General features: G+C 46.9%; 5 protein-coding genes across 17 annotated transcripts; 1 reads left to right on the plus strand and 4 right to left on the minus strand.

Moving 5' to 3' along the window:
* Positions 1-1,434: 1,434 nt before the first annotated feature.
* On the minus strand, positions 1,435-7,405 carry ATP6V0B (ATPase H+ transporting V0 subunit b). Its single transcript, XM_080406193.1, has 8 exons — positions 7,242-7,405; positions 4,889-4,937; positions 4,332-4,415; positions 3,801-3,878; positions 3,138-3,207; positions 2,747-2,798; positions 2,145-2,335; positions 1,435-1,753 (listed from the first exon to the last, which is right to left on the minus strand). The coding sequence occupies exons 1-8, from the start codon at positions 7,306-7,308 to the stop codon at positions 1,727-1,729; spliced, it is 618 nt and encodes a 205-aa protein (XP_080262319.1). The 5' UTR covers positions 7,309-7,405; the 3' UTR covers positions 1,435-1,726.
* A 113-nt stretch (positions 7,406-7,518) lies between these two features.
* On the plus strand, positions 7,519-10,256 carry DPH2 (diphthamide biosynthesis 2). The gene is made up of 6 exons (XM_080406152.1): positions 7,519-7,848; positions 7,944-8,056; positions 8,226-8,446; positions 8,630-9,268; positions 9,412-9,597; positions 9,701-10,256. Exons 1-6 carry the CDS (start codon positions 7,708-7,710, stop codon positions 9,829-9,831), a joined length of 1,431 nt encoding a protein of 476 aa, XP_080262278.1. The 5' UTR covers positions 7,519-7,707; the 3' UTR covers positions 9,832-10,256.
* Positions 10,257-10,758: 502 nt separating this feature from the next.
* IPO13 (importin 13) lies at positions 10,759-42,909 on the minus strand. Of its 3 annotated transcripts, none has more exons than XM_080406122.1 (20): positions 42,667-42,907; positions 32,604-33,340; positions 26,803-26,943; positions 26,534-26,675; positions 25,282-25,448; positions 24,793-24,913; positions 24,334-24,481; positions 23,987-24,168; positions 23,093-23,119; positions 22,247-22,381; positions 21,872-22,015; positions 21,379-21,459; positions 20,645-20,782; positions 20,451-20,547; positions 18,537-18,589; positions 12,189-12,255; positions 11,966-12,024; positions 11,761-11,850; positions 11,428-11,609; positions 10,759-11,319 (listed from the first exon to the last, which is right to left on the minus strand). In XM_080406122.1, exons 1-20 carry the CDS (start codon positions 42,733-42,735, stop codon positions 11,220-11,222), a joined length of 2,880 nt encoding a protein of 959 aa, XP_080262248.1. In that variant the 5' UTR covers positions 42,736-42,907; the 3' UTR covers positions 10,759-11,219. The 3 variants fall into 3 exon arrangements, 2 of the variants coding, with proteins under 2 accessions (XP_080262248.1, XP_080262249.1); XM_080406123.1 differs by having other exon boundaries at positions 10,759-11,316; positions 42,667-42,906; XR_013931000.1 differs by lacking the exons at positions 10,759-11,319; positions 11,428-11,609; positions 18,537-18,589 and having other exon boundaries at positions 11,769-11,850; positions 42,667-42,909.
* A 209-nt stretch (positions 42,910-43,118) lies between these two features.
* ARTN (artemin) lies at positions 43,119-52,103 on the minus strand. 3 transcript variants are annotated; one of them, XM_080406164.1, is made up of 4 exons: positions 49,350-52,103; positions 45,185-45,255; positions 44,869-45,058; positions 43,119-44,513 (listed from the first exon to the last, which is right to left on the minus strand). In XM_080406164.1, the coding sequence occupies exons 2-4, from the start codon at positions 45,248-45,250 to the stop codon at positions 44,077-44,079; spliced, it is 693 nt and encodes a 230-aa protein (XP_080262290.1). In that variant the 5' UTR covers positions 45,251-45,255; positions 49,350-52,103; the 3' UTR covers positions 43,119-44,076. The 3 variants fall into 3 exon arrangements, with proteins under 3 accessions (XP_080262290.1, XP_080262289.1, XP_080262288.1); XM_080406163.1 differs by having other exon boundaries at positions 48,277-52,103; XM_080406162.1 differs by having other exon boundaries at positions 44,869-45,255; positions 48,277-52,103.
* A 142-nt stretch (positions 52,104-52,245) lies between these two features.
* ST3GAL3 (ST3 beta-galactoside alpha-2,3-sialyltransferase 3) lies at positions 52,246-236,840 on the minus strand. 9 transcript variants are annotated; one of them, XM_080406919.1, is made up of 13 exons: positions 236,268-236,832; positions 235,436-235,580; positions 198,112-198,159; positions 195,990-196,145; positions 187,534-187,576; positions 168,169-168,261; positions 129,413-129,507; positions 114,694-114,757; positions 106,534-106,629; positions 101,902-102,088; positions 81,519-81,665; positions 71,083-71,229; positions 52,246-57,636 (listed from the first exon to the last, which is right to left on the minus strand). In XM_080406919.1, exons 2-13 carry the CDS (start codon positions 235,548-235,550, stop codon positions 57,547-57,549), a joined length of 1,281 nt encoding a protein of 426 aa, XP_080263045.1. In that variant the 5' UTR covers positions 235,551-235,580; positions 236,268-236,832; the 3' UTR covers positions 52,246-57,546. The 9 variants fall into 9 exon arrangements, with proteins under 9 accessions (XP_080263045.1, XP_080263046.1, XP_080263047.1 ...); XM_080406920.1 differs by having other exon boundaries at positions 195,994-196,128; positions 236,268-236,828; XM_080406921.1 differs by lacking the exon at positions 71,083-71,229 and having other exon boundaries at positions 236,268-236,839.
* Between the last annotated feature and the right edge of the window lie 1,898 nt (positions 236,841-238,738).

The following is a 238,738-nucleotide window of genomic DNA, read 5'->3' on the forward strand; positions in this document are numbered from 1 at the left end:
TGAGTCTTTCAAGACAGTTGTTAACCAGCCAGACTATTAACCCATACCACAGCTTCTCTACCACCAGCACAGGCTCTCCAACCCCAGGCATCTCCTTCCTAAACACAGCCCCGCAAGTCTGGCACAGGTCTGAGGAGATGGCCCTGCAGCTTCTAAGGGCTTCAAATGCCTCTGGCCTGCAGCACCAGCAATGCCAGAGGACAAGGGTACAGCCCTCACACGGGACAGGCAAAACCGCCTACACCTGACACCCTTTCTTTGAGCAGGTAGGGCCCCGCTCATGTCCCTGCCATTACGTGAGGCACAGAGCTCCTGTCGCAGCCTCCAGTCCTAGAGGGCAGCCAGCAGAAACAGAGGCTTGATTTGCCCCAGCAGTCTTCCTGCAACCAGGGCTGAAACACACTGCTGTCCCAAGACACAGCAGACAGTGCGGAGCACAGCTGGGAGACCAGCAGAGCTCCGGGAGGCCCTGCAGAGGCAGCTGCCCTACTCCAAGGGCAAAAATCGGCAGGTCTGAACCCCTCCCTGGCTCCAGCAGCCTCACCGCTGCCCAGCCTGTCGCATCCAGGTGAGGAGATGGGCAGCTCCAGGCACGCAGCTGCTCTGACACAGCACTGGAAGCGCCAGGGGAATCAATGCTTCCCTACAAAGGGTGCACTGGCAGCACAGCAGGATGAGGGCCTTGTACTGGATACAGCAGACTGCAGAAGCATCCTCTCCAGGCTCTCTGCAGAGCTGAGGCAGGAGGACCTTGTTCTTCCCTTCCCCCAAGCAGCAGATGAGCTGCAGGCCCAGCTGTCCACAGCCAGCTTTCCCACACTGTGTTCAGCACAGCCAGGGAGAGGGGAGCAGAGGCAGCACGAAGCGTCCCCGCTGCCGGCCCCCCTTGGACAGAGGCACTGCAGACTAGGGAGCCCCAGCACCCCCCAGGCAACAGTCACACGAGGGAGCTGCTGGCTGGAGGACAGCCTTGGAAGGGGCAAAAGCTTCACTCCTCCACCCTTCTGGCTGGCGCTCCCCAGCTGCACAATGGAGCTACGGATATCGTGTACACTCCCTCTGCACTAAACTACCTGGATGGGAGCCGAAGGGCCCAAACCAGCTTGTGCCTGCGCCTGCCTCACACGGGGCACTGCCAGCGCCGGTAGGAGCCTGGCAGAGGCAGCATGGGGCTGCTGCTGCCTGCTACAGCAGCCTCCTACCTGCTCTGGGCAGCAAGGCAGAGCTCTGCCTTCCCACAGCTCAGAGAAGTTTGCCGCTTGCAGGCCGAGCAGGTTAACCCCGCACAGGGAGGACACCACCAGGCTCCTGGTGCAGGACAGGGACTTTGCCAGAGGCACAGAGGGGAATTTTCAGGCAGAGGGTTAGCTGAAATCACCACTTGCTCTCTGCAAGTCTCCCCAGCATGCACGGGGCAGAGGAAGAGCTGCATCCTTGGATGAGAACCATATTTATTTCACGGACACAGAATTGCACTGGTGGTTGATTCTACACACACCGAGGACACGCAGCAGCAGGGCCCCACGGGCTGGGCCTGGCTGCTGGGGGCAGAATTCACACAGAGAAATTTGTTTCTTCCAAGGGGCCGATGGATCAGCAGGATGGGGCTCTGCACAGCCAGGCTCCTGCTGCTAGGCAGCTCCTGCCCCAGTCAAGGATAGAAACATTAAATAAGTATATACAGCACCTCTTGGGGCAGGCTGGAACAGGCTTGGTGGGACAGGGTTCAGTTGCCCATTTTTACTTTAGATGTCTAGAAAGAAAGAAGAGAGGTTAGGCTGTGCCCCACAAACCCCAGTCCAGCATCCCAGTCCCACCCAAGCACCCTGAAACCATCCAGAAGCTGAAGACAGCTTATCAGCCCCACCAATAAGACATGAGCACGACACATGGTGCACCCAAGGTGACACCCTCCATGACAGTTGCTCAGAGGGGCCATCAAAAGAGCTCAGCACGCTGCTGCAAATAGGCACGGCATGCTGTGCGGAAAGCTGTGCCCCCCACCCAAACCTTGTGAGCAGCCTCCTTGCCCCAGAGCAGAGGATTGTGCTGGAGCCCAGGTGTCTCTCCCTGGAGCTGAGGAGCACCCAGGATGACAGGCACATTGTGCTCACATAAACCCTGTGGCCCCAGGAGGCAGGTACCTGCAGGATAGCGACGATGACCCCAAACAGCCCTATGGCACTGCCAAAGATCTCCACGATCAGGATCTTGACGAAGAGGCTGGCGTTCTGGGCGTCAGCCAGGGCAGCCCCGCTGCCCACAATGCCCACGCAGACCCCACAGAAGAGATTGCATAACCCCACGGTCAGGCCAGCCCCAAACATGGAGAAACCTGTGAGAGAGGAACACTGCAAGAGCAGGGGGTAACCCCCTTCTACCTGCACCTGGGGCATGCTGCAGCAGCTCTGCCTCGACGTGACAGAAGCCCCAGAGCTGCCAAGCATCAGCAACATCCTCCTGTTTGGGAAGGAAGACTGCTCCAGGGTGCGCAGCAGCTCCTGCAGTGCCAGGCCAGCAGGTGACAGCAATCTTCTGCCACCCAAGGGAGGAGCAGTGCTGCTGCTGGGCAGCATAGCCCCGTGGGTGCAGGAGGGCCTTGAAAAGGTAACTAAAAAGCTGCTTTTTGGCAGAAGAGTCACATGTCCTTCAGGCACCTGCAGTGGGCCACGGGCCAGTCAGAAGGTGGCAGTCAGGGTTGTGGCAATGCTCACAGCGATGGCACCAGGGATCAAGCAGTCCTTACCTGCGTGGTAGTTCCTGGCTCCAATTGCCTCTGGGGTGACTGCAGAGAAAGGCTGAGAGAAAGCACAGGGTCTGCGTTAGCGCCAAGTCTGTGGTCCCTGGGAGAGGTACCTGTCCCTGATACAGCATGAGGCAGCCATATTTTGGCCAGAGTTGCTCCCTGACTCCATGTCCCTGGGTGGCTTCATGATACTCACCTTGTGTGTGCTCCCCCAACCTACTCTTCAGCACAGACAAGGACCACCACACAGACCACCCGCCCAGGTGCTCCCAGAGCCACAAGTGTCTGAAAGTCCCCACAAGGCCACTGTTCACAGCACTGGCCCCTGCCCAGCTGCCTATCCCCACCGTTGCCCCAAGGCCGGTGCAGGGCAGCCCACATCTTCCCATACCTCAGCCATGTTACTGATGACAATTGCCATGATGATCCCGTAGATGGCCACAGCCTCACAGAAAATGATGCTGTGGGAGAAAGGCAAAGTCTGAGTGCCATGCCTCCACCCGGAGCAGCCCCCACCACTTCATGCTCAGCCAGCCAGCAGCCAGACCCCTCCACAGCCATATCCGAGCTTGTCCCACTGCTGCCAAGGGCAGAAAGGCAGTCCAGCCTACCGACCCCTTTTCCTCTCAAACAAGGGGGAGCTGCCAAACACAAAGGCCGGGTGCTGGTCATGCTGTGCCACCCAAGTAAACTGTGACAGACCTGTGGGAAGCAGGCCCGGGGAGCCCTGCCCTCTGCTAGCCCCCTTCTGCTCCCTCAGGGAATGGCTGTGCAAGGTCTGGCCAGGGGAACCCTCGCCTCGGGCAGGAAATATGATCTCATGGTGTTTGTTTAGAACACACTGGGCTCATTCACTGCATGATATTGCACAGTGACTCTTCAAATCAGCACTCTGGCTCCTTTAGGGTTCTTTGTTTTGAAAGCAAACAGCAGCAGCAGCTCAGCAAGGATCAGTCTGCCAGCAGCACCCAGCTAGAGATGGGACAGGAGCCTCTGCACAGGGCTGGGACCTGCTCAGGCATGGCATGAGCCCTAACCCCAGGTCTGTGCTTACCTGACCAGGTTCTTCGTTTTGATCCGAGGGGCTTTGACTCCACCACCGATGATGCTGGAGCCTGTGATGTAAATCCCCCTGTGGCAGACAAGGGTGGTTGGTGGAGGGTCTGGTACTCGCAGAAGGATTCAATAAGGAAACCAGGATCTTCCAGCTGAGCAAGAATCAGTCATGCAGCTGGGGGAGAACGTGGGCTTGGCCTGTCCACCCCCAGGGTACAAGTGGTCCCAAGCTTCACCACCTACGCCAGCGGAACTGCTGGGGCACAAGAGCCACTGCATGGCCTGGGCTCAGGGTTACGGCTTCCAGAGAGCCAAAGACATCCCTGCCTCTCCACTGCAGTTGCAGCCTGTGAGGCAGCCTGCCTAGACCCGCCCAGGAGCCCAGCAACCTGGCCCCACTGCTGCAGTGACCTGCATAGCCCCACACGTACATGCTGTCCTGCTACTGCCTGCCATGGTGAAACCACAGTGTTTACACAGCTACCAAGGTGGGACAGTAGGAGCCTGATGAAGAGCCAGACGCACTCACCAGGCAGCTCCCACCACGGACAGGGAGATGGCCAGACCAATGCCCAGGTTGCACCACATGAAGGGTGAGGTCTCTGTCAGGAACCTGGAGAGAAGCGAGCCCTGAGTTAGCACAGGCTGAGCCCCCCTTTTCACAGTGCACAGCCCCAAAGCAGGTACTCCCCACTCGATCATGCAGCCCAAGATGGGTTGTGGACTGCCAGACAGTGGGACATGAGAGCCTGTCTCTGCCAGCCAGCAACTCAGAACCCTCACCCACACGGACAGAGATCTCACCCCCAAACCCTCACTGTGAAGGGAAAGCTTGGGCTGGGAGAGGGGGTGAGAAAGGCAGTGATGGCTGCACCAGGATCCTGTATGGAGCCAGCCAGACATACACGTGGGCTGCATCTATCCCACTTATTGGGGAGCTGAGGCCCTACTCACTGTAGCTCTTGTTCGCCTGCAATCCAGTGACCACTGCTCATCACTCAGAAACGAGCACTGTTCCTGGCAGGCACTGCCAGCACCACCCACTTCACACAGCCCTGAGGATGCCAGCATTTTCAGGGAACTCACCAGGCCACATCGAAGCGGAAACCCAGGTCAAATATTGTGTAGCAGATCCCTAGAAAGCAAGAGCGACACAGAGACCTTCAGACAGGTACCAACTACCAGCCCGGCACTGCTGTTTCCTCCCCAGCCTGCGAAGCCTGGTGTCACACGCAGTAGCCCTGCAGAGCCCAGGCACATCCAGAGGTGCTCACACCAAAACCCTGCCCTGCTCTGACCTCATGAGCGGGAAACACGGCTGCAGACCAGAAGAGATACTTGCTTTTTGCATGGCTGACAGTGTGCAGCTGGAAAAGAGACTGTGACCTAACGTCCTGAGGAACAGATAAGCACAGGCAGCATGGCACTGTCTGTCACACTGTCTCTCGCACACACACTGTCCCCACACCAGATAAGGAGGGTGAAGGGACGGCTCTATCATTGCCGACTAGAGCCAGTGGCTGTGTGACACTGACCCTGCATACAGTCAAGAAAAAAATAAACAGGAAACTTCTGAAATGCTTAAAAGCAGTGAAGAGGTCACTACACATGTCCCAGTGCTCCCTCCTCCAGCGAGTCACAGCCTGCAGGCAGGGGATGATGGCAAGCCACAACATGGCCAGCACGACCACATGCCGCAGGTCAGAGGAGCCCTTCCCTGCCCACAGCCAAGACCCGCAGGACAACTCATTCCACATAAGACCTCAGCACTGCAGTGTAGGGAGACCTGCCAGCCTCACAGCAGGGATGTTCCCACTGTTCCTATGTGCCAAACCACTCCATGCCTGACTCAGGGCTCAGTGCACCGGCAGAACATACCAGGCGAGCTGGCCCCAAAACAGGAAGCAGTAACACTGGTCACTCCTGCCTGCAGAATCAGGGTGCCTCCCTCCCCAGCAGCAACACACACAAATGAGGAACGGTACCACCATGGCCAGGGAGTGCAGAGGGAGGCCACATCCCAGCCTGCATACTGGGTGACCTCAGCCTGCATACTGGGTGACCTTCAAGGATGATCTCTATGGTGCTAGGTCCAGCCAGTTTGCAACTTGTGTTCTGGCTTTGCTGCTTGGCTGGCTGAGCAGGAACTGAACCCAGCCAGCCTCAGCTGCCCCCACTCCCCAGGAGTGGTAAAGAACTACAACCGGCTCAGGGCAGATCCTCAGGGCACCTTCCATCTCTTCAGGCAGGTGTAGCCTTGGATTCATACACAAAAGAAACAGGGCGAAGGACACTTTCCTGTAAGCTGGGTCACCAGGACCAGAGGACCAAAGCAGGGGTCAGGACAAGGAGAGGAAGGACAACGAGAGGAAGCACAAAGAGGCACCACCGCAACACTGCACAGGGCGAGATCGCTTCCTGCTTGTGCCTTTCCTGAAAAGGGATTGCAACAGGACGGGAACTTAAGAGCCTGTGGGCTCAACTTGTTGAGATTTTCCGACAGTCTAAAGTTCGCAGCATGCATCTGCACTGGCGCAAGCCATGTGATTCAGAGAATCCACTAAGGCAGCCCTGTGCCCCACACTGGGTTCCACAAGGCCCTGAAACACGAGGAAGTGAGACACCCTTTGCTTCTGACTCGGTCTCTCCCCTCACCCAAATACTGAGGCAAAAGCCAAGGTCTCCCCAGCCTCCGACTGGCTCATGGTCACACTTCACTCTGCACTGAAAGAGGAAATAACTAGCAGCTCCAGCATAAAATCTTCCTGCTACCCTTTGGGCAGTAAACCCATCCTCAGTGCTGCTGAGCCCAATGCCATCAGCAGCAGAGTCTGGGGTGCAAGAAGCTGCCATGCACCGGGTCTGCAATGATCCTGACAAACCTGCACATTTCCTTATGCCGCCACAGCCTGGCAAAGCGGGAGGGTGATCTCCATCCAGCAGACATTAACCAGCACAGCCTGAAAAAACAGGCACCTGCATTTACCTCCCCTGCCCTGCCAAAACCAAACACAGCCCCTGACTGGCACCGGCACCTTTCCACCCCGGCACACGCAGAGAAGCAAATCAGCTGCTCAGGCTGGACAGGCTCAGAGTGCCGAGAGCTGGCAGCTACACGGCGCTGCCAGGGGCCCCAGCCGCCCGAGGGAGCCGCTGAAAGCACCCGGGGGCGATGTCCAGGCTGAGGAGCCCCACAGCAGCGCTCCCGGTGCCACGGCAGGCCACGGGCCAGCCCTCCCGCCGGCAGCTCGGCCACCGGGGTACTAACGTTACACCTCCTCAACCCCCGCCGTCCTTCCCCGCCACACCCCAGCCCTTCCCCGGCCAGCGGGGGCGCAGGCCCGACCTGCAGCCTCTCCTCACGCCCAGAGCCCCCTCCCGCCCCGCGGCCCCGGTCCGACCCTGTGGCCCGCCGCCCGGCCCCCCCGGCCCCGCTGACCGACGCCCAGCATCGTGGTCCAGAAGGCGAGGCCGAGCCCCGAGTACAGCAGCGCGAGCCCCGTCATGGCGGCAGCGGCGCGGGCCGAGCCGGGACGGAGCGGGCCGAGCCGGGGGCGAGCGCGAGCGCGTCACCTGACCCGCGCGGGTCACGTGAACGGAACCGCAGCGTCCGGACGGAAAGAGCGTGACGCCACCGCCGCCGCGCCCGCTTATTGGCTGCCCGGCCTGACGGCCGCGCGGGATCTACCTAGACCGTAACGCGCCGCGACGGGCGCCTCTTCCCATTGGCTGCTCTTCCCCTCACCGCCCTGCCGTAAAGTGCGATAGGTCCCGCCCCAGAAAGGGCGGGATTTCCGGGAGAAGAGAGGGCGGTGCCGAGTTATCATTGGCCGACTCCGCGCCCCAGCCCGGAAGCGGGCGCAGGGGCCCCGCGTGGCGGTCTTGACCCGCAACCCCTTGGCGCCATGGCAACAGCCTTCAGTAGCGACGGGGAGGCCGCGCTGCGGCGGGAGCTGGGCCCGACGGCGGCGCCGCGAGGGGACCTTGACGGCTTCTACGAGACGGACCGGGCCGCCGCCTTCGTGCGGGATGGCGGGTTCCGCAAGGTGAGTGGGGTCGGGGGCCGCAGCAGGGCCGGGAGCTACGGGCCGCCCCTCCCTGGTGCCTCACCACCTCTCCCCCCCCCCCCCCCCCCCTCCAGGTCGCCCTCCAGTTCCCCGACGAGCTTCTGGCGGACGCGGCGGCGTTGGCGGCCCGGATGGAGGAGGCGACCGGGGCCGAGATGTACGTCCTAGGAGACACCACGTACGGCAGGTTGGTGTGGGGGCATGTCCCGAGGTTTCTGCACGGGCAGTAATGGAGCTACCCGTCCCCAGCCTGGTAGGGCCGAGGGATGGAGCTGCTCAGGCAAGGGATAGTAGTGCCATGGAGAAGGAAGAGCTCTACGGGGTAGAGCTTGTCTGACATAGGGTCCTCCCCACAGCTGCTGTGTGGATGAAGTGGCCGCCGAGCACGTAGGTGCTGAGGCGGTGCTGCACTACGGCCCAGCCTGCCTCAGCCCCTGCAGAAAGCTCCCGGTGCTGCATATCTTCGGGCGGCAGCCCCTGGACATCGGGCATTGCACAAAGACCTTCCGGGACCTCTACCCTGACCGGCAGAGCCATGTGGTGGTGCTAAGCGATGTGGTCTATGCCCATGCAATGGGTGAGTGCTCTGTGGCAGGGAGGGGGTCTCTGGTGCTGCTCTGAGCTCTGCAGAGATGCCAGGAGGAGAGTAGGCAGGCACTCCCCAGACACTGTCAGCCTTGACTTCTCTCTTCTCCTCTCCCCTAATCTGCTGCCCCACCTTCTGTGGGCACATTTCATTCTCACTCTTCTCTCCCTTCAGGTGAGCTGGAGCAGGAGTTGTGCCCTGAGTACCCCAATGTCATCTTTTCTAGAGTGGTGTGTGGGGACCCTCCTGGTCCCGCACTACCTGGAGAGGAGCGGCGGTTTGGTCGCCAGTTCCTGGTGGAGGCGCCAGGAGGGCTGCAGGACTGTGCCATGTTCTATGTGGGAGCCGAGGGCCTGGCCCTCACCAACTTCATGCTGACCTGGAACTGTTGCCCCTTCAGCTCCTTTGATCCTACCACCGGCTGTGGCCGCCACGAGACTCTCAATGTCAACCGGGCCCTGATGCGACGCCTCTACCTGGTGGAGCGGGCCCGGGACGCCCACGTGGTGGGCATCCTGGTGGGCACCCTTGGCGTGGCGGGCTACCTGGCTGTGCTGCAACACCTCCGGGAGCTTCTGCACCGGGCTGGCAAGCGCAGCTACACACTGGCTGTGGGGAAGCCAAACCCTGCCAAACTGGCCAACTTCCTGGAGGTGGATATCTTTGTCCTGGTGGCCTGTGCTCAGAACTCCCTGCTGGACTCCAGCGACTTCTACCGGCCCATTGTGACGCCCTATGAGCTGGAGCTGGCCTGTAACCCAGCCCGCAAATGGACAGGGAACTACCTCACTGATTTCCGAGACCTGCTGCCAGGTAATAGCTAGAAACTAGCTGCCCAGCACCCTCCAAGGGCATGTCCTGTTAAGCTCCCTTACCCGGAGGTCACAGTTGTCTCAGCTCTGTGCTGGTTGGAGGATAGATATGAGTATCAGACTAATGTTACTATTTCCCAACAGGTGCCTGTGCACATGTTGAACTCCCACCGGCCATCCCTGCAGCAGAAGCTATTCCTGACATCTCGTTGATCACAGGGGAGATGCGTGCCACCCACCTCTGCGAGCCCCCAGCCTCCCAGCTGCCCCCTAGCACTACCCTGGCCTGTAGGGACCAGACACGGGCCCTTGCAGAGATCAGCCCTGCTGGTTTGTGATTTGGTTTTGTGGTGGGGATGAGCCCTGGTGCAGGGGAGGTGCTGCCTCCCTGCTTCCAGCAACAATTCCCAATTCCTTTTCTCTTTCCTTCCAGCCTCCTTCCTGGAGTCCCGCAGCTGGCGGGGTCTGGAGCAGCGGCTGGGGCAGACGCCCATCTCCAAGGCTATGCAGGGCCGACGAGGGATTGCCATTGCCTATGAGGATGAGGGATGCGAGCAACCCTGATTCAGCAGCAGCATCGGCACCCAGCCAGAAACAGGGCCATGTGGGTGCCCAAGCATTGCCATCCAACAAGTGTTGGAGCTGTGAGGGTCTCTCAAGGGTCTGGACCTGCCACCAACTGGCCTTGCATTGGATGCAGCTTTGGGTCAGTAGTGCTGTGGTGGGAGAGCAGGTGTGTGTGTTCGGGGATGCCCGGGGCTTACAGCCAGGGCAGCAGCAGGGCCAGGAGAGGTGCTTGGCCTGGACCAGCCTCTGAAGGTTCCCCAGCCCAGGGCAGTTTTGGCCCTACATGCAAAAGTTAGAGCTTTGCACAAGCTGACAGTCTGAGGACTTGAGGCTTTTGTGGGCTACTGTTACTAACTAAAGCTGAATGGAAAAGGACTTGTAATGAATCATTTTCTAGAATAAAACATGGGCTGAGGAGCACAGACAGGGCTGACACCAGGTGTGCCAGAGTGAAAACACAGGTCATGATGCCTGCTTGGGGAGCACAGCTCTGTGTCTCAGCTGAAACCAGCCTGAGAGAACAGAAGACTGGAACCAGGACCCCCAGAAATGAAAGCATGGTTGCAGGCTGGGCAGAGGGACTAAGGCAAGTGGGAGAGGGCTCTGGGCATGAGCAAGCCCCTTACCTGCTCTAGTGAGCAGCACTGTGGCACACACCCCCTGTGCTGCAGGGAGGACCCTGCATTTGGCGGGGGTGGAGTCTGGCCCCTCTCATGCGGGGTAGGACTGTTTCTTCTCTGTGACCTGCTCTGTGCTGGGCAAGGACGGCGTGGTGAGCAAGGGGGACTGTTTTTTGCCATCCCTCCTGAAGCCAGGACAGGAGGCTTTGAGGCCTCCCAACCTTGTTTTAAGCCCCTCTGCTTGGCTTTTCCTCTGAGCCAAGGTGCAGGCAGTCCAGGCACTGCAATAACGAAAGCCACAACATAGAAATATTCTTAATATAATTAGGTGCAGGGCCTCCCCCCTCCCAACCACACACATACAAATGAGCAGGGGGCAAGCCACCCTGCCCAGCCAGCCACTGCCGTGGGCACAGGGGCAGCCTCCCCGCCGTGGGGCACAGGCACCCACGGGGAAGTTCTGGGGAAGGGCTGGTAGCCCAGGTGCAGGGCAGCCTGTGCTGGGGCAGTCCTGCCCAGGCTTCCCCCGCTGCCACCTCCTGCAGCCGGCACTCCTGTCCCCTGTGAGGGGGGAGCATGCTGGGGGAAACAAAGATGCTGACACCGAGATGTGGCCACCAAATCTAGCTGAGGAGCGTCCCGAGTGGGTTAATTCTAGGTGGAGGGTTATTCTATGAGCCGTACTGCAGCAGGGCGGGGAGGATGGGGGCTTCCTTGCAGGGAAGAGCTGGTCCGGGCAAATTGTCCGCGGTCCTGGCCAGGTGCTCAGTAGTCTGCTGTGTATTCTGTGCCATGCAGCCCTCGGCACAGCAGGGTGAACTCCTTCACCATCTCCTTCACTCGCCGCTTGTTCACACGCTCTCTGCTAAGACAGGGAGGGGACAAACATGAAGCAGGAGGGACACATCAGGCCATGCAGGATGGGTCATTCCCATCACACATGGGGCACAGCCACAGCAAGCAGTGCACGAACCTGAGGATCTGCTGGCTGAAGGTCTCCTTCTGCTCGGGGCTGACGCGGGCTGAGGGGAAGCCATCCTGCTGCATGGCCTCCTTGATCCAGACACTCAGGTAGCTGAAGCAGTGCTTGTTCAAGGCAAAGAGGATTTCTGCAAAGTGATCCATGAGGCTGCGGGAAGCCTGGCCACCGATGCCCTGCCACAGAGCAGACAGACCCTGCTGAGCCCCCGGTGTCGCCATGCCTGCACCTGCCCAAACTGGTGGGCTGTGCCCCCAGTTCTGCAGGGGTGCTGCTCAGCAATAGAGCCTAAAGCTGCCCGATGCACCCGTGGTCCTGGCATCTCACCTCCAGCACTGCCTGCAGCAGCACTTTGCCATTCTCATGCACGACCTGTCCCACCGGGGCGATCTCTCCACAGCGGGGCAGCAACTCGGTCTGAAACACAGAGCCCGGCCAGCTCAGTGCCAGAGCAGGCTCCACACTGCAGCACCCTTGCCCAACCTCCCGCCCTCCCAGCTCTCAGTGGGCTGCACGATGCCACAATACTCACAAAAAAGCCACAGGATGCTTTGACTGTTGGGGCCTCAGGAAACTTGAGGGAAAGAACACCTGTAGGCAGAAATCACTCAAGTTAGCAGCCAAAACCCCCATGTGTCATCCTAAATCAGCCCTGTGGTCCCCAGCCCCTGGTTGGTCTGTGCCCGGCTCTGCAGGAGCAAGCTGGCTTCTCTGCAGAGCAGTTCAGAGCGCGTGCCCGTGCCCGTGGTACTCACCACACTGAAACACTGCTTTGACATCCAGGTTGCTACACAGGAAGAGGTCCGGCTTCCTTTTCAGAGCCTGCAAGGCACACAGACAGGCAGCATAAACCCAGCGCTGCAGAGGCAGCCAGGAAGCCTCCAAGGAACCCAGTGCCCCAGACAGCCTCTGCCTGGACGCACACTTACCTGGGCACGCTCACGGTAAACAGCAGATTCAGAGAGTACAGCAGGAAACCATCACTTCCCCCACCCCCCCACCCCCAAGAAAATGTCCATCAGCCACGCAGTTTGCTACGTTCAGGGACCACCGACCCCAGGACCTGAGGAGAGATGCCACAGCAGTGTACACACAAATGCTTTGGTCCCAGAGACGGGACAGAGGACTCCTGTCCCTCCAGAGTAGGCCAGGCAGTGGTAGCACTCCCAGGACAAGGACAGCCATGCCAGGCTCAGCAGAGACTGGTCACTTGTGTGCTTTGCTCCTCTCCTCTTGATGATGTTGGCATCCCTGGGGTCACAGCAAGTGGTTCACACCATAACCCCAGACTGGACTAGCAGCTTGCACTGCTTGGGCTCCAGGACACAGATGACAATGAGACACCAACATTGTTTGGCAGTTCCTGAGCAGCAAACCTGTGGTCAGAAAAGCTTTGGGTTTTTTCTGCCACACAGCAATCCCACCAGCCTCTGTGGGGGTCAGCCACTGCTGCTGAGGACACGTGGAGCTATGGCACCTCGTGCAGTGGCTTGGTCCCTCCTGTGCTGGCACTGGGCAGCTACCGGAGAGAAATGTTTCAGCCTGCACCTTCCACTCCACGGGAAGAATTTCTGCCCTGCCACAGTGAGCCCTGCTACGTAAGGTGACCACATCCGTGCCCTGACTACCATGCCACCATGCCCACTGCTGTGGGCCAGTACTGGGGATGGCAGCCATGCCTCCTGCCCCGCTGTCACTGTGACACAGTGGAACAACAGCCACAGCACTGGAGTGGCCCCGCTCTGTGCCTGGAGCTTGGACAGCAGGATACCAGGGCAGGCAGCCCTTGTGCTGAGCTGAGTGCAAGGCCACTGCTACCCTCCAAGTCTGCTCCTGGGGATGAAAAGAGGGACAGCTTTCAGCTGGCAGTGCCCAGGATGCATGGCCATCTGCCCACAGCCATGGTCTCTACTTGGAGCAAAATCGGACTCATTTCCCACCTCTTCTTCTCCAGGGAAAGCCCACAGCCATCTGCCCAGTGCAGAGAAGCAGCTGAGGAGCAGGTTTCAGGGTCACCCCATCTCCCTTCTGACCCTTTGTATCACACGCTGCAAGAGATGACTCAGGTCTGGGCACCAAAGGCATCGCTGTGCCAGATGGAGCTGGCACAATCGCAGGGACCTGCTTTCCTGCTAGATACAAGCAAAGACCTTCACAGGGGCGATCAGAGGCCATGTTATACCTGTGTGTATATACAGACTGTGTGCATCATCCCTCCTGATGAGCTAGCACCAACATCAGAAGGCTAGCTAGTAGGTGGGCAATGGTTTAGAAACACACCCCACCCATCGTGGCTGATGTCATCTAGTTGGCCCCACACCGGACAAATTCTTGCAAAAGACTTTGTAGTTTTAGCCATGGGAGACTAACACTGGGGCCCTGGCGTGGGCTCCAGAGCAGCAACTATGAGCCTCTCCCACAGCAGCATGCTGCTCAAGGGCAGCTGGCTCCTGCAATACCACCCAGCTGCAGGTTTCTCTACCCTGCCCATCCAAGGAACTGTTTTTAACCCGAGTCCTGCATGCTGCAAGACTGTTCAGCTGGCACAAGGTTCTTCCAACATGCTCACATTGCCACCTACCTGCAGGGTGCTCCTCCCAGCCAAACCAGACCCACGGCAGGCAGAGCCCCGTAAGCTCTCCTGCAGACTCACTGCGGCATCTGCTCCTCAATCAGTGCCATGGGGGAAAACGTGCCAGTATCGGGAGGGCTCCTTCCTAAAGGACACCTTCACCAAGCAACCGCAGAGTGCAAGCCCAATCCGGGCACACATGCAGAGGTGCTTTCTAGCCCCATGAGATGGCACCTTGTGGAGTTTCTCCCATTAGCAAGCTGCACCAGGTAGAGCCAGGGGCTGCTTCCCGGCACCCGGAATCATGCTCCAGCTCTGGGGCCTCTTACTGCCAGTCTGTCCTCCCTGTCTCCTGCCAGAGCAGCTCTGCCCGCATGTTCTGGGATGGGGAGAGGTCTTCAAATGCTTTCAATCATCCTCCCACATCCTCTGCTGCAGCAGCCACTGCAGAGGTAGGCGCTGGCTCTCCGTCGAGGGCTGCCCTGCAGCCTGGCACAGAAAGGATGTCGGGTTCTTCTCCAAGAGAGCTGGGAGACCCACCACATAGGTCTTCAAAGCAGGCTCCTCTTCTGCACCCAGCTCTTCAGAGGCAGGCATTGAAGGACACCAGACCCCACTCCTCCAGCAGACAGGGGACAGTGGTGGGCTACACGGCCAGTTCCTGCAGCTCTCCAGAACATGCAGATCAAACCCTTGTGCCTGGCACCACCGTCTCTTCCCAGACCACATGTCTGGCAGAGCAGAGCAGACCCTCCAGCTTTGGAAAGGGCACATGAGCTTGGTCAGGCACCAGAGCCAGGGAGGAGCAGTCAGCCCTGCCTGCCAGGGAGAGGGGATGCTGAGCCCATGTCCTCCACAGGGCTCTATGGCTGGAGCAGGTGTGGTGGAGAGATCAAGGACTGCTGCATGCAGCCTGGACCAGGCCAAGAAGTGAAGGAGGTGGGGGACAGCACTGGCTGTACCATCACAGAAGGTCACTCCCGCGTCTTCTGCCCAGTGAGGCCCCAATTGCCCAGTCTGCCCCAGGGCTCCCCGTCAGGGGAGGTCACCACAGTGCTCCCAAGGTCCATGCTGGCATGGAACCCTGCCAGGGTGGATGGATGTGCCTGCAGTCCCAGTGGGGAGGCAGGCTGGAGACCCGCAAAATCCTACCTGCAACTGGGAGCATACACATGAGTGGTACCCACTGGCCAGGGAGCGGGCGAGAGCTCCCAGACACCAGAACCTGCCTGATTTTGCTGATGCAGACCCAGGTATGAGCCCCAGCCACCACAGCCATGTGGTCCTGGGCACAGGTGCTCCAGCTGCGTGGGTGGCAAGAAGCCCCATAGCCCTCCAGGCGGGATGCTCACCTCAGGCACATCAGCAGCGATGCTCCGCACCATCCCCAGCACGCAGCAGAGGCAGGAGGGGAGCAGCTGAGGACAGATCTCACTGCAAAGGGTGTTGGCACCACTCTGTGCAGCCTTACAGCAGACCGGTTATTTTCTGCTTAGGTTTGAGTAGTAACAGTAACTCCAGAGTCTCTGGCATCTGTAAGACATTTGGTTTAAGCCAGCATGCTCTTGTGATCAGCCAGCCATTGTCAAGAGTGGATTGCCAGTTAATGGTGGCAAGATGATGAGCCGCACCAACTGAGCGGTCCCACAGACTGCAACCAAGCGCAGATAAACACACTGTAAAGTCAACTGAAATCCTGTCACACAGAGAGATGGCTCCCTGTGAGCTAGTGACAGCTGATGTGCAGCTATCAGGAGGCAGGAGCTTCTTGTGAGTTACCAGAAGGTAGGAAAGTACTTGCTGGCAGAGGGAGAGGACAAAAGCACTGTCTGCAAGGAGAAACCAGAGGAATCTGAAACAGGGAAGATGGTATTTCCACCAAGGTGATCCATCACAGGAGCAGACGGTCTGGGAAGTGGGAAAGGCTCCACCTTGACACACTCTTGGGTCCAAACTCACTCCTGCTCTGGGAGATGCATTACTTTGTCAAGGGCTCCACAGATGGAGCAGGCTGGGATGAAAGTACAGCCCCCACCACGTGATAATTGGATCTGAAGAGATCCAATTTCTCTCTGACTTTAATCCTTGGATCTTCAAATGCTCAACAGCATCACCACAGAGCATGGTCCTCTGGAAGAGGACAGGCTGGACCCACCTCTGCCATCAGCTCTTGAAGTCCTGGGAGCAAGGAGCCAAGTGGGAATGGCAAGGCTGTTTCTTGATGGATTTCAAAGCACCCCGTCAACTCATCGGTCTTGGGGAGAGGGGCAGGCCAAGGAAGAGGAGGAAACCTTGAAACAAGTCCTGTGTGTAAGGACAGAGGGCGGGGATGGGATCCTTTGGTCTCTGTGGGGTTGCTGGAATAAAATCTCCAGGAAAACACCAAGTCTTGAGTGGATGGTGGCGGGCTGGCAGCATGATGTCAGATACCTCGCAGTGATTCAAGATGGAGCAGCCGTGGAGATAGGAGCCTCTGAGCTGCTCCTGCAGCAGGGTCTCCGGCACACTGGAGCCCAGGCCAGCTGCCAGCACACCACCCCAGCACTGCCGGCAGATCCTGTGCAAGAGGGCAGTGTGTAACAGCTTCCCAGCAGCTGGGCTAGGTGGTGGTTGCTCTCACCGCACACCTCATGGAAGTGCAGCATGGCTGCACTTCTGTCTCCAAAAGAGCACAAATGTGCCAGGTCCAGACACGGAGAAGGACCCTAAGCCAGAGAGAAACTCGGCACTTCCCAAAGAAACAACAAATAGCCTTGGAAGAGTCTCTCAGGGTCACCTAATGCCCCATCCCCTGGCAGGATCACCTCTACCTGCCCTCCAAGAGCAACAGGTTTCTTAAGTCCTTCCAAGCCCTTCAAACGACAGCAGCTCCCCGGGTGACTCCCCCATGCTCTTAGAGAGATCTTCTACTGCCTGACCTGGATCCTTTTCCGTGATTTCTTTTAACTGTTTGTCCCACTCAAGAACAGAAAAGGGCTTTTTATCTACGACCAGGACATTACCTTCTACACACTCCAAGACCCATGCAGCTCCTCAGGCTCCCATCAGCCTTTCCTCCTCACCATGTGTACAAGGTGGTCATCTTCCCAGATGCTTTTTTTCTCTGTGCTCTCCAGTTTGTATCTACAGAAATGTGCCCAAACTGGGCACAGTTGTTTAGCAGAGGTCCCACCACTGAGTGGCTGGGGAGGACACCTCCATGAACCTCACGCACAGAACCCATCTACTATCCTCCCATCACGTTTGAAACCCTTGTTAAAAGGTCACAGCTTCCAAAACCAGTGCTGGCAAAAGCTGTGAATGCTTTCTGATAATCTCAATTATGTTAAATCTTTCAAGATGAAAAGTAAGGAAGAAAATGCTGCAATATGGCTTGTTAGATGTGACGGGTCTCAGTGGGATCTGGGCATCAAGGTGAGACCCATGAGGAGCAGACCCTGCCCGGGGGGTGCGGTACAGTCCCGTCGCCTGCTCCATCCCACAAGACCCATGTGTGGGCTGAGCAGCTGTCCGAGGGGGCTGGCAGCTTAGCGCCTGCACGTGTCAGACACCCCTCCCGGGCTGCCGGCAAGGGCAGGATGGTCACAGTTCTGGCAGCTGCCTGGATGGGTGTTCCTGCACAGCCACCGGGCCAGCATGTTAGAGGTCTCGCCATTACAGAAACGAAGCAGAAAGTGACTCTGCCAGGCCCCTCCTTGCCATTGAGGAGGGGTACCCTGTGGCTACGTGCCAGGGGACACGTCTCCAACAGAGGCGCTGAGTGCATCAAGAACATCAGGGCATCTCCCTCATGGGCCACAGCGGGCTGAGGAGCACTCTGGGCTCCTGCTGCTGGTATACACACACAGCTCTGGCCCTGTCTGTCCACCACCAGCGGTGACACGAGTGCCAGCCCCACAAGCCAGTCCGTGGCCCTTACCACGTCGACGCAAATTTTCCCCACACATCACTGAGCCGGCAGCATGGGAGTGCTCCCGGGCTGCAGGCGCAGGAGTTGCCACCAGCCTGAGAGGCTGCCGGGGCAGGAGGCAGCGTGGCACCCTGGCAGGTCCGGACACCATCACAAGCACATTGCTCAGAGCCGAACCCTGGCAGCTGCCTGCTACCAGGGCAGGGGCTTGCTCCCACCGGCCCTGGGGCAAGGCAGCCAGCTCAGCCTGTCCTTGCTCTGGAGAACCCATCGCAGGGCAGGTAAATGGGTGGGAAAACATCCACTTAACGCTCTAATTTGTCTGTCACCCAAGGGTGACTGCAGCAGCAGCCCCGAGCACCCCGCACCAGCTTCAGCAAGGCGAGGGGGTGGCGGCTGGAGGCTGCCCTGCAGAGGAGGGCACTGCCCTGGGGATGGTGCAAACCCAGAACTAAAGGAGAATGTTTTGTTTTCAACTTCCACGGAAACAGATGGAGAAACTCGATATTCAACTAAAAGGAAAAAAAACGTTGTCAACAGAAAGCTAAAAATAGGTTTAAATTGAATTAAAAAGAGAAAGAGAGAGAACAGAAAGTGAATGAATAAGAAACTAAAACACACCTGTGCCAGGAGTTGCATAAATGAATCAACAATATCAGGATGATCCCTGGGCCCTAAAATATAATAAAGATGTAACTTAAGAGAAAAATCATACAAACAGCAACTCAACATCATATAGTTATGTGATACAGAAAGAATTTACAAGTGAAAACAGGAGTGTAAGGGAGGAGGGGTGTGTGGGGGAGGGGATGGGCAACATGAGCAGCTTGAAGCAAGTTAAAGAAACAAAACATACAAAAAATCATGAAACTTGGAGAACCCAAGAACAGAAAGAAACTGCAAAGGAAAGGGTCTGAAGCCCCAGGGTCTCCACCTAGCACCTGGGTGCTGCAGAGCCAAGGAGGAGATCTTCATGTCCTTGGGGAGGAAAAGGAGGAGGAGCAGGGGCTATCTGGGCACCATCTCCACAAGGAGAATTAGAGCTTTTGCACTGTGGGGACTGAGCGGGTGTCTTCAGAGCACCATTTGGTCCTGGAAGATAACTGCAAGTGAACGACAACACCTCAGCAAACGCTTGACAGGCCCAGCCGGGCTAAGGCGTGCACATGCTTGTCACCAGCACCAGCTGCTCAGGAGCCCCTGGCACAGTCACCCTTCCACCCCGTTCCCAGATGCTCTCCGAGACACCGAGTCCAGGACTCCCCTGGAGGTCTCTTCCAGCATCCTCCTGGGAGAGAGCAGCTCAGTGCCCACAGATCTCCATGCCAGCACCACTCACCCTACCTTGGCATCTGACTGTGCACAGACACGTCTTGGTCCCTGTGGGGTCAGGCGTCCCCCCTTCTCCTGCTGCCCGTGGGCTCCGCAGAAGGGGTTTGCCCTGCTCAGGGCTGGCTGCCCACCAAAGGGGACCCACAGGGCAGGTGGGAGCACACAGTCCTGGGCACACAGCGAGCCGGACAGCCGCTTGCCTGAGCAAAGCTCGCGTCCAAGCGTTGGCACAGCTCGGGCTTCATCCCCTCCCCTTTCCTCCTGCAGACATGCCTGCTGCTGCCTGGAGGCATCGCCGCCTCCCCGGGCACCCAGCCAAAAGGGTTTCAGCGTAGACGCATCCACACGCCGCTGGCAGAAGCTGGGACCCGATCTCCAGGTAAGCCTGGCTTGCTTGCCACTGACCCCGGTGACACCTCAGCACAGCAGGATTTACTCGGACCGTGGTGTGATGGTGAAGCAGGGGTCCTCACACCTCCCCCACCACTCTAGAGAGCTCTGAGCCTTGTACTGGGGGACAGCATCACCTTACCCGGCACCTGCCTGTGAGCAAAAGACAAGACCCTTGGGGACCGCACACAGAGGTGCTGAAGGACCAGAGCCAGCAGCTCCAACATACATCTGTCCCTGTCACGGGGCAAGTCACCAAGAGGCTGAGGGGAGCCATGGTGTGGAAGGGCCTGTCCTAACCCCACTCACTTTTTGTACGGTGGGCAGTGAACCAAAGAGGGGCCCCTGCCCTGCAGGAGGATGCCAGCATCCCCAGCATCACAGCAGTGACTGAAAAGGTAATTTCCCAGATGTTCACACACACATCCTCCTGCTCGTGCGAGGGCTCGATTCCTGGCCACTACAAGCAGCTCTGGGCCCCGGAAAAGCCCCCAGATCTCCCGGGGAGCACAGCCTCCCTGCCCAAGCAGGACTGGAGCTCTGGCTTGACCCTTGCAGCACACGACGCCCAGCCCTGCTGCAGAAGCGGGGCTGTCACGGCAGCACAGAGTCTTGCCCAGGGGTTTGCTGCTTCTGCTGCCCTGCGGGGAAGGTACCCACCTTCCAGGGGTTGGGATGAATCCAAGAAACAGAGATGGCCCCATTAGCTTAGCTAGGAGTGAAAACAGCCATTCCTGGTAAGACGCCTCCAGACTCCATGCATGCAACAGCCTGACAACAGCCCCAGCACGAAGAAGGGTTAATCCCACGTACCTTGCTGGAAGAGGGTCAGCGTGACTGAGGTAACAAGCAAGAAGAGGGCCTTGATGGGAGGGAAGTGGGTAGGCTCATGGGCAAAGATGTGAACGAGCTGCAAGAGAGAGAGAAAGACTGAAGCTGCTGCTGGTCCTGCGTGTCCCCCGCCTTCCCGGGGAGCGGCAGCCCCAGCCCCGAGCGTGGCTCCATACCTGCCGGGTGAGGTCGATGGCAGAGGCCTGGGGGATGGTGCTGTACATCTGTCCCAGCATCTCACACAGCTGAGGCACCATGGGGGCAAAATCATCCAGGAGGGTCTTCACGGACTTCTCAAAGATGGCACAGACAGACTGTGGAAGAAGAGGGACTGCATGAGCAACAGGCACCAGGAGATTTCTCCTGGGGCACAGGGCTTGATGGACAGGTCCCGGGGGAGGGAAGACCTGGCAATGGAGATGGGGACCAGCTAGACAGAGGGCTCAGACCTGCTCCTGTACTGGTGCCCTGCAGCACACAATACTCCCAGAGACCAGGAAACACCCTTCCTACTGCAGCAGGAAGCCTCCCCAAGGGCCAGGAGGAAGGGGCTGGTGAGATGCTGCACATGGGCGTTACTGGACTAAGTGAACTGGAGGAACACCAGATGACACAGGTCCAAGTCAGAGCAGAGCTATCCTCTCAGGGAACACAGCTTTGGTAGACCCCCATCTCCCATCTCCCTGCTCATGGTAGGGCCTCTGTAACCAGAGAGAAGCAGAGCTGACAGGGGCACGAGACAGACAAGAATGGCTGGACGATGCTGGTGACAGCAAGCAAGACTGGTCCAGACAACCAGCAAGACATCCCTCTTACAGAGCATCAACCCGAGTCTGTCCTTTGCTGTGCCCAGTTCAGGTCAGCAAGGACAGGCAGAGCTGCCGGCTGCGTACAGGAGGAGCCTGGTTACCTCCACCACCTGGGCATCATTCAGCCACTTGCTGAGAACCTTCTGTATGAGCTGGAAGACTTGCTGCAGAACCACCACCACCTGTAAGGAACGAGAGGTCTGAAAAGAATTGGCCCCCATGACACCGGGGAGGGGAGATTCAAGACTAAGCATGGCCTGGACTCAAACCTTCAGGCACCACTGCCCCCTCCCCTCCCCAAAGCTGGGCAGCTTTATTCCCTGCTGAAGCAGCCTGGCACACAGCTCACAGCTGGCAGCTAGCACCCGGGCTGTCCTCCAGAGCAGCACCCAGCCAAAAGGGATCCTGCAGGTCACCTCTGCCCACCTCAAGAGTAGTGGGATGAGCTGAAGGAGTTGTTTCAGCTGGAATGCACCAGCACTACCCTCTTCACCGTACATGCTGCATTCCCCATTAACCCCCCTCTCCTGGCACCAGCAGTGAAAGGCTTTGGCCAGGCTGCAGCAAAGAGCATCAAACTACTGCTCTACTCACTGGGTTGGGACCTTGCTGCACTGGCAGTTTCTTGACCTCGGTGCTTTCATGGTCATCATCGTGGTGGCTGATGTCTAGGGTGGTGAAGAGGTTGGAGAGCAGGCCCAGGATGTGGATGATGGCCAGCTTGTTAGAGGGATTGGGCTGCCAGGGAAAATAAAGCCAAAGCATGACATAGACTGTGCTGCTCAATCACTGTCATGCCTTTGGGATCCTGAGGAACCAGAATTGCCCAGGCAAAGTGCCAGAGAGGGGTTCCCCACACTGTGCTCTCTCTCGAGCCAGCATTCAAGAGTGCTGCTTCAACATGGCAGACCCAGGGCTACAGCCAGCGGGAGAAGCTGATTCTGGGTGGAGGTAGCACGAGGTACTCACCGTCTCGTCAGCCAGCTTTTCCAGCTGCTGGATGTAGGGGGTGATCAGGGAGTGCAGGTTCTTCAGGATCTCCTCCACTTGCAGCGCAGAGAGCAGGAAACCAAGAGCCTGCATCAGCCACATGCACTGGCTTGTCTGGGACAAAGAGGAGACACCACGGGGCAGGTCACTGCCCAGCCTGCAGCCCTACCACAGACATGCTAAGATAGCTGCCAGGGACCCAGTCAGCAAAGCCAGGACCCCAGTGCGCTGCAGCTCCCGAGCTGCTCTATCTGGGTCACTCTAGGTGCATCTCACCTCCCCACCAGCATGGCAGAACCCAGGGACTGCACTCTGCCACCAGCACACCTGGCCTCTTCCCAGCAACCCTCCAAGGAAAGACCAGTGTGCCCAAAGATCTCCACACTGGCACCACTCACCCTACCCCAGCACACCCTCCTTTGCACAGCCTGTCTCAGCCCCTGTGGGGTCAAGCGTCCCACCTGTCCTGGTCGCAGGGTTCTGTCCCCACACTTATCTCCCTTTCTTTTCTCTTGAGGACATGCCTGCCATCTCAGCATCCTGGGCTTGGAGGGACTGGCAATTGCTAGAGTTAAGCCCCCCCTGGGGGCTTCACTCTCTATGGGTACACACGCCACTGTGCAACTCCAGCCTATGTGTGGGGGGAGCACGGCGAGAGGCAGCCAGCAGGTACTCCTGGCCCCACACATGATGGCTGCAGTGCCGAGCTCTCCTCCAGGGACAGCCCAGCTCGTGATGGCACCCTTCGTGTCTTCAGCTAGGTGCAACTAAGGGGTACAGGGGGGCAAGCAGAACCAGCCAGAGGTGTGAGCCAGCCCCTCTTACCTTGTGAATCTGCTTCATCAACACCTCCTGCCAAAGGGAAGGAGAGAGAGGAAGAGGAATGTGAGTGCTGCAGAAAGCCCCTTCCCTTCCTGGAGGCAGGACTGACGCAGGACATCAAGACAACCAACACCAGTTTGGGCACAGACAAAGAGCATGCACTCCCCCAAATCCACCACAGGCAGGGAGCAAAATCTTTGTCCCCTGGTAAGCTCTTCCCCACGCCAGCCCACCCAGCCACCCAGCGAGGGGAGCCCCTGGCTTGGACGGGCTCTGCAGCACGATGGCTTGAGGAGCCAACCTCAGCCAGGGCTTCCTTACTCCAGTGACAGTGTCCTCCAGGCTCAAAGCAGAGACTCGTGCCCCTCTCTGCTCCCATGCACACCCTGGCAGCAGGCCTAAGCTCAGCCCTCCACCTACTGCCTCGGGACTCTGAGCCCCACCTGCCCCAAATCTTGAGAGCCAAGAAAGACCACAGGACAAGCTGCCCTGGCACTGCCTGGACCAGCTCAGTCCCCAGAGAGGCCTGAACACCAGGATGCTGCCCAAGATGCTCAGCAGCAGCACCAGCTGCCCAGCAGGTGCAGAGCTGGCAGAATGCTGCTCCCAATAAGGCAAACAAAACACCAGGGAGAGAACAGATGCCCATGTGCAACCCCAGCAGACATCCTGGCAGTCATGTCGGCCACTGCTTGCCATTTCTCCACTCACAGTAGGACACAGGGCCTGCCACCTGGGTCTACTGGCCTAGGAACAGGACAGACAAGTCCCCCACACCAAGCAAGATGCCCTGAGCTGCCGCTTTGCATCCCCCTGCCCTGCCCCTTGCAGAAGAAAGGGTGTGCACAGAGCACACCCCAGGTCACCACCACATGTCCGTCTGCATCCAGCTCCTACCTGTGACACGGCGACAATGTTGGCAGCATAGGGTGGCAGGTCATACTTGCACTCCCGGCAGATCTTCTTCAAGGTGGAGACGCTGGAGATGGAGAGCTCAGGGTTGCCCAAGGCTTGGAGCACCAGCGGCAACACGTTGTTAATCATGACGGGGTGATCAGCCAGCCACTCCGACAGGGCCCCTGCACACACAGACGGGGTCAGACCGCAGGACTGCACTGCGGGCTTTTGCTCCCTGCGTCCTGGGACGCTCAGCTTTGCTTTTCGCTGCTGTTATTGCTGGGCAGGAGCAGCCTCAGAGGGGCTTCCCCTCCCCAGCCCAGCCTGCACACAAGCAAAGGCCTCACCGATAGTGAACATGACGGTGTCAGCAAGCTGCACGTTGCTGATGCTGATCCGGGGAATGAGGCCGATCAGCCCCGGCACCACATCAGAGTAGTTCACGTCGATGGTCTCGGCAATGGACTGGAAGCCATACAGCAAGGCCTCCGTGTGCTGCCAGGGCAGGAGAGGCACTGTCAGAGCCAGGCACTGACCCCTGATGCCCACCCCAGCCCCAGATCCAGGCACTAGCTCAGAGCCCCCCACAGCGGCCAAGGAGGCTGGGTCCCTAGGCAGCGCTAAGGACAGGGAGGCAGAAGACCTGTTCCTCTTCCCAGCACACCCCACAGAGCCTGCAGGTGTGCTGGCAAGGTGGGCATGCTCCTTGCCTCTGTCACAACCCTTTGCTCTCAATGCCCCATGGTGACAATAGGTCCCCAACGAGCTGGTAGCCATCAGCCTGGCACCCAGGTCCCCACGCTCACCTGCCATGTGGATGGCTGCTCTGTGTTGGTCAGGAGACGTCCCAGTTTGTCATAGAGGCTGCTCAGGAGCTCAGCACCCAGCATCTCGTACACGTACATCAGTGTGTCAGAGATGTCCACCCTGCAGAGAACATGGGGGAGGTGTCTCCAACTGCATCTCCAAATGCAGAGGTCTCCCCATCCCCTGCAGAGTGCTGCACACATGGACACGTTACTTGCTCTCCCAGGCAGGGTGCAGGCACCGCCTGCACAGGCACACTGCCCCAGCCCAACACGGAGCACTCCCAGGTCTTCCTAGGCAGGGCAGCTGGCGCTGTGCCAAACAAAACACCAGCTCGTTTTCATACCACCACCACAGCCAAAACAGCTCTTGGTGGAAGGAATCTCCCGTGTCCCTCCGTGGGTCTCCCCACAGCGCTCAGTCTGCAGGGTGGCAGGACAGTGCCTGCATCCTTGCCTGACAAGCAAACCCAAACCTCCCAGCTGTACCTGTATATCCGAAACTGCTCCTTCTCGTCTGAAGACCAGAAGCCATACTCCTCATCAGAGGGGAACTGGGCTTTGTGCAGCAGCACGTCCACCAGCTGGAAGTAGACAGGCCTGTAGACCTGCTGGTACACCGCCTGCTTGTCTGGCTCAAAGGAGAGGATGTCGTCCTGATGGCAGGAGGAGAAATACATCAGGTGTTGCGGGGGAAAGAAAACAGAGCTGGCATGCCTGCTGCACAGAGGACTTGGGGACCTCTCCCAGGGCTGGTGGGATCTTGTCGCACCTCGGAGGTTGTATTTCCAGCTCCCCCACCTGATGCTGAGCCCTTCTGCAGCTTGAGAGGCAAGCTGGCCTGTCTGGAGGCAAGACGCCAGAAGCCCCAGCAGCCAGATGGACCCTTAGGTGTTTGAGGACAGCACAGTTACAGTGGGCTGGCATCACCCTGCCGCATCCTTAGCCTTGGGAGCACAGGAGCACACCTGCATCAGGGGCACACGTGTCTTGGACCCTCTGCAAGGCAGGCTGGGATGGGTGCCTGGGCACAGTGCCCTCCTGCCTGCACCCATATCTCAGACCTATCTGGAGAATCAGCGGGAGGAGGTAGGAGCCTCTGCCCAGCCCCACACAGCAGAGGAGCTGCCAGCACGGTGCCAGCATCGCCCCCCTCCCTGCCTGCACTCAGCCACACCGCATCAGATTGCGGAGGAATGGAGCTGCGGGGATGAAGTGGGGCTAAAAATAGAGCATGATGTGGCAGGGCTGCTCTGCTGGCAAGGGAACACTGGCCCTGGGAGAAGGACCCCACACTGAGCAGCCATTAGCAGCCCCCAGCCCTCTCTTTCCTCCTCTGAGAGACCAGGACCCCCAGCCTGGCAGCAGGGTCCAGCCCGCAGTGAGCCGGCACACGCTCACTTCCCTGCGTGCAGCTGGTGTAGGTGTGCAGCAAGGAGCTAAACAACGAGGTCTGGTGCTGGGGGAAAAAAATAATACAATAATATGAAATTCTAATTAGTTACGTTAACGAGGCCCTTAAAAGCTGGCTCACACTTCCAAGGAAGATCGGGGGTGGAAAAAGCAAGCCACAGGGCCAGCATTTCTGAGGCACATGCCCTGTGGTGGCTGTGAGTGCAGAGCGAGGAGCGGGGACATCAGAAATCCCTGGGGATCAAGCACAGCCAGGCCAAGCCCCAGTCCCTGTGCACTGGTGCCTCCAGGCAGGACCCAGGCAGGCTGCCCAACGATGGCCACTGACCTGCAGTGTGTACCAGAAGGTGAGTGTCAAGGAGCTGGTGGTTTCATTGACGGGGTAGTGCCCAGGGATGCCGGTGCAGAACATGATCATGTTGACCAGGGCCAGGAAGCTCTGCCAGTGCTCCACCTGGTCCAGGAGGGCCCTGGGGAGCAGAGAGCACGGTCAGAGCAGAACCACCACTGTGACACTCATCACTGGGTGCAGGACAGGCCCTGGACAAAGCAGCACGTGGGGAACAGCTGACTGCTCCAAGTTCACTCAGCACTCACCGGGAATGGTTCTCCCCCAAGGCCACAGCGATGCGGCAGATCCCGTGCGACGTCTCCATGTCCCCACTCTGGACCGCCTGGCGCAGCTGCTCTTGGAGCCCCAGCACAGGGGGGATGAGCTTCAGCAGGGTGTTCACGTACCTGCAAGCACAGCCTAAATCAGTGCCGGGCAGCGCCTCACTGGCACCGGCTGCCATGGCACCCATCCCTCCTGACGCTCTGCCAGGGCTCCTGCCCAGCTTTCCCTACTGGAAGGCTGCTTTGTGCAATAGGATGCATCCATGAGCCTTTACCGCTTACAGGGACTCTCCTCCCAGCCTGTGGCATCGGGATGAAGGCTGAAGCCCTGAGCACTCCCGCAGCGCAGTCTCTGCAAGCAAAGAGAAGGGCTGAGCCAGCGGCCATCAGCTCTGTGCAAAGCCCCCACGGCAGCACGGTGCGGGCATCTGCCTCTGCCCACCCCAAGCTGCTGGCAGGGCTACCAGCACCCTCCAGCCAGTACTGACTCGTCACTGCTATAACCAGCTCCAAGCGGGCTGTGCCTGTGCATGGCAGCGTTGATGGGGATGGAAACGGCAGAAGGATGATGAGGGCAGACCTGCAGGCTCTTTTCACTACGCTTGCAGCCTGCGCTTCTTGGTGCTGCATGGAGGCAGCCAGAGCTACCGGTGGGAAGCCACATGCCTCTCCAGTACGGGCACATCCAGATTGTGCTCTCTGCCTGGGATGAAGTGGGCAGCCACCCTTGGGGACTCCTGCCCAGGGAGGATGCTGGCCCCCTGGCACAGCGCCATGGCCCCCCACCCTCCTGGGCTGCCGCAGCCAAGCGCAGCACAGCTCTCCCACATCACATCATGCACATCAGCCTCCCCTCCGCACTGCCTGTAAGTGATGGTAACCAAGGCAACGAGAAGGAGGCAGCCAAGGTGAAATGCAGCCCAGGGCCCCCGGAGAGAGGCCGTGCTGGAGGCTGATGAGCAGCCTGCCGCTTCCCTGCCCGACCAGGCGTGTTATCTGGAGCTGCAGCTATTCCGTGTGCTCCCCGCCGGCCCCACCGCATGCAGGTGCAGGGGCCAAGGACGCTCGGAGCAGAAGGCACACGTGATGCCAGCTCTCCTGTGCCCACCACGGCGAAGAGATGTAAGTGCTGACACCAGGACAGCCGCATGTCCACCCCAGAGTGGCAAAGCTGCCCTGTGCACCAGCAGCATTTTCTATGGCTGATTTAGGCGAGAATAAAGCCATCAGTGCCAAGAGTGCAGGGAGAGTCGCAGTGGCAGCTTCTAGGTCTGGGCCACAGGAGGAGACAGAAGGAACAGGGTGTCTCTGTCCCAGCGGCCACTCAGCATCCCCTCTGTGTGCTGTCAGGGGTCACCCCCACACACCCCTCTCCCCCAGAAGAAATCACACAGCAAAGGGGACGGGCGTTTTTGTGTAAAGCATTTTCAAGCCTCTCATGTCCCATGAGTGATGCATGTGGCAATGTGGGAGCGATGTGATGATGGAGAATTTGGAAATTCACCAGCCTGTCTTCCCAGGAACTGATGCTGCAGTCAGAGTTGGCCCAAGGGAGCCAGGGCAGTGCCCAGACAAAAAGGCACAGGGGACCTTCCACTGCTTCAGTGTAGGGCAAAGCCATCCTTCCCCTGCAGCACTGGGGTCACATTACCCTAGAGATGTTTTCATGACTTCAGGAGTTTATTACAAGGATCTGGCTTCTGCTGGTTACCTTGAAATACTCACAGTGTAGATGTCTGGACCTGAACTGATCCTCTGGACTCCCTGCACAGCTAACAGAGAATCACCTGGACTTGCTTCCGTGCTGCAACTCATCTCATGTTGTGGTTACCCCCAGCCTTTTCTAGAAGTCCTCACTTCACATCTCCTGAGCACCACCTTGCTCTGCTCACTGCCTATGCAGATTTAAGGGCCGCTCAGATGCAAGAGTCCCCAGTGAGGAGGAAATTCTTGCTCAGAGCTGTTTTAACCAGTCACCCAAAGAGCCGTGGCTGAGCCAGCTAGAGCTGAATGGCTCTCCTCCACATCCCGGAGCACAGAGACCCAGGCCACCCCACCTGCTCAGTGCTGCTTCCCAGCCCCGAGCAACCAGCTGGCACCACAGCCCTGGCTGGCGCAGAGCTTGCCCCAGGAGGCTGGTGCTGTCTCTGCCAGCCACCACTTCCCAGCCCCAGTGCCCCAGCATCAGGCAGGAGAGGACAAGACCATCCTGGCCCAGGCAAGCCTCAGGCCGCCCAGCTGAGCAGCCTGTCTCCAGCAACTGGGAATGCCTGTGGAGGACTGTATGAGCAGCCATAGGACAATGCTTCCCCATGTATTTCCCTCCAGTGATTTGTCTTAGCCTTTCCGAGCAAGATTTGCTATCCTGGTATTTACCAACTGAGCAAATTTTGCTTCCATGAGTTTGTCTGGTCCCTTCTCAAAGCCTAGTAAACTGCAGCATCTACAGCTCTCTCGGTGAGACCAGCACCTCCTCCCGCTCTTCTCACAAACCTCCCCAAGCCACACCACGGTATGGGGGACAGCCTGCAGAAGGGAGATATGGGACAATCTCATCCTTCCTGATCCAAATTCTGAGCTACATCCTGATGAGAAAACCTCAACACTATTAAAAACCTGTTTCTAATGAAGCTCTTGGAAAACTTCCAGTGAAATTCCTCTTCAGGGATTCAGCACCAGGTGCCAAGACCAGGAAGGGCTGGGCTGGACACTAAGCAATCCCACCCAGACACCTGCAATCCTGCCAGCTCCACCACTACAGCAACTCCCTGCTGCTTTCAGAAACACGGCTCAGTGTCTGATGCCCACGCTCTGTAACTCCCACCACGGGCACAGACCACATGCAGGTCCCTCTGTCCACTCTGACAATACCCACTTGGGTGCAGAAACATAGCCATATGCCAGCTCTCCCCCTGCAGCTCGTGCCACTGAGCTTTCTGACCCACTTAGCTGGGGGGATAATCCTCAAACGAGACAGAAAATCCAGCCCAAACCTCCTCTGCAAACAAGATGCACCAATATCTCTGTTCCTGCCCTTCTGCGATTCAGGAGCTTCCCACCACCCGAGAGCGGAGCTGTGCTCACAGGTGCTCCAATTGCCAGCTCCTGGCCAAGTCTCCAAGTTTTTTTTTCTCAGGAATGCCATATCCTAACAGAGGAGCGACATCCAGACTCCCTCAATGCCTGGGATGCCTCCTTCTCTGGGTGCAAAGGGCTCCCACCCACCTGACAAGTAAGGAGATCAAACACTTTGCATCTATAAATCTGCTGCATCATCTCTAGTAACACCTCAGAGGCAGGGAAGCCACCCGCTGCTGTTCGCAGGCAGGGACATGGAAGCTGCCAGCACAAGCGACTTACCCAAGAGCGAGGCAGCACCATGACCAGGTGATCCTTGCCCATGAGGTCCCACTTGCCCTTCTCCACCTGGACACTGGTGGCAACAAGCTACTCAGGGCATGAGGAGCTGCAGTGTGAGGGATGCCTTGCAAGGTGGTGTCCCCCTGAGAAGATGTCCCACAGGCTACCTACCTAACCCTCAGCAGCAGAAGCCAAGTCCATGAGCCACTGAGCCTTCTGCTGATGGCAGAAGCACACCTGCACGATTGCCTCCACAGCAATGTCAATGAAGCCAGCTGGGAGGGAGCAAGGCAGAAAGACATGTGGTCCATAACACTCAGGGGAACCCATGGGAAAGCAGGGAGCCCCAAGACCAACCCTCTCACAGAGCAATGCCCTACAGAACTCTGGAGAGGACCATGTCAGCAGCCCAGCACCAAGGATGCTCTGAGCCTCCAGACACGGGCAGTGGGGAGCCATGCCCCTGCAGAAACAAAGGTGAGAGACCGTGGAGGAAGAGAGCAGCTGAAAAGAAGCAGGGATCTCCGACTGCCTTGGTAAGAGACAGAAAGGTCAGGAGACTCCCTGGGGGCTTGGGGAAGAGCTGGATCTGCTGCGGCTGAGCAACGAAGCCAGAGGGGCGGGACAGCTGGCACCAGGGGAAGTGGGAGGAGGGATGTGGGGTGGAGGACATGGAACAAAAGGGAAGAGAGAGCCCACCGGGGCTGGGAAGAGGTGGCTCTGTGAGCTACCCCACTCCTGAAGCCATCCCATATCTCAGCACCAAGCACAGTCCTGCTCCTCTCTGGAGCAGCTGTCACCACACGCCGCCTGGCAGGGCATCTCTGTGACAATGCCACCGTTGTCCCCACACCCCGGCAGTGGGGGCTGCACCAGGCTCACACACTGGGCAGCCTTTCAGGCTGGCTGCCTGCCCCATCCTGGCCACGGCCCACACACCTGTGGACAGGAGGGTGTTCTGCCGTGGCCAGTGATGTCTCCAGGGAGAAGGATGGAGAGCAAGTGCCGGTGATGCTGTAAGGGAGCAGCCAGCTTAGCAGGATTAAACGGGACCAGAAACTGCACTGCAGGGTCAGCATGGGAGCAGAGAGGAAACTCTGTTGCCAGCCACACTTCTCACCAAAATTCACTTTGAAAGCTCAACCGAAAGCACAGGCTTTTAACGCAACTGAAGAACAGTGCTGCAGGGACAGGTTCCTGCACGTGGGTAGAGAATCACAGCCAAGGGACTTCTGAGACTCAAGGGAAATGGAAAGGAGGAAGACAAGAGAGTCCAACATTTCAGACCTGCAAGTCACCTTCTCTCACCTTCTCATTTTCTGCGCCAATCCTGCCACAAGGGTTTGGGCTGTCCCACAGCCTTTGCCGGGTACAAGGAAAAGCTGCCTGTGGTCATCTTCTGAATGCTAGCAAATGAGGCAACCCCTCCCCACGCCCAGCGATGCATCAAAATCCTGATGGGTCCCTTTGTGCACCAGCACTTAAGAGTCTCCAGATGAAACCGCCCCTGACAGGGAAGAAGACAGCCCCAGGCTGGCCTCGAGCTGGGGGCTGCACTGGCTGCCCTGACCTGAAGCCAAGGGGAGGGCTAGGGCCAGGGCTCACAACCGCAGCAGCATCTGCACCGCTGCAGAGAGCTGGAGCCTGTGCAATGCGCAGCAATGCACAAGGATGCACAGCAGCAGCAGCTCAGCCCAGCCTTCAAGGAAATCCTCCTCTTCAGGGGAAGGTTGCTAAGCAGCCAGGAGGGGATGTGGCCACAGGAACCGTAGGAGATGTACTTTTCCTTCTGTGGGCACTGGTCCCAAGAGCTGACAGCAGCTCAGACATCGTGGCCAAGCAGACGAGCTCAGAGCCCCACAGCGTGGCCCTGGCAGAACCTGCCCCAGCCCCGGGCTCAGCTGCTCCAGAGGCAGCCGCAGCCACAAACAAAAGGAGGAGTCCTCGGCTGGCCCGAGCTGTTGGAGCCAGGAGGAGGGAGAAAACCAACAGGTCTGGTTTTATAATCTCTGCATCAAACCAGCTCCTTGGCTGGACCAGCAGCACGAGGCAGAGGAAAGTCTCTGAACAACCCTGGTAGGAGCTGGGCAACCGCTCCCTGGTCGGGTGCTGCAGGATCTGACATGCGGAGCCAGAAGGGAGCATCCTCATCTGCTTAAGAGGAAAAGGGTGGAGATGGGCTGCAGCTGCCCAAGACTACATGATCCTCCCAAATCAACCATGGTGCAAAGCCTTCCAGGACCAACCACGTTAAACCAGTAGCCTCTGGCTGCTTTTAACATCTCCCACTTCCAAACCCTATCATTAGCACCACCAGGGCAGATGGCAGCTAGCAAAAAGCCTGAGGCTTTTCCTCCCCACCCTGTTCCCCCATCGATGCCCAGGAGCACCAACCCACAGCGCATGGGAGAGGCTGCCCTTACCTCTGGGCATCAGGCTGGGAAATGGCATTGACAACAGCCTCCACTGCTGTGTCAAAGAGCTCTGGGTCCTGCAGAGAGGTGAAAGCTGCCTGGATCAGGTTCTCACAGTCCATCAGCGGGATCTCCAGCTGCACCCAGCTGGAAAAGCACTTCAATACCTTCTGCTTGATGAAACCCGGGGAGTCCTGCTGCTGCAGCAGCTGCTCCAGCAAAGGGAAGACGGAGCCACACTCCTGTGCCAGGACGCTGCGTACCTGGCCCTTGCGGTACTGCGGCAGGCGGCTGGTCTGAAACTCCTCGGGCAGCACCGTCAGCAGCTCCAGCAGTGCCAGGCACCGTGCTCGCCCATCCACATTGGAGTCCTCCGCCTGGAACATGCGTACCATGTCTGCCACAGCACAGGGCCAAGCCTCTGGCATCATGCTGAGCGCCAGGGAGGCCAGCGCCACACACAGCCGGGTCAGCACGATCTTGGAACCGCTGGCAAAGCGGGTGATGTGCGTGAAGAGTTGTGACTTGAGGCTCTCGTACTGGTCAGCTGGGATGTCGTTCCAGTAACGGGAGATTTTAATGTGGAGAGCACTGGCACCGAAGTACTGGATCTCAGGCACCTTGTCCATGTGGAGAAGCAGCCAGCTGAAGTGCCATGCCTGGGGGGAGACCTGTGCCTGCATCAGCCATTTCTGAGCCAAGTTCTTGTTCTCGATGTTGGGGTCGTAATACAGCTGGTGGAGAGCCTGGAAGAGAGAGGGAAGCATCCTAGATCAGCCGAGGAGCACCACTGTGGCCAGTCCCGCCATGAGAAGGCTCACTGGGATGGAGCCCAGCACCCAGCTGCTGCCCTGCAAAGCCAGCTCCCCTCTCCATGTCAGCCTGTGTTAGCTGGCATCTTTGGACTCTCGGCAAAGTGAGAACAACCTGGCAGCAGGCAAGGACCCGCAAAGTGTTCTTCCCCTCCTCCTCTCATGCTGCACTCTGGAAATTTCTTTTCCTTAGTCATCTCCCATTTTTACCTTCAATTATGCCGAACCTGCCTGCTTTCCTGATGATGTGCCATCACTGTGGTGGGTGCAGGACCACTCTGCCGCACAAGGGCTGTAAGGGACACAGCATACCGGCACTCCTGCCTTCCACCCACTCTTAGAAAGGCTCTATGGATGCACCAGCTCTCAGAAGCATGTGCGGCCCAAAGCTTGCATCCAGAAGCCTAAGGAACACAAAAGCCACTGCAGATATCTTCATCTGTCAGGTGGTACGGAGCCCTGGCAACCCACAGTCACTGCACTCAGGGATTATCCCTCCATGGAGTCCCTTTGAAGTATTCCCAAACCCGCCCAGATACAGCTGAGCTGGCATCTAACCCTGCCTCCTGCGACAGTCCAGGGCTGCTCACTCCATCTCTCCATATGGAGAAGGGGAACATCACTTACCTGCTCCAACAGCTTTGGGAGATCTAGTTACTGCTTTGCAGAGCTCAGATCCACGTGAACAGCCTCACACAGGCTGCAAGGCTTCAATTATATAGACCTTAAGGCCAACATTAATCAGTTAGTTATTATGAGTGGGTGCAACTGGTAACCAGTGATGCCCTCTACATGGAGAGGGAGAGTGACTACCCCTTGCCTGAGCTCCATCTTTTAGCAGCATGGGTTTCTGCCTGGCACAGCACATTTCGTTTCAAATCGCTGACTGCACATGCCAGGAGCAAGGAAAAGCAATGGCATTTGTCAGGCTATCAGGCACCCGTTGCACCCCAACAGCAAATCAGAGGATGATTCCAGCAGGTGCAGAGGATTTTTTGTCCCCATCCTGGCTCCAGGTCTCAAATATCCTCCCTCCTCCCCCCTAAAAAGCTCTATGAAATTCTTGTGTAGCTCTTGTACCCAGGAGAGGATTTAAACCCTATTTTTAAGCCTCAGAGCTGGCAGCCTGGGGCACAGGAACAAGCTTCCCAAGCAAGTGCTTGTGCCTCCTGCTGCTTCCCAGCACAAGACCAAAGAGCAGTACAAAATGGCAGGAACCTTACAGAGACAGCACTGCCTGGGCCATCATTTGAAACACCTCTGTTCAAGACTTCGTGGCAGGGGAAAATGAGGATAACCTCTTTGTAAGAAAGAAAGAGGTTATGAAGTACGTCGTAGGAGATGGAGCCAGCCAGCACGGGCTGCAGAGGGACAGGCATCTGTCCTACTAAAAGATGTATCCTGACACAGAAAAGGTTAACCCTAGGTAAGCAGGACATGGGGAGAGAGAGAAATCTGTCCCAACAGAGTGGCCAAGGGGAGCCCGTGAGTTATCAGCAGCCAGCTGAAACCTTGTTCTGTTCCCAGTTATGTCGGAATTTTGCCCAAAGCATCGCTCAGCTGCTGGGGCAGAGGTAAGCGCTGTTATCCTCTCCTATCAAAGCAAGAATTTACTTCACTATTGAGCAGTAGCTGCAGATGTGCTAAAAGCTCAACCACTCCTGGGGGTAGGAACCTGGCTCCTACCCCTGCTCTTCTGCTAAGGACAGAGTCATGCTGCAGGAGGGCTTAAGCTGGAGCTCCCAAATATCTCCCCCATTGTTGGCTCAGTCTCTTACTTGCTCTTGTCAGAGCTTGTTGCGTATTTTCTTTCCAAAAGAAATTTCACTTGAGATTCCCAGAGTCAGTGACAGTCCACTCTTTCCCTTCCCCACTTGCTGGGCACTGTCACAAGTTGCAAAGGTGGGCAGTGGTCCCCTCTGCCTGCTCCCTAGCCTGGGACCCCTCCCCACCTCCTCCCAGCCTCTCTGTTTACACCCCCCCACATTCCCTAATTAATTGATTTCTTCTATTTTGAATAGTCTTTCTACTAATACCTAGAAAATTGTGGGAGAAAAAAATCCCTATGCATCATATATTAGGAGGCACAACGTGTACACATGCACCAGGAGCCCTAGCCTCTAACCCAGTACAAATTGGCAAAGCACGGGCCTCACCATGTGTGGAGGATGGACCTGGCCTCCAGCACTGGGTTTCCAACCCACAAGCTCGGCAGCTGCTCACCTCCACTGGTTTCAGGGCTGCCGCTTCGTGGGGAGCTGCACCGGCAGAGCATGGCACTGCGCACGCTCCGGGCACACTGAAGTGAGCCCCCAGAGCGATGTGCACATGGGGCGAGCCTTACACAGCACCGCAGGTGACGGGGAGCATGGCAGCAGACAGGAGGCTGGCGTGCACAGCCTGCCCGCTGGGAAGCAGCTGTGGGCTCGTCCTCCACCTGGCTGGGGCTGCTGGCGCTGTTGGCTAAGGCCTGGTTCTGCCAGTGCCTCCAAGCAAGCAGACCCTGGTGCTTTCATGGGATTGCCCAACTGAAGGGAGAGGAGCGAGCGACCAGGCAGAGCCTAGCACAGGCTGAGGTGCAAGCACCCCCCATGCAGCCCCAGCAGTAGAGATGTCCAGCACTATGATGGCAGCTGCGTCATAACGGCAAGGAGGGAGTGCTATGATAGATGCTCCCCTCGATGGCCACGCTGGGGAGATGTCACTGTCACTGTACTAGAAGAATGGGGAACAACTGCGTTGCAAGACCCCTCCCCAGGCAGGGTCAGCTTTCTAGCCACCACCATCCCAGCACCCCATCTGCACCCCTGAGGCTTCACCCTGCCTGCCATCTCCACTGAGCTCTCTGGAGAGGCATCCATCGCCCAGCAACACCACTCCACAGCCCAGTTCCTCCCACTGGGAGCCTCTGGGGAGGTTTCCAGCAGAAGCCCCCAGGGACACATGCTGGAGCCTCCACTGCTCAGCACCTCGGGGAGACAGGGTGAGTGGCAAGAGGACCAAGTCTAAGTTATTCAGAAGATGGACACAAAGCTGATGCTGAAGATTCATGCTGCAAGCTGTTGGAAATCAGAAGAATATTCTGGAAAAACACGGCTGCTGGCTTTCTCACCTCCCTTCCCCAAGCACCCCGAGCCTCAGAGGGAACCGCTGTGGCAGCTCCTGGCTGGAGCATCGCTGTTCCTGCCTGTGTGCAGGATGCCAGGTACAGAGGCAGGGCAGCACATGCCCTGGGGCTGCTGACAGCGTGCCCCATCTGGTGCTCTATACAACGCGGGAGAGCTTTCCAGAGGACCTCCAAGGACAGGCATCAATACCGGCACCATTCAGCCCACCTCAAAGCAGTAGATGAAACCCGTGGGAGAAGACTAGGCACTCTCCCTCGCCTACCACCCACACTGGCCGAGTACCATCTCCTGCTGAGAGCGTGGGACAGGAGGCTGCAAGGCACCATGCCCTGCAGAAGGGTAGCTGGACACCCAGCATGCTCCTCCCCAGCAAGGAAAGGCACCGTTCTCATCCCAGAGGCAGGCACCGGCACTGGCCACTGTTTGACTTGGACATCACCGCACCCGCCAGCGCTCTCAGGCCCACCAGGAAGCGCTGGAGATGACAAGGGAAATTCATTAGTGCCAGGAGGGAAAAGCAGAAGGCATGAAATCGGGCAATGACATCTAACAGGGAGGCTTTGTGCATTCTGATTCCAACGGGTGACTGACACCAGACCTGCCTCCTCCGCAATTAGACCTGTAACGTGAGAGCTGGTAAACAGCCCGGCTGTCAGCTCTGCCCTTTGGCCAGGGAAGGAGCTTTCTCCAACATCGGCTCTGCTGGGTTGAAAAAAATTCAGGTTTGTTACGATGGCTCTTCCCTGCTCTAAAAAGCTGTGGCCAAAGCCTCAGTTAGGCTGTGGTCACTGCAGCAGCATCAGCCCCTCAAGAGAGCCAGAAGCGAGCTGCTTTGGGGCAGGGCAGATTGCCCAAAAGGCACGGGTCAGAGGTCCCACACTGGTCACTTCAGGAGGTAGAGGGGGACCAGTCTAAGGAGAGTTATTGCCAAAGGCCCTCGATCTTAGGTTGCGCTGCAGTATCACAAGGGAAAAGGAGCTGCTACAAGCCCAGAATCTCCCAGCCCTCACCCCTCGGAGCGTTTGCAGGGAGCCCAGAGCCCAGGCTGACTCCCTGACTGCACCATGTAAACACATTCACAGAGGGTCCCTGGCACAGAGGCGTTGTCTCTGCCGTTCGTGGGATTGACAAGAGGAGCCCCAGATGCGTGGCTCCAGCCCCACAGAGGGGGACTGTGCTGCTTGCCATTTTGGGGGGCTCCACGGGGAGACAGGTCCCCTCCAGGGGCCAGTCTGCTTGAGCAAGCGGAGGGGACAGTAGGTACAGCCCAGAGGTCTGCATCCTGGGAGGGGAAGCAGCAAGCTGCAAAACATTCCTGTTCTGCTGTTTGCCCTGTGCCCACAGCCACAGCACACCAGGGGCAACGGTGGCCACGGCCCCTCAGCAGCCACCAGCCTCCTTCCAGCAGGACCCCCGGGGATGTCTCCCGCTGCAGTCTCTCGCTGCCCTTTCTGGCTGAACGCACTCGCACTGCCAGTGCTCCAGGCCTGCAGCAGCACAGCCATTACCATGGCTCTGCCGAGCGAAGGGAACGTCATCCCTGCCTCCCCCCGCCCCGCAGCAGCCGTCCTCCCCCTGCCATGGTGCGGCAGGCCGAGCAGCCAGCAGCCCAGGGAAGGCGGCAGCCGAAGTGCCGAGGATAGCAAATGGATGCAAAATAAAGCCGTGTGTGTGCTGCCAGGCATGCTGCTCCTGCTCAAGGCACCCACACTCTGCCAGCAGTCCCAAAGAGTGGGGCTTTCCCCCCCCTCCTCTTAATAAGAAGTGCTGCCACTTCGCAGCCCCCCTTTGAGCCCAGCTTGCCCACACTGAGTCCTTGGCTGTCCGGAAGGGGCTACAGCCCAGATGCAGCTCCGCAGCCTCAGCATCTCTCCTGCTGCTTCACTGCCAGCAGCCCTTTGTAGAGGACAGCATGGTCCCCAGCAGGGATGGGGACTATAGATGTGCACTCTCAGCGGTGGCGGCCAGGGGCCTGCGCAAGCAAAGCCTGAGCAGGACCAGAGAGGAACTCGGAGCAGAGAACCCAGGATGAGTTGCAAGGATGACCTGAACACCCCTGCTCACCATCTTGTGTTTCCACCCATCACTTCGGTGAATGAGTTCACAAGCATTTTGAGAGGGGAAACCCTGCTGGTGCCCAGGCACCAACGTCACCCATTCCTGCTCTGTAAGATGTTGAGGCCGAGATGAGACTCCAGTGATGGCCCTTAAAGGGCATAGCTGAGCCCTGGGAAACACAAGGTGCTGCCCTCCCATCCCATCACCACCATGCCACAGGAAGGAGCAAGGTGTTCAGCCAAGGCTGGCTCTAGGCGGAATCTGCTTAAACACTAAACAAGGTGACTCCTCATTTCCCTCAATTTTGCAAGAATCTCTCCTCTCGAGCCTCCTAATTTCCCCTCCCTGGCAGGGCTGCCACATCTCATGTACGTGGGTTGCCTTTAAGGAAGAAGTGGCCCAGCCACTGCCAGCAGTGCACCAGACAGCGGGGTGCCATTCCCCCACCCTGACGTATCCATGATTCTCTGGATCAGGTTTCTGAAGGCAGGCAGTATTTTTCTGAAGAAAGCAGATGCGCTTGGGTTTCTCCTCCCCATCCTCCTGGGTGGAAGGCAGCCCCAGCAGCTGCCACATCCTCAAGGCTCAGCATCTCTGAGGAGCGGTGATCAAAGCCACCCCTCTCCCATCACAGTAGGCTCCGGATGTTAGCTCCATGACATCCCGCCTACCCATCCTGCCAGAGAGACTCTGTGCGTTCATCAAGCATCTCCAGAGAGGCACATGGCAATCTGGAAGGACCAGAAGATGCCAGACCGCTAATGTGCTAGGGAAAAGATGTCAGTGAATATTACAAACACCCCAGAGGATGGGAGGCAGGCCAAAGGAGGAAAGACCTGGAAGGAATCAGACAAAAAAAAGCGGGCGAAAGCAGGCACTTGGGAAATTCATGGAGGAATGGCACTGCCTTCTTTCTTATTTCAAAAAGGGGGATATTGCGGGGGGCAGATTCAATTGCACTGAAAACAGGTAGAGGGTCTCGCAGTCCTCTTCTCCTGGCCAATACTGCAGTGTTAGGTGCTGCTACCCCTGACCGGGGGAGACCAGAAATACAAGGCACAAGTCCTGCTTGTGCACTGCTCCTCCGAGACAGACACAGCCAGCAGGGACCTAATGTCTGCAATCAACCTTCACCAGAGCAGGGTTCATACTGCAGCAGGAGTGTCACCTCCACAGGGCAGAGTCACCCCATCACCAGGCTGTCAGTCACACCAGGGACAGCCCCTGGGCACACAAAAGCACATGCAGGTCACAAACCAGATTGCACCGTTTAGGCATGGGGAGGCTGAGCATCCTTACAGCCTGAAGCCCTCAGCTTGCCCAGCCTTCCCTTCCCTCCCATTCCTCCAACTGCAGCAGCAGAGCCCTGCTCAGCAGCAGGTGCAGGGAAGCAGAGCCAGCCCAGATCTGCCGGCCACCCAGCAGGTCTACACACCATGGCCATGCCAGCCTGCTCTAGCTGTGCTGAAGCCAGAGCAGCATCTAGGTCAGGCTCAGATGGAAACAAAAAGCAGCCGAGCAGCCCTCAGCTAGGACTGGGGGGACGCTGACGCAGTAACCATACTGCAACAGCTCAGCCCCACTCTTTCCCTGTATCATGGGAGAGCTCCCTATGGAAAAAAAAAACAAAGCAAAAAAATACAGGGAGCAACTTTCAGATGGCTCTTGAAGTGCAGCACCTGAACCTGACACCCCCCTGGGAACCAAGGCAGCTGCCCGCAGCCTTTCAGACCTGATGGCTGGCAAAGGGCAGCGATGGCCCAGCCTACAGCATCTGCACCCTCCCACCTCCCCGCAACCACTGGTCACAGCTGGAGGCATCTAACCGCCTCCCTCTGGCACAAGTCATGCTGGATAAATACAGCAATGATCCTCTTCAGCTACATGGGCACCCAGAGCCCTGCAAAACTGCAGGTGCATTTGCCCAAGACACCGCATAATAAACAGCAGGGGTACAGAAGGGTCTTCTAGGGATGTGAATCCTCTCCACAAAAACCATCAGAAGAGCATGACAGGTGCGATCTCACCAGAGACTGCCCTGGCTACAACCGCCACACATGTTGACTTCTACTGCAGGTGACTTGGAGAGGCTTCGACCCTCTGACTTGAGGGATAACCAGCTCCTTACGCTGTTCCTAACCCCAGCACTTATCACTGACTCAACGTGGAGTCAAACCCTGACTTTAATTAGTATTCAGTGTTATTAATAGAGCCATGCACAAAACACGGCAGGCAGAACAGCTCAGGCCAGTAGAAGCTTCATCTATCTGCCAGCATCACCTCTGACAAAGCAGCTCTACCCACCTGCCTCCCACCAGCCCAGCTCTCAGCAAAGCGCACCTTTCCTTCGCTTTTTACCAGGAAGACTCCACAGCCCTCCCTTGAAAAGAGACACACAGGAGGGCTCTGAGCTGCTTAACCTCTGGTCCCACACCGTGTTTCTTCCTCTGGGAAAGCCAGTACTGCTGCCCCCATCCAGCAGCTCAGAGCCTCGCGGCCCACAGCCGCACCTTAGAGGACATCACTGAGATGGCAAAGCCTATGGAGACCCGGGAGAAGCTGGGCCGGCTGGGGGAGGGGAGACAAGCATCCTAGAGGGCATCTTTGCCTCCTCCCAAGCAGCAGAAGACTAAAACCAGAGCAGTGTGCTGAAAACGAGCTGCCTCTCGGCACAGCCCCACCTCGCCCGGCCAGCGCCAGATGCCCCCTGCCCTGGCACTGCCCACCCTTCCCCGGCAAGTGTGTGCTTCATTGTTGGTGCAAACAAAGGAGCGGTTTGTGTCTGCCGAAGAGAAAGGAAGTCGGAGGAAAAATCATCCAGCAGCCCTGGATATATGCAGATTAAGCTGCAGAAGGTTGCATTAATGTAGCATTTTCCAGACATCAGTTAATCCCCCCAGCCACGCTCTGTTGCTGTCTCCCTGGAAGAGGTGGGCTGTGTCTCACCTGCGGCCACAAAGGTAACCCAGCGCCCAGGTAGACCTGACATCCCTGACCCGACACTCCCCCCAAGGCCGGGCAAGCTGCTGGGGAGGGACGGGTGTGAAACACAAGCCATGTGCCCACCGGCACACCCGTGGGCATTGCTTTGGCAAGGAACTCAATCTATTCTTATCGAGGAAAAATGAGGACACTGGGATTCCCACTAGCTGTCTGGGGACCGAACTATGGATTGACAGGCTGTTGGTCTTTGAGCGGCTGTCTGGCTACAGGGTGAGTGGAAGGGAGAAGCTCTCCATTGCTGTTTGCCCTTCAGGGATGCAGCCTCGGCTGCCCTGCCCCCATCACCCCCAAGCTGGCCGAAGGGACAGGTTTTTTCGCTCGGCTGCCTCCCCGGGTGCTGGCTGGGGTGCCCTGCTCGGCCTCCATGATGAACCCCAGGTCACACGGGGGCTGCTTGGGGCTCTTCCCAGCAGCAGCGTGATGCCAGCAGGCCTCAGTTTGCAGTGGTCATTCCCTGGATACCAGGTTTTGGCAATCATGACCTTGGTCCTCTCGCCCTGCAGCTGCTTAGCAGGACCTCAAGCATCAGCAGGAGCAGGGGTGCTCGATTCCAGGTTCAGAAAGGCACCGCTGGGCCATCCGCCCTCCGAAGGCTTTTCCCAGCTGCAATTCCTAGCACCTGCTGAGAGTCCCTTCCCTGCCTGATGGAGACACTGACCGTGTCGGGCATCACACCGATGCCGCTGGTCCCGCGGCCGGGACAGACCCGCAGGCTCTCCCAGCCCGGCGCTGCAGCACGGCGACCCAGCGGCCGCCCGCCGGAGGCACAACTCCTCCCTCCCGCTCCCATTTCTGCCACATCATTTTCCCGGCCCGGGCTGCCCGGCCGCACCGGGCCCGGCGGCTCCACCTCCCGCGTCGCGCACCGGACCCCCCGGGCGCGCAGGCGGGTCCCCGCCGCCCCCGTGCGGGCAGGGCACCGGGCACGCCGACACCCCCGCCCCCGCGGCCGGCACCGCCGCGCAAGGTGCCCCCCCCGCCCCCCCCGCGGCAGCATGAGCATCCCGCGCCCGCGGCCACCCGCCTCGCCAACGCCGCGGGCGGGCCGGGGGCTCGGGGCGGCGGGCCCACCTTCTCTACGTTCTCCACGGTGAAGTCGAGGCCCTGCGGCGGCGGCGGCGCCTCCGCCCTCCGCTCCATGGCTGCGGCGGCGCTCAGGAGGCGGCGGCGGCGGGCGGGCGACAGCGGCGGCGCACGGGCAGCCGCATCGCGGCGGGACCCGCCTCCCCGCCCCGACGAGGGCGGCGGCACCGGCGCGGCGGGCAGCGGCGGTCGGGCCGGGAGGCGCCCGAGGGACGCCCCGAGCGGCACCGCCTCCCCGCTCCGCTCCGGCACCGCCACGCCCCGCTGCCCCGCAGGCGCGGCCGGGCAGCCCGGGACCTGCCGCAGCGCCGCGCCGCACGCCGGGAGCGGTAGTCCCGGCCCACGCGCGGCCCCTGCCGGGCACCGGGGGCCGCCCCCGCCCCCCACGGGCAGCGCCGGCGGGGGCCCCGCTCAGCACGGCCCCCAGCCTCCCGCTGCCAGCCCCGGGCACCCCCCATCGCGGGCACGGACAGGAGTTGGACGCGCAGCCCATCGCTTTATTGCTACGGGAAAAGGCGACTGTACAAAAATAGAGCTTATCCCTCCCATTTTACAAATAATAGAAAAAGGGGGCGGGGGCCACGGGGCGCCGGGGCGCTGCCCAGGGCTTCACGGCAGCGCTGGGGTTAAATTAACGCGGCCCCCGGGGGCCCAAAGTCATAAATAGGAGCTGCCGCTCGAGAACAATAAATAAATAATTTAGAGTAATAAATAGTTTAGTGCCGCAGCATGGTGGGGGCTGCGGGGGGGCCCTGCCACCCCCCTGGGAGCCGGGCAGGGGTCCCAGTGAGTGCCTGTGCCCCACCGGAGCACCGAGGGCTGCCGCCAGCCCCGGTGGGTGCAGGTCCCCCACCCTGTGCGCTGGTGTGGTTTGGCTGGCCCCGCTGCACTCCTGTCCTCGGGGATGCTCCCGCACTGCAGGGCAGCTCCGGCCACCACCAGCCCCAGGGTGCCCGAGGGGACAGGGAGGTTTTGCTCCTCTTCTGTCCCACTCTGAAGCTTGGGTGACACTTGGACCCGGCTACCCTAAAGCAGGGAGTGCCAGAGCAGCAGTCCAAGCAGGGTGCAGCCAAGCTGGGCACTGCTGGCGGACACTGGGCTGGCAGGCCCCTGCCAGCAGCAGGGATGCTCCATACCTGCTCCAGCTCCTCTCCCAGGGTTGAGCTGGGGTGCACCCAGGCAGGACCCTGGCAGCACCAGCTGCATGGCACCGAGCAGGAGGGGGCTTGGCTGCCCATCCCCTGTCACGGCTCCATTTCGTCCCTCGTGGCCACGTAAAATCAGGGGCACCAGCCTCTGCCAGACCATTCCTCTGAGCGCCGGTGCAACTGAGCGTGTCAAACTAGGGTCTGTCACCAAGCATCGAGCCAGGGCTGAGCTGAGCCGGTGGCCCCCTCCTCAACCAATGCATCTGCATTCAGCTGCTGAGAGCTTCTCCACCGTCTGCCATGTGTTCTGCACATCCATGAAGGAGACAGCCTCGTAGCGGGTGGGCCGGCAGCAGGGGTGGCTGAGGACCCGCTCCTGCGGCCCCGGGGTGATGAGCTGCTGCCGCAGCAGGCTGCCCAGCGTCAGGTCGTAGTTGCTGCGTGCTCGGTGGCAGGACCCACTGCAGTACTTGAAAAGCACAATCTCGTCCGAGTTGAAGCCCAAGCCCAGGTCGCGCACCTTCACCATCAGGTTGCGGATGTGGCAGTTACGCCCACGGGCTCCCCGGAAGTGTTTCCCTGACCCCTTCTTGTTTTTGCTGGTCCCCGGCGGTGAGCGCTCAGCACGCAGCAGCAGGTCCTCCACCAGCTCTGTGGTGCCCGGGCCACCCGTCGTCATGTTGTCCCCTGCACAGAGGGGACAGCAGTGTCAGACCCCACCCTGCGCTCACTGCCCTCCTGGGGCCTGCTGAGCCTGCCCATCCCCCGTTGTGCCCTGCAGACCTCTCCTGACCACCACACCACAGCACTGGCTGGATGCCTGCAGGGCAGCGGTACAGATGGGTGCCCAGGAAAGCATCTTCTCATTCCCTGGGCTCTGCCATCATCCCCAGCATGAAGCACCCCACATGTCCCCCACCACCAGCCTGGCCCCGATGTGCAGAGGCAGCCCTGTGTGGGCTGGGGCTCCCCACAGCAGCTCCCAAACCACCCACGCTCAGGGCTACCATGCCCAGGCTGGGGGTCCTGCCCCAACACGCACCGTACAGCTGGCTCCAGGCAGCGGTGAGCGGTACCTCCACGCCATCCTCCACAGCTGGGCTGGCGGTGGCCATGCCCCGCGGCGTGGGGGCCGTGTCCAGCGTCTCATTGCAGTGTGGGGTTTGCAGAGTGCCCGTGGCCAGCCCGGCCAGCAGTGAGAGGATGGTAAGAAGCTTCCACAATGTCCCCTCCTGCAACAAGGCACAGCACAGTGGCATGAGCCCTGACCAGAGTTCCCCCATCAGGGACAAAGCTCCATGAGCTGGGGATGGGGATGTGCGGTCCCGGCCATCATGGCCAGCCAGGCCTGGGCTCACCTTGGGCTGCAGGTGCGTGGTGGGTCCTGCAGATCTCGGCTCTGGTGTCCCTGCTCGCTGCTCCATGCTGGCTGCAAGCGCAGAGATGGGGGTCAGTGTCCATGCGAAGGGGATGGAGTGGGCATTGAGCGGGCTGCCTGGGAGCGACACACCTCTTCCCTGCCCCTGACAAGCATGGATCCCCTCCCTCACCCCCCAGCACTCCATAACACCTCCTGCACCCCATGCATGACCCCCCCCTCCGTCTCCTTCCCGCACAGCCAAGCACCCTCATCACCCTGTGCACCCCTTCCAAGAGATTTCGCAGCTGGGGTGGCCCAGCCTGTACCCAGCACCTCTCCTCAGGGGGATGCAGCCACCTCCTTGCACGAGCGGCCCGGGATGCCAGGCTGGGCCGTGAAGCAGTGGCTGGGGCTGGGAGTGCCGCGGAGGGGGGGGTGGGGTGGGGGCCTTTCCCATGGCCCTTCCCTGGGAATGTTTTTCTTGCTTGCGGTGGGAGCCTGACCTTGGAAACTCCAAATCCATTAGCACAGGCTCCTCGGGTGCAGCCACCCCCTGACCCTGCGCTGGCTCCCCAGCCTGCTGCCTGCGCCAAGCTGGGACACGCAGCCCCAGAGCTGCCCGGGTGAGTGGGACCGCAAGGGGCATGATGGGCAGGCAGGTCCCATGGGGACATGGCAGGGCACAGGCCACCACACTGGGCTCACTGTAGCCATTCACCTCAACACCACTGCCCAGCATCCACTGCCGTGACACACACAGGGAGTTCAGTCCCCGCTGTGCATGGTCCCAGCCGAGCAGCGAGTGTGGTCTTGGGGGAACCTGTGCCACCTGTGGCACCTCCTTCCCCAGCTCCCCAGGGGTGCAGGGAGGCCCCTGTGTCCCAAGCCAGGATCCCCGGGCTCCCAAGGAGGCTTGAACCCTCCTTGGCCCATCTGCCAGATCCCCTGTCTCTCAGGCCAGAATTGTCCACTTGGAGCTCGGTGACACCCTGCAACAGGAACTTTGCCCGTCCCCTCCATGGCTTTGCCCTGGCATGTCCCAGGTGCTTCTAGTAAAGCTAGGATGGGACACGCCAAGGAGAGCGCTCCTGGGAAAGAAATGAAGGGACACAGCTGGGTACTGCTGGGACAAGGAGACAAAATCCATTTCCCCAGTCCCCCCAGCATCTCAGGGGATGGTCCCCAAGCCTCGATTGCCACATCTGGTGCCACCCCGCACTGGCCACACCGTGGCAAGGGGCTGTGATGGGCAGTGCTAGGCCCATGTGCTTCCTGCAGGGGCCGTGCACCAGGCAGGATGCGTCCCCGGTGCAGGCAGGGCTGGCACCGGGCCCCCCGGCCGGGCCAGCCGCCACGGCCTGGCCAAGCACAGCCCACGCAGCACGTCGCTCCCGTGGCGGCCCGTGGCCCCGCGCCAGCCTCTGCCTCCAGGTCATGGTTTTCCCAGGCCGGCACCCCCGGAGGGGCCAGGCGAGGGTCCCCGCGCCCCGCTGGGAGGGGAAGGCCCCCCCCCCGGTCCCCACTCCCGCGGCCGGCCGCCCCGCCGCGGCCCCTCGGCCCCAGCATCCCGGCGGGACGGGACGGGACGGGACGGGACGGGACGGGACGGGACAGGACGGGACGGGACGGGACGGAGCAGCGGTGCAGTTCAGGCTTCTCCCGTCCGGCGGCAGCACGGCCCCGGGCTGTGCGGCGGGAGCGCTGCCGGCGCGGCGCCGGGCGAGGGCAGCCTCCCTTCGTCCCCGGGAGCCCCGGAGCCGGGGCTACGGATGCGGCCCGCCGGCGTCTCCGCAGCACCGAGTCCCGGCCCCGGGGGCAGCTCCCCGAGAGCGCAACCCGCAGCCCGCGCCGGCTCCGCAACTCCGCTCGGCCCCTGCTTTCCCCCAGCACCGGCAGGGCTGAGCCAAGCTCCGGGGCACCCCACGGGGATGCCAGATCCGCACCCCACCACCGGCAGACCCCCAACTCCCGCATGTGGGTGGCGGGATCTGGCTGGGGTCTGCCCCTGCCACGGCTGCAAGAGCCCAGCTGGGCTATTAACAGGCACAGGAGCCCTTTCCAGGGTCAGGATCATGCCCATCAATGCGAGGACCTGCCTGACTCCCGGCCACACGTGTGCTGCACCTGGGGGCTGAGCACCAGCGTGTTGGGGTAATTCCCGCGCGGGTCACCCCACGCCCACCCGTGCAGAGCCCCGGTGGGAGCCCCCCCGCTGCCCACGCTGAGCACAGGGCAGCGGGGAGCGGCTGCCCCGGGCCCCCGGGGGCGGCAGGAGACACACGCGAAGCACATCCACGGCGCGCCAGTGCGTGCCCCAGCGCTGGGTGGTGGTCTGAACTCGTACAGTGGCCGCTTTTGGGAGGGGGCTATGCTCGGGCGCCGCTCGGCGCTGCTTGCCGTGCCAGCCCTGCAGCCGCGGGTCCTGCCGGGCAGCGTGGGGAGATGCCCGGAGACCCCCACGGGCACCTGCGGGCACGGCTGCAGCCGGCGGAGGCCCGGCATCCCGCCGCGCTGCCCCGGCAGGAGAAGTGAGGAGGGGGGATCAGACATCGACCCCACGTGTGACGCGGCGCTGGCAGCCGCCCCGCAAACCCGCGGGAGGCCGGAGCCGGACACGTGGGGCACACGGGCGCCACCAGACTCGGCCCCAGCCGGCAAAAGCAGAGCCGGGGGGCGCCGGCAGCGCCGGCCCGCGCACCCCCGTCCCGGGGCTCTCCCCCGCCCACCGACCGGGCAGCCGGGCCACAGACCTGCCCGATGTGCCCACGGGGCCGGTGCGGGAGCCCGGGGCAAAGGCGGGCGAGACCGTCCCTATGCCGCTCGGGCGCCCGCGGCGGGGTTCCGCCTCTCCCCGCCCGGGCAGGGAATCCCGGCCCCGCCGCGCTTCCCACCGCCGGAGCCGCCGGGCGGGGACCTGCCCGGGGGCGGCCCGAGCCCCTTCACCGCCCCGCAGGTATTGCCGGGGGGGCGGGCGGCGAAACGGCCCCCCCGCCGTCCTCCCCGCAGCTCCGGTAGGAGCCGCCGCCGAGGCTCGGCGCCGCCGGCAGGCTGGGGCGGACGCTGCCGCCCGCCGCCCCGGCCCGCACTCACCGTGCCCGCGGCGGGGACCATCCCCCGGGCCGCCGCCGCCCCGCATCGCCTCCACTCCCCGCCGCCCCCCGCCGCCCGCCGCCGCCGCGCCGGGGCGGGGCGCGGGCGGGGGCCGGCGCTGCCCCGCCGGCACCGGCTCCCGCCGCTGCTCCCGGTGCCGCTGCCGGTGCCGCTCCCGCTGAGCCTCGGGGTGCGGGTCCCGGGCACGGTGCGCCTCGGGGTGCGGTGCCCGTGCTGGCGGGCGGGCGCGCAGTGCCGGGCAGCGGCGGCTCCATCCCGCTCCCGCCGCCGTCGCCGGTGTCAAATTCCAGCCGCCGTCACCTGACCGGCGGGGCGGGCACCGACACCGGCACCGGGAGCCCGAGCCGCCCCGGCACCAGGATCCCAACCGGCATCCCGACCCGCCCCGCCCCGCAGCGGCACCGGGACCGCCCCGGGACCAGGACAGCGCAGGGATCCCGCCGGCAGCAGGAGCCGCAGCCCGACCCCGCATCAGCACCGGCTCCGCGCCGCCGCCGAGCCTCTGTGGAGACTCGCACCGCCGCCGGGACCGGCACCGGGACCCCCGGCGGCACTCGGCCCCCGCCAGCACCACCTGCCCGCCGGCCGACCCCCGGGACAGGCGGACGGGCAGACGGACACGCAGCCCGGACGGACGGACGCCCCCGGAGCGGGGCTCCCTGCCCCGACAGCCCGGTCACGGCGCTGCCGGGACGGACAAACGGGCACCCCTGGGCCCGAGTTCAGCCCTGCACGGAGCGCTCCGGGAACGGTGCCCCACGGGGACCCCACGCCCGGCGGCGGGGGCACAGAGCTCCGCGCTGACCCCTCGCATGCAGCGGGCCGCCGTACGGGGTGGGGGGGGCAGGGCGGGGGCCGTCCCGGCAGCGCCTGGGCCGCGGCGGGGCTGGCCGGCGTCCCACGCACCCCGAGCCGCCGCGGGCCACCGGTGTGCCTGGCGTGCACGTCCCTCGCCGGAGGAGGAGTCCGGCCTCCCCGCCCGGCCTCCCAGCCCGCCCGCGCCCCACGGCCAGGTCCACCCCGGCAGGGCCACCCGCCGCCGGGCTCCTTACCTCCGCCGTCTCCCTGCCTCCCTCCGCCGGGGCCGTCGCAGGCCCCGGGGACATGGGGGCCGGCTGGCGAGCCGAGCCGAGCCCGTGCGAGTCCTTACGTCACCGCCCAGGGCCCTCCACGTCCATCCCGGGGCTCTCGAGTGCTCCTTGCAAACGTGCCAAATCCCAGGGCCGCCTCCGCTCGGCCCCGCTTCACACGTGCTCCCCCGGCCGGAGCCGGCGGCCGGGGCACAGCCCAGGCTCCCCCCCGGGGCCAGCCCTCACGGCCCGCCGGCCCCCCGGGCCCTGCCTGCTGCGGGCGGGCGGGTGCGCGCCCCGGGCCGCCCCCTGCCCCGCCATCTGCCCCGAGCGCGGCCTCCCCGGGCTTATATAACTCCCCGCCTGGAGCGGGGCCAGCGCCTCGCTCGCCGGCTGTGCCGCGGCCGCACACGCCGGCCTCGGGTTGCCCCTGGGGTCTTGCCCCGGACCCCGCGCCCCCCGGCTGGCGGCGGCGTCCCCCGCTGCTCGGCAGCCCGGGCCCCCAGGCACCGAGGGCCGGCCGGGAGGTGCGAGCCGCCGGCGGGGCCGGCAGCCTCGTCCCGTCCCGTCTCGTCGGATTATCCGTCGCCGGGCTGACAGCTCCCGCGGCACCGCCGGCCGGGCAGCCCGCGGCTGCTGCCCCTGCCCTGGCACGGCACCGCCTGGCCCCGGTCCCACCCCGCTCCCGGCACCGGCGGCGTGGCGGAGCCTGCGGTCGCGGGTGGCTTCACACCCACTGGCTGGAGCGCGCGGGAGCGTGGGCTCTGCCCCCCGCGATGCCCCCATGGCAGCGGGCAGCGGGGATACCCTGGGCACCTTGGCCCAGCAGAGGTTTGGAGGGTCCCTGGGGTGGGGAATCAGCTGGGGACAGGGAACAGGATCCTGTGCTTTGCAGGGCTGTTGGAGAGTATCCATGCAAGTGGCAGGTCCTGCTCCAGGTTGCCTGGCTGTCCCTGTGGGGCTAGGACTGGCCACAGCCCTGCCACTGCAGGGAGAGATGCCCAGGAGGGGCTGCGATGGAGGGGGGGAGGGCTGCTGCCACCAGAGACAGCCCTCAGGGCTTGGAGACATCCCCAGGGGATACCCCATCCCCTCCCACCTTCCCTATGGGTTGGGCTGGTCCTCATGTCCCCAGGGCACAGCCAGGAGCCGCTGTGGGTGTGATGCTGGTGGTAGGCAGGGGGCTGTGTGGGGCACGGCACAGGGGGGATATCCAGGGAACCCCATACAGGTGGGCCCACAGTGTCCCCAGTCCCCTGAAAGGGGTGGCTGTGCAAAGCCTGACCTCTGTCCCCTTCCAGGTGTGCCCCCTTTGTGGCTGCTACACCAGACACCTGAGGGTCCTGACTCCCTGTTCTGCCCCTGGTCCTTGTCCTGGGAGACGTTACTCCGCTGCTGCTGTCAGTCCCACTGATGTCCTGCCAGCAGCAGCCCCTCCCTGTCCCCCCTGCCCAAGATCATGGTGGCAGGAGGTGGCACATCCCAGCTCTGTGCCTGAATCCACACACTGCGCTTTCCCCTGGGGCTCCCATGAGGACAGACTCTGCCCTGGCCAGTGCTCAGCGTGCGCAGGGCAGGGCCCCTGGCCCCATGGATCTCCAGACAGATGGGTGACCTGCTCCCTGGCTGCTGCTGGCAGTGACTGGGTTGGCACCTCCTAAGGCTCCTGTGCTTCTGCACCCGCAGCGCTGAGATGTCCTCATGTCCCTTGTTTGGTCTGGAATGAGCCCTGCAGGGTCAGGGCCTGCTGTCATACCTGCCCCTGAAGATGCCACCCTTGCATGAGGTGGGATGGGGGCAATGTGGTCCAGGCAGGACTGAGCATGCCATGGCCACTGCTGTGCCTGTGCAAGGCCATGGCTGGGTGTGACAAAACACAGGTGGGAGAGAGCTGTGATGCAGACAGACCATCTGGTTGCATCGTCTCCATCCCAGCGATGATGTGGCTGCTTTGGGGACACAAGTGTCCTTGTCTCTGCTGACCTCCCACAGGCATAGCCTGTCCCAGCTCTGCACTCTCCCCCTCCACAGCCCTCCCAAGGCCAGACCAGGGCACAGGCCACCCCTGTGGCTGGCCCAGCCCGATGGCAGTAGTGGCCCTGCTCTTTAAGGGCTGGGAAGAGAAGGGGACAGGAAGGAGGGTCTGAGCAGCTCCATCAATTGGGATGGGATCTGGAACTTGCAGCCACACTCCAGGGAGGGCTGAGCAGTTGCCTCTGCAGCGTCCTGTCAGTGCTGGCAGGAAGCCACCCCTTGTTTGTAGGAAGGAGTCGGCAGGTCTGGGAGACAGGTCGCCCACCTTGGAAGCAGCCACCGAGCTCCCCAGGGCAGTGGGATTGTCCCCGACTCACCCCGTGACTCTGGAAACCCTGTGGCATCGCTGGGGTTTGCTGCAGGGGTTACACTACTCCCGCTGGGACCTGGCAGGTGTCAGAGCTAGTCACAGCCTCAGCCCCCAGCTTCCTAAACCGCTAACTCCTGGATGCTGTGGCGAGAAGTCACTTGGCTGGACATCTGCCTTTGTCTCAGCTGCACCCAGCCCGCCTGCTGCCGTGACCCTGGGCGGGAAGCTGGCAGAGCCGCAGGCAGCCCACCCAGGGCAGGACAAGCTCCCACCCCTCTGCCCCCCAACATGACATGCACCCAACCCATGAGCCCCATCCCCCACCCCTCAGGTCACCTGCAAGGAGGAGCACAGCACCAGGCTGGTGGCATTGGCCAGCTGCAACCCCTGGCAGCTGCTGGGTTACTGGGCACAGTAACCTGGGTTACTGTGCTGGAGGAGTCAGCAGCGAAGCTGTCTCCAGCCTGAGCAGGGGAATCCCTCCTGCCTCCCCTAAAAAAGGCCAACGGCAGCAGAAGAAAGAGGCCAGCCAAGCTTGTTTGATAGCTTTATTGCTTCTGTGATATGACTGAATTGATGTGACATAAGCCGGCCTGGAGGAGCCTGCAAGACTCTTGCCCTCCCTGCCTAGAGGGGTAATTAAAAAAAAATTGCAGAAACTAAAACTAATTTTAAAACCACATTAAGTTCTTGCATCTCAGCTTGGTACAGTACCGGTGAGTGCACTGGCCTTTGGAATGAGTCCCTGTGCGGGCTGTGCGAGGAGACAGTGCCCAGGTGGGCTGGGTAGTGGCCTGGGTTGCCTGCACCAAAGGACATGTCTCTAATACTGTGTGCGATGCACGTTTGGAGCAACAGTACACGCCGTGCTGGTGCCAGCGGAGCTCAGCGAGGTGGCCGCCTCCCTGCCAGGCAGGCTGGAAGCCCTTGGCCATCCCCGGTGCTGCCCGTACCTAGCCTGCCCGCCCCGGTTTGATACCACCAGCCAGCCCCATCCCGACGCCTTTGCCCTCTCCCGGCAGTGCCCGCACTGAGGGGTAAGGCAGCACGGCAGGGCAGGGCCCCCTCGCTGCCCCTTCCCAGGAAAAGGAGATGCTGGAAGCCCAGGGACGCTGGGCTGCAGAGGATCCCGCCGTGCCCTCGTGCTCCCTGGCCGTGATGCCGTTTGGCACGTGCGAGCTTGAGGCCACAGCATGGCCAGCCCTAATGGGTGAGCTGGTGGAGGGAGCCTGACGCCAGGGTGGCGGGCACTGGAGAGGGCTGTAGGCCATGAATGCACGAGCAGCCCGTGCTCACAGTGTGGTCAGCGCTCTGGTAGCCCCTCTCCCCCAGAGCACCGTGAGCTAGCTGGCCTGCAGCTTCCCCCACCCGCTCTCTGCACCAGCTGGAGCACAACCCCAGCGCGGCCACTGGCTCCCCAGCCTCCCTGCGCCTCCCCGGCCTCTCTCGAGGCAGGTTCCCTGCCACCCGAGCGGCCTTTCTGCACCGCAGCGCGTCAAGAGGCTCCAGGCAACCCCGCTCTATATTTAGGCCGTGGAGAATTCCCCTGGGCTCTCCCTTCCGAGCTGAAAAGGTGAGTCACTGCGAGGGAGAGGCCAAGACTCACATCCGTCCCACTGACCCTGCTCTGACCCGCGCGCACCGCTCGGAGCTGGCAGGACTGCAGCGTTTCGGAGGGCGGGAGGTGGCTGCAGGTGCACACGGGGAGGCAGCTGAAGGAACAGCATCCAGGAGCAAAACCCAGCGCTGCACACCCAGCGCCGCACGCTGCTCCCGGGGCAGGGGGGTGCAACCCCATCACCCGGCCGTAGGGCTCTCCATGGGTGTGCTTGCCCCACCAGTGTCAAACGGGGCAGCAAGTTAGATGGGAGCCTTCACCACCCCCCCACCCCCCCCAAACCTCCTATCCTCCCTTTCCTTCTACTTGCAGGTGGTCCTGACCCACCACCAGTCATCCTGGGTCGCACACTCATCTATTCAGCCTGGGCACTTCTGCATGGAGACCCCCGCCAAAGTGAAGGGAAGGGCCTGGAGTCACCTCCCTGGTCTGCAGGGACAGCTTCCCATCAGGAGCTGTCCCCAGCTGTGGTGGGGAGCTGGGATGCCAGGGAAAACAGAGCAGGGGCCATGCTCTCTCCTTGGACCTGGAGCCAGTGAGCTGGAAGAGAAAGGTGCCCTGTAGATTTGTAGTGCTCAGTAAAACAGGGTAAATCAAATCAGAGGTGGGTTGAGAACTGGCTGGATGGCAGAGCTCAGAGGGCTGTGATCAATGGCGCAGTCTCGCCGCAGGCCCGCAGCGAGCGGTGTTCCCAGGGGTCAGTGCTGGGTCCGGTCCTGCTCAACTTTTCCATCAATGACCTGGATGAAGGCACAGAGAGTACCCTCAGCAGGATTGCTGACGATACCAAACTGGGAGGAGTGGCTGATACACCAGAGGCTGTGCTGCCCTTCAGCAAGACCTGGACAGGCTGGAGAGCTGGGTGGAGAGGAACCTCATGAGGTTCAACAAAGGCAAGTGTAAGGTCCTGCACCAGGGAGGAACAGCCCCACGCACCAGTACTTGCTGGGGCTGACCTGCTGGGGGGCAGCTCTGCGGAGAAGGCCCTGGGAGTGCTGGTGGACAGCAAGTTGCCCATGGGCCAGCAGTGTGTCCTGGTGGCCAAGGCAGCCAGTGGGACCCTGGGGTGCATCAGGAGGAGCGTGGCCAGCAGGTTGAGGGAGGCTGTCCTCCCCTTCTGGTCTGCCCTTCTTCTGTGCCCAGTTCTGGGCTCCCCAGTTCGAGAGAGACAGGGAACTGCTGGAGAGGGTCCAGTGGAAGGCTACGAAGATGATTAGGGGACTGGAGAATCTCCCTTATGAGATAGCTGGGCCTGTTTTGCCTGGAGAAGACTGAGGGGGGATCTTATCAATTATACAAATATCTTAAGGAAGAGTGTCAAGAGAATGGGGCCAGATTCTTCAGCGGTGCCCAGCAGCAGGATAAGGGGAATGGGCACAAACAGCAACACAGGAAGCTCCATCTGAGTCACTTCGAGGGTGACAGAGCACTGGCACAGGCTGCCCAGAGAGGCTGTGGGGTCTCCTCTGGAGACATTCAAACCCTGTCTGGAAGCGACTCTGCGTAACCTGCTCTAGGTGAACCTGCTTTAGCAGGGGGTTGAACTAGGTGATCTCCAGAGGTCCCTTCCAACCCGGACTGTTCTGTGATTCTGCAAAATTAATGCCATCACAAGCCTCCATGAGGGTGCTTCCCCAAGGGGTGGAGAGGAGTCCAGCACAGATACTGAAGGCTCTTCACCCCCCTCCTCCTGGCAGCAGCTGCCCATTCTCTGGCATCTCAGCAGCATATGGATGTGACCCATCCACCCAACAGTGCCCCAGGGCTCCCACAGCAGCTGGTTAAAGACCCAGTTCAAGCACCAAGGCAGAGAGGGTGGGTGCCCACACCACCCCAGACACAACCTTGGCTGGGTCCAGCCCACACACCCCCACTACCACAACGGCAGGGGCTCTGTGGAGGATGGTCCCAGGTCCAGGCTGACACACAGGAACTGCAAAGGAGTATTGCTTGGCAAGAGCCATGGAAATCCAGTCCCTTGGGCTCCTGAAGCGGGAAAAACAAATTGTGGGAGAATATTCAAAGGAGTACCCGCCACAGCATATGCTCAAAAACCTGCTGGAAACCCCAGCTCTTCATGCTAGAAACCTCACAGAGCATCCTGGGGAGAGGCATGTACTGGGGGGAGCAGGGACCGCCTGGCTGGGAGGCCAGAGGGACAGGAGAAGGGACATGGGAAGGGGAAAGGGAAGGGAGAGCCTCTCAGCATGTCTTCTGTGGCCTGGAAGAGGCAGAATCTTTGAGCTGCTCCCAGACTAGAAGGCAAGCTGCAGCCACGACCAGAAGCTGGACAGGACTTGCCCCTGAGCAAAGCTCCCTGGCTACGGGCGCACCACACAGGAGAGGGTTCTGAGGGGCACATCCCACACTGGTCTCTGGGCCGCACCCAGCACCGTGTCCTGAGAGCTGCCTCAAACCATTCCGCACAGTTTGCTCCTCTGCCCCACATGTGGGTCATTGCCTGCCCCTCCTGCACGTCCCCCCTGGGGTCTCAACCCCAGAGCCACAGCCCCCTGCAAGTCAGCAGGAGCAGAGGTGGCCCAGGGGAACCGTGCAAGCCCTGCTCTGAGCACTCCTTGTCCACGTTAGGGCCATGTTCGCCTTCCAGCTCAGGGCAAGGCAGACTGCAATCCCTGAGCTACACTAGATACAGTGCCAGGAGCATGAGACCCACCAGCACCCCTCCAGAATCCTCCCTCCACTCACGCCAGCACTGGCTGGCTGCACACCCCTGCTCCGACACACAGGGACTTGCCCTGGGACAGTGCCCCTGGGTGCCATCCAGCCTGCTCCAGGCTAGGAGAGCATAGGAGTCAACTTCCACCTGCAACCACTCCCCTGGCAATCCCCCTTCTGCCCATGCTCTCCAGGTGGGTGAGACCACCCTGCTGTCCTCACACTTGGCCACGTTGCTCAGTTTATTCCAGCTCCTCTGAAATATGTATACAAATCAAATGTGCAAATACTGCATCTCGGGACCAAGACAGCAAAGGAAGGAACGTGCTCCTGAAAGCAGGAAGAGCAGCGGTGCTAGAGCAGCATGGGAGGAGCCGGGAAATGAAGTGAGCAGGGGCCAAGCAGAGATTGAGGGTTCCCAGCAGGCCCCCACCCGTGCCAGCAGGCTCCATCATCACTGAGGTCACACGTCACTGAAATAGGGAACACGATCAAGTCTGGAACGTAAAACAAACATCTTCAGTGGCTTGCTCTCAAACTGCAAAGCTTCAGATCCCCGTGCAAGATCTGACCTCCTTCCAAAGAATAAATTACTCCTCTCCCACATGAGAATAAAATGAGATGCTGTCCAGGAACAGTGACAACAGGCTGCATGGACTCCACGGGGGCCCTGCATAGCAGGCACAAACCAAAAGGCCTGAAAGCCTTGAGCACAGCGAGGCAGGCTCCTCAGTGCCATGAGAGGAGGAAGGGGGAGAGGGTCTGCTGCAGCCAGAGAAAGCCATTGCCTCCCTGCTCCACCTTGGGGTCAGGGCAGAGGCAGAGCAGCGCAAACGGCTATGGAAAACGCAGCCAAGTAAGTGGCTGCGGCTGCCACCTCTATGCAGGGAGCAAGGAAAAGTGCAGAAAAACAAACCCATGCCCATCTGCATCCAGAAGCTCCAGGTGGAACGAGGGAAAGCCATTATTCTCCCTTTGAATTATAGCAGCACCAACGACACCAAAGTTTTGGATGGATATGTTTTCCTGGGGAAAGGTCCAAGGCCGGTGACAATGCAGATGGAGCATGAAGAGGCCGGGCTTTTCGCAGGGCTGTGCACAAGCAGACTTTGCCTTGCACCTTGGTATTTCTAGTATGATTCCTGCAGAGTTTCTTTTAAAAAATAATACTTTGTACATTCAGGCATTGCTGCCTCAGGGCAGCGTCACCTCCCATTTGGCACAAATTGTTTTATTCACAAATCTTTCTTCTCTCTCCTGAGTCTTTCCTGTTTAATTCAGGACACAGAAGACCTGTCTGCGATGCAGAGTTCAAGAACTGCCCACTCAGCCCCTTGCCCACCTCCTGCCAGCTCTAGGCCTGGAGGCAGCAGATGCAACCCTTGTGCAGACTGGCAATGCGGGAGGGTCTTCCCAGAGCACTTGGGCATCTCTGTGTGTCTTCAGTGAGGTGGGATTCTTGCGGGGGGCTGCCAGTGCCTGCTCCCAGAGCTGCAGCGTGCATCTTCGTCTCCTCCCTTGGAGGCAGTGGCTGCAGCCACTCAAATCCCACTGGTCAGGTCAGTGATGACTCGGGCTTTCACCAGCTTCCGCAGGAACTCCTTCTCCCGCTGGATGTTGTGCGTCCAGGACTGGAAGGAAATGGGAGAGACAGGAGGTCAGCAGCTAACACTGGCCAAGCATGCTCCCGTCCCCCACGTTGCGGGACACTCCAGCTGGGGTAGGGCAGTGGCTTCTGCCAAGGAGACAGACCCTGGTGCAGACCAAGGGCCTTCTCTTACCTAAAGCCGACACAGCCAGCAGAGTTAAGACCTGTGTACCTGAAGTATGAGGTCTCCCCATGGGCCGGGTGAATTTTTTTTGGCACAATGAGATCTGGGCAACCCAGGCTCCTTGGGCAGATGTAGCTGGTTGAAGTGCCCTCCCAAGCCACCACACACAAGAATCCAACAGCGCAGCATTAACGGTGATGTATACTGGGGAACAGAGCTGGCAGAGAACATGGTGACAGGACATGCTGTATCCACATACAGCTCCCTGCCAAAGGACAACTCGTTTGGCACATTAGCACATGCAGCTGAAAAGCCCCAAGATCAGCCCCATCAAGACCGGCTCTTGCCTCTGCTAGCCCTATCAAGCGGAAATGACATGCTAAAGGTTACACTAATACAACACAAAGGGTGAAATGGCCACATCTCCCAGCCAGGCATTCCAGAGCAATGATTGTTATAGCTGGTGTCAGCCCACCCAGATGCATTCCCTGCAGCAGGCTTTAGCTGCGATCACAGCATCTGCCATCGCCCCCCTGCACTGGTACCATTAAAGCACTTAATGAAAGCAGTAAGTGGTTTATCTCCCTGGGAAGACCAAGGCACAGCGGGGAAAAGCAGCTTCCCCCAAAATCTCCCAACACGACAAGAATCCCAGTAAACAAACCCAGGTCTCCAGCAGTGTTCTGGCCAGCAGGTAATCTGAACTCTGAATACAAACTGGACCATGATAAAATCACTCTATAGGAGCCTCCCTGAAATGGCCTCAAACCAACAAAGCACCAGCCCAACAAGCCCGCTGAAAGCACTTTGTCGTAAGCATTTGAACTCAGTTCACCCACTGTAAAACCGCGGGCATCTGCCTGCAAACCACTGGTGGTATCCATCACACACAACATCCGTGAGGCTCTCCTGTCATCCACTGCTTCTCCTGTCCTGCCCTGTCCAGGACGAGCAGCTCTCAGCCGTGACTGTGTGTGGCACTGACAGCCCTGGTCATGCTGTGCAGCCTGCCACCAAGATGTTCAAGAGACGGAAGGTCCCGCTCTAGATCTCCAGCACATCTTGGAAATACCTCTCTTGCTGCTACTGTGCATTCACAAGCTACTTCCATCCCCTCGGTGCACAGGAATGACAGTTAAAGCTGCTAAGGAAAGTTCAGGCAGGTTTTACCTTGCAAGCTGTGTTCAAAAGAAGTCTTTGACTTCCTCTGCTTCCAGTGACACTGTTACCTGAATGCTGCGAAGGGTGCACTAGCGCTAGGAACAACAGGGCCACACGTGGTCAGCTGTGCTGGTGCTCTTTGGGACTCTGAAAACGCAGAAGACCTCATCTCTAAACTGAAAAGATGCTTCCCAGAAACAACTCAGTGCTTGACTTCTGCTAGCATAAAAGCAGAAACTGAAAACTGGCACTGGGGAGAAAGCTGGCTTACAAAAGGAGAAAAGTACGAATTCCAGCAAACAGCAGTGGGAGCAATGGCAGTGCAGAGCAGAGGGAGCTGGGAGAGCAGGACTGTATGTGCCTGTCACTTGGAGCCAGAGAGCTGGGATCCTGCAGTGTGCTGGAAACGGTCCCACAGGTGGCATGTCAGCTGGGGGTCCTGGGCTTGGCCCCCGCCATGCAGCAGCGTCTCTTCCTCTTGACTACACAACCCCTCGCTGGGGACTCGCGGCACCTGCAGAGGAGCCAAGTGTGCTGCGTGTACGCTCCGGCCAGCAGGCAGCGAGCAGCTGTCGCTGGCACAGAGGCCATGCTGGGAACACCAGGCCCCAATGCATTCACTTACATCAGGCTGGGCTTGTTGTTCAAAGCCTATCCGGAGCACCAGGGAGCCTGATGTGCCTGATACATCACAGCACAATCTGATCCCTCCTCCACGTCTTTCAGCCTCATCAAACAGTGTGAGAAGCCAAGTGCTTTCACCCAGGACAACCTGCGTGTGTTGCTCGGTACAGACGGTAACTGAGGAAGCAGCCACTTCTAGGGAAACTAAAACCACCCTAAACATCACCTCAGGCCACATGCAAGTGCCTTATCTGATGGCAAGAGGAAATCTGCTTTGTGAAAGGTACAAGTGGAGCAGGAATTTAAGTACAGTATATAGATAATAAAACTTTGGGTGATACAATTGCAGTCTCTCACATTATGGCTAGGTACGGCTCCAGCACTGACTGCAAGGCTGCTGGCAAGAGCTATAAAACCTCTGGTTGTTCGGCACCCAGGCTGCTGCACCCTGGACACTGCCACAAACTCCTCTTTCCAAGCAGAAAGCCACATGTAGGGGAGTTCAGCCTCCCACTTGATCCACAAATCTTAGTGGTGTCCGCAGCAGTACTCTCAAATATTTTGTGGTTGAATGCAAGACCACAGAGGAAGAGGACTCCCTGGCAAGGATGGGCTTTCGTCCCTCCCACGGAGCACTAGCAGGGTGCTCCGCATGGCGCTGCTCCCCCCATGCCTGACAGCAATACAGGCAGGAGGGATGAGGCATGTCTTCAACACCAGCTCCGGTTACTGATTACAGGAGAGGGACTCACCGCACTGACAGACAGAGCTAATCAGGTGAAGGAAGCTAAATTCCAGCACCAGTGGCAGCAGTGGGGAGAGGAACTGGAGCAGATTTCTCAAAACTGCCAGAAAGAGGCAGGTACCTTGCTTCCATTGCCCCCACAGGGGGAAAGGCAACAAAATACACCCTAAATAGCACCCTGGGCAGCATACACTGCCAGCAGGGTGCGGTGGGTGGGGGGGCTCCGTGAGATGGCTGCAGGGTCTCATGAAAAGCCAGGCTTTGGCAAGCTCAGGTGTGCTTTGGGAACAGGACTACGTTACGGCTGTTGTAAGGGGAAGTTCTCTTTTGCCACCCCTCACTGGGTAAGCCAAGGTGCTCTGTGTAACTAAGCTTGCAGGCAAGTTGTCTTGGAAATCTTTCCCACTGATACAGTGTCTTGAGCTGCAGCAGGATGATAAGAAAGAGGCAACTCTCTGGTCACCCATACCCCCACAGACAGAGCTGTGCCGTCAGAGTGCTCATTTTGACATTTTAAGCAGATGATTGTGAGCAGGATCCATGCCTGGACAATGATTACATGAAGCTGCTGCAATGCTGGTGTTTACTTCTGCTGCTACTGCAAAGAAGCCTTTTCCCGCCTTCAGATGCTGGACGTGCTTTGGCTGCGCTGGAAAGATGCTCGCTGCCCCTTCTGACTGCTCTGACCCGCTCTTCCTGTACGCACGGGGCTGTTACTGCCTCATTTCCTATTCCTGTATGCAGACTGTTCATGTTCACAAACGTCCTGCCCCGAGTCCTGAAGCTACACCTCAGCATCACAAGCAGAAAACTGCAGCTCCTCTCTCACGAATCTGCACCTCCAGACAGTGACGGAACAGCCTGGGGCATTCACTGCCACCTCCATTTTCTTGTCCCTACGTGTCACCACCACCGCTGCTCCTGCAACCTGGCAGACTGGCTCTGCCCTCTTCCCCCTGCCACTGCCCACATCAAGCAGCCGTCTGGTACAGATTCCACTTGTGCAAATGAACTGGCTGCTTGTCTGAGCTCACAGCTGCAGGGAGTTCCAACAGACACATCCCAGGAGGCCCCAGAGCCCTTCTTGTTCTTTGGGGATCAGGCTGGGATTTGCTTTGCTTTGGGTCTCTCTCTGAGCAGTGGATGTTTGCTTTTTTCAGCAGAGAGAAGCAGGAGCAGAGCAGCTCTGCAAGCTCATGCACTGTTATGCCTGTCCATCCCAGAGAGGTGGCAGTGGGTCTGATCGTTTGGTCACAGTTATTAGATGAAAGTTTATCATCAGTTAAAGCCACCTTTCAGGGTTATGCAAATGCAGCAGCCCCGAACCACCTGTCCTTTTTTTCTTGATGATTCCATGAAGAAGCACAAAACATCTTCTGTCCCTTCAAGAAAAGCCAAGTAGAATATTTTAAGGCTAAGAAAAATGTTTCAAAGACCAACCCAGGAGGAAAGTAAGCTCCCCATCTGTAATGAATTACGATCGGGGAATGCCTCAGCTTCAGAGCACATCAGTCTTATCAAGTATATCGCAGTATTTTAAAATATGAGAAGATAAAATCAGAGAGAGTGAAGTCAATGAGGAATGCATTCAAGAAAAACAGCAAGTTGTAAAGCAGGAGGTTTCTCCATTCTATTAACATCCTCCGTATTTCTGTAAGTCAACAGCATTTCGCCCCGAAAACCTGCACAGAAACCACAGCAGCGGCAAGAAGTGCTACTTCGCTGGTAACAGTCAGTTTCCAGTCTCCACCAGTGTCGATTTATCTCTGCCTCTAACCTTCGCTGCCTTGTCTCTAGAGCTGCTTATTTTTCATGATTCTGCCTGGCCCATGCCCTTGCTCTGGTCCTGGCACGCTGACCACATGCACTAGGTGTGTTACGGCTGCAGTTTCACCTCCCAGTGCACCTCCCATGACACTAGTGCCCTGCCCTGGTTTGGGACCCCTCCTCTCTCAGTCCATCTGCTGGGACGCGGCAGCACCGCACGCTGCCCTGTCCCACCTGCACTCTCCTGGGAGTCACACGTATTGAAACAAAAGGGAGGGATGGGCACCCTCATCTTTTCATGTTTAGGAGATTTGCTCACAGCTCCTTTATGCCCAGTCATTCTTATACCAACTTGAAATTTTAAACAGCTCTTTTAGCTCCTGCTTATTCCTAATACATACAGACAGCGCAATTGTATCTCTTCTCAGTCTTCCTTTTACCAAGCTAAACAAGCCATGCCTGCCTTCTAACAAAACAGGCTGTTCACTTCCCCTGTGAAAATTGGGATATTTCCCAGAAATGTAGTAGCTCCCTATGTCCCTATTTACCCCAGATTCACTTCTTGTGAACCAAAAAAGAGGGCTCACAATAGCCTCACGCAGAGGCAATTCTCTCTCTACGAGAAGTCCTTTCCTCTAGTCTTTCCAGAGCTGTACTTGCCTTTTTTTTCCACAGCGACAAACATTCTGGCATTTCTGGCACAGCCTGGCATTCTAAATTATCCTGTAATTTACTTGTATCTATCTAAGCATTTTCATCTTCTGCCATGGTCAAATAATGCTATCCCAGCCTAGACTAAAAATTTCTGGTATTGCCCCAAACAGCATGACCTTTTCCATTCATACTCTTAGGTTTCATGCCACCCAGTTAGCTCTTGTTCTCAAAGTGCTCATGGTCTTCCTGGATGGTATTTTGATCCTTCCTTGTACTGACCACACCTGGTTTAGTGTCATCACAAATTCCGCTTGCACGCCATTGCCTTCTGTGCCAAAAATCATTAAAGCAAACACTAAACATGACCTCCTGTGGGGAAACTCCCAGCCATCCATTCAGGGCTGCTCTTTGTCTTCTCCTTTAGAGAGGCTGTTCACGTACAGGTGTTGCACCAAACCATACCTTCTGAAGCTTAACTAATATCTCACACGGCACAGTATCGCACGCTTAACTGAACTTCAGACAGATTGGGCTAGTGTACTTCCTCTGTCCTCAGAATTATATATTTTTTAAATCATGTAAAGATACTAAAGTAGGTTTTGTAACCTGCCTTCGGTAAATCCGTGTTGTGTTTGCTTTCAGGATTTAATTATTCTTTCATTGAAACTCCGCTCTGAAGTTCTGAGCAGTACCTCTGAGGTCAGATTAAGAGTCTGAATTTGACAGGATTATTTTCCTTGCCTGGCTCCCATCCCCCCCAAAAAAAAAAGAAAGGAAAAAGAGGTATTGTGTCCAACACAATCTAATCCTGTGGAGCCACGTGTAACCTGATAGATTTATTGAGGACCCTTTCCTCTGCACTTGCAGCTTAACTGGCTCAACGGCGCAGTGGTTGGAGCAGCGATCTTTCAGGCTCTCACACCTAGGTGCATTATCTTCAACGGCTTTTGCCTTTCACTGCTGACCCAGTCATTTTCTGTTTCTACAAACTTCTCACTGAAAGACACCCTTTCCCTCACGTTCATCCTCTCACCCTTATGGAGGTAATATATTTATTCATGTAGTTCTCACTTTGGCTCTTTAACCCCTACGCCTTCTGCTTCCTTCACCTCCCTGGATGCCACAGCCCTTCGAATTCTTTCCTTGTTTCCGTATTATTTGTTTGATAGTGGGACTGTCCAGTGTTTTTTAATTTTCCTCTGCAAGATCTAACTCAACTTGACTTTTGCCAGTTTCCACTTTACTTCTGTCCTCTCCAGCCATCAGGGGTGAAGTCTGCTGATGCCCCCCCCGGCCCCGTTACTTCTAACCCCACTTTGAAGCAGTTATTGATGAAGTTATGTCTACAGCCTTTTTCTGCCAGTTCCCCCTTTGCTGCAAACATGAACTGGAGATAATTTTTGAGCTTTTCACAAAAAGATTTCAGTTCTTCAATGAGTCCATAAGCTCTTCAGTGCATCTGCTTTTGGTAGCCCATTCTCCTAGGCTAGGCCTAAATTCAGAGAGGTCAGAGTCTGCAAACACATCCCAGTTCCCCTGAGCAACCCACCATCACTGCCAAGTGCCACCCTGCAGCCCTGCTTATCAAGCTCCCTCCTTTTAGAAGCAAAATTAGAGTTATAACATCCCTTCTCTTGCCCTTCCATTTAATTTAACCATGAAGGCACCTGATCAAAGGCTGTTTCCTAAGATGTCCCTCTGCAAGGTCTTCATGCTTGCTAAGAACAGCTCTGAAAGGCCTTCAGCTCTTCTTATTCCCTCATGTTTGGTGAGGAGAGCTATGCTAGCTACTGCATCTGAGAATATCTGGGCTTTCCCCTTTATAGGAATACTGGCTCCTACCGTACATCTGTGACAGTGTGATTTCGGGTCACACCTAGCACTCCTACAGAGGTCTGTGTTCAACGTTGGGGTCAGCAGCTGGTCTCCAGTACACCCCTGTAGATCTTTTACTGTCTTTTCCTACAGAGATCTTGTCCAGACCCTAAATCTGGTTTTGTCCATCCTACAGCCTTACCTTCCTTGCTGTTATTAGTGCGCAGTGGCACCCCACGAGTGTTACTGTACTTCTGTCCTACCGAACAAGGCAATACCTGTGCTCTGGTCGTGACTGCTATTCCATCAATCTTTTCCAGATTTCTATTACATTGGCACACGGTCCTTATGCACAGGAACAGCATGTGAGGCCTTCATTCAGCCAAAACGCTGTCAAACAGGTGGCTTTTAAACAAAGACAAAAATGTATAAACCTCATCAGTCATCACTGCCGGCCCCAGGAAAAAGCACTGCCCTTTCAGAGGTCCCCCTGCCCCAGCCCCTAACCTCCCCCTCCAACGCTGACCTCCATTTCAGTCTGCACCAGTCCTTGTACTCCAATCGCAATTCATCAGCCAGGCTCAAATAGCTGTGTTTTCAGTCTATAAATCACCAGGCTAGACATCTGCCTGGCTTTCAAAGGAGTTTTGTTCTTCTTGTTGGCTACCGCAAACTTTTAAGGTACTCGGAGGCCTGAAGCAGTCCAACCACCCCCTCCTAAGCAACTTGCGTTGATTTAAAATGCAAAGGACGGCTTCACAGAGAGAGCCCAGATGATGATAAAGCGCTATTGTTTGTGCCTTTATGGGCCGAGACTCCAAACTTGATGTTTGTGGATTATTCTGAGAGGTAGCTGCTGGCGGGGAGAGACACAGACAAAGCTGTGTGTCACTGCGTGCTGCAGGCCACCTCCCCTGGCCCTTGTGACAGCCCTTACACAGGCTGAATAAGAAGTGTTACAAGATGGTGTCCTCCAGCATCCCACAAAGGCCTGCTGGGGAAGCGGCGCTGATGATCAGAAAGAAGCCATCAAAGGCAGCTGCGCCACCTCCCCCTCGGGTCAGGCAGCGAGTCACTGAAGTGCTGGGCACAGCTGTATCAAAGGAGCTGACACCTCCAACAACATCGGCACTGGCGCTTGATCTGCTTCTAGGGTGAAAAGGTGACCAGTCAGCAGCTCCACCGAGCAACCCAAATGCCGCGGATGGGCTCTGGATGGACAGGGGTGGCTCGTAACCGTGCATTCTCCATTTTTACCAGTGTAGGTGAGGTGGTCTGCAGCCAGCTGCTGAGAAGACAGTTCAGGGTGTTCCCTGTGTGGCATCTGAGGTGACTCCTTGCTCACATTCTTGCTCCCACAAGAAAAGACCAGGAGACTGAAGCTCACCTCTGGATCACGAGGCAGGGAAGACTGTGCTGGGGCAGAGCACGTGGAGGAGGGATGCTGGGAGCCAGTTTTGTGCTTCCTTCCCGTGATACAACACAGCCTCCTGCTCTCTCAGTTTCATCAACTCCTTACGGAGTTTTTACTATTTTAAACACTGTCACTTTCCCATCCTGCAATAATTTCTGCCTGAAACACTAGCCTGTTTTGCCATTAGCACTGAAGGTCTATTGTAATCTTTATAGGCAGGTTAATTGTTATTTTTTTTTAATCCAGAAAAGCCTTCACTCTATTTTAAAATTATTCCTTTTTTCCTCACCTCCACTTCCATGTTTCCTTTGCTATGTTCCCAGTGGATCTGACACCTGTACATTAGTAGAAGACAGTGACCTGTGATACAAACACACTTTTATGGAGTGCTTGGGCATGAAGCATTAGAGGACCTGAGCAAGAAATAAAAATACAATAACCTAAATAAAAATTCAGCTCTGATGGATTCATTGCCTTGAAAACAGAAACAAGTGAGCAGACACCTTGGCAAAGATGCAGTCACTGTCTGTACAGCATTTACGGAAGCAGCCAAGGGTCGAAAGCTGTTGCAAATACATTTCAAATAGGGAAAATAGTAACTTAAGGGAGATGACACACTTGGACATTCTGCATTTTGTAAATTAAAAGAAAGAGACAGGATCAGAGCTGAAAAATCACCTGTGAGAGTTTACACAACAGCACTGAGCCTATTGGGCAGTGGTCTCCCAGTAACAGACCAGAGAAGAGCAGGCTGTTCTCCACACCACCCAGAAAACCCCTGCTGAAGTGCAGGCCAGGGACGCTGCACCCCCAGCCATGATGGGGAGATGATGAGAGATGAGGGGAGACGGTGCTGGGCAGCAGAGCTGGGATCGAGAGGCGGTTTTGCACTGCAGGCACTGATCTTCCAGCTCACAGCCTGAAACAGAAAGCGCCACACCAGTGTGCTTCCAGCTCTCCAGAGAACACTTATAAACAGAAAAGGGTCTTCTCCACAAGGTCTGCCTGGATGTGTCCTGGCTGGAGTACACTGCGCTACCCAGGACAGACAGTAAGGAAGCCATCCAGGACTGAACTGGAGAAATTGACTCTCGTGAGCATTCACAAGCACAGAAGAATCCATACGTGTTTTGCAGCCATACTACTGACCAGGGTCCCAAGACCATCTACTTCCCCTTGACTGGTAACACCGCTGAAGCTCCAGAGCATCTGCCTCCTTGCAGAGCCTTTTCCTCTGGGGTAGGAAATGCCTGCCCAGCCCCTGGGAGTTGGAGATGCTGGAAGAGGCAGCGGAGGCAGCTGCCTTCTGTGGTAGTAATAGCAGCACAATCTTGGACCTTGAGGGCTTTTACCCCTGTGGGGCAAGCAAAGAGTAAGCAAAACTATACCGTAGGGCTGCCTGTTTCTCCTCTTGGAAATTCAGCTGCCAGTCCCACAGAGCAACAGGAAAAATCACATTCATTTCCACAGAGATTTTATCACCTCAGTCTTGGCATGGGAGAGGCATCTCCGCCCAGCTGTGAGCAAGCGAGCGCATTTTGCTAGCTTTTTTTATATAATCAGAACAAATTCCTCTGAGGTGAGTCATAGGGTTTTCAAGGGTGTCCAGAGAGATGTCAAGCCTGCCTCAAGTGTAAATCAGTGACACACCTTGCTGAGAGGATGCATGCTCACTGGCAGGCCTGTTCCCCCTGTGGACACCAGGCAAGGGAAGCGGCTTGATAGATGTTCCCAGAAGCTGCACATGTGTGGCACCTCTAGACCCAGGACACTGCTGGTGTTTACATTTCCTCTGTAAAGGCAGTGATGGTTTCAGGGTGGAGCTGGAGTCCTTCCCTGCAGCTGCTCTCCAGGCTTAAACACTGAAAATTTTTGGTCATTCAAGCTGGAGGAGCCCAGCAGTCAGGGAAAAGATTTGAACTTCAGAAACAGAAGTTCTGCCCGACCAAAGCCTGGTCAAATGGCAGGGGTTCCTGCCCAGGATGTTCATTATGGTGGATCCCATGACAGCTGCATCCCATGACAATTGTTTTGGTGCTGTGATGTTGCTACTTTAAGCAAACCTGTTTCACTCCCCTGCCCAGGAATAAGTACTCCAGCCTCCATGGGTCTGCAGGCCAGAGGACAAAGATGATACTCGTGTAATTTCAAGGCATAGCCTGCTTTAGTAGCTCTTTTAGAGGCTGAAATGTAGAGGACCAGAAAGAACTAGACCTGGACATAATCCCAGAGGTCCAAAGCAACACTGAGGAAAACGCTGTAGATGCTTTTGGGCCTCTGGGTGTCAAAGCAGGTGGAACAGACAAAAACCTTGGTGGAGCTTGGCTCTGAGTCAGTCTTCTTTCACTAATGCCAAGGGCAAGGTTCGGCACAAGGTACCAGCGCAGGCCAGCCTCCTGATTTGCAACCCACATGCAGGTCTCTCTTCAAGCAAGGTGTGCAGGGTGCCTCCAGTCTAGAGTGGGGCAAATCTCCATTTGTGCGTTATTTGAAGGCAACTGTGGAAGACACAACCCAACCATTCTGCCCTTCACCTTTCAACTTCACCCTCATGTGACTAACAATTACCAGCTACCATTAATATTAAATGGGAGAGAAAGAAATGCAATCCTCTCTCTGCTCTTCACATTCCACAATATCACAAACAATTTGTCATATTGGGAGGGGCAGAGGCAGGAGGAGCATTAATTATTGATACTCGGGAACAGATGGCTTTTCTTGTACCAGGGCAGCGAAATGTAAGAGGAGCCTGTGGGTGAGGATGTGAGGATTAGATGGGCAGACACGTATCAGATAACCAGCCTTCCAGTGGAACAGGAACCTTCCTCCTAGAACCAGCTCCGCTGGCCTGCAGAGCTCTCATCAACAATCCTGGCGGCAGAAACAAATCCACTGACATCTGAATTAGTGAGGCTTCATCAGAACCTTTCAACGCTCCCTCACCTCTGTACAGAACATCCTGGATATGATGACTGATAGCTTCCAGACAGCAGAGGCTTGACAAACCAGGCACCAACTGGTCTCTCTAGGAAACCTACTGGTTGCATTTCACATGTCTATCCTCATCTACTGCCCTGTGCCATGTGATGTTTATTCCTGAGACCACATATGGTGTCCAGGAGTGACTCCCTCCTGTCTTCCACTGGTTTCTGTGTGCCATGCAGGGCGCTGGCCTCCAGAATCAAAGATCCAAGTGATCTGGACTGGTGACTTCAACCAGAGACTCTGTCATCCGACTCTTTTTGCCAGCTTTTCCTACTGATCCACATAAGGTTCAAGAGCAAGACGACTTCATTCTTGTCGGCTCCTGTGTCAGTGTCCTTGAGGTCAGAGTGGCAAAACCAGGTGGCAGAACAGGCTTGGCACAGGACACCTGCCTGTGAGTGTCCCCACATCCAAGAGCAGACCGTGGGCCTGACATCCTTGTAAGACTGAAGGAACAATCGGGCAAGATTAATTCTCCACAAAAGACTGCCAATTCACCAGAGTGGACACAGAGACAAAAGCTTTTCCTGAAACTTTCGTGAACAGTCTCTGCACCCACTGCTAGAACCAGGCATCTGCATCCATCTTCATGCTGGTGAGGCCGTATCTTTGCTGGAAGACTAAGGAACCAGCTGTACTGACTGAGACCTGAGCCTGGGTAGCCCAGGGTCCCGTCTCCGGCAGTGGGCATGAGCAGGTGTCCAGGGAAGAGTCAGAACTGGGCAAGTCAGTGGTGGTACCTCCTCTACCACTGCAAGAATGATACTCCTCATCTATTTTCGGCCCAGGGATTTCATAAGCCTGACACCACCTCTGTACATAGTGACTCAATTCAGTTTTCCTCTTTGGATGTACCCCTTAAATCCTGTAAATGGGCACTCGCTTTCCCAGCCAGGACTGATTAAATCCATGGTTTTCCACTGAGCAAGGCAGACTTTCGTGGCTACCTCCACAGGCCCAGGAGGTACCTCAGGACCACAATGTCCAGTCCCTTGATATATTTGGACCTCCTCACAGTCTTTTCCTTAACTCCCTTTGTTCTCCTGGCCCCTGCTAAGAGGTTGTTCCAAAGTCTCATTCCTCTGATAATTAGACATGCTCTTCTTCTCATTTCTCAAGCTGACTAATCACTGATCTCTAATTCCTCTCAGTCTGCCTAGGGTCATGCAGCCTGCAGCCTGTGAGAGTCTTAAGACATGTACAATTTTGTGATTTGGAAAAACACAACTTCCCAGCTTCCCTTCTAACCTGGATCAATGGCAAAGGGCTCAAGATGAGCAAATGCCAAGTGCCAGGAGACAGCTACAGCTCATAGACAATACAACTTTTCTCAACGTGGAGTAGGAAGGAGAAAGTTTTCATACCTAGGAGCCAGTGGAGAGTGGGAAACAATCTTAGAAAGACCTGGGCCACATCTGTGCTGGGAAAGATTGAGCTCTACTGAAATAGCAGCAAACTTCCCCACTATAGAAGCTTAGACCAGTGTCCAAGTTCACTCCAGTCTGGTACAGGAAATGGACAGACCTGAAAGAGCATCTTTAAACCAACACGAGAACTTTTGTTCCTCTAAGAATGCTGGTCATCTCACTGTGATAGTACCAGAAAACGTTTCTAGTGTAGATCTGGCTTTAAAGAACAGTCTCCACAGAGCCATGATGTGTTTACACTAGTTAACTGCTGCTGAACAGTCAGCTGAGAGCTAACATGCACGTGCTAATCTCACCTCCCCCACATTTCACAGGGACTGAGGAGGGGATCATCTAGCAAAAGAAGCCCATGGATTAGAGAGCAATACAACGGATCAAAAAGCAGGAGGAGGCCACATCTTTTCAAAGCGAGAGCAGAGTTGCTCCCTTTCACCCTACTTGAGTTAACATTTATGTGAATCTTTTTTCTGCTGCTTGAAGAAGGAATCACATCATATACACATTCCAGAGAACTTTTCCCAGCAGAAATAACTGTTTTTAACACACATTGTGCTTGAGAGAATGTCTAAAATTTTACAGTCCACAGCATGGGTGGAGCTGCATTTTGACCCATACAGGAAAGCTGGAAGTTGACATCACCAGCCCAGTGAGGCTCTGGAGTCGGGGTGATCAGTGGGTTTGGGAGGAGTATGTGCTCGGCAGGAGCTCCCTACCTCTTTGATGGCAGACATCTTGATGTTCTCATAGTAGTGCAGCGGTGCATTGGGTGAACTCATGTCATAGCCAAACCCAGCTACCGCCACCTCATCACAGTTGTGGAGCGCCATGGTTATTGCTACGCTTCCCAAGGTGGGGATATTCTGAGAGGAGAAAAAGCAGGAATGGAAGTCATTAGCACAGGTTGCCATTTCTATAATTAAAGATTTCCTCTTACTGTCTCTGCTCACAGGGGCACTGCTGCTACTAAGCAGAAAATCAGGATCAAGGTATTTGGCTACATCCGCACATCAGCTGCCCAGTGCCCGCTTGTGGGGTTGATAGCCTCCCAGCTTGTGAATACAAGCACACATTAGCCAGCTTCCTGCAAAGCATCTAGCACAAAAGCAGTGACTCTTGTTTGAGGCTCTATGACCTGACCCTCCAGGGGAGTACTGCAGGGCTGAGGGATTAATGAAAATGGTCAGTCCCTTTCCACAACTTTGCCATCCTAAGAACAGGACGCCAGACAAGCTGGAGGGTGACTCACTGTGGATATGCTAGTTTTCCAAAATCAGAACAGACTTAGATAATGGATTACAATTCTATGCACATTACTGGCTTCCATCTAGGTTAAGGAGGAATACTTATCCCAAACCAGCCACCACACAGAAGCAGAAGTGAAGAACAGTACAAACTCTTTATCTTACTGATGGCAAAAGCAGTTTAAGGAGGCTGTTAAACAGCTCTGGGAGATGGAGAGATCAGGCAGATGCAGGCAGCAGTGTGCACTGAGACCCCTTCCTTTGCTCAGGGCCACTCCTACAGGCAAAGGGCACTCTGGCCTGTGCCATACCCTGCCCAGCCACACACACTTGGAAGATGAGGAGCAGCGTGAAGCCAGTCAGAGATGCGTGCTAGCACTCTGAGCAGGGGCATCCTGACTGTCCTTGCCCATCTGCTGACCTGCCATTTGCACCGAAGTCCGGCCTCAGCCCTTCCCATTCCATCTGGCTTCTGCAGAGGCCCTGTGACAGTGGTGCTGCACAGCTGCAACTCCTCTTGTGTGTTCAGATGAACACGACTGCTGTGACAGATGAGTGTTTCCAGTGTAAAATCCTCGCTCACAGACTTTTCTAGCTCCCCTTTAGCCAGATGAATCCAGAGCTAGTTTTACCCCAGGGGCTAGGGAGAGGCTGAGAAATCCACCCACATATCTTCATTTGTAGAACATCCAACATCAACCATATCAAAAGTATCACAAATTCAGAGGACATGCTCAGACAGTCACCAAGGGTGACAGCCTCGTAACTGAGATGTAGAAACCAACTACAGCTTGTATTTTGCATGTAAAATGGTTTACTCTGAACCGGTGAGCAACACTATTGCATTTCACCTGATGACTGGGAACACAATACTTGGGAGTTTCTGCCTCTCATTCAGAGGAACTGGCTTTTGGCAGCACGCTGCCTTGCTCACTTCTGATTGCCTGACCAGCCCCAAGACCAACATTTCCCAAGCAAAGAATGCCACCCATACCCTAGCTGAGAGAGCACAACTGGGAGTACAAACCGTGTGCTGTGGAGAACTCCACTACAGTGCGCTAGAATTACACTAATCTGAAGACAAATGTGCAAAACCTGCTTATAGCTAAATCAGCGAGACATTCAGTTCAAGCATTTGCAGTGCATCTGTAACAGTGCACATTCGAAATAAAAAGACCTTACTACATCCTCCAGTGCCAGCCCTAGATTTTAGGAAAACCAGCAAAGACATTTTGTTCTCACTGCTTAATTTCAATTGATACTCGCTACAAACAATATTGGTTTTATTCTGCTTACTTTAGTTAATTGTTAATTCACTGGTAGCCGTAAAATATCAAGGAGGGGTTTAAAAAAAATTGGAAAAAGTTTATTACACAAGGATAAGAAAAATTCCCCCGAACTTCAAATATGCAAAAACATCCTGTCTTCCCGGGCATGGCAGTTCAAATGCAATATTCTCAGCTTTATGTTTTACATAGATGACGACATTTGGATTTCACTGGAGTAGCATCAGCTGGTAAATAGACTTGCCACAAAACCCTTTCCCTCAGCTGAGCTGTAGTTACAGTGTCCAAAACATAGTGAGTAAATGGTTACATCCCTGAGAACGTATCGTCGTTGGGAATATAACGGCGTTAACACCACCCGCATTTGCACTGGGCCCATTCCCACGGTACAGCTCAAGGGAGACACAGGGTCTTTGCCTGGAGGGAATTTCACTGGCCAAGTTAATGTTTAAGAGCTAACTTTCTAATGTAAGTCTTACAAACCACAGAGAATTAATCATACTACCCAACCTTACGGGAAGACTGCCAAACCACCATAACTTTCTTTCAAGCATATTCTTATTTCTGTTTGGAGAATAACAGATCACAGAAATCAAGTGAACTTCCCTTTGGTCACCAAATATCTGCATTACTTTATTCTACATATAACACCTCCAATGTCCTTTATGGAATAATTTTCTCATCTGCTTCTGTTCCTCAGTAGTTCTTCCTGGCATGCCAGTATCTTAGCATTGCCTGCTCCTCTCTCAAAAATTACTAAAATACAAAAACCTACCAAAGACTTCCTAACTTCTCTGACTGTGCTGCATGTAGCTGGTTTGGCCTCTACAACTATCAGAAATTCACATGGTGTCCTTAGCAAAATTGTTTTGTGTTACCCTAAAAACGACATTCAGAAACTGATGATCTGATGGCAGCTGTCGATTAGATTATGCCTTACTGATGTTAGCAATGTTAGCACCCTCCAATACAATGATACAGCCTAGTGCGTGTGCCCCCCTTGAAGGCAGAGATCTGCAGCCATTCACATCTTCACTGCTGAGATGCAGCCTCACGTCCCACTGCTGCAGTCAGAACCCTGTGGGCTAAAGAGGACCACCTCAAAAATACTGTAAAAATTATTACCCCTGCTATTCACTGAGGGCAGTAACGGTTAGGGGAGCACAGGGGTGCTTGCAGAGCCCACCCCTAGTAAATGGCATGGATAACAGCACCTGCTAAGAGAAGAACATGAGTACAAACTGTATATGCACCCACGCGCCTGGATCAAATACACATGGCATTTTCTCCAAACTGCTTACGCTCAAGAAGAAGCAACCATCAGACAGATTAAACAGTAACTGGGAAATCAGAGTGACTTGGAAAAAAACGAGCCAGCTTGAACAGAAGTATAAAAGCAGCATGATTGCCGGTTAACTAAATGTCATTAGTAAGCCAATACAGTGCTTTGGTCCTGATTTGATTTAAACTATAGAAACTGAGCCCTCTTCTCCTATGACAGCCTGCTGAGCTTCTGCTACTCCTTCCCTCTGTTGAAAATGAAGCACTGCCTCATGTCCAGTTTGCGGCATGGGAAAGAGAAGGCGCTGTAGGATCTAAGGATGTGTCCCAGGCTGTGCTGCAGAAAAACCAACTCTGCAGTGTTCTCCAGGTCCAGGGGAAAGGGCTCTTCTCTCAGCAGAGAAGTGGCAAGCGAGAGAGGACATGTATCGGAGAGAGGAAATGGTTATAATTATTCTCTGGCTGCATGTACACAACTTTCAAGTTCTTCTGATTGTACACAGGCATATAAATTCATCTGCTGCTAAGATCTAATGAACCATGTACAACCTTTGGGGCAAGTTGGGGGACAGGTCACTCCAAAAGAAGTTAGGCATCACGGACACGGCTGTGCCAAACCTGGCTTGCTATGCCCTGCACAATGCGTCAGTGCTATCTCACCACACACGCCCTCGTGCCGTGCCCCAAAGACATACCAAGGCAACCACCCCACCTCTTGCGTTATGAAAAGAAAACTCTCTCAAACAACTGCGCAGGCATCTTGTTATTCTAGGCCATTGCTAGGGAAGAAACCCCAAATCCCAACATCCTACCTCAGGAACAATCATCTGGGGTTGGATTGTCTTCCTGCTCATGGCCCTCCATGTGCCCAGGTATCCCTGGACCACCAAGCAATGCTGCTTTCTACCAAATGGTTGAAGAACAGCAGCCCTGCAATGGCCAGTGCTGAAGCAGGAGCCTCCTGGGATGCCTCCCAGCCACACCAGGACTGGCCAGTACAAGCCAGGCCATGGCGTGGGGCTGTCTGGAGTGGCCCAGCAGGACCGCTGCTCCAGGTGTGGCTGTGATGAGTTTCTGACCTGAACTGATGCCCACCAGTCAGGGAGAGTTGGGAATGGCAAGACCCCAGAAAGCATTAGCAGTCCCCTCCCCCTGCCAGTTCCCTGCCACAAGCCTTGAACTTGGCCTTGCAGGCTCTGTACCTCCTGCTGCATCTCCCAGGTTTCTGTCACAGCTGAGGCTTGTGGTGGGTACCAGGTTCAGCATCCGCTCTCCAGCACTGGTAAACAACGACAAGGGCAACCTCCCTGGATAACATGGCCTGAACCGACAGCCAACATCCCCAAGCCTGGCCTGCCTGTCTAAGCCCAAACATCTGGAAAACATAGTATCTAACAGAATGCTCTCCAGGCATCAGCTCTTTGCCTGGTCCCATTTGAGAGGATGCAGCAGACTGACAGACGAGCCAGAGACGACACCGAAAGGCCACCTGGCAAACAGAAGCAGCAAACACAGCAGTGGTGAGCGACACGTCACCGCAGCAGTGATGGGCAATGGCTGCCCGTGCATCCAGAGCGTGGCTCCTTCCAGGGCCCCCCTGGCCATGGTCTGCTTGGGTGAGGCGAGCACAGACATGGTGGATCCTGGGTGAGAAAAGCATAAAGACAAGAGAGGCAAAGATCACTGGTCTTGTGTTGTGCCAGGGATCACTACAAGCTCTGTGCGGTGCAAACGCAGCCAGTCTGCACCACCAGGTGAGGGGACCAAACTGCCTTTAGCAGCACAGACAGCAACAGGACAGGTTTCCTAACTGCTCCTACACTGTTCTCTGCTGCAAGGAGAAATAAAAGGCTTCACCTCAAGACATTGCTGTTTCATCTTCCATTGGTTTCCCTGAAGAGGCTTTAAAGACTGACTTCTATTCACAGAAGAAAAGAAGCCAGTCATCAGAAATGAACACTAGCCCTCCTCTGGACTTACTGGAGGCTGAGCATCACCTTGCGGTTGTGATCATGGGCTTGTGCTGGAGATCCAGTGCCGGTGACTGAACCTGAGGACTGTAACTGCTCTTTGCTTGGTGCATGTGAAAAGCTCTTGCTGCTTTTCATTCCATGCCCGGGTCATTCCTGTGTCACTGCCTGCTGGACTGGAAGGAAATGACTGCTGTAAATCTGTTTTTAGAAATATCTGACTCCCTTAATATATTAAATGAATTCCAGTTATTTATGGGATTTTACTTAGCTCAGGGTAAGATATACTGGATGGTTCAGACTATTCCAGTTGTTACCTTTTTTAATAAAAGGGTAAGCACTGCTAAAGAATAAACTCCCTACAGACAATAATGCATCTAGATGTTCAAATTGGTTTGACTACTATATCAACTTATTTGAAGGAAAACTTGAAAATTTGCTTACCTGGGAAAAATTGCTACCTTAGTTTATCCGTTACAGACCTGATCACCTAATAGCAGTAAGGTTTCCAAAACAAAAGAAATACGGAACAAAACTATAATAGCCATCACATGCTATACACAACAGTCACTGTATTTTCTTTTTGTTCTTTTCTGTTCACATGAAAGAACCCCAAACCTACTCTTTGCCTCCCCTAGTTAGCAAGTTGGGAAATATGGCATAAAAAGCAATTTAGCATCACTTGTGAGCAGATGAGTGCCTGGCAGTCTACAGTGGTCCCTGTCACAGGAGTTTGCAACCCACAGTGCTGCTCCCACAGCTACCTCCATCCATGCACAGAATCAGCTGCAATACCAGGCTTCAAAAGACAAAGCAGAGCATCTCCAACACTCCTCCTTCATCTCCCCTACTCATTCCTTGCTGTAAGCAGGAGAGAGCCTCCAGAACGGGCAGTCTGCAGCAGAGCAAAAGGGAAGGGCCTGTTGTTAGAGACATGACAGGCTAGCTGCCCAGCAGGTTGCCATTCTGCCATCTAACTGCTGAGCTCCTGTACAACTCGGCCCAAACCAGTGTCTCTGACCACATCTAACCTGATGCACAGTCTCTGATTCACCATTTGACACAGAGAAGATTCCTGTGCCGTGCAGCGAGCATCTCTTAAGGACCTAACAATTTAACAGAGGGCAAGCAAGGATACGACTTCACCACACACTAGCTGCTCTGTGGTAACCACAACAAGCTTCACCCTTTGCTAAATGGGAGTTTGTGGCCTACTCTTTCATTGAAAGGTGAACTCCCTTCTGTTACTTTGCATCATGTGCAGAAGCACGTGGCTGGGCATTTACCAAGAAGCAGCTGGTATTCATTTACCTGCTGCCTGAGTGTCCATTCCCTGGCACCTCATGCTGAACATGAAGCAGATAAGCTTTGGCTTTTCAGGACAGCACAACGACGACACTAAGTCTCTATATTTAACAAACTGCAGCTGCAGCGGCCCTTTATCTGTCCCTCTACCTGCCTTAGAAGATGCTGTCAGAGTGCCAAAAAAGAAGCAGCATGCAACTGGAAAGAATGGAGCAGCAGACTGCTCGGCTCCTGCTGTCCCCCACCTCTCTTCTGCTCCATGAAGACCCAACAGGTCCCAAGACATGGCCTTCACACAGAGTCCAGCAAGAACAGCCCAGGAGCCAAAAGCTTGCTAATACCAGGGCAACCTAGTACTAATGAGAGAAAGGGTCATTATGATCAGCTAGAGGAGCTGAAAACTGCCTAAGGAGCAAAGGGTCACCAGTGGCATCTCCAGAAAGGCTGCCTGCCTACGGTCAAAACTGCATAACTGCAAAGAGAAGCCCTGGGGCAGGACGGGCTAACACTGCAGCATTAGAGCTTAATCCCCGGGTGCAGGAGGGCTGTCAGCACTCTGCAGAGGTGCTAATCCATGGCCCAGCGCCTGACGCAGCCTCGTAACACCTCCTGCACCCGGCTCCTCCTTCACTAAGTTTCTGCTGAGGCTGGGTGAAGTCCAGGGAAGGACGCCTTATCTCTTTAATAAGAGGTCTATGGATTCAGCCATTTTCATTACACAAACAAACCAAAGGTTTAGTTTTGGGCAGCAGAGCTTAATCTCACTAGTTAAATCATAACAGTTCCATGGATGCACAGCACCAGCAGAGATACAGAAACCAACACCACAGCCTGCACTGGAGTCATCAGAGTCCTGACAATTTGTATAATCTGAAATGTTCTTCTGGCCACCTCGCACCATGCTTAGGGTTTCCAGAGGAGCCAGAAAGCCACTGCTCCAATGGCTCTGAGCCACTACTGAGCCGACAGGACTATTCACTACACAGCAAAAAGCACCATGGCAATAACCATCCTTAGTGTTGTACATGCAACAGGCAATGATGCCTCTAAACCAGTGTTCATGCTTGTCCCCCAGTAAGCTGTCTGCAGTGTAATGTAGGTTATCGCATGCCTAAATTGTCAGCTGCAACACCAGTGATGTCTGGTTCCAAGCCCTAAAGACCTGTATACACAGAACTTCCACTTAAACATAAATCACATACATACACCTTTAGTTAGCAAGACAGCCAAGCCTGCATCCACACCTTAAGAGGATTCTTTAATCAAAGAGAGGATTTTACTAGGTCGTTTGTTTTACGCTAAACCATCCTCAGGCGTTAACATTTAATTTTCCCCAGACATTGCTAGGATCCTAAACTAAAGTTTTTTCTTTATCATCAGCTTATCTTAAGAAAAGAGAAGTCCACATGTAGTAGGAAACAGCTCTCCCTCTTCTAAAGACTTCAGTAAATGGACTAAGGAAACTCCTGAAAAGCTGTACCGGTCCCAGAGAGAAGTCACTGTTCATTGTGGGTGACCAGTTTTGCTCCTTGCTCAGACTTTTGGTTACTAATGCCACAAGTGTAATCAAAATGCACATCGGGTACCCCTACTATCCTCCAGAACCATCTGGCCCAAATTATATTATCAAAGCAGAGGCTGTTACTACATTCACCCTTTATTGAATCCTGGGAAAAACACTTTCAGATCAGCCCCGAACTATTTTACTAGCTCTTCTCAACCTTGCTGAAAAAGCCCCCAAATTACAAAGTTAATTGGTAGCACATTGTTACCATATGTGGTGTGTAGGAGAAGCACTGAAGTTTATTTAGGCATCAGAACCAAAGCAGAGTGGAATATTACTGCTCTTTATGAGGATTTCATGTTGGCCTTGATTACTAAGGCATCCCCAGCCTTGATCCTCCTGTGTGTAGCCTGCCCAACATACCACAGCCCACTGCAAGCACAGGGGCACTAATCTACCCCCGTTCCGGTTCCCCAGGAGAAACTCGGGACAGATACTGTTTGCTGTGCTTTTGCTTACTAGATCTCAGCATTTTCCTTTTCCATGTTCATATGCTTCTTTCTGGAGTAAAGTTTTCCAGACTGCCTTGCATTTCTAAAGTGTGACCCTGAACGCAACCAGCTATGCTCCGCAGCTGCTGGGTCACACTGTCTTTTGTGGGGCAATTCTCCCTGCTCTAGCTGTCTCGTTCAACCTGCTGGATCTCTCTCAGATCTTTAATGAGAGTTGGATTCTTGGTCTACAGGCTCTGAATTCCACTCTTCCTATTTAAGATCTCAGTGAAAAAGGCCTGTAGCAAATTTCTGTCACCAGGATCCTACTCAGACTCTTCCTCCCTCTTTACGCTGGCAGCAGTAGCTTCTGTTGGAGCCTTTGCACTGATGCAGCAGCATTCAAAAAGCGTGAAGTCCCAGCAGCTCCATGACAGCAGTCCATAGCTCATACCTGCAGTAAAATTTGTGCTCACAGGCTAGAAATACTCTCTCTGTTTTTAAACTCTGACAGGATCACTATTATTAGAGTGTCCTTGCACAGACACCGCAGGGCATACTGACGTGCTGGCCCCACAGATGCACCTGCAGAGCTCCTGTTGCCCCATCTGAAGGAATGAACTACAATTTACACAATCTATCAGGGGTCATGGGCAAAGATTGCTTGCCTTAAAGCTCCATAAACTATTTTTAAATTCTCAAATGGACTTTCATGGAGTGAAACATCAGGTTTCAATTAAGATGCCTTCATTTCCCAATCTGATGTGTGCTAAACAACCTATCAAAACCTCATAAACTTTAGTTCACAGCATTTTCATTTCCGGATTCTCTCTTCTCCTCTCAGCTTCAGTAATATCTTGTGTATTAAAATAACGTGCTTAAAAATTAAAACAAATCTTGAGAAAATAAAGGCAAAAGTTTGATTTCTGTCCTTCACTGGGGCAGCAGCCCTGATTTTCTGGAAGACGAATCAAGACCACATAGTTCTAAGGGTAAGTTCTGGAGAATGCAGAGATAAGGTAAGTTACATCCTTGCTGACAGGAATTATTTAGGGTAAGATCTCTTCAGAGCACAATGCAAAACCCCAATGCTTCCAGAAGCTGTGACAGCTTCTGTACGCACATATGCAGCAATGCATTTCACAAAAGACCTATCCTGTGTGGCTGAATCTGTCTGCACATCTTGCACACTGCATTATAAGGACTGACTTTCTTATGTCCAGGCATCCACCCAGCTGACCTGCGCAAAACAAGTATCTCTAAAGTTTCTCAAGACTTCACAATATAATTAGAACACAGAAAATGAGATATGATTCTGTCTCGTCCAAACCCATGCTGCAACATGGCAAATCTCCTGTACTAACAACGGAAGGACAATGCCAGAGGCAGAGCAAACAGTCCTTGTCCAGCAAAAGTGCTTCTCTCTGGGTTTGTCAGCTGTGCTAATGCGCCCAAAAATGTCACATGTGCTCTCTATCAAGAACTGTATCACATGGGTACATGAGTAATTTACCCACCCAAGTAATACTTTCTCTAATGGTTGATATATTAGATAGAGCAAATATAAATAGGTTCTGAGATAATCCAGAAAACCCAAGTCACCACCTACTCCCCACTAACACTCCAAAAAGCTGCACTGGGGGTGAGAGATACCAGAATGGCCATGAAGGTATTTTGTTAATAACTATGACATAAAACTGTGTTTTGCATTGTTTTCTTTTGTAAACTTTTACATCTAAACTTGTTGCTGTAAGATCAGAATTCCTTATCAAAGGCCTCATAAACCAAACCTTTACCCTCTTTTACTATAAGCCTGGGATGCAACTTTACTGTTGCTTTCAAGGCACTGCTGAAATGTTGATGATCCCCCTCAAAATCCTCCGTGTGTTCCAAGAAAAGATCTTGCCTTGGCCTGGGGGAGGCTGAGCGCTAACACCGTAACAGAGCCAAAGTCCCTTCCCTTCAATGTCCAACTGGACACCCAAAGAGAAACTAAGAACAGCATAAGCCTACTCTGCTGCTTGGTCTCTCATCCTTCCCTGTGCTTTTGCTTGCTTCACTTTATACCTACCCCTCTGCCCATCAGGCCATTGTTGAAAGGCAGTCCAATGAAGCTGAAAGCTGCCTCCTGGATGAAGTAGGGATTCAGGATACGTATCTCATGAGGTTCTCTTGGGACACGGGTTGCCACTGACTTCCAAAAGCCATCAGAGGCACTCTGGTAATAAAAAAAGGGGGGGGGGAAAGGAAAGATAAGACAACAAATACAATTATATACGAAAGATAGCATATACTATTATTCTTAAAATTAACAATATTTAAATGCACTACTGGCAGCAGTTCCCACCATCCCTGCTCACTGCCACAAGGCACTAGTACAAGGCTGTAGTTGGGGGGTGTATCCTGGAGGGGTGACAGCAGCATGTGCAGATGCACTTGGGCTACTCTGGATGACAACTGTGAGGAAGACTGAGAGGTCTGGCCTTCAGCATGGATGACTCCCTCCCTGGTGCCATCTTTTCGCTCTCATTGGCACTTCAGCTGGTTTGGTTAACGGCTCAAGCACTCCAGCACACACTGTGATGACTCCCACCTGCCTCCAAGGGGACGTACCTTTGGATAGCAAATGCTTTTAAGAACATCCAAAGAGCTAAAAATGACCATACAGCTCTACTTCCAGTGTGAGCTACGTGCTTCCCACTTTATCCTCGAGTTATCCTCTTCTGTTAGGTTTTACATGAATTAAGCTCTAAGCTCATAAAGGGGCCATCTTGTCTTGTGAACGCGTGTTCATGGTACAAGGGAAAAAACAGCTAAGTATGTCCTTTATTTTACCCAATAGATTGTTTTTTAATTAAAGTCTTGACCCTGCAAACACGGGAGAGCACTGGCCTTGAACACTGCTGCCCCAGCAGACAGCCCCCCCTGCAGCGGGGTCATGCCTCCCGGCCGCATGACTTCATGTCATTGCTCCTGCGGGTCCAGACGTGAGCGGGCACGGCACGTACTGCCCTCAAAATAACCGAAGGCTCTGTGTTCGCAGCACTTACAGAACAATTACGTTCCAATGTTTCGCTTCTGTTTGGGTTAAAAATTCAGCGCAAGGCACAGGGAGGATGGCAGGAATTTTAATCTGCTAACCAACAGCTTTGGTGGGGTAATCCGAGCACCTCCTCAAAGCGCTGAGCCATCTTCCCTGGAATCTCCGCGACAAGCAGCAGAGGCAAATGTTACACTCCACATAAAAAGCACGTTACACTCCACATAAAAAGCACGTGCTTTGGAAGTCATTATTTACACCAGTTGTGGGTTGCTTGCAGCTTAACAGTGACTTTACAGTTGCTTTCAAGGCACTGCTGAAAATGACGGTGATCCCCTGCAAAATCCTCAGGAGCCTCCCCTGCCCAGTAGTGATTACCCCTGTAATTATTGACCCTAATTCTGCCACAGCTGATGCCTGCTACATTTCACACACTGTTTGTACTGCACACAGCTCCCACGAAGTCTCATGCCACGGGATGCTAAACACACTACAGACACTTCTTTATGGAACAATCCCAGGGTTGTGTCTAGCTGCTCAATTTCGGATCCTGAAGAATGAAACTTTGGTAGATGGCTCTAGCTACGAAAGTCACGAACACGGCAAACTCGCTGAGGATGCACACTGTTGTCCAAACCAACAATCTAAGACAGCTAAATGTCACTGCTATCCTGTTTTGATCCCACGTGCCCCCTCAAAGCTGCCCAAACATAATACACTTTTGCTGACCAGGGCAAGGATCCTGTGAGTTAAAGTTCGTATTCTGACAACGGCAAAGTGCTTTCAGGACCCTAAATGGAAAGAAATCCTAATTAACGCTCATGTTCTTTCATCGTAGTTGAATTAGAAAGAATGCTTGGTGTCAAAGCAGTCTAACACTTTCCATTATAATACAACATTTTCAGCCACTGAATGATCCCACCATTTGAAAAAAAAATTAGAAAAAAAAATCAACTTTAAAATGTTAACAAAGTTCAACATCCATTTGACCAAGGGATTTGAGGGATTTGAAATGTCAGCTGAGTTTTGTCTCCTTGTGAAAATTCATTAAAAATTGGATAAATATTAAACCTTTGGAATTTCCTAAGGGTGCACGTAAAGCAGAGGCCTTTCAGTTCCAGGGAAGGAGGGGGGAAAAAATTAAATTGAAAAAAATATCACAGATTCCACTTGCATTAAGCACGCTCCAGGTCTCACAGAAGTGAAGATGATAAACAAAAATCTTGAACAGCTACTCATTCAGCAAAACCATCTTACCATGGGTTTAAGCAGGCACACCCTGGAAAAATAGCGTGTGACCTTGAAACTAAAATAAATTTATAAGTTCAATTACGATTTCACATGCAACTCTAAATATGGCATTGCCTAAATTTTGCAAACAATTCAAACCAAAGGTCTGCAAGCTATTTAAAGTGGACAAAAGCTGCCTTTTGTTTGGACTCGTACTCCACAGGAGATTCTACATAAGTTCTAGGATTTAAGTAGGTTTTATGTGGCTTTTACATTACACACAAAACATTAAAGAGAAGAAAAAGAAGCAAGATTACAAACATTTGAGAGTCTTATTCTTTGCCTGTTGCTTGAGCTGCTCAGAAAGAGGTAACTACATGTATCACAGTTGCCCATTTTCCCAGTGCTGAGTAAACCCCCAGGACCATACCTGGGCTCCTCTCAGCTAGTTCAAAGCCACTGCAAAATAAATGTAGACCCTATGGCTACCTGGCGATAGAACCTGCCTGCTTTGGTCCCTGCTGTGTGCCTGCTTCTCCTGTCATTCATCCAGACTGTTTCCCTAAGCATTTTCCTCAGCTACCACACTGCTCTGAAATTGCTCTGGTTGCTCTCTTCTGCCTCATTTCTACTTGCTCCGTGTTCTTCCCTGTAACTTCTGGGCAGTTCCCCTGAAGATTATTGAGGGACACCTGGGGTAATCTTTCATTTTGGTGCGTTTTCCCTCTGTAGTTTCTACAATAATTGTAGGGAGAAACACGGAGCCTCAGCAGACAGCTCTCATACTTCCACCTATACAACAGGCAAAGCCTCGTTTAGGGCTAAAGAACCAAGAACTGTTTTCCTGGCTTATGATTAGTGAAATTCTCAGCCTTGTGGTTTGGCTCTAGACACCCTGTAGTTTTGAGCTACATCTCGAGCCTCGTGCTTTTGTTCTGCAGCTTGACACTGGCAAGCTACAAGGCACAGCACCACCACAACTGCGAGCCCCAGGAGGCTGCTCCCCTGACACAGCCCCCCTGGGAGCTGTGGTGTCGGTGGCAGAGGCAGGAGCGCAGCCCCTTCCAAGGCTCCACGCTACTGCTGATGCTCGGCCGCGCTACACCGGGTGTGGATGTTCAGACTGATTGGACACAGATGTTCGGTGAGGTTTCCAAAGCAATTATTTCCTGTCGGGGAACTCTGTCCCTTTTTAGGCTGAGAGGAGACAGGCAGCCACCCGAGGAGCAGCAGGCACCGGAGCGAAGGCGCACTTCTCCTGCCAGATCTGGGAGCTCAGACTCACAGTTTGAGGTGACTAAGCCCGAGGTGCTTACGGGTCTGAGGATGCAGTAACTCCCTTCCTGATTAACACAGTAAGTCAGAAAATTAGTCTGAAAACTGCTTTGGCAATGTTCCCGCAGTACCTCATCACCTGCTGGCATCAAGGTGGAAACCATAGGGTTCAGGCTGGAAATTGTGTTTCCCGGTGTTAAGTTTCCACCTTTGTTATTTGTTGGTATTACCGTGCGGCTGGAGCCTCGGTCACAGATCAGCATTCACAGTGCCAAGGGCTGCCAAGAAAAGCTTATAGTATATGTAAAGAAACAAGCAACACAGAGGAAGACAAGAAAACACGACTGAAGAGCAAGTCTACGATGGTCATTTTTAGGTAATCTTGGAGAGTTTTCAAAATTGTACAATTGTAAACGACATCACTAGAGGCTTTAGAGGAGACTATTTAAAAAGAAGGAATGTAGATGGGCCTGGGCTTTCAAGCCAGTCTCTCGTACAGCTCTCATCCAGGGAGAGAGGCATTAACATCCCCTCCAGAGACACCACTCCAGGAACAGATGGGCACAGACATGACGGACCAGAGACTGCAGGTTATGAGGCATGGATAAAAAATGGCAGGGCTCAACTAAGAGCTACAGGGATGACAATCCAGATGTAATTCCTCATTCTGTCCACTTGCAGAATACTGAAGGGTAATAGGCACAGCCGGTTGTAAACTATTTTTGTTTCCATTCAGTTTTTCATCTCCTGTTCTCGGATTTACCAAAGCGAATCACAACATACACTAAAATAAAATGTGGAAACTCAGAGCCTCAGCCAAGCAGCACACCTCAATAGAAGACACAAACAGCTAGAAGCGGGCTAAGTCTCTCAGAAGAACAACATTTCTAATATACTAAGAAAATGAAGGGTAATGCCATTGCATCCCGATGACACAGATGCTGCCTCTTCCGTACCTCTGTGATACTACTGGATTTAGGAGTACAAGCAGCACTGCTCTGGAAGACTTCTAAGTCTGATGGGAAGGGGACAGGGAGATCGCAAAGGCCAGCTATATGCGACGCAAAGCTGAATAAAGTCTGGGTATGCCAATACTCTGCTGCTGAAAGATGAAAAGACTGGAGAGAGAACCTGTGGTAAACCGAGATCATTGCTCTTTCAAACTCTGATAACATCAGAAACTGAGAGGAAGAAGGGCATAAAGGAAAGAAAAAGCCAGGGGATGATGTACCAGTCACAAGACCTCACTCTGTGCCTGGGAGCACATAGTTCACTGGGATCTCTGTCCCTACCTAGGCTGTAATGTCATTTATTCTATACCCACCATCCACAAGCGCTCACAGGCACACAAACACAGGGTAGAGCAGAACCGCTGCAATCCATCTGCAGAGGCTTTTGAAAGGTTTCTGCTCAGGCATAACTGGATTAGATGTGGAAGGTGTGTTTCCACTGGAAAACAACCATCTTATCAGCCAATGCTGCATTTCTCAGCGGTCAAGTAGATATGGAGGCCTAGAAAATGCTCTTCTACAAGTGGTAATATAAATGAAGTTACATCATTTGCACCGATTACCAAAGCAACAAGGAATTTTTAGCAAAAAAAACCAGAGGTGCTGAGAGCCTGCAGTCTGGGTTGATGGTCAACTGCCAGACCCACTAGCCCACACTTCCAATACATTTACCCAACTTCCTCAAAGCAATGAAGAAGCCCTCACCACCCTCTGTACACAGCTCCAACGGCCAGCACTCATTGTGAATGTTCCCGTCTTCAGATTCCGTAGTCTAGAAATGCTCTAGAGTCAACTTGTTCCACCCTTATCTACCCCACTGAAAAGTTCTTACTCTGCCTGAAGCAGGAACATTGCAGATTGTGCTCAAGCCTTTCCTTTATCTCCTCTTTGTCCCACTGTCAAAAGAGATGCGGCTCTTGGACTATCCAACAATATGGTACTTTTATTCTTCTATCATTTTTGTTTCTTCCCCCTGAATACTCTCCCACTGACCAAGTCCAAAATCAAATGGCTGTGATTTCCCAGGCCATTCCCCTGTCGGTATTCGCCATCTCCCAACACCTTGCAGCACCCAAGAGAACTCCTGACAGGCCGTAACCCCCCAAATTTAGCTTTTACTAATGTTTCTCAGTGTGAAACCCAAATACATTTTCTAACTAGTGCTTTCAGCAGCAAAGAGCGGCAAAGTATGATAGAGATAAAAGCACCTTGATACATGGTACTAGTCAAGCTTTTTTTTTTAAAAAAAAACAAAATTCTGACTATTTTTCTTTGTTGGTAGAGTTAGGTTGATAATACTTCACTACACTGGGTAGAGTTAGTTTCTTTAGGCTTCATAACAAGGTTTAAAACCACAAGAGAAGGGAAACTTCATTCCAAGAAGCAGTTGCAGACTTTAAACTTTGTGCCAGACATGTAACCTCCACGGCCCCCTGGCTACACACGCAGCTGGAAGCCGCCCTGTCCACAGATCCTGGCTCAGAAAGCAGCACCTTCAACGGTGACAAAAGCCAGCCGGGATGTGAGGGTGGCACTCGTGCCTTACACATCGGTTTGCCAGAACTCAGCAATGGGCTCATTCCCATGGCTGTCAGCAGGAACCTTCTGCCCTGTTCACCTGCGAGTATATATTACAGATAAACAGAAAAGCATGCTCAGATAGGCCTCCTGAATTTCGAACTTCGTTTGACCTACACAACTGAATGCTACAGCTAACCTAAGTACAGACAGACATGGGCCTCCTGTGTTGCTAGTCTAATACCAACTGTCGTCTTCAGATTCACAGGGCTAGGTCACGAGGCCAAGACCAGCCCTAAAGAGTCATGAGAGCAAATTTATTTTTATGCTATTCTGTAAATGAAAAGGAATTCCTTTCTTTAATGTATGTCTGTGGTTTTATCCGTGTAACTGGGAGGAAAACATGGTTCACAGTTGTAAGATAACAAAACGTCATTGAAAAAGAGATTGTTCTGTGAAGAAAATGGAACTTGGAACACGTCAGATGAGCTGCAGAAGAACACTGAAGATTATTCTGATGAATACTGTGTTTCACAAGTCAAAACATAAATGATAGCTCACATACGGTGTGTCAGAAGACGTGTTTGTACTATGTCCAAACAGGGTGATGGATAGACTGTACTACAGACTCTTTTGTTCAAAATGTAAGCTGGATTTTGACCAAAATTTGAAGAAATATTCCTGGTTTAAAATATCTTAGGAAAGATGGAATTTAGATAACTTGTATTGTGGTTTTTGTCTGATAATAATAATAAATAATAATAATAATAATAATAATCCTTCAATGCAAATTATCTAAAGTAGTACAGTTTCTGAAAAATCCCAAAGAAGAACAGGCCCTATAGTATCACCATTACTTCCAGGGTATTTAATCCCATAAGGGAATAGCCCCTTTATTCACTATTATTTTTATGACATAGTTTATGAAATGGCATACTCGTATAACATCTATTAAAAGAATACCAGGGCTGAAAGGCCAAACCCATGTGTTAGTAAGCACTGAAGCAGGACTGCCCTGCAACTTCTGCTCAGGATTTCTGTTGTGAACAGTGACTTTCGAATTTTCCCACAAGATTTTTCTTATATCACCATATATCTAAGTGTTTTACAAACAACACTTAGATATTTAGAGCATCTCTGCAGTATTTGGCATGCATGACACCATTTTACAGGGGAGAAACCAGACAAAGATGAATGTCCACAGTTTCCGCTGCCTCCTGATGATCTACTTCAGACACCTTAAGCTGGATTTTTAGAACATTTGTTAAACTCACAGTACAACTCTATTGACACGGCTGCTGCTGCTGAACACCCAGCTATCCTGCCTATCTGCCCCACAAGGCTCAAACGTGTTTGGGAAATTCTGATCTAACTTGCCCAGCATCACATCGGTCAGTCAAAGACTAAACCGCCTCCACAAGAGAAACCCTCAGTGCCTGTAATCAGACCATTCTTTCTCCTCTCCTCTCTTCTGTCCACATGTTACACAGCTTCTGCAACTACTCATACCAAGGCTGAATGTCTTGCATTACAGAAATCAGTCTAAAACTCAGTCTTCCCCCTCCACAAGATAGTTGGCTGTGTTCTAAAAGAGCCAGGATGTAATTATGTAATTAAGAATAACATCTGCACAGAAGAACTGAATTAATTTTGAAAACGCAATGTTATTTTTTTGCTTTTCTGAACTTCTGGCAGCTTGATTTTTATAACCATAAAGGTCTTTAAAAAGTCTTAAAGGGTAGCTAAATATGTTAAAACCAAAAAAAAATCAGCTCGAGAAAAACTCCACCAAATGGAGCAATTAAACCCAGGGCACAGTCCCCTAAGTGCAGGTACAAGCTCCGGTAAGCTATTGTATTCTAGATCAGTCTTAGAGGGGAAAACAAATGCACCCTCTTACAGGGCTCCTGAACTATTTACACCTAAGAAACCTGCAAGTGTTTGAGGAGTTCCGGGCTGTTGTAAATCCTTCCTTCCTTTCTCTACTGTCTTCAGTAGCCACCACCCTTCAGCCTCCAATACTCCTGCTCTTGCCATGCACCAGACCAGGCTACTGCTCCTTCGTGTTGCCCAGGTGGCTGGCAGGAGGAGAGAGGATTCCCGAGAGTCCGGGAGAGATTCCCTGCTCCCAGCTCTGTTGTCCATGGCCCGATGTCTTTGTGGAGAAGCCACTGAAGGGAAAATCCTATTTGGTTCTTCCATCCCTGGTGATGCTGCATCCCGACTAGCCGTACAGGGAGGGCACCTGAGCAGCACAGGCAGGATGGACCATGCCCAGTGCTGCGCTGCCAGAGTCTTAACAGCCTCCACAGAACCCGGACCGAGCCATGGGATTTCGAGCAGGAGCCACAGCAGGCTGCCATGGTAACAGCCTCACCGATGCCCAGCCACTGTCCTGAAGAATTAGAGAATCTCAGCAAAATAGGGTGGGAGATTATTTTTTTTTCTTTTAAGTTTTTTTTAAACAGGGATAAAATGGTGGATTTTCAGTAGCCTCATCCTGAGAGACAGCTAAGTTATTTTAGCTGAATTTTCCAGCTGTGCCAAACACAGGGCATGGAAAACATCAGCTCAAAGATGAGAGTGTAATAAAATGGTAAAGCATTTTCCCTGTTGCTTATAACAGAAAACATAAGGTGATCCTAACTATAAGCACAGCTACCTGCTCCACTTACAACAGTATGCCTGCATGAAAGAAAACCAAAAATTAAAACAATTTAAAAGCTGTCTTTGCAGGCTTTGGTGACAAAGCATGAGGGCATCCCAGGGCGCCTGAGGACACCCATCAGCAAAGTCTTTTTTAGGGAGCTGAACTGGTTCATGAGTTTGAATACAAACAACTCATTAAATAACACATATTTAGACTAAACTCTTGGCACATTACAACAAAAAAAGCTCAAGGATCACCACAGGAAGAATTATGGCCTAGAAACCCTCATCGCTTTCTGAAGTTATCTTAAAGTGAGTCTCTAGGGAAATTTTTTACATTGTTTTTACAGCAAGAGTACACAGAAAATCTGTCTTCTCCTATTTTGGCATCTTTGCTGAAACGAGAAGCCAAATAATTTGGATGTTCACTGAGTATTCATATAGAATATATACAAATTATTCTGTATCCTTTAGGAGGAGAAATCAGAAGGGTCAAAATAACAAGAGGCTGGGAAGATGCCAGGAAGCTCCTGCCCTACTTTGTTTTCTAGACCTGCATTAATAATAGGTGTTTTACAAAAAAAGATTTTTAAAGTAATATTATTTAATATTCTTAAACAATGAGAATTTAAATAAACTGTAATTCAAACAGAACATTTACATTTACAATTTTTTTCCAAATAATTCAAGTGCTGATTGCCTGGGCCAGGCTCAGTATTTTCTCTGCTTGTCAGTTGTGGGCACAGTTCATCTCACAGAAAATGGCCAGAACGCAACTAACTGATGGACCAGCTGAAAAAAATTCCAAGTAGATCTAACAAAAGCCTTATGCACCCTACAGCTTAGCCATTTTCTTTCAATTTTATGTCTCTGATTTAAAAAATCGATAAAAATTAAGATACTAAGACTTTCACAAACCCGGTCTTAACTAAGAAAAAAAGAAACCTCCCCTTAGACACATGCCATAAATTTGTAACTGTAAGAATAAAAATACTACCAAAAAAAAGTGAGATTGTCCCAGAATCTCTCTTGCTTACTACCTTCACTTGGCTTGGCTTGGCTTATTTTCACTCCTGCTGTCAGGACAAGTGTTTGCATTAAATAGCTGTGAGTGCTGAAGCAGGAGAGAAGCTGAATCTAGAGAGGGAGGTGGTCAGGGATTCACACACCGCAGCGTCCTCCTCTCTTGCAGAAAGAAGCTGCCATTCTTCTTGGGAAGAACCAGAAGCACCACACACAGCTGGAGCACAGGGGGAGAGATATATTTAGGAAGATAAAAGCACACAGGGAGTTTAGTTACCTCAACGTTTATTACAGCAAACTGGAGATATAGGTCAACCCCCTGTCCTGGAGCCCTCGGTGCTTTGAGGCAGAGAAAACGTTACAAATTACTCAGACAGCTCTAACTATGCAAGTCATCCACAGAGCCCGCCAAGGAACACATGTGTTTCAGGCATAAATTGTCCAATCTATTCCTTTCTGAATTAACATCTGTCATCGTGACACCATTCAAAATGACTGAAGACTGGATCATATTAACAACCACACATCTTGGATAAATATTTACTGTTCAGGCTATTTTATACATATTTTTTTTTTTCAGTTTAAAGAAAAAAATGTAGATAGCAAAATTCCCGGAGCTGCGAAAGGGGAGTCTCTTTTCAGCCACTGATAGAGAGCATGTGATTTTATTTACAGAATCAGATCAGTGTTTTTCCCTTCCTCTGTGAGGCTTCACACTGTACATGGGTGAACTCACAGCATCTTGTGGTGTTGCAATGCTTTCCGAAAGGCTCTTCTGGGGAATTTTATTATGTTGGAGGTTGCTCACCTCAGAGGCTCCACGAAGCCTTCTCCCTCGGGATGCAGAAACAGATCTAGCTAATTGTGCCCCAGGAAGAAAAAAAAAAAAATAAAATCCTGTGACCCTTGCAGACAGCTAGATGAAGCAAATAACTTTCTTTCATGAAAAGCTGTCAAGGGTATTACTAGTTAGTTATCCTGTTCCTTGCATAGTCGCAAACGGGTCAGAGGAAGGAAGGACAGGCGTTCCCAGAGGCACAGAACAGGATGGCGAGAAGTCAACACGAGTGCAGCCCTGTCCTGGCTACTCCCAGGAAACAGAATTCTCCCAGATTCTGGATCAAGTCTGTATTTCAGAAGAAGGTGTCAGCAGTCAGCGTTCATCTCTGCAAGTATGCCATTTAAGTATTATAAGCACATATTTCCAGGAAATGACATCTGTCCAGGCTGAATTTATCTAGCTTCAGCTCCTAGCCACAACATTCTGCTATTTCTTATCAGCACTGCTTGAAAGGCCAAGAAGGATCCTCCTTGATGTCCTGCATAGCAGGGGGCAGTGCCCCCTCCATCAGCAACAACTCCTTCCGGTCCTTTACTCTCACACTGCTTGAGCAGAACTTTACTAAGATATCCAGTCTCGATTTTAAGACTTCAAGAGAAAATTGATCAAGCCTGTAGGGCAGATGTAGCAATAATAATTATACTGATATAAATGTGCTGCCTTTTTTGGTTGTTTGCCTAGCTTCAGATATGCTCCTTCCTACTAAATTAAAAAGTCTTCTGAGAAAAATGTTCCCTCGAGGTAGATAGAGAGGCACTACAAGTAAATCTCCCCAAAAGCTCATGCATAAGCTAAATAAATTGAACTCAAATCTCTTAGACTAAGAGAGGCTTTGCAGACTTCAAATGATTCTTGTAGTTCTTTACTGAAGTGTTAACACAGAACATCTTTATTCTACTAACACTTGCATGAATAGCTGATACCCTTTGGGTGACGTCTCAGTTTCGCTGTTGACGATGTTCTCTGACTTCTTCCATGTGTTGGATTTGCAAAGCTCTGCTCCAGTATGGAGGAACATCTGCCGCACACGTGGGCAACGCGATATCCTTAGCAGGCACTGGCTGCACGGGTGGTAAAGCCATGTATGTCTGGATGAAAGAGACACCCACGTACCTGCACGTGAGGCCAGGTGGAGATGATGCCGTGTGAGCTCAGCACACACTTGCTCATTTGGTCTGCCAGGTGCCCAATCACATACGTATGGGCCAGTGAACACGCACGTCTTGGCCAGCATGCAACCACCAGGCAGTAGCGAGGGATAAAAGGGAGGACAGAGCACACTGGGTATTTATGATTTGGGGGAAATCTGAGAGTACTGCGGTGCAAAATGGAGGCACGAGGGAGCAGGACATAAATCCACAGGCATCACACAATTTAATTAGCTCTGCTGTTCATGGAATTGTGTGTTTTATTAAGATCAGCATCAGATTCGAAATGACTTTCTTTACGTTCCCTCAGATATTCCAAGTTTATCTTTGATCACTGCAGTTAATCAGTATAACCTGAGTTTACATGCACTATAACCTTGAAATGCACCTACCTGGACTTGCACAATATTGATGTCTGCACATTGCCAGAGCCTGCCAAAGAGGGCGAGTACAGTATGAGCACCCTCCTGATGCTTTTTCAAGACAGTTGTGCTACGTCTTCATAGACTCATTTAGGTTGGAAAAGACCTTTAAGATCATCGAGTCCAACCATTAACCCAACATTGCCAAGTCCACCACTAAACCACGTCCTTCAGTGCCACATCTACATGTCTTTGGCCCTCACTCATGTTAGCTTTTCAAAAGAGATGTGGAAAAACTCTTTAAATTATCCATCTTTTTTTGACTTTGCCTGAGGCATGAATGAAGAAGGAAGGAATGATCAAATATCTAGGAAAGGACAGCGACTGTTACAGTTGGATGGCAGCAGACATGAGAAGAGATTAGAAGATGACCATTTTAGGAAGAAATTGTCTCGGGATAAAGCGGGATGGTGAGGCAATGATTCAGTCTTTTCAGGGGGTAAATTCTGCTTGGGTCCCTTTATCGAAGAATGATGTGAGGAAAAAGGAGCTAAAGAAGTACAAGAATCCAACCAGAGCTCTCTGATTTCCATGGCACATTACTGAGCCAGAAATGAAGATGATGCTGTCTTGGTGTATGTGGGATAAAGGTTCTTTAAGGACTACAGAAGTGCAGCATGAGTAAATGCTTCTCATCTTTTAATAGGAAGTATAGTTCCAGGAAGTCTGGATTGGGTAATAGCAAGCAAAGCAAGGGACAAAAAACCTAAAAGGACATAAACCATGCATGGTGCGGGAATGACTGCAGGGACAGGCAAATCAACAATTTTTATTTGAATTTTATGGTGAAATTGTCTAAAATTGGGGTCATCAATTATGTTATTCCTACAAATATAGATACTTTGCATACTTTTGATACCTTTTGCATACATTTGATGGAATGTTTTCATCCAGAAAATAGTGTACTTATGGCTATTTTTTATTTTCTTCATCTGTCCCAGAAGCTTAGGTGAATGTGGCTACAGACTTGTGGATATTGATGACTATCCAATCCAGGTGGAAAAGTATTACTGTCCAGCATGCATCCATCTGATAATATTGAACACTAAGGCGGCACACTGCAATGGCATCAGAGCAGTCCCTGCCACCAGTGGATGCTCGACGGTGTACTTACAGACGCACTAAGTATGCCTGGGTGGGAACCGCTCTCAGCTATGTAGTGACCTGCCTAATCTTATTACGCCTGTTGTATGCAGGTATGTATGAAGGGCAGGCTCCAACCTGCACTTTCCATACCAGCAACCTTCTTTGGGAATCTGGCCAGGAAGTCTCCCCCAGGGCCCATGTTGCAAACTGGGTCATTTGTCTCCTGAGGTTTCTGTATGGTCCTCATCACAGTGCTACCTGAAAGCTTGTTAAAAACTATACAATACAGAACTAAGGTCTTCTCCCTCTTATGGTCAGCAGGGACAAGATTTTCTATAGCATACCTATATATTTTCCAGCCTCTCTTCTAACCACGACTGGAAAAAAAACCTGGCTCACCTTCTCTCATAGGGCACCAGTGTTCATACTTCTCCTTACTTTTGGAAATGGCTCAGATTTCCTAGGCCAGTCATAGAGAAGGATTTTTTTTCATATGCAAGCCTTCCTTGGTTCCCTTAGGCCATTCCCACCAATGCACTGCACTGGGGGAGCAGGTCCTGACTGTGGGAGCAGAACCCCCCAGGCAGTATGGACAAGCCTTCTACACCCACAGAGAGAAGAAAACCTAGGAAAAAAAAAGTCATTGTCCCAAGCATCACCCCAGAAAGGCAAACTAACTCCTAACTACTCTTTGTTAAAGGAATATGGAATATACTCCAGAGAACACGTCACGCAGACTCTCCCACCTCTTCTTCTCAGTCACAGACTTGGCAGGAGCCAGAAGAGTCTGCATCATGTTTTCACTTTATTATAAGGCATCGTCTCTGCTTCAACATTTAGTAATGGTTCAGTTGCTTTGACTGAGGCACTGAACCATCCTGATGATGTGATAAGGTATTCTCTATCAGTTCCTCCTAAAATCCCACCATGGTCTGTGCGTGGAAATGGTCTTTTGCACCGTGTGCTAGAACCACAGGACAAGCACCACTGAAAAGGCTTTCCTGCCTCTGCCCCAGTGCAAGCCTCGTCACGTCCTTTATGCACGTTGGCTGCCTTACTCACCAGCCATGCCTTCCCATATTATACTTCTGAAGGGATTAGTTATAAACGGCTATTTAAACTCAAATTTGTGAAAGAAATGGGACAAAACCCTTAAGGTGACTTCCCAATTCAAAAGCTTCTTCTCATTTATGATGGAGCAGCAAGTCCAGCTTCTGTCCTCTTCCACCCAAGCCCAAGGAGAGCAGGAGGACACAAGGCAATGCCTACCCAGGCATATCTCTAAGCAGATGTGCTAGAGCTCTGTCTCAGCACAGGATCGAGCATCACAAATTTGTAACCGAGCTTTGCATTCGTAATGCATTAAGACAAACAGCGGTGGATCTACAGCTCCACCAAAATGAGATGAAGAGTCTTTCTCACATCCTTTAAAAACTGAGAAGACCAACTGTATAAAAAATATTTTAAAGCAACAAGCCCCTGAAAGAAGGAAAGGGAAAGAAAATATTTGCAATCCAGAAGCAGACTCTGGACTGAAACTGCCAGTGGCAGTGGCCACTCCATTTGTCACCAAAGGCAAGTGACAGCATTGGAAAAAGCAAGTTCTCCCTCCCTAGCCCAGACGCAAAGAAACCATCTGTTCACATGCTGGGTTGAAGTTCCAACCAAGCTGGAAATACATGCATGTGGCTGAAGCTTTACTTGAGGTTGGGCAGCCTCACAATATTCCGCAAGCTGACAGGAGGAGCATGGTGGCTCCACTTTTTTTTTTTTTTTTTTTCAGTGATGCAAGACAGCCCCCAGGCAAGACTATTTCAGAATCTGAGGAATCCGCAGAGTACTACGAGACTGTGACGTTCACAGTCTGCCCTAGCAAACACGCAGCGTGACAAGGCCACTAAGTAATGAAGAAGAGAAGCACTAAACAAAAGTTCAGCAGGCAGTGAGGGCTCTGGCAGCAGCTTGGGCTTAGCTCTAGCACAGTAACACAAGCTGATCAAGGCAGGAAGGTATCGTAACATACATTTTAGCAGGACTAGAAGTAACCTGTTAACTTAAAGCAGAAATGTAGCTCCCAAATAAAAGGTTAAAAAAAAATCCAGTCTCCACTGCTGTCACATCCCACAAGATCTCCACAAGCAGCAGCCACACGCTGTGATGAACGAGGAGGCACGATGTCGTGCCCACTGGTGGGGTCTCAACATCTGCTTGAGGATGACTGCTTTTCAGATGGCATCGCTGCTGTGTGCAAGTTGTCAGAGGCATGCCCCTGCAAGGGACAGGCAACCAAACTTGGCCTCACTTGCAGGCAGGTGCTCACTCGCTCCTATGACTTTCACTATCAAAGAGAGCTTCAAGGTGCCGCAGGCACTTACTGCACAAGTGACTCCTCCTGGTAAAGGCTGAAGAGATTCCTGCTGGAAGCATCCGTAGGCTCATTACCATAAGAAGGAAGCTTGTGAGCTGCCAATTCCTGGCGAAACCTTTGTCCTCACTTGGCTGCTTTACCACCATGTGCCAGATGTTCAGGGCAGTGAGCCCTATCAAGCAGGAGAGCTCCTTCCTGATTCACTAATGATGGGCAAAAACCACCCTGGACCCAGCCTCAGCATCAGGCTGTGATGGCTGGTTTGTATAACTGGTGCTTGTAAATTCCTCTGTTTCAGGAAGCGCCTACTCTCCACACAATAGAGAAAATTTTAGCTTTTGACCATTATTTTAACAGGGAAGAGCAGTATATGGCCAAACCTCCCTCACCCTATAATTCCTCTGATACTTCGGGTAGAAGAACTTCTGTCACTGAGAGACCCAGGGTGAGGCAGAAGCGTACGGTAGTGGGAAGTGGCAAGGTGGATCACCTTGTATGGGTATGTATGGGTATATGTAGGGTAATACCTCTTGGCAAAACTACTCTGAGTGATTGTCCATGAGTAATCCCCCTCTGGGGACACCCTAGCAGCAGCCTTTTCATCAGAGAAGGGGTGCCTGGAAGTGTCAGCAGGCTCTTGTGTTAATGGTTGCAAGTCAGCACCGCCAGACCAGTCACTACAGACGCACGAACAACTCACATCTGTGACCCTTCAGCGATAATGACGGGTTCATGCAACTGCAGGCTGTGGGACTCCAACCCACTTCATTTCCACTTGTACATCGACATATTAGATCAGCACGGTGCAATGCTTCCTGCTGTAGCCATATCCCCTTTCTCCATCCCATACTCCTTTCCCCCCAATCACTTGCAACAAGTGCAATTATTTTCTCCTTCAGCTTATGCTAATGCTCGTCAAATGACTGAAATCAGATTACCAGGGTTCCTCAGTTGCCTTTCTTAAAGACAGGTCTATGCTCTCCAGTGACACAGTACTGCCCTAACTTGCTAGAAGACTTGCAATTTTAAGTGCCAGCTCTCCCAGAACTCTACCACAGAGACTATCTGTTTTGCTGCTGATGTTGAGTATTTAGCCAAACCTGTTCTTTTTCTAGATTCACCTTTTTTTTTTTTTTTTTTTCCTGGCAGGTATTTCTGCTTTAGTGTGAAATAAAAAGCAGCTGGGCTTTTACTTTACTACTACTTTACTTTTTCCTGCTCTTTACTTCACTTTGGTCAATATTCCACTGTTTCTCTTTCTGGATATAGCATGTCCCAGGGCACTGATGCATCACCCAGATCTCCGGAAGGCTGTTGCACCACACTGTATGTAACACATCAAATCCTACGCCTCACCATTTTGCTGCTGCTTCTGCATCACACTGATTCTTTTTCCTTATAACATCTCCTGACAATCCTTCTCTCTACAGAGCACTTATATCTTCCTTAGTATGCAAGCGCTGCCAAAAGACTAACATAATACAGAGCAAATCCCTCTCAGCTGCAGGGAGAATAAGCTTATCTGACCACTGACCCCAGCAATAAATAGCCATTCACCTTTCATTTACTCTTTTTCAGTCAAACTCCCCTTGATTTGAGTTACCCAAAAGAGGACTAAGCAATAATCCTAGTGTCTGGCCCAGAATCTCTGTTCAAGCAGCTCCAGGTCTGGTGTCTGAAAAAATTCAGAGTGTCTCACACCCCACCTGTGACTGTATCACAGACACACGCAGTTGCTATCAACATTCAGGGACAAAGAAAACATCAGAGGGCAGAATTTGGCCCTTTTTTTTGAGGATTGTGTCCATATCCACAGCAGTCACATTTTTTAGAAGGATGCTCCCTTATTTCTGTCCTGAGATCAGACTCCTGACTGTAACCACTGCTTTGCAGCGGGGATGAAGTCTTGCAGAGGGACAGGCATCAGTGGCATTACAGAGATCCTAGGTCAAGGAAGCACCTCTAGATGAATCCAGGAAAGGAAGAAACTCCATTTTCTCTGGAAAATCAGCTGAGAGCGAAACAAAAACTCTCCACAGAGAGCACTGGAGAAGCATTTGTCATCTTGAACCTACCACACACTGGTAAAAATACTAACACTCACTACCAGAACAAACAGATGCCTACGTCTTATTCCCACAGCACTGTTAGTTCTCCACCAGGTCATTTCTTCTAGCTAGAGGCAGCACTTTTTGCATTGGTTTCCACCAGAAAAAGCAGCTGTGCTAGACACCTGCTTGCAGCTAAAGCCAGTGACAGCAGGATCTCAGCCTCATAGAGATCAGACTAGAGAGGACAAGCCAGAGGTTTTCCAGTCACCTAGACTGTATCCTGAAGTATTCAATGAACTGACTCAGCAGCCTCAAAAACTAGCAACAATTCCCTTTGGGAACTCGTGTAGAACAGGTGGGGTGTCAAAGGATTGAAAAATGGGCATAAGTAGTGCCTAGCCTTAAGCAGGCAAAAAACAGGGAAGAGAGCTGATTTATGATTTCACTTCTCAGAACAGCACGATTAATTATTTGTAAGCACCTGAAAAAAATAACGAAGACTGAGTAGCAACCCAGGCCCATTTGTCAAGGGCGAAACACTACTGAAAAGACAAAAAATCAGTATTTCTTTATACAGGAAAAAAAATCATAGGGGAGAAGCAAGACATGAACTCAAATTCGGTAAGGCTTCTGACGTATCACTTTCACAAACATGCCAAAAACTGTTAACTAATGATACTACTGTGATACAAGTAAACTATCCAGGAGTTCTCAGTGGGCTCACTGTAGAAGGATGTTACTACTTTGGGGTCTTGTTTTCATTGTCCATGTGGATGATGGAGTAACAAGTATGTTTATTAAATTGCAGAGGACACAAATCTGGCAAGGCAGGCAGCTACGCTGGAAAGCTTTACCAGAGGAACCTGGCAAATTGAACAAGTGCTCTGGAAGAAAGCATCGGTAGGGCCAAGTGCATGGTGCTGGTCTTTGGCAGGAAAGGCCAATGGCAACAAGCACAGGGTGTGGAGCTGGGGAGATAACTGCTCTTCAGCTCTTCCTGAGACCTGGAGTCTCAAGGAACTGGACACTCGCCTTCAGTCCCATGTCACTGTGGAAAAGGCTGAATAGTGGATGTATAAAGAATGAGAACTGCAAGGCTAGTGAGCAGCTGTTTGCTCCTCTCTATTTGCTGTACTCTGTACATTTTTGGGCACTGCTCTTCAAGAAAAAGATGAATCAACTGCAGGCATTCAAAAGAGCAATAGGAATATTGCAAGAGATCTAGAAAACATGACCTACAAGAGCTGAAAAAAATGGAGTGTTTATTCCAAAGAAATGAAGGATAAAAGCCAACCACAAGAGCACTGGAGTAACGTGCAATGCAAGAAACTCAAGTTCTTTCTGCCCTCTGCCAAGCTGGGCACTGAAGCACTCAGTTAAGATTATTGCAATCCCCCTTCCCCAATCTTCTAGTAAGTTTTAACAAACTATTTGCTGCACGACTGCAAGCATCAGGTGGAAATTTAATTTGTTTTGAAGCAAACCAATCCATCCTTTGAACTTCAAGCTAAGCAGTAGGAGTCCCTACAACTGTGTTCAGGTTGCAGTGCACTGACATTGCCAGGGCTCTCCCTTGCCCAGAATGAAGAATAAGAGTGTACATAAACCAAAGAAAATTACTTTTGACTCAATTGTTCATGTAACGGAAGCCCACTTGTGCTGGCCCAGAGGCTGACAGGTAACTTCAGCTGTCTGGTATCGGGAAAAGAACTGCAAGTTGGTGCCAGTGTGAGACAAAAGCAAAGTATTGGCTCCTAAGGCCATCTATGTAACAACTGTATACAACTATATAGCCAGACTGTTCCATTCTGTATATGGTGAACTGCCAACCTCCTCTCTCTGTCTCAAAACACATGATACAACATCCCATCCTCTGAACATTCATCTGTTTCTCTGGTTATTTGTTGAAAAATCATTAAAGAACACTTGAAAACAGATACATACAATTTGTAAAACAAGAACTATACCCAAACAGAGGGCATTTATCCTGGATTTCATGATGACAGATAAAGACAAACCATCCACTGAATGAGAAGTCATCGCTTACAATCTGATTTCATTTAGGATGGGTGAATTACAGAGAACAACCCTGACTAGTAACAGGTCCATAGTACTTCAGAAGGGCACTAATACAATTGATTGGGACAAAATATTTACATGGGGAAAGTGGTGAATTCACCATTTCAGTGCTTTAAAATTAGACTTGATACTGTTCTTCTGGGTGGCACTTTAGCCAAACACAAGGCATGAATCTCAGTACAGGCAATAACTGAGTGAAATATAAAGGCTTGTGCTATTCCAGAGGTCACATTAAGTCTGTAGACTAGTTTTTTCAACAAGTTGTACTGCTGCTGCAATGCCTCCTCCTCCCCTCCTGTGCCATCACATCCTTATCCCCAAACTCCCATTTCTTCCCCTTGTCATTGCTCTTTTCCTTTCTCTGTTCTTAAATCCTAAGAGTCCATAAAACCCATGCAAAAGCCAGTCCTATTATATACTCCTCAAAATAAATAAAAATTGAATTAATTGTTCATAGTACACGCTAACATAATCTTGAATAGAAAGCGTCACCTGAGATGCAAGGTCAGGTTACGAAGAGAGATGTCTTTATAAAACACATTTAATTAAAGCTTAAGTCCATGGAGGTAAAAAAAAGCCTTCACACCGAAATGCAGCAGGACACACAGAGGAACTCTCCTCGGACCAAAAAGCAGCAAATATGACTGTGGTGTCATGCCTGCCCACCGTTTCCCATTAGGTGACCTTCACAATGTCATCTGACAGTGTTCTTACCACTTTTTCCTTGTAAACAATGTATTTCAGCCACTTGAAATCCTGCCATTTGAATCCTGCCAGAACAAACAGGGAATCCTTCTCATACTGCTCCATTTTCTGGATTGCACCTTCAGGATATGTGATTCGGAGAGTTGTCTTGCCACCCACATCTTTTTCAAAGCCCTTCACGGGAGCAGAGTTCAGCCTGCAGGGCAACCAGAGAAGACACTGTCATGGAATCCCACTTACACTCATGCAAGTTGATGATACAGCAGTCACTGTTGGGCAAGAGCTCCCTGTACTCAGCTGTTACAGCAGCAATCGTTAACTCTTGCAATTCCTCATCACAAATATTTATGAAGCTTTATACCAACTGACAAGAGTTTAATTGGAAGCGATTTAAATTATTTCATTCAATATAATGCAAACCATTTCTGCATATCCACTCTTGTTATTTAAATTGGGTTGGAAGTTTTGGAAAAGGAAACTGATAAATATTGTCCTTTCAAATTTAGAGTTACAAACTAAGCATTAATATTTTAACACCCCATTGCTCCTGGGGTATCTTACTTGGATTCTGCAAGACTGTGCTGAAACAGAGGATACAGCTCCATGGCAGTTTAAGCAAACAAACCGGTCTCATGCTCCAACCACTGCCCAGAGCTTATGCTGCTCATCTTATCTGCAGCGAGACTGTTTAGGGAATTAAACCAGCTAATAATTTTCAAAAAAACCCGAAAGAACAATCTCCACCTGGTTTAATTCCCCAAAGTGGCCCATCCAGAAGGCAAGCTGCCCTGCAATGCCAACGCAAAGGAAGGGGTTGGGCTGCGCCCACTGTGGTTTCATGGACTCGGAGGAGTTTCTGCTGTGGAAGTGCATCCCACTCCAAAAAGACCCAAGCAGGCACACAGCTTTGCTCTTGGGCACACTGATATCCAAAGGAATGCGATGTATTTAGCTGTGCTTTTGTTAAAACACCCCTCAGGGACAAAGTTTTTTCCCTTCAAAAAACAAACTGCTCTGGTGTTAACAGCAATGATGACTTCCATGACATTAAAGTTATTCAGAACCTCTATTCAAAACTAGAAACCCAAAGCTGAGGAAATTTCAAGTAACTTGGAATACAAATCTTGCTGACATCAAACAGCAGCCCCTGATGGAACAGCATTGCCTGCTTGAATTATTGCAGCCTTCTTGACTTGGGGTAGTTCAATATACTGGAAAGTGCTTATGGACTGCAAATTTTGCCGCGTAGGAATGTTAATGAGGATCTGGATTTGTCTTTTTCAGCCTGGGTAAGCATTTTAGGTGGGAAACCTTTTAGCAGAAGAAAATCCCCGTATACAATCTGAAATTCTATTCAGAATTAAAAGGAATAAATTCCTATATATTTTTAATAAAAATACTTATTTTATCATTAGGAATAAAATATTAAAGGGAATATAAAGAATTAGCACCACTATGATTTATACAGGAGATGTAGCCTTTTTTTGTAGTTTATAAACCCTCGCTTTGTAATCTGACTTGGAGGTATTGAGACTTGTCTGCCTGCAAAAACAGTGCTCCCAGCCAGCCTGATCCCTTGCTTTTTCCTCTGTTGCTGACAGCGTGTTCACACATCACTCACTTTTAGCTATAGCCGTTACCTAAACCTCAAGGCATTGTGTCTCTTCGGGGTACATAATCCTACGTAATGTAAAAGCATGTGGCCCTAAAGGTAACAGAAATAAATACAAAAAGTACTATGTATAACTAGCTTTCTTTACATATTTTCATCTCGCGTCTTGAAGTTGAGGGGAAGGCTACCATCTGCAGTTATTTCAAATGTAGCTCTTGGGCAGGGTTTCCCCCACCCCTAGCTGCTGGGTTCACTGTTTTGATGCTTACCTTGTTACAGCTCCCAAAACCTGGGACCCCTGCTTTGTATCTAGATAGGAAACAAACCAAACCATTTCCCCAAGTGAAATGAACTCAGGTGTCCAGCAAAAGGCCAGAGTGTGAGTTGCTGATGGAGTCCTAGCGATGGAGTCCTAACGAGCCAGCACTGTCAGCCCCACGGTCAGTGCTCCAGGGGCAGCGCAGGCAATGGACCAGGAAAAGCTCTGGTGGCCACAACCAATGTTCATGAAGGTGCATACTACAGAGCTTGAACCGCTTCTCGGGCAGGACACACTGGTGGTTATAAACCACAGCTGAATCTTAGAAAACCTCAGTTAGGATGCCAGGTCTCCTTGTATTGCCCACAGACAGGCAGTTTTCTCCATAAGAGTGTTTTTCTGTCCATCTCTACTAATGATATAGGGAGCTTAGAGGCACTAACTCCTAACCTTAGCACCCTGAAGACCTTCTCAAATAGCACTAAAGTATCATCATCAGGTGAATCCCTATATCATTCCAACCAGGAATTTCAGATACACACTTGTTTTTCCCCTGTCTGCAATCTCTTCTAAGGAGGCATTTCAGAGCACTGACGACTTACTGCTGCAAGAAGCTCCTGCCAGGTTAACAGTATGACAGCTGGGAATAATATCTGCACTGAAATCTGATAATATCCAGTTAACGAAAAACAGTAACTAACTCACTCCAAACTGTTTTAGAACTGTCAAAACTGATCTGGCTCTCTTGACCATAAGATCAAAATTTCTTGCTGTAATTAGCAACCCTCACATGGTAACACGAGCATCAAAATCTCCACATATTGCTGGACCATTTCTTTATCCACAAACGTACCATGTTTTCTCCCTTAAAATTCACCTCCTAGCTCCCAAATTTGATCCTTCAAAGAAGTTTTGCAACCATAAAAAAGGATGCTATAACACAAGGGATTTCCCCAACTCCCACTGGAGTAAAGGAAGCAGTTGGATACATTTAAGAAGTCTGCTCTCATCTCTGGAGTCCCACATTCAGGCACCTGGCTTCATTTAAAATTTACAGTTGACTTTTCTCTCCTTTATCCATCCCGCAAACAGCACAGGTGCTTAGCTGCCCTCTTATCCTCTTAGCTTGCAAACTGACTTAGATTTACTGATGTGCAGAGAAAAGGTTGAACTTTTCATTTAGAAATTAAATAATGGACTTTCTGATGTAAATCTTAGTGGGTGGCTTAGTCCAGATGGATTGAAACTTTTCTCTTGCTACTTTTTGAACAGTCTGAGCCCAAGAAAAGGCTGTAACTGAATTTTAATTCAGCTCAAATACCTGCAAGTCACCAGACTATGATGAGCAGTAAGAGCTTTTTGCTAACAACTGATGGTGGGATAAACTAGGAGAAGGGCTGTAAAAGTTTCACCCTGTTCTGGAGTCATTCCTGTGTCCAAAGCACTGCCAGGGAAGCGGGGAACTGCGCACAGGAACAAAGGACTGAAAGGGATCTTCTTGGTCTTTTTGTCCACAGTTTGCAGGTATTTATTACTCTATGTACATTCCGTTCTTTCTTCACATGCCCATTACTAGCGCATGGGAGAGAAAGGAGACCGTGCTACATTATAATTCCACTGTGCCTTAAATTCTTTTACTAATCTCTTTCTTCCACCTTAACTAAGAATTTGCTATTGGCCACCACGTCCCACGGTTGACTAAAGTGCAGAGAGATGATATCAGTTACATGTCCTTAAATATGAAATTAGTTATCTTACTAAGGAAAAAAACAAATCGAACTTACACTATGTTAAACCAGTTTTTATAAACTTATACCGTGGTTTATCCTACTTTTCCTATTTACCACTGCAGTATTTTGTTAGTCATGATTCAGAACCTGCTATAAACCTCTGCATTTTTCTTCAAGTCAGACTAATGGGTCTGTAGCTCTCTAGAGCATGTTCTCCCCTCCCTCCTACACACACACTCTCTCTCACTCTCCATTAGTACAGGTATTATGTTTGTTAATCTCCAGTCACCCAGAACACCTCCCTGACTTGACAGATTTATTACTGAGAGTGATGACTAGACCTGTGATTTCACATAGCACGTTTTTGAGGCATTCCGAGATGGCGATGATCCAGGTCCTCAGCAAAAGCAAGAAGTCCTAACCTTGTGGTCCTTTCCACTCCTATACCACTCTGCTTCTGCCCTGTTACTTGACATCATCATCCACAGCGAAACAGGCAACATACTCCCAGTTTCTAGGGCACACCTGTGGGTGTTTAGTCATTACTGAGTCCTTACCCATGGAGGCTTACTGCTTCCTAAGACCCTGTGGTGCACCATTCTTAGTTCTTCACATCCTAACTATGCAGTGTAGGTCGCAGGGAACACTACACATGTATGATCAATAATACTTCCCTGAGCTACCGAGGGGACATATCTGGGAGCAGATTTAAGAGTATGCTTCACTGCTTCATCACTTAAGGGCATTGCAAAAGCAGCAGCTTTTAGAAAGGAGCTAAGAGAAGATTCAAGTGGGATCATAGGAGATACCACATTCCCAAACAGCTGTGGAAAAAGAAATGGTTCAAGAGTGCTTTTACCCTTTGATGTGATCGCCACTTATAACATTCATATGCTCTTGGGTCTTCTTCCCCTCCATATTAGTTAATGCTTCCATACACATGGATGTTGTCACTAGCGTAGGTTTATTTGCCTGCACAGCACGTGAACCGATACAGAAACAAAATATGTGACAAAACAACTGCAATGCCAAAGACTCACCTGACAACAACATCATAGTCATCAATTTTTAACCCCAACGACTTATTTGCAAGTACTCCACCATTTCCCACAATAATACATCGCCGGCAGCTGAGACTGTGGAAGAAACAGAGGAAAGAGGCGATTTTTGTAACATAACTTCAAACACACCGAGCCGCACACATTTAGTTTGCACCTATCTGAGAACTACAGGAAACCTTTTGGAATATTAAGAATTAAAGGAAGGCCAGAGATACACTTGATCCTTAGGTCACCCCATCATGCCCAGGCATTGCACGTGATAAACTGCTTTCAACACCTCACACCACGTGTGGCCTAATGAGATGAGCTGTCAGGACAAGCAGCTCCTCTCCCCCCACACCCCTGGTATGATGGGCTTGAATAAACCCCATCTGTTTACTTAAACCTTCTCATTATTCATTTAGCACTGAAATAACAATAAACCAAAGGATTAGTGAGGAAGTCCTCTCTCCAAGCAATTTTCTGAGTGCAGGCACATCTTGCCAGGTTATCTGGGGTGTGCTCACCTTGCTGAGTGCGAAATTGCTGCAGTTATCATGAGACTTCAAGAGACAGAAAACCACTAAATGGGTAGAAAAAGGATACCACCCCCCACCCCATCCAGTAGGAAACATATACGGAGACACAATGGGTGAGGAAGGGGAAGGAAAATAACCTTAATTAACAAAGAAACAGGAAAGAGAAAGAAGAGAACAGTTTCTCGTGGAACTACGAGTCACGAGAACTCGCTGCAGCAGATGTTAAAAAGTGATTTTGTTTTGAAGACAGAGAGAGGACTTCTTTCCAGCCATCTAATCCCAAACGCAGCTGGCTCTTCTGGCAGCCTGCCTCCATCTCTGGTAGTTCACTGAAGGAATACGTGTCTGCAGAGCCTTTTTCGGAAAAGGTCCAAGGCAATCAGTTGTCTGGAGCAGATCTCTGGGTTAGGCGGTCTTCCTAGTCCCAGGCACTGTCGACTGGTCTCTTCTAAGCTGTCCTCACTGTGATCAATCTAAAGAGCCAGCGTGAGGAAAGCTCTGCTTATGTGGGGTCCGACTTTGCAGAGCAGGGCTGGAGTGCACTTAAAAGGCTCAGCTAAACCACTGAGGGTTACCCTGCTGACAGAGCCATTAGCTGGAGATATGTGCAGAGTGAACGGCACCAAGAAACACTCAGGAACAGCTTCTCCGGCCCAGATGAAGTTTCACTGTAGATCCCAGCCTTTCCAAAGGAAAAAAACCTCCTCAAGAAGATGGACATATTAGCCCAGTGCTAGAGTGCCTAAGGGCTGAAGAAGTGTGGATGTTTGTGATAATCAAATCACAACAGAGAGAGAATTTTATAGACAAAGGCACAGAAAAAATACAGTTCTGGCAACAAAGAGAAAGCAGAGGCAAGATCTGGTTCAGGCAGTATATTGTGTCAAGGAGGGAAGGGAAAGAGTCAGCTCAGCGACAGAGATGGTAGCAGCTTTGTCAAGACCTTTAAGGAAAAGGTGCTGCAGGAGGGGAAAAAGAAATAGGTCAGTTCTGGCCAGGTGAAGTTTTAGATGAAAACACGCTCTTTTGATGATTATGATAAGAAAGTTATCTCCTGAACAGGAGACTTCTGGGTGCAATACTGCCATTTCTCCACCCAGTTGTCTCTGGGCCATGACTTTCCTTAATTTTATGTTTTGAAGGATGCCGTGCTGAAATCCAAAGGCTGCAAGCTACAGACACCTGCCTCTATCCCCTTCCCACTTACTGTTAGGATGCTAGATCTTACCAATTTTGAATACAGATATGTTTGTCTCAGTCTCAAACCGGCTAATCGCATTCTTCTCTTTTCTGCTAAATTAAAGCACCATCTACTGTCAGTAGTCCCCTCCACATCTGCACGCAATCCACTTACAAACCACCGTGTGTAAACGTCTTGCCTCTAGGTGGATAATCAGTCACGGGTCAGACTGGCGCTACATAGGAGATAAAAGAACCAGTTCCACCAGCCAAAGCTGTTCCAGCAGCCTCTCTTCATGGCCCTGTTCCCACACAGTACTTGTAGACTGATCAAAGCCCATTCTTAACTTTCTCTTGACCGTATAAACCGGAGCAAACTGATCACATCTCTTACAGCATGGCAGCTCTCCTAGACATTGAGTCACAACCCAGATCTCCGCAGTACTGACTCTGGAAGACCAGCATGCGGAGCTAATGCTGCTCAAAGCAGGGCCCCTTTTACACAGAGACTTTATGTACATCATTCCAATGCTCTTTTTATAGCCATTGCTTTGCAGAACATAATCCTCATCTTGTAAGCATGACCTGCGTTGTCACCTCTGAGATGCCTGACTTTTGATTTGGCTCCAGTAAAGGACTGTTCAGAGAAGGGCCCTATGACAAGGTCTAGACTGGCCTGGCCCTCCGGCTCCTTACTTCCCCGCTCTCCGGCTCTGGCAAATTTTCCAGTGTAATCTCACATTTCCTCCAGATTGGTTTTAACCACTGCAAACACCTGCCAGCAGGATTACACTAGAAGTGTCACTAAAGGATTAATTCTTAACAGTAACTTTTTACAGCTGTGTGACATATCCCATTCCTAAAAGGGTATGTCTACAACACTGTTGTGTAGGATCAGAATATAATGGATTGAGACAAGTAACTAATGTCTACCTTTAAAATGTTACCTTTATCAATCAAGCTAAAAAATATATCCTCTACATGACAATATTTCATTTCCACAAAACCCAAGATAACGCACCATCAATTACTCTGCCATCCTATCTCTGTCCCAGGTATAACTTTCCAGGCTTTTCCTGCAAAACCGAGCTAGTAATCTGTTCATCTTCTCCTTTATTTCTTCAGGAACTGCTGTTCTATCCAACCTTTCAAGAAGGCTTAAAAAACAAACAGTGATAACAAAAAGAATTCTTTATTTAACTCTTTAAATACTCTTCAGTGCTTACCGATTTAAAAAGACATATAATTGTCATCTAACATCCTCACAGTTATTAATGAAAATACACAAAGTATTTCATTGTTGCTGTAAAACAGGACATCATTCTATCTTTCCCCCCCCAAATGAAACAAATATTCAACTGAATGGTTTTGCCTTTACTCATCATAACTGACAAGTCAATCACCTTTGCCCAGCTTCACGCCTGGATCACTCTTACGCCCTTGTGGTCTTGCCATATTTAAATGTGTCTTCCTGTTCCCTTAAGTCCGCAGGTAAGATTTTTCATTAGTATCTTTTTGACGCTAAGGTCTAATCTTTGATCTTTTAGCAACTTTTTCTTGAATTTCTTTCAAAAGTACTCTGTTCACTCTCACTGCAAAGCTGGAAGTTTCTGTTGCACACACAGATGGCAGTACTCAGGTGCAGACTGCTTTCTTCAGGTGCACATGATGCAGATACAGAGAGTCTTGGACTTTGCCTGGGTTCTGCACACCAGGTACATACATCAGGTCTGGGCAGCCAAGACTGTTTTGATCAGGAGAAGCAAAAAGGTGAGCAGGCTTGGTCTCACCAGCTTTGGCCATTGCACTGCGGGACAGTGAGAGGATTGCAGGGCCACTCTGATGGAACTGTGAAAGGGAAGTATTTGGCAGGGACATCAGGCACCTGACCTCACATCCCAACCAGAAGTCTGGAGACTTGATACCATTGTAGCTGGGCTCCTTCACAGTCAGCACTGACTGGTGGTGCCCGAGCCTGGGAAACCTGCAAAGTCACTGCTGGCTCCAGGCAAGTTTCTGGCTGAAAAAGCACACTGTACAAGCAGCATCAGTTACAGCTCAATTGTTTCTCCACAAAGAAGTATCCAAACACCTTTTTGTTTGCTTACATACTACATCAAAGCTCTATTTCTTTTCCACAAGAGCTCAAGGACTGAACACATCGGACACAGCCCAGGTTCCAGTTTGCAACCAGGGTGGTATGAAGGAGGGTCACGGACTTTCCACACGAGACAGACTTTCCCTAAAGCCCTCAGCCGGGAACTGCAGCCAGATGTACAGCCTCTTGACACAGATGCTCAGAGGTTGAGTTCATCTATACCAAAACTGGGATTCAAACAGATCTTCCTGAACAATATAGCACTGTAAACACATGTATGCATTGTAGCAACTGCTCCTTCCTCTTCCGCTCTTATCAAAGTGCATTTAGGGATTTGTCAGGGGAGAAAAACCACAAAGCCTTCCTTTATGCAACTTTGGAACTAAAGGCTTTGAGGAAAGATATAACAGAATAATTAAAAAATACATCTTTAGGGTAACTGGTGCTTAGGGAGGCTTAGCATATTCTGGTTTGATCTGGCTGCTGCTACTTAAACTGGTGCTATCAACCTGAGCCAGAGTAACACACATTTCTCCTGCTCTATCAAATTCCTTCCTCACTTGTTAGTTTATATACCGCATTAGTAAAGACTGTGTTAGTTACAAGCTCAAACTTTCAGTTTTCCTTCATTACCACCTGGAGGCAATACAAAATGGTCAGTCAGAAACCTTTTCATAGGAAATTTACAGGTCATCATGGCAGAGATTTAACCCGAAAATCCACGGAAGTCCAGCCAGCAGAAGAGCCATAGTACTAGAAATCAAGCCCTGATCAATTTGCAGAATGAGGGGCAGGCCACTGGAGGAGCCACTAAAGCAAGCAGTGAAAGTGTCAGTGATATAAATGGGCCTGGATAAGCCAACAGAGGGCAAAAGAACTCCAAAGTGTCAAAGATGAGGCCCACCGACATCTACATCAGGGAGAAAGACATGCCAGCTCTGAAGGAAGAGGACACCAATTCTAGAGAAAGTCTCCTAGATCTCCAATCTTTTCCAGAAAAGCTCAGAGCTGAGTCGCAACTACTCTCACAATCACAGCTGCAGCTTTACCTCCTGCCCTGGAGCAGAAGGTGGTTGCTGTAAGCAGTTCAACACAAAGGTGCGATAATAGTCATGAAGAAAACTAAGAAAGCACGGCATCACTCGCACTACGTTACAGGCATGAACATTTGTTCACATGCCCTCCAGCTGTTGCTAGTTATTAACACAACTCTATTCACAACAGAGGGATTAGTTGGAGTGAGTTGGCAAAGCTGCTTTGGGATGATGAAAGGCGTAGGCATACCCAGAAGGATTGAGTTTGCCTCATTTCAGCACCATGTCGGTACATTGTGTCAGGAAAGGTGCATCAGGACACCCTTTTGGCACAGGGATAATCAAACAAACAAGTTCATTTCCAGGGCTCGCGGGAGGCAAGTGAACGTAACATCTCAAGGGACAGCTTTGTGAAGGAGGACAAAAATGGAGAAGCTTGGGTGGGGACAAGACCAAAGGCTTTGTGCAGACTCCCCACCGTACAACTCTAATCCCCTTTCCTTCCTATGCTCTCACGCGTTGCCCTGACCCCACCTCTCCTGCCTCTCCCACCCTTCCCCTGGGAAATCTGCATTCAGCGGATGGTTACACGAACACTGGTGTCAACAGGCTCGGCAGCACCCACCCTTCCCAGCCCCCCCCAGCCCTGTGCCAGCCCAACTCATCAGTGGGAGCGGAGCTCTGTAAATAACTTGGGTCATTCCAGTGGCTTCAAGAGAAAAACTAAACTGGAATCGTTTCAGTGACCCACTTTAAAGCCCCTATTCAGACAACAGCAGCAGCACAAGGAGACTGTAGGGAGCTACAGCCTGAGAGCAGGCAGCAGCAAATACAGCTTCTCAGCTTGGCCTTGCCAAGCAAGAAAATGTTGGTGTAACTCCATCCTGAAGAGAAAGTGAACCTGCTGCTAGAATCAGCCCACTAGACTTCTGAGAGCCTACAAGTGGAAGGGTTCACAAGATCTCTTAAGTCTGACTCCTTGTACCTCACATACTTTAGCTGTGTCTCTTAGCTAACTCTTTCACACTAAGACATTTTTTCAGCCCTTAATCATAGAATCGCAGAATGGTTTGGGTTGATGGGGACCTTTAAAGGTCCCTCAGGTCAGGCCCTCTCCAGTTGCTCCAAGGTGATGACCAGTGAACAGCAAGGGAGTGAGCCAGACCCCAAGGCCCTGCTCCCAGCACACTGGAGCTGCCACAGAGGAACGAACTGTTGGGCTCTCCTCTGAGCCTGAGACAAGATGACAAAGTAACTAACCTTCCCTCACCAGTCTGCTCCATCAGCTCTTCTGGAATCCAAAACGGCAGATACCCATTGCCGCCAGCACTGTAATTCATTGATGATCATGGCTGAAGAACATTTCTGGAAGCATAGCCAAGTCTTCATCTATGTCCTACTCACCAAGCAGGTTTTCAAGAGCAGCACTGTGGTAGCCTTAACACCTCTTACAGTACCCAAGCTCTCTCTCATAACAACTGCTCTGTTGCAACTCCATCCACCTACTGCTTTAGGCTCTTGCTTTGCGGCTTGTTACCCCAAGTCTTTCTTGTCCCTTTCTCCCACATCAGTTTCAATTTTAATCTTTCCTAAGACCTGCTCACTTGGAAGGGCTCTGCGAGGTATTTTGTCTGTGAGGCACATGTACCACACAATCAACATCCACTGCTTTGCATTTATTACAAAAATTCCCAAGACAACAGTACTTCCCCAAGATACCTGTGCATTTACACACTACCAAACCTTGTTACTGCAATACTATAGAAATACATTTTTAGCTCATTCCTTAGGTCTTACTTGTACTTGATATCTCAGGGACTCTGTATATGTTCCATGAAGGCTTGAGAGTCAGGTGGTTTTTATCTCTGCACCAAACCCATTAAAAAGAACGTAAATCCAAAGTGAGCAGCTCATGCTTGAGTGGCTGTTTCACAACCTCCTGAGAGATGACTTTTAAAAAACCCAAAACATTCTACTCCTCGAAAAACAGGTGAGCAGCAAGGGTCACAATTACATTAACCTTCACTGCAAGAATCTTCCACCTGCCCTCTGTCATTAATACTAATTTCTCATAAGCAACTTTCTGAAATAATCTATATGTGGATTTTTCAACAGATTAAAATCTTAACTCTCCAACCAGAGCTGAGATAAAACCCTATGGGTGAAACTCAGTTGTGTGCAAAATCTCTGAGAAGGTCATTTGTAAAATGATTTTGCTTTCTGGGCAGCGTTCTCAAATTAATCCAAACTCTGACGGCTAACCCTATCGGGCACTGCTGTGAGGGCAAGGCAAACTTCAAAGCAACCTAAATTAGCACAAAAGATTGCAAAAAAGCTAAAAATAAACTTTCACATAGAGAGTAACTCCCAACTCTAACTGCAGTGGCCAAGCTCTACAGTCAACATGAGAGATGCAGAGACCTATGAAAAGGCTGGAAAAGCTTATGAGCTTTGTCATGGAAAAGTGGGCAGAAGGGGAGCTGGGCCAGGAAATAAACCCAATGTGTTTAGAAAGCAGGAACTGTGGTGTTAGCCCACGTTCAAGGAAGTATCACTACCTGGAAAGAAGTAGTACCAGGACTTTGAAAAGAGACCATGTCCCACTAAAAACCTCCAACAGCTTCTGGAATAAAGTACCTCTAATCCAGAAGGTGGCACTACACCAAAATTGCAGGGCAAAGGGAAGGAATGACAAAAAAGCAAGGATAGGAAAGGCTAAAGGACTATCATTAGGAAGCTGATTGTAAACATGGCAGTGAGTTTCAGAAGCAACCTCTACAACAGAACCAAAGAATCAAAGGAGCTTCTTCTAAAGGCATCAATTCAAATACCATGCGACCCAGGAGACTGCCCTGGCATGGGCTTGGCCAACACAACCGCACATTCCTGCTTCAAGAGTGACGTTATTAGTGGAATGTTAAAACAGGCCAGTCCCTTCTTTCCCTCTTATGAGTTTCTCTTGATCCTGTTGCTTTGTCAGAAAGGCTGAAAAAGAGTCATGTGCTTACTGAAAACCTGCTATTTACTTCTTTGAAAAAGGGGCAAGAGGTATATTGTAACACTATATGAAACAAAAGATTAGGAAATAGTCAAAAGGTAAATGCTTTTTTCTACTCATGTTTGACTTAACAGAGGTCTCCAGAGTTTACAGATTTACCGGAAAGAGGATTCAGTTTCTGGTTCCCGATCTACCTCCCAAGCACAGCCAAATGTATTTGCAATAATTTCTGGCAAAAATATCTAACAAGATTTATTTAGGATGTGGGACATAATCACTTCTACTCCCCTTAGTCTAAAGGTCTCATCTTACCTGTCAAGAGCTGGAGTTAAACGGTAATCTTTGGTTGCTGACAGGATGGCTTTGATCAGATTATCTGGGGAGAAAGGAAGAAGATATTACAAACAAGTTCTCATTTCTAATGGAAATGAAAAACAAAGTGATGTAAAGCATCTGAAGCAGTTACTTGGAGGAACTGAAATAAGGTTCACATCAGCAATAAACACTTAAACTTGCATATTCCTATTTTCTCTGGCCAATGACCTTCACACACTGCCTGCAAAGACATGTTATGTGCCAAATTCTGATGTGGCATGCAAATGCCTTGCACAGAGTGTGACAGGGAACAAACACAGTACAGATTAGGGTAGTGGTTTCATACCCACTTCCCTGAGACTGCAGTTTCACAAATGCTTCAGACATGAAAAAGTCACTGGCAATTCTTCTTGTCAGACAGGCTTTTATGCAGCTGAGCTGCGTACTGGATGCAGGAACAGAACCAGGTTAAAACTGGTGCTTTTTATTTCCCTGGGTTACTTTTAGTTTAGATTCCATTCTTCAGTCTGGCTTTCTTCAAGGCAGAATGGAATTAAACCATCACAGTTACTTAAAGAAATGCCCACGGAACCACAACCTACACTGATAGCCAGTGAACAGTGCAGCAACCAGATGGTGGAAGTTATGCAAGTGCAGACACACATACAAATTAAGTGAATTAAATTGTACAAGCACAATGATTACACATGAGCAATTATATCGACTATGGAAATTTTTGAGTCTGCTTCCTTCTAGATTTTGTCCTTTGTCCCTCATTTTTCCACCTCTCTCCCTCATAAAGGTCCAAACTCCTTTACCATGACCTGTCCAGGGCCAAGAAGCAGCAATGCTTGGGCTAGTCTGAATTTACAAATGCACCAGTAACTTCAGAATGGCTGTACTGGGTCTGACAAAAAGTTTATCTGCCTCCAAATCCCAACTCTTAACTAACTGTGGCCTTAAGCAGATGCCTAAGAAGAGCATGACAGCCAAGCAAACAGACATAATATTTCCCTGAAATTCTCTTCTAACATTTAATTGTTTTCAAATCAGGGATTTCACGTGTCAGGTACAGCTTCTATGTATCTTGCAACCCTCAGTGGTTTCTCTCCCATGAGCTCAGAATCCTTCTGGATCCATACGGACCTTCAACCATTTCCCTTTCCTGGTTTTGCGTATGTCTTCCTCGAGCTTCATTTATACTGCTTGTGAACGATTAGTCCCCTTCCACCTCCCTTGGGAAACAGTAAATATCTATCATATTCTTCCCTTAAATATATTGGTCACCTAGTCCAAAAGCTGTTAGGAAACAACCCAGCTAAAAGGAATAAATAAGTCTCATTTCTTTACAAAAGATTAAAAGTGACACAGGAACATAAAGACAACTGACATCAAGTGATTGTTTACAGTGAACATAAATAGTTTTCCTAATAAACACTACTTACTGCCATCAGCACAGTTAGGGGACTCCCTTTCAAATAGAGAGTTATGTTCTTACTTATTATGTCCCTTTGCAGAAATTACAGGACAAGGGTGTGGGACAAACACACAAGCTCGAGGCAGCCCATGTGCCAAACAGCTCTGAACCTGATAACAAGCTAGGGGGACACAAGGCAGACAAAGGTGATAAACAGCAAACTCTGATGGTTACTTCTAGATTTGGAGAAATTTTTGACAGGGCACTACTGACAGCCCTGCCAACCATTACAAGCTGGGAACTGGGATTACTTTCACGAGATTGTATTTGGAGTAGAGTAAGGAAAGAGGAAATTTGTAGGGTAAACCAGCTTTGCTAACAAAATAGTGTTTTTGTTTAATTTTCCTTCATCTGCAGAATTTCTTTTGACACATTGGCAGCAGGCTCCCTCTCCAACAGGAATGCTATTTCCCTAAGTCTGCTGCAACAGCAGTAGGTTGTTGTGACCTCTAATGGCACCATGCCACAGTCCTCTCCTTGGCCTGTCTCATACATTGACTTTTGCTGGACAGTATACATTACCGTGGTTGTTTTCCCACACTCTCAGAAAAGAGACCAAAAGATTGCATGTCAAGGGCTGCAGCCTCCCATCTACCAAGCTCTTCTTATGCCAGGTTTGCTCTACCACCCACAAGTTAACACCTCGCACTACTTGGAGGCCATCCGTGATACGATATTAAAAGGCACATTAAAAGAATACAGTTGACTAATACACTCAAATAACTATGTTTTTCTCATCCTGCCAGCTAATTAGTAATGCCTTCATAGTGAACGCTCTGGAATGAAATACGACTACTTGTAGGACTGGATATGGCAGAATTTGGGGTGGGGATGCTCCCCATTCCCATCATGCAGAGAGAAAATACAAAAAAACAAACAACAGTACAGGACACTCCGTACAGATTATGAATGGCCAAACAGGATATCTCTTTAGCAGCCCCCACATGGTGGGGGGTCCAACAACACATGGCACCCAAGAGGTTTGGAAGTTGTACAAATCACAGCGTTATTATTTAAAACTGGTGAATGAAGCTCAATAAAAGACAAAGTACTTCACCACCAAGCGTTGACTTGCAGAAGGAATGAAGATAGCACAGATGCCCTCAGTGCCAGTTCGTCTAGTCTAGCACCCTCATCAGAAGCCAGGAGCAGGAGCCACCAGCACTATCAGGAAAAGCTACCAGCCTGGGCAGGGGAGAGATACTAGAGCTTTTTGATTGAGCTGGAACTCTACTAGAAGATAAGACACTACACTGCTGCTGAGGTGAGCACTTGCATTTGGCGCCTTGCTCACTGGCACCAGGATGGAAGGACAAGACCTCCTTCAGAAGGAGCTTCTGTATCTTCTTGAGGCAAAGTCTGAAAGATCAGCAGATGCTGCTGTGGCTGATCTGCAACCTTCCACAAGACAATAAAGATACCCGCACAGGGAACCACTGGCAGGATCTTTTAGCACAGCTGGGTCAGGGTGGAGGGTCACTTGAAATCAGCACTGCAAAGACTACTGTCACAGACAGGGACCTGCAGGACACAGAACAGTGGTCATCTCCAGACTATAAGTAAAGAAAAGCAGGCACAGGGAAGCAAGTGCAGTACGTAAAGTTAATTGATGGAGCATGCTTTCTTCAGGGTAAGAGAAACAGAAGGGGCGATGAGCGCAGTCTGCATTAGGTATCTATGTACTAAGTGATAATGGATGCCAGTACATGTCACAAATGCTACAAAGATAAATTTCTTCCTGTTTCAAGTAACAGGATTTGTGCTGTTTGTAACTGGCTGAATACTGATCTATCACGGACTGAAAGTGAGTTTTGCAAGGATAAAAGAAAGGCCAAGTCTTCAAGACCTGAGCCACTGAGACTGCATACCAGTGTACATACAACAAGGTCGGTATCCTCATGATCTAGGCAATAATTGACATGTTCTATCTTCATGCAGTAGCTTCTGGGAAGATTAAAAAAAATAATGTTCTAAAGAACAGTGCCAGAAAGGCTACCAACCCAGTTTTGATGTCGCACACATCATCATACACTAAACTTCTACACAACTTCCACTAAACCATTACCTGATTTAGTAACAAATCTGATCAGCAGCAGACCTGGTACGCTGCACCTTGTCCACAGAATCCCTCCAATGGGGTGGGACAGCAGTGGGAACAGCTGGTACCCAGGGCAGCAAGTTTCTCCAGCATATGCATATTCTTAAGGGAGAGGGATAAGGCTCGTGACTGGGACCTGCTTGCATTGACCACAGCAAAGAACAAAGACGACAGCAACCCAAAATAATCACTGTTTCAGGGGAGCACATTCTGTTCCTGATAACTGTCAGCTTTTCTCCATTCATCCACTGATTTTATTTTCTGGGATTTTTTTAAAAGGCACCAGCTGTATACAGCCCTTGCTTTAACATGAACCCATGCTTAAAGGAAAGATTGTTTTACTAGGGCAACAGCTATGCAAACAATTTGTTTTAATTCCTCCCCCCCCCCCCCCCCCCCGCCCCCCCCCCCCCCCCCCCCCCCCCAGCTGGTTTACCCAGGTTGTGAAGAAACCATGGCATGGATGCAGACACAATGCTAGCCTAGGCACAACTCCTCTCGTGCTTGGCAAGCGACAAGAACAGACATAGTGGTGGGTGTGCTCTGCCTTGTATACCTGTACACCAAGGAGGGGCCTGAGCATACATGTTCCGAGTACTACAAAGGAAAAAAATCCTTCCTGTTACAAGCAACAGGTATGTGTGCACTCATCTCTTGCTTCCAGGGCTCAGGCACACAGCCAGCTCAGGTGTAACAGAACTCGTTAGCTCAGACGCATCCCCATTCAAACAAGTCTCTCATTTTTTGAGGGCCACTTCGAGTCTGTAAAAGTTTCAGCTATTTTTGTTCAACTCAGAACACCAGCAAATCAGCCCAGCAGACGTGGGGCAGCACCATATGCCCTGAAACATGAATCATGGAGAGCACGGTGCAGAGACCTGCAGGGCTTTATGGAAGCTCAGCTCAGACCAAGCAGAACTTATTACCTGCCATTCATTGCTGGCACAGAGGTGGCTCCTGCAGCTCCAGCAGCTCTACATCATTTTTACCCCGGACAAGGAGAGCTGGTAGCACTGCACCATGGCTACCTTGCACTCTGCATGAAATCCTTTGGACATACTAAGCAGGCAGGAACAGAACAGCTTGGGCAAACCCATGCACTTCTTCCCTGTCACTCTCCTCCCCTAACCGGTATGGAGAAGAGGTGGATTCATCTTCGAAAAGCATTTAATCTTTGGCCTCTTCCCGGCTGCCAAACAGGCAGCCCAGCAGGTGCTAACTGGCTGCACGTTTTGTGAAATACAAACTTCCCGCTGGAAACCAAATTCAAACATCAAACCTGACTCATTCAGATTCTCCAACAGCCATTCAGTGGCCACAGTTTTGGTAAGCGCTTGAAGGCTGAGTAAACTACTAACAGCAACATTGCTCCCTGTGTACTGTTCCTTCTATTCATCCCCACGAGACTGATGGCAGACTTTACTAATACTAAAGCCTTTCTCCATCAAACACTGATGTTTAAACGGCAATGGCAGCGCCATCATCCTTAGGGCTACAGATGTTAGCTTCTTGGGAGTGGCAGATGTCTGGGCAGCAGCTCAGTGCCAGCCTCCTCCAATAGTTAACTCCAACGGTTCACATCAGAAAGAGCAAATTGCAATGCAGTGGTTCTGCTTACCTGAAACCATCCATACAGTAGGCATAAGAACATAGTGTACATACATTTATTATCTATAGGGAGGAATGTTTGCGCTGTTTAAGCCTAGCTGAAGTGAACTTATTCCAACAGTAAAAACATGTGGTTTTTATACAGCTCCTTCAAGGCAAAGGCTATAAGGTGATACATATACACGCATATATAAACATATATGCATATTCCTGAACTCACCTTCTTGGGTCCTCCATCTGCTCTCCTCATTTCTAAAAGCAGTAAATGTCTTTATACTCTGAGAGAATCAAACTTACTGAAGGCACAAGGCAAGTAAGTGACATAACTAGGAACAGAATAATGCCTCTGACTCCTAGATGAAGAGCCCTCTGCAAAGGTTTTCACCTTCAAGTAGCCCTCTGACTTACATGGTCTTCGCATGGGTCTGCTACCATCCTTTAATGATAAATTAATGGAAACGAACACCAATATCCTGCATTTTCACCCTCACTTTCTCCCATTTTTAAATAATGAACACATCACCAGGGCAAGCAATCTACCGCAGTTTTCTGCAGCCACAGCTTGTTTATTCTATTTTTTTCTTGTCATGGAGAATTTAGATTACTGGGGAGGAGAGCGGGAGATTACTTAACCCATTCATCTATCAAGCACTATGCACACACTATTACTGTACAAACAAAGCAAGCACATTTTCCTCCTATCTAGAGGAGGAGTTGACTACATTTATCTAAGAATTCTGAGTTATCATGACATATTCTATCTGTTTTGCCTTATAACATCAGAAGATTCAAAAGCAGCTCTGGACTGCATGATTTCTCTGAATACAAGTACATCTTGACTTCAGGTTGACCCTAAAATTTTCAGACATTTGGAAAAACTAAAAGTAAATAGTTAGAAATTAGGCGAGCAGTGACCACACAGTGAGAACCAGCCTAAGTCTCAATTCCAGCCTTTTTCTCTGGTATTTATGTGGTAGAGTGGAGACCTTCACTGTGAATGTCAACAGCACTTAACATTGTTATTTCTAAAGCATAAGCTTCTTGCTTGTACCCTTAAAAAAAATAGATGGGAGACCTTTCCACAGGGCTTACTGCAGGCATCTCACAGGGTCTACCTTGTGCCTGCCTTGAAAGTAGGCAAATCAGGCTGTTCATGCACTCTCGAGTGGCCAAGAGAAGAGGCTGTCATTTTTCACGTTGTGCATACCAGCCACCTTCCTTAAAAATCAGCAAGTCTACATGCCCTTATTGCCAGCAGCAAGTATTTGAATACCACAGGCTAGGCTCAGGGAACCGTGTGCTGCTGCAGTTGTTCACGTCTGCCCGTCGAGCCGCAGTCAGTGCCCATCTCCGCAGCTGGTCACCCAGCCACCACACCTCCAGCCAGCCCTTCTGCAGGGCCCCGCGCATCAGCTTCAGCTTTTGAGAATACACTGACTGGAGTGATGTTGATAGACATCCCTGCAGCACGCCAGCAGTCTCCTCTGCATATGGGTCCCTGTCCCATGACAACAGGATGCCACGCGTGTGTCAGCTTTGTGGGGAGAGTAAGTGAAACACTACCAATGCTATGGATTAAACAAATCACAATATTTACAAACAAGCTGTAAGCACAACCCCAGTGCATACTTTGCATACTTTTTTTCCCTCCCCCCCCCCGCCCCCCTTTTTTTTAATACTACCCAGAAGTTCAGCTCTGTATAAAGTTCCTTCGTCCGCATTTTTTCCTTAAGATCTCGCTCCATACAGAATATGAGGATCGACGTTGTACAGAAGGATTTACCACCCTGGTGCCTAGCATGAGGCCACGGACCCAAGTCCCACCACGTATTCCATCCCCCAGCTCTCTCCCAGAAATACTGTGTCCAGCTGCAGACACACATCATTATCGTATCTTAGTGAAGCTGGGAAACCAGTGAGTACAACAGGTATCAAAATGAGTCTGAAATTCTCTGCACCACCTCCTTTTATTATTGATTAGCTAACTATATGAGATCTCTGCAGGAGAAAGCAGCTACAAAGACTTCCAGAACTTAGAAGCAAATAACGAACACGTGAACTGGCTCTCAAAGACAGTCAAGGCAGTTAACTGCAAACTGCAAGAATCTGTCCCCAAATCACCTCTCATGTGTAAATACAAGAGAATGGTTTCCTGTGGTCATTAGCTGTACCAGATATAGGTGGTTTACTTGAGATACACCTTACTAACAACAGGACTTAAAACTGCCACTACTTCCAACATCCCAATATTTCCATTACCATTTTAATGGTATTAAGACAAATAGCATATAGTGTTGCACAGATACAAAACACAACAGGAAAAAAAAAAGACCAAAACTGAAGATGCATGGTACCTCCCTAAGAATTTTAGGAAAACCTGGCATGTATTAAATGTAAGCTCCAGAAAGCCCTTAAGGCCTTTTTTTATAACAAGATATAAATAAAATACATAACATTTGGCCTCTTCATTTACATCGTAGTTTTGGAGCCTTCAGGGATATTTTTTTCCAAGCTTTTCCTCACAACCAAGAGTTTGTTTTTTCAGAATACAAGCTTAGTTCCCAACATAATCCCAGGGCTTGCAAAATTGGAACATTAATTAAAAAAAAAATATGCCAAAAAAATGGGCAACATCTTGCAATAACCATGCATTAACCATTTTGATCCAAACTCAAGTTTGATACACAGGAAGCAATAAAACCTGTAGAAACAGGCTAATTCATGCCAAATAAAAATGGTCTTGACAGACTCACAATGTGCTGTCCAAAGACAAGTGGAAAAATAAATGCAGTCTTATACAGTGCTGTTCTTCCCTTTGTTTCTGCATTTCTGAAGCCCCTTCACAAGTGGCCAGGCAATGCCTTCCCAGGCCAAAAAAATCAGTAACTACTACAGTGATTTCTAATTCTTCTGACCCTTGCAAAAGCATTAAGATGTAGCACTTCAAAACACAACTGCCAGAGATGACCTGCTCTTCCTTCTAGGAGGTAAAAGGCAGGAATAACATCCATATCTCAATTGCACTTCCAACAATTCTGGGAAGAACTCCGATACGGAGTCATCCAATTAACTGCAAACTTGGGGGCTGAGATCTCCCTGGGGCACCTTTCCCTTCACAGTGGGTTGGGAGAAAGACTATTCTTTAAGCACATTCAACAGCAAAGCATCAATTTTGATTGAAGTAAGCAACTGCACTGGAGGGTTGTACTTTCATCAAGAGAGCTCAAGAGTGAGCTGATTTAACCTTCAAAATTCACAGTATAACTTCCCTTCAGAGGCTTTATTCAGTAATGAAAAGCTGATTCTCTACCTCTTCTGAAGCTTTTAATTTTTCCCCCCTTCGAACCTCTCATTTAATTTCTTGAGGTTATAAAATCAGCTAGATTCCCCGGGGAAACAGCAACGTTTTTACAGCTATATTCCCATGTGATAATTGCAACTATTACCAATTTTGGTCAAATGTAAAATTCTAGTGAAAACTAGTTCAGAAATCTGCCTCAAACTCAAGAAGAAACAACAGTCTAGTGTTAGTACCTATTCTGAACAGAGCTAACAGCTATACACGCTTCTGCTTCTTGCTTATTTGTTAAAGGAAGAACATGCGAAGAACAAAAAAATGCTCACAGTAGGAAAATCATCTGTACAACAGAGCACAGCTAACAAAATAAGGATAAAGTTAGAGAATTAAAGTGGAAAAGGAACACCTCATTGTCAAGCAGACCCAGTCAAATGTAGGGAAGGTGTGTCTGCATGTGATACTCCAGCCTTTATAAAGAGCTGGAAGAGCAGGTCAGAAAAGACCTACTTTTCTGATAGTTTTTCTTTGGGTCAGTTGTAAATTTCAGTTGTGATGCCCAAGTGAATATGTTTTCTCACAGATAAAGTATTGCTTATGCCAAGAAAGTTGATGTGGAAGAAAAAGCTATGCAAGAAAAGAACATGCATGAAGAGACGAGATCTTCTCCCAATAACATTTTGATATGCCAACTTTGGTATGCCTGAAAACTCAACATTTTCACTGAAGATGAATGACCTCTCCCCCATGAGACTGATGAAACCACTGCTACGCAGCACTGAACCATGGTTCTTCCCAGAAGCACGAACACAGAAGAAAACATCCAAATAAAACCAAGTACAAGAACAATTAACCATTGCACAATACATCTCATTAGCACTGGTGCTCTGGGTAAAGAATTGATTTCGTTGCCACCAAATGTGTCACCAATTCCAGATGCCCCTCTTCTATCAGATGAAAATATGAAGTCTCCTGGCCATTAGTACACACTACATTTGATAAAACTGTAGCACTTCGAACATGTTCTTAATATTCTTTTATCACCATGGGGGAGAAATTGCTTCCTAGATTCCTGGTGGGAGGCAAATTCTGAGGTAGTGACAAGACAGTCACTCCCTAAGAAATAAGTATCACCTTCAAAGACAAACTGAATTAGGGCCAACAAAGCAGCCCCTCTGCTTAAAGCAGTCTAGCAGGCACAAAGGTAGAAGTGAAGACCTGTAATTACTGCTAAGCAATGACACAATTACTGACTAAATGCATGGAAGAGGTATTACATGGATCACGTCTGTTTGGTTTTTTAGCGTATGCCGTGCCATATGTTTTCACTTAAGTTCAATAAAAAAACTGCACCAACTCTGCCGTCCTCATTACACAGAGAATGCCAGATACCAGCTACTCTTTCTTAAGAAAGCCTTTTATATTCTTTAAGCCACATGTACTGAGAAATTCTATTAATAGTCAGGTATTTCTCCAGTCTTGTTTGTTGCCCTTCTCCAAGTAACTCTTTCCTTTTGCTTTAGCTACAGAGGTAAATTTGGGGAGGAGGCCCTCTGGGATTAATAATCTCACTAAACTATAAACAATGTTTCCATTGCTTATTCATTGACCAATTTAGCCCCAAAAGCAATGCACATGCCAGAGGATCTCTGCAACAGTATGGACAGCATGTGCTTATTCATACCTCCATACGTTACACTTTTCTAGCTCTGGTAGAAAAGCGTGAAAATACAGAAGAAGTTTCAATTTAAAAAAACAGTTTCCATTTAACTCATTTAAGAGCCTGAGATCTCTCCTTGCTCTTCACTGAAAAAGCTGCAAGAGCAGGCTTGGTGGGTGCTAGGAAAGAATTCCTACAAGCAAATTAGGCCCTGACAAATGGTGAAACATGGGAGGCACTCCAACATCCCAGTTAATGCCGAAACAATAGCCTGGGACACGGGAGAGTGCTTGGCAGCCTGAGCTGTCCCCCAGAGGACATCTTGGCATTTGTAGCTTTTAGAGTTCCAACTTCTTGTTACAGTTTGATCTTCTCCACAACTCTTCAAGTTGTCTAATTTCACCACGTTCCTGAACAACACCCCTCGCTTTGGCTATATACACACCAATAAACAAACCGGCAGCGGGGCACGGGCTCACGCTGTCCTACACGAGCCCGTACCACTGAAGCGTTAGCACAGTCCCCGATGGTTTTCACCAGGACCAACTAATATTCTCCTCTCCAATTCTCACGCACTCAGAGGGTCACAGGCTAACGCCGGCCAGTGACCTTTCCCGATAGGAAGCCCGGATAGAGCCACCCTTTTGCTGGGGGGGCGGGGAGGGAGTTAACCTGTTTGAACAATGAGCCTGGCTGCCTGCGGGACCTGAGGACAACCGTTTCATTTAACTGAGATGGAGGCGTCATTTCCAGGTGCTGACAGTGGCACACCCCGTTTGTAGACTCTGTCAAGTCACACGGTGGGAGACAACAAGCTCAACGTGGCACTAACAGTCTCATTTTTAAGAGTAAGTGCAGTCAAGTATGACACTGACCTGTTTGACAACATGGTCATTCCTTATCATTTAAAAAAATCCTGATTCAGATTCTGAAAGGCAACCTTATGTGTTTATAGCCAGCGGCAGAAGTCACTGGGTGAAACCTAGAACCACTGTTACACAAAAGGCCATCTAGATACTGGTAGTGACACTTTGTGGTGTCAAAACCTAATGTGCTCACACCTCTTCAGAAATATGACATACCTGTTTCTTTCCCTGTTCACACAGAGAAAGCAAGAGCTCCCACAAAGGCCTACAGACACCGGCAATGAGTGCAATGAGACCTCCAATCTGCTGTATCAGCTGCAAAACTCCTGACATCAGCTCCACTTTTATCCCAGGCTGCTGGGGTATTGGGATCAAGCAATTCGGATCAATCCCTGGTCCAGAACTTTGGTGAACAGAGGCAGAGTCAACAAGTACAACATGTACTAAAACTCTGCCCATTTAAGACGGGTTAAGGAAAAGATGCAACTGCTCCTCATAAACTCCTCTTCATCTACTTCCAATACCTTGCAGAGGGCTCTTGGAAGACCACTGTTCAAAAAGAGCTTGCACGAGGCCTCCTACTGTGTGCCTCTTCTCAGAAAATCCTGTTCATAAAGCAGTAAGGTCACCACCTGCTTACTCATGTGTTTGTTTCATTTAGCAGACAAGTAATGACTAAGGCAGTTAACTAGTGATAGCAGCAGTTTCCAGTCTGACATGAGATGTGCATTGTTCCTACTGCAATAGTCCATTTCAGAACCAGCATCATTTGGGGGAAAGTCAAAAAACGTTCATATTAAGAACCATATTCACCTTAAGGGCTCATACACACAAATGCTCTCGGAGAGAGTGGAGCACTCTGGTCATAAAATCCCCTTGCGCAGGCTAATGGCCAAATCAGAAAATGACCAATGGAGAAAAGAAGCGCGCATTCTTTCCTGAAGGCACACGGTTAAGCTTTTTATATTATAACGAGTACTTCTTAGCATCTGGAGATGGGAGACTGCCTTTACAAGCCAATTCTTTTTGAAGAAAATTAAGATCCCTGATGAACTGTGTCAAAATGATCAGCATATTGCCTTCTCCTTGATATGATCACCTTTAAAGAGCAGTGGTCCTGTCCTGAGAATTTCTGAGCCATTTCTACTCTTTTACATATAATTTATACAGACTTGTCACTCCAAAGTAGTGTAGTAGCAATTATCTTTGTAGACAATGCTCCTCAAAAGCTGCTTTCCCCTAAAGATTGCAAGATTTGCTCTTGCAATCTTGGAATTGTTCTTTCTTGGACCTGTAAACACCAAGCGATGGATGAAAAAGGACTTCTTTCAAATTTTTTGCTGAGAAAAAGCAAAGAGAAACTTAGCTAAAAGTCTGAAGAATACAGAGAAACTTTAACAAGAGAAAGCAGAAATGGTGGATGAGCCTCCAAGCTGCTGAGAATCTCTTGATTTCATAACTTGAGTACTTTCAAGCTACCACAGATTAGTTTCTGGGAGTTTCTTGGAACATGCAGCTTTACTGAAAGGGAGCTCATCCTGCAACTATATTTCACACCAAACAAGAAGCCATTTTGCACTTGGACTAGAAAACACTGGGTGATATTCACTGAAGTTCTCAGCAAAATCTTCCCATTACCAACCCAGCTACAGACAGTATCTATAAACACCGGCCGCCTTCCCTAGTGTGACGCATGTCAGAAATCCCAGCTGATGGTGTCACAGGGCTGCCTAATGCACAGAGCAAAACTCCTGCCCCGTCTGTTTCACCACTGGTACATCTCTCTACACTTTCTCAGCCACCCCGAGTGCTCTTTTTCCCATGCACATCCCAGCTCTGATAGCCTTCATCTCACACCAGCACGTGACTGAGCTCCACGCTGCCTGCCTGGGTTAGTTGTTTGGATATCATTAGATTGCCCTGACTGAAAGCCCTAATGAGGTGTTGATCCCATCATCCAATCACTCAGCTGAGCCAGAATGCATCCCGTGGGACAGCCAGAAAAGACTGATGCAAGAATTCCAAGTGATGTGTAACATGAAAGGGCGCCATTCGCATCGCTAGGACTCACAGCCTGTCAGCATGGCCATTAGAAATGCTGGGCTACAGAGATTTATAATTCAACCCTCCCACACAGAGAACTTGCTCCAGACTGAAACTTGGCACAAAATTCAGTCCCAGGAGGGCATTAAAAAAAATAACCCATTCAACGGTTTCTGTCCCATGGCTTCAGCTCACAGCCATTTAAATAACGACAATTTCTCATTTCTCTTTTTAACTGAGGAAATCCAATATAAAACACCAGATTTACATAACATTGCAGTGGTGATACAAGCTGGCAACAAACCCAGGAAGAAGGCTGCCAGAGCCGTTCCGTCATCCCCTTTTGGTGAATTTCTCCATTTGGATTCAGTTTAACGGAATGATTTTTATTAGGTCTAGCTGACATCATCTGTAATCTACAAATCCCACCTCCACGTTGGTCAGGCAGCTTGCCCTAGCTTTGTACACCTTATGTGCCTCTTAGAAGGGGACAAGCCCTCCTGCGGTCAATGCAGCCTTCCACTTGTGCCGTCACTGTTATTTCTTTGCTGCAAATTCTGCTGGCTGATCTAGAGGACAGTAATTAGTTGCCTATTGAGCTGCAAAAGACCAACTGGACAAGGAGTGGACATACACAAAACAAAGAAGGGAACTGATGCAAGCCAAAATAAATTTGTCAGTAGAGCTCTGAGTTGATCCAAGACTGCTCTGACAACTGCCACACCTGCTTCCAGGGAGAGAGACAGACTCCAAGCCTATTGTGGCCGCAATCTTTACCAGGTATTTCAGTTCCTGCGGGTACCATCTATAATCTTGAGTTTGTCAGTGGGGAAAAAAAAATTTAAAACCTTTGAAGTTGATGCAATACCACAAACGCTTCTTAATAAATGCATCAGACTTCAGGAAGTCTGCAGCAAATCACTGCAGTGTGCATAAGCCTTCTGCTCCACCATCATTCACCCAAAGAGGCCTTTTGTAGCACATGTGGGATAGTTAGGAGCTTGTGTCACCTGCAAAATGTATCATCTGCTGCGCGGACTACTGGCTTCCATCTCATCACCACCCCTGCTCTGCCACAGCATACCTGAGACGCAGCCCCTGCTGCCACACTCCAGCATATTATAAATCATCACCAAAGCACCTGAATGAATCTTTTTCCTGTTTGTTATACAAGTTGACAAGTAGCACACCTATAGAAGAATTATACTACCAAATGCTATGAGAAGAAAATGAAGATTTGTATCAGTGGTCAACCCCAAGGCTCCGAAACCCAGAAAGAGAAGTCTTTCCTGTTCTTTGGGGAATTACTGACTTAAAGATATTTTAAATCATTTTGGACTCTCTCTGCTGTCAGCAAAGATGCTACAAGATGTTATGGCAGTGAATGTCAAAATGCTTCTTCCAGAACATGGTAGTAGGTCTAAATTGCCATTGTTGCACTGACTCTTTGCACATACTAAACCATCCTCCCTAAGACCAGCCTCTAAGGTCCACGTTCCAGCGGTTAAAATCCTTCTGGATCTCTGAGAGCTACATGTACAATATTTTTCTTGAACAGGGGACAAAAGCTGAGCCCGGGGACCACCTGAGCTTTCAAAATGGAAAACCAAAATGGGGCAAGCATCTGCAGAACCACCTTCTTTTCAACAGCTGCACAGTTTTCTCATACCTTGTCCTTTAATTCCAAAGGGGGGTACAAAGTCCCTGATACGTGCCCATTTCCTGAAGGAATCATCCAAGAACATTGGTGCCGGCTTCGAGAACCTGAGAAAACCAAATTGAGAGAGAAATTAACTCCTGAACTAGGAAGGATACATTTCTGTAGGGAGGTTGAAAGAATCCGTACCTAAGTGCTGATTCTACATTCTCACTGGCAATATAGTAACGTGGAAGATTTTACTTTTACCCAAAGGTGCCTGCAGTGGAACAAATCTGTCAGAATTCGTGCCATGAGGCCACCCAAATCATTCAAGTTATGAGCCTGGCAATCATTTCCACTCAACAGTTTAGAACTTCCCCGCTATTGTTTGGCTATTAATTTAGCTAAAATAAGTTTTAAATTGCATCCAGAGTTTAGGCAGTTTTACTTCCAGCTTTGTAAGCACAAGCCAATTTATGTGCTGTCCATGCCAGCATGTGAGGAAGGGGTGCAGAGTTGCCTTTATATCATTCATTACATATAAGCCTGCTGCTCTGTGCAGGCGTGGATGCACTGGGCAAATGCATGTGGAGAGCAAGGCTGGGCTTATCTGCTGTCACGGCTGCTCCTGCCTTGCTCATACGCACAGACTATCACAACACAGGCAAGAAAGGAAATAGCTCAGGAGATCATGAAGCAGGACTTAGTTTACAGAGAATGGAAATTCAGTACAGATGTAGGTGTTTTCTTTTGCATTCATTAACATACAAATGATCCAAGAGAGGTCCCTGCCAAACCAAACAGTTGTGATGTATCCAAAATCACTTACAAAAGAGAGAACCAGTCCTTCTAAACCATGTCATTATGTGAATTTATTGTCCTAATTACACCCTCAGCACACAAACACAGCAGCTACTAAAAATTTGTCTCTTCTAGAAACAATCAGTTCAGTGGCCAGATAGAAGGAAACCATTAGCAGAAGAAACTACAGAAATATTAACTTTCACATGGGACCACTTCTGAGTGTACCAAGATCACCGCTAGGCGATGGCTCCACTACAGCCACACTGCAAGTGCAACGTACACATACCTGAAACAGACACAGCCTGGCTAACCTAGGTAGTAGTAGTGGGATAGATGTAACGCACCAGTTTAATCCTCCCTTCAAGCTATTTTGCACTCAGCGTGTGACTCCACGCTACTGCAATCAGATAACTTTTGGACTTGAACTACCTGATTGAAGATAAACTCATCTACACTACAACAGAGCCAGGTACAGAATGTGGCTGATCTAGAAGGAAAAGGATGTTTTTTCCAGAGCTGAAGATATGAAAGGATCTATATAACTTTACCTGGGAAAAGGTGGGGAAGATGTGTTAGATATATTAAAGCTTCTGAAGATCTTAATTAAAAAACAAAAACATACAGAGGCCTAATAAAAAAAAAAAAAAAAAAGAACAGGATACAATAATACTCTCAAAATATCCTAAAAAACTTCAATAACCTGACAAATTAGCTCTATGTTTTTTCAAGCATCTTGGTGCACTGAAATGCAAGTATTGTGTTACACCGGTGGGTCTCTAAGGAATTATCTCCACCTCTTTCCAAAATCAATAGAAGGAATCTTTGCAGGATTTTCATACAATGCGAGAGCTTTCATAACCTGAATGGCTACAGCACAGATGTTCACAGCTCTCCCTTTAGAGCTACCACTTGAACTAACAGCAGAAGCCAGGTCCCACAGAACGGTTCGTGCTCTCCCTAAGCGGCAGCTGCAGTGAAGGAGGACCGCATTGCCTGGGAGTCACCAGCATCTTTGGGCTGGTTTGTTAGGTCACCGAGCTACTCTGGTCCCTGCTGTGACATGCAATCTTCAGGAAAATTTTGGATGCTTCAGAAAATGCATATATGAGCAGGTTTTGTTCTCCTCTCCAGAATCAAAAGGATCCCCTACAGTAACGCTACAAAGTAGGGCAGTGTAAATAAAACACTTAGCCAGTTCAGTTGCCTGTTCAAGAGCACTGCACGAGAAAGAAGGCACAGGCTGTAAGGTCGGGCCTAACTCAGAAGTTGGTATTATTTATCGATGCAACTAACTGGCCTATTTGCAAGTCATATACCAGTAAAAGACAGTTTATAGTAGTCTGACATGGAGTGTGGAGTGTCTCTCCCTCATGCAATCCCTTTCCAAGGTGCACCGTAAAACCAGGAGGAAGGTCAGATCCTCTCCTGGGACTCCCTGGGCCCCAAGGGGAGTCCCCAAACTCAGGTGAAGCACTAGCAGGAGCGATCTGGTGCTCTGTGGTGTCCCTTCTGCATGTGACAACCAGGGGATCAAAGTGATGCCCAAAGAGAAGTGTGAAGTGGCCATTGGCTTTTTTTCTTGTATTTGCTACAAGTTAATTAGGGATTTTTCTAGCAAAGAACATAATAGCCTTAGACCACCTACTATTATTTGGTAACATTTAACACTACTGTACACAGACCTAGGGACACTTTCAATTCATACTTTGGCTTCATTTAAGAGGAGGGAGGAATGGTTTGGAGGGAAATACTATATTCATATGGGGAAAAAAGGAGCAAACTAGAGGATATTTAGGTCCCATAAATCTTGAAGCTAATTCCATTTTGGAAATATTAAGAAATCATGAATGCTATAAGCTCATGATCTATGAAAAACACGTTGCCACCTCAATAAATCAGAGCAGGCCAGAACCGATGTCCAGCAGTGACAGGGAAACGCTGTCTGCCAGACCTCTCCAGGAGCACGGCTGTTCTGTCTCGGCTCTGAAGTGCGTCTGGTGTATTCTAGGACCCTTCAGGAAATATCAGGATATGCCTCAAACAGGCCATGGGAATGCTCTCTGCAGAGCACCTAAAATACATTCCAAGGAATGCGTGGGAGTTTGTCAAACAGAAAAAGTAAATGTTTCTGAATGATGTTACATTTTGTATCTACTGAGCCGCTTGCCTACGGAACGCTGCATTTTACCCTAGTCATCTGTCATGGCTACCTAAAGGCAGGTTAGCTTCACCAGCAAACACAGCTCCAGAACTGAAATGGGCTTGCGCTCTATGGGCAAACAGCATGCAATGGGAGTCTGAATTTTTCAGATTTAAACTTTAAGCACTTCCTCTCCACCTCATCCTAAATTACAGAACAGACATAATACAGCCTCATAGCACATGACAGCCATGAAAAGATGAGAAATTTCAGTGTTTGTGGCACACACTTAGGGCCTGCATGATTTGGGAGAGGAATGCCAAGCATCTAAAATCTCTAGTTTGAATGGCATACCCTGATAAAACAGCAAATGACATCTGAATAGACCAAATGCTGGATATGATAATTACGAGGTACAGTTGAAATCTCTCCCAGCTCTCAAGTTTGCATTCCTTATACAAAGACATTAGTAAAACCTCTAACACAATTTGTCACTGCACACAGCAAAAGGAAGTGTGCTGCCAGAAAACTATTCTTAAACAGGAATCTATATATGGAAGAAAGTGTGATATATATTTGTGACTAGGGGATTTCTGGCTTACACAACAAAAAAATTACATTTGCAGTTATTTTATCCCTGACAAGTAAGAAGAGTTTTGACCCCAAACATTTCTACCTGGGATGCTGAACTAGCCTGCCAGAAGCTCTCCAGCCAAGTTTTCCGACCTTTTCCATTCTGTCCATGATGCACTGATCCATTCACAGCTACTCCTCTTTGATGTGTGCTGAGGCATTCAAAATCATCAGCACTAACTTCCCAAAGTGTCTTGCAAATCCCAGATTAGCACTGCCACTATTCAAGGCAGCTATTGAACAATTTCAGGCATTTAATCTTGACTAGAATCTGCTTCCTACTCCTACCTGCTGCTTTCAAGACAATTAATACATAAACGTGTAGAACAGTAAGCAAGACCTGAGAAAAAGTAAAATAAATAAACCGATCGATACTCTTTAGGTTCAACGAGGAGGGAGGAAGACAAGGCCAAGTCCCTGAAAAGAGTAGATGGCACCACATTTCTAGAAATCATCACACTAAGGAAAGGCAGGTTGGCAGCCACTAAGCTCCAACGTGGGCTTATTTCTTAGATATTTCCTTCCTTCCCCCCACCCCCTTAAGCCACCCTGCTGTTTTGTTTCTTCTTTAGTTAGGGAGAATTAGCAGTGAACGAAAATTGGAAGCTGAAGAAAAAACAGCAGACTGTGCTAGAACCTAATGTTGGACACAACCTGCACATTGCGTTTGTAAAAGGGCGTGAACAACCTTCTTTTTTTTTTTTTAAACACAGAAAAGAATGCCTTATTTTTTCTGTGATGACTACTGTCTTTTGTTTGCTTATGTTCAAACACATCCACAGTTAGACAGAAGGCACAAAATCTACCAATTTTATACATAAAATGGCCAAAATACAAACCGAAGCACTCTAGCACTGAATAATGAGCTCTAATAGAGGCATTTGTAAAAGTACGGAGAGAAAATCTAAACTAACCTTTTCCTTTTTCCCTAGCGAGACCTAGATGTGTGTTCTCTCCCTTGCCTCCCTTCTCTGGGGAGCAGCATGGTGTGACAGCGTAGGGAATGAGGACGTTTGTGATGTCCTGATTTCACATTTCTTATTGACATTAATCCTCTGTCAAAAATCCCAGCAGTTCAAAGATTCCTCAAGCAGCTGAAAAATTTAAGAAATGGCATTAATAAGGATTAACCCCATCCTACAACCAACACCCTTCTTTTCCTAAAACGGCAAACAAATGAGCCAAAAAAATAGAAGGCTGCAAGAAGAAAATCTTCAAAAGTAAAGATCAGGTCAAAAATTAGGCTGATCTTAGAAAACTGCAGGAAGAGTCTAAAATAAAATCAGACAATATGATAAAGATAACTTAACATTGAAGAGTGGTTGGTCAGCGCACCCTGCCACTGCCATTTGAGCCCCCTAGCTCTTCCTTTGGAAGAGGCAGTGAGCCACTGATCCTTACCCATCTTCTCCCAAGTTATTCATGCCTACAGACCCCGAGTGTACCTACAGTTACCCCTTTCACCTCAAAGGTCATCATCTACTTGGCTGTTCCCTGTACAGATGCCTCTGAATTACGCAGCGGCACAACACTCTGGCTTTGTTCTCTGCCCTTTCCCAGTAACCCTGCCATTTGGGTTTTGTCTGCTTCTAAGCTGATAGAATCACTTGCTCCCTCGCAGACCTGCACGAAGGATCCTGAGGTGTAAAACTACGGTCCTTCTTTCCGACAGGAAGGGGCAATAAATGCCACAGCCACTCAAAAAAAAAAAAAAAAAAAAAAGCCTTTGAACAGGCTTTATTCCGTGAACAAAGGAAGGGATCCACTGAACAAAAAAAACCCGCTACCCACCCACGGGCTGTGTAGCAGTTATCCCAGCCTCCTTCCCTGGGAATGATTGCTCTGTACCTTTGGGGTACCCTGGAGCATCACCAGCCTTCTTGTTTGCCCTCTTTGCTCTCCATCACCTAGTAGGTGTTTAAACTCAGCAATGCAGGCGTTTTCCCATTGCCTGCTCGTTGCTCTACTTAGAGCCAGACCAGCTGCTCCAACATATCTTAAAGGGCCTCCATGCTGTGGTTCATACACAGAACACTGTCACATTACTGCAGAAAGATAAACATCCTATCATGACTGAAAAATTTAACTATCTGTAACATCTGTAAAACCTGTGGAGTACTCTACTTCGTTCAGGATCAGAAAACATCAGCTCAACGACCATGCTGGTTCCGGGCCTCGTGTGGAAAACACAAACAGACTGGAAAAAGGCTGTAGGAGAGCTGTGGAAAAGATACGAGGTCTAGAAAACATGACCTCTGAGGAAAGCTAGAAAGAAATTAATTTGTTCAGTCTAGAGAAGAGAAATTGAAAGAGGACATGATAAGTCATTAGATATTACAAGGCTGCTGCAAAAGAAAAAGGTAACATCTCCAAATCCCTGGTAAATAGAAGTAAATTCTATTAGAAAAAAAAGGGGGGCTAAAATGCAAAGGAACTGAAATTAAACATTAGAAGAAGGTTTCTTATGCTTGGGATTATTATTACACATTGACATCTATTGCCTGGATATGGGTTACAGAACTTGCATCAACTACATTGGTTTCTGATTTTATTGTATTATTTTTAAGAACAGGTTGACATTAAGCGTGCGTTAGCCATGTGCCTACTTTTAAGAGGGAAAATTAAAGATATGATCTTTTGAAACTCTGCACAGGTCTATTTCTTTTAAAACCATTTTCACACTGGGCTAACATTTCTAGGAGGTGACCAAGTACCCAAGTTACAGTCAGCTGTAGTTGGGAATCAACAGCTACTCTTCAGACTTCTTGTGCTTCTTAAGTATTTACCTTCATATATGGTAATCAAATTTCAGTACAAACACAACTGTAGATAAGCAACACATGGATTTTGCAAGCCTGTTGCCTGCCAAGACTGCTTTCTGTTTGTACTCTGTACCTTTGTGATAAACAGGAAGACACGTAAAGTTTAACCTTTCTGCAGTCATTAATATCTTGGGCTTATGCACAAAATCAAAGACTGATTTAATATCAGCCTAGTCCCTCCTGCTAACTGACTACGTTCTGACATGCATGAAGTCCACCGAAGTGTCCCGAACAGCTTTTTTTTACCAATATAATGCAAATCATCATTATGGGGACTGGGAAGTTTCGAGATAAACTATAAATATAATAAAATATAATAAAGACCAAAAAAAATTCAGTTTGCCTGCTCTAACAAAATCTTCAAACTTTCCTACTCGTTCTCCAAACATTTCAGACAAAACCACACATGCACACACAAAAATAACACGAAGCTTCGGTTAAAGGTTGGCTTCCTTTCGGGAAAATAATAATAAAAAAAAAGCTATAAAATTCAGATGAGGCAGAAACTTTGTTCTGACCTGCCTCGTGGTGCAGCACATAAGACAACACACAAAATTTGTCATTGTTCACCAAACCCTTTAATACCAAAACACAATTATGCAAGGGTGAAAAAGCTGACTTCTAGACAGTGTAGAATGGTGTTAGTTTAAAAACCAGTCTCCTAACATACTTTCAATGTCATAGTTTGTTTTTCATGTGTTATTGTCAAAGATGCAAGATTGAATTACATCTAGTTTTTCCTACCAAAAGCCAGGTGGGGTGTTCAAGGCCTCTGAGGGAACACTGAGCCAAATAGATGAGATTACATAGTAATACACGGTATTTGGAAACATGAGGAAGGTGAGCAAAAGCAGACTGCAATTACTGCCAGAGTTGTCAAATCTTCCTGTGCAAATACAAAAATGAGATGAGGAGGTAAGGAAAAAAGGTCCAATCCTTCTCCCTAGTAGAAAGAGTTAGCTCACATGGAAGATGCCAGCCAGCAACAATGACAGTTGGCCAAAGTTTAGCACAATTACATGCCACTGGGACAGAAAGGAGATCTCTGTTTCCAATGAAAAAGGAGAGCAGTCATCCAGGCTAATTGCTGCTGTAGAACATTGCATTCCTAAAAGGCAGAGTATCTGTTGTTCCTGGTGAAGAGCTAATATACATTCCAGAAGACTACAGATCCACAGCCATGCCATTGCCAGAAATCTCCCCACCCTCTGCTCATTCCTGCCACCACTGGCATGTTTGACCATCCTGAGCTGCTGGCAGTGTTATTGTACAGCAAATCAAACAGCACTTAATTGTTTCAAAAGCCTCTGATCTTGTTCCCTCCTACCACGTTATTTCATGTATCTATCTATCCTGACATTATCCTATTGTATCAAACCAATTTTCAGACTTGAAAGCCTTGAAAGGAATAGTAAAATTTTTAGTGGTCTTTGTAACAAGCAATAATGCCGTTGCAGAAGGAGCCTGGAAGAATTAAGTATTCCATCTAGAACAAAAAGCACATAAAATTTTTTGTGCATGGATATCAAGAAAGCTGAAAAGAAATCAGTAGATATTCAGGGAACAGGACAATGATGAAAAAGAGCCTTCCACCATCAGCAAAACCAAAAATGCACATATTGTTGAGCACAGCCAAGCACAAGCACAGAACAGATGTGACTGCTCTGTTGATGTACAGCACAGGGGATACAACACAGAAGGGAAAAAGCTATTGAAATTAATGAACAAATAGGCACAAAAGACAAATGAGCACGACCTGACCACGATATAGCCAGCTGAAGATGAAAATAAGGTCACTAATGTTTAAAGTGGGTAAGCTCCAAAACAGCCTTGTGATGGAAGCTGAGGAAGACAGGAAAGTGCAAAACAAATGACCTGAGCTGAAGCTTGGTCAGTTCATTAAAAGGGTTGTACTATTTGGTGTCTCACAGGCAGGGGACTGGACTTCATAATTCATTCTGTTCCCGAATGGCTGATGTGCCTTGACCTCTGGCATATTGCTCTTACCCAGGTCAGGAACCTTTCCTGCTAAGTCCTACTGGAGTGAGGATGCTGGCAGAAGAAATGTCAATGTTTCAAACATTGTTACTGAAACAGATGGGTGTTCTGAGAGAAAACAGCCTTAACTTTTTCAAGGCTCATATATTTCCAGAATGATCAATGCTACTGCAGGACCTAAACAACAAAAAAATTCTATTATGATGATACTGAAATTATTAATCTGCTGTGAAGTACACATCATGGCATTACAGCGGTATTGTCAGCTCTTCTGATTTTCTTACGTATAGTGCAATCTTCTGAAAACTTCTATGAGACGCAGTTCCTTATACCAGACTACTGGGATAAACTCTGCTTTCATGTTAAAATACCCAAAGCAAATAAAAAATATTTTCCTAGCCTTACAGTTGAAAATGAGACCTCAATAACTAACAAAGACTAAGAACTAAATAATTAAATAAAAAGAAACCATTACTTTCAAACTGCATGCGTTTTCTGTTCTGACTCATTATTCCTGACTGTAGGTTGCAATTCTCATCAGTGCAACTCCCTACAGTGACTTTAAGGTGTTCCAGAGAAAGCCTCCCCAATGAAAATGCAGGCAAAGGACAAGCCTGCTTTCAGACACAAACAGGAAATGAAAGTAAAACAGTAAAACTGAGGAGGGGAAAAAAGTCTGGAGAAGCTATTGCACCAACAGTTGCCTACAAGCACATAAGACAGGCAGATCATAAAATGCAAAGAAACAAAGACAAGAAGTTGTTCGTCTTCTTTGTACACTACACAAACTGATGCTCAAAGACAATCACACAGATAGCCCACTGTGATGTTTCTTAGAGTTTGTTTGGGTTCTTTAAAGTCATCACAATCTAGGTTTGACAAAAACTGGCATAGCAATCACAATACAAATCTAGTTTTGTTGAAAAAACAGGAAGATACGAACTAAAACCAAGAATGAAATCTGCAGCGAAAACAAGAAGGGACTGAAAGCATGGGAGATGCTGGGCAAGAGCTGCTCTCTCCGAACATTATGAAATTGGACAAGGCTTTTTGGTTGGAATCCATGCCATAATTTGCACCATCCAGAAAATGGACATCTTAACAAAAAAGACAGTGAGGGTGGAAATGTTCTCCATTGCACAAATCCCTAATGCCTAAACAATTTACCTTGGCATGCTCCTTCTTGTAGGGAGTTGTTCAAAAAACAGTTGTGAGATTTTCAAGTTTGCCTAGTAATCAAAGCAGTGTAATTCACCCAACCAGAGAATAAGCTTTTTTCTTCTATTCAGTGAAACAGGATAATAAAGCTATAGGTGCCTTAGGTGCCACCTCCCAGGTACAGCCACCTGAAGTGCATTTGTACAACATACACCAAAAAAATCACTACTGTCAGAATAGTATGACCTACTGAAAAACAGTTACCGATAAATTACAAAGCTGCTATTAATGAGAGCCATATCCAGCCCAACGGGAAAAATTCCAGATGTGTTTCTGTTACTCTGCTGCACAATAGACTTCACACTGTAGTGCAGGATGAACTGGGGGCAGCCAGTTGTTACTATTTAAGGTTCAGACAGAGGCTTTTTTCTTCCTTTAACCAGATGCAAAAATCTCCAAGGATTTTTGCATCTCACAGGCTCTGACTAGGAATCTAGACAAAAAAAGGCCAAATCATGTACCCCGGGTGGGAGAAGTGTTTTCAGAGGGGTCTTTTCCCCAGCGGTGACAGTGCCAGCAGGTCCTTCTATAACTGTAAAGAATGTTTGATATGGGAGACATGGACCCTGTGCCCAGTTTCATGTAATTCTCCATCTCCTCTGTCACCTTATTAATTCCAGCCCTTAGCCTAAGAGTGATCTGTAAAGCAACATGCATTACAATCTTCCAGATAATATCAGTACTGTTTAATATAAGCCTCTCTCCTTTGGTCCCATGGTTTTAAAAATAAACAAGTATTTTAAAAGCACATGACATGGAGCTTGTAAAACCTTTCTGGGTACTGCTTCCAGAGATAAGGCACAGAGACTGGACACTGAAGAAAGTTTCCATGTAAGAGGCCACCTGACAAAACCAAAAGGATTTACTGACTCAAGGAGCAAGTGGGTGCAGTGGAGAAAACTGCTAACGGTTGACAGCTTAGACAGCTATATCCTTTCCTCATCATCCCACACAGAAAGTGTCTGACTTGATTAGGCAGAGAAGAAGGGACTGGAGGTGCAACCTGACTACTCTGACAAAGAAAAGAACCATGAAGCATGCTGACCTCTCCTGTCCTACCTACAAAACAGGTGCAAAAAATAAGACATGCTTCCAGCCAGCACACCTACTGGCCTCCTCCAACCAGGGTCCTATGATCTGCTGTGTCCAAGTCTTTGTGTCCAAGAACTTTGACTGTGAACAAGTCAAAGTTCAACTGCATCTGGCAAGAGACTGTGCAGCAACAATGGCACCCCTGGCAGGACTGTGCTCTGAGGCTTGATGGAAACCTGAAGACCAAGGTACGTTCTTAAAAGCCTGCTCTCCAAAACGCTATAAACCTTTTGGAGGAACTTATATCCCCCCTGATTCTCTAATCAAAGCAGAGAGACCTTCCCAATTATTATCACATCACCTGAAGAACTGTACAACAGTCTTCCCAGTTCCAGGAATGGAGCTTTTTCAATGAGATGGTTAATTTCAACAAGTTCCCACAAGAAAAGCCAGTAGAAAAAAAGGATGCTGCTGGTTTATGCATTTGAGATTTATGTAAGTCACTGAAATAAATACTAAGTATTATTAGCTACTAAAGGAAATGGTTATGGTGAAGATGAGGGGATAAAAAAAAAAACCCCAGAAATACGCCTTCTCTTTCCGTACCCTTGATAAAGAAAGTGCTTTTCCTATAGCTGTGGGAAAGAAAACAAAATGTAACAGTGAAAGTTAAAATTACGGGTCTTTTGGCTGTTATCAAGGGGAGCCATAGCACACGGACACAGTGCAGTCTGAGTGATCCCAAGTTCCAAACCAAAGAAATGCTGCAGGCACATTCACCATCAGCATTTGTATTTGCTCCTGAATATTACAAAGAGCCGCGAACATTGCTGATCCACTACTTTTGTCCCAGCAGCAACATTTAATTGCGTGAACTGCATTCAGCCTTTATAGAAAGCATCAGTAAGTTCACTCCTACCATTGATATTCTCCCAGTGACCCCCTCAGGCAACCCAGTATTAAGTAGTTTCAGTGTGTAGCACTGCTAGTTGACACAGAAATCCTGCCACACCCGGGAGTTTTTCCATACCCTTAGTGAAGTGAGTGGGTGGAACAAAGTACAGAGTGACCCTGTAACCCAGCATCTCCACAGTTCCATCAGGGAGCCACAAAAGAAGTAACTTACTCTCCACCTCAGCCAGGAATTCAGTCTATTCACTGTATTTTCTTAGCTTCATCCGGTTTTGGTTTATTCTCTCATTCTTTTGTTTGCCCACCTATGTTTGTCTAACCACTTAGATGGCCCACACAACCATTACAGTATTCAAGCGCTCCACAATTACTTACAATTTACACCTGTCACAGAGAAGTTGTTCCTGTTTTCATTCCACTTCTTGAAAGTTTTAAAACTAATTCCATGAAGGTATTAAAATTTTTGCTGTAGACATACTTGGTGTGACAGTGCAAGAAATCTCTTGGTTACAGTGACAAATTGCAGTCATTTTGTTCTCGTTCAATCTTAAACAAAACAATCACCTCGGTAAGAAAAACTGGAAAAAGCGATGAAAGCTCACAGCCGAAAGAGTGAAAGCTTTGGAATGCACTGGCAAAAGAAAATTAATAAATAATGACTAATCTTAATGACTAGCTATTTCTACTATCTTATCATCTTAAGTACTTCTACCGTCCAATAAATCAGCAAATGCGTAGTCAGTTCTTTGAACTTACTGAAGTTGAACAGAATAACAAGAAAAAACAAGAAAGTTATGGTTCAAGCTACCAAATAATGTTCCTTAAAAAAAATTATTATTCAAAGCTGTAAAAAAAAAAAAAAAAAAAAAAGAGCCCAGAAAACATTGACTGCGCTTCCAAATTTTTCCCAAGTAGTTATTTTTTCTAAAAACAATTTCCACGTATCACCTTAGAGCAGTTTAAAAAGTTAAAGCCCACAACCCCATCTAATTCAGGATACTCTTACATTTCCCTGTCTAAAGAGAAAAGTTGAAGAACTACTTTAGCTAAGTATCCCTTGATCTCAATGACAGAGAAGCAGCAGATTTTCATTAACCAGCAAAGAGCAATGCTGTTGGCCGAAAGGCGAACTTCCCACATGTATTTATGGGTGCTCTTTGGACAAGTGTTCAAACAGACCCCAAACAGACAACCACGGAGCGAGGAAACAGTACAATATCATCCCACATTACTCTCTCTGCCTCTGTAATGCTCCTGCTCAGCCCTCCTGAACCGTACCGTTCTGTTGGACACTTTGCTTTTCCTGAGCTGCAGACTAAGTGTACTTGGCAGTGAAGTTCACAAGCAACACAATTATAAAACCTGCAGATTCTCATGTCAATGCTGTATAAACATCACCATCTAAAGTTCAACCTACAAATGACTGAAGAAAAGGTTTTCAGAGACAATCGGCACTTTGTTGAATTTAACAGAAACTGCATAGTAACCCGTCTTCTGAAAAAATCAGGTCACCCATGTAACCATACTTATCTTCCAGTAATTACTTCTGAATATTCCCCAGTACACATTTTTCCACCATAACAGCCTGATACATGCCCTGCGGCAATGGTTTCCATTTTAGTATCCTGGCCAATCATGAAATGAATCAAATCGACAGCCCCTCTGGTGATACCAAGCTTTAGAGGCAACCAAACAGGTCCCCTCCCCTCCTGTCAAGTTTTATCAGCTAACCTTTGAAAAATGGCATGCCTAGTTATAGGGATTAGTATCTCCTACAACCAGAATAGGAATTAGGAGTTAAAACACAAGGGCAGCTCTAGTAGAAGTAAGAACTGGCTGACATGCAGCAGTATCAACAAATTGCTTCTAAACCTGCCTGTAGCCAGCACAGCTTTGGAGAATCTGTAACAGTGTGAGCTTTTGTTCCGTGGCTTCTTACTTCTTTTCATACCGAGAGTGTGCATAAGGTTGCAAAGCACAAATCTGAACAAACTTTGCCTCCTTTGCTTACTGTTATCACCCACGGAAAGCTATCAGGGGCATTTCTTGAAACACACGTGAACAGCCTGGGCTCTGAGGGCAGTGATCCTGAGGCACGGAGCTGGGCAAGCGCTAACCACCAACGCTGACCCCAGAACAGAGGTATGGGGATTAGAGATGCGCTCTATCTTGGTAAATACAGTTACTGCATCAGAACCGGTTGTTTCTGAAGCAGGGGGGCAGGGAGAGAAGTGTTGCTTGATTTTTAGCTTGGGATTATTTTTTTAAGAGTTCATCACCTTGCCTGCCCAGCAGTAAGGAAAATCCTACCTAAGGATGCGAGTGAGACTGTGCTGGGTCAGATCAGAGTTCAAAATCTCTTTTCCAAAAATGGCAATAAATGGATGTCTAAGGTGAAGCAAGAACAGGGCAAAGAGATAAAATATTTCCTCCCTAACATTCACACAGCTTTCAAACATTCTCAGCTGTGGATTTCCTGAGCTTGATGTGGTTTGTCTAATCAGAAACCCCCCTTTCCCTCCCAGCAATGGATCTCGCCTCCAAATGTTTGTCCAGACTCCCCTGGAATTTGTACAGATATTTTGCAGCCGTCACACGCTTTGGCAAGGAGCTACCCAGGTATATAGGACCTGATGCACAAAGAACTGAATCTTTTTTGTTCTGATACCTGGAAGTAGAAACACATTATGCAGAAAGACTGTATCAGTGTTTTTTCTACCTTTCTTCCCTGTAGTAAAAGCCAAGGGAGAGTTCAGCGCAGCTCAGCCAGAAGACCCACCACAGAAGATCAGATCTCCCTCTGCTCTCTTGCTTCCTTCCCCTCAGACGTTAACAGGGACATATGTTTTTATCCTGTTTGTTACACGTCCAGCCTCAGCAATCACATTGCCTCCTACTTCTCAATTGCCCTTTGCCCTCAAGGTCTCCTTCTGCTTTTGGGATTTGATGCTACCAAGCTTGAAGTTTCGTCTCATACAGCTCTCATCTGGGAAGCACGCTACCTCTGTGCAGTAGAAGACTTTAAATCCATTTCTTGTGTTGCTCAGACTGTATCTCCCAAAGCTCTCCACTGGGTTTCCTGGTGCCTACCTCAAGCCACTTGCTCTCACCTACTGGATGAGTAACTACCCCTTTTTGGCCTGGCAGACCACTTTGTAACTTTTAAGATCAGGGAGTACTGCAGGCAGTAGTCCCTCTCCCACCGCACAGGGAGCCCAGCCTCCTCCTGTGTTCACACAGGACAGCTTTCCCAGAGATGTCTGGTAGTTGTAGATGGCTGGGAAGTTTCAGATTTGTTGCATACAACTGAAAATCTCTCTCTGCACAACGTAGTTCGGGAACACCAGAAATGGAAGTATCTGTAAAGGACTCAAAAGCCATACACGTACAAGACCCATCTGCCTTCTGGGAAACAGTGCACAGAAACCATGGCACGCTCGGGAAGTGGTCTGGGCTTCCAGCTGGTGAGGAACATGAAGGCACTACTTCCACAGACTGCACTGCACAAGAAGCAGTAATTATGGCAGCTATCAACCGCTTCAAGGAGATTATTCTCCTGCTCTTTTGAGCCGGCCAATGTTCTCCAGCAGCTGCGCACAAGGAGTCAAACACTAGCTTTCAAAAAGATGTATTTCATAAGGAGATGAGGTCTGTCCAGACATAAATGACAAACAGCCACATTACTCCTCTTTACCCACTAGCTAGCGTGGGAATAAAGCTCAGACACAGGATAACTGCCTCTGTAGTAATGTCCTGCAGCTGTCAAAGAGTTGGCATGCGAACAAGTCAGGCACAGGAAGAAGAGAAGTGCTACTGCAACCCTGGCCAACTGCGCAATTTCAGAGTCTCGACATGACAGCACGAAAGTAGGTGACCACAGAGACACTCTCCCATGCCACCTTCCCTACACCTTTGCCTTGGACGTTCACACGTCACCTCTACTAACCTGCAGGAAGCACAGCAGTATGTACGCTTGCATCCAGCAATAGTGACTTAAGATCCAGTCTTGTGTGGGAAGCGTTGACGAATTACCTCTGGTAGACACTGAAATCACTCAACCAATTAAGCAAGATTAGATTAGCTAGTGCGTTTGGAAAAATACTATGAATAAGGTGCGTGCAGCTGCACATGTTTTTACTCAATCACATGACAGTAGGACATGTATTACTTCAAGCATCAAGGCTACACTGAATCAGATAAGCAATCCCACCTAAAACAAACAGCCGCCACATATTCCCACAAAAGAAAAATAACTTTGTACTCAGCCAGTGGAATAAACTGACCAGAAATACAGTTTCTACCCACCTCTGATCAGCTTCAGAATCAATGCCTTACAGAGCAAGAATTCGTATTCTTACTTTTTTAAAAAAATCTACTGTTACTGTAGCTGTTTTATTACTTGTATTAGTACATGATGACGCATCTCTTATTCAGATCCTGTCTCCGTAAAGTCTACAAGCTTAAACCAGTTTGAAACATGGTCTGTCTCCATTTAATTGAGAGCCAAGAAGGGTTAATATTAATGCAATTTACTACTTTTCTGCCATTCACTAAATTGCCCACACCTATGGCATTCTCTCTGCAAATAAACATATCACATTTTCACTGATACAGAACGCATCTTTCCTAGAGAGACAGGCTACGAGTTTATTTTGGACTAGATTGGAAAGCAGGTCTGAAGGAGGTGTGCAGACATGCAGGTCTTCTCTACCACTGCCTCTTCTTAGCAAGGAGTTAAAGCGGAAGAGCAGAGGACCAAGGTCTGAGCTCCATGGGCCTCCTTCTAGAGGACGCTTGGTAGAGCTGGGTGTGAGAGAGTTTCTGAAGGACCTGTGGAGGAGTGCTCCAGCGAGGGAACGAGAGGGGACAAATAAGTAAGGGAAAAACAACATTTTGAGAAGAACCAGCTTGACTGTGGTAAAGGCTGTTGGCTGGAACAACCTAAAAGGCAACCAGTTTTAAGCAATCACTTGTCACGCTGCTTCTTCCACCCCCTCCTGTAAAGTCACATCACATCAGCTCATCTCCAGCAGCTGCCTGAAACACTGCCTACACACCACAATTCCTGGGGATCTGCTGATATTCACCAAACCACTACTGCATCAAGGCAGCTCCTGCTGTACCGCACCCGAGTGGCACTGAATGTCGTGCCAGAATTTGCTCTTCCAGGTATGGAAAAGGCAAGAGAAGCTTAGGACACAGGGAATGAGCGCCACAGCTGGGAAAAGTGGAAGGTACTGGAAAAGGGCAGTGGGGAAAACATGCTTATGGTGTTTAGAGGTATGGGATAAGGATGCTGGTCTGTGCAGGTCATGGTATACAACAGGGCAGAAGACAGAGCTGCCAGAGTATGGTACAGTGACAAGTGAGGCTGGACACTGGTTTGTGATCTGAAGAACTAAGAAGACGCAACAAGGAAATGGTAAATGCAGTATTATACGGACCACGGGACAGGATATCTGGTGACTAGGACTACAGAATTCTCTTTTTAAAACCATATTTCGGAGTTGCACCTCTAAATTCAGCTTGGAACCCATCTGAGATCAGTCTTTGCAGCTTAGCAGCGAAGAAGTCAAAGACTCTGCCTACAAAGAAGCCACCAGAACCTCTGTCTAGAAGTTTCCAGGGGCCTTCGAAAGGTGTAAGCAGTACTGGAAGCACCCTAGGATGGAACTGGAGAAGAGGAGCTTGAGGACATGAATGAAGTATTATCCCTGAGCACAGAGATGAAGAGAGGAGGGCAACCACCAGGGCAATAGGATAACAGACAAGTATTCTCTGAGGTGGAGAGGTAAACTTCAGATCCTGAAGTATTGTAAGGGAAGAGGCAAGCAAGCAGAAGAGCAGAAATTTCTGGAAAAGACCTGTCAAGGAATGAGAAAAAAATTGAGGAAAAGGAAAAGAAAGCAAGTTGGGGAACGAGAAGGCAAAAATGTTGTGCTGAGTATCGCCATTCTCTCTCATTTGGAATGGGGAGCAGTGAGACTATGGGCAACAAATAACTGAAAAGGACTCAAGGGCAGGTCACAAACAACAAGGCATTTATCTCTGTGGCCACAGCAGGTAGTCAGAACCATTTCACCATAAGGAGTACAAAACCAAAGGAAGGCAGAATCCATTTTTAACACAGGAGAGGTCAGACTGGTCCCAGATTTCTGGCAGGGTAAGAACAGGAGTACACTGTGGGTTGAGTCAGCTGGAAGACAAGAGAGGCAAACAAGTAAGCAGCCAGTAAAAAGAGGACAAGGAGAACAAAACACTTGTCAGTGGAGGAAAAGAAACTGATATAAGGTAATATAAGGAAAGCAAATGAGTTGTCATAAGTCATGCAATGGGTCACAGAAAAAAAATGAGAAAATGGGCAATGAATTGTGAGATTTGTGCCACTATGTATGCAGTAAAACTTCAAATACGTTCACATTGCATGATTTTCAGTTATAGGAGTTGTGCTGGTCTGTGTCACACCATGGTCATCTAAACGTTTACAAGTCTATTTTTAACATTCCTTTTAAAGAGTTTTCCTGGTAAGCAAGTTTATTATGTTGTGGTTTCTCAAGTCCCTTTACAAGTTTAGGTAATACATTTGCTCCTTCCGTTCCTACAGCCGAAAGTCTGATTTTAATGAGAGATTCCACATTTTGGTTAGCAGCTCAGTCATTACATTCTTAAGCCTCTTCAAAATTCCTAGATGTACAGAGTCCAGCACAGGTGATTTAGCACTCATTAGTTTAGCTGCGAGAGGGACCGGAGACACTGCTTCAGAGAGATTTTACTGTTCTGAAGCTGGTTCCCAAGCATATGGGGCTGGAAAGCAAAAAGGTAGGAGGGCAGATTTACAAACTCACACCACTGAGGAGAGCTAAGGCTTGAATCAGTTACAGTCTACCCTCCGCCTCCTTCCTGTCTGTACAAGATGTCTCTATTTAACTTTCAAAAAATACTTGCTGCTACTATAGGCAGGAGCATGAAGAAGAATAAGCCCTCCAACTAGTTTTACTGATAGCTCCCATGGTACTCTAACTCTTGATCAGTGGGGATTTTTTTAATCCTTATTAGCAAGGATGTAACCAAAGGAAGAAAGATAACCCAAGGATGAATGAGACCTTTATTCAAGGTATCTCTGAGAAGGAGCAGAGACTAAGACAAGCAAAGATGAGGGTCCTGGTGGACAAGTTCAACACGAGCCATCATTGCTCCCTCGCAGCAAAGGTGGCCAACAGCATCCCGGGCTGCACTGGGCAGAGGGCTGCCAGCACGGCGAGGGAGGGGAGCCTGCACCGATGCTCAGCACTGGGGAGGCGCTGCTGGAGGGCTGGGTCCCATCCTGGGCTCCCCACCGCAAGAGAGAGATGGACATGTTGGAGTAAGTCCAATGAGCCAAGAAGGTTAAGGGACTGGAACATCTGCCATATGAGGGGAAACTGATTGCTGGGATTGTTTAGCCTTGAGCAGAGAAGACTCAGGCGGCTCCTACCAGTGTGCAAAAATACCTGATGGGGGCAGTCTGGGCAGAAAGACTTCTTTTCAGTGGTGCCCAAAGTACCAGGCAAGAGGAAAAACTGAAACACAAAAAATTCCATTCAAAATAAAAACAACTTTTATTGCAAAGGTGGTCAAGCATGGGAACAGGTTGCAGAGTCCCCAAGGTGACCCTGCTTTGAGCAGGGGGGTTGGACTAGACCAGCTCCGGAGGTCCCTGCCCACCCCACCTGGTTCGTGATTCCATGACCCTTCTCACCACGAAGCAAGGAACACTGAAGTTGCGTAAGCTCAATTCCTATGCAGGTCAAATCTCAGAAACAAGGGTCTGCTAAAACTCCATTTTATACAAATGATGTAACTCTTGCTGATCTCAATCAGCCTAATCAAGTGCTAAGATTACAAAATGGAAAAAAGGGCATTTAATTTGCTCAATACCAGTAGCCATTCTGCTGATCCAATGCTTAGTCAGAGAGAGCTTGTGAAAACTGGATTAATGCATGACTGCAGGATCTCATCCTCTGGAAATCACAGCTTAAATTTGCCATTCAACAAACCTGGAAATCTGTAGCTTTAATGTCATCCCGTGCAAATGGGTACATTTACCTGGCATAAAATACACAAGGAAAATTTGACCAATCGAGGAACATGTTCAAGTGTAAATCCCTAGACTCCTACTCCAAACTGAGAGTGCCCATGCAAATCTGATGACCCCTGCAGAACAGATATAAAGAAAGCAATGAACTACTCCTTTCAGTTGATGCTGAAGAAGAGAAATTAATTAACCAAAATGGGGAAGTGTGAGTCTCAATATTTACAGTTTAGTCAAAAGTCTCCTGAATGCCCAGTGTCTATCCACACCATTTAACACCTCTGCAGTTTAAGTGAAGCAGTAGGACTGATTAATAAGTTAACATCAGAGCTCTGTGACACAGTGGGGAACTGTGTCGGGAGACTCAGGACTATCATACAGCCAGCAGTGCTGCTGCAGGCAAGGACGAAAGGACAGTGACAGAGCAGAGATTAAAAGAACAAGAAAGCCCAGCACGTCCGGCAAGTGTGCACATTATGGATTACTGCAAAATGTTAAGTTGTATTGTAAAGGAAATGGATAGTAAAAGTGACAACTACTCCTCTCTGACGTTTTGATGATTTTTTAAGCTACTTTTCAGCATAGTCCTCTGACAAACTACAGAAACTGTGCAACTTATAAACTAATATAACCAGAAACTTACACAACTAAGTGTAAATAGGGAAGCTGCTTCACTTTTGTCCTCAAGTCAAATTAATAATGCAACAATCTGTCGATTTCTCTATCAGTCATAGCTCCCAATAACCTTCTGAAACATGGAGCGATTAGCAGAGAGGTCAGAAATTTGTAAATGATGCAGCTCAGACACGTGATCTCATTTCATAATTTGTACCCAAGAACCATCTCAGCCAGCACAAAGCAGGACATTTCCTGAATCCAAACACACCATGGGAGCAGTCAGGACTTCAGTTTATTTGATCTGAGGTTTCATTTCTACATCATTTCAGCATCAAGCCACATGATCTCACAAAGGTATTAAGCAAGAGACTGGAAAAAAAGAAATAGCAGTCAGCACTTGGGTTACACTGGCAGCTAGATGGCAGGTTTTGTTCTCCAGAAGTACTATCAAAACCTGAGTCCAAAAAGGTCTTGGAGGTCAGAGCCTCCCAGGCATGAAAGAGCCTGCGGACATCCAAAAAGTGTGTAGCTCACTTAGGACTGTAACAATCCCAGGCAGAATCCTTCTGATGAAGCTAAGTTTCCCGACTACACAAACACATTTCAGTGATTTAGCAAAGGCTGTCAAACCCACAAACCGCTGCTGCTTCTATAATTCGCAGGGCACGGAACTACCCTTCATCTGGAGATTCATCCCTGACCAGCAGCCATCCTAGAGCTTCGTCTGGAAGCACCTGAGTCTGCTTAGCCCTTACTTCATTACCTTTCTTATCCAAATGAAAGAGAAAGAAAAGCCGAAGTTAATCCTCTGCCTGCTTGTGAAGTAGGCACCAAGCCTGTTACAATTAATTCCTAAGCCATCTATTTTCTCTTGAATAGTCCTACGACAAGACTGACTCAGAAGTTATTTTGATGAGTTTTATCCGAACAGTTCAACCATTACCCCATTACATCATTTGAAGGGATGGGCCGCATGAAGGATGCCTTTCCACCTCTGTGTGAAATTTTGTGCTTTAGTAACTTTCAGTGATTGAGGTCAACACTTTCAAGGTAAGACACCCAGAGTTCAGTTTTCTACATCAATTTAAGTAAAGTAAGTCTAAAAAGCTTCGGCCAAATTTCAGAGGTATTGAATGCATTCGAGCTCTCACAGCTCTGTAGCTCATATAGCTAAAAAAAAATCAGACTTTAAGGTACATAAATCATGGATATAGACTAAACTTCAGAAATGTTGGTTTAAAGTCAAAGATTTGAAACTGATCACAAGAGAAACCAGAGCCAGCTCGTGAAAATACTTTCTACGCATTTTTTCTTAGCACATTTATGCCACTGCAATATAAAGCATCACACACAGAGCAAAGAATTATTGCTATAAGGCTTCATTTGGCCCATTCTTCTCTCTCTTTTAAAATAAATTTTAAAAACTAATATTAATATTACATTGCAGTGGGGGATCCATGCCCACAAACGCCCCCCTTATGAAGCATAATCCATAATGGATGAGCTTTTAACAAGCACCTGAGGCATTGTGGAAATGTCACCAGAAGTACTAATGGACTATTAAATGTCTGCCATGAAATATACGGACTGCTTCCACATAGCTGTGCTAATGCTTATTTACATACATAATTCCTAGTGCTTGCAAGAACATGACACACGCACTTTGAATATTGCTCTGGTTCCTCCACTGGTTTCCTTCCATCTGTAACTACTTTTTACAGCACTTGCAGAAGATGTGCTTCTTTAGAAAGAAATCTATACTTTTCTGTGGCATGGGTCCCAGCAGGCAGAGCTCTTATGCTTGTAATTGGATTATTCTAGCTTCTCCTTCAGTCTTCCAGATACCAAGCTACAGGCATAACTACTGGGCTTTTTTTTTTTGCTTGTTTTTCTTTTTTTTTTATACACTCTCAACTGTAGGCAAACAAAGACAGTAAATTCAGAGTTGCATCAACTAAGCTCAGATGCTACAAACAAGCGCTGCAGAGAACACTGACAAACCACACTAAATTAGCACCTTATAAGAATTCCCATTATTACTTTTAATTTCCCACCCAGTTCCAAACTAGAGGACTAAAACACTATGGTTAACCAACACAGGCGAGAAGAAAGTCTCTTCGTTATCCCTGTGGCCAAAATGCTTTGCCAGTTGTCTGCACACTGAACAACAACAAAGACAGACCCTCTCTTCCCTCCTCATCAACATAATTCAGAGCATCTGTAAATGAAAATTCTAAGAAGAAACAGCAAAGGCAGCAAAAGGATTTGACATTCAGAAATCTCCCACGAGACTGATCTTTAACGTTCATAGCCTCCATTACGTTAGTAATACAGTCACTTTACAGTGATTTCCATCATCGTGCATTTCTGTCATTTATTAATAAAATGTGGTTTTACTCTTCTGCAATGCATAGAGTTGTCCTTCACGATAGTCACAATGCATTAGATTGACTCCACCTTCCTCCAATTAATAAAACGATGGATGCTGTAACCCACCCTTGCAGTCAGAGACCTTACAGCACATCCACACTGCATAACACAACATTGTGCCATGACCTCAAGCTACTGCTGAGCCAACCTGCCATGCATGCACAGCAGCACACGACGCTCAGGTAAGAGCGTGGTCCCAAAAGCAGTAGGGCCATCTCAGAGAGAATAAAGCTACCCACGAGACCCATAGGCTCTGGCTCAAGAGCCACAGGTAAGCTCCTCCTTCCAAAGACAGGTTCATCTACACCATTTTACACCTAGTGTATGCACTACATAACATGCCACTCAGACTTACCACATTGACACTCGCCGAGTAGTTTGTGGCAACATCTGGCGGACAAGGAGTAAGCAATTCAAATAGTTTCCTTTCCTTCTGCCAGACATATGAGCTCTTTTCTGCTTCATCTTGGTTTTCTCCCTAGGCTCAGGTACCAGATCCAAAGTCTAAATAATTCTAAGTATCTTACAGGAAAGTATCATTTAATAATTTATTTTTGCAATTAAATCCACTATAGACTTGCAAATAGCTTGTATGAGCTGTCAGTGTTCCCAGATTTGCTTGGAAAGATAAAAAGATTTTATGTTTAAATCAGCCCACAGTTAAGTGGCTGGCAGTAACTGTCCACAGAGTCCTGCAGAGGCCAGTAAGCCTGAATTTAATAGAGTGGGAAAGAGGGAGTTAGCAAAAGGAGGCAGAACTTGTCACTGAAAGTATGACAAATGAGGAGGATGAAGTTAGCAGCAGTTTTACAACAGACTAAAAGAAGCAATACAAGCATAAACAAGAGGAGAAAGTAGCACATTACTGTAATACTACTAAAAAGAGAAAGCCCCAGCTCAGGGCTCAGCTATGGGAAGAGGAGGCAGTTTGATGTTTTTTGTAGATCAGTTTTGGAGCAGAATCCCATGGGTTATGCCTCTACATGGGTATACTATTTGGGTTACATTTAGCAGTTGGGTCTTGTTATTTAGCAACACATGCAGGGCTTGCTGATTCACACAAGCCAACCCAGAACACGAAGTGTTTGGGTTCTCTTTTCCTGTTAAAGTCTTTGTTATTTACTGCCTGCAAGATTGCACTGAAGTTCCAGCCAAAACTCATTTCTGCTGTTTCCAATGTACATTCCAAACACAAAAAACATGGCACCACATCAAATGTTAAAGTAAGATCGTTATCATCCAGCTGCCAAACAGTTCCTACAGGTTCAGAGGCAGGGAGTAATAGAAATCACGAACAGTGGTTCACCAGAATGAGCTGACATGTGTTTTCACACTTGTAGTATCACACTATCTTATCACAGCTTAGTGGGAGACATGGTGGTCTACAGGACAAATAGAGGATTTTACCATGGAAGGAACAGGATAGATAAGGCAGTGGCCCATGACCCCCCGGCTACCCAGGGAGGAGAGTGTGCAGAACTGCAGAACAGGCAGAAAGACTCAGCACAGAAAAGGCAGAATCATCTTTTGCCAGCAGAATAATCCAGTGGCCTCCAAGAACGTTACTCACAACATTAGTTAATCACGGCGGAGCCTGAGGACCAAAAGCTGAGGTCCTATTGTGCTATGCAGCATAAAACCACTGACCAGCCCTTGCAAAAATATCTGTCATGCATTTAGGCAGATAAGGGAAAGGCAACACAAATCTCACAAGCAGAGGGAACTACACAACAGCGGTAGTTATTTTAGCTCCAGAATTTGAGAAACAGGTTTAGGTCAAATAGTACGAAGAAACCAAGGCAATACTACAAGGATAATTTTAATGAAATACTGTAAATTAAGAAAACCTGGGAAGTTCTAAGGCAGCTAGAGGCAATAAAGACAGGAAGGCCTTGGAATACAGATGTAAATGAGTCAGTTCAGTAATCTGGCAAATTTAAGGAAGTTCAGATTGAAAAGCTGAAAAGAATTCCACAGTCTAACCACCTTCAGGATTTGTTTGAATTTCTTGTATCTATTTAGCTGTTGCAGCTCTTTAAACTTTCCTAAACCCAAGGTGACCTTTAAAAAAAAAAACCCAAAAAAAAAAAAAAAAAAAAACCCTGAAAAATTTGCCAGCACATACAAACATATTCTAAAACATGCTGTCCGGAACAAACAGTCTTCAGAACAGGGTACCAAATAGCCTCTATAATAAACCACGAGCAATTAGTCTGCTGGAAAACAGATTAGCTCATTCATTTCAGCAGAGTAAAGGTGGCTGCCATGCTCCAGGGGTGATGTGAACTGTGGGGTCTTTTCCTGAGCGATCCTTACTGGAAGCCCACCAGTTTGTACCTGTCAGAGGGAACTGAGAGAGTTCGGGGCCTGGGATGCAAAGCTTTGCACTGGCTGGCTACAAATCACCGAAGTACTCCCCCACTAGCCCTCGTGCTCCCTTAAAACACCCCAGAAAGCCAGAACCCTCTGGTCCACCAGCACATGCTCTCTCAGTCTTATCTAGTGCCTCCCAGTCTGCCTTCCCATCCCATTCCTCCTTGCTTCCTAAAACTAGAGAATTTGTAAAGTGAAAAATCTATCAAACCTCACATAAAGTCAGGGTTTTAGATACAAAGGTAGAAATACAGAACGCACACAATGAACAAACACAAAACATAACTCTGCATCTCACAACTTAATCCCCTCCCGGCTCTTTTCACCACCACTCTCCTCCGAAATGGCTGTACTCACATTTAAACATGAAAGCCACATACCCACAATTTGGTTACACCACCTTCTAATACACTTAGTCCTGCTATCTTCAAGTTCTAGTGAGTTCAAGACTGGAAGTGACTTTCTACTTTTTTAGGCCCTCTTACCTTGTTTTCAGCTTAAGGTTTGAGTAGGCACGTGCCATCTAGAACCAGCCGTTTCAAAATGGGATAGCTGGAGATCCAAAACTCCCCCCAAAAGTTGAGAAGACAGACCTGCCTCAGGTTCCCATCTGTACCACCACTGTGCTTTGGGGAGCCTACAGGCAGCTAAGCTCAGCTAGGAAGCACTACGACTAGAACATACACATACCATAAATGCTTCCTGATACAGGATTTATGACGTGTTGTAGAAGACTTAAAAGTGCTGTGAGCAACAAAGGTTACTATTTTATTTGTTAAAAAAGTAAACAGAAATGTAGCCCAAGAGGGGTAAAGGAGGGCCACGTCCCACGCAATCTGTGTGCTCCATCCACCTGAAAAGGCAGAAGGAGCCAAGAGGAGTGGTCTGAGGACAAACTCAAGGGGAGAGGGAGGGAAGCAAGTATCTTGCATGGGACAGAAACCAGCCCAAGGCAGTGGCATGGAGCAAACCCTGGAAGGTGGAGACACGGAGCAAGCACCTTCCTCCCTAGGACAGCTGTGAAAAGCAGCATTACGGAGTCAGGGTACTGTAGAGTTGACACTTGGCTTCCACAGTCAAGACAAGCCTCCAAAATCTTCTAGCAGCTGATGAAATGGAGACATCAATGCCAGGTATATTCAGAAGTTTGCATCTGGTTAATTTTATGCTTTTGGTTTGTAGCTATTGCCAAGCTACTAATCAAGAATTTTCCTAGAGAAATCAGGTTGTTTTTTGGTTTGTCTGGTTTTTTTTTATTTTTAATTTTGTTTAGTGGCCTGACAAGCAGAAGGTGCATTGTAATCTACAAAAAACCCCAAAACAGGAATAGAAATGTAGCAGACAAACCCTCTCAACACCAGCAAACTGGGACAAGTTTGGAAACCTCTGCTCTTGCATGTCTAACTCTTCAGGCAGGTTGACATGCCGGGTCTTTGGTATTAGGAAGAAAACTCAGCAGCAGCTGAAAGCCAGAGCCATGCTAAAAACATAACTTTCAGAAGTGAGAGATTCCCACAACTCTAGGAAAACCTTAACTGCCCCAATACTTAACACTGTTTTTTCCACTTATTTTTTTTACTCCTTAACAGCTGCAGAGCGGTCACTGCAAACAAGCTGTTGAAGGCTCTTCCTAGGCCAGATGTCTTGGATACTTATGGGTCCTCTCCTCTACCAGGGCAGAGGGGCTTGTCAGTGATGGCTGCTTCACACTCTCCAGACACTGGCAACTCAGATCATTACTCAGTTTATCAACTGCAGGCAACAATGCCTTGTGCACTTCCAGACAGGCCAGACAACTTTGTTAAAAAAAGTAATAATTTGTCTGCAGGAACTTTTGCCTCTTCCAGTTCCTCTCACACTTCTCACCTCCTCTGCCTTTTACTGGGGTTCTTGCATCTTGCACAATTTCTTTAGGTAAACTAAAGACAGGATTATCTCAGAATAAACTGCCCTCCTAGTATCACTTTATTTGAATTACTGGATCTTCTAACTTTATCATATAACAACATTCAAATACTTTGAGATCTTAATTGAATAAAGACAGTTCTGTCAGTGAAAATATTTACAGTAGTCTCACTAATTGCGACTGATTTCAGCTTCCTCAATCTCATTATGGTAAACTGGGCACTGCTGTGAAAGGGAAACAAATAGGAGATGAATGAAAACAAACATGCAGAAACACAAACAACTGCTTAGAGTGACATTAATCATTACCAAAAATCTGTCAAAAACATCCTTCTAACTGGCATCTGTCAAAACATCTCAGCAGTTCATCATCACACAGCCACCGCTCAGATAGAGTCTGAATGTGCAACAGCCAGCACTGCAAATCTCACACAGCTCTCAACTTCTAAGTGAATTATTTTGTATCTCAGAGCACTCCAGACATGGCTTGTTTCACAGCATTTCTCTCCTCTTCCTCCTGGACAGCCTGAAACCATCACTGTTCCCTCCTCCTCAGAGGGTGCAATGTCTGGCATCTAATTACACAGAATGAACTGCTGCTTCCCCTCTGTGGTGTCTGTCCAACAACCCACATGAGATGGCAAAACACTGGAAATCAAGTCCTATTAATATGAAGAGAAAAAAACCACCCTATTAGCCCTATTTCCTGTCTGGATATGGTTTAAGAGTCCCCCAGCTATAGCAAACCCTAATAGTGCAATACTGAAGAATGAAGAACCTGCTTCTCAGGAGACAGAGATCAGCCCTCCAAACCCACACCCAGCATGAGCAGCAGGTGCCAGACCTGGGAGAAGCGAAGCAGAACGGTTCCTCCTTTCCTCCTAGAAAATAGGAGATGACTACTTTCCTGCTAAAATACTTTCCTTACTGAGCACAGGTGCAACATTTTGCTGGCTGAGTGCGACAGATGATCTGCCAGGACACCATGGCAGTGGCAAGGGCAACTACTTCTTTACAGATATGTCTACTCAGCCAAGTTTCTTTACCCTTGACAGATGAGGAAACCCCTATGTGAAATGAGCAGTCACAGAGCAGAAGTAAACAAGCCTAGTGTTTATAAACTGTTCAGTATCCTGTTGTTCCAGAAATAGTTATTATTACCCAGGAGATCAGATTTGTCCAAAGGAAAAGAAACGCTTGGTACATATGCTGACTAAAATCCCCAACAAGGGAAAAAACCAGAGAAAGTTTGTGGTTTTCTTATTTTAGTTTTCTTTGCTTAAACCAGGACCCGTAAGCATGCTTTGCCTCCTTCAAATTCTGGACATCCTTTCTCAACTGTTCCAAGAGCAGCAGGAACAAGTCCAGTGACGACAGACTACACATTGGCCTGTTTAATCAGAGCCTTGGGATCGGCATCTTCCTCTGCAGATGCCTGAACTCCACAGACACTGATTAAGAAACAAAGCGAAAGCAAAAAAATGCTGGCCCCACTGGCTCTAAGGAGTCGCCTGTTTTGCCACAGGTTACGTTAAGACTGCTGTAGCTTTAAATACCTACCCATCTATCAGGTTACACGTTTACAAACAAATTCTTAAAATATAAACAAAACCTGCAGAACAGATATAGGCTGTGCTACTTATCCCTAATTCACCGCCTGGTGAAGCATCTGGTATAGCTCTGAATATCCCTGGGACCGTTCCAGAGTTGGCGTTTTCTCTCCATAATGGAGCTGGAGACTCTCCCACCGCAACAGCTGCTGTGCTGTGGCCTTGCTCATGCTGCGGGTTCAGGGCCAGCCATGCCCGGCCAACCCAGGACAGCACATCACGGACCCCAGTGATGGCTGCAGGGACAGGCAAAGCCATCATGTCCCAAACAGCTTTCCCTTGCTTGTCATTGTTAGGTGAGTTAACACTATTTCACCTTTCCTGAAGCATCGGTGGGAACTGTTTATATTTGGAACAGCTCATCCATGGGCCAGTTTTCACTCTCAGTGTAAACCTTCTGTAATAAAAAAAAGACCCAAGGCCAGAAATAAACACTTCTGGTGGCTAAAACAGCATCACTTTCCATTAAAGACAGCAGAGGTTCCCTAAAAGCATCAGCCCCTAAGTAAAAGCAGATACACACACCTTTTCATTTAGGAGGGCGATAAGTAAAGCATTATGGGATTGTGCACTGGTTTATTTATATATTCTTCTGGATTCAGGTTCTTTGTGACCCCACGGAAGGTTACAGATAATCTGTTTCATTCCCAGATAAATCAGTTCGTTTCTCAGGAATCTCTTTATCACACTGGCATCACTTTCAGCATTGCGATTCTGTATCTGCTCCTAGGTATGCCCTGGTATAAACATGAACCTGCTGGTAAACAGATTAGAAACATGCTAAAATTGGTGTGAAACAAGTATCAATTTAGAAAGGGGAAACCACATAAATCTCTAAATCTTTTTTCCCCTTCTTTTTTCCAAGAACAGTACAATAGATGTTACTTGAACTGTACACAATTCTGAAGCTTACATCAGTTGTTTAAGCTTGGAAGAAAAACAAATTATCATGGCAGATGCCATGATTTTCAGGAAAATCACAACAAAACACTTATGAGACCCAGACACAGTTTTTCTGGTTTGTAAGCTGGACAGTGGAGTAACCTGTAAAGCAGTAAACACTGACTTGCACACAGAAAAGTTCCTGTGCAAGTAAATCAATGACTCAAAAGTGCTTCAGGAGAGAAAAAGACGTGATTGTTCTTAAAGGTGCGGCAGATGACACAAAAAGGAAGCAACTTTTTTCTGAATGTGTAAATCTTCCGAATTTTGCAAAATAGAAGCAGAATTAAAAAACCAAGGTGAGTAATATGAGTGAAGTATGCCATCCCCCCACAGTCAGCTTCACTGCAGTACGTGGTAATGCTCTTACCTTGGTTTCCAGCATTTCACGTGATTTGGGTTGGGCTGAACCAGTGAACAAGTGTCCTTGGGAAATTCCAGGAACTTCACCAAGCTCCTTTCATCCCTGACACTATCAAAACAGCTACAACATTTCTTCCACAGTATTTAGCAATTAATTTAAGGATTTTATTTTGCTGGATAGTTAGCTCAGAATTATAGTAAAAGGTACCAAGAAATTAACTGCCAAAGGAGCTTCGGCTGCTCACACTGCACTGGACTCAGAGCTTCTACAGTATTATCTGAACAACATTCTCAAGTGACTTCTCACATTGCTACAAAGAGAATTTTCAATCTTTCCTGTTTTTACCTTCATTTGCCTAATGTAGAGTTGGAGGGTTCCCCAGACTGTTTCTAATTTGGTCTAATAATCTTGCATAAATTATCAGACTTGCTTTTCATCCATATTCTTAGCTAACGTACATTTGCTCGGTGCCAGCATTTGCATGCACTGACACTCTTGAAATTTTTCAATCATAGAACAGTGTGACAGTAAGAAAGGAGGCAGCAAAGGTAGAAGAGGAAAACAGATTGACTTGAAATCTACCCCAAGATAGGAATCTTGATGAAAAACACCAGTAGGGACTTCAGAAAGAGCAATTATCCACTCTTGAACCCAATTTACAAAACTCTTGAGGGAAGCTGCACTCTTCTCTACGGCAAGTGGAAATCACCAGTGACATACACAGCCTCAGAGATACCAGGGAACTTCTTCGGGCTCTGGGCTGATGATGGGCTGCACCAATAAAGATGAACCTTCAGAGAGTCGAAGTGAGAGTTTTAATGAAAAGAGAGATACCCAAAACCACTTTCTTTGGGGAATGCAAGGAAAAGAAAAGAAGGTAAGACGTGTATCAAAACCACAGTGATATTACATACACAGTGGAACTTTCAAGCTCACTGATATTTTTCATTCGTTTCATTTCAGGCTCACCGATATTTTCATTCACTCAAATGCATTTAGATACTCAAGCAATCTTTGCTGCAAGATTTTTCCTGAAAGTTAAACATTCTTATTGGTATAATTTTAAGAGCAGATGGGCCACAGCAACAGCCCAAACACACATGCACAATAAAATATGCTTATTTGGTGGCATGGATTAAGTTTATTGTTTCCATTACAATCATACATGCTCATACAAATATGGTTATTTATTTGTACATTTGCAAAGCTGTCCTTTTTTGTTGTTGTTGAAGTTCATAACTTAGAAATAACTGTATTATTCTGGAAAACAGAATAGTACTCCCCATTCCTACAACAGCAGTGATCTTGTTCTGAAGGAAAGCAGAAAGCCTTTCTCACAGCAGTGTCTGGGACACAGGGACCCTGACTTCAGTGGGAGCCTCGAGAAGTGTCCACTCTTTCATTGAACACAAACTGTTTTCACAGTTCAAATTAACAAAATGAGCCACTTCAGTGTATTTCAAAGTGAGATGTACATTATACATATATTTAGAAGACCAAAAAAACCCCTATTATAACTAATTCAGGGTATATATACAATTTTATATATCTTAAAAAATTAAGATACTACCCACTGTACCTGAAGAGACCACAAAATATGCAGCAGATGGATCATGTTACAGTCAGGGAATAGTTTTGAATTCCCATAGCAATCCTCAGTGGCAAACTAATTATCCAGCCTATTTCTTCAGTGAGCTCTCACAAACCGCGTGAAGCTGCCATCCTTTGGCTTCCTCTGCTCTCCTTAAATAGTTAATCACAAAGGAAGCAGCCACCTGCACTGACAGTCTCTATGCACTGAGCTCATGCCCTCCCTGTCACTTCAGTACAAGCCCATGCTGGGTACGGCAGGAATTCATGAGGCACAGAGACAGCCAAATGTAAATAAAGTCAGTTTTAAGCAGAGGATTAAAAATTCTCTTTTTAAAAATATTTTTTTCTGAATAGCTAAGCAACAAAAAAGCATGGAATGGAAAGATGCTCTTGAGTGCTTATTATAAGAGGCACAGCTTCCTGGAAGGGCACATGGAAACTAATAGGGAAATATTGGGGATGAGGGGACCACATTTTTAAATTATCCTGACCCCTGCTAAACCCCTTGCTAAAGCTCCGGTTCCATCTGAAGCCTGTCCCCCATTTGCATGTAAGAATGTATGCAACAGGTTTTTTTCTGAAGTATAAAAGCTGCATAAACCATACCTGCAAGACAGCCATGGCAAAGGAATTTTTGCCAAGCTCTGGTATCAAGGAGACAGGGGTCTACCCTGCACCCTCCAGAGACAGGCATTCCAGAGCTGTCCCAGCTACACACCACTGGCCTGTGGAAGCAAAGAAATGCACAGGAGCCTATGACCTACAATATCAAAGGGGAACTAAACATGGGGGGGAGGGGGGAGACAGAAGAATGACTTGAGAGAAAGCCACTGAAATCTCTATGGCTTGCATAAATCCATGTCATGCATTCTCTGCTGATATGAAAGCTTAAAAATTTTTGAACTTTATGTACAAAGACACAATTCAGCATGAAAATATAAACCCAGAAGAGTTTACAGGAAAGCTGTTTTTCCTGAGCGGAGGAACATGCTGCAGTATTGAAAAATAAGCACACACACACAGAGAAAAAAAAAAAAGTAAAGAAAACACCAACTGCAAGAAAACACCAATTGCTCATCAATAGAAAGTTTGCACCAGATAATAAAAAAAACAAACTAATTTTGTTTCTGAACTGATTTAAAGAAACTTATGATTCATATAAGAATATTTCTTAGTACCCATTGACTAGAAAGAGATGGTTATGATCATACCCTTGGTGCTAAAAATAGTCTTATGTATCTTAATCATAAATGTAAAATTCACCATTGAGATCACAACACCTACAGATCTGTTGCATATTGAATTTCCCCTTTCCCTTCATTCCCATGTTCTCCTACCAGACAGATTCGCAAGTCTGCAGGCTGCAGACATTGCTGCTCTATTTACCACCTCCTCTAATTTCTGGTATTAGCTGCCAACTTACAAGAGCTTGTGGTTGGAAAATTGTCAGTAGCTGAACTGTCCCGGGCTGGCATGTCAGCCACAAACTGTGGGCAGAGGTCCCCTTTCTCATTTGATAAAGAATAGGGCACAGAAAGAACTGTACACAGGCAGCATCGTTTCCACAGTAAGGCCAGACACGCAGGAGACTGCAGTGTTACCACTGCAAACACAAGTTAGTGCCTTCTACAAAAAGGTCAAAGCATTAGCTCCAGACTTGTAGGTGACCTCAGACCTACTAAAAATAGCCTAATTCACTGAACATAGTAGTCTAATTCACGGACCATTTTACGAAAGCCACTTGTCATTTTCTTTGTGCCATTCCAAAACCAGTAACCTTACTTCAGGCACTTTGAGTCATTATCTGCTGTTGGGAGATTTGCAAGAGGCAGAATCATATTGTCCTAGAAAGTGAAGAATCAGGTAACTCCTTCATTTACAGTGAGCAGCAGATGCAGCCCAGCTAGCCAGCTCCTACACTGAGATGCAGGTCTGAGATCATGCATCCATTTCTCTTGGTGGGGAGCCACTGTCACGATTCAGATTACAGCATGTTTTTCTGAAGCTATGCCAGTCTCCAAGGCATAATAATTGCAAAACCCAGAACTGAACAAAACAAAAACACAGGCATGGACACAATGGATGAGACCAAACATCCATTTTGCCCAATACTTGATGTTTGTATCCATTGCCCAATATTTCAGTAAAAAGCCTAAGAAACAGGGAATATATGAAGCTACACACTCTGCCTTCAACATCCATTTAGGTTCCAGCCTCTTGTACCTTAGGAGTTTTCCATGCCTGTTTCTGAGTACTGCAGGTCAATAGAACCTGACTGTCTGTCTCTATTTTTGTTAATCTTTTGCCCGCTATGGAAGTCATTCTCAGAAAAACGTAACTGGAAATAGCATGAAATAGCAATTCCTTTTGTTTATTTTAAACCTGGTGCACAATATTTACATTTAAAACCTCCAAATCTTGAGGTACATGATTACATCTCTCTGAATAGAGAAACAATCATCTAAACATCTTCTCCATGCCATTCAACATGTTACACGTACTTGTGAATACTTTCTGCTTGCTCTACCTCAAACTGGGAAGTCTAAGTCTATACAATCTTTCTGAGCATGGGAACAGTTCCGTGTTTTTGTTTAGTCTTTATTACCACTATATATACCTAATGCTTTTAGATCTGTTTCAAAAATTAGTTGAAGAGAATTAGGTGTGTTAGTCAAGACAGAGGCACAAGTGGGTGTTTATACAGTGCCATAACATTCTTGGGCTTTCTGCACTGACCTCCCAGTATGTTCACGGTCTTCTAACCATCGCTAGTCAGTAAGTCACAGAACCAACCACAGTAATTCCAAGATCTCTTTCCTGATTTGTAAGGCATAACGATGTCCACCATCAGGTACACACTGTCAGATCAATCTTCTCAACAAACACTACCTTAGGTCTGTCGGAACTGAACTTGGCCTGCTATTTTGTTGTCCCATCGCTTAGCACTGTGAGATCCCTCTGACATTCTTCACAGTCAGTTTTGGGGCTTGCTACCTAGAAAAATGTGTCAGTGCTTTATTATTCATCCTCCGTTCCAGATAGTTTATGAGCACTTGGAGCAGCAGCGCTCCCAGCACACATTCTCCAGAGGACCCAGGGAAAACATCCCTGTACCATCCAACCTTACTCTTTTCCATACGGTTTCTAACCTTTACCTTCCCAGCCACTACAGGATTATACCAGTTTAATTCCCCAAAAACCTTCAAAACACCGTTTGGTTGATTTTTTTTGGTGGCTCGCTTTGTTTAGGTGGTTTGGGGTTTTTTTAAAGAAATTCAGACATACTGTATTAGCTTAATCCCCTTTAGCAAATGCTCACCCAATCATTCAAACGACACGAGCAGACTTACAAGGCAGGACTTCCTCCTGCAGAAGACAACCTGACCCCTCTCTATCATCGCTTTCATTCCTGTGAACAAACACAAATTTTATTCTTTTTTTATAGTTTCTACCGAAGTGCCCGATACAGAAACCAGGCTCACTATTAGTTTCCAGTTTCCCAAACGCTCCACAGGCCCCTCTTGAAAAGCCTGACACGTTTACTGCTTTTCATTCTTCCATTCCGAGGCCAATTTAAGCCATGATTATACACAACTGCGTGTAACTCGGCAACTTCACCACCGAGCTCTTCACAAAGTGAGAACTTTTCCTAACAATTCATTGTGCCAATTTGCTCCAAAACGTCAACCTTCTGTCAGCTTCCCCCAGCCGGTCCCCCAGAAAGGAAGGCTCCACGGGGGAACTGTTCTACATTGAATAGCAATGCAAATAACTTCTCTACTACGACTTTACCTTCCCTTAGCTCACATGTAATATTATGATCATCTATCAGCCCATTGGGATCTCTGGCAGGCTTTCTGCTTTTGACAGTTAGACAAAAAGCTTTATTTTATGTTATTTTTTTACGTCTTTGTAAAGTTGTTCCTCAACATTTTTTTTTGTCTGCCTCATTATGGTTTATATTTAACTTGCCAAAGTTAATACTCTTTCCTATTCTCCTCATTTGGATACAACTCCTGCTTCAGAAAGATGACTTACTTCTAGGAGCCTTGTTTACTTTACTGTTTAAACCAGTCCTCATCCATTTTTGTGGCTTCCCTTCAATCTCTTATTTCCCCTCCCTCCTCGGACTATTCACCATCAAAACTGGACACAGTATTCTAGAAGTCTTGGGTTGTGGGGTTTTGGAGGGGTGGGTTGGGGGGTGGGTTTTCAATTTTAAATCAGTGCCACACACAAAATTTCTCAACTTATGTGTGTACATATGAACCTGAAATAGGATTTCAGCTATGATATTTGTTGAGATTACACAAAGCTTTCTCTGCGTCTGTTTCCAAGACAAAGGTTTTCTATCTTGAAGATATAATCTGCATTTGTTCCTCCCAGATGTCTTATTTCATATTGGATGTATTAACATATATTTTGTTGGACTGTGGCCATTTAAATCAGGCAATCCAGACTGTTCTCTAAAAGTAATCAAACCTTTATTTAGTACTCTCTAATAAGTGTATCATCTGCACACTTGATCTAGGATTTTTTTTCCAGCTAGGTTTATTAATGAAGGCACCGAGCACTGCTGGAATGAGAACTGATCGACTGAAGACCTCATAACAATGAAAAAAAAAATAAAAATTAGTCTTTCCTTACCAGCAACCACATTTTGAGATTTCTCAGGGCATTGTTCTTTAATCCATCCAGCACTTGCTTATGCTTGGTGAAGTCTGAACTCACATTTTCACCATTAAAGAAGCACTTATCAAGAAGAGTTACATCCTCTGAAAAATATTTATTCTATCCCAACTATTTCCATCATATTTTGCCTATTTACATTTAAAATTGCAGTAAAAAGTCAGGAACCTTTAGAATAGAAAAACATTTATCCATTTTATTCATGCTTGAAAACAGCCAAACCAACTTTATCCAAATAATAATAAAAAAAACAACAAACCCACACATTTTATGGTGAAGACCAAGCCTGAAAAACGTCAGCCACAGAGATTATGTTTTCCTAATGACACAAACAACTGAAAACAAAAGCTATAATAAAAGAAATCATACAGCTCAAATTCTTAAATCAACAGACAACCTAATTTCGCTTTAAGAGTTCTAAATATATTAAATGATGATACCTGGCTTGGTAATACTAACTTTGCATAGTTTGAGTATGAGAGAGGTTTCAGAAGAGAAAGAATCTTAAGTGTAGCACGGAATTCTTTGCAGAACTACTGGTCAGCCATCCTTACACCAATCCTAGGTAAAATAATGAAATGTCAGACACTGAATTTAACTAATAAAGAACTAAAGGACATCCTGGAAAAATAATGTTAACCTTAGTAAGGTTTAGGGTTCATGTTAGAGAAGTAACTGAACATAAATCTCCAGCAAGAGGCTATCTTTAGAACTATCAATATGATTTTTCAATGTATGATCAAGACAACAACCACCTAGCTAGAGACAAGTTACTACCTCTCTGCATGGCATTAGTTCACTGCTGTCAGCTACAAGGAGGAGGTGACTGAACAGCAATCTGTAAGTAGCTACTGAAGCAGAGAATAAATAATACTTTGGATTCTAGCAGGCAGAAACTTCCTTCTTGAAGCCAAAGTCTTATAGAAATTAAGATTAATATTTTTTCAATAATAAGTTTATCCATAGCAATAATGTAGCACATTATTACCAGATTCTCCATAAATTTAAATCCTTAAATCAAGCTAACTAGTCTGTGATCCATGATGACTTTACTGGAAGAAAGTGTGTCCTGTGTCATGAAACAAATCTGCATAAGGGACCATTAATGGTACATTTCTGGCCTTGCTAACTACTAAACAGTCTTCCTTCTTCAGTGTATATAATTTATCTCTGCAGAATCAATATGTAACAACAGCCATGCCTTGGAAAGGGCAGTTTTGTTTCAGCTGTATAAAGAAAGGAAGGCTTTAGCTGCAGACATCTTACCACAGTTAAATTACCTTGTATCCCTCTTCTGTACTATTTACATTTAATACATACACAGACACAGAATTAAAAGTATTCAAAGTTCTTAAAAGAGGATGGTAAGGTATCTACCTTCAGTTCTAGTATTTATGTTCTAACCAGAGTTCCAAAACTCACACAGAAGATAATATTGATAATTTTTTGTTCTACACTGGTGATGGAGAACATAGTCTCAATGCCTAGCATTTTGTTTGGAAGGCCTGGCTGTAGTATCTGCTGGTTACAAGGCAATGTCAGATCTTTGTTTTCAATTTTCCAAGTTTGCAGATACCACGTTTACCAATAAAAACAAAGAGATATACCACCTGAAGGCCATGGTCACCCACCCTAACCTCTATATGTGCAAGTCATAGAAACTCCCTCCTTAAAAGAAATAAAATATATCTTTAGAAAAGTACTAGTTACGTTAAGAAGTCCACAGCCTCTTTTGCCAAAGAGATCGCGGCACTAGAGCATGTTTTCCACAAGCATTTAAAGCTTGTACAAAGGTCAGACATAACCATTCAAATTTTCCATTTGACAAATCAAATTAAGATCCTTGAGCCTCAACAGCATAAAGTTCTTGCCAATCTATCTTCTGAACTGTCTTCCAGCCATTCTACAAACTCCTTGAAATGCAGAAGCTGCATGGTGCATTAGAGAAAGCTGTTAGCCAAATTTAAAGGTAAGTTGTGGTTGATCTGTTATGACTACATTCCTGATTTCCGAGAACTATGAAATAGTACAGCAACATTCCACCCTTTCAGAGGGAAAAAAATTCTGAAGAAACTAGTAACACTTCAGCTAACAGTAACTTCTCAACACAGTAAGATGCATAACTTGTTAATAACATGTCTTAGACTCTTTGGAAAACACTGTTGCAAAGCCTCCTGGCACCTCAAGGATGCTTTCTCTCAAAAAAAAAACCCCAAAAAAACCCACAAAAAAAACCCTGAAAAAAAGCAAACCACACACCCAAAAAACCCACACACAGTTTACTACTCCAGATAACTTAGCTGTTACTTCATGACTGGAACTTCCTAAAGACTGCATCATCTGGTACCACCTGTGAGCTTGGCCACACGTCTGTATCATGCACTAACAATACGATTTGTTTTATTATTCAACACAGACAACATTCTACCCTTTGAACAAGCTCCTAGTCAGACTGAAACCAATTAAGCCATTGCCAGTGACCACTCAAGCCCAGAATTTCAACACCAGTCTCCCTTTGAACTGATCAAGCGACAGAGCAATGACATTTTTCAAAACAATCTGCAGATCACCCACCTTGAGGGATGAGAAATCATCAGGGGAAGAGGGGAAAAAAACCCGGTGAATTACTTACTTTGGGAAGATGAGAGTCATGAGTGCTGATGCATAACCAGGCTTGCATACTCCCTCAGAGAAATTTGCATACTTTGATGCCAATTCTGGAGGCCTGTGAAAAAAAATAAGCAGAGAGTCACGACTCTCCTGGCTATGGACTGGGTTTTGCAATCGTCCAAGTCTTTTTTTTTTCCTTATAGCTTTTATGAAAAACAGCTGTGAGGAATTATTGCCAACACAGACAGGTATCTATTTGTTGCAATACAGCATCACAGGAGAACAACCAACAAAGGACAGAGTTAAAGATATCTGAATTAGCACTAAACCACTAGTTTTACTGAAAGGTTTTCATACCTAGGAAGGTAAAGCTCATGGAAGAAAAATATCAAGATTTCAACCTTTCAAAAGGAAGAAAACATAAACAGCACTTTGTTTTGGCTATAATCCTAAAGTATGATCAAAGTTAATATTATAGAAAAGTATTATTTAGAAAATACCTTTCAAGCATTTGAAACAAACTGCTGAGCAGCAATTCTGACAGGCTACCGTCAGGGGATGCATGCTTTCAGTATCTGGAACAGATGACATTGCTGCTGTTCTGTTGATCTGTATCTTAATTCAGCTTGCATAGTTATTTCGGGGCCAAATTTAGAATATGGGGGGGGGGGGGGTCCACTTAGTTTTCATATAGAAACAAGATTAGCAACTCAAGAAAAGATACTTAAGTCCAGTACATACTTTTACCATAGATCTACCGAGTGACCTGGAAAAAACAAGCAATTCATGCCCCTATTCACCACCTGCAAAATTTTTACATTCATCCATTTCACAAAAACATTCCACAGGTTAACTCACTTGTGCTTTCAGAGTAACATTAGATACTTTATTGTCAGTCACAGAATGAGAATTATCAATATTGCTTCCAAAAAAAAGCATTTACAGTTACATGTTCAACATTCAGTGGAAGTTGCAAGTGTTAACTACTGCAGAGTTGATCAATAATACTGTATTTGCTACACCATTTTGTTAGCAGTAGGCAAGTAATGAAAGAAAGGTTTTTGCCCTACAGGTCAACAGTAGGGAGTCAAATGAAGATGAGAGTACAGATCCGCATAGTAGATCCACAAAAATAATTTTCAAGAGCCCGTTATTATCAAAACCGTGCTTTCTTTTCCAGGCATCACCAACATGTACATCACCAATAACGCTGAAGTAGTAAACTACTGCTAAATGTAACGAGCATGGATTCAGAGGGTTTCGACTAAGTGGATCCCTGAGCTGAAGACTAGGTCCTGGAGGGACTGTGAGCAGTGATGCAAACAGAACCCTGGCTGGCAAAATTACGTATCTGAATGAAAGTAACTCCATGCTGAAATGGTAGTAACTGTCCTTGTACTGGTCCTGGCATCACATCCTGAGAGACCACTAGCCTTCCAGCTGGGTGATCAAAAGATGGAGAGTTCATTTCACAATTAACTGTATACAGTACAAAGCCTCCTAAAAATTTATAGTTCTTAAAGAAAAAAAATATCCCTTTTTCTGAATAAAAATCTAAACCTTCAACAGCTAGAAGAGGAAATAAACTGGAGAAAATAAAAAGTTACTATAAGTATATAATTTCTTAAGACTTTTGCAGATGAAAAGAACCAAAAAAGCTTAAGAACATTGACCCAGTTCTAATTCTGCCATGGACTTCCTGCATAGTAAAATGTTACATGTTTTGACCAAAACTATCACAATTCCTCATCTATAGGATGGCAGAACAATACATTTGGCTATTTACATATAAATTGTCAATTATTTACAGCAAAGTTTAGATTTCTCTAAAATACATTATATAGACATGGAGAGACAGATACAGACATAACACTGTCTAGTACAACCCACATCCCTGAGCTCAGTTTCCACAGGTGGCATTACAATATGTATCTCTGAATGACAGAGACAAGAAAGCATCCAAGATGTGAACACCTAGAATTCTGAATGCCAAAGAGTGGCACTGAATGACTTTTGTTCTGACTCCAGTCAGAATCTCTTTAGAAATAGGCACAGGAAGGAGCGGCCTGTTGCTGACAAAACAGAAGGTTTTAATGGTGTTAAAATACGTCACCTTCTGACATAGCCAAAAAGGACAGCAGGGTGTACAGATCACAGCTTGTTGCAGCACTTCAGATATGAAGAAATGTGGGAAATCGTAATTTCTATCAAGCAAACTCAAGGGTTGCTGGATTTTTATTGTTTAAGCAACATACAGAAACCCCTCATACCAAAATCTTCAAAAACAAGTAGAAAGCAACTGGAATTTATCTGCAGGCACCACGGTAGTGAGTCATTGCTGGCAAACTTGTATAACTATTTCAACAGCAGGCCTTTCTCAAATGACCTCAGTGGTCATACAAAGTATCTTGTGCCACAAACACAGGCATTTTTCTCTTTTCTGATTTAATGGCGCTTTCATTATCAAATTAAAATGTCCCTCAGATGCCCATCATGGTGTTTCTGCAAAAGAATAGCAGGCTGAAGCCCTCATGCATGCGAGTGGCACAGAATGCCAATCTGAGCTGCATACTGATGGTGGAGCTGTCAATCACAAAACCCACAAAGATAGTCAGAGCTGCTGAAGCCTGAGGGGCAGAGTTGTTAACATTTCTTGGATGTGATGAAGTTCATGATCCACAGTGCCAGAGGCAGAACAATTCTCGTAAGCCAACCGAAGCTGCCATCTCGCATCATTCAACATTTGCTTATCTCCGTTCTTCTAGCCACATATTGAGTCAGCAGGCTACAGAAAACTAGAAATGGGCAGTCTATGTTTTAAATCCTTTTAGGGACCCATTTTGTTTGTTTGATTTCTTCAGATTACACATTACACGCTGTCAATGCCAGCATGCCCATAACGATAAGCCTACATTAGGTGTAACTCGAAGGGAAACATTTAGAGTAAGGCTGAATACAGCCTTGCTGTCTACCATTCTGCTACCACATGAAGCTATCTAAGCTACCATCGTTTTAGATAACATAAATTTGCTTTGTGGTTTTTTTCCTGCAAGATTCACAGATCTCGCAGAGATTGTTCTTCCATAAATCAGACTGCAAAATATCCTGCATGAAGTATCCCATGTAGAAGTACACATTTTTCAAACAAATCCAGCTTTGTAAAATCACACTGCTGTTAGCAGGTATACAGTTCTGTAACAAAAAAAGTGTATGAATAAGCACCTCGTTCACATCTGATGACAGTGTACTTATTACAGTGACGCATATATTGCTGCTGCTTTGATTATGTTTCTTACTTCCAAATGGAAGAAGCAGTATTACTGGAAGTACCTTCTGCAGAGGCTGCCTGACAAATTACCAAAACAGAGCTTATGTTTAATTCTCATTTTATAGTCCTGAATGCTGCTTACAAGAGATGGGTCAAGAACTATGCACCAAACCAAACAATATTACTCTCTTAATGCTCTACTAGTAAATAGCTTCATCTCATCAGCTCCATTTCTGTGCCTGGAAACCCAGGCTATCCTGATCCCACAGAAAGCTGTTGTGGTAAGCCAGCCAGGGCTATCATGACTGTTATAGCACAAAGGTGCAAATCCCCTCTGCATCTTCCAGGTCCAACCACGTTACTCCAGCTCCTGATCCTCATGCTCCTTGTTACAGTGAAAAAATCAGTTGGGTTGAGGTAGGTAAAGAGCTTGTCGAGATGGCAGAAAGGACAGAATTAGGTGACACTGCAGACCCTTTAATTCTGCGCAAATTTTGTGCAGGAGAAAAAACAGTAAGATAATAAATTTATTCAGAATAAATGAGGAAAACAATTGAGAGTCATAACTGTAAACATCTGCAATTTTTAAACAAGTGCCTGCATGAGGGTGAAGTCAGAGGGAAGTAATTCTATTATTCCACTAAAAAGAAAACGCATTCTTGGTTTTTTTTTCCCTGACTTTTCTCCTGTAAGAGTAGCACACAACCTGAATTCTTAAGAATTCTTAAGACTTTCTGTGCTTCTCTACAGTTATGTGGACATCAGTCAACAAAATTTCACAATTTAGGTAAGTTAAAAATCCAGCTGCTTTCAGAGGTTTAGGAAAAGTAACAAGATTTTTCTTTCTGCTTCTATTTGGCAGATGTGTGCCTTCTTTAATCTCAAATATGAAAATGTCATCATGGTTAATTCCTTCATCATGTCTTAATCAGGGACAGCATGTCATCCTCATAGGACTGGAATCTAAATCCATTTAAAAAAATTAGTAATACAAACTCAAGTGTTTGGACTACTAAAAAAAATGACCATAACTAAGCTCACGTAATTGAATATTACAAAACCTACTTAAAGAGACAGATTTTGCCACTTTGACTTCCACATGGAATTTAAATTGTGGACTGTAAAAATTGAAAAACTTAATCATCTTGAATTGTCTTATTTGAGGACTGATTTCTCTTGCTGTTACTCTTGCACATAAAATACATGTAATATTTCTGAAACAAGAAAAAGCAGTTCTTTGGCAATGTGCTCTCTAGGTTGACCCTTCACCTTGGGGTTTCTTTCTCTTTGGTCCAAAATAACCTGAGTCTTATACCCATACAGCAGCTCTACAAAGTGTATGTCATGATAGCTAAAGAATGAATAGGAAATGTGCTGAGAACATGAAATGAAAGGCACATAAAACACAGTGGTTATTATGAAGTACTAATGAAATACTATTAGCAAGTAATTTGGCACACAAAAAAAAGAGCAGATTGCTAAATCAAAGCGGTTAATACTGAGACCCTGTATCGACACCATATGAGATTCAGGGCATTTTATTTTAGACTGGACTCCTGTCAGATTCCCTAGGCCAGATGTATCCACCACATACATACAAGGCACAGCGTTGGCCAAAAAGACAAGTCTTAGTTTGGACTCTTATGTCCAAATCAAATACTTATTCCAGGAGTCTATGAAATGCAACAAGCTTTCAGTTTGGTTTCCCCCAAATAAGCCCAGGGCTACATTTCAATCAGCATACAGTAAGAAACAATTATGGGATTTGCTTCAAAATTCCAGGACTGCACCAAACAAGACACTGAAGAAGACAAAACCAGAGTGGCTAGGAAGTGCATTGGTTTATATTTTAATTAATATCAAAGGGCCACAGATCTTTGAATGGTATTTGTTTTATACATTAGTTGTAGCCTAATAAATAGACAGCTTCCAGTCCTCAATATGCTTTTTTCATAATATCTCATAAACTTGTAAAGCAACAAATACCATTTGAGGGGGGAAAAAACACCCTGAAACAGAACCATAAACCAGCTTTCCCTTCCTAACTGGCAAGGACTTCTGTTAAAGAGATGGATGGAAAAGTAAGTGTCACATCAACTCTCCCCTTCATTAAAGACTGTCAGCCTCACACCAACTACCAGTTCACTTAAAAACACGGGAGAACACCTTTAGCAGGTCTGGGGATGCAGCTTTTTTACTCTCCTTCAGTTACTGCTATTCAGTCAGAGAAAGAAAAGTCATTAACAACACAGGTCATTAACAACAGCAGCCTTCACCTATATTGTAGTCAATTCCCATACACCGGTAACAGCAAGGGGCTTAAAGAAGAAAGAAAAAAAAAAAAAAGTATTTTCACATCTGATTTTTATAAGTAGAATCATGATCATCACGTCATTTTGACAGGCAGAATCTCCTTGAGTGCAAGACACTATGGAAACAAGATGAGCTGATGAACCCTTCTCTTGGTACATGGCTGGAACTCCATGTTCAACAGGAGGGCAGCACAGGTTAGGAAAACTGAAACAGAAGTTTAAGGAACTCTGATTACAGCTCTGTTAGAAGTTTCCAAACTTTGGTTCAAAGAATTGCACAGCCTGATCATGTGATACTTGCTATTTTTCTAGTTCCAGCTGAGGAAAAACTAAACAAACAAAAGAAAGGAATGAGGAGATAGAAAGAAGAGGAAAAGCAGAATGCTTACACTGAAAGAGACAGGAAATGCATCTATCACAGTATTGCCAGCTAAACAGATGTAAATATTTTCAAAAGTTACTTCAGTATGTAAGCAAATTCTTCAAGGAGGCTGTATCACCAAATACGAGGAAAGATGGCCCAAATCCCTTTTTCTGAAAAGATGTGATGCACACTAGAAGAAATGTCCTGTTCTTCTTCTCCACTAAGAATTGTGGCTTCTCGTGAAATTAATTTCTTAACTGCAAAGATAATCAACACATACTTTTATTTATTTATTTGGACTACTCAAGAACACCAGCTGAAGAAGATTAGGTTACACTGAACTAGCCCAGGAAAACAAAGTTTTAAAGCCATCCCACTAAAACCCGTGACCCACCTCCACAGCCCTGAATGAAGACACGATGCAAAGTCAACGCTGCCCTTTGGGAAATGCACGCTAGGAGGGGGTGCTGCCGGCTGAAGACCACGAACGCTGGCAATGCCATTCATCCCGTGTGAAATGTCATCTTTGCACACACACACCAAAGAGGTTTCCATCCCCAAAGGCGGCACAAGGATCCTACTCCCTTACTAAACTCCATTCCTACCCTTTGACATACTAGGAATTAGATCACTAGGTAGAATAAGGAATTTCAGGTTAGTCTCAGCAATGCTAAATACAGAAACACAGCTGTAAGTGATTTCTCTATCAGAAAGGACTGTATCATTGCACCACTTCTTATAGTTCACAGAATCCAATAACCTTTTATCAACTTCTAAAAAGTGTTGGGATCCTTGTGGACAAACGAATTGGAAGTTTTCAAGCTAGAAAGTTTTTGTTTGAATGCTGACTTTATAAAACCAGATTCAAAGGATGCAGATTAAAAAATCCAAGAAAAGTCCATGGCACATTTTGTATGTGACCTAACGCTGCATACTCCTCCAAAAATTGAGTAATATCTCCTGATCTCCTTTCGTTTTTATAAACTTTCCCCTTTTTAAAAAATTTCTGTTTCTGCTACAACTTATCTTTAAGACTAGTAGCACAGAGGAAAAGCAGAATTGTGTTCAAATAGACACAAATAAGGAACAAAGAAAACAGTCCATTTGAGGGTTTGTGTTCTTGAAGAAACAAGGAAAGGAGAAAACAATTGGCTGAAATCCCAATTGTTAGACTAAACAAAAAGCATGAAATACAGAAATTTTATTTTCCCAGAAGGCAGCTGTTTACCAAAGAAAGAAAGAAAATAAATTAAAAAAGTGAAGATGACTGCTCCCTCAGTTTTCGATTATTTACTAATCTTTGGACAAATAAACTTGTAACTGAATGAGGAAGTAACTTGCTGATAGTCAACATAATTCCTGAATACGTATTATTGGACTTTTATCTATTCTAGTTTCCATAGACCCAAAATTACTGGTTTCCATCCTCAGTAGTAAGTATCAACATTCTGGTTTTACAGATAAGAGATAAGGATGACCTAATGGAGGACAGACGCTTCTTTGAAGACGGGACATGTTAGGACTCACTTTGTTGTCAACAAAAACCTCTCTCAGCAATCAATTGGGATTCCTATCCGAGCTGCGTTCTGAACGAACTGAACTGTCTAAAGAATGTCCAAATAAACTCTATTTCTTCAAAGTCAGAAATGATAATGCTCCCTAATATTAGAACCTGTAATTCTCAAAACTTGGAAAAATTAAATGCTGCGATTTTCTACTTAAATAGCTCTCAAAACTCACTTTTAGCACAAGGGACATAAAAAGTGAGCAAATTAAAAGTCTGATGTGAAATCAAATGCTTACCTATCTCATCCATTTTCGGCCAAACAAAGAAAAGCAAGAAGATAAATCGAAAAGATGTAGTTTTGTTGCTGTAACCCTTAAGTCTTCATCAACCCTTATCTGTTACATCTACAAATGGGCAACACTTTCTTCGGATCAGGAGCAACGTTTTTCTATTTGTAGTGTAATGAATCCAGTAGTGTAGGTCCAGAAGAGACAAGCAAGTTGCTAAAGAGATGAGAATAAATAATTCAATGCAATTAGAACCCAGGAATCCTCTGCTCAGACTAGTAGGAATCAGTACATCTAAAACCAAAGATACTCCCCCAAAGCCTAAGCTGTGAGGAAAAAAAAGATCAACTAAGAATTCCTGAGCATCATAGCTGAAGTAACAGTTTTACATCTGTGGATACCACAGTTTACTAGATTTGAATGTCCAAATCCAGCACTTTGCAGTTTTAAAAGCCAAACGAGAAAATCAGTTACACTAAGGTTTTAATGACCAAATCTTCCTTCTGAAAAACATAGTTAATTTCATTGCAGAACACAGCCAGGCTATGGAACAATTAATTTCAGAGAAATTCACATTGTTTAGCTAGGTGCGACAGCACACTGGCACAGCAGAATGCTGCGGAGAAGATCAACAGTGATTTATTATTCACTATTTCCCCTATCATCGGAACGTCAACCAAAATTATCCTAAATGTCCTAAAGACAGTAAAACACTGACAGAAGGAAGCACTTCTTTCATATAATATGCAGTTAATCAGTAGATTTCTTTAAAGAAGAAATCTTTAAAGTTGGTATGTTATATAAGCCAGATGTATAGATGGGCTCAAAAGCCATTAAGAGGTCCAACGGTCTCCCAGACTTGGGAATACCAAAGCTTCCTCTCCACGGAAGACACTGGAGCAAGGATTGCTTCACACTGGTATATTTTTCTCCTTCACTAAACAATTCCAGGGAGCACTTTGAGAAAAGATACTGGGGCCGGTGAGCCTTTGGTCTGGCCATTTTTATTTTCTCTGCAAAGGAAGCCCAACCCTTTCTGTTGCAGTAGCAGCAGATCTATTGCACATGCAACTGGCAGCGACCAAACCTCAGGGGATTAAATCCCACTTGGAAAAAATTCTCTCAGGTACCTGACAGCCAATCTTTAACAAGAACAGTACACAAGACCCTCCCTTTCCAGTTGCCTCCATAATTTTGCAGGGGTGAGGGTGATGAAGGTTGCCCTTTAAACTTTTCATTGGAAAATATGGACAGCCAGGGAGGGAACAACAAATTAACTCCTCTTAACTAAAGAAAAAGAAGACGCTGGCTATAGCAAGGCCTTTTAGATTTTTTTCTTTTTTCCTGGGCTGGACTGAAATTGAGAGAAAAAACCCACTGCCCAGTGCATAATTTGCTTTAGATTGTACGCAGAGGTGACCTCACAATCAGGCAGTAGGGTTTAACAGTAGTTTTACAAAATGCTATAGGTAGTCACAAGGCTCTGAATTTTTCTTACTCCTCTGAAGCAGCAGTTCAAAAAAAAGCTGTCTGCTGACCTGTATTATAGATAGATGTCATGAATTCAAACAGAAATCAATTATTCTAATAAGTAACACACTGAAGTTGTAAGAAGAGGAAGGCTACATATCGGGAAGAAAATGTTTCCTCCAGAAACTTTGCTGTAAATAGAGACCATAACGCTGACCTGGAGGAACCCTTGTGGGTACCCTAACTGAGCATGCCCCTATGAAACTACCAAAAATCCAAACTGCTTTAGGACAAATAATTAAGAATAGTCAGAACTCTTAGCAGTAAGAACATCTGCAGAGTGACCCAGACCAAAAAACTTCCCTGTGTACTCCACACATTGGTCTAGTGAATGCTCTTCTGCTAAGGTAAGCTCTTTCCCCCCCTCCCCCACCCTTCAAAGAGCAGCTGCTTGTCTGAAAGGACCATCCAACCAACATCCAAACTGCCATATGTAACCGCAATGAGTCAGAGAACAGAATAAAGTTTGCCTCGAAGAACTGTGAACAGCCCAATTAATCAGACCTTCGTTCATCTGGTATCACCCTTAACTTCACTGAGCATCAGAAGGTTATTCATGGCTCTCCAAAAGAGAGAGAAAGAAGTGGTATTCTAAGATGTCTGGTGCACAGGCTAACGGAGAGCTCCAAGGCTGAGCACTGAAATAAGTTTCACTTTTCAACAGGACAAATCCTCTCCTTTCCTCCTTGCTAATTCATCAAAAGAGCAACACTTCACAAGATCACCTGAGCCCAAGTTTCACGATGATAAAATGCAGCTTTGATTCCTGTACACATCTGAGTCACAAACAAACAGTCGAATGACACAACCCCTGTTGGGGATTTTTCCTTCAGTGATGTAAGAAAGCATGACTAGAAGAGGATGAGGTTTTGCTGCTGTATAGGACACTGCTCACATTTTTCAGGTCTTTAAGATTAAACCCTTTAAAGAACCAGGGGGAAGATATTTTTAAGTAGGAATTTAAAGGTCTGAAATCAAACAGAAGTATCCAAACACATTCAATATGCAAATCAAAAACTTTTTTTTTTTTTTTTTTTTGTTGGCTTTTCAGTTTATCCTTCTTTAACGAGCTGGAACAGATTGCAAGGCAGACAAGGAAGAAACAGCACATACGTGATCTGTCAGTTTTCCATCCCTCCCTTTGTAGTCATGACTGTCATTGCTGAGAGCAGGACTTGGGGCTGCAGCTAGTGTCAGGAGTAGCATTTCTGCCTGTTTTCATTTCTGCTGTGAGCTGAGAAAGAATCACAGGGGCTTTTGTGTAATGTAAGAGTACAAAGTATCTCATAGAAGTTAATTTAATTGTTTGGATTTCTCAAAAACAGCTAGAGAAAACCTTATCTGAGCCTCACAATTCAAACATCCATAGCCTCAAAAACATCTTACAGCAACAACTGCTACATGACTCCCTCCCTGGCATGGCGCATCAGACACAGCTGTAAGTAACCTTCCTCCTGCAAAGTAGCCTTCATCGTGTTGTGTTCATTGCAATGGGCACCACACACCACCAGCTCCCTCACCAGCCCTTGTCAGGTCTGGGGTCCTGCAGAGTACTTCTCCAGTACAGATTTGCCAAGGATGCTAGCAGCAATGTCATGCTTCCTCAAGGAAAAAAAACATATTCTAAATTTATTAGCCTAATCAAAGCTTAACTTGTCCTTCAGTCCTAGGACAATTTTAAACAGTACAAATAATTTTTAAAAAAAGAGAGAGAGAGACAGATTTTTACTAAGCAAGACTTACTGTCAGGTTTGCAGTCATAAGATTGGGAATGGAACAACTGAAATAAGATACACCTCTGGATTATATTTAACAGGGTTCCTTCAGTCTCTCTCACCTAGAGTTTCTCCAGCCTACCATCTCTGTAGAAAGCTAAGCATCATGGTTTCACAGCATGTCACTACTGGGCAGACCACCATCCTCCCTTCTGCTAGGCAATTCTTCTCAAGCACAGCAAAAAGGCTTCCTGCTGTCTTTCAGCATAAATGAAATATTGTTTTCTTACCTAACAGATTATAATCACAGCTGTTAAAAGTATGTCTTGGTTTTAATGCCCTTCCCCAGCGTGCAAAAAGTCTTTGGCGGAACAAACACATATACTCTTCTCTGCCTTGATGACCTACTACATATTCTTAAAATTTATGTACGGCATTCTTAGCACACAGAGACAGAAAAACTTTGACGTCTCTGGTCACGTTACAGCAATGCAGAAGACAAATTTAGAGGCAGACTGACTAAAGTAAGTTGTCTCCTCCCATGCACGCCATTTACAAAAAACCTCCTCACAACCAGCTACAATCAAAAAAGTATAAATTAGGAGCTGACAACTAAGCTGTGTCTAGATACCATATAAAAGTGTTCTTCAGAGTAAGTGACGTGCTTCAGAGGCAGGCTTGATAAACACTATAACGTTCCTTTGCTGGAATACACTTGATTTCCATTCAGCCATCAGATAAGGATTCCCTAAAACATTTCCAAGGAAAAACAAAAGGAAAGTAGATTTCTCTTTGGAGGTGGAACAGCACTGGCCTGCAAGAGGGATCTATGTCAAGCCGGGAAGGTGCCAAAGAGTTGATGCTGTGTGATGACATACATGCCTTTGGGATTTCAAACAGAGGCAACACTTCCATCAGTTTCATGATAAGCTCACAAATGCTTTCATTCAGGACAGGGAGCAACAAATCACCTGTTTCCACAATGTGTGCTAGCACTTTGTATTCTTGATATTGGTCATAGTGAACAATGATAAACATCTATGTTTTAACATAAATCTGTATCAAAACCCATGATCCCACAGAACGTTTAGCCCTTGCAGTAAACTGGATTATCACTTAGAATTAGAATGAGACTAATTCCCTTAATGGTCTTAATGCAGTATTTCTAATGTGTTTAGCTGAAGTTTTGGGAATGATCAATACTTAGATAGCCCAATCCATTCAATTTTCATAAGTTATTCAGAGATCAAGAAGGTCTTTGTAGGAGGATATTCAGTAACCAACAAGCTTACCATTGCAGAAGCTGGCCAAAACTAAAGTAACTTATCTCTGAGCTTTTGAACAGTTTTCTGAAGGAAGAACATGAAGCGTGGGTTTTTATATGCTCTTCTCCCAAGAGGATAAAGCAACAGGAAAGCCTCATGTCATTTATGAGTTTATAGATAAACCCTGAATTGGGTTTTACTAACTAAAGTAAATTTAGCCTTCTGTGAATGAAACCACTGTAAAAATTTTTGCTCAAACAACAGTTAATAGAGACTTGTAAAGTTAAGTAGTTGTAACCACATCCACCCCAGGAAAACAAACAAATACATATTTAATTAGGTTAATGCTACTGTGGTGAAGAACTACAAGTAAAGTAAGCGTTCCACCTTACTGAACCTTTTCTTCATAGAGTTCTCAGTTTTTATACAACTAATCTGTCTGGTTAAAAGAACACAAGATGTGCAAACCCAGTCCTGAGAGGAACATACCAAGGAAGAGATCAATTTCACACATACCAGGCACCTCCATGGACATCCATGTGAACAAGTCCACCTAACAAAAAGTGTTTCCTATTCAATATTTACACTAATTGGAACTGTATGTTTTTTTGGTGGTTTTTTTTTTGTGGAAACTCATATTCACCATTATGTATTGTACTCCGAATCAAAAACGGGTTGAAATGCTTATGAGTCATTCCTTTTTGCTTTTTTGTACATCAACTTTCTGCCAAGAATATGGAGATCCCCTAGTGTTTGAAGATTTATTAATAATCCCTAACAGTCCAAAAAGTCCTCAGAAATTCTTTAGAAATTCCTGCAAGAATGTTGTCCAGACGTACCAGTTCTAAACCACAAACTTAGGTATCGATTGCTTGAATTTTTGTTGTTAAGGAAAACACTTTTTCCCCTCATCCAAACTGAACAAAACTTGGTGTATTTACTGCACACTTCTACATCTTCTATAAATACATTATTACTATTTTGCGTTATACTCTCAGTAAAACTGTTTTTCCATTAACATTTCTTTCCTGTGAAACTGAACTTGGGGCAGACAGTATAAAACTGCTCTAAACAATGCCCAGCCATTCATATTTTTTGTTTTACATTCTTTTCCCACATGGTTTGGCTCATAATTACTTCCAGCTTCAGGAAACTGGCCCTTTTAGAAGTACCAAACATAAGTTTTTGACTTTGTTTGTACTTAACAAATCAAGTAACGAATCAGTTCTATCTAAGTAGCTAGGAATTCTGAGTTCCAAAATCTATCTTCTTCATCAATTGAGGCTGTGTCTAACACAGGAATCCCCCAAGTTAGATAACGGAGACTCACACGAGGAATCCTTATGACAATTCCAAAGGTTCAAAATTGAGAAAAACTGAAATGAACTAAGAGCAGCAAAACAAACAAAAAAAAAACGGGATTGCAGTTACATCCCACCCAACTGTGGGAGGTTTGATGGATGAACAACAAATAGCCCAGTAATTGAATTGTTGTGAATAGCTAGGGTTCATTTTCTTATATATTTGAAGTGCTCGGACAATTAGTATAGATTTGAAGAGATTAGGTAGAAGGACATGAATTAAAAGTAAAAAAAAAAAAAAAAATCTGAAATGAAAGAGAAATAAATAACCAACTGCCAGGAAAATACCAATGTTGTAAAGTATGCTACGCCTTGAAATAATCTTTCAGAAAAAGCATCAGGATGCTCTTGATTGTGATCATCAGGATTTAGCCCACAAGACACATTCTTACCCCTGCCTAGGCAAGATGGGAGATCATTGGGACTTCTCACTTCTTTTAACCCACCTCAGGACCACAGAAATACAAGACGACAAATGGGAAGGAAAACGGGACAAAAAGAAATGCCACAGCAGCAAGCACAGGGAAAGTCCAGCATTCCAACACATTTATTGCTTGTTTTTACAATGCTTAATGGTGAAGTACCACACAGACACAAACACTTTCAAAGCAACCTCCCACCCTAGAAACAAAATAAGGGGAAGGGGTTCCATTTCAATTCTTCATTATTAAAGCTCTGAAGTAAAGACATTTCAACAAACACAAGTAACCCAATCTGTGTGTTTCCCTAGCCCAAACTCCCTCCATTTTTACGGTCTTTTCAAAATCTAGATCAAGTTTCATTTGAGTTTGCAGGGTGAAGATTGTTATTTCTGGCTCCACCCCCCACCTCCCCAACTCGGTCTCTTTCTAAAGCGGAGTTTGAAATTACCATGAATATTCAAAAAAATCTTTGTTGCACCTCCCAAATCTACTCTGTAATATTGGAAAAACATGTAAACATACAGCATCACAAAATGTTTAGCAAAGCACAGAGCCCACTGGAAAAAATATTCCTCCTTTCAATTAAGTACAGCCTAAAAATTCCCAAAGTACACAATACAAAATACACACCATATATTGTATAAATACAGTATATTAACTATGTTAGTATTAGTTATTGTGATCAACCATACTGATCTCATAGTAATTTTTCTGACTGAGAGGGGTAGCGATTTCTTTTGCCTGTTTCTACCTTAAAAAAAATAAATTACTTTCTCTCTCAGTTAACACATTGTAATATCCACTTATCTTTTTGTTTAAGTGAAGAATGATTCTAGTAAGCTCAAGCACATCTTGAATATTTGCAAAGCTCTGAGGGAGTGGTTCTTCCCCAGTCATAGTCAAGCTCTGAGACGCTTCCTCCGTCATTCATCATCTAAGATTTTAACATCCAAGGTTTTGAGCTGACTGTAGCAGCAGGTGAAAAGATCCACCATCAGCCAAAGGGAACTTTTTTCTGGCTGTTGTTTAGAAGCATCAAATCACCAATCTAACTGCTGAAGCACCTTTGAAAACAGCTTTTGAAAGGTAAGTTTGAAACGAGGACAGAAGCAGCAGTCACTAGCTTCCATCTCACCAAGTGGCATGCCAGCAGAGTAAAGAAAGCTGGTGTAGAAGCATGAGGGCAACAACACAAGGGAACAGCCACCAAATCACAGGGATTGTTACAAAAAAGGAGCTTTTCACATGCCAAGACAAGTGAATCTACACTTGTAACATGCCAAGGCATACTCAAAGTAATTGTTAAGGTGACTAAACCAAGCATTCACAGAGTAGTTAAGTGACAGAATGAAGAATGACCACACAACCTTCACCTGGGCCCACTAAATACGCAGTAAGATACAGGCTATAATTAACTCCATGATCATATGCTGATCCTCCTACAGAAATCTCATGTAATTCAATACAAACATAGATTCTGGTTACAGAATGATTCAGAATTTGCAGTTGTAGAAACTCTCATTTCTAGAACCTGGCCAGTCTCAAAGTACTACTACAATATTTATATTTAATAATAATAAAAGCATGCAACCCTTTGCCAAGCACAGATGTTAGAAAGTGACTGCAAATCTTGGCATTTGGTGGCACCCAGCAATCCACTGGCTGAGTCGCTAATGTGATTGATGGCCTTAAGTTGTTCAGGAACTACTGGCCTTTCCAAGAATTAAGACCTGCAAATTATATCATATTTTTTGTATAAGTGCTTTTCTCTACACAACCAGTAAATGTTGGATTTTTTTTCTCAAAGGTTTTAAAACAGTACGTGGCTCTGTTGCTTGGGAAGTCCCTACCTGCGAGAAACTGATGCAACTGGCAAGTTTCTGTACTTTGTGCGCATTTTGTTTTGATATTCTCATCTTGGTAGTGACCTTATGGTTGGTACAAGCATAACTAAAAGATGAGCTCCTCTTGCAACAGATCTTTTTCACCAATCTGGTCCTAAGGAGCCTTAGGTCTTGTTTTGACTAATTCATAATTAACAAACTATGTTGCCTACAGAAGTCCCCAGCTTTATATTCATCCTGTATTTCATTAACAACCCCCACCCGGACACCATCCTGCTTTTTAAAAGACTTCCTAAAGAAGAGTTAGCCTAAGCACAGGCAACAGAAAGGAAGCATCTTCCTTCTTGATACTCTCCTGACAAGCTCAGAGCAACAAGACTTCTGGTCAGAACCAGTCATCTCCATGAAGCATCTGTACAGTATCTTTAAAACTGGCCATCCCCTTCCAGGTGAGATTCCTGGCCATACCAGCCTCACTAACACTACAGCGAGGCATGCATCAGGCATGCATACAGTTCACACAGAAAACACTTTTCAAGCGCTTCTGACAGATTTTTCTTTCCAAAGTGAACAAATCTGGTTTCATTACCATTTCCAGGAACTCGAAGAGAACGAGTGAACAGAATCATTACGTTGCTGTAACCACAACAGAATGAATTATACTTGAATAACATGCCCTGGGCATCTACAGGGTAGAGGATGCTAAAAAGTAGTAAGTAATACCTGAAAAAAATTAAAGATGCAAAGGCAAATCAACACATTACTATCAAAAGTTTTAATGCATATCTACCTTTGTAGAAAAGGTTAGTTCTCCAGGTCATTAGTTTAAATGACACCAACTAACACAGCCAGGAACAGATTTTGAGTAAAGATGGGGGGGGTGGGGGGGGTGGAGCGGGCAGAGAGAGAGAGAAAATAGAAAATTAATTGTTGCCTCAAGTGCTTCAAGTCACCCAAGGTTCTCACATGCTATCAATTAAGTGAACCCTATAAAGTTATGATCCATGGCAAAATTCCACCAGAATGATTATATCACAACAGACATCATTAAATTATTTCTGCCAATAAAGTCATCAGTGCAGAACATATTACCCCTTTCAAATCTAAGCAAATCTTTTTTAACCAGAAATGGCTTCTACAATGGTACCATCTTGATTGAGTCACAGAAAGCATTTTTAGCTACCAAGTTCCACTAAATTCAGTGTGTACTTAGAAAACGTATTTGGTACCCTGACCACACACAGTGAACTTGTGGAACTGATGCAAATTCCCCTAGGCTGTCACCCGTTCTTCTTTCAAAATTTATTTAGTATGCTTTACAGTATTCTCAGCTTTTTTCATAGCTCCCTTGTTATTAAAAAAAAAATAATCACAGAATAATTCAGGCTGGAAGGGAACTCTGCAGGTCATCAGGTCTATTCGCAAAGCAGGGCCAGCTTTACTTCCACAGAAGAAACAAATAAACAACAACAACAAGGGAAAACCACCTCCAACTTAAATCCAACAAAGGACAATTATAGGGAAAAAAAAATTATTTCACCTATGTATAGTACTTGCTTTCTTTGCTCCTTACCTTAAACTCACCTCATAGTATTTATTTTAATCATGCTGATTTTGTTACAAGCCTTTCCAGGAGCTAACTTTATTTCTTTGAAAAGCAAACATACACATTTAGGATTATATTTTTTGTTTATTTATTTATTTTAAAGTAGTCAACAAATTATTTCCTTAATCAAAAATAACAGTGAGTTTTTATCATGCGTAGGATTTAGTAAAAAATCTTAGGGTTTTGGAAGCCCTTTAGCAGGTAAAAACTTCACTTGGCCTCATACTGAAGTATAAGAATGAGCAGGCTCCGTCTGAGAGCTGCAATCGAAGCAGATAACTCTGTAAAGAGGAGGGTGGAAAAGGGATGCAACAGAGGCTTGAGGAGAAGGAAGACTCAACAGGACTTGCTAAAAGCAACAAAGAAAAGGACAGCGAACACAGAAGGACGATTGAAGCAATGGTGTGGACACAGCACGGGCTGGTATGCCAGAAGTGTGTGGACAGTCATGGGCACGTTCAATAAATTGGTCATTACAAAATAAGCAAAGCAGTCTGGAAAAAAAAACCCACAAAATTGAAGACTACTTAAAAACTTTAAAAGCTCTATTTTCCTTAACCAACGCTAAGATGTTAATTCAAAGGTTATTTACCCACTTCACAATTCTGGACTAATCTCTTTGCTTTGACTTGTACATGTATAAATTGAAGATAATGTATCATCTCATCCCACAGTACTGTAAGGGTACATAGACTACTGTCTCTAAATCGCAAGGAAGCCCCAATACAGAAAATTCGATAAAGAATATCGGTAACTGCAACCAGCATGGGTTCCAGACAGCATGCAACAAAAAGTGCAGAGAACACTGTATTAAATAAGACCAGAAAGAAACCTTGACCAGATATTCATACAGTAAATGCCATCCTTCCTGCACACTGAACAAGATAGACCCTGGGGGTGGGAACACAACACTAAAACCCCCACAATATTCCTTTTTTCTCATATGTGTTCTTCTCCAGCAGCTTTTTTTTGCCAGATCCGTTACTATAGTTGAGTTTATGTACCCAGCTGCTTCTGCAAAAGCAGCTCATACCTAGAGACTTTCTCATTTCCTGCAAAAAGCAGTTCCCAACATATTTATGAGGGGTTTATTTTATTATGGATGCTCCCAAGCTGCTCAGCAAGACTAAACTCAAAACTTTAATGTTACACCCTATCAGTACAATGAAACTTAATAATATTAAGAATAGTTTTTATATGAACTTGTTACATTGTACAGGGGATGCATCCTCAATTCATTCAAAGCCACTAGATTGCTTCGGTGCCTTTTTAAGTAGTAGAGGCAGAAAGTTTTTAGTACTTTTTGGCTCCCAATTCCACAATTTTCACAAGGCTGTTGACATCAGAAACAGAGTCGCTGGTGACCCCTAGTGTTAAGAAGTTCAGTCTCAATTTGACTGATCTGGCAAAAAGCACCAGTATCACCCTTCAGCACTTTTTTTGTTCTTCTGACATAGCAAATAGTCACTGCCTTGTGTTGATGTACTTTCTGCTCCAGTTTACAAACAAAAAGAGCAGTATCTATTTTTAAAGAATACAAACTTCTAAGCATCCCAGTAAATTGCAGATTGACAGTCTTCCTGCTTGCAAGTGTTTAATGCATTTTTCCTCATTCGGAAGATTAACAGTAGGGTATCTAGAGCAGACTGACAGTCATGGCTTCAGGTAGATGTTTATAGCCTCCTGATCAGTCATTAGGGAATTAATGACAGTGAACCACAATCTGGGCTGGCCAGCAAAGCCTAGTGTAAGGAAAGAAGCTGTAATTGCCAGGTTGCTGCAGGACTTGGCTGTCTCTGGTAGCAATGTACAGTCCAGTGAGCCAGCTGTCCAGGTGACACAAAAGTTGCTTACAACAGAAATCTGTAACTACAGAAACAAAGAAGAGTCCTACTGTTCTACTTACAATTTTGAGTCCAGGTTCAGGAGAAAGCCCAGTTTGTCATATTCTGGAAAACAAAAGCAAGGAACAGTTATCATAAAAACTGCAAGTGTCTCCTCTGCAAAAGGCCCCAAACCCAAAATCAGCAAGTCCTTATGGAAGGGCAATAATTATTTCTAACTGAAAATAGCTATATTGTAATTTCCAGTCACTAGCAGCTGTTATCACAGATTATTGTTACTTCAAGGTATTTCTAAATAAACATTTGTGAATCTCCAGGAAATACTAAAGCAAGATAATGTAGGGGTAATCAATTCAGAAATCACTAGAATTAGCCACGATATCTTTAGTCATAAATCCAAAGCACTACTGAAACCATACACGCAGTAATATAGAAGGCTTTCCTGCTTGGAGTAAAACAATTTTGCCAGTAATTTGCATGACAAAGACTCCTCCTAGGTCCCGATGTGGTAAAACTTTGAAATTTTTCTGGATTCCTTGTCTATTCCAACCCACAGCCTCATAACCAAGCAGCCCTTCTTTCAAAGAAAGTCATTCATGGTGGCAGAAATGCTCTAAGTTCAGGTGATGCCGTCCAATAGGAAACTGCAAAGTCACAGTTTATGCCACAAACAGGGAACAGCTACAGAAACAAAGTTATCACTCAGAACATCTGTAACTCCTGTATAAAGTGAACTTTGCACTCAGTGTCTTTGAATACATTGTGATCTTGTAAATCAGATACTTGATACAAAAAAATAAAACTATTAGAATTCACAGAAAAATCTAAAAGGTGCAGTGTCCTTGCATTGGGTTAAGCTTGGGGGCCTCCTCGCACTGAGAACCGCTGGGTCTCACTACCAATATTTTTTTTTAATGAAAAGCAATACAAACAGAGAAGTAAAAGATAATTCCTCCGAAGCTTAACGATCAGGATAAATTAAAAGAAACAAGAAGAAAAAAAATAATTCTCATAGCCTTTTCAAAAGAGCTCAGTGGAAATAGAGGTTTGTTTTCTTTACGAAACACCACCACAATTTCTGCAGCAGTAATATACCTAACAAGATCACAAGCTTTTCATGCTACCCAGTTACCAGCACAACTTACGAAAGCCTAAACATGTGCTTAAGACAAAAGGATTGCATCAGATAAGTCAGTATAAACTCTGCCATTGATTTCAATCCCATCAAAATTTAATTCCCAAGCCAAGGGAAGCATTATTTTTGACATAACTTAGGTAACAGAAGTTGCAGAACATGTGTGCACTTGATATTGGCACTACTATCTGTTCTCTGACAGCACCCACGTACCACCCACCATCCCTGTTGTACTTGATGTTTAGAAATGCACCTGTGCATCTCCCTTCCACCTTCCACACACTGATCGCTGCGTTTCCCCCGTGTGCTGCTTTCCTTGTAACTTCCTCTCAGTTTATTCCTCCTACAAGAATTTATTCCCTGTCCAACTTTACCTCCTCCGCATGTAGGATCCGCATGGGAAGGTATTAATTCCAGAAAAAGAAATATGCCTTCAATTTTCATTAACCCTTCCTCGTTCCAAAACCGACATCCCTATTGAGTAAACAGCAACAGGGATATATATATATATATATATTTTTTTTTTTTAACATCTACAGTCACTGATCAACCTGTCATCAGTCTTATGCCATTTGAGCTAACATTCCCTTCTTCCCAATGGGAAATACGAGAAAAGGAAATGCAGTAAAAGATACATCACCTCATAAGTACAACATCACCCTGGGCTTTCTACTAACTCAGCACAACTTCTCAACCAAAGCACCAGAAAACACTACTTAAATGCCAAGTGCCACAGATGCCGTACCTCCACTGCAATGTTTCATAAGATTTACCTTCTGTTTGTCACATGCATTTCAATTTCTCTAGGTTTAAAGTGGTTGCTTTTAACATTCACTGATGATTACTAACAGAGATATTAAGTAATCTTGTAAAATTATATACGGCAACTATCTTGCAAAAGACACTTTCAAAAAAAAAAAAATGAAGTACAGCAAAACAAAATAACATTTCTGGTTTGAAACTAGAAGCACAGGTGTGTTCTTGATTTTCAGTAGGGTGTAAATCATCCTTTCAGGCTGTAACATCAAACCAGAAGCATCTATGCTCCTTCCTCTCACTAGCTGGTGAAATGTGCAAACTACTGAAACGCTGCCCTCATCACGGGCCATCTCACACTCACTGGGAGTCCTGGGAGTCACAGCATTACTATTGGCTTGGAAGTTAACCTCTATCACCACATGCTGCTCCCCCAAGAAAGACACTAGGAGTCTCTAAATTACAGATTTAGAGGAAGTTAGCTTCCTTTTTTATCAAAAAACAGATTCTTGTTACAGATTTTCCTGTGTTATTTAGCTGTATCGTTACAAATACAGAGGCTGAAAGTCAGTGCGACACACAAAAGTGTAGCTCACATGTTGGCTGGAAGCGGTCCGGATTCTCAAAAGACAGATAAAACCCCAAACACCTGGAATAAGCCAAACACACAGAGCCCAGCTGCAAGAAAAAAAAAATCCTTGTCTGAAATTATGTATTTGATTTAAAACAAAATAAAACACATACCCAACTAGACCAAAGACAAGTACAAATGAATATAAAATACAGTATGGTCAGGGTGTGATGATTACAGGGATGGACTGAGTGGCCACACAGCTCACTGCTAAAGAAAGGGGCAATCCTACTCCTACCCTTTCCTCCCTTGAAAACACTGGCTGCAAAAGCCTGCCTTGGCACTCATGGGACCTCTCTGTGCTCTAGCCTACAGGTTGCTTTCACCCCCCATCACCTTAGTTTAAAGCCTTACTCACCAAGTTCACCAGCTAATACGCAACAATATTGCTCCTCTTTTTCACACAGTGGGATAGAGAAGTGCTAGAATATTAGAGAAAATGGAACAAAACAATCAGACAGAACAAGGTAGAAATACTCCAGCATCTCCACTAAGAACTGGCTTGGACCAGTTGGCCATGGTAACTGCGGTTTGATGTTGCCCTCTGCCAGCATCATCATGATGACCCCCCCATCAGGGCATCTCTGCACTGAAGTACAATGCAGAGCCACCAGCAGGTGTGGTGCTGGAGAAGTCCCTTCAGATCTAACCAGGTTGGTCGGTCTGATCCAATTCAGGCCATGTCTGACCCAGCAGTTTCAGGCAAGGCATTTATATGGTTGTGTGAAATAGGATATTTATTTTTTTTAAGCCAGAAATAGTAAAGGTAACAAAGAACTTATTCTGCACCCACTAGAAGATCATCATGGAAGAGTCCGAACAAGGCTTTACATTCTCAGCCCATAAGAGACTGAAAGGCTCATGAGGGATAAAAACAACAGCACTGAGAGCAAAGCAATCCTAGGACCACATTCACTTGTGCTGGGAAGCTACAGATCTCAGCAGTTAATGGTACAGTAGTGTACAGAAGCAGAAAGGAACAAACATGGGAAATGAAGTTTCATCATGCCCCATAAAAACAAGAGGTCTTTTTAGGTCAGAAATAAAATGCACTTCTACATTTCCACGAAGATCGGAATTGAATAAGAATCTAATAACTGACAATGATTTCATAATAAAGCATGTAATTAGGATTATATGAATAGAAGTACAGCAAAGCATAGCAATTTGTAAAAATGATACAAATCCTGTGCCAAATTCAATGTCGACATTATCATGGAAATTTCTCACAAGTATCCAACAGAAATCCAGCTACCAGGCAGTAAGTGAGAAATGCATTGTGTAATGCCTATAAACTCCATACAGACCACCCAAAAAGCCATAAAGCTCAGTGTACAGTAACTATCAAGTTTTCAAATTGCATTTTGCATCTGTAGCCAATATAGCTATATACAAACAAAATGGGCAAAATTTTCCCCTTATGCTACTAATCTGAAATCAACTATCCAGAAATTAACTTGGCTCACTGGTTTTATCCTTCCAAACTACCCGTAACTGATTTCACTGCTGGGTTGAATACTATTCCTTTAGCAGCTAGCTATATAGAAGCACAGTACAAATAACTTTACCCACAGAAATAGAAAATTAATTTTAACATGGGCTATATGTAGTTACAGTTCTCTCTGTTTTAATTGGTAAAGGCAAGTATAGGAGGTAAGGCAGAAGGTTCAATTTTAGGCATTTTATTCAAAATGTTTGTGTTTGTCAAAGAAATCAGTATGACACTCAAGAGACAGGAGTCCTATCAAGAACAGCTCAGACCACCCTGATACATTTCATCCTGTCCAGTGCAGCTTGGTCTCTGTGGAACTGCGGCTCCAACTAAGTTGAGCCTTGGTCCCTGTCCACATCTAAGTTCTACATCTATGGCAAAGGCCAGGTAAAATGACTTACCCTGCAATGAAAAAGGTCAAACCCCTCCCATTCACCTTGGACTAAGAAAACACATATGGACAGTTATAAAAGTTCAGCTGATGTAAAACAATTCTGCTAGAACTCAAGAGACAGGAAAGAATTAATGAAAAAAAAAAAAAAAAAAGTCATATGCAATGGATCAACTGAGAAGGACAAAAGAAAGGTTTTCTTTCAGGGTTAAAAAAATACCACTCAGGACTAGTGAGCAACAACGAAAGTACTGGACAAACAAGGAATTAATGTTGCATCCTTTCCTTAGCATTTTCACTTTAACCTCTTCAGTGACGGAACTTACTGATGAAAGCATTCTTTTCTGAGGCAATTGAATAACTGAGGGTGGAAAAAGATTGCAAAGCCACCTGGGCTCCTCAGCACTGTCCTGCATAGACTGCCTCATGTCTATATTCTGGTTTCCTCCTCACCTCCATTTACTCTTTTTGCACACAAGTTGAACAGCCTTTTTCTCCAGGTTGTCCAAATGACATCAGGGAGAACCCTGAGTATACTGGTAAGACAAAGTCCAGTCCCTGGTGCCTTTCCTTGCTCTGTAAAAATACACAGAAGAAGTAGAACTGACATCTGTAAAGACAACTGCTTAGCCCTTGCAGCCCAGTACTAGAAGCATGCCTTGTTAATCTACGTCTACATAGAACTATCTGTCCATTTGACATTTCCACCACGTGTGCAAAAAAAAATATGATTCTTCAACAACATTCAATGTAGCCTCACTTAGGCTTCCCCTTTTTGAGGGAGGAACAAAAGAACTTCCTTAACAATAATACTCCTTCAGCAAAACTTGGAATTTCACATCTATTAAAAACATTCATACACTGTGCAAACTGATCTAAGGAGACCAGTTCCAGTGCACTGAGCTCAATATTCATTTTCCACATACTGCACCTGATCAGAACAGCCGTGTTTGATGGAAATGGATATGCCAAGCACTATAAGCACAACTAAAATACAAACCTGTGAGTTTAAAGTGGGGAAGGGAGAAATCTGTCTCACAAAACCCTGCATGCCCTGGTGACACCTAAAAACAGGAGGATACTATTTATTGTTTCAGATTTAACAGCAAAAGGCAGTAATTTTCAGCTCTATACCTTCAAGGTGGTTTTCTCCCCCCTGTAATTCTTTATGGGGGCCCCCAAAGACATCTGGCCCAGCTTTACAGCTTGAGAAAAGCAGTACACCAGAGGGGTTTCCTTCATCAGACACTGCAACTACATTATTCATTCCTCAGGCACAGAAAGAACAAATAAGTAATCACTTGCTGATAGCGCTGTATAGATCATCCACCAGGACGGCCTTTTGACCAAAAAGGGGTCATTTAGCATATTACATTTTAAAACGCTCTGGTTACCTTAACGTGGACTGTGTAATTCCTTACCATTTTTTTCCTAATGAAATTAGAGCAACGTCCAATGGCAGAAAAGCAACTGACTGCTTTAAGCTGAATTTATGAAAGACTCCAATAGGAAGATGAAAAATTTCCTCCCATGAACTGCATATGCCCTTTTTCTTTTCCCAGAGAGTCATCTGTTTAAAGCCAGACTGCAACCTTTGCTAAACAGTTGTTTCATTTACTACCATGTATACACTTGGCTAATGGGAGGTAATGCTGCCCTACTGATTCTTCTGACATATTCTTTTTTTTAGAAATTGTATCAAATTTCCTAGTAAAAGTCAAGAACAATATTAAAAAAACAGTAATCTATATTGGCTTTTAGTGACTTACAAGATGTACTGACTTGATGAAGACAGATGCCACATGACAGAGAAAAATCCCACTAAAGTACTTCTATTTCAGGGTATTTTTTAAGCCACTTCTTGGCATTTGCACCTAAACTCATCCACAGCTGTATTTTCAATTGGAGGAATACAGCGTTTATAAGACGACAGATGATGATACTGAACATGCTGGCAAAGTCACATAAGGACTATGCAACCGATACATGACAGTCACTGGCAAAGATTCAAGCAGCTCCCATGGTCTACAGCTCACAGAAAGAATGAAGTAGAACTTCATTAATCAAAAATTAAAAGAAAAAAGCGTTTTTGCAGAATAAAGCCACTAAAACCAGCAGAAAAGAAATAATATTTCCCATTTACGTACTGCTTTACAGGAATGCAGAAAAATGCAGCACAGTAAGTTCACCTCTCCTTTCCCATCACTAACACGTAGCATTAGGCAGCCAGAAATACACATTGGGGGAAAAAAACAACACAAAAACGCCAACACACTAGAACCACATCAGCTCCAAATGTAAATTAAAATTGTTTTCCTCGAAGAACATCTACCAGAGCCTCAGAAATTCTATTATATAACATAACATCTTAATTAATTACCACTAATCTAGAAATCTGGGAAAGATCAGAGTTTGTAACTGTAGTCACCTATACCATACGCCTCATGGACGCCAAAGAACAGTGAGTGATCTTCTGCAAGTCACCAATGTTTTTCTCTCATGCTAGCAATTTATCACTATTCTACCAATTTGATACCTGATGATTTCCGTTGTATCCCTATTCCTGCCCTCCATCCAAAACGTAAGCAAAATCACAAATTCACTCTCGAGTTGTATTTAGGAGAATGGACACAAGGTTCTTCTTGTCCTTCACAAAATAGTTAGCTAACCATCTTCAGCAGCTGAAGGAAACAGAAAAAGTTTCCTTCATAGTTCCCAAAACAGTTAAGAACTCTACCATAAGGAATTACTAATAGCAAACTCCTAAATAAGCATGGGTTTAAACTCTCAGATGATTGCTCCACTATCATTGTGAAGTCAGCATCTGGAAGCATGGGATTGAATGTGGGCTTTCTCAAGCACATAAGCTGCAGCAGATACAGTACTCCAAGTTTTAAAAGCTCCATTTTCTTTGCATATATCAAGCCAAACTTTTGATAAGGGTTAAGAAATAAACTGAAGAAAGCAACAACAAGTTAAAATATTCAAGCAATTTGAGGAAGACCTAAATAACACTGGGTTGCTTGAGATTTTAAACCTGCAGTGAGAACAACTGCTATACAACCTGTTGGTTGTATAGCAACATGTCTAAGAACAGCATAAGCCTACAGCCAAAAGGTATTTAGAACCACAGTATTTCCAGCAAGCACATTAGCAGATGGGAAAGTTGTACATTCAGTGCACTTTTATCCTGAAGAGGCTTAGAGAAGAAAAATTTAACTTGCACGCTCTCAGGCACAGGAGGTAGAAAAAGTCTTGAACAAAAATAGCAGGGGTATAAATCTGACTTTAAAGGTCCAATGTTTGATTTGCTAGCAACAAAGTAAAACAAAGCAACCAGAGAGGGAAGGCAGGGAGAAGGAATACAAGCTGTCTATGGCAAGCAAATGAAGTCTAGATCTCCTCAAACACCCTGTGTCCTGCTTAATGTTTCTCAAGTTCAGAGCATGACACCCTCCTTTCTGAAATGGTTTCAGCTGAAACGCTGGCCTAGACATCCCCTCAAACATTTATCTTTGCTGCTCAAACTTTATCCTTCAAGGGAAGGGGCAGTCGTGAAAAGAATCACAAAAACATCTGGACTTGTGAAGGCCAGACTGCAGGGTGAACCTTAGATGGTTCAGTCTCACTCCAAGCATATTTGATTCTCACGTTCTCTAAGTTAATAATCTTCTATGAGGCAGTACTTTAAGGGTCCATAGCCAGATGATCTTCTGAACACTCAGCTCAGAAAGCCATCAAGCATAACCTAGAGAGTGTCACTAACCTGAGATGCACAAGAACTGATTACCAGTCTCCCCGAAAACTGAGATTTGTGCATTGGACAAAGAGTTAAGGGGAAAACCAAGATAAAGACAACTCAAAATACAGAGGCTGCAACAAGACACTGCCCTTCACATGGCATGATTAACAACTATGAAAGAGCAATTCTAAGCAGCTGTTTAATAAGCAAAAACAAGTCAATGAGTACTAGTTTTAAGGACCATGAAATCTTAACAGGGAGACTGTTACTCACAGCTGTTTAATTCTGACTAATAAAGAGAAAAGTGTATGTATTTTTATGTTTCAAAGTACATAACTTAAGCCCCTTCTTACCCCAACCTGAAACATCACCTACTAGGAATGGCGGGGCCTGGAGCTGCCATTGTTTCTGTGGGTTCTTTCTGGGCTCTGTCTTTTCCTGGGTCTGCAGCAAGGTGAGATGGGATGGACAGCGGAAGCACAATAGCCACAGTTTTTCTCTCTCTCCTTCCTGTTCAACAAGGAAAGCTATCCCTCAGTTGGAGAGGCATCACGCATCTTGACATTTTATTACACGTTATCAGTTTAGAGCAAGTTAAAGATTGCAGCACAGCGAATGCACAGTACTAAATATGAAAGCAATAAACATACAGCTCTCTTGGAGGTTTCTGAGCCTCCCTTCTCAAATATATGAGTTTTCTTCACATTTCTTCAATGAAAAAACTCAACCTTGTTGCAGTGGAAGGGTTTACAAAAGATCAAATTTTACTGTCTTACTCCTACCCAATCCAAGCTTGAGTTGCAATATACAAGCAGAACAAAGATCAGTGCTTTTAAAACAGACCCAGGCAGTCTGTTGGCTTCCATTAGCTTGTCTCCCACCCTCCGTATTAACAGAACTCCAAAAGACACAGAACAGTTGAACTGTTTTCACAAGTACATTTACCACCCTATCGGTAGTATCATAATACAACATTTATGATTAACTCCATAGATGCCCTCCACTGGGAACTATCCACAGGGTTAACTGCTTTCACATCAGCTAGAAGCCAAAATAGTATTAGGGGAAAAAAAAAATCCACAGTAGGCAATATTCAGAAGTTTTGCTCCAGGACAAATCCCGGCCTTATCTGTACCAACATCAATCCAGCATAACTCCAGTGTAGGTATGCCGAGTCAGACATACTCAGCTGTAATCAAAATATATCCCTGAATTTTACTCACAGATTTTTGTATCTAAAACCTATGCAACTTCCCCCCTACTTCTGCAGACTAAAGAAACCACCACCCAATACAGAAGGAGGCAGGCAACAACACACTTCAGTTACGACTGGTATGAATTAGTAGAAGGGAGTTAATAGAGGGTCTCTTCCCCCCATAAACACAACGTTTCCACTCTGCACTCAGCACCCTTGAAATGTCCCCACATCCGACCATGCACCCACAATGGATTCATTTCCAGATACAAGTTTTAGAGAAGAAGCAGGGAAAGCAGAAAGCATTTGGGGTCTTGTAAACAAAGCAAGTTACTACCACTAGCTCGGGGGTTAGTAAATCAGAAATCTATGTTCAAGCTTTGCTGTTAGTGTCAGGCAGCAGGCTTTCTTTCAGACTGTGCAGGCAGAAGACAGGTGCTATGTTGGAAGGCAGCATGTTCCCCCTCCCTAGCAACCTAAGAGGAAAGGCTAGTAAGCAAGATAAAATACAAAATCTCCACTTGGAATATTTTTTTCTTTTCTGCAAGACAGCAAATACCCCCATCTTTAAAGCGTTAAGGGGTTTTAAGTTATAAGTAACTCTTAGCCTTTCCCTTGTACTTCATATATCATTTGTTCATACATATGGTATGCCTTGGCTACAGCTCGCATATTACAAATAGCCAAATGGATAGTTACTGATTTCATGAAGTGCCCCCAACACAAAAGAATCTTTGATTTCTGGTTCAGTTTAATTGAAGGTCATGCTCAGGTTCCAAAGGAAATTAGATTGGGCAGGATTTGCCCTGGGGTTCCATAATGCTGGTCAATCTCCACCCAAAAAAATGTTTCCAGCCCTATTTGTTTAGCTACGACTCTTTTGCCTTCTCCTTCCTGGAAGCATTCCTCATGTCTTTCCCCAAATAACTCAACTGTTTGTTTAGCTGAGAAACACTCCTGGTAGCATGGAACAGTTTTTCTTCAGCTGGTGGGTGACATCATCTTAATGCCTTTCACATGAGAAGAGAAGCACAAACCACATCACTAACACATGTAACGTGTCCAGGTTACCTGCCTTGCTGGGTTATGGACGGGGTCCAACATGTTAATCCTTGTGTTCCACTAAGACCCTTCATGTTCCACCACACTTTGGAAAGGACCTATTGACCCACTTTGGCTAGATGGTTGATTCCCACAAAAGTCTGGCTCTGTGACCTGCCTCCCAACATGGCTACCATGTCCAATTAAGTAGAAGCCTTGTCATGAGGTGGGCGATAGAGAAGAAGGCAATGTTGTACCTGAGCCTATTGTATGTCCAACGGAGTCAAAGGAAAGAACCACTGAATCTGTAACACAAGAGTACAAGTTCATTTTCCCCATTTTCTTAGCACCATTTCTTGCTGTATCATTTTCTTGTTATTTTGCTTAAATACCTCCTTATGCTCCCTTCTGCCAGGAAGCAGAACAAGTTCACCAGCCAGGCAAAACAACAGGCATCTAGCAAAGGCAAACTCTGCAGTACGCAACAAATCACAACGTCATTACCTAAAGTAGCTACAATTTATTGAAAATAATTTCCTTTTATGCCTGACCAGTTTGGTCAACCTTACCAAAATGGAATCATAATATGCTTTGGACTGCTAGCCTGGAGAGCTTTTTCTTATCAAAGGCATTATCAATATTTTGTCCCCACTTAGGGGACTCATCTGTTACAAACAGCTCCTCCTTGACACTATTTGCTAAGCAAAGTATTTCGTGGTTCTTGCAGTTCTCACCGTGTTTTCCACATCTTTACTCACACTAATGGCTTCTCAATCTATGAATATCCTTCCCCTTTGTACTACATGCAGCACATTTGCCAAGTATCAAGAAAATACAACGTCTCTACTTGATACCCTTTTATTTTGCCATCTGGGGATCACAATAGTGCTTTTATCCACGATCGCAATGACAACTCTTGCTCACCCTTTAAAGCCTGGTACTTTTAGTCACCGTTTCATATGATAGGGCACACTTTGCTTCAATTGTAGATTACAGTCCCCAGGTTTTTATATGCAACTTGACTTTTGGCCACATAGAAACCTTTATTGCCTGCTTGCACTTAGCTTACTGCATGATCCAGACCCCTTTATTAGTCATTCACTTTCCTCATATACCACTCTCCCAGCCTAGAACCTGTTTGCAAAATTTATTAGTAGTAATTCAATATTTTGTTCCAAGTGGAGCTGCAATATGGTACCATCCTCAATGGTGGGCGTTTTTTCCAGCTTTATTCCTACTTAAGACAAACCAACCATTCTTTTGGTAGTAAGCCTCCTGGTTTGCCATCCATTCTGATGCCAATCCCAGCTGAAGGAGGAAGTTACTGAACTCTACTCCACCACCAGTGGAGCAGAATTGAGCCCAGAACTTCAAGGCAACTTGCCAATGGGTAAAAGACAGCAAAGAACAAACCGCCACAATAGGTTTAATAATTTTATGGAATGAGAAGCTTTAAAAATTTACACAGCAATAGCAGAACTGCCTTTCACCTTCAGCTAAATTAATAGATTGAATCCCTTAAAGTTTCTCTTTGTAACTTAAGGCCTCAGATGCCGCCAGCTTATCACACATCCTTGGCAGCACCACAGCAGCTGCCTCAATACAAGCCCTCGGCACAAGGCAGAAAGCCCAAGCACAGTCAGATTTACCGTGCTGAAAAGAGGTTAAGCTCCTACTGCACCACCTTACGTTTCGGCAGGCTACAATCACAGACGTTGACAGTTACCACCTTTCAGCTGACAATAACTTGACATAGGACTGAGCCCTTGGCTTTTCTATACTGTATATCACCTTCATGCTTATTTTCCCATTCTTACAAATTCAGTAAGAAAGTGCTAATTTTCAAAATTAACAGACTAAAACTGTTCATTTAACTGGATTTAAAACAATTTTAAAAGTAGGTCTGTGCTGTCCCATGTCCAAAATTATAGTAGTAACAAAAAAAAAAAAAGATAGATATTACTAGTCTCAAAACTTATTCCAATAAAAATAAAAATCCATCTGGACTTAACAACTGTATTTCCTCTTTTGGGGATAAAATTCAGACATCCTTATATTATTCTAAATAGCAAGGGGTTTAATTCATTTTAACTGTGTTAAATTCATCTGCCATCAATTAATTCTGAAGTATCTCTGTGGGGTTGTACTTTTAAAAAACTGTTGAGATTTTTATCAACATTAACTATTACTTTGTAGTTATTGCCAAATTTATATGTTGTTCATTTTCCTGCAATATATTTTGCACTCAAACACTGCGCATGAAATATTAGGACCTATCTAAGAATGGCTGAAAAGCATTGCAAGCACCAAATTAATACCAGTCTCGCAGCCCACAAAAATAGTATAATGTTTCATTCCTTTAACTGACAATGCTATCTTCCTCATATAAACAAAAAAATTACAAGCAGAGCAAACATGTGAGCTCCCTGTTCCAGTCCAGTCCTCCACATGACTATTAGTTTCACAGTTTCAACCTCAAACTCACGGTGAATAACCTGTATTACAGTCAATTTCCCCCTCTGTCCCCACAAGTAATTTCACAAACCACAGACCTTTATTAAACCACTGTGTTTATTTCTGGCATTAAAAACTTCAAAAGTTAAAAAGCTATAAATTTGAAAAAGGCTGAGAAGATAATATGTCACCTTTCTTCCACCCAGACAGCTATTCACATTCAGCCAAATTCAGAGCTACAGGTTATTTTTCTCAGAAGTTGATGGAGATAACCATTTCCTTGAGGCAAGCCAGATTTATTTGCAAATACACTGAGTCCTGCTTCCAAAACCAAAAGCAAAGTTTGCTTCTAGCTTCAAATCTCTTCCAGTCATCACTCAGTTCAAAGTCCTCCTGGCTTTCTAGACATTTTTTTGCAGAGACAAAGTGGCTGCTCAGTCTGTGCCCAGTGCCTTCCCTCTCACAAAGGCAACCTTCAAAGGCTCCACCTTTCAAAACTTACTAAGACACAATGTAAAACATATTCACTCACATGTGCCCTTGCTTTAAGTGCCAAGAAGCATTTATGTCTGAAGGAGCAGTCTCTAACCTTTCAGCTACCTACTTCCATAAAGCATCCAAAATGTTCTCCTCCTGCCTTCTTAACTGTCTTTATGGCCAAATCATGAAGTCTGACACCCAACAAGTTGCCAGTACGCAGAGCTTAAAGCCACACACATCACAATGCCAGCCTTTTACATCTGTTTTCATGTTAGCTACAATCATTTTTTAAGGGCTGCAGCAGTTTAAAAAGGAAAAGGGGGGGGGGGGGGGGGGAATCAAACAAGATACAGCAAAATCCAAATGCAATTCTGCATCTGATCCAATCCATCAGAAGTAAAGACAGCAGAAATACTTATTTAGAAGGCACTCAGTGCCAGGAATAACAATGGCTGAGACCTCACCAGCCAGAGTGCAAAGCTGCTTTGGGTCACTTTGTGTCAACTTTGGGTTAGAGTCACACTGAGACCTATGTTCTGGGTTACTTTCCCCTCCCACCCACCCTCCAGCTAGACCGCCAAAAATTGGACCAACACATGAATCTGCCCCATCATCCCCCAAAAACCAGTGCTGTCCAGGGCTACCTGAATGTGCTCCATCACAGCCTTTTTGGAGTGTGGAGGAGTGCTGTATGAGACTCCTCTTCCAGGAGAGTTCACTCCTATGGAACAAACACAAGGATCCCATTTGGTTCAGGAATCAGGAGCTCCAAGACAGGCTGTGCAGGTAGACTCAAGCTGCTCCGGGAACAAATGTAAACTGTTCCAACAATGCTCCATACTGGAGATAGAGCTGAACTTAACTTCAAAAGAACACAATTGGATTTACATAGTTCTGTCCTGAAGTTAAAAAAACCCTGCAAATCTGAGGTGCTACGTCTGTGGCTGCACTTACACCACAATCCAGATAGAATCAATCCTCATACCTGGGTGGTTTATTTCAAGGCAAGGGAGGCACTTCAAGTGTTGCTAACCCCTTACCTCTTCACGTACACACATCCCTTTCCACTTCAATATCCCCATCTTAGATCTCCTGCAAATCCTTCCTCCTGTTTGTTTTGTTAGCCATGATCTTTCTCAGTGTCTGGGTAACTCTGCGCCGCGCTACCCTGTCCCCAGCACAGGCAAAATAAATTATCTCGCTGCATATATTATGTGCCTTAGATCTAGGCATTTCTGGACACCAGAAAAGCATTGAACTACTATTCCTTACAGACTGCCATGTTTTTTCCACTACTCTAGTCTCTGAACAGAAAAATAAATGAAGGTTTGGGTCTTCATAAAGGAGCGATGGTCCTGACCAAAAAATGCAGATTTGTACGAGACAGAGAAACAAGGCCATGTTGGAAAACACCTTAAGTTTCATACTCCAAAAAAGAGATATGGACACCACAGGATAAACATTCAATATCATGCTGGGTACTGCACTCAAGACGTGTGTGGAAACAGGTCTTCAAGCCCAGTTGTGTCAAGTTCCTGAAATCATGTAAAAGCAAATACATGGACCAACTTCCAATGCAAATATTGTCCTTGCTTTGATTTCATCATTGATGAAAATGCAATATACAAACTGAAAATAAACAGTGGCAATACAGAAGAAGAACAGCAAATATAATCCACTTTTAATCAAGAACGGTGTATAACCTATATGTTTACCTAAGTGCTGTTTCAGAATTTCAGTTAGGACTTTTACAGTAAGTCCCTCCAAGAAGCCACAAACTTTTTTTGCTTTCTACAGATTGTCCCTGCAAGGATTTGTAGATATTTGTCTCATTCTATTGGAAACCAAAGAAGCTGAACCAGTAACTTCTCTTACCCTTTTTCATTTAAAAAAAAAATACAAACAAAACACAAAACCAGACTTCAGCAATAAACCAACTTCCCGGAGGGGGTGGGTAGGAGAAAAGTCAGTAAAAAAATGATTGCATGCTGCTTTGGAAGTGGTCCTGAGAAACCACAAACCATCAGTCCCACAGGAGTTATAAGAGTTTAATAATAAAGGCTTAACACAGCCTCGATACCACATACCATTACAGTAATATACTCCACAGACCAAGCCAAACAGGGAATACAATAATACATCCAACATAAGGCTGTAATTTGGCACATCCTCATACAGAGACTGAAGCTCTGAGGTCTGTATTGCTTTCTTCTACGCATAATCACTGCTAAGTTTCTCATTTCATACCCCTGCTCTCCAGATACTCTGATGGACTCCTGCAGAACTGGAACCTGTATTTAGTAACATTCAATGTAATTTCTATCTCCAGAGCTTGCTCAGAGACCAGATATCCTGCAGAGGTCCATCACCTGGACTGGGGATGGCAACTGTAGTAATAACATTAAAGAATAACATTTTGATTTTAATCAGAATGAAAATATTTTAGGTGCTGTTTTACCACAGAATTAAACCATTCATAAAAAAAAGGGTCTGTCATTCAGCTGTTTCTCTTTTTCAGCTGAGTACTGAAAAGGATAGGATCAAACACCCCAATGGCCGTCAAAATTTTTTTTTCTGTTTGAGATCAGTATTCTATAAGATGACATATACCAGAGTAGGAACACAATGCACAAAACACTTCATAACTTAGTGACAAGAAGGCCAGTAATAACAAAAACTATCCTTATATTTCACCTAGTCAGAAAACAAGGTTCACAAAAGCAGTGCCACTGTCAGAAAACATGCTACTGTCAGGATTCATTTGGCAAGAAGATCTGTCTTGGAACATTCCCTGCCTTAAAATAAAAAAAATTTGGAAAACTCTTCACTCTCATCATGACTACGGAACACTCCGAATAATTCTTATATCCAAGGAATTGAAGGGAATTAAGTAATTCCAGTTCTATTTCACAGATATCTTGCTTAGGTATCTAAAGCATGAACATCTTTCCTCAGACTTGGTAAAACAGAAGAACTGCCTGCACTTACGAATTACTCAACAGGGCATCCTTCACTTCCTAATGCTTTGGTTTACTTTCTGAAGACCAGTTTAGGGAAGGGCTAAGTAATTTATTCAGTCTAATGATAAATGCCACCCTACAAATTCATTAAGTATCCTACTTTTGTATTAATGTTGCATTCCCCTCCCACTGCTTGGTTTGTTCCACTTTATTAAGCTCTTTCTTCTATAGTACAACTGATTTTCCTACTTCTCCAACTTTTTCTGAACAGAATGAGATGGCTCTGTGCTAAAAGCAGCGGTCACTACAGGAACATCTATATCACAGCTTCAACGATGCTCTGAGTTACTCATACTTTTAATTCAAAACTCAAGGCACTAATTATGACATCCTCTATGCACCACTTCACACAGCATCAGTGAAGGTCAAAGAAAACCTGTGTAACATAACTCTTACTAGTAACATCAGCTTCTACCTAGATACTCTGCGAAAAACAGTCAGTAGTGTTCCCATGCTTAGATACCACAAGAACTTACAGTCTCATGTGTACTGTTTGAGTAGTGCTATTCTAACACTTTCAAAACCCAAGATGAGGAATACATAAAGACGACACACACACAGCACAGGCGCACTTCCTAACCACAGGCGTGCAAAGTAACAGCAGTAAATACAGGCACTGCAAGTTTTGGCAAGCACACTGGATGAAGACTTCAGTCCAGTGCTGTCTGCAACTGATAGGAGACCCAGGTTCAAAGTTCAAACTTATTGCCTTTATGGGAAGGGAAAAGTCACTCGGCAACAGGAAACATCTGATAATAAAGAACGCTTCCAGAAAACTCTGGATTTTCTACTTTTTAAAATTGTCTTAAAATAAGGCTGTATTACAGTGTTCCTGTTGCACTAAATCTGAATGCCTGTCCTGTGTGCCACCTGGCTATATTTGTGTTAGTATGAAGATGTGGGTGCAGGCTGGTGCTTGTTTTGTGTAGCACCTGTGGGGGAAGGTTCACTCTCACTTGAGAATGCCATAAAGATGGAAAAAAATCATTCTGATCTAAATATTAATTTACTTATGCACTGTACAAAGTTGAAAAGTTTCTGCATTGCTGCTCTAGCCAGCATCTCTTTAATTACTAGTCTCATTTATATAGTACTAACTTTTTAAGCATATCGTACTGAAGAAGGCTACGCAGGTTCTCTCTCCATTTCTGTGGCTGACCCAACTACACATCTTTATATTGACAGATGACTTCACAGCCAAGCTTAGAGTTGCACCCAAATTCCTTGGCCATCCACTCTGCCCAGATGTCAGGTCCCTTTTTTGCTTCAGCCCGGAACCAGCCAGTTGCCACACGGAGACTCGACAGAGCGAGGAGGCTCAGGCACAGGCTGTGCCCCGGGGAGCGCAGACACAGCTGGTTCAGAGCTCTTGTCTGCAAGCTCGTCACCAAACTAAACCTCAGCCAGTACGGTGATCTGGCTATTACCTGTGCAACCCTGAACAAATCCTCTGATGAAATTAAGTGTTTCTCATCTGTAAAAATAAGCAACCTGCTTTTTTTCAAAGAACCTTGGAAAAAAAGGCTTGAGAGCTAAGAATGGATATAGCAAAGTATTATCACTTGCCTCAGTTTTATGTGGCATCAAGATCTAACGGTTACATTGTAAACTGCAAAGTAATTCTCTATCAGCTCTCAATTTCCTGCCATTTAATTGAAACTACAACTCTCTTAGTGATACAGAAGTTGAAAGACGTAGTAGTATTTCTTCCACGAACATTTATGAATTTCATGGAACTTAACCAACTTCTACACTTGCTGTTGTGCACATTGCTCCTTTTCCATCAAGGCATTCATAATGAAGCTGCAAATTAACTAAGCAAGAAACAACACTCATGTTCTGAACAGATGTATTTTTAAGATGTTCTAAGCATGCCAATTTTCTTTGTTCTGCAATGAATGAACTGAATGAAAAGATGTGGTGTCCTGCGCCAGCTGGCAAATGCTTCAGAAGGATATTACATTGCTATTGTCTTCAGCAGTGCTCAAATAACAGTTTGGTAGCAGGAAGGGCTGGTATGTTTTGCTCGTAAGATCAGTATTATCTGGATCTACTACATAACTTTGCATCACCATGACCAACAAAACTCTGGGCACAAGGGAACACGGTGCTTTGCTCCAAGCATCCAGTACGTGTAGCTCCTCAGTGCCTGCCACAGCTCCCTAAGCAGGGGAAGACCAACCACCACAAGAGGTGGGCAAACAGTCCCCAAGCGCAAAGGAGAAGGGGAGACCAAGGTGCTGCAAAAGTTCAGTGAAAATATACTTGGCTTTGAGGAAGGCAGCTGTAGAGAAGGTCCAGATCTGCCATAATGCTACAAAACCAAACACGCCAAACTGTACCAATAAAGCTGGTACCTGAGAGGTTTTTCTCTTGACAGAGAGAAATCCTTTAATTAATCCCAAGCAGCGCCTCAGTATTTTAAGGAGCTCAAGATCTCCTAAGCCAAGTCTTATATTTTGGTTTCAATTATTATTGCAGCACTCTGTCATACACCCAAATTCCATAGTGGAACATGCAATAAATTACAGAACAGTAAAACTGCTCTCTTCTAAGCTTACAATCCACGTGGCAAGACAGAAAATGCATATTGGCAGCTAGGGAATTACACAGGAACAAATGCAAAAACGTGGGACAGTAAGATAGTACCAGCTCAGTTCAAGAAATTTTCTTGAGCATCAGTGGTAGTACGTTTTCAATCAAAGCAATATGAAGCGAAACCATATTTTGTTTCTGAATAAAAGATTCACTCCTTTCATCTAGAAATACAGTATTTATGCACTCAAATATAAAGCACTTGCTTTAGGTTCAGAATATGTATCTTCTTCTGAATGTGTCCCTCCAGCTAATACTTCAAAATTATGAATTCTTTAACACATTTCTTTCAAAAGGGTCACTACTAGTATTTCCTAGATAATCTCAGTAACAAAACAACACTGCAGCTGTCTATTATTAAAATTAACAGCAAACTTGTACACTGGATATATCAGGAGTACAGAAGAAGTTGTATTTAGACTTACCTGTATATGACTGTTGGATCTAACTATTAGGAATATTTAGAGGATAGACCAATTTAACCACTGATGTAAGACAGAAAACTACCAAATTTACAGTAAATCTCGTGTCTGTGTGGAATGTGTCTAGTATTAACACAGCCATTATTTAGTTCAGCCAAGAATACTGGACAGGAAGGTTACAGATCATAACTAATTTTTAATTTTTTTTTTCTTTAATTAAAGCACTTAACAATGCTCATTTGGATGTAAATCCTTGAAAATACTCTAATATGTCATTTGCAAACTAAGGGCCAGACTCAACATAATATTTTGGTGATGCAAAACAGATGTAAATGAAAATTAATTGGCCAACGTGCTCTCATTGCTTTCAATGACACTTCACATAATTTTTTGAATACTAAGCAATTTCCATATCAAAAAAACACTCAAAACATTCAAACCTTACTACTCTTCACTACATACTAGCAGCCTGAAACTACAAAGAAAGCAAAATACCTTTAAATTTGTCTTTAAAAGGTTCAGTTTCAAACTAAAGACAAAGACACTAAAATTTCTGGATTAGGTTATTGCACAGCAGTGGCACAAGGAAAATGAATTCTGTATTTTCACAGTGCAAACAAAATATGTATTGTTACCTTAGATATTATAAAATTAAAGCAATGTAGTTCTAATTATGAATGCTTTGTGTCTTTTTTTATTTTTAATAACATTTTTATTAAACATGGACATGAGCTTTTCACCTTAACAAAGCACAGTAAGGACTGTATTAGTAACAGTGTCTTAAACTTACACATACTCACACCACTATCAGAGAGCTCTGGAAGGCTGCTGTACCTTATCTTTGTTTTACGTAAATAAGAGTCCCTACATGCAATTAATGGCAATTAGGACAATGATTTTAATAGCCTGGTCTTGTTTTTATGCCTACTGGAGATATTTAACCTTTTTTTTTTTTTTCCTCCTTGTCTCTGGTATGGAAAAAACTTTTTCTGTGTGGTGGCTTTTCCAAGCTAAGCTCTCAGAAACCTCTCCTTCCTCAAAAGCAGAAATATAAGTACTTTCATCAGGAAACTCACATCCTTAAGTTTGATTGAACGTGATCGACTGCTTATGATGTTAAGCCAGTAGTCAAAAACCTCCCAAAACCTTAAAGCACACCATATCTGGCCCATCTGGCAGAATAACTGCCAACAAGTCCATATGTACAGCTTTATAGTAACGCTTCTCCTCCCTCCTGTGTCTGCCTAGAACACAAACAAATGACAGGAAGGAGTAAGGTACAAGAAAAGCATATGAACGTAAACATCTCCTGAATACAAGTGCTTTATAGGCATCTTCTCTAGAAAATGGCACCGTTCTACTTTTTGCATGCCAAGGACCCAGACCATTTATTAACACAAAAGGTGATACTGAATAGAAAGTCTGTTACATCCATTTTTTACTCATGGTTTTTGCAGTTTGGAGCCAGGGGCAAGTTTGGGGTTTTTATTTGGTTTTTAACATTACCACAACTGATTCCAAAACCTGAAGAGCTTTCTGGCCCATCACATCCTAAAACTCATTAAGTTTCCAAAACGTGCACTAAAATTTGGATTTGAGAGGTTCTACACAGTACATTATTTTTTATGTACTAAAAAAAATCAAAGAGCATATGTTCTTTCAAAGACAAATGTCTTGAAGCTTGTGTGCTTTTGGCTTGTCCTTACCTTCCAGCCACAGTAACTGGTCTACAAAGGGCATTATGTCTACACAAAAGCCTTGCATCATCCTAAACCAAACATACATTGACAGATGCAAACCTGAAATAAAGATGTTCCAGAAATCATCTGTGCATCCCAGAAGGATGCAAAAGACAAATGTTATTCTGTTCCCAGAGTATCTACTTGATTATGAAAGCTCCCATACTCTGAAGAAAAAGCAAACAAAAAAAGCTCCCAAAACAGAAAAACAAAACCACAGTAACTTTGAACACTGCATATACAGTTTATTATTCCCTAATATTTTCTTATTTGTTTGTGTTTGAAGAAAAAAAAACAACATTGGTTCATAAAAACATAAGAAAAATAACCCAGAGATGGACTAAATACTGCCAACAGCGCTTCATTTCTGTGTGCAGAAATTGCAGGACAATGAACAACTAATTCAAACAGCAGAAGCGGAAGTTGATCACCACAGCACCCAGCTCCTGGACAAATACAGCTGGAGACAATCTAAAGAAAAAGTGTTCCTCCTATCACACCACGTACAAAAATACAATGAATCCCTTTAAGTTACATTTGGCAGAGAAACAAGTCAGTGAGAAAAACTCCAAGGCACACCACTTAGTGTCCTAAGAAACACTGGTTCCAGTACAGGATGAATGGACTTGAACTGCTGAGCACCTAACGAAATTGTTTCACAGAGCAAGCAAGCCTCCCTTTAAAAAGTAACTCAGTGTGGTTTCCAGTGGCTAAAAACACAACCAAGCTGCCATTCCCCCAAGGAATGAAAGGACTCGAAAAAAAGGCCAGTTTCACCTCCAGCTACAAGAACACTTACTGTTCAAGCATAAATTGTACTGAAAGATCCCTGTCTGTCAGAAATAAAGCTTATAGTGATACAGAGCTCGTGTGCAGAAATGACATAGGCAGTCAATTACCAGGGAACTGCATGCAGATGAGTGGTGTGACCAGGCTCACCTGCTATACTGCATCCAAAAATCTTGGATGACCCTATTTGGGAAAGCCACTAAGTCTCTTGCATGATGGCAACAAGCACACATAACAGATAACATCATTATATGCTATAACAATATTGCAGAAAAGAAACTAAAATTTTACAAGTTCAGTAGAAATGTGTTTATTGATGCAACTCCAACAAAGTTTGGTCACATCCACTTTTCTCCTCTCTGCCACGATGCAGCGTGCAATGATCTACACTGTTCAGTCAGGCCTCTGAAACACCCATACTAGCTTTGCTCTTTTGAGCAGCCATGTAGACTTTCAGAGGACTTGCAGGGCCTCTGATTAAAAAAAAAAACAAACAACAAAACAAACAGAAAAAACCCCAACACCATAACACAAAACAACACACCCCAGTAACAGAAAGCAAAAAACAACCTAGATCAACAGACTACTTTAATCAAAATATCAAGACAATGGAACAGCTTGCCTAAGAACAGTAATCCCACAGTACCAGCATCACTGGAACATCAAATGGTTTTGATGAAGATCATGTGAAACTGCCAACTCTACTTCACCAAAAGCTGGAACTTCAGAAATTGAGAGCTGCCAAGAGCCACTCCATTCTTGGATTAATTCAATTTCCACAAAGAAAACCCACTGTAATCTCAGAAAGACCAACCTTCCACAGCACTCCATGACAGATCCCATTCCTTATTAGCATTTCCAGCCACCTGCTGAAGTACACTCCCAGTCAGGATTTCACAGGCTCATTGGGATTCACAAATTTTAGAGTTTCACCATTTGCGGATTATTCCACTAGCAGAACTCCTTATAAAAGGCAACAGTCATTTTATTAACCTTATTCTAAAACAGCTGCTTCATCTAACACAACTTCATCTGACTGGCAAAAAAAAAAATCCAACAGCTTGATGTTGGCAGGTCTGGGATCAATTCAGAAATGGAAAATGGCCTCTTCTTGGTTTGTGACAAGCCATCAACATAGGCAACTTTTTGGCCGTAAGCTTGACTGTGAAATTGCCTGCACAACTGAACAGATGATAGCGAAAGAGAGGAGAGGATTAAGTGAAGCGAGACAGCAGCGAGCAGGGCATTCTGTGAATAAAGAATACTGCAGAAGCCCGAGATGTCAGTTCACAAAACACAAAGGACTGCTGGTCATTCAGAAACACACAGTTTGCTTTCTCTAAATGGTTAAGCTGTTGGGTTTTGAAGTCAGGGTTTAGTAGTGGGGGAAAGGGTGCTTTTGGGTTTGTGAGGTTTCTAAACTTTAATAAAACAGTGTCTCTCTCAGGCTAGATAACCCTGACATTCTTTCTAAACCACAGTAAAACAAACACGTCCACTAGTTCTCCCAAACCAAATCAAGTAACGGCAACACCAACCATAATAGATGCTATTCAATGTGATATGCAAACCCCAGCATCTCAAGGCCAAGGACTCCATATGGAGAAATGCGAGCCGAAAGCAGAATTTAAGGCCAACTTCAAAATTGCACATATGGAAGAGAACTGCAACCACCTCTAGATCCTCACTGCATCCAAGCAGGCAGTTATCACCCGCTCCAGGTCCACAGACACTTGAGAAGGAAATGAGATTTATCAGTTGCAGCAGACCACTTTCCCACAGCTGGTTTTAATTTAGCTAATTTGGTGGTAGTGACTAACAGCAAGCAGACCCTTCTCAAATCACTTTGCAAGTATTTTTGCCAGCACTTCACCATCTGTGCTGACCAGGAATACTAGATACTAAGTAAGGTGTTATTCTGCAGCTCTGTCTGAGGTACAGCATTTAAGAGTGGTGCATCCACCCCCCTTAAGCATCAGCTGGTACAGCCACTGCTTACAGGTAACTGGGTGTGGGGAGAAGATGCAGAACTTAAAAGAAAGGTACCAGACAAACTACACCAAGAAAACCACTGTTGAGAAGGCAGGTGGATCACCTACCAGAATCCCATTACACCTTGGCCATACCCATGCTACATTCAACTTGTTAATGACCATGTGGATATTGTATAGATTTCGGAGCTGTAAGAAACAGAACAGCCTATATAATTCCTAGGCTAGTTGTGCAGTCAACTCCTCTAGGCCAGTTGTTCTTTGTGGATACATACAGGATAGGGTATCTTTACCATGAAGAAATGCTTTGGTTCACACCATGATCTCAAACAACCCAGGGCACGGCTAGACTGGGCAAATTTAAGTCCCGTTTCCAGGCACACATAACAAGGTGGAAATGGGTCTAGCAAGAAAGTCATTTAAATGACATCTAACTAGATGGAAGTTCTTCTAAGGTAAACCTGTGTCCAGCAATCGGAAACAAGAGAGACTTACGGCATCAGTACTAGCACTGGTACATAAGACCGACACACACAAGGAACAGATGTACCAGTAAATATGAGTTAAGAACATGCCAGAAGAAACAACAGCCTCCTGCAGGAACATTTAGCATTTACCCAGAACTGGCCCACCTGGTTCACTCAAGATAGGAATTTCAGATACAAAAATCTCTACTCCAGATTAAGACATACAGCCTAGCCAGCTCACCACAAACGCAGGCTGAGGTATTAACGCAACTGATGTTCAAGTCAGGGAAGTCACAGAACCAAGCCTGAAGTCACAACCAAGGCAAAGGAAAAAAGGCAAATTGCAGGATCATAAGTCTGGGCTTCAGGATAACAGGATTCAGCTTATTCAGGGACCTGCTTCAGAGAAACCCATCGGATATGGGCCTGGAGAGAGGACTGGTGCAGGGGAGTTGGTTGACTGTGAAGGATGACTTCCTCCAAGCTCAAGAATCTTTAAGCCCAACATGCAAGAAATCAAGCAGACACCAGGAGACCTGCATGGATCAGCAAAGAGCTTCTGACAAAACTTAAACATAAAAAGAATGCACACAAGAGTTGGGAGCAGGGTCAGGTGAGCCAGGATGAGTACAGAGACGCTGCCCTAGTGTGCAAAGACAGACTTAGGAGGTCAAAGCCTACCCGGAGTTGAAAATGGTGACTGGCATGAAGGGCAACAAGAAGTGCTGCTACAGTAATTTAGCAGCAAAAGGAAGAAAAACATGGGCCTCCTGCTGACAAAAAGTATGAAAAAGGCCTGGAGAAATGGGCAGACAGATCTCATGAAGTTCAGCAAAGGGAAATGCTAAGTCCTGCTCCTGGGGAGGAATAACTCTATACTGTAGAGGCTGGGTGCCAACCTACTGTAAAGCAGCTTTGCAGAGAAGGACCTGGGAGTCCTGGTGGAGCAGCTTAACTGAGCCATCATTGCTCCCTCGCAGCAAAGGTGGCCAACAGCATCCCGGGCTGCACTGGGCAGAGGGCTGCCAGCACGGCGAGGGAGGGGAGCCTGCACCGATGCTCAGCACTGGGGAGGCGCTGCTGGAGGGCTGGGTCCCATCCTGGGCTCCCCACTGCAAGAGAGAGAGATGTTGGAGCAAGTCCAACAAGCTAAGACGATTAAAGGATCAGAGCATCTGCCATACTCTGAGAATCTGAGAGAGCTGAGATTGTTTAGCCTTGAGCAGAAAAGGCTCAGGAGGATCTTAGTAATGTAATCTGATGGGAAGGAATGAGGAAGGCAGAGATGGACTCTTCTCAGAGGTGCCCAGTGAAAGGATAAGAGGTAATGGGAACAAACTGTAATTCTATTTAAACATAAGAAAAAACCCACAATCCTACCGTGAGGGTGAAAAAGATCTCCAGAGATGCCTTCTAGTTTCAACTATTTTGTGATTCTGTGAAACATCCTTGCTCTAAATCAGCATTGCTCTCAGGGTTTTAGGGCAAATACTTCCCTTCATGTTAGACTGATTCAGAACAAACTACATGCAGAGGAGTCAACTGCAAAAAATACAAACTTTCCAGTCTGCCAGTGATACTCTGCCAGGCAAGTCTTAACAATCCATTTCAAAGTGAGAACTGAATTTATCCCGAGTTGAGCACAGGATAAATGTAATAACTATAAGGTTAGGGTTCACTTAAAGAATTTCCTTCCCAAAATAATGAAGCGTATTCTTAAGGCTACTAGAGTCCAGGAGTGAAAATCCAAGAAGATCTTGCTGAGGTCATGACTATTATGCATAATAAACTGTTCTTTACTACTGACTCTCACAAGAGGAGCAGCCACTTAAACACAACAGTGTGCAAACTGGAGTGTTCTGGCCACCCGAGTTAACTTGCAAGATCCAGGCAGCTTCTCTGCAGTTGGTCAATATACTAAACTGACTGAAGTGTCCTGCACTGACAACTTTCCCCATCAAAATTCACCCATCAGAAGATTTCAAGCAGATGGATTATTAACGCTCTACATTATGCTAGTGAAAATTTAAACAGTGATGCCACAGAAGGCACAGCTTCACAACACAGCCCCAAACAGCCCCTGAATCCATTCCCCCATGTCCCTTCATTTGACATGACACTGAAAGGTCAAACTAGCAAAATACCTTTCCCCTTTGATCTTCTGCTGTTTTGGAGTAAGCTGGCATTGTTTGCCATGCAATCAGTCAAACAGAAAAAGCTGGCTCCAGGTAAGCAATAGAAATAAGGGTTAGGGTTGAAGCTCGAAGAAATACATTTTGAAACATCACTCATGTTACAATCAGTGCTAGCAGTGTTTCTGGTAGCCAAAGCCCAAAAGCACACCAATACCTTTCACTCCTCTTCCATCTTAGCTCAACCCCTCCCAGACATCTCTCTTCTCTTTTCTGCTCCCAACTGACTCCATCACTAAAAACTACCCTACCATCCCAGAAACACGCAGAAGAATGAAGACAGATTGGGGAAAAAATAAATGTCTTTCAAGCTTGTCTGCGTAAGTTCTTCTCCCAATGAAATGACAGTAATTCCAGCAAAATGATCCATGTGGACAAGCCATAATGAAAGGTAGACTCAACAGCTGAAGAACTTGGGGCTTCAATGAGCTTGCTACTATACCTACTATGTCTTGTACCTACAAGGGCATTATGATTTGAATCTGGCATTATGGCTTAAATCAGTTTGCCAAGTGGAAAACTTTACTCACAAGGTAGTACTTTTTGCCAGCATAATATCAAATCAACCCATATTAGGATTTCCAACAGCATAAGTACGTTACACTACAGTTAGAATACTGCAGTGACCAAAGTGAAGGTGTCTCACTCCCATAAGGATTACCAATTCCAACCTCAAATTAACACCAGCCTCAAGGTGTACTTACACAGTACTTTGAAGGCAAAGCAAAATTAAGGAAATTTTCCCGTCCTGTGTGGTCCAGCACATCACTGCAACTCCCCCCAGCACAGCTGCTCAACAGGGTGGGGGGAGGTTGTAAACCAGATCACTGAAAAAGTATGGGACAAAACCCACCAAAAATACTCCTTGAAAATGCTACTACCCAGTTACTTACATCAGATTTGCCACCAAAATCAACATACCATGCAACTATACCCTCCAAAACATAGATTTGGAAAGCTCAGGTCCTTTCCACAGAACTGAAATGATCCCTGGCAAAGCAGTAACATTCCTTAAAAGCATGTCTTAAATAACTTGCACACCTGTCAACATTCAAATAAAACACAAGTCTGTGGTGAACAGCAGCCAGAGACTATGTAAGAATGTGGTAAATAAAGCTGAGAAGGAGAGATTGTTGTAAGGCTGTCCAACAAAAAAGATGGAATAATTGCAACTTTGTCCCCAAACCATTACTGTTCTTTTGTGTACTTTATCTCCGGAAGAAAAACTCTCTGGAAAGCTGACCAGCATAATCAACACCTCAATTTAGAACAAGGAGGGAACATTCTTTCCAGAACACTGACGGAAAAACAAGCTGTATCAGAAGACATGTCTTTGAAGCACTTGTGACAGCAAAAAATAAGAAGAAAACATTTACACTTAATTAGGGGGCTGTCCGCAAAACTACTTAATAAATCTGTAAGTGGATGGGATGAAGACGAGGTGGCGATCCAATGATGACTATGTAATAACATGTCAACAGTTCCAATGACTAATATATTAGGAGCAAAAGAAAAGAAAACAAACAAAAAAAAAAAACAACAGCGAAGCTCTGTGTGAAAAAACTATTTTTTTATCTTACACCAACAGTACCCTCTACTGTTACAAAGCAGCATAGCATAAGATGAAGCCCAGACCTGAGCATGAGAAACACCCGACGCACCCGAACACCCACCTAGCTTTACTCATTACCTGCCTAATTTCCTGTAGAGATGTTCCCAGTTTGTTTGTGTCTTCCCAGTACAAACAGGTTTTGGGTTACTTATGATGTTAATCTATTTATTTTTTCCAAGACCTTTTCAGTGATTGGAAAATGACATAGTTTTAGCCTTAAAAATAAGTTTTTTTTATTATGGAAGCTTCGCAAGAGCTTCCATCCTCTTGGCCGGTCCGGGAGCGTCCTCCCCGCCGGGCTGGTCCTGCCGCTCCGGCCGCCGTTCACCCGACTCCAGGTGATTTTCCCGGGTTTCGGCACCACTAACATTTAAAAGAATAATATTAAAACAATCTTCTAAGGAAGACCAAAGCCAGTCAACACTACAGTAATATTTTCTGGATGTCTTCTGCAAAGCCGAAAGTGGCCTTCAGATTTTAAAATCAGTGCATCATCCACCAGCCACATACAGAGAAATCCAACTATTCTATTAGAATGTTCCTCAAAAAGCAACTTGAAGGCTGCATCCCATCTGCAGGGGTAACAACACAGGCAGACTCCTCTACTTCCGATATCCTGCGACCACCCACCATCCCCATGCTGGAAGGACCACCACATTGCAAATTCAGCATGGCAAGAGCAGAAACCGAGAGGTCATAGAGTCCCTTAGCTTCTCCTTGGGATGGAGTTTCCAGACCCATTCACAGAAGCCTCAGCACAAGCCATGAACTTCAGGAAACACTGCTCTCACAGTGTCTCGCTGATGATTTTTATCAGCAGAGAAATTCAGGAACTGGGTATGCACACTGTTCTTCTCTCATCATGTGGAAAGCAAGAGGACAGAGGATAAGCACAGACTAGGTGAGTCCTACAGGGCAAAAAAATGCACCTGAGCTTGAAGCACAGGCATATTCATCACAGAATGCCTGTATGAACAAGCAGCAAGGAGGAAAAGACATACAAGAGCAAGGAATGCTCCATCTAGATTATGTGGCTTAAGATCACTGTTGCAAAATTGAACTGTGAACAAATACACCAAAGTATGATCCAGATGTACACACCACCTGTCTTCAAAAGAAAGAAAGAAAAAAAAGAGGAAAATCCTTCCGTACAGAAAAGAGAAAAAACTGTACAACTTGCAATAGAAAAGAACCTTATACTTCCTGATCTAGAAAGCATCTCAGGGTAGGGACACACATGACAGAAAATGTCTACAGAGCTTGAAACTGAAAGAAATCCAACAAAACATATTGTCCATAATGATACTGTCAACAAGACACTTCCACCCAGTTCTGTGTCTTTTTCTGAAGAGACGGGAGACAGCAGTCAGTTGCCTTTGACCAAAAGATACAACTTTCAAGCTTTAAAGACGGTTTCGTGTCTTTCCGTAAGAGCAGGCTCGGAACCACATTTTGATACATTCCATAGCAACAGCAACAAGACTTCCAAGTATACGGCAAGTATACAAATATTTGAATCTTGGCAAGGGAACACAGTACTTCTAAGTGAACCGACATAACTGTGTTATAAGGAGTTAGAGCGAACAGCAAGCTGATCTGAATCGGCACCACAATACTGAAACCCCAGTGTTTCTGCACTGAAAAGCATTAGCTGGAACATAACTGCAAGCCACATTTTTCTACTCCACTCATTCAGACAGAGCCTCCAAAGGAATACCTTCTGGAGTACCACACCCCAAGAAACATACACACAAGTTGTAGAGAGTTTAGAAGGTAAGAATGATCAGACTCCAAAAACTTTTTTCCACTAAAACGATTAAAAATCCCAAATCTGAAGAAAATAAGACTGGAAAAAACCTATCAACAAGCCTAAAATACAGAAACACATGCTGGGGGGGGGGGGGGGGGGGGGGGGGGCAGTAAGGATCAGAGGAGCCTACAATTGACTTGATTGTGGCCAAAGTGATTTAGAGTAGACATCAGGAAAAATCTGTCTACAGGGAAGAATAATTAAGCACTGGGATAGATTGTCCAAGTTTCCATCATCAGATTTTATAGAGTACATCTGACATATGTTGGCATAAAATGATGTTAAAAATACTGTTTCTAAAGGCCTGAAGAAAGACCCCCTGCAGTTCTTTCCAAGCCTATTTTCTACAATTTCCTACAAAGGAAAACATTTGGCGTGGTCACTATTAAAAAATACAACTTCTAAAATAAGCAGCAATATTTAAGATCAGATAATCAAGAAAATAAACAGTACTAGAAATGAAGTATATTAATCTACACTAAAAAAAAAGCAGGACAATCGGCTTAAAAATTAAATATTTACCCAAGTGTCTTAGAAAGTAACTAAATTATCCAACAGAAAAAGAAACTGCCTTGCAGTTCCAGCTCACTCCCAGTTGTTTTTCTTAAACACCAGTGATATAGCTAGGCTAAAGGTCAGCACCAGGAGTACAGAAATGCAAAATAATGGCAGTGAGATACCTAACAAATAGGAAAATAAGTGAGATTTTTAGCAGTTAAAAATAAAAATAATAATTTTTAAACTTAAATACGTATTTTGGAATTTAACACCATCCCTTCCTTACCTACAGGGTTGCTATTCTCACATCTTTCTGATGTTAGTGGGGTTTTTTTAAAAAAAATTGATTAAGTTTCGCCCCATTTTTAACATCAGTACATTATTTTTCAATACAGCCCAAGTCCCAAGATGGCTACAATCACAACAACATAACTTCTTTCTCAGCACAGTTGCCCTACATTCACCTAGAAATCTGACGCACTTCCAAGAGTGTTGTTTAAGAGAAGCCAAAAGCATTTGCCTTGATGGAGAAACAACATGGGGGGAAAGTGAAATTAAAAATTAACTTGGATTTGCTCCTATCTTCAAGATGAAACTTCTAATATACAAGCACCTCCATGTGTTTATAATCCTGTCTGAGAGTACAGCATACAACATGAAATTGCAAGGGATTTATACCTCACATGACAGCATATAACCACATTTTCCCAAGCATTTTATTGGACCAGACAGACATTCCAGAGATGAGGCTTCACCCTGTACAGGATGTCGGAAGGGAACCACTCAGCAATCAATGCAAAATGAAGCCTTCTGGAAACATTCATCCCAATAGCTCCCACTGGACATCAACAAAGGAAATACCACAAATAATGTTTTTTAATTAAAATGTTTCATGAAGTGTACACTGGCACATGGTAGGAGGAACTGATGAAAGTCATTTTAAGAGAAAATAGCTTAGAAGAGGAATATACTCAACTCTTACTGAAAGAAAAGAGGTTATGGTATTTCTCACCGATTATTAGCTTGCATGCTTGGATTATCTTATCTTTGAAGGACAAGTGGAGCTGCTATGAAAGAGATAACTGTCACTGTTGGTGCAGTCACTGCAGACAAAGTCAGACAATTGCGTGCAATGGCTAAAAGGACTCAAAAGGTAGATCAATCAGCAACATGCTAGACTATGGTCACCACCAGCACACATCTTATTGCACAACTAAGGGAACACCTGAGGTGTTCTATACCACAGAGAGTTTTGAATCAATGAAGCAATTCATGGCAGAGTTTTAAAACAGCTTAGTTTGTGTGCCTGGCTAAGAAAATAAACTATCTCAAAAATAGTTTGGAAAATAACATCTGCTCTATATCGGAAACTGCAGAAGTAGAAGGAGTTGAAGAAAGAAGTCCAGGTAGTTGAAACATGACAGAATAAGCAATACAAATCTTCAAAAGGATTAGAAAAAACAAACACAAGTACACAAGTGAGACATTATGGGCGCTACTCCTTTTGGATGCAACACACTGCAGTCACCCAGCTCCCCTCAAATCTGGTTGCAAACCAACTTTGTAGTCACTTCAGTGAAGATCAAGCCTGTGTTCAACACTCCAAGCATCTCCACATTTTTAGTCACAACCCAGACATGCCTATCGTTAATAGCTGGCAGCAGCAGAAGCAGTTCAAATGCAGCAGTATTCGCACCCAATCCAGCTATTTTCAGCAGCACTGTCTTCTCCAGCAGGAGCCAATTACCACATGCATGGCTTTCCTTGCAACCGTCATCTTCACACCAGTCCCTGACATCTGATTACACAGCAGTCTGTAACAGCCATCCTCTTCCAAATAGTTGTTATTCTGAGCTTAATAAATAGCTGCGCGTCAAGTACTCAGAGCCTAAATTAGTAGTATTGCACAAACACTCACTGCCTTTCCTCACTGACTTTCTCATCTGTTGAGCTCTGGAATTCCAAGAGAGCGCTCTGATTATCTTGGAATACCCCACTTCTCAAACTGCCTTCAGGACTTCACTTTCTACCTACATTCAAATTTATAAAAGTAAAAAAAAAAAAAAAGAACAGTAGGCATATGGAAAACATACTCAATGCCCACACCATCCTGTGAGCCTTTCAGAGGAGGGAAGTGACAACAGCCACAAGTTACAGATTAGGACATTCAGACTGGACAAAGAAAAATTTCTCTGCTAGAGCACCATGGAACAGGTTGCCTAGAGGGGGTGTCTGCTGCCTGAAATCTGTTCTTCTGCTCATCAATCTGTTCTTTGTGGCAGCAACAGCATTACCTGTATCATCATGTATCTTAAATACATTCAGTATTGTACATTCAACATTGTGCCCCTTCATTGATCTGGCATTTCTTCAGCAAGCTCCAATACAGGCACCAGGCACCTTCAGTGTAACAAATGCACAATAAAGAGGTATTTAAAACAGAACGTGAAATACCAGAAAGTATATGGAATGATTTAACTGATGAAGCCGTAAAAAAAAAAAAAAAAAAAAAAAAGGGGGGGGGGGAGGCAACAACAAAAACCCATCCAAATGACAATGAGCTCTCTGTCTTAATGCATCATGCGTGGTGCCTAGGGAAGGCTACAGACAAGCAAGGGATTGTGCAGATGATCAAATACTAGGGTGCTAACACAAGACCTGTGTGGAGAGACTGAGGAAACGAGGCTTGCTTAGCCTGCACAAGCCAAAGCTCTGGGGAGACAAAACAGCAGCCCTCCAGCACCTGCAGGAAGATTACCAGGAAAACAGAGCCTGAATTGTTGCATGGTGGGATGATGAGAGGCAGTGGGCATAAGTTGAAAGAAGACAGGTTTGGACTGGGTGTAAAAGAAAAGTCTGTTCACCGTGATGTACAGAGAGGTTGTGCAGTCTCCATTCTTGGAGGTTTTCAAAACCTGACTGCAGAAAGACCTGGTCTCACCTAATAATCGATGCTGCTTTGAACACAAGGTTGGACTACAGACCTCCTTACATTCCTTTCAACTAGTGTTATCCTATAATTTTGCAAGGTCTTGCTCTGTTCTTAAAAACATTGAAAAATTTTGGAAGATGTTTTAAGCCAGAAAGAATTGGACAGTAAGGGGGGCACATTAAGACTAACAAAGGTATGTGTATTTTCCTCTGTATTTCTGTATTTGGACACCTAATACAAAATGAGAACTGTTTTTTCCCCACTTTTTGCACGTTACACATGTATACACACAAATGTGAGCATATACTGCAGTTACATTTAGTAAAAGCACTCTTTTTACTACTAAGCCTGCAAGAATAATGGCTAAAGGGACACAGAAAAAAAAATAATATAAACTCAAGTGAGAGAAGCAAAAAGGATTCTGTTTTAAACAACAGAATAAAGATAGAGATTCTGCTCCAGAAAAACATTGCCTTCTTAATTTGCTAGAAAAGCAAATCAAGCAGCAGTAGATTGATTGGTAACTCCAAATTAGCCTTAATTTACTTCTCCAAATGAACCTGAGCCAGAAGACAGAGCATCATTAAGCTTTGCTGAGTTTCAGAACAACAATGTAAGAAAGTTACAGAGAAGAAACCAGCATCAACCACAGACTAATTCTGAATATTTCACAAGCCTAATCCCAAATTTAACCTGCTTTGCTAGAATAAACCTTTCATCTTCAAGCTGATCTCCTATCAATAGTTATCACATGTGAACCTAACAAATACAAAGACTAGTTGCTTTCAAAGAAATAAAGCATCTGTACTTAATATTTTTAGGTGCTTACAACATAGGAAACATTGGAAAGCACAGCTATTTGGGATAGGTTTTCTGAAAGGCTAGATTTGGACCTAAAATCATCAGATGTCAATACACAGGAATTCCTCTGTTGAGAGCATCCACTATGAGATAAGAACAAAAATTCACAGGAAAGGAATATGCCTCTATTCAATCATATCTGAGGCAGCCTTAAATGAAAACCTTCAATCAGAGTATGTTTTTTTCCTAGTAAGTTCACATAAAGAAGTTTAATATCTTGAACTAAGATTCATTTTCCTTCCAAAAATCTTGGTTAGTCAGACATCTTTAGTTTTTCCAACCTCTATATAGGTATTAAATTCTTTCCTGAACCCAAATAAATTTTTAGACTCTCACTGTCATTTCTAACCAGAATTAAACATTCACTATGCTATCTTCTTAATCTCTTTAAAAAAAAAACAAAACAAACGAACACACAAAAAAACCCAAACAAAACAAAAAAAAAAACCCAAACAAACAAATAAAACATTTTGCCATTCATTTAGGGCAATTTTACAAAATATTTCTAGAAGAACTAAATTATTTCCCCATCTTCTTAATTCATTTATGTTTTAACTAGGCTTTAGGGGTGCTTTTTCACACAGCTCCATTAGTTTGGGAAGCTCAATATCATGGAAAGATTGTAGCAGATGCTTGTACGTAAGTTTGAAAAGTAGTCAGACAAGCTTATGTCAAAAAATCTTAGCAGGCACTATGACATGAAGAGACAACATGTCTGTCTCAGGAAATCTAAGGTCACACACGGCAGGAAGATAGGAAAGTGGGAAGGGAGAAACAGCAGTAAATGCTAACCCCAGTAAGGGTTTTCTAAGACACCGCCTTTCCTACATGAGACCATGAGCAGTGATGGAGGGGCAGAACTTACCCATACAGATTTTGCCATGCAACATGAAAGAAATATACAACAGGTGTGCTTCTTAACACAAACTTGTTCCCCCCCAATTTTACTTTGCTTCTCTCTTTAAAGCGTGTGAAATTAACAGCAGTAGTTCTTTTAAAAATTATAAGCATGTCATCATCACTTGGCAGAGGACTTCAGCATTTCTTGGTCTTCAGTTCTCATATAAATTCTACCCAGTGAAAAGCAATTCAAATTATCAAGTGTGTCTTTCATTCTTTACTCTCCTTCTCTGTTAAAATATCTGCAAGAAGGATCTCAGGATTAGAAGCATTCAGACTTTCACCACAGCACCAACCCATGAGATAAGATTACATAGACCTTTCCTTCCTTTTCCTCTTTCTCCTCAACTAGCAAAAGCTCTTCAAATAAAATGAGCTGTTCTGTCAATAACTGAAGTAACAAAGCCTGGTTTCTTAAGAATTTTACATTTGTCTAGATTTTTCTTCCCCCTGCAATAACACAAGCATGGTACTCAAAACCTGACATCCCTGCGTCATGTCTTCCACTCTCCCCAGGTTCTTTGGGCATATGCATAATTTTAACTGAATTAAACAAAAATTCCAGCTATTAGGATAAGGCACTAAAAGACCTTCTGAACAGGAGTGTCAGGAGGCGAAACTAGAAACTTGTCACAAGATGGGACTTGATCAGATTATTAAAATAGCTACTGGCAACAGTGGTGGACTGGATATGAATAGCAAGGCTCCTCTAAATCAAGTTACTCTAAACCCGAATTACTCTATAGAAGCTTTTTTTGATGTGGTATTTACTGAAGTTCATCCAGCTGCCACTTTGTAACTGCAAAGGAAAGAAGAATGCTGTGCTTGTTGGTTTGTTTTAGGCATTTCTTTGTGAGTTGGTTTGCCGGGTTTTTTTAAATACCATTTACTGAGCTTGCCCTGGGTTTTCCCGCGGCAGGGGGTGCTGGGATGACGAAGCAGAAGACATCTGCTGCCCCCACGCGGTACCCGCCGCAACAGCACGCTGCCACAAGCCACAGCCCTTCCCGGCTCGACCCTGCAAGGGTATTTTAGTAAAAATATTGGTTTAAGCATCTCAGCCTGCCAGGTATGGATTAAAAATAACATCTAAAGAGCTGGAGGGAGAGGGAAGAGAAGGCCTCTGTTTTCACACTGTATCAGTTTCCTGGTCCTATCCACTATACAAACCAGTTTTCCAGCATATCTGAACAGGAGCCAGAGGAGCAGAAGCTGCTTAGTCGTGGGCTCAGCAGAAACTTTTCCAGTAAAGCAAGTCCAGAATTCGTTTCACATTACTTACCCTACCATGCTATTTACTCCTTAAAAAGATTAAAGCATTTAAAAAAAAATAATTAAATGAGAGAACCAAGCAAAAAACTTCATTCCTCAGAAAGAGAAAGAAAAAAAACCCCACAGTATCCCATGCAACTTTCACTTCTTCAAGCACGCGAAACAAAGTGCCTTTTTAAAAAAATCGTTGCTATATAGAAACAGACAAGCATAAAACAAGGAAAAAAACCGAACTGCTCACGCAGGAAGAGGTAATAGGGATATTGTTGCAGGCAGTTCCAGGTACATTACATAGAGCTCTCAGGGAGAGCGATTTGACAGTAGATACCACACTTAGTAGAACACTTTCACACAAATGGGAACAACTCTTCAAATCCCGCCGGTCCACAACACAGGCAGAAAAGCTGGCTGCTGAATAAAATCATCTTACATGTTTTGTCTGGCTCTTCCAGACAAACAATGGAAAAATTAAAAATTAATTATACAGATATCTCAAACATTTTTATAAACAGGTCCTTCAAGAAAGAAACCGCCACAAGATTAGTTAACACCGTGAACAGGCACAAGGATAAGGAAAGCTACTTAGTGGGTAATTCCATTTCTGCAAAGGCACAAACAAATACAGGGCCGCTGAACAAGGCGCGCTTGTACTAGTGCAGCATTGTGTCAAAAATAGCAATTAATACACAACAACTGAGAGGGATTTTTAAAACCTTTTGGCTACACTGTTCAGTATTAAATAAAAATCAAATTAGCCCTAACTTTCTGAAATCACATTGAAGACTGTAGAAAAATGTCTTACCTTTGTTCTTTTTTATGTAAGAATTATAAAGTTTGCTAGAAAAAAGTGAACTTCCAAATACCAAGGTTTTTGTTCTTCAACTAATGGTTCCCCTTACTTCTCAACTGCATTTCTGAAGCCAAACTTACAGTTAATTATAGGAAGGAATTCTGCATCAAGGCTGTATCAGAAAAGCAGTAAATGGCCAGACAACAGCAGTTTTCTCTAGTCCTTTACCCATCCACCCTTTGAAGCAGGAAGTGTAACTTACATAGGAGAGTACATCATAAAGAGTACTTAGCCCTAGTTATGAGCTATTTTTAATTCTTGAAAAAAGAAAAGTTTTAGTAACTATATCAAGAAGCTTAAAGCATTCAAAGGTTAGGAAATACCAGCCTAAAGGCAGTCCCTTCATATAATGGCATGGTCTCTATTCATAGAAGCACAAACTATTTCCCAAATAATACAATATGCTGTAATTATAAAACTAACTTTGTGGGAAACAAAATACGCAGTAAGCAGAAGTAATATATTATTATACAGTATGGAAGCTTTCATATTTTTTGTAATGCAAATAAGGCTTATTTTTCAATGTGCAAATTTATCTTTCAAAAGTTTAGAAATATTCAATCTACATCTGAAGCATCTCTAAGCAGGAGGCAAATTTAGAAAATTCAATCAGAATTAACACATTTTTTCACTAGAATCCAATTTGCAGTCTTTACATTGTATTAACTCAGGATTCTGCTTCTAATGAAGTACTGGACTCAAACACAAAAGCTCTGAACTCAAATATACAGAAATTAATGTTATAATACATCTTATTTAAAAATAATAAAAGCTTTTCCAATGTTCAGATAAGGCACTTCTGAACAGAGATTATGGCAACAGTGCTAAAAAGAAAAGCAGCATTACTAATTTCCTAGCAGTATAATGGAGAACCGCCTATGCTCTATTTGGAACCTGATAGAATTGTGTGGGGCAAGTCTCAAAAGGCAGAAAAGTCTTAGCAACTAAATTCACGGTAATTAGATTTCTAATTATACCTAGAGCATTAGTGATTGCTATGGTTAAAACTGCCTGAACTGTTCCATTATTCCCCTCCTTTCAAAAGCTCAGTTTCGCATCCCTTGAGCAGAAATTCTAGAAGCTTAGTCTGTGCCTGAACATAATTTTTTTAAAAAGTTTAAATAGAAAAGAGAATTCTGTGTTTGAGTATGGAGAGAAAAATTAAACTTTTCCATTATTAAAAAAAAATAAATTACTACCTTTAAAAAGAAAAAGGCAGTTGCGGTATTCATGCAGCTGGAAAGCATGAAGTACAGCGCCTTTGATGTGGTGAATCTGAATGTTGAAAAACCCCAAACCAGCATTCACAACTGTTCAGGTTGTACACTTCCTTCTTGAGGTACTTCCACAGTGGCATCTGAGGCAACTTCTAGCATCAACTTACACTAGCCACATGGTACCCCAATTACAGTACCTACATCAGGCCACCAGCGCTGCCCATGCAGACCATCGCCAGTTTTGTTATCATCAATACGTACTTTGAAATACTGCTGTGTTTTTACAAACATCAGCAGATGATCTCTGCCCCAAGCAAGCAACTTCAGCATACTACTGCTCTCCTGAACTTCACAGATGTAGAATGCATAATCACAGGAGAGCGACCTTTGTTTGGCCAGCTGGACACTAGACACTATCACAGCTGAAAATCAGTATCTATATAGTATTTAAGGTATTCTGAGATCGATTAATTTGTGACAAAGATAAAAAGATGCAATTGCACTTATAAATTATTAACTTTGTCAACACTTATTTTAGAGTAAGCCTTCATACATAGGAACCATCTACTTACCTGTTGGGAAAACTCAACTTTTACTGGTATCTGTGCCATCTCATTTTTATTACTTCTTTTAAAGCACACGTGTATCTACGCATAACATTTTGAACAGATACTCCTCAAAACATGCACAGTCACTGTAGCTAGAAAAGATAGCAGTTAAACTTTTCGGTATTTACACTGTGTTAACTCTTTTTGTTCCAGGAGCTATTCAGTGGCATACTTCCCGCACCGTTGCAGCTCAGATGAACCTCATGTTTAATCAGTCTCCCTAACACTGAAATCCACCAGATAATAGCTGCAAAAAAATAAAATACCTGATTTTACCACAGTCTGATTTTTCTTTTTTGGAACAGAGCAAGAAATGCTTAATTCTGACTCTCAGAGATAGACAGATACATGGATTGTCTAGGCATTTGGTTACTCAAAATACCAAGAACTGGTTAAGAAACATCCTGTAGTTTCTGTACCTGACTAGAATCCTGGCACTATCCTCACACACTATTACTGCCTCGAGAAAGCAAAGCATACAAGACCAATATAATCATGTGGTGCCATGAAGGAGCAACCACTTGAAAACAGCTATCTCAGGTTCAAACATATATTCAGGATATGCACACTCAGTACAAATTGCTTTTTGCTGGATGCCTGGGTGCACAATTACGTTCCTTCTGAAGTGCAGAAGAGATACATAATTCATACGGAGCTATGCCTCATGGCCCAATTGTACTTGCCCTTGCAAGTCATACCCACGTTTGGCTGTTTTATTGCCTAAGCCTGACACAGGGATATAAACCCAGACTGCAATGAGAAAAAATGAGTTGTTATAGTGACAAGAGCACCGAAAAGGTTGGCAGAAGAAAACAATCTAGGAAAAATCTCCTCTGCAAAACATCCCAAAGTGTGACAGACATGGTCACAATCGGTACTAAGGCCACAGTCAAGAAGATCACAGCAGCAACAGCCGTCCAACTCGAAACAAATCACACATCTTTTGCGCCAGAAGTTACTGCCCCAACAACATCAGCAGAACTGACATGAAGCAGAATTGAAGTGGGCATGAAAGGTGCCCAAAAGCCAGCCTTGCCTGTATTAAAGCCAGCGGAGAAAGTCCGTGTGATCATTCAAATGAGTGATAGGGTGGAGCTGCCATTAAGGCTGGTAATATCTGAAGGCAGGACAGCCGTTGCTGCTGCAATGGCTACAGGTCAGAGGCGTGCACTTCGCGCACCAAGGGGATGCACAGCACAAAACGGAGGAAAGGCAGAGAACCACTTACTAACGCGGATGAGACGGCCCTCGCAGGGAGGTATTGTTTCCAGCTGAACTCATTGCTAAGGGGTTCACAGTCAGCTGAGTAAGTCCTTTCACCTCGGAAAGCACTCAGCTGCAGAGCAATTGCTAAGAGAGGTAAAGTGCTTTCACTGCATTGTACCTTCCGGAATACAGAAAGCTGCTGACTTCGACCTCTGAAAAACTGTATCAGAGGACACAGCTCCAGCTGCAGGTAGGACACTGAGTGCTGCCCCTTACAAACACTGTCCCCATCCACCTATCAAATGTCACAGGGACTTATCCTTCCCAAACTTGGGGGGGACTGGGAGAAAATGCACAAGGGCTGAGCAAGTGAAACCCTAAGTTAGCTTAAGGTCAACTGGGCAAAACAAATAAAACCACACCCTGTTTTAAACTGGACAAGTTCCTTCAGCTGCACCAGCCGCTCGCCACACAAATGGGGAGAGCGGGAAATACAAAGGCTTGAGCAGGGACTCCAACAGCAACAAGACTGCTGTTGTCAAGACAAGCAAGAGCACTTTACTATTTTAGGATGCAAAGCTAAGACCCAGCTGTGTGTAGGGGGACGGAGAAGTATTCTTGCACCTTGCTTTTCTATCTCACTAAGAAGTCAACATTAGCTCCGAACTAAAACAGTAACCCAGGGCTGAAAAAGCTAAAATGAAGACAAAATCAAGATGAGTACAAGCACAGCGTAACAATCACTCCTTGATCCGCAAAGTGCTTAGGGCGCTATGCTCTTAACACCCTTCCCTAAACCTGCCCCTATAGGTTCCTAAAGGCTGAAGTGCTTGGGCAGTTTTCATCCTCTGAAGAAATCCCTAGGGCGAGGCAATATTATACTTGCTCCCTCCCTCAACAGCTCTGTCATGCATCATTTCTCCTTGCCCCAGCAGAGTTTTGTCCTGCACTGGTAACGTTACAGCAGCGCTAGAAATTCCTGGAGAGACAGCGAGGTCCCTAGAACAGCAAGGTTGTAAAGCAACATTGGGTATTTCACTAAATATTTCGTAACAGGTCAGAAAAAGATGAAACACTTTCATTCTCCTGTTTCTTTAGCCTTCCTTGTGAAATGCTGCCTTCTAAAAGACAGAGAGGCACTCGTGATTTTTCTGTTAATTTTGTTTTGAATTCTTTCATACACCTTAAAAGTTCTCATTCATATTCGTTGAGTAGACAGCCTCTTCTGTCCTAGTGGCAGACATGCAGCTGTCTCTGGCGAAAAGGGTGGGCAGCCCTGTGTGGTTGCATCAAAACAGCCAGAGCAAGAGGAACCAGGACCGTACACATCTGTCTCCAGCCAAGCAAAAAGTAGCTGGCACAATTACAGCCGTGGAACATATTACCACAACCGAATGTCCTGAGTTACAGGAGTTTAAGTTTAGCCATGCTCCTTATTCTGGCAGATTAACAGGGAGCACAAAATAACTTGAACAGTGATAACAATTTCTGGGCACTAAATCCATTTTTTCTGTGTTCTACGCATATAAGAGAACCATCCACCACAGCTAGTATAATACAGGTTTCAGTTTCAAGCTGAACACAAGTGGAATATTTTAGTCCAACAGGAGAATTCTTAGAAAAGTTAGGCTACTTTACCAGACAACTGTTGTTTTAACTCCTATTTTTACATTTTTTTTCTAATAATCACTGCTGCCTTGATAACATTACTTCCTATTTTTAACACTTCAAAGCATCAGTTGTAATCCTCAAATCCCTAAAGCATCTGAAAAGTAGCAAAGAGTTCCCTTAAATCTGTAGCTGGATCCATGTTATGAGAACTTTCTGAACATTTGTTCTCAATTTTGGTGCAATAAGTATAGCACTAAGACAGACTACAGAACAGCTGAGTAGATGAAACAAACCTTGAAGTTACTAATAACTGAAACGTTCGTAAATTCACAATGATCTGTCTCAATAATGTTCCCAGTTTCTTTCTGCAACGCAAAGAACACTTACACTGCTGCATAATACTCTCCAAAACACTTAAAAAAAAAAAAAAAAAAAAAAAGGTAATGACCACAAGGTTAAAGTCTCTCAGGCTTTTCAGCCTGGGGAGCAACAGCAACAGGAATAAATTCACCTTAAACAAAGCACGAAAACACACACACACACAGAGAAACAGACACATACACCCCCCCCTCAAGCCAAGGCCACAGACAGATACGGTTACCACCACCATTTGCTTGCCACCCTTCACAACAGAGGCATGAGTGCCTTGTCATTCTACAGTAAAAAAAGGATATGCTCCCTCATCCACCTAACGATAAATTCAGCCAGCATAGCTCAAACCCCCTTCATGAGAGATTTATGCTCCCAGTGCCAAGTTGAGCTGGCCCAGAGATGTTATTTTTTATACGAGCACTCTTGCATTTCCCTCTTCTGGCAAAGGCAAGTAGGGTAGTAACTCCCAGAGATAAGGGTCTGAACACGAAACCATTACACGCCTTTCTCCACAAAGGGGACAAGTTTGTCTCTGTGGCCTAGTTGATCACACATGGACTGAATGTATTTTCATTCGTTTTTCATTAAACGACAGAATGGAAAGAAGTCAGATGTCAGTGTATGCAAGATCCACTCCCTTAACAGAATAGATGACACCCCTAGTAACTCGATACAACAGTTGTACCCACACTACATACCACCACACATGCCAGGAGGCTTTAGCCACGTGAGAAAGAACATGCATGTTCCAAACTCTTGTAAAAAGATCCATTTCTTCTGTACATTTTTCGTCCCTAATACAAGAACTGACAAAAATACCACTTCACTTTGAAAGAGAGGAATCAGTATTTATATTAAAGATAAAGGTTTGATTGCTTTTGATTAATTTAGCCTTTTACTGCTGCAAGACTAGTTTCCATGGAAATGCAAGCAGACCAAAAACCTGCAACCAGAAGTGAGTCAGTTTTGCCTGTTTATGTCTCCTCAGTTCCCATGGAAACAGACATTAAAAGAAAAATGAATAAAAAGGATAAGGGTCCTGAAATACCTTCAGAAAATCTCTTCCCAGAGCTTTATCTCTTTGGCTGCCTTTCCAGAATTAGAGTTGAAAATAACACAGAGCAACAGATGACAGAGTAGTGACTTGATTTCTTTATGGAGACATCAACAGAACATACCTGGAGATGTTTCAAAAGCTACATTCAAACTGACAAGCTCAAAATCTATAGCTACAAATTGTATTAACTTACGTTTTGGCAAAAGTACCTGAAGTAGAGTATATATTTCTTCAAATTAATTCAATGCTAATGTAGACAGAAATACAATAGAGAACAGGAAAATAGCGTCACACTTTTTCCCAAGTATATTTCAATGCTGGGGGTGGGGGGAGACAAAAGAAAAGAAAAAAGCTGTCTTGAGGTATTGAGTCCAATATTTCCATAGCCAGGACATTTTTAAATGGAATCATTCCTTCCTTACAACACATTAATTTTTAAGTTGCAAAATCAGCTATACACATGCTAGGTTAAGTAGCAAGCATCAGTATTGAATTTTAACATTACTATATTCTGTCCTTCAGTTACAGGTAAAAATGCATTCCTCCAAGGCGATAAAACAAATCTAAGAGGCACTGTCAGCAGGACTCCATCTCCCATTGTACTTTTCAAAGATAATGGGGCACCTTCCCACCTGCTGTCTTCTTCACACTTGGACAGATAACATCTTCCTTCCTCCCCACAGTCAAATGCATCAGGGAAGGCAGAAAGGAAAGGACAGGCAGTTGTTAGGAAAGAGCCCGCAGTGCACATCTCAGACCTTCAAAGCTCGCACCTATCGCTACCTATCACTATATAAGAATTCCCCAACAACTCAGGTGTCCAGAAACACAATGAACAGTTACGATTATCTGCTGCTGCAAGGTCCTTCTAGAATGTACAGGTCAGCTAAACTGATGCCAAACTTTTACTTCTTTTTGTCTCCCACACCGCATTATCAGTACTACATGCTTAACACACCTCCATGCAACTCAACACTCTTAACCAGAGGGCTGCAGCATCCATCATTATTGCCTGTCTGGGAAGAACGTGCAAGGATGGCGTACATCTCTTACCATTACTGTCAGAGGCTGAAGCTGCATTACAGAAATCAGGAAAGAAAAACGAAAGCTTACCTCTGTCCTAAACACTGTGCAGATACTCCCAATGATCACCAGAATTCAAACGCTCTCCTGCATTCACACAGCGTTACATACCACTTCTCTGCACTTTGCTGCTGCTCTGAGAACTAACAATATATTGCCACCGACATGAAACAAGGCTAGAGGAAGAGTAGCCAGCCATGATACTCACTAAAAGGATGAGAGAGGGGTAGCAGTCACAGGAGATTCGTCTTGAATGCAAGAAGCAGTTGAATTTAATTCACCTTAATTAGTTCACATTAGTTGAATTCAATCTATTCTTGTCACAGGAAAGATAAGCCTTAGAGAATTAATTCTTTCCTATTCTCCTTTGTATTTTGGCAAGGTGTAGAGTCACACAGCAAGGAGAACAATCTCTCAGAACTCACTAAGGCATCACTCTAGGAGGACAGATTTAAAGTCAAATGGAGACAGTTAAAGAAACACTGATATGTATCTTTCAGTCTATGCAGAAGTTTAGCCTCCTTTCTTGGAGATGTCAGAAGTACAAATAAACAAACGCTTTTCATTTATTCATTTACTTTAGCAGCTAAATACACAAACATTGAAGTCTCAGCTTGACTAGATTCCTTACAGTTACCATCAAATTCATCCATAACAACAACATACACAGGCATTTTCTAAAACATTAAATGAACAAACTACACAAGCAGCAAGTAAGCAGATCAAATATTTTTCACCATACTCTATGACAAATTTGTTTGTGTCTGATACTAAGCACAGGTGTCAAGTTTACCGAAAGGAGTCTCTGAAAATATTGCAAGGGTGTCAGATGTCAGGGATAGCTTAGTTCGGTGCCTCCTCTAGCATAAAGAATGGAACAGAGAAAAGATGAATGTGACCACTGAAGCTAGGGAGTCACACAGAATAAAGACACTGGTCACAAGAAAAGAGAAAATAATTTAATAAGATAACTTACACATAAAAATAATAATAAAAAAATCTTAAGAGTATTAAGCACCCCAAAATTTAACACATTAACTTAGTTTTTGCCTTTGGGGACACGAGCATTATCGTATCCATCTTAAGGAAATCTACAAGGTCACACGCCAAATTGTAATTCAGGAAATAAAACCACAAACAGTTATCAAGCACCACCTGTCTTGTGCACTGAACTAAGCAAAGCTCCTTTTCAGAAAATAGAAAGTATAATTGCACCATTATACATTGTATCACATTACCCATGCTCAAGGAACCCTAATCATGGTTAAATGAGCAACTTCAATTCTGTCATTTGTTAACTTTCAAATGCCTATTTATAGAAGCTTAACATTAACTCTTCGTATCAAGTTTCACAATACAGGCTTTTAAATTTGTATTTTAAATCTGCGTTAAGTTCCTCATGCATAAAATTACATGGTAAGTAAAACATTTTTTGATACAAACAAAACTCTGAAGATCAACTGAAAACTGGTACCACCTTAACTGTTTTCAAAAGCAATCACATAAAAATTTGCCCTCTTACACTAGACCACTGTTAACACTAATATTTCAAGGTGCTTCATCTGATATTTAATACACAACTCATAAAAGCATCTAGAAGAAAAGCAATATTGGTACAGCCTGTATCAGTTGTGACAGCTGATAAAGATCAATAAGCATCAATAGCATCATTGCTTTGTACACACTGAAGAAGCTTAATGCAAGCACTGCATCTTACAAGAACAAATGAAGAACACATTTTACACCCAAGATTAGAAAAAAGGAGACACACATCTAACAAAAAGTCTGTGACATCACCTCACAGTGCTATCAGAACATCCTGGGGACCCAAAAGCAGCCAGTTCACTCAACAGAAATTATTCTGATTAGGCTGGCATTTAAACTCATCTTTCCAGGTTCCATTTATAGAAATCCACAATGTTTGCATATGTATTTGCAACACCACATCACAAAACTTGCCACAAAACTCCCCAGGGACTGACATGACATAAAATAACAAATGGCATGCAAAACTACAGACACAAAACCCAAAGAAGTGAAACCTGAAGAAATTTAGAAACCATGCCAGCACCTTGGTATACGTCACACAAACACAAAGCTTCTCCTCCACGCTTAACTAAGTTCATACATGAAGTTTGTGGCCTGAAGGATTTTTTTGCAGGCCTGGGTAAGTTCCAACACAATTTCTGGTGGTACGAAGGAAGCAAAGGATGGCAGGTAGTATAATTTCATACACATCTTTATGTGGTAGCAGATATGGCAAAACTTTATTTTAACTATATTCTGTGCTTATTTGCATGCAGGAAGAATTTTCTATACCTCATCGACAAAAGTGCTAGTTTTAGGTCACAATCAAGATTTTTTACTCCCTCTCTGAAGCACAAACCTAAAGAAACAATCCCTGCTCAGAAAGACATTACGCATCTCCTTTTACAAATTCAGTCTTACAATATCTGTTCTAGTGCAAGACACCTTAGCAGTCCTCCTGTCAAAATCACTGCATCAGTGCAAATGTCACATCCAAGTCATCATCTGGCATCATGTAAAACTTTACTTAGAGCATGTAAGTAAAGCATGCAGAGGTAGAAAAATATTAAGTTTAATAAGCACTGCAGTAGAAACCTCGCACAGCATGCAAAGAAACACAATACAGCGAAGATGGAATTTGACCGATGGCTTTTTGTCAGACAGAAAAACAATCCTGGATCAGAGTTTCTCAGCCGCTGATCCAGGGAGCAACGGTCGGCTGTAAGACATCTGAAATAGCCCACGGAACAGCTGCAGAGAAGGCTGGCTTGCATTTTGGGTGGGAGGGGGAATTGTTTTCCTGTTTTTATATTTTCAATAAACAATTCTCACATGCAAGCAAGAAAGCAATCAACACAAGCAAAAATAAGAGCAGTAACTGAGCAATCAAACCTCAGCCTAGTTTGTATCTCATTGCAACTAAAACCTCCCATGGCATTACCACATAGTACAATCCTCAGATTGTATTCAATGAGGTCAGATGTCTCTTTGGACTTAAAAAGGTTGAGACACATCCTTTCAGATGACAGATAATTGGCACATGATAACATGGAAGATAAATGGAAGCTGAGGATTTCTGAAGGACAAAGTAAGATGATGAGATAACCAGCATATATGATTACAGAAAGAAATCAAAATCCACCATGGAAAACCCCCTCATTTCAGGTGTTTTCAAACGTACAGAAAAAGTCAGGAAACAAAAAGTATCAGCGCACAAACTCTTTATTTTGACAATTAGGAATCATAAACTAACAGAGAAAATTCTAAGAACCAAAGTCTCTAATAGTAGATTTATAAAGTGTGAACCTGCTTTCGTACCCAGTAATAAAAGCAAAGCCATAAAGAGCATTAGGTAATCATAAATTCAACCCCTTAAGCATACTAAAAGCTCCAGTATTTGATTGGGCTTAATCACATCCCTCTAATACTACTAAATCAGAACCACCTTAGTGCTACTGCAACTCTCTGACAGACGTTTTGGGAGCCCAGGAGCAGTCACACGGTGCTCATACTTACTTGAATCCTCCCATCTGAGAAGGTGCAACTTCCAAGCAGAATAGTAGAGAAATCCCAGTACCAGAAAGAGGCAGAGGGCTAGCAGCAGGTTACGCATAAACACCAACAGTCCCATCTTCACATGAAATCTGCTCTTCTACATGACCTGTGGAAAAAAAGAACCACCTTGAGGTTGGAGCCACCTTCTCCGACAGCCATCCTTCCCAAAGACGCGATCCCACACCCACAGATCCAACCCGCAAGGTAAAGCACGCCCGTGGCCCAAGCGGCACCAGTGAAGGGACAACCGCCACCTCGGCCGCTGCCCTTTTTCTGTCACAAGGGCAAACGCCGCTCCGGGGAGGCCGGAGGGTGCCGCAGCCCTGCGCCCTGCTCGCCGCTACGCCCCAGCCCGCTCCAGATGATCGGACCCAGAAGGGCCGCGGCCGGCGAGGCCTGGCGAACACCGCGCTCCCGCCAGGCACAGGGCAGCCCAGCGCGCCACGGGCACGGCCACAGCGCCCGGGACTCCACGGGGCCGGGCCGCCGCCCGCGGGGGCTGCGCAGGTCCCGGCCGGAGCCCGCCAGCAGCTCCGGGCACGCCGCGGTGAGGAAACGCGCTGCCCTGACGGCGGGGACGCGCCCGGGAAGAGCGGGGCCCGCCCGGCCCCTGCAGGACCGGCCGCTCGCCGCCGGCGGCTGGCTTTGAACGGGCAGCGGCACCGCCGCCCAGCTGCCGGCCGGACACCCCGCCGCCCGCCCCCGCCCCGCCGGGCCCCGCCGGCCGAAACGGCGGCGGCCGCCGGGGCCGGCCCCGCTCGCTCGCCCCCCCGCGCCCCCCGCCCCTCCTCACCCGGCCGCCGCCGGCGCTGGGCGCTCGGCCGCCGGCTGCGGGCCCCGGGCGCGGGGCTGCGGGCGCCGCCATGCCGGGCGCAGCGCAGCGGGACCGGCCGCCGCGGCGCTGAGGGGCACGGCGGCCGCCAATGGGGCGCCGGGGCGGGTCGCCGCGCCGCCGACCCGCCCGCATAGCGGCCGCCGCCGGCCAATGGGGCGGTGCGGGGGGCCGCGCCCGCAGCCTATCGCGGGAGGCGCCCGCAGCCAATGGCGGCCGGCGGCAGGGGGTCGCCGCCGGAGGGGCGCTGCGGCAGGGCGGCGGCGCGCATGCGCGGAGCCCCCAGCGCCCCCCGCCCTGGCGGGGCTCTCCCGGCTCCCGGTCGCTGCCCCGCGCACCGCTCCTCCTGCGCGGCTTGCGAGCGGCACCCCGAGCCGCTGCAGGGCCCTCGGGCGCTCCGCCGCGCCGCTCCCGCCTCCGGGCATGGCGCTGCGGGGCCCCTGCGACACTGCACCGGCTGTTCCGCTGCGCAGTGCCTCGCTGCTGCCGCCCCCGCGCTGCCCCCAGCTGAGGCACCCCAGGGGCTCGCAGCCGCCGCACGGTGCCTCCCTCCCGGCCCTGCCCAGCCTGGCCCACAGCCGCTGCACAGCGCAGCCCAGCCCTGCCTTGCTTCCCGTCCCTACAACCCTGCATCCAGCCACGCCACACCGTCCAGTTTAGCACCCAGTCAAGTGCCCCCGGCCGCTGCCTTCACACTATCTTCCAGCTTCTGCAGATCCTCACACCACTGCACACCCAGCAAGGCCGTGCCCAGCCTCTGCACGGGCTTCCCAGAGTGGCACAGCCTCCACCACGGGACCACACCAGGCTGCGAGGACCATGCTGGGCTGCACAGAGCACAGCAGCTGCCCTCCTGCAGCACAGCACAGCTCAAACCATGCAGCAGGTGCCATGCAGCCAGCAACATGGAGCTGGCAACGCTTCCAGCGCAGCTCCCGCTACATTATGGTCCCCACCTTATCACTGCACAGCTGCCCCAGGAGCACTGCCGCAGTGGGGCCAGCCCACACCCCGCCCTTCCCGCAGCATTACCCTCCTTGCTGCTGGCCCCACAGCCTTGCTGGGTACACCCTAATGCTCCTTAGGCACAGGGCAAGCGAGAAACACAAGTATAAGGCGGCACAGGGAGGGAATGATAAAGAGAGGAATTACTAGGCATGAGGGGAAAAGTCATCTAAAAGGAAAGAGACTGTAAGGAATAAACATGCATCTTCAGGACAGCAAAGCAGCCAAATCATTTCCTATTTCCACCCTCCCTGAGTCACTGATAACACAAGGAAAACAAAAAAGCCACATGAGTTTAAGGGAAACTAAGTAGGATCACGTCCAGCGTGGTGGCAGCTCCCACTGCAAGCAGCCCAGGTGCCGATGCCGACAGGCAGACACTGCCCTGGATGGTGCAGTGCCGGCTGAGCACTGCTCAAGCCTGTGCCCCAGCTGTCGCCGAGAGGCAAAGCCCACACGGGTTGCAGGAGAGCTGGTGGGGGCTCACCCGACCCCGCTGTCACAACCAGAAACCCCTCTTTGTCTTCGGCACAATGTCAGTGTGTTGTGGCTGCAAGTGTGGCGCACACACAGCGGGGCCTGCAGGGCTGCCACCCTCCTCCGTGGATACACAAGGGAGACATGTACCACACTAACATCCCGTTAGGCTTTTTGGATGCCAATGACAACGTCTAGGTGCAGCACAGGAGACAAACAGACTCATGCCAACAACCAGGTACCACAATACCCCCTGAGGATGTGCGTGGGGAGGTGCCACAACCACATCGCCGCAGCCCTGCCCACCTACAGGTCTCCCACCCTGCGCTGCTGCCCACACTGACCCCCAGCTCCCCAGAGCTGACGCACTCAGGACACTGGCTGCTCTCACCCTGCCGAGGCAGCTCCCTTCCCTCCGGCCTCATGCCGAGCCAGGAACCCCAGGGCCGGGCTGGGCACCCTCCTCTGCCAGCCCTGGCTCAGCTGCTGGGCTCATTTCTTCCCATAACCCCACTGACGTGTTGCATTTGGCTGAAGGCCAGTTTTGCTTTACAAAAACTTGCTTTATGTCTGCTCCTCTCTTCGCTCCTTCATCCCTCCATCCACGTAAGCCAGGTCTCTTTTCCCTGCTCCAAGCCCCCATGCCCCAGCCACACAGAGCTGCCTGCGATGCCGGCCACCCCCACACCACATCTGCTCTGACTGTCCTCAAACCTCACCTAAACCACCTCGACTTTACCGCTTGCACGCTCAGAGTTGAAACCCCGCGGTCTGCAGGCGCAGCGGGTGATCGTGATCTGATTTTGATGATGAGATAAGCGGGGACCTTCAGCACGAAGCCAGATAGTGACAAGGCTGGGGCTTGCTCCTGAGCCCGTGTTTGTCACTCAGGAAACTCTACCCACCATTATCAGGTGTCAGTGCGCTGGAAAGAGCCCAGGATAAAGCCA

The sequence above is a fragment of the Falco punctatus genome, assembly GCF_963210335.1.
Source record: "Falco punctatus genome assembly, chromosome: 11".
Taxonomy (NCBI): domain Eukaryota; kingdom Metazoa; phylum Chordata; class Aves; order Falconiformes; family Falconidae; genus Falco; species Falco punctatus.

Coding starts and splice junctions, on each gene's coding strand:
- ATP6V0B (XM_080406193.1), bottom strand. CDS start 7,308: ATGACGGGGCTCGCGCTGCTGTACTCGGGGCTCGGCCTCGCCTTCTGG. Junction 3,208..3,800: donor AAAACGAAGAACCTGGTCAG/GTAAGCACAGAC, acceptor TTTCTCCCACAG/CATCATTTTCTGTGAGGCTG. Junction 2,336..2,746: donor AGCCAGGAACTACCACGCAG/GTAAGGACTGCT, acceptor CCTCTCTCACAG/GTTTCTCCATGTTTGGGGCT.
- DPH2 (XM_080406152.1), top strand. CDS start 7,708: ATGGCAACAGCCTTCAGTAGCGACGGGGAGGCCGCGCTGCGGCGGGAG. Junction 7,849..7,943: donor GGGATGGCGGGTTCCGCAAG/GTGAGTGGGGTC, acceptor CCCCCCCTCCAG/GTCGCCCTCCAGTTCCCCGA. Junction 8,057..8,225: donor GGAGACACCACGTACGGCAG/GTTGGTGTGGGG, acceptor TCCTCCCCACAG/CTGCTGTGTGGATGAAGTGG.
- IPO13 (XM_080406122.1), bottom strand. CDS start 42,735: ATGGAGCGGAGGGCGGAGGCGCCGCCGCCGCCGCAGGGCCTCGACTTC. Junction 26,944..32,603: donor TCCCAGCCTGATGCCCAGAG/GTAAGGGCAGCC, acceptor CTGTGCTTGCAG/GTACGTGAACACCCTGCTGA. Junction 11,610..11,760: donor TGCTGCAGGCAGTGCTGGAG/GTGAGATGCCAG, acceptor GCTCTGTGGCAG/GGCATCGGTGGCCAGGCTTC.
- ARTN (XM_080406162.1), bottom strand. CDS start 48,769: ATGCGGGGTCGGGCTGCGGCTCCTGCTGCCGGCGGGATCCCTGCGCTG. Junction 45,256..48,276: donor TGGTCCCCGCCGCGGGCACG/GTGAGTGCGGGC, acceptor CTGCGCTTGCAG/CCAGCATGGAGCAGCGAGCA. Junction 44,514..44,868: donor TGCCTGGAGCCAGCTGTACG/GTGCGTGTTGGG, acceptor CCCTCTGTGCAG/GGGACAACATGACGACGGGT.
- ST3GAL3 (XM_080406919.1), bottom strand. CDS start 235,550: ATGGGACTGTTGGTGTTTATGCGTAACCTGCTGCTAGCCCTCTGCCTC. Junction 168,262..187,533: donor CTGAACCTGGACTCAAAATT/GTAAGTAGAACA, acceptor TTTTTTTCACAG/GCCTCCAGAATTGGCATCAA. Junction 129,508..168,168: donor ATGACTCTCATCTTCCCAAA/GTAAGTAATTCA, acceptor TGGTTTTCTCAG/GTTCTCGAAGCCGGCACCAA.